A 288,358-nucleotide genomic window follows, 5' to 3' on the forward strand; every position below is an offset into this window, starting at 1 on the left:
TTGGACCATTTACTTTGCTCGCTACACGGTCTCCTTTATCTAGTGGGACGCTACGCTGATTGTGGGGCCCTTGAATCGCCTGAAACTACGGGACTGCGAGGACCGGGGAGCATTGCGCTCCGTTAATCTGGCTCACCTGCTCCTCTTCCCGTTGGTCACCTCACCGACGCCACGCCTCGCGGCCCCCGCTGCGCGGGAGCCGCTCGCAGGCTCCACCACCATCACTTAAGAACTCGGTTGGTGCATCCAAGGTTGGGTTTCCCTTTTGCTCCCTGTGCCCAGGACGCTACGCTGATTGTGGGGCCCTTGAATCGCCTGAAACTACGGGACTGCGAGGACCGGGGAGCATTGCGCTCCGTTAATCTGGCTCACCTGCTCCCCTTGCTGAAGCCCCGCCCACTTCATTACTTAGTTCCGTCCACGTGAATCCGCAGCGCGGATCGCAGCGCGGGCGAAGCCCGGGCCAAGGGCGGGCCCGTTGTAGCCCGTTTGAGACCGAGAGAGACCGGACCGGGCCACCTCTCTTTCACCCACGTACCATTCCGTACGTGCTCATTTTACTGTACTCTTATTGCACTTGGTTATAACTATTTTTATACTGACCTGTGGAGGGTACATTGTTGCTTATAATCTTATCTGCTTATTGTGTTACATTTTAATCGAGCATGGCAGCTAAAGAGGGTAGAAACCATGCGACTAAAGGCAACCTCACCGGTACACTAGATCAATTTATAGTAAGAGCTAATTCGGTGATTGATCAGGGTATTGTCCTCATGGAGCGCAGAGTGTCGCAGGATTTGGCCCAAGCAAGAAGGTCTTCTTTGGGCCTCCTTGCATCTGCACGCACCCCAAATGGCACTGGTGCGAGCAGTAATGTCCTCCCTCTGACCCAATTTGTTGATGACACATCAATTAGTGATCTTTCGAGTGACAACGATCCTACGATCAACTTAAAAATTACACCCCCCCCCGTGACTAGGTTGGGACCGATTCTGCGGAAAAAAAGGGTTACCAAGGAAGGGCCGATTTCAAAAACCAAGCCAAAAGCAATTAGGCAAGTTAAATCAAAATCAGGGGGAGCTAAATCCGCACAACAAGTCGCAGCCTTGGTTACCGATTTGGTGGCCAGAGAGGGACAGGGCAGTCGTACCCTTCCTTCAGCTTCGACTTTTTCCAACTCCCCTGGGGAGCACCCTGCTCAGGTACCAGTCTCTCCCACATTTATGCCGCAGTCACTCGGGGACCCATTGGCTCCGCAGAAATTAGATCTTCTGCTGCGTACATTATTGGTACCCCTGGAATCTAGGTTGGAGGGAATAGTGACCCTTCTTACTAAGCTAGAACACCAAATTAAGGGTCTAACTGAGGGTGCCATCAATAGTAAAGTACTCCCCACATGCCCCTGTAATTGTCATGGTACCACTATAGCTGGGGTTTTACCGGTCCCTATGGCCCAATGTATAGCCTCACGGCCACTATCCGTCCCAACAGCCACAGCATTGGCACCTCCAGCCACTCTTAACACTCCCTCACTAGTACAACATGAAGTTAGGTCCCCCACTGACCATCACATAGATAGTAACATCTCGGGAGAGGCCCCCCTGATTAATAATAGTGACAACGTGAGGACAGCGAGAAAGCGAATCCAGGATGAGGCTTCCAGGCCTATTTCTAGAATAGACTTGCCCCCGGAAGCTAGTCCCTACCTGGTTGTCCTTACAGGGGTCCCCGAAATCAATGATCACAGCATTGAGGAGTTCTCCAACCTGAAAAACAAGGCAATCCATTGGCTTTCTAATTTTAGGCCCTTGCCACCGCAGGTTAGTTGTGAGATCATTATGGTCAGAAGGGTGGGGTGGGTAGGGCACACCCCTAAAAATTTAACCGGCGATTGTGTCATAGTTAACTTTCGGGACGCCAGGACAGCAGATTATATCTGCAATTGGGTAAAACCCCGTCTAGACACCAAAATCGGGGTGCGTTCCCTTTCCTACTTTTACCCAAATGATCACCTGAAGATAGATGAAAGCGGCTGGACCCTTATCCCGCATTTGCTAAGGAGAGGTGGTGGGAAAGTAAGACATATCCCTTCTGGTGCACATTGGGCCTATCCTGTCTCTTCAAACAGGTTCAGCTGTCTCGACCAGGTTGATTGACTGGCTAAGTCCAACTATGTTGCTCAGGGGTCCATGGGGGGTAGTACCTTAGGTTTAGAGCCCATTGAGTTGCCTAAGGAAGGGAATCTGACTCCTGTTACCAAGGGGTACACCTCTAGTACAGTGGGGACTAGTAATAGCAATATTATTGGTACTACCCAAGTGTATTCTATGCAGCCTTCTGCTACCCTCCCAATGCCAGCCACTTTCCAGAGTGCTAGTCCCACCCCTACTGGGGAAATTGATCCCCTTCAGCAGAGTAGTACTCCTTCTTTACCAGATCCCTCATCTCATTGTACGCTTCGTCCCCAATGCATGAACCTTCTATCATGGAATGTGGCAGGCCTAAAGAATAAGCTAGCATGTCCTGCATGGGGTTCCTTTGTGGACACTGCTGATGTGATTTTATTGCAGGAGACCTGGGCTAGGGAGGAGGTTCATAGAGCCGGGTTTGCGTCCTTTAACATCGCAGCACGGTGGGGAGGCAAGGGCCGCCCTTCTGGTGGTCTGACAACATGGATAGGCGTACATCTGGGCTGCAGGGTGGATTTGATTCAGACTAATTCGGATGATATCCTATGTGTTCAACTGTCCTGGCCTAACTTATACAAACTGGCAGTTGTGAATGTTTACTCACGTCCCACTGCTATGGCTAAGGAATCTAACACCGTAGGTGAATTATCAGCCCTTCTTGAATCCTTGGACCATGATATTCACTGTGTAATTGCAGGAGACCTCAATTGCCACTTCGAGCCCCTCCAAGGGTTGGGTGAGGGGGCACTGCAGGATGAAGATGAGTTTTGGGGCATCCCGCAGTGTAGGACCACCTATGCAAAGGCATGGACCCCATTGGCTATGCAGATTATGACTTTAACCCTGCAATTCTCAGTTAGGGCGGTCAATGGTCGGATGCCCTCGGACATTCCCTCCAAATGTACCTATAACAAAAAAGATCAAGAATCCCACCTGGACTACTTCATGGTTCAGACCAGGATGTGGTCCAAAATTGTGGACTTGGAGGTTGTGAATAGATCGGACAGCGATCATAACGCCCTGCTGTTGAAAATGGAATTGCCAAAATCTGCTAACACCCATACGGAACCAACCGTCGACCTAGGATTGGTTCTTACAAACAACAGGAGGAGGATTAAGTGGGAAACCCTGTGCGAAAGGCGGGATGCATTGCCAAGATTATACTCTTCTATCCTTCCCCTGCTCAAAATGGCAAGTGATATCTGGGCCCAAGAGCGGTCTAAGGACAACTCTGCACGTCTTCTCAATGTCCATCGGGATCTAATTGATACCCTTGCAGACTTTTTAAACCCTATCGCCCCCACCAGGCATCCCAGGACCGCCACCTCATCCTGGTACAATGCCACATGTAGGAGTGCCAAATCTGCTTTGATTAATGCCATCAAAACCGGCAGTGACAGGCTAACAATCTGTTCACTCAGGACTGCCCATAAACAAGTTCTAAAACAGGCAAAGATAGATTGGGATTGGGACAGATGGGAAAATTTATCATCTGCTCTTGCTAACAAGGAACCGAGTAGATTTTGGGCCATTGTGAATTCAGGGTGTGCGGAACCCCGCAATGCAATCGAAGTTAATCTTGATCCGGGGGTGTGGGAATCCCACTTCAAAAACCTTTACGCCGCCACCTCTGATTTAGATCTTTTGCCCTTTCAGCCATCCTCTGCGGGGGACGCCGAAGTTTTGGAATTCTCCGTAGATGATGTTAGGAGTGCCATAGGAAAACTGACAACGGGAAAAGCACCTGGTATTATTCGGGGATATGTTTAAAGATCAGCCTAAGATATGGGCACCGTATCTATGTGCACTCTATAACTCAATCTTGCACGGCATAGAGGTTCCGGGCTCTTTGCTGGGAGCGGAAATTATACCTATATATAAAAAGGGTTCTCCTCTGCTCCCCGTTAATTACAGGCCCATTAGTCTCATTGACGTCCCACAAAAAATAATGGCAAGACTTATTTTAGATCGCTTGCTGGACTGGATCAATGAGAATGAAATCCTCTCTCCCTATCAGGCTGGTTTTAGAAGTAAAACATCTACCATGGACCAGATCTTCCGTTTAGTAATGTTGTACTGGAAGACTGTGGTATTGGAGGGTGGCAGCCTCCACATGGTATTTGTCGACTTACGCTCTGCGTTTGATACAGTTCCTAGGGGTAAACTTTGGGCTGTTTTGCGTGATCTGGGCGTACCCAATTCCTTATTAGGTATATTGGTGAGGCTGCATACTGAGAATTTTGCCCAGGTCAGGTGTGCAAGAGGAGGTGTATTGTCCGCTAGGTTCGCTGTCAACAAGGGAGTTAGGCAAGGGTGTGTCTTGGCCCCTACTCTGTTTTGTATATATGTGAATGGACTGATAGCCAGTCTGGATGCAGTCCCCAACAATGATGCACCCAGGTTGGCAGGCAGGAAAGTAGCAGCTATAATGTTTGCTGATGACACCTTGCTCCTTTCCAAGACATCAATGGGTATTCAACGTACATTGGAGGGATTTAACAACTTCTGTAGAGAGCATGGACTACAGATTAATGTTGATAAGACCAAATACATGATTTTTAATCCCCCGTTATACACTAGGCCACCACCTATCCTTGATTCGGTCGCACTTGAGAGAGTTCACACCTTTCAATACCTTGGTGTCACACTAAGCGAAAAACTCTCCTGGGGCCCACACCTTGCTAAATCTCAACTCAAACTGACTCAAATAGCTGGGGGAATTTTAAAAATGACAAACGCCTCCACTTATAAACCCATTAGCCCTAGCCTTGAAATCTATAAAATGAGGGCTAGAGCGGCTGCATTATACGGAGGGGAACTCTGGGGGCACGTCAATAGACCAGGATTGATCAAAGCTGAGAACAATTTCCTGAGACAGCTGCTCTCGCTCCCCCAAAGCACACCTTTATTACCGCTGAGGCTCGACTTGGGTTTACTTCCCATCCAGGAGGAATTAGCCATTAAACCTCTCAGGTTCTGGAGGAGGATCTGGCTGACCCCCGAGCTAGAGCAGTATAAAATCGAGCTCCAAGAAATACTGAGTACAGGCAGGGCAGCACATATCCCTTGGCTTTCGTACATCAAAGCCGAATTTACGAATTTGGGTCTTGCAGATATGTGGGCCAATCCAGTAGTAGCGTGTAGGGAGTTCTCAGGGAACACATTCACTGAGTTGTACAGATCTCGATGCTCCAACGCATGGCTCCATGACTCAAAGAATGGTACCTTGGTAAAAGCATTTATAGAGATTAAATCTGCCTACTCATTCGAAGCATTTCTGGATGTAATTTTCCCTGTTTTGGCTAGGAAGCTATACATACAATGGAGGTTTGGGGCACTCCCCCTAGCGTGTCTAATAAGTAAATGGACCCCGACTAGGTCCTCACATTGTCCTGGCTGTGGTATGATCAAAGAGGACGAAAGTCATATTCTTTTTTTCTGTCCTCTATACAGTAGAGCAAGGCGGAACTGGATCGTACCTATCTGTAGGAACCTTGGATTTAGGAAGTGCTCAGACGCACTAAGGGTCCTTAAGACTGAAACTGCAGGACACATTGTATTTGCTCTAGCTAAGTATCTGCATGCTTTCTGGATTAAAAGGAGTTTTATACTATCAAATACTGCCTAGCAGCCGGGCTTATATTTTGCTTGTGTAATTTCAGCTACTGCTATAATGGTGTATCCTATCAATGACCTCAATTCCTGATCTGTATTTGACAAAGTTATTTTAGATGCTGTTTTAACATCGTAATTTTAATGTGTATAATACTTTATGTACTCTTTTATGGCTGAAATATTGCCGAAATAAAGATTGAAAGAAGAAGAAGATCTACCATCTACAGGCCAAGGTAATGGGGTCTGCTGACAAAGCCCAGAGATCTTCTAAAATGAATTAATACAGCTTCTTAGCAAGGGGAGGGAGGTTAGGCTCTATTGTCTTTCTATGATAACATCTCCCTTTATGATTTATGGACTGGCTTCTATGCTGATTGTATTTGTACTATGCATTTTTCTGCTTGTTGTGGCACGTATACTGCATGTTAGGGCACGTTAGTTAAAATAAATATTTTAAACTGTTTCATGTCATGTCAGATCTTATTGCGGACTAGTGCAAGAGTAAAAGTGAAAAGGTGCGTCTTGGTACCTCGATCCCTGAGAGATCTGGGAGCGTTGTGTCCTGGGGTGTCTAATCATTTGTTTCTCTGTGAGTAGGAGAGCAAGTGAGACACTATAGCTAGTCGGTTCTGGGCTTTTGGGTGCTAAGGTGGTAGGAAGACTCGGTACTGATACACCAAGGTCCCATAACCCTGAGCGTAGTTCTGTATTTGTGCAGAATCCCTGCAACACGGGCATGTGTGAATTATTTGTGTTTATTTTCATGCATATGGTGTTTAACGAAAAAGTGGATGAATATTGAGTGTGAATACAGAGTGGTTCAGTTGTGAGTGATAGTAACAGAGAAAATGAGTGTAGTAACCACAATAGTGGAATTCCACAGTCCAATAGACCCCTGCCATTAACATGGCAATGTGGGCTAGGATGGTCAACACAGTCAATGTTCTGTGCAACACTGGTGACATTATGGATGGCTCAGCTTCCTGGCTTGGTGCGTTGACACTAGCTCCTCCCGTGGTGTTCCTCGGACGTCCCAGGTGGTTTTTGGCGGTGGTGGGGACACTGCTGCAGGCTCGGAGGTGTCTGAGGACACATCGGTTTACAGCACCTCCCTCCCTGTGGCTGCCGCAGAGATGGCTAGAGTTTCAGCAGGCTGGCCACTGGAGGTGGGGGGAGGTGTTGCTTGAGCTGCATGTATGCCCCTCAGAAGTCTCATGAGCTGGCCCATCAGATCAACTAATTGTCCAAAACGGGTGTCCATGGACCTCTGCAGCAGGTGGATCTCACAAAGTTCCTCTACAACCTGGCCCATCTGTCCCTGGTTCTGATAATACGCCCCAAGGACTCTGGCGATGGTGATCAGTGCTTCAGTCTCAGTGTCCTCCTGTGATTGGCCCACAGTTGCCCTGCCACCTGCCCTGCACACCCGGACCTGTGGTCTTGGCTGAACAGGCACCCGCACACTGATCCCAGCTTCCTCAGTAAGGGTGGTGGTATCGATCACCTCTGCAACAGGGACAGTGGTGCCGACAGCGGTGGTGGTGGTGCTGGTTGAGCCACAGGTATATGGTGCAGGGCTCTGTGTTGTTGTTGCAGATGTGGTGCAGTTGTGATGGTGGTGGGGGCAGGGAGGTCCTCAGGCCAGAAGGGTCAGGTTGGTCATCCACGTCCGAGAATTGGGGAGAAGCTGCATCCGAGAGTTCCTGTTCCTGGGGGGAGACTGGCTGTGCTGGTTGTTGGTGGTCTCACTAGCTGTTGATAGCAATCGGCTGTTGGACAAAGGTTACATTGTCAGGATGTTGAGTGCATTACACAACATTTGTGACACAGAAATTGATGTATTAGTGGATTATAGCAATATTTTGGGATCGATGATACTAGTCATTTTTTATAGACTTTCAGCAGTATGACATGAAGTAGGGGTACATCCATTACTTGTTGGCCAGGCGACATGGAGAATGTCACACATTTGACATGTTGTGATTGGCTGTTTCCAAGGATAGGTAATCAGATAGCAACTCTGTGCTCATCCACTTTATTCTAGGCATGTTTATTGCTGATTTTGCAAATCCATGTTATACATATGCAGGCATTTTCACATTTGTGGTGTGCATTTTGAATTGACATCATGTGGGCTGTGTTTTTTGAATGAGTGTCCATGCATGTATTGTGGCCCTATCAGCCCTCATGCTTTACCAGATTAGGACTTACACATAGCATTGTGCACATATTGTGATTGGTCTACACATTTCTTTACATGGGCCTTTGTGATTGGAAGTGTGAGTTATCTGACATATACGTAAGCATAGCTGTGTGCGCAGTGGATGTGCCATATGGAGGATTGTAGACTAAAAAGTGAGAAATGTGGTGAGGGGATTGTTCCATTCTGTTCAGAGGTGAGCCAAGAGGGCCTGGTGGGAGTTGTAGTGCTGGCTGGCCCCATCCCCCCTGCATAGATGGATACCTACCTGTTTGGTAACGCAGAGAAGTGGGATGGCTGCCACATGGCTCTGGGGTAGACGAAGTGTTCCATGCTGTTCGTGGGTGAGGCAAGAGAGCCTGGTGGGAGTTAGGGTGGAGTTGGGGTGGTGTCCCACCCCCCCTGGAAAAAGGTATAGCTACCTGTGAGGTGAAGCAGAGGAAGAAAATGGCAGCCATGTGAGTAATGTGGTGGTAAGAGTGCCTTCTACATAAATGTGTTTTGGTATTGTAAAGTGTATATCAATGGTTGTGCAAGACGGTACGTGAAAGTGTGATGGCATAGATTTTTTGCTACTCACCATTCTCCACTCCCACAGCTATTCCTGTGAGATTCTCTGGATGCAGGATGGCAAGCACCGTCTCCTACCATTCAGTGAATGTCAATAAGGGAACAGGTGGGACACCACCAGTCCACTGAGCCGCCTCATGGTTCCTAGTGGCCTGGTATTTCACCCGGGCCTTGAGGTCATGCCACCTCTTCTTAATGTCACGCTGTGTGCGCAGGGTGTTACCTACTGCATTGACTTTGTTGACTATCCTTTCCCACATTTGATTTTTTCTAGCAAGTGGGGTCTGTTGGACCATGGCTCGAAACAAATGTGGTTCAACTCTAATGATCTCATTTAACATCACTGACAACTCATTGTCAGTAAATGTTGACATTTGTTTGTAACATGGTGAAAAGTGTGCAAAATAGTATACTAGTGAAAATAGAAAGGTGGAAGTGGAGGTATGAAAGGTATGTCAGGTGTGTCAGGTGTGTGGGTGAAAAGGCTTGGTGCGTGCAAATAGGTGGATTTGATGGTGTGCAGTTTGCCAAATCTGCACCCCTAACAAGTTTGCCTTCGATGCTGTGTGTTGTGTGCTGCTTCAATGCTGGCCTTTTGCAAAGGATGCTGGTCAGGAAAGGGGTTTGTTTTATACTCTAGTGTGTGGGTGTGTCCACCTGAGGAATGACCACCAGCTGTATTTTTCCGTTCTATCTTTGCTATGGACCTTTTTTGATGTTAGATTCCCACGACCTCGGTGGCCGTAACTAAAAGGTCATTACAACAGGACCACGATCTCATTGTAATTTCCCCTGTGGTCATACCGCTGGTAAATCAGCATTTGTTTGCCTGGAAACTGCTTTTCCTTCTGCTGCGGTAGGAGTCTGGATTTCCGACCGTGGCGGCCAGAGCTTTAACAAATCCCACCACCGAGGTCGGATTTTTCTGACATTCTATTGTAATCCGACCGTCGGATATTTCACGGAACCTGCGGGCGGATTTTTACCGGAACCAGGGCAGTCGAAAGGCTTTTCTGTCTGCCATCATAATCAGCCCCTATATTCTCTATTGGTCCCAACGAAGTGCCGCCCGACCTCTGGGCTCTCTAGACACAAAACATGTTGACCTCACTTAGTTAACCGCTATTTGGGTGCATTGGGACCTCACAATAGCACCATTGCTTTTACCCAGTCCTGTTACGCTTTTCATCATAAAATTGTTAGAAGGTTAACAGAGACTATTTTAGATATCCCTCACCTTACACTTATCACTTTTTCACAGAACCCTCCTTCATGCATTTACCTTTACAGCATTACCAGATCAAAAGGATCTCTGACAAAGAGCCCCCAGGCCCGTCAGGCATTGCAGTGCCGGCCAGACGAAGCGTGCCCAATATTGATGCATGACACCCTAACAGGTGTGTGTGTGGAAACGTGTAATATTTTACATTAGCATAAGCAACAGTCATTTTGGCTGTGGCTTACATTTAGTTTCCTTCGTAATTCTTTCGTCCTCTGCTGTTCGCCTTTTCACCCTGCTTGTGTCATCAACTTTAGTTGACCTCTTTCGACATGGCTCAGCAATGTACGTGCTGGGGGGTTTGTAGCTGTCGGTGCACCTGGTCTTAGAGGCTATCTATTGAGCGTTTACTGCTGACATAAGCATTCCTGCTCCCCCTCCCTATTTGCTGACCAAGTGGTCATCCATCTGCCCTTGTTTGCCGATAGCTATTTCTGTTTTCTGTGTTTAAACTTGTTTTTTCCATTTCTGTCCATATGCTTACATTGCAACAAAAGTGTACCTCCTCCTACACTACTTGAGAGTGTTGTGTGGACGTCGTCCCGCTCAAGAGTGATTAATAAACTTGTTGTTTTACTTCAGCTCCAGTGCCGATCTCTCATTGTTAGTCTTTGGACCCATGGACGAGAGGGTGGCCCTGCACCAGTGTGCTGACTTTTGGGTACATTTTCACAGTTGGTCCCCAGCACGTAGGGCCCCATCGGAGATGCGGCCGTCCGAAGGAGTGGTCTTGATGGAGGATCGAAATATTACTAAGGATGCGCACTGCATGAGGAGACCCTTGTCTTTGCAGGCCGACGTGACTTTTCCGGTTTTCCCGATTTGACTCTCCGGTTGGTGGCCGGTCTCGACTGGGGCTTTCTTTGGCGTATTCTGCAGTGACCATTAGGTTGACCAGAGATCAGCAGGTGGCTACCTGCCGATCTCTGTTTGGTAAGGTCACTGAAGCGGCACTCTTGATTTGCTTGGTTTGTTCTTTTGGTTTGGTTTTGGTATTCATTCTTTGCAAAGACTGAAGGCAGGTAATGTGGAGATTTTTCTCCTTTTGGAATACTTGTTTAGAGTAGTAATATTTTACATATACTTGTGAAAAAATACCTGTTCTCAGCACACTCCGTAAGTGGTGTTGCTGCTCTTGTGGTACCAAGAATGCTTTAAAACAAAGTAAGCCGGCTCCTCCGAAGGGACGTCAAATAGAGAGATGTATATTAAATATGGTATTTGTCCCATAATGTATGGTTCATTGTGGAACAAATACACAAAGAAAGAGTCCGATTTACAATGGCCAGTGAATGGGTCATTCGCTTTTAAGAAAGTTCAGTATGTAGAACAGTGTTTATTTAAAATAAAGAGTAGACAGGGTATGTTTGATTGTGTACATATGTGGGATAAAGAAGTGCGAGAAAGAGCAAAGAGAGGGGAAGCTATAACAGGGAAAGAGCAGCGAAAGATGATATATCAGAAAGGGGTGGAATTAAAAGACAAAGAAATGAAAGGAAGAATAGAAAAGGAAGATAGAGTATGTCAATTAGCGATAAATGACCAGTATCCTATTAGGCACCCTATCTATCCACTAATTAATATGCCTCCGGATGATTGCATCCTATTAGAACGACCCCCACCCCCATATAAATTTCCCACTCCAAGTGTCCCTGAGGATGAGGCTTCTGATGAGCAGCTCTCTTCCTCAGAGGGTAAAGATAAAGACAAGCAAGTTGGGCGACAGACTCGCTCTACTATTACTAAAGCAGAAAAAGATACATTAAAAAGCACTGCTAAAGAGGAAGCTCGTCGGACTACTACAGCGACGATCCTCATAAATATGGTTCAACCTTGGAAAGATGTAGACCAGTTATATTTCGTAGAAAAATTCTGTTGGGAGGTAATATATGGTAGGCGGCATATTTCTGAAGAAACAGAACCAGCTGATCTGAACGTTGAATATAAGCGGTTAGTAGATGGGACTTACCTTTTTCAGATATACCTGATACGATTAGACGAATAGTTAAATTTCTATAAGAAACATTGCATTTACGTAAGGAGCAAGAATTAGCTAGAAAGAGTAAAGTAGTAGAAGCAGTTCAATCCCAGGCAGAGAAAACAGATGTTCCGGTGAAAGAAGGCAATTCCGTCAGTAATAAAGTTACTATGAAACCAATGCGTGAAGCAGCACCACTGTATGTTCCCCGAAGGGTGCGAGAGCAAATGATGATAAAACTTCGGATGATGCAAAGGGATATTTAATATATAATTGGGTTTATACTCCTTGGAGCAGAGTAGATGTTATGGCTCTTAAGGCTGCTTTGCCTGACCCTCGGAAAAATCCCGCCGCCTTCTATGAGGAGGTGGAAGGCGCCATCATCTCTTGCACTATGACCTTGCCAGATATTGATATGTTCTTCAAGCTTATTTTGCCCCCTGAGTAGAGAAAAATACGTAAAATAAATTACAATGTGGCATTTGGTGATACCTGGGAACATTTAGAAGAAATAGATGCGGACAGGGAGCCTGCGCAGAAACCTCAGAAGGAGATATTAGATCTTCCTAAAGCTATTGTGACTAAGTTGAAGACTCTCATACCCCCTAAGAAAATAGATAGGACTACTTTAGCGTCTTGTAAACAGAAAAAGGATGAGTCCGTTTCTGAATTCTTTTCAAGATTTGAGGAGACATTCCATGATTTTAGCGGCCAGTCATTGGCCGATGATACGGGTAAGCATTTGTTTGTTGACAAATTTGTCACTAATCTGTTACCGGAAATAGCTAGTCGCTTAAAGGCTAGTGAGAGTTCTTGGACCACGTCTTCCCCAGTTTCCCTTTTGACCATGGCCCAATATTATGAGTGACAGGAACAGGAAGCGAAAGGCAGGGAGGATAAGGGGGTGAAAGACTTAAAGACAAAAGTTATGATGGCCCAAGTATATGGTCCACCATTTAGGGGAGGTGGAGGAGGCGGACGCGGACGTGCAATGTATACACACGGAGCGCTCCCTCTTCCATGAGCAAATTTGTCTCCTGATCAGTGGGCCTATTGTAAAGAGACTGGGCATTGGCGTTCTGAGTGTCCTCTTTTGCGAGGTCAGCAGTACCAGTGGGGAAGGGGAAGTATGAGAGGACGCCCAGGGAATTGAGGAAATAGGAGGTGCAGGAGCTCCTCCCAGGTTTGAGGCAGTTGAACAAGGGCCAAATTACTCTAATACTTTTGATAGACGAAATCAATACCAAATGTCTGATTATTCTGCTGATGCACTTGCAGATTCCGATTTCACATAGGGATGCCTAGGATGGGGTAAGGGACCGGTTGAGGAGCCAGTAGATCAAATGGGTCCTTATGTTGACACAAATGTCTTGGGATCTACTGATCGGTTTCTGGTTGACACAGGGGCTACCCGTAGTGCTCTGTCTAAAAGATTGGTTCCTAGGGCTCCTCTGTCCGGCACAATGATAACATCGATAGGATTCGATGGAACACCTACATCTAGCCCGCTATCACAGCCACTTGATATCGGACTTGACAAATTCACTGCGGCATGTCCATTTTTGCTTTCCCCTAACACGCCGGACAACATTGTGGGTATCAATATGCTTAAATATTTTCGTGCTACAATACGTTGTTTTCTGGAAGGTGTGCGTGTTATTTTGAATGACAATTATCCAATGGTTGAGAGGTCCTGTCTTATCAATGAGGATGTCGCTCTGGCGTCCCTACCTTGTACTCTGTGGGCCACATCAGATACTGACGTGGGTCAAATGGTTATTCCACCTGTGCATATTCAAGTAAGGGAAGGTGTCACACTGCCTCGTTTGCCGCAATACATAAATATCCCGAGAAGGTGAAGAAGCATTAGCACACATTGTTCAGGATTTGATCAAAGTGGGGGTAGTGGAAGAAGTCCCCTATAATACTTGAAATAGCCCTATCCTTCCTATTTTGAAAAAAGACACTGACACTAAAATTTACAGATTCATTATTGATTTACCGGAGGTTAATAAAATTGTAGGGCCCCAATATCCGGTAGTTTCTGATATAACAACCCTTCTCACTATGGTCCCTCCCACTGCCACTACATTTTCGGTGATCGACTTGAAAAATGCATTTTTCTCAATACACATTCACCCTGAAAGCCGTTATCTGTTTGGATTCACTTTGAAAAATAGATCCTTCCAGTTCTGCAGAGCTCCACAGGGCTATACAGAGAGTGCTAGCATTTACAGTCAGGCATTAAAAATACAGTTTGATTCCTTTCCTGTACCAAAAGGGGTGGCCCTTATCCAATACATCGATGACATCTTGTTAGCTGCAGATACCCCTGAGCAGTGTGAAAAAGGAACACAAAGCCTCGCGAAAGAAATTGCAATATTGTAGACAGCAGGTTACCTATTTAGGTCACCTCCTGTCTAAAGGGGGACATGCACTCACACCAGATCGCATTCAGACCATTTTAGATACTCCTGTGCCCCGTACTCAGAAGGATGTTCGTGCACTGATTGGCCTTACTTCTTTTTGTAGGCAGTGGATCCCCAGTTTTTCGCACATTATTAAACCTTTGTTGACTCTTTTGACTAAAGACACTCCGATGCCCCTCCTATGGACGACAGAATGTCAGAATGCCTTCCAATGTCAACATTTTCACCAACAGCAAGTACGCATTTGGGGTGGCACACAATTTTGGCCGCTTATAGAAAGAAAGGGGTTTGCTTACCTCACATGGGACACAGACAGTGCATGGAGAATTAGTGCATAATCTTCTTACTGCCCTGACCTTTCCTAAGAAAGTGGCAATTGTTAAGTGTAGTGCACACAAGAAAGTGACTGATAAAATAGGAGCAGGTAATGCCTTTGCAGATCACACAACCAGTTAGACCGCAATGCAGCGAAGCACCACATCTATGTATGTGGTTAAGTCACAAGCTGAACGTTGGCATGATGCCAGGCACGAAGTGCTGGACATGCAACAATCTGCCTCTGCTGACAAATTAGACCAATGGTCTAAGGAGGGACCACTGGATGATGAGGGCTGCTGGAGGAATCCCAGTTAACTGACAGCTTGTCTTCTATTTATCAGCAGGTGCGGGAACAACTTCCTATGTGATCCCTGCTGTGCTGACAGATCATCGCGACATTTTGGTCACCGAGAGAGGACGAGCTGCGTCACCTGAAGGGCCTGAGGAAGTATTCCCGGACCATACAATTCCCGGCGCATCTAGATATCTACTTCGAACCAGGAACAAAGACACTTCATCGCAGAAAGAGTTTGTTTGAGCCACTGTTCTGGGTGGCTAAAGACTGACTACAAAGGGGGGTAGCCTTTTAGTGACTACTCGTCTCAACGTTAGTGAAGAAACCAACACCTGCCCAGGACCTTAGGGCTACATCTATTTTGTTGTTTGTCGACAAGATGAACATACCTGAGGAGAAGAAATCAAGAGCTGCAAAAATCTGTAACAGCTGCACAATGTTTATTACTGGATTGACTTTGACTGCTGTCATCATTGCTACGATAATGTGGGTTGTGGAGGAAGTAACTCGGGCTCGAAACTTACTGCCTGCTACTACTCCTGTCCCCATGGAACATTATTACTTCACTCTTCCCTATTATGAGAAGAAGCATCGAATGTCATATCTCAAAAACACTTTCATACAAATGCTGCATCATACTCATAATGCTACGAATACTACCAACTGCTGGGTATGTGGAATGATGCCAGCCCATCAGAAGAAGGGAGGAACGCCTCTCATTCCCCTGCCATTTTTACATAATGGCTCTTGTAGAGCCTGGTGGGCCTCTGATGTTAGTGATATTGCTCCAGCTGATGTAGGAGGACTTAATACACAGTTAAATAAAGTTTGTTACCCTGATGATGAAGGCCTCCCACAAGCCAAAGGAACTATATGGTAAATGGAGGAGTATCGCAAAGGAAATTCCTCCGTAAGCTACGTTTTTCCCAACACTCGAATGGCCAAGGGTAACGGGCCTCCTGTTATCACTGTTACTAGAGCCCAAGCAAATCTTTGTGTGAGCAGTTTTGGCAGTATCCCAGTGGGAAAAAATGACTGTACTACAGTATTGAATATCACTGGAACGAACAATAGCAGTTTTCTATCCTCACATAAAACTTATTTCATTTGTGGAAGTAAAGGTTACTACCATCTACCAATTGGATGGTCTGGAATATGCTATGTATCCTTTTTGCCAACCCCTGTGTTCTTAGCACCTGCATCTTATCATAAATATCAAGAATTATTTAATGACATTTCCTTGAACCAATTCAAAAGAACTATAAATAATGATGAAGTGGATCAAACTGACACTGCATTACAGCAATATGTTGACTTTAATATGGGACTCTTTTTCTTTGTTGGCGCAGCTTTGAATGGTAGGAAAAGAAGACGCTTGACCCGAGTGGTAGATTCTGTGACTAATCAAACAGCAATGGCTCATGGAAATATTACAGAAGAACTCCAAATTACGAGAATTGTGACTTTGCAAAATAGAATGGTTTTAGATGTAATATTAGCTGATCGTGGTGGAGCATGTCGCATTATTGGAAGTAGCTGTTGCGTGTTTATCCCTGACCAAGCCCCTTCTGTTTATGATGCCCTTTCCAAACTGCATAAAATAGCCACCGAGATACATCAAGACTCAGGAACATGGGCTTAGACTGGCTGGTTCTGGAACTTATTTTCTGTATGGGGTCTGAAAGTATTGTCGGCCTTATTCATAATTATTGCAATTATCTTCTCTTGTTTATGCATACAATGTGGACCAATGCTCTGTTCCCTCTGTATTTCCACTTGTACTACTTGTGTACCATCTAAAACGAATGTCCAAAATGCAAATGCCCGTTTAACAATGGAACGAGAAATTTGTGAAATTATGTTAATTGATATTCACGATGTATATCATACCCCATAGAAGGGACAAGAAAATGTCTTAGCTTATGCTAAAAGGGTCGTCTGTGGAAACGTGTAATATTTTACATTAGCATAAGCAACAGCCATTTTGGATGTGGCTTCCATTTAGTTTCCTTCGTAATTCTTTCGTCCTCTGCTGTTCGCCTTTTCACCCTGCTTGTGTCATCAACTTTAGTTGACCTCATTCGACATGGCTCAGTAATGTACGTGCTGGGGGGTTTGTAGCTGCCGGTGCACCTGGTCTTAGAGGCTATCTATTGATTGTTTACTGCTGCCATAAGCATTCCTGCTCCCCCTCCCTATTTGCTGACTAAGTGGTCATCCATCTGCCCTTGTTTGCCCATAGCTATTTCTGTGTTTAAACTTGTTCTTTCCATTTCTGTCCATATGCTTAAATTTCAACAAAACTGTATATAAGGACGATAGTTTGTGAGTTCAATGTACCCCCTCCTACAATACTTGAGAGTGTTGTGTGGACATGGTCCCGATCATGAGTGATTAATAAACTTGTTGTTTTACTTCAGCTCCAGTGCCGATCTCTCTTTTGTTAGTCTTTGGACCCGTGGACGAGAGGGTGACCCTGCACCAGTGTGCTCACTTTTGGGTACATTTCCACATGTGAGGGCATCATGATCTGAGATTCAGGTCTCCCCGCGACAGCAGTTACAGCCACGGGGCCCTGCCCTTTGTGAACCCCTGGCCTTTGAGGAACTACTGCTATCTTGTTAACTACTGAGCCCTGCTGGATCTTTAAATGCCGTGACAAGGGGTGGCAGCAGCCTTAAAACAAAAACCTTGCCATAATTTGCATGGGACAAAAAGTCCCAATAAATAATGGGACATGCAGATTTTGGTGCAAAAAAAACGAAAACGTGCATGTTATTACTCATTTTTTGCAGTATTCGTAACTGGGTGCTATTCTTCACAGTTGATAAATGTCAATCCTTGTGGTTTCAGAATATTGCAGATCCAGTAAATATTGCAGCTTTTTTCAGACTAACTGTTATCGGAGCCCTTGCTAAGACCCTCATATTTGGAAAATGTTGTGCTGACAATGCTGTTTTTATATTTATTATATACAGGGTATGGTACCTCCTTGAACTGCTACTTATTTGTGTGGACATGGTCCTGCTCATGAGTTATTAATAAACTTGTTGTTTTACTTCAGCTCCAGTGCCGATCTCTCTTTTGTTAGTCTTTGGACCCGTGGACGAGAGGGTGACCCTGCACCAGTGAGCTCACTTTTGGGTACATTTCCACATGTGAGGGCATCATGATCTGAGATTCAGGTCTCCCCGCGACAGCAGTTACAGCCACGGGGCCCTGCCCTTTGTGACCCCCTGGCCTTCGAGGAACTACTCCTATCTTGTTAACTACTGAGCCCTGTTGGATCTCTAAATGCCGTGACAAGGGGTGGCAGCTGCCTTAAAACAAAAACCCTGCCATAATTTGCATGGGACAAAAATTCCCAATAAATAACGGGACATGCAGATTTTGGTGCAAAAAAAACTAAAACGTGCAGACTAACTGTTATCGGAGCCCTTGTTAAGACCCTCATATTTGGAAAATGTTGTGCTGACAATGCTGTTTTTATATTTATTATATACAGGGTATAGTACCTCCTTGAACTGCTATTTATTTGTCTCTTTTGAAGAGTTATCGTAGAGGAGCCAAAGGGTCCCTTTAAGAGTTGCTGGTAATATAATGAGCAAATGTGCTCAGGTAAATATCAATATACTGCGGGTGTGGTACTTACCACATGCACAGTTTGCACATTTTGACAAGTTCTGGACTTTGGACTGTGGTATAACTCCCCATTCGGGTATGTTTTAGCCCATTTTGAGCTGCGCAAACTTGGATTTCACATAGTTTGCCCATATAATTAGATCCAGGTTTAAACTTCTGAGGTCTAAAATGATGGAGGCCAACGCCAGGAAGTGTGCAATTAATACAAAAGGTTTAACCTTGATTCGGGTGCAAACAGCAGTTTGCAATTGAATCGCAATACACATGAGTTCTGGAAAGATCGCCAGAGTGTCTGAAAGATATAATTGAATCCATATATGTCATAGATGATGCTGATCAAAGAACAGAGGGCTGTAGCTTGGGATAATCTTTTTGTTTGACAATATTTGATTTGCTTTGGAGGGAATCAAGAGCTACAGATTGCAAACTATTGAAATCTCCGCCCAAAATAACTGGGCCTATTACAGCGACCAGAGAAACAAATATATCCTCCAAAATTGTGGATTAGAGTCAGTAGGGCCGTGATTAATAACCCATTGTATGGTGGGTGTTAAAAAATCAAAATAGTAACACATGTCCAATACCCATCCTTATCTGAGGATGCTTCCACCAGTACAAACTCTAAACCTTTCCTTATAAAACAGTTACTCCCTTATCGGCAGTCTGAGCTGAGGAAAGATATGTATGACTAATCCAAGAAGGAACACAAAATGTTTTATTGGATTTAAATGTGTTTCTTGGAAAAAGATAATTTCAGGCCTACATTCTGTTAGCCACATCATTAAAACTTTACTTTTCTGTGTTCCTCAGACCATGTACATTACATCATGTAATAGTAGTGAACCATTTTCAACATAAATCAGTCTTCCATATTTTAATTTGTTTTTCCTTGACCTGTTTGCCTTGAGTGAGCTCTGAGTTTGTAAATCTTCGACCAAAATGTCCTTTTTACATCCTTTATTCATTGTATTTCCCCCCTCAAGCCCTGCACTTACTACGCGCTAAGACCTCCTAATCCACCCGCATGCCTGCATCGGAGGGCCTACCTGCTTTGTTCCTCCTACAGACTTCCCCTTTGGATGCCAATAAATGACACCAAGCTCATTCACCCCCTTCCAAGAGATGTATGTACCCTATTTTCATATATTCAGCATTTTGCTACCCTGTGTTTTTGGATTTCTCCAGAAAATTCTGTGCTGAGCCAGGGTCTGCAAAAACTTGAAGCTTGTCTCTGAATGGCACTTCTCAATTTGGTTTAATGGAAGAGAGTTACTTCAGCAACTTCTTTTTGGAGTCGTGGAATCAATGTTTTCAAATGTCTTTGCTTTCTAGTTGCCGCAATAGTCATGTCGGAGAAGACTTGAAAGTCAAATTTGTTATTCTCTTTGAATACTCAAGGTGTGAATGCTTTATTCTGTAATCTACTAAATTCACCAGAATTGTGCGGGTATACTTAGGATATTCAGGAACATAAGAGGATATACGATGTGCCAGGAGGTTATCAGGTTGCTAGCAAATTCTGGCTAAAAAAACTCCTTCATTAGTTCCTCAAAAACTGTTATCGTATTTGAGTCATCTTCCTTATGTTCAGGAATCCTCACAACTTGTAAATTTGTTCACTTCAATAGTTTTCAAAGTCAATTAATTAGTTTAACTGTTGCACTGTTTTCTTTTTGCTTCAATTGGTTGCTTTTTACTCAGGGATTCTTCTTTGCCCTGCTGAGCCAGAATTCCATTCAATCAAGCAATACATTTATCAGACACATAAAACAATAGGTAAGAATGGGCACGTATGGCTGCCTTTTAACGGAGGGTATGGTGACCAAGTGTGATGGGAGTGACTGAAATCTGGCGACTGCTTCATTAGTGGTGGCAGTTCCTTCTAGGGCTATGACCTTGCCCTTTGAACTGTCTTTGCACCTAGTGATTTCCTTTTGAAGTAGGGAAAATGTACTCAGGGCTGGGCAAGTGTGGGTCGGCCCATATCCCTTAAAAAGTCCTTCCAGGGGACATTTTATCAAGAAACGGCATTAAAATTATCACCGCTTTAGCGGCAGAAAACTGCCGCTAAAGCAGCGATAATGGGCTTGATAATATGCCCTTGAGAATTCCCATAGAAGCCCAGGTTCTGGTGTCATCATGGGCTTCTATTGGAATTCTCAAGGGCATATTATCAAGCCCATTATCGCCGCTTTAGCGGCAGTTTTCTGCCGCTAAAGCGGCGATAATTCTAACGCCGTTCTTGATAATATGCCCCATTGTTTGGTCGTCTGGTTCAAGAATGCCAGTCAGGTGTGCCTGTGTCCTGTTTTCCCTGGAATGTGCAACACTCATAGCATAGACTCATTGAATCTATCAAGTAACCGTTTACACCAGTCTCTCCATGGTACCACATGGCACGGCAAACAGTGGAGATAAGTAACATGCACTGTGGCCGGATAGGTCTGTAACCAGCTGAAGCCCAGAAAACGTTCACATTTTTAAAGCTTGATTCTCTTCCATTTGTGCAGAGGGATGTATTTATTTCAGTGCTTTTGGCATTAATGCTTTTCGCACCAGTAAAACAAAATACAGAGAATCGTAAAAGAAAATCATGTGGAATTTGACAAAAAATGAATTCCATATAGGGCCATACACTATAAGTCACGTCATAGGATTGTCTTTGTGTGTACTTGCCGGGCAGTCCTCATCTGGTGTCCATGCTGGTCAGTTCTAATTTCTGGTGGCCAGTGCCTTTTCTCTGAAACTCCAGCTCTTTGTCAAAAATCTGCTCCTTTGTCTGGTCATTGTCTCTGAAATGTTGCTCAGCAGGCAGGAAGAACAATGGGGCATACTATCTAGACAGGCGATAAAATTATCGCCGCTTCAGCGGCTGAAAACTGCTGCTAAAACGGCGATAATGGGCTTGATAATATGCTCTATGGAATTCCAATTGAATCCCATGTTAGATGTGAAGGACATCTAACCTGAGCTTCAATTGGAATTCCATAGAGCATATTATCAAGTCCATTATCGCCGTTTTAGCGGCAGTTTTCTGCCACCAAAGCGGCGATAATTTTATCGCCTGTCTTGATAATATGCCCCAAATGGGCATATTATCAAGAACGGCGTTACATTAATCATCGCTTTAGCGGCAGAAAACTTCTGCTAAAGCGGCAATAATGGGCTTGATAATATGCCCTTGAGACTTCCAATAGAAGCCCATGTTGACACCAGAACATGGGCTTCTATTGGAATTCTCAAGGGCATATTATCAAGCCCATTGTCGCTGCTTTAGCGGCAGTTTTCTGCCGCTAAAGCGGCGATAATTTTAACGCTGTTTCTTGATAATATGCCCCAATGTTTCTTCGGCCATCTGTGACAACTCTTTGCACACAGCATGTAAGATCGCTGTTCCTCTAATAACATCGTACATGAGACGTTTCACAGCCATATTCCTTCAGGCCGCAAAGACAGTTGGCAGAAGGGACCTGTTTTCATTATGAGTGTACCTACCTGGAGAGCATCACTTCTCGTCATGGCCTTGTCTCTCTGGGATTGGTTAGAACCTGTGGCTGTGCATGATGGGAGGCAGCAAAGAGTCCCAGCAGGCGTGCTGGTTGGGCATTCAAGCGTACTACAAGTCTTGTTTTATATTGGTGCTTGGTAGGTTAGGGGCATATTAATGAGGGGAGTTACGTCGCTATTGCACCAGGCAATGTGGTGCAAGCGTGATGCAAGCCCAAAATGTGATTTAAGTGGCTTCATTAATCTGGAGTAATGCAACGCAAACTGCTGCGTTGTGTTATTCTACCCTGGAAAGGCGTGACATGGGCGTTGCATGGGTGTTCCTCACAAAAACAATCCTGCATGCAGCACAGTGGTGCAAGGGTGGCCGCGTTGGCTCTAGGCAGCCAAAACGGCACCAACCCAGCAATGCACCGTATTCTTTTAAATACTTTGGTGCATATTCATGAGGAAGTGGCGGTGAGAGGCGTTAGCCTCCTTGGCTTAACGCTTCTTACCGCCACTTCGGAAACACAAGGCTGCACCCTATTCTCAAGAATGTGGTGCAGCCTGGCATTTCTCCCTGCGACGGCACGAAGTCTCACGACTTAGCGCCAACGCAGGCACCCTTCCACCAGAGTGCAAGGGTGTCTGCAAGCAGGGAGGTTTGTTCATGTACAGGAAGGTGTCCCTTCCTGCACATAAACAAACCTAAGATGCCATTTAGTAACTTACTTGTGTGCTGCTTCATGCACCACACATGTGAGTTACAAAACAGCATTTTTTTAAAGGTTTGTTTATGTACAGAAAGGAACACCTTCCTGTACATAAACAAACCATGGCATGTTGCTTTTTCCATGTGTGCACACAAGGAAATAGCAAAAACGTGGAGAAATTAAGCATTTCTCCTCGTTTCGCCACCTTAAGAACAGGATTTTTCAGGTCTTAAGTTTGGCGCTGTCACCTATTATCGCCGCCCTTGATAATAGGTGGCAGCGTCAAATTCAATGGGTGTTGCGGTTGTACACCCACTGCAACACCTACTGCATGCCCCCTTTCACGCTAAGGTTAGCGTGAAAGGGGCCCTATTCTCAAGGCAGCGTTAAGCCACTTAACCTGGCTTTAGACCACGTTGAGTGGGTTAACGTAGCCTTGAGAATAGGGCACTGTCCCTATCGCCATGGGAACGTCAAAAAAAGTGACGTTCCCGTGGCGATAGGGGCTTGAGAATATGCCCCTTCGGGGCTTATTTAACAGCTCTTTGCACAGCCGTCTCAAGGGGCTTGTATATAAGCCCCTTCGCATCCCTGCCCTTTCCCTGTCATGCAGCACAGGAAGGTTACTTTCTGCATGACTTTCACATAAATATGCCCCTTGGTTTTTGATAATAATATTAACTCTTAATCCATAAATATTGCTGAATTCCAGATTGAGGCCAAACGCTGCTTCTGAACGAGGCTCAGGGTGAATTTTTATTTAATATGCGTGGCTACTTGGAAAGAAGCTCTGAGGCACAAACTGCCAAAATACCTTTTGTGACTGGAAAATGAAGAGAAGGAGAAAAAACAGTGGCTCTTTATGCATCCAGTTTTGTTTTTTTTGTGAAGGGAAGGGCGGTGGAGTGGGAGAGGAGGACAAAAGCAGGCCTCATCCCTCATTATATATTTATGTTTTATAGCAGGAAGTTCGGAATGTGCTTCGAGCCCTCCATAATTCTGTTGCTACTTTCCAGCTGTTCCTCTTTAGCATGACAACTCTGACCCATATTTGGCAGATGTTTATAGATTTCACTGTGTTTGCTTCATTGGACCTTAGAACCTGCAGACTTAAATTCTAATCCAAGTTTTGTCATGTGAGCAAAGACCATGCACTCGACGGCAGCCCACTGCATCTCCCCCTACCTCAAATTGTACATTTTTGCAATTTAAAAAATGTGTACCATATAAAATCTAACTGTAATCTGTGCAACTAACTGTACTCTGTGCTTTCTCATAATGTTGCAATACCCTATTACTAGCCCCCTTCCACTTCTTATTCAGTTTTAGTTTTTTGTAGTGCACTTTCAGCTTACTCACTCGAATGAAAGCACCTCAAATTTGACATGCTCCTGTTGACATAAAATGCAAAGTACCTTGCTTTTCCTTAGAGTTTCTTTCATGATATACTAAATACAGAGTATACAAATTATTTTGGGGACAAACAAGCACACCCTTGTGCAGTAGGAGCATTAACCCAACAAGCGACTTTACAGGCTTAGGAACCTGTAACCTGCCGGCATGTACTGCAATACAGACTCAAACTCCTGTGCTCTCTCACTGGGATAGGAGCCAGTAACTTACATAGGGGAGTATCTACGTCACATGCCCTGTTCACCGATCAGTTTAGTGACAGTTTTTCTCATCCTCCACCTTTGCACCTGCCCTTGACTTGAAGAATTCAGGAAGATGCTCAAGACATGGCTCTTTGACTGACGTTAGGACCTAGTGCCTGGAGACCTCCCAGGGTGACAAGCTGCGCTTTACAAGTATCCTGTGATTGATTGATACAGAGCCTTCAATGACACTTCAGAGAGTAGAAGAACCTCATTAACATTCTTAACTATAGCTTTATAGCCCGCCACATAGCGGGCTATACTGGCTATTAAAGGCCTGCTTCAGCGTTAAAGGCCCGAGCCGAAGGCGAGGGCCATTAACAAGGGAGCAGGACTTTAATAGCCGGTATAGCCCAGCTACGAAGGGCTATAAGGCTATTAGAACATTCTGCCACTAGAGAGCAGAATGTTCTAACAAATAAAACAAAGGCACCTCGAAGCCCGAGGGGATTGAAATGCCCTCGAGCTCCCAGACGCCTTTGTCAAAACATTGGAATGTTGCTCTGCGGGCCTTTACTGGCCCGTAGAAGCACGGAGCACTCCATTGTCTTCTATGGAGTGCGCCACATTCCAATGTTCTATTTTTCAGAATATGGTCCACCCTCCCGCCAGTGCTGCTAACACCCCAACTTTCTACTCTTCCAATACTGGCATCCCGCCCAATGCATATTTTTTATAGTGCTTGTCAGCGGCGACTGGTGTTCATGGGCAAAAGGGGCATTGCCCTGGCACCCACCAGGGAGAGGCAAGAACGGGGGAATAAATACAGAGCAGCTTAAAATAAATCGTTGCTCTGAGACCATGTGCTGAATCTCTTGGGTGAACTCTACTGAACTTTGCAGATGTCCTACTGTGCAAGCACCAGCCAGGCGAGATTTTCTTCAACCTGCAGACAAAAGCTACAGCAGTGACATCACAGGTGAGGGACTAATGAATTAGAAAGCAAGTGCTCAGGTTGCTTTTGGGGCGCATAAACAGAGGCCCTGGGAGGAGGTACAAAACTCCATCCACTTCAATGGCTGGGGGGGGAGCAGGTCAATGAGACAAGGAGGGAGTAGGTGGCTACAATTTGTTGATCACTACAGAGGTGCAGAGTGCAGGGAACTGCTGTCATGACAGTAACTCATGTTTAGTACTGCATTTGGTTTCACTTTGATAAAAAGTTATGGAGCTGAGCAGGACAGAGTGCTCCTTGTCTCGACTGTAGAGGCCCAAGAGAGGGAAGGAACCAGCTGCGGACAACAATTGCACTAGTGGCCCAAGAGGTAAGTGTGCAGTTAAGCTTTTGCCTGCATCAGGGGCATTGTCAAACACCCCCCCTCCCCATCAGCAGCTAGGGTGGGGTGGGGTTCTTGATGGACCTCTTCTGTCTGCAGCTCGGCAGTCAAAGACTCATAATTAACTTGGGAGAGTGAGTGAGTGAACGGAAGGATGGGTGGATGGATGAAATGGTGGATGGAAGAATGAGTGAAAGGTTGGATGGAAGAATGGAAGAGTGAAAGGCAGGGAGGGTGTATGAGTGAAAGAGAGGGTGGGTGGATGGATGGATGGGTTGATGGCTGATGAAAGAAAGGAAGGATGGATGGTAGAATGAGTGAATGGATGGATGAGTGGAAGGGTGAATTGATGGATGGATAAATAGATGGATAGATGGATGAGTAAGTGAAAGGATGGATGGTTGAGTGAAATGGTAAATGGAGGCATGGATGGGAGGATGGATGGGACAAAGGGTGAATGGGTGTAATGATGGGTGGCTGAGTAAAATGGTAGATAGATGGACGAGCCAAAGAGAGGATGATGGATGGATAGATTGAAAGGATGGACAGATTAGCGAAAGGGTGGATGGAAGAGAAAAAGAGTGGATGGAAGAGCAAAAGGATGGATGGATGATTGAATGAATGGATGAAAGGGGGTGGATAAGTGAAAGGATTGAGTGGATAGATTGGTTTGATGGATAGGTGTCCCTAGACCAGAGGCAGCTCTTTTTTATGGGCTCCACAGCTAAACTACACCCTCCTTGTTTCGTGGTACATGTTTATTGTATCAAGAGTGAATAATTATTCACCTTTGATACAATAAAAATAAAATGCAGACATGCGTTGGGTCCAGAAACAAACTGAGACAGCCAGTGACATTGTTTGATTGCTGACACAGGTGCATGAAGGTGCCTCTGCCATTCCAGCACTGTGAGCATGTATGTGTGCGACTATTTGTGTGAGTTAAAGTGAGAGAGAGTCAGTGAAGGAAAGAGTCAGAGTGAGTGAGACTGAGTGACAGTAAGGACCAGTATGTATGAGAATGAATGTGAGCGAGTTAGGGAGAATGACAGTGAGTGTAAATGAGTGTTACTGTGTGTGGGACTGAGTCACAATAAGACTCAGTAATTCAGAATGAGTGAGAATGTGTGGGACTGAGTGAGACAGAGTGGGCCAGGGTGGAATGAGTGAGACTGTTTGAATTAGTGAGACCAAGTGAGACTGAGTGAGTCAGAGTGAGAGAGTAAACTTAGTGAAAGAAAGTGTGAGAGAACCCTTCAAGAAAAAGCTCTGTGAGATTCGAGCCAAGGTTTACGTCCACCACTTTAAAAGGTCACCGGCCGCCAGTGAAGCTTGTCAGGAAATCTCAGATTCAAGGCCTCCGGATCTCACTGACAAAGACACTCTCCGCTATACTGATCCTACAGAAGGGGGATTCAAAGGCCTGTTTTGTTAAGTTGCTAACTTATTTAAACAAGCATTTGCAATGCAATTGGTCTCGCCTTTGGGACCTTATATGTATTTAGCTATGTAGCACATTAGCCTGGGTGCTGAAACATCTACTGTTCTTTAACATGGAGGAAAAGTAAGCACTAAACTGCTTGACACGGCAGGTATGGGAACACATGGAGAGAAATATTGCCTTTCAGCGGGAAATGGTATAGTCCAAAGCTCTGTTTTAAATATAAAATCAGGGCCTTCGGTGGTCATATCACTGAAAATACAAGATTTGAAAAAAATATTATTTTCTGTGGGTGCTCATGGAAGACAATTTCTATGGACTGGAATCTAGAGAATGCTAAAGTGATTCTGATATTTTACTGACCTCTGCTGGTCATTTTCTATCAGGAAAGTTAAATAGACGCAGTTGCCAGAAAAATTTAAAAAAGAATGTCCCTCAGCAGAAAGCAATTCTGGTATTTTACTGACCTCTACTGGTCGTTTTCTATCAAGACAGTTAAATAGAGGCAATTGAACAGAAAAAAAGTCCCAAAGCGGAAGCAGACAAGTCCTAGGGCTGATCTCCAGAGCCCACAAATTACATACACATATAAGTATATACTAAAGTATATACAAGAGGTCTGGAATGCTCGACCTAAAAAGAAAAAATACATATAGCTTTAAAAATGTATTAATGAATAAAAATAAATGTTATTATTAAAATATAAAGTATAATACATTTATTACTATAAATAATATTTAAAAGTATGTAACAAAATTATTATTTGTAATACCTTAAAAAAAGTAAATAGTAAATGACTTAAAAAAAACACAAAAGAAAAACAATTATGAATTTTAAAAAAAAAGTTCAGATACACTATTCCAATTAGAGTCATATAAATACTGGGCAAAATCTAAATAACGAGAGGACTGGTAATTAAATTTACAACTCTAACCCCAGTCTAACAAAGATTGGGGAAAGTGCATACACTGGGGTAGGGTTTTTTTATTCGATTTAAATCGAATCTAACAAACATTTGGGAAGTGTATACTTTGGGGTGGGGTGCTCAGGGCAAATTTAGGATTTGAAACACGGTTGCAAACACTTATAGTATTTCTTGATACATATTTATTAATTATGCTTGTTTCTCTCTTTTTTTGTCTCTCCTTTTCACTTGTATGTAATGTTCAGCTGCATTTATCGTTTGCTTCTATTTATATATTTTTCTTTATGTGACATATATATGTACATGAATGGAATACCTGTAACTCTGTAACTAATAATATTTAAACAGCCTTGAAAAAGCTCAAGGCCTGCGTGCCTTTGAGGGGCAAAACATGTGTTAGCTGGTCTAAGTTCTCTGCTGCCTCACAATTGTTTTCAACTGCATTAAAATAAACGTATGTGACAATTAATACATGATCTCTGACCGCTGTTTTACTTAAGAAAAGCAAACGGCATACTTATTATTATTATTGAGAATTGCTTATTTTACCTTACATAAATATATTTCATAGTTGTGGGAATAGGGGTATTGCCCTAAAAGGGTAAGCAATCAGTACTGCCAATGAGCCAATACTAGTCAGCATAACTCCAGAACCAATGCCCCCCTTCATTGATAACATTAGTTAAGTGCTCTTTACGATTGCAATAGTGAATGGTGGTGTATGCACTCTTGCTTGCGAGAGATATTGTGTACAAGGGGCTTGCAGCCCTCTCATTGCTTAGCATTTGTTGGCTACATTTTCACTCTTATTTGTTGTCTTTTCATTTTCCAGTACGTGCTGGCTTCACTTCCTCTTCTTTCAGTTGGAGCATGGACCACGTACTGATTGCTTCAGCTTGATTGCGCTATGATTCAGGTACTACTTTTATTGTTTCTTCTTCCTTCTCATCCTTGTTAAACCTCTTGCCATTTGTAGCTATGTTTTACAAGGCCACACACACTTCAAAGAAACCCTTTTATCCGTTGAAATGGATGTTTATTGTGACAACAGCTGTTATCTGCTTCCAAATATATTTTCATGAACATGGGCACAATGCTTTCTTTATGTGATAGTATTTTTGCCAAATGACATATGTTTATCTTTTTAACGAATAGGGAGAATAACTGATTTGTTTAGACTCACAGGGGTTTTGTGACAAGACCCAGCAAGCATTGGCAACCCCAATAGGTCTCATCATGGCGGCTATTGGCCATGCCATTACCTTTTGTTCCTGCTGTACAGCACTGGCATTGCTGACTTTAGGAATGATTTGCAGCCTTGCTGTATAACAGCATGGGTGCTGTGGAGCATTGCTAAAAATATTAATAAAAAAAGGACTGTGATGCAGCCAGCGCTATGCCATTTATTTTTTCAAAGCACATTAGCCCTGGCTGCATGTTGGTGTATTTTAACATTACTTTTAGCCAAGTTGCAAATTACCCGCTCTGCGGTACAGCAGGCTACAAAACATCCCCCAAGCCAGTAGCTCTCATAGGCAAGACTTATTAGCCTTGTTTATTCTAGGGGTCGCAGGTAAATTGATGATAAAAAAAGATGGTAAAAACCTCCTAGCATCATCTGCTTCAAATGCATGTGATGTGAGCTTGCCTCATACACGCGTGTGTTCCATCCAATGACAGAGCCACATTAGTTGGCAGCAGTGCTACACTACTGCCTGAAAAGCGGGCATCTCATGGCACCATGAAAGACTTCTGTTTCCCAGTGCCGACATCCAAGTCCTTACACAGGAAACATTAGCAAGAACTAGGGATGTTTTGGAGCTTGGCTAGTGTAGAAAAAGAAAGTCTAGACATGTCCATGTGTTTAGTTCTGTTTAGGCTTCTGGCAATCTGTGGCTGATCTCTGCGGCCATTTCTGATGTTATAACTTTGGGGTTCACTCTGCGATCTGCTCCTGCCTGGTCCCTCCTTAGTAGTTGGGTGTCAATGGCACAAGTCACAGGTAAAGTCGCAAATGTGCACCCGCATGTCTCTGACCGCACATGGGTGTAGATTAGAAACTTTCTAATCCGCAAATTCTTTTCAGGGTACATCTGGAGATCTAAGTCTACCACAGATTTTTGACATTCTCCTGGAAAAACTTTGAGAAGTAAATTTTAATGCGAAAATACACATGCATATTTGTGTATTAGAAAATTGTTTGTGACTGTGCAGATGCTCCTGGTAATTATTTGAGTTCGACGAGGAAAATCTGTTTATCTTGAGAAGAATCTATTGCCTTAAACCCTTCGTAATTTAAGGAGCGCTCCCCTCTCCTTTAAACCCTGTAAAGGGCAGGAGTAAATTACAAACCTTTACCTGAGCGAGAGGGGGTCAGAGACGAGCTTGTGAATACCCACAAACATGTATGTTGCTGCCCCTAATCCCCACTACCACCCACTACCCATCCCTGCTCATACATTTACTCACACAAACATCTACGTGTGAGTAAACCCTTTGTGTAGGCCTGTTCACGGCCGCATCTTGGAGCACTCTGACATTACTCTTTGAAGTAGTCCCAAATCATCTAAAATGGGGATATTCATGGGATATTCCAGAAATATTCACACACAATTATTGCAAATTGAATAGACCGCGCCTTCTTTGCACTTTTAGGAATAGGGAGTTGGATGTTTTGGGGTCAATTCACAGATGCTGTAAGTGGACGTAAGTACTACAGGAGTACGTTTTAGATCCTCCAAAATGCCTTTTGTAAATAGGCCCGTAGTGTTCAAAATCAACTTTTCCGTGTTCGAAAAGTGGTATTGCGCTTGCAAATAAGGCTATGTGCAGGAGTAAGTGTGACTTCCATATGTAGACAGCTTTGTGAATGGAGCTTAACACGTCTGTGCGTTCCCCCGGCCAGGCTTTGGCTTTCCCTGCACACATGCTTCCTTTCAAGGCCAAAGCTCTGGATTTCTACCTCCAGATGGCTCTGGATTAGGAACAACCCCTGTGCAATGCCCTTCCTTTAACACTACGGAAGCAGGTCATAAACTGGTTCTATAGTTCTTAAGATTCCATATCTCTTTACCAATGAATGATGCGCTCGTCTGTAGCCATTCACCATCGCCCCTAAATGTGGGCACCCTGGGAGCCTAGGCGCGGATGGCTGTGTACCATCACCATTTGAACCTTTGACACACAGGATGATTGCATCCTAAATCTCCTCCATTAATCTGCTGCGGTCCCTTCTGCAGGGCTGCCTCGTCCCATTTATCACAATACTGTAAATTACTTTGGGTGGGGGGGCCAGGCTGGATAAATGGCAATTTCAACCTTCTAACGGGGGCAGATGACAACTCATTTTAAGGCAGTGCTGATATAAATTTCCTTCACTTAAGACAACACTGGAAAAAAACTGCATGTAAGGAAGGTATATCGATGAGAAAGTGAGCTCTCTAGGGTTTCTTTCATAATTCAAGGGATTGCTGGTTATTTCAGAAGGCATAAATTCACAGCCAGTGGTTAATTTGAGCCGGTGGTTTCTGGTGCTCAGAACTGGAACTTAATTGACAACACTGGTGTTTGTGACACTCTGCCATAATGTGGAGCTCTCTGGCTAATTTAGAGATGACCACAACAACAGGTAATTATTAATTCAATATACATAAAAAATTATTATTGCCTGCCACCCAAGCCATTCTCATCGCTTTGGAGGCCGGAAATAGTCTGAATTGTCACACTTGCAGTAGTATGATGGGTAGTAGTTCTGTTGTTATTATCATTGGCAGCATGGGGGAATGTGTGGTGCAAGCTGCAGTGGCCTCCTGAGGAGAGCCCTGGCACTTAATAAATTAAGCACTGGTCACAGGGCCATATTTATGAAAAAGTGGCGAGTGCAGAGAAGGAAGTCACCTTGCAGCGGTGCGTCACTGGGAAAAGGAATTAATGTGTCATATTTAAAGCAATACAGCACATTCCTGTCCTTTCCCCTGCGCTGGCGCACAATAGGCTGCCCAACTCCAATGCAGGCCCCCTTGCACCATGGTGCACGGGTGCCTGCATTGCATGCAGGATTGTTTTTGTTTAGGAAGGGGTACCTTCCTACACAAAAATAATCCTGAGAGTCTTTCCCTCTTTCTATGGGTGCTGCATGATGCAGAGGGAGGCATATCTTTTTGGAGCATTCCCAGGTTTACCTGTTCTTGTAAATCTGGGAATACGTCACAATCCATGGATGTTGCGTGGGAACACCCAAGCAACACCCAACGAAATGCCTCCCTAGCTCAGAGTAATGCAGTGCAGTGATTTACGCTGTGTTACATTAATCGAGATTTATGAAGCCACGCAGGGCTACCTTGCATGGCTTCATAAATCTCATTTTTCATTTGCACTTGCATCTCTCTTGCACCTAATTGCAGGCAGATATTTTCAAATATTGCAGCCCCACCTTCCCCCACTCTCCGCATTGGAAGAGGTCACCAGGGCTTATGCTGCCCTGGCAGTCTGGGGGGCACCTACAAGTGCTTAAATGACCCCTTAAACTGAAAATGGCTGCCACAGTCTTCAGTACGTTTTGATTGAGGATGAAAATAAGTTTGGGGATGGGCATGCATGCAAAGAGTTAGCAGTTAGGTCTCGCATGGCGTTAGCAGCGCACATGCGCTGCTCTCACCATGCGAGGGCCTTTTGGAATCAATACCCTTTTGGGGAAAACAATAAGCCCCACCCTTGTTTAAAATTGGCTCACATCACCGTTTATGTTAAACGCTGGCGCGTGATTGAAAACCGGGCTTTGGGGTTACCGCCTTGTCTACTTTTACAACGGCCATCTGGACAGGCCGACACCATCTTTGTTTCGCCTTACGTAGGAGGGTGTGCTGGTAGCTTGCTCCTCCCTTTCCTTCCCCCCATCCCAAATCAAACTTCCCATAGTTGCACTCTTCATTTCCACGCTGGGCATCCAAAGGCGGAGGGCAAAGTTAGCCGCACCGTAAGTTTTATTTAAAACTCATGTTGTTTTACTTGCAAATGCTTCTATTGTACAGTTGTTTTCTGGCAGTCTTCACAGCCCTCAGATGTTCATGTCAATTGCCTTCGTTAAGGGCCACTGCACCCGTCCGTATGAGCGTAGCCTTGAATGGGAACCGAAACCACTAACAGTGGGGTTCACTCGGTGCACACAGGCAGTCAGGGGTACATGCGGGGCAGAGAAGGTGGAAAGCCAGTGCTGGCTGCTTCGTGTTTATTTACAAAGTGGGAAATATATTTACGGAATCTGCTCGTTTAAATCCATTGGCTAAAAGTCCCTTGTTGTAGCAGTTAGAGGCCGGAGGGCATTGATGTGTAGTTCTCAGCGGAGCTGCTTGCATCTGAATCCGGCTACTTCATGGCAGATGGAGATTCAGTTGTTTTGTTCGCACTCCCCCTGTCGTGCTTTTATTTGAGATGGTTTCCCTGCATTTATTCTCATGTTCTCTTCTTACCCCATGGCCTGTTTGCCGGGCACACGCATTGCAGTAATGCTGTTCGTTTTCTGATGTTAATTATTCTGTTTCTCCTAGCTGCCGTGATAGTGACTTTTATCATGCCCCGTCTTTACAGCCATCACCAGCAACTATAAATAAATTTGTAGTTTCACCTTTTCCATGACAGGTTTGGATATACAAGTCCCAGCATGCTTCTTGTTGGCTGAATGACCAGGCGAGGGCTACGAGTTGTCGCCAGGACGACTGGTAGTCATGGTACAGGTACTTACTTGCACTGCCTTCCTTATACGACTGCCCAATCTCCATCCACATTGTACCTGTGAGCTCTTAGCAAAGTATAACAGCAAATTGTAAGGCCGCTGCTCGCCTTTGCATTAGTACATTTAGACACGATGTGTCCTTTCTGCCGGACCAGAAACAACTTTCAAGTTTTCCAAGTCCACATTTACGCCCCTCCATCAATACCTTTTTATTTATTAGCTGAAATTCTGATGTGCACCTGTTTTTTTTTCAAACAGAACTACAAATACCAGAATGCCTATAAAAAACGTCTTTGGACGACATTAGATATTAAAGCACGGACCCGGGAAACCTGGGCGCGCTTTAGACCCAATAATCACGCGGGGAAAGAGAGACCGGGCTGTCAGAAACTTGTATCCGCCGATATACAACTGTAAAAATATCTCATGAATAATTGGGACTTTGGGACCCGGACCTACAGTTCGGTACCGCCTTACTGATGGCAAAGAACCTCCGCATTGTAGATTGATTTTTTAAAGGATGCAAACCCTCACTAGCTGCCATGCTTAATCTACTGCGGACCTGTACTGCCAGACATGGAGTCACACATGGAGTTCGCCTCTTTTTTTAATTTTTTTTTATTATTTAATTAGATTTATTTTTTAAAGGATGCAAACCCTCACTAGCTGCCATGCTTAATCTACTGCTGAGCTGTACTGCCAGACATGGAGTCACACATGGAGTTTGACTCTTTTTTAAAAATTATTATTAAATTTAGAGTGCGGAGGTCGTCTGCAAGGCAGTATCTACCTATAGAGAGTTGCAGAGCCATTCTATGCAAAGGCCATATGGTCAGTTGTCTATGGCACACGCTGCTGGGTGTGTCACTCAACAACCTGTGTTACTTGTCTAGGGTGGCCACCTACCATGGATGCACATTCTGGGCAATGGCTATGAAAAACAAGCATTTGCAATGCAATAGGTCTCACATTTATGCAAATTTAAGCTATTGGCCTTGTAAATGACAATGCGTTTTATTTATGTTTCAAAAACCAAAATATAAATAAAAAACATTTTCATTTACAATGCCAATAGCTGAAACTCGCGTAAATGCGAGATCTGTTGCATTGCAAATTCTTGTTAATTTTCTTGCCAAGGAATGCATGGACAGCATTTTAAATGTTATCCTGGCCTGAACTATAAAATCTCTTCGTTTAAGGATTGTAATGTGGCACATGGTCACGTTTTCTACTGTAGGAGGGACTCTATTCTATGGCCAGCATTCCTTGCCAGAAAATGGCAGAGCACCCAGGCTCAGGGCTTTAAGTGGGATGAAAAAATTGTGGGGTCTCTCAAAGGGGCGTGGCCAATTTAATTAAGGGCGTGGCTTAAAAACACTAAACTGAAAATCTGTGCTTTGCATGGTGTGCCGCCTGTTATTTGGCTGCTTCTGTCCTTGCACCAGATATATAATACAACAAGTAACATTACACCTACAGCAAGCCAGAGCTATCGGCTTTGTCAATGGCTGTTAGGTGCATAAGATAAATAAGCAAACACAAGGAAATGATGGCCGGAGCACTGAAACTTTTCAGACACCCCCAGTCACAGATCTGGGTTTAATCCATCATTGTTCTTCAGCCCACTACGCCACCCCAGTTCAGACCCAGCCATATGCAAATCAGTCTTGACCCTGTGCCTCATGGGAACATTTCAGCCCAAACTGCCAAGCCATGTCTTCCCTGGACAGGAAACAAGCAACCTGGGACAGGTTTCGGGGTACAGATAAATAAGCAACAACTACGGCTTTGTTGTACAGAATATTGAAAATGCTTCAGTTTTGAAGTGATGAAACTGTGAAAGAACTACGAGTCTCTTTGAAGTTACATCAAAGGCAGTGGAGGGCGGCCCTGCTGCAGAGTTAAGATTTATTTTTTTAACCGAGGGTGAGGGCGAAAACGGAGAGCCTGATAGGGTCCCGTCTCAGCACCTGCTTTTTTTTAACTGCCGGTGCTCAGCACCGGCAGGACCCGGCTCACTTAAAGCCATGCCCAGGCTACTCCGGCATTATGTGATTCATTCTCTGCTCATTCCATGTTGGGAAGCAGCACCGGGAAACTGGTTCATGCCACTCATCCAGCCTACACTTGCTGCTGAGGCTTGGTCCCTCACTACTCAACAGTGGGGGTTGGGGGAGACTGGCAGATATCCTCAACAAGGCTAACCAAAGGCCTCTGCACTTAAAAATTTTGTTTTCATAAAAACCTTAAACAAATAAAACCCTGCATCAGCTACCTGGCGAGAGCCCGTAGGTGAGCAAGCCCATAAAGGACTGGTCCAGGCGCAGCTACAGGCCTAGTTCTGCCTTAGGCTCTGTCCCAAGGGACTGTGGGAGGATTCACAGCCGAGCCCAAAATCCAGGATACAGTATGACATCATCCCGCCCCACCATAGTGACGTTTTGAGTTTAGGAAAGGAAACCTGTTCCAAAGAACAGTTGGAAAGTGTTCCACCCCTGGATCAGACAGTAAACCCCCAAAAATGCGGCCTTCCAAGCATGAATAGTAAACCCAGGGACCTGGGTGTCAATCAAATCTGAACAAATGTGCTTTTCCTTGAACTTCTTCCACTAGAATTGAACTTTACTGACTATGGTAAGAGGCGGTGCAATGACGTCATCATCTGAATATGGGGCACGTAGACAGGAAACACCAACCTCAACAAAAGGATTGTAAAATTCGGTGTGTTTGCTTGTTCCTAAACCTTTACACTTGAAGTCGTAGTACATTTCCCCTTCCACCCCCTACCTTGTTGAGGATGACTGCAGGGGTCGTGGGAAAGAAAGTGTCAGGGAAACTGAGGCACAACTAGAGAAAGACAAACAACCACCAAACTGTCAAGCCATGACTCTGGCTGCAAACCCCACATCTCCCAACCGTGGAGTTTAGGCAAGGCCTCCAGGGAGTCTCACATGAAAACCATCAAACAAACAACTGCATCTCAAAGGAATTCTTCGAGATTGCTTTTTACGCGCTTTCTTTCTTTCTTGATTTCTTCCAATACAGCAAAGGCAGCGTCTATTTGGAGAAAAATATACATTTTACCTAATGTGAACCCCGCAGTCTTTCAGGGTATTATCAAACGTTTGCTCAAGTACATCTGTGCTGTTGAAAGGACCGAGATACATCAGAGGATTGAATAATTGTGTTGCCCTCGAAGGTCAACACTTTCTTCCTGGAAGCACAATGCGAGGTGTTCTTCTTTTGTGAGTCAGCACAAGCTGTACCCTTAACTGTATTAGTGTAACCAGGGTTTTGTCACCTTTTGTAGTTCCTGAGCCCAGAGAAAAAGAAATGTCATACCCTCACGGACAATTGTTTTTCCCACCCTTCCCGAGGACAATTTTCTTAGTTTTGTGAGTTCTTTTCAACTCTTAAATGCTGTACCACAGAGTCCCACCCAGATCCTGCAGACATGAGGGTAATTGCTCAAGGTGGTAATCATGAGGCAAACTTTTAGGGGCACATTTGCTAATAATCCACGCAAAACCGTGCACTAAGCGACCTTGCGGCACTGCATTGTATTTTTACAAATATATGGAGCAAAGCTGTTCTCTCCTTGCACTGGCACACTGTGGGGCATATTATCAAGAAACGGCGTTAAAATTATTGCCGCTTTAGTGGCAGAAAACTGCCTCTAAAGCGGTGATAATGGGCTTGATAATATGCCCTTGTGAATTCCCATAGAAGCCCATGTTCTGGTGTCAACATGGGCTTCTATTGGAATTCTCAAGGGCATATTATCAAGCACATTATCGCCGCTTTAGCGGCAGTTTTCTGCCGCTAAAGCGGCGATAATTTTAACGCCGTGCTTGATAATATGCCCCTCAGTGCTGCCGAGCGCCAACACAGACACCCTTGCACCATAGTGCCAGGGAGCCTGCGTTACAGGCAGAATTGTTCTTGTGCAGGAAGGAAAACCTGCCTGCACAAAAACAATTGTTAGAGGCATATTCCTCTTTTTGTGTGTGCAGCACACATGGAAAGAGGAAGTACAGAGGAAAGATAAAGATATTTCTCAGCGTACGTCTGTCATATAGGCACAATATTTTGGCGCAAACCCAAGTTTGTAATTCTTTCTAAATCTGGCTTTGCATCAAAATACAGGATTGGATGCATGAGAGCGTCCATGCTTCACCCATGTAATGCCTACCAGACGCAAAGTAATGCAAGGCAGCGCTACTAAGGATGAGCTACAAAAGTAACCCACGCAGACTGAAAATCATAGTAAAACTGAGCCTTAAAGCTAGTTTGGTGTGCCTCCACTTTGTTGATTTACCAGGTTTGGGGGCATTTAGAGATGCTCTTTCTAGATAAACCTCTTTAAATAGGGGATTTGAAGAAAAAGAAGCAGTCACGTTAAATTGAAACATAAACAATCTTTACTGGACACTCCATGCCACTGCTTAAATGAGAACCACTTTAAACAATGCATGTGGAAAATGTTCAATTGAGGAAACCTTTGGGAAAAGGTTCATGACGCAGGTACATGCAGCTCCTGCCATGAGACCCTCGAGGCACTTCAGAGCCCTATCTGACCATTTATATTTCTACAGAGATGAGGGGAAGCCTGGGTTGGCTCTGTAGTAAATGCAGTCAGAGAAATAAATATACATTTAGGCATTCAAAAACGTGCACAATGTGATTTATTGTGGTCTTGCCTCAACACAGTTGCTTTGGGGTTATTAAAACTCTTGCAAGCCCAGGGGCCTGTGGCCCTTCTGTTCCACCATCATCCTTGGTCACTCAGGGTTAATCCCAAAGCCTTGTGTCCCGGCAGCGCAATGAGCCTGGTGCCAGTTTGGACCTCATCCTCGTGGAGGTTGGGGCGGGTTATCTTGACCAGTCCATCCAAATGTTGACTATCAGCCTCACCACTCTGGCCAGCAGGTGCAGGACACAGGCACATCCGGCAACAGAAGCTCCATACAGGTGGGCGGCTTTGACCATTGGCACGGCCTTGCTCCAGTGGGGATTAACCACTTGTTTAACTTCATTCTTTGCTCTCTTGAGAGACTGTTACATTGGACTCTGTTCGTGTCCATTTCCAGCCACTTCAGCTCTCCTGTTGGAACATTTCTGCCCCCCACTCATCCTCTCCTTGCTAACAGTCCCGGCTGTAATGTCTTCTTGGAAAGAATATGACTGCACACGTGGGTCAGCGGTCAAGCTGACTCTGACAGGAACTGGATGGCAGGAGATTCCTGTGAGGGGACAGGACTCAGAGTACTGGGTCTCTCTAAAGGAAAAAGAGGGAGAGGACGTGTGGCGAGTCGCTTCACTAGAGGAAGCCAGTTGTAATAGATAGGCGATTGGGTAAAGATAAGTGACTAGCCTTCTGCCTGACTCCGCCCTTCGACCAGAGCGCTCCACCGGTCAACGCTCCAAGGATTGAACCGAAAGCATAATACTGGCGATGAGGACCTAAAACGTAACAACGACCCGTGGCACTCGGGTGGTGCTGCCCCGGTAGTCCAGGGAGCGTGCCAGCATGATTTTCCAATCTCCAGATTAGGCATGTGGTAGAAATTTGCATCAGCTGCAGAAGCCACAAACCTCCTTGCCGAGTGTTTGTGGCAGCCACAGCGGCAGCACCCCCTACACCTCTAGTTTCAGCCCACGGAACCTGTGACCGCCCTCAGGCACCACAGGGCAGGGATGACTTTACTCATGCCAGAGGTTCAGGGCCCAGCATCTCGCCCAGACCTCGTAAGCTTCTCCCCCAATCAAAACGTGCTAACTCTAAATCCATCTATGATGGTGGCCTTCTCAGCCAATCAAAAGTCTGAATCCTGGCACTCCGAGTGGACCCTGACTGGCACCTGTGACACTAGGGTGCATTCCCAGAGCCCTGAGTGTCACTGAAAGTTGCCATTTCGAACTGAGTATTGTTTTCGACCATCAAATCGCAATTGTAGGTAGGTTCTCCACTACAACTCAAGCATTAGTGCAGGAGGTTCAGTGATGCTGGAGTTCAAGGTTGTGAGGGCCCCACTGCACCCCTATTATGGCCGTCTTTTACTGCCCAACTGGGGTGAAGGAGGGTCCGAGGTACTTGCTTGCATAAGATCCAATGGCACCCTTGCCGCTTATGGTTTTAACACTTCTTTTTAGGACTCACAGAGATGGATATAAAATAGCTATTGTATATTCAAAAGAGAACAATTTTCAAATTTAAGAAATACACACGTCTGTCTAGCTGTATATCCATTTTAGTGGTATCAGAAAAATGTATTTTAAAGCACTGTGTATTGCGTGTGGCCACCACTATTGAATCGAAACAAAATTCGTCAGATATAAAGTGACCCGCTCCTATCCACCAATCCAGGATCCATCGCGAAATATCAAATGATTGTGTCTTAAATCAAACTTGTCAAGCCCGGGGTACGTTTTTATTCCGCCTTGCTGCACATAAATGGAATTTATTTCTCCTTCAAATCGGTAAAATAGAAAAACATTTACATTTCAAAAATATGCTAAAACCTGTTCTCCACTTAATTTACCTGTCTCTCAAATATACTGTTTTAATCTGACTCCCTGGGTACTACGATGCCATTAGTCAAACAGAAATGAATTAATATACCTCATGAATACATACCTGCCAATTTGAACAAAAATCTCACCGTGTGGGCAGGGGGGCGGGGCCTTGGTGGGGGCAGGTTCTTGCGCTGAGAAGGCTCTGAGAGGCACTTTTGCCCCCACCTAGGCTCCCAAGCTCCCTACTCCAAAAACAAAAACAGAAAAAGCTTGCTACAGCTGGTGCGGCTGGGCTGGGGAGGTTTCACACCCCTTACTGGATGTCGGCAGTTCAAAGCATTGAAGATGACCTCGTCATCCGCTATTGACAGTGGTTTTCAGCTCGTTTTCCCTGTCACCGTGTGATATCTACTTCTCACCAGGTGGCCGTGTGATGGGAGCTGATATAGTGTGTCACACGGAGGCACCGTGTGAGTTGGCAGGTCTGTGAGTATGCCTTGTCTCATTCTACTTGTGTTCTCTAATGCGGCTCCAGGCCTGCATTTGTCCAAGTGTGAGATCATTGCTGTAACTGTGTGAGGACTCCACGGGCGCGTGCATGGTGACTCCCTACCCCTGTGTTAGTCCACCCCTCAGCTTGGAGTTGTACCAGGTACAGCCGCCGTGATGTCTAGGCCTACCACAATATGCCCATGAGGGACACCTTATGCCAGGACCTCTATAATACCCCCAGTAGTTCAAGGAGGGTGCTGATAATGCCTAGAATGCCTACAGGATGTCAGGGAGTGCCACCTAGATTACTTACCTACATCTCCCTCAGTTTACTCTCATCTTAGTCTCCCACAGCCCTCTCATGCCCACCTTTCTCTAACTTGAACACCTCCATTTTTCCAGCTTCTCTCTCATCTGAGTCCTCTCTCTCTCTCTCTGTCCAACCTCTATCTGCTTGTGTCCATCTTGTCACCATCAAACTCCTGTTTTCTTCCCTAAGTGTCCTTGCCTTTCTTTGTATACTTCTCATTGCTCTGCTTTCTCAGTCTTTCTTCCTTCTTCTTTTACTTTATTTCCCTTCTCAATGGCCTCACCCGTCTCTTTCCTCTTTCATTCTGTCTTCCCACTCCTGTTGCCATGGACCCTTTTCACCTCTTTGATTGCCCATATGTCTTTCTTGACTTCGTTTCTGATCTAGTATGTTTTCTGTCTTATTCCCCCTTCTATGTCTTACCTTTGTGCTTTTGCTACCTTTATTCATATTTTTTTTCTAGACTGACGTCTTACCTCTGTATTCCTTTCCTTTCCTTCTCTTTGCTTTCTTTCATCTGACTCTTCCATTCTTTCTTTTTGCCTTTCCCACATATTGCCTCATTTTCTTTCTTCTCACTCACCTTACCTTCTTATTCTTTCTTAGCAGCCTTCATTTCTCTCTAGCCTTTCTTTCTATCATCCTTTCACTCCTTTACCTTAATATCTTTTCTTCCTTCTCAGTCTTTCCTTTTCGTTATTCCTCTTTCCCCTTTCCTACCTATTGTTTTTCTTTCCCTTCCCTTAAATTCCTCTCAGTTTCTTTCTTTCACCTACTTCTTTTAAGGTCTCGCCTGACCCAACGCATGCGCTGGTCTGGCGAGACTTCTTGAGAGGGCTCCAAAAAGTGCTACCAGGCCAGCCTAGAGCTACAGTGCATGTGCGCGGGCGCGTGCATGTTTGATTGTGATCACTTTCGCGGCCGCACGGCCGCTTGGCATAGCCAATAGGTCTCGCTTTTGGGACCTTATAAGTATTTAGTTATGCAACTGTTGCATGGCTAAACACTTATAAGGTCCCAAAGGCGAGACCTATTGGCTATGCCAATGCTTGTTTAAATCTTCTGCCCAACCCCTTTCATATTTTCCATAATTGTATCGTTGCCTTCATTGTTTTTCTTTTTCTCCTGTCTCTTGCTCTATATTTATCACCATTTGATTTTCACAAATTGTTCTTTGATTTTTTTTAATAGTTTCTCGTCACTGTCTTTGCTTCTTTGTGACCTCTGACCCCACATCTTATTTATGTGATGCTGTTGTTTTATAGGTGTTATGTATCACTGACGGCTTCTGGCTGGAGACTTGTGACAGATCAGAGTTGATCAGGCTAATAAACATACAATCTTTAGGGGTAGGATGCCCAGTAGCAACCCCGAAAGCAGTAGCGGGGGGCGGAGGGGGGTGGTGTCTTAATGCTGTAGAAGTGTCTTTGTGCCAATGCCCTTTTTCCTATTCCTAGGATGGCTGTCCAATGCCACAATGACATCCTGTGTGCTTGAATTCCCAAGGGTCTGTTTCAAGGTGCACCCTCTCGTATAACATATGTGCCCTTATGTATCAGTTCCTGAGTGCACATGTTGCCCTCACTCAGTTTTCTGGTCTTCTGCTCCCAGAGTGCATGTGGTTGTCTTCCTATTCCAATGTTGGTGTCAGTCTCCCTCTGTCCAATGTTTTATTTTCCTGCAATATCCAAATAGTGCAATTCTGCATTAATGTGGGGATACCAGCAGACCAGGGTCTGTGAGAGGGTATGCTGTGTCCCATGGTCCATGTCCCGCAGAGTCTGTGTCAGCCATGCAAACATTTGGAAAGAGGAAAGAGGGAGGTTTAAAAAACACAAATCGAGGGAATGTATTTTCTCCATTGCATTCAAGTGGAGGCAATTTTAGGCAGGAGTAAGCTGACATAAAACCTTTTTGGGATTTATAAATTAGGGTTCTCTCCAAGATCAGGTGCATGGGCAGGTATGCTGTGTCCCAGTGCTCCTTAATTGAGTTGATAAAGTCCCTTCATAAATGTTGATAGAATCTCCAGCCAGTAGGGATGTTGTGTGTGTGGGGTGGAGGGGGGAGGCTGGATTTACTGAAATGACCAGTTCTTACATGTAGTTAGTTTCAGATCCCAAATGTATTGAGGCAAAGCAAGAGGATGGATGCGACGTCTCCAGGTGGGCTTCCAACTGATGCTCTGCCTCCTCCACGCTCAGCTTCTATGATGACCTATTGATGAATGCATTCCAGCCACCACACACGTCACTGCCTTTGCAAACAACTGAAGTTTATGCAACAATAATCAACAAACAAATAAAATAAAACAATAAAAAAGATGTTAAATACTAGCAGTTGAATATGAGGATTCACGAAATAGTGTGGATTACCACTAATAAAAAGCTGGTAACGTAGTGATACTATATATTGACATAATGAGAAACCTAGCTTATAAATGACCAAAAATGCAAATACTAGTTCATTAAATACTGTGGTGGATGACACACACAATTACTAAGGCGTGATGCATCACTCATCACAATGCAGACACATAGAGCTGAAGTTGAGGTATTCCGAGAAGAAGATCTTTCTACATCGTGATTTTGAGGTGAAGACACAGTTTGCATCTTGGCAACACATGGGGCATATTCTCAAGGAGCTATCGCCGAGTTAACGGCACTTTATCGCAGCCAAAGTCGCTATAAATGTATCACCCCATTCACAAGCTGGGGCTAACAGCCCATAGCACCAGTTTACCTGCGATAGCAGCCGCAAAAAACATTGCCACAGATGACCCCAGCAACAATCGCTAATGAGATGCAGAGTAGGCGTTCCCGAGCAAAAAGCCGTGACAACACCACTCCACAACATTCTCAACGACTAGCCAGATCGGCGAAAAGACCACGAAACATGCGATAAGGCGCGTTAGCAGCAGAAAATTAACACCTGCTCCGACCTGGTGTAAAGTCGGACGGCAGCCTGCACCACAAAAGGGAGCCTAGCCCAGAGCCACACCTGAAGAACAACAGATGCCATGGAGCCACTGAACATGCGTGCCGGACACCCAAGAGGGCCCCAAACACCCACCACCACCCCCCGAACCACCCCGGACACCCACCGACCCCCCCCGGACCAACACTGAGGAAGCGCAGACAAAGACAGCGACCCTCTGAAAATGCACCAACCTCACAGACCCAACACCAGAGAATGTCATTGCCTACTATATGCTCAAAGGGACAACCCTCCTCCGCAACCTGACCACCATTGCCCACAAGCTGATGGTACCAACACAACAGACAACCAACATCCCACTGAGGACAAAGCTGATAGTCGTGCTGCACGTGTTGGCCTCTGGTACCCTCCAACCAACATCCACCTGAGACGGAGGAGTCACACCAGGCCAATACAAGTCCCCCACAACGGTCATGGATGACACTATCAGTTTGGTACCCCACTATCTATACTTCACACACACTGCGCAGAAACAGCCGGAGACCAAGCAAGGTGTGTATGCCACAGCTGGCTTCCCGCACGTGTCAGGGGGCAATTGACTATACACATGTTCTACTAGTGGCCCCTGGCAACACTACACACAATAAGCACAACAGAAAGTGCACGTATCCCACAAATGTGTAGGCAATAGTGGACCACCATGGAATTTACCGCCAAGACCTCCGCCAACCACCCAGACAGTGTGCATAATACATGCACCTCCCGACAGTCCATCATCAACCTGCGCCACCAGGATGGCACCCACGGAAATGCACTGCCTGTTGGCCAATACCAAATGCACACACGACACAGGAAATGGACAGGTCACAAGCTCACATACAACATGCACACCCACCAGACACGACAGTACAACTCACTGTGGGAAGCTGGGCCAGCCATGCACATGAGCCATCAACGGCATGGCACCTTCGACACACAATAGAAGAATGTCGGCTGAGGTGGGGACCAGGCAATTGCGAAGGAGGCAAGGGACCAATGAATGAGAATGTACACAATGCCAAGTGTGCCGTGGATGTGCTGGCCAGACTGCAGTATGCAGACCACACACATATCCATGTCGACACACACCGCTGGTGTTTGGAGTGTAGTGGACAGTGGACGCAAACATGTCACCCCAGCCAGTGGAGAAGATCGTGGAAATGTAGCTTGTGACGTCCCCCCCGTAAGCGTGACTCGAGTGGGCTGGCCCGGCGTACGCCAGGCCAGCGTAGGGGTGTGAATAAAAGGCACGTAACTCTGGGTGTGGTCCTCTTCCGGAATGGCCAACATACCTGCCAGGGCGGCGCCTCTCACCCCGCCACGAGGCCTACGCCATGAGCGGTGTTGCCTGGGATACTGTGCGCCTGCTGCACCCTGGGCCGCCAGATATCACTGCTCACCTGCCGACACCTGATTGTGTCAAAGAGGGCCCACCACGTGCCAGCGCAAGCTCCAAGCCCGAGGCCCCTGACCTTGGCAGACTCCTCTGACCATCACGGCCTCTGCAACACGGGCCCAATTACTCCTTTCCCTTTGACGCACTCCACCGGCATGGACAGCGGACAAGTAGGGCACACATTTGGAACTGAGTCTTGATTACACCATGGCAGAGTACATGATTTAAGGCTGAGTTCATGCCACTATACTCCCTCCGATGTGGTGCCACCAAGTCTGTGCATAGGACTCCCACCAAACGTGTATGTGGGCCCTTGCTGATGCCAGCCTTCAGCCTGCACTGTGGTCCTGCAGGCCTCACACCAATCCAATGCAGTCCGTTACAGGCAGGACACGGCCTCCTCGCCGGCTGCACACCCGCTCAGCTCTGGTGCCACTACCTGTCAGCCACAAATCTAATACAAAATGCCATTACAACGTTGTGTGTGATAGAACCAGCAGGAGATGGCTGGACAGCGGTTGGCCCGCGCTGACCGCTGCCTCCTGCCAACACTGCGGCCAACTAGGTCGCACTTTTGGAACTGAGTCTTGATTACACCATGGCAGAGCACATAAATCATGGCTGAGTGTATGTCACTATACACCCTTCGATGTGGTGTCAACAGGTCTTAGTGTTACATCACAGCCGCAAGATTCTGTGGGCCCATGCGGACTACTGCTCTCGGCCTACGCTGCTCTCAAGTAGGTCACAGAATTGGAACTGAACATCGATTATTCAAAGGCAGAGTACGAATCATTGCACGCAAGGAGAGGTGTAAGAGGATGGCACGTTGCATTTGAGAGGAAAAAAGGATCATCGTTACGGAGGTGATCGAACACTACCGACACTCACTAACTCTGTGCATCACGAGCCTACGACACGTGGCCGTGGCTCACTGCTGACCACTGCCTCCGGCCTACACCGTGGCCCAGTAGGTCACAGTCTTGATTTGGCAATCAGTGTACCGGCATCATCGCAGACTGCATCCCCTCTCAGCCCCGGTGCCACTAAGTCTGTTCCCCGACATTCATGGGCACTCTCTGGTCGTACATTGGTGGCGTCTGAATCTATGGACTAGGGGTAGTTTTTATCCTCATGAAGCTGTTACTGAATTGGTGGTGGTAACGAGGCAGTCCCTTTCCACTCGTCCATTTGCTGCTTCCGAATAGCTTCTGCCCTCTGCATCATGCCCTGGAGGACACCTTCCACTGTCCCCCGCAACCCTCCGCCACATTCACCTTTGACATCGCTCAGTCTGCGTGGCCCTACCTCAGTGGACCACAAGTCACCGTCCCGTGGCGGGGTGCTTGTGCCGGCTGCTGTGCATCCCGGGCCACTAACTCTGTGCAACTCAAGTCAGGGACCCTCTCTGAATGAATATTGGATGACCTCTGTGACGGTGGTCTTGGGGTCATCGACGACATGTGCATATGGCCCTGTGCTGTCTGCTGCCTCCGGCCTCAACTACGGCCTACCAGGGCTCACACATCAAATCGAGTCCTGACCAGCCTGGACGTTGCATCACCACAGGAGGCACAGGCCACTACCACCAGGACCAACTCGAACCGCCAACTGCCAGTGTCGAAACGGTCGTACTGGCAGACTGACGGAGTTGCTCGCACCTGTCGTGGATGCCATCTTCTGCCTGGTCCCCTGCTCAGCAATCCAGGTGCCACTAACTCAGTGCACCACGAATCATCGTCCATTACTGTTTTTGTTATGTGTTGTGGAGAGTTCACGCAGCAATGTAACCTCAGGCAGTGTGGGAGACCAGGGACGACGATGAGAAAGATGATGCAGATGTGACACCCCCCCCCCCACTGCAGCTGCATCAGGAATGTCCCGGAGGGACACAATCCTAGACTTTTTCTTCACATGAGCGTACTGAGCCCTAGTGCCCCAAACTCAGCGCACTGCAAGTCACTGACACTTCTGTTTGCTCATTGTGTGACCTCTGGACTTGCTCTGGCTACCTCCATGATGCTCTGCAGTTGTCCCTGTAATGCTGGTGTTGTCTGTTTCCGTATTCATTGTGTGCACTGTTGTATTTGTTGCCAGCACCAACAACTCATTGTTGGCTGGCTTGCCCTCACCCCACCCACATCCAGCACAGGCGTTACTGTACATGTGGCCCTGCCAATAAAGGGGCCGGGCGCATGTGCCCGTAGCCAGTTTAACATAATATCTGCGTGTGCCCCTATGGTCTTGTTGTATGCATGAGGGCCCTGGGCCCTACGACATTACATTGTGCTGGGTACAGCAGATGCAGGCATGTCACCGCAGACAGCGGGTTAGAGCTTGGACATGTAGCTTTGTCGTCACCCACTCAATTCGTAAGGGGAGTGGACTGGGCTGTCGTACGCAGAGCCAATGTGGGTGTGTGACTGATATGTGCGTGCCCCTGGGCGTGATTCTGTACTGGGAATGTGCATCTGCATGTGTCTCTATGGCAGTGTGGCTCTCCTTTGTGGGGTGTAGGTGGTCCATGAAGGGTAATGGACACCCATATATGTGATCTAGTTCGCCTTCCATTGTTTCGGACCACACCCGCACCTGTTCGGCCACCTCCTTTTGGCGTTCTGACACCTGGCATTGGGGTGCCATGTGTGGGTCGGTGAGGTGTTGTGGGCCAGCGGTGCTTGTGGGTGCTTCCTGCTGTGTGGTCTGTTGCACGGGCTGGGTTCTCCTCTAAGTAGCTTGTCTGCCCTGGTCCTGGTGGTGGGTTGTGTGTGATGCCTATGGGGTGTTGTAGGGCGTTGGTGTCGAAGGTGTGGTGGTCGTCTCCGGCATCACTGATGGGTTGTCTGGTCTGACCTGCTTGAGGTGTTGTTTGTCCCTCTGCAATGTGAAGGAGAGATACATGTTGACATTGTGTTGACATTTATGTTGGTGCAGTGTTCTTGTAGACATGCAGACTGTGTGACAATGTACATTGTGACTGTTTGGGCGGTGCTGGCAATTTGAGGGGGGACAGTGGTCATTTGGACTACATGACTGATGTGAGGTTGTACCCGTACATGTGCATCTCTCAGTTCCCTGCTCTGTCAAATGTGATTGGGCTGTTTCTGTGCATGGACGAACCCAGTTGTGTCCCCTGTTCTGCTGAGTCAGTGTTGCACTTTGTGCCACATTGTCATGGGATGTGCTGTGATTGCTATGTGTGTGTGCTGCAGTGTGCCATGGCGATGGGGGACATGACCCGGGGTAATTGTGGGTGTGCAGTGTGCTACACATCGTTGTGCATGTGTGCCACTGTGCCCATCTCCCCCGTCCCCCCAGTCCCTGGTCGTTACTCACCCTTTTGTTGTTGTGTCAGGTCCTCCCAAGCTGTGTCTGTACTCCCACCTCCTTGCACCGTCTCCACAATGATGACTGGCCTCCATTTCCTCCAGCTCCTCCTGTGGCACAGGACTCCCACTTCCTGTCGCCGTTGCTGCCTTCCAGTTGGCAGCAAATTTGTGCCTGGTTTAGGTTTTCCCGTCATACCAGCGCCTCTTGGCCTCCTCCATTGGCCTCCTCGACACTCCGGCTGCATTTAAGGTAGTCTGATTCTGGGGGGTCAGTTGCTGGTAGTGTTCTATCACCTCCGTGACGCTGGTCTTGTTTTCCTGCGGGCTGCATCCTGTCTTCCTCTCCCTCTTCTCCTTGGCCTTCCCTGACCTCGTTGGTCCTTGCTGGTGGTTTGTGGGGTTTGTGGGGTTTGCGTTGGCCTCTGCACTCGGTCAGGGTGCATCCATATTGCTACGCACTTTGGATTGTTTCTGGTGTGTTGTTTTTGTTGCTTGTATAGTGCATTTTCCCACCAGACGCGTGGGATTTGCAGGCCTGCCGCTGGTTTTCGCTGCTTTTTGTATCGTGATCGGCCTCATCGCAGCTTTTTTTGCGTTCGTGTTTTGCATTTTTGCGGCGTGGCTTTGATTTTAACGCTGCCATTTGATGCGTTATCTGGGGTATATCACATGGTGCCGCCATGTTGAGAATGCTGCGTTAACACTGCGTAATTTTCCTGTGATAGACTGCGATGTTGGAAGTTGCGTTAGGTTACTTTTGTAATGGTTATCACACGTTCTTGAGAATATCCCCCATGGAGAGTTCTTTTTGACTGTGGCTTATTACAATGCCATCACTGTTCTCCTTCCATTGTTCTACCATTGCCACGGACCTCCAATACTCTTACAGGGTCACAGTACCTGGACAACCCATTTTTTAAAAAAAATATAGGATCTTCGATTTTCATTAGCTCACCTATAGTAAAATAGGATAGCCTTGCTCTTTTGTTCTTACAATCAAACTTACTGCGATTGCCATTGACTTCCTTAGCTTTTTCCCACTCTTAGGGAACGGTAAGCTCCTTTGAAATGTATGCATGTAGCCAGTTGTGATGCAGACCAGATGTTACTATCCTACCACGCATTAATTCAAAAGGTGATCTACCAGTGGAAATGTGTGAAGGGGTTCTGTAGGCCAATGACAATTCACAGATAGCTACCACTGCGTCTGTATTACACCTGATGGCACTCTGGATGCATTCCATCAAAACACGGTTAAACCTTTCAACCATTCCATTGCTCTGGGGCTGGTATGGAGAATCTGAGATGTTTCACACCACTTTTTTTTTTTTAAATTAGACATATATACAGATGTGACTTGCGCCCTGTTATCAGTTAGTATACATTTTGTGATGCCTTCCTTAACAAAAATAGCACATAGGAAAGAAATTCCTCAATCACAGTTACGTTCACGTAAACATTTGACTTCTACCCGTCTTCACAAATGATCAACTAACACAAGTGCATATCATAACTGCAGTGGTAAAACCAGAAAGGACCTCAGGAAACCTAAATCTACCCTATGCCATCTCTGTCAGGTGCAGATATCATAATTTCAGTAGGTGTTACTGTTACCCACTTACCAACTGTTTATCACTTGCAAAACACTGAGAGCAGTCATTCACAAGCTCTCTATTTCACTGTCCATTTTAGGCTAACAGCAATCTTCTCTAACTCGCCTTTTGATTAAAGTTGAGCCATGATGAATATTGTGTGCAATTTCCAAAATCTTTTCTTTAAAAATCCTAGAAGGGACCAATTTTCATCACGGAAAAGGAGACCATTGACAGCTCGTTAATCAATTTCCAGAACGGTTGCACATCTTGCAGGACAGTATTCACTCTGGGACATCCATTCACTATATGGTTCAGAACTTGTTGTAAAAATGGATCACATCTCAATTTTAACTTCCACTGCTCCTCAGTTCTACAAATTTCTTCATTAAACTGACAAGTAGCAATTAAAAATTCCTGTGTCACAGACCAACCCATCATTTTCCCTTTTAATGTGTAACCTAGACAAATAGCCTGCCCGTACATTTTGGGAACCCAGTATATATGCTATTTTGAAATTATATCCAGCAACGTTGTTGCACATTTTGCACATTTAACGAGCCTTGCTGTAGTTATCTTTACTTTCATACCCAATGATATATCAAAAAGTTGCAGATGATCAGATTTTATTACAAAAGGTCTCCCCATATATATGCCTTAAACTTTCTACACTCCACACACATACCAACATTTCATTTCTCTCTAACAGAGTTGCATCGTTCAGTGGGACGTTCCACCTGACTCAGCACAGTATCTATTCCTGTGATACTCAAACTATAGCCCTGGGGCCGCATGCGCCTCTCCTGATCTATATGTGTAGTCCCTCTGTCAACAGCAGCACTGGGCTGCTGTTTATTGGACTCAGCACTAACATTAAAATAGGTTATATAAACAGGGAAGCATTTATTTAAATGTTAATTACAGTTAAAGAAAGGAAGTAACTAGGATGTCCTGCACTGCTTAACTTTAGGAACACATTGATTTGTAAAGGCATCTTGCAGCAAACGTGTAAAAATATGATAAAGTCTGTTGTCATTTGAGATGTCATCAGTGATGTCATGAGTGATGTCACTGACCATGTCATGAGTGATGTAATATGTGACGTCATCAGCAGTGGATTGCGGGTACGCGAGTTATAGTTAGCTTAACTAACTATAACGGGGGAATTTCATTGGTTTTTTACGAGTGAAATGTCCAGCTAACTATAACGTGTGTGAAACCTATGGTTTTTTCACTGAATTTGCAAGGTTTTTTAAATGGTAATTCCTAACTATAACGTGTGTGAAACCTATGGTTTTTTCACTGAATTTGCAAGGTTTTTTAAATGCTAATTCCTAACTATAACGTGTGTGAAACCCATGGTTTTTTCACTGAATTTGCAAGGTTTTTTAAATGCTAATTCCTAACTATAACGTGTGTGAAACCCATGGTTTTTTCAGTGAATTTGTATGGTTTTTTAAATGCTAATTCTTACCTATAACGTGTGTGAAACCCATGGTTTTTTCAGTGATTTTGTATGGTTTTTTATATACAAATTCTTATATTAAACGTGTGATTTTTTTTTTTTTTTTGCAAGGTTTTTTACATCTTTTTATTTTTACTTTATATTCTCTTTAAACACTATGCTTAAATTTTAAAAATTCTGCAATATATTATTTTTTCTCATTTTTTTTTACCAAACAGGTAAGATATATTAGTATAACATAGTGATTATTTTTTCTTTTTTTTTTTTTTTTACGTGCGCGTACGGTAAGCTTACGGTAAGCGTACGTTTTGCGTAATGTACGTAATATTTTTACTCTTTTTGCGTATGGTTACGCAATTTACGTTGATGTGCGTACTGCGAACGCGGCGCGTAAGTGCATACGTTACACGCGTACGTTACGCGGAAGTGTTGGGGCGTGCCTGTTATGCGCATGCGCGCGTGCGCGTGTCTTTTATACACGCATGCGTACTTTTACCGTAAGCGCTCCGTAAGCGCTCCGTAAGCGTAACGTACGCGCACGGTGGGTCATGTGATCAAGAAACAAAACTTTTGATTGGTTTAAAGTACTTTCAGTTCTAGAACTCTCCTACACCACACCCATTCCCCTCATTTCTGCTTGTGATCCCTTAGGAGAAGGAGCTGAGTTGTCTTTGGGATACGATGGCAGACCAGCACTCCTCTTCTGAGAGTGAGGCTAGCAGCACCACCATCAGGCAGAGAAGGAGGAAACAGAAGAGCTCTTTTATATGGGAGTATTTTACGTTTCCTGACGGCCAGAAAAAAGTAAATGCTGCTTTAGTGACTTGCAAGCTTTGCCAGCGTGTACTTTCTAGAGGTAATCCTAACAAGAAGTATTCCTTCGGGAATCACACTATGTTACGACACCTTGAGGATGTACACCCTAGGACACATGCTCGACATACTGGAGCTAACCCTTCAGTAAGTCGACCAAGCACATCCACAGCAGCTCAGCCGCGTCCATCTTCGGCAGCTCAGCTGAGCCCTTCATCTGTGGGGGGAGATTCACCTTTTTCTGGTCCTCTGGAAACTAACCATCGATTTGCGAGGGTTACAATGCGGTGTTCAAATTGCCATGGTCTAATTGTTCGTGGGGAGACCAGTGTTCCCCTAATTAACAACAGAATAGACCAGCACATTTGTCCTACCAGCTAATATTCCCATTCTTCCTTTCCTCTGTCCCTGCATGAACACAACGGCTCTTTTAAGAGCCAACCTTACCTCTCAACTTTTTAAAAAAATTTCTTAAAAACTTTTTTTTTTTTTACCGTATTTTTTTTTTTTTTTTTAAAACACTAAAAAACAATTACCACATTAGAAGGTCCTTGAGGGATTAATAACGAAATACTGAAAATCTGTTTGAGGAGAAGTGGAAAAAAGGGACCATCAAATTTCTGACTTACCTGACCCACCCAAAAATTTAATTAACAATTTAAATTTTATTGAAATTGCTTGAAAAAATGGTTTTATTTTTCGAAAATTTTCTTTCTCAATCTGAAAAAAAAGAAAAAAGTATTAATATTTAATAAAACATTTTATAATACAGTACACGTATTTACATATTTTCCAAAAACAATTTTTTGCCATTTTTTTGCTGTTTTCAGAATATATTGCATTTCACTATATAGTGAAAGCAATTGCATTCATCACTTAACAGCGGGCAAAAAAAAACTAACAATCTCAAAGATTGTTTTAAAACAGCCCAGAATCTCTTCTCACTTAAACATAACATTATAGAAATGCAAAATATTCAAAAACAATATCATCTAATAACAATAACTATTTCAAAAAAATACCGTCTGACAATTTTGTTCCTGAAGCATAATCACAAAAATAATATATCTCAAATAACTCCACAATACATCTGGTTACCTTTCCTTTAGGCCAAATGATAATTTTAAAATTCTTTTTTGATTAAATTTCCAATGGTAATCCAATAAAATCCCAAAATTTAAATTGTACAGATGTTACCGATTCTCTCTTAAATTTTGGTTTCCGAAAGATTAATTAGGAATTAAATAAGTCCACAATACAATTGGTTACGTTTCCTTTAGGCCAAATGGTAATTTTAAAAATCTTTTTTGATTAAATTTCCAATGGTAATCCAATAAAATTCCAAAATTTAAATTGTACCGATGTTACCGATTCTCTCTAAAATGTTGGTTTCCGAAAGATTAATTAGGAATTAAATAAGTCCACAATACAATTGGTTACCTTACCTTTAGGCCAAATGGTAATTTTAAAAATCTTTTTATTAGAATATTCCAATGGTAATCCAATAAAATGGTAAAATTGTTTTGTACAGATGTTGCCAATTCTCTCTAAAATTTAGGTTTCAGGAAGATTAGATAGGAATTTGCTAAATCAAAAGGCAACGTTGCTTAAAAACCAATTGACAATCATTACACATTGTCCAGCCTTTTTTACATTTTAGATAAACTGTGTAATGACCAGAAGTTACAGTTGGTCCATCATGGAAAATTATTGCAACTGTTACAAAAGTTTTTCCTGAAATTGATAATTGCTGTCCTGTAAACTTCTTTATTAAAGTATCCAATTTTGAACCATCAGCTCTACATCGTTGCATCATTAAAATTACATACTGTCCGTATTCCTTTAAAATTAACGTTAAAAACATGTCAGATTTACACTCACCGCATTCCATGCTATGATTAGCATCTTTAACTAATTTAGCAAAAGTGACTGTTTTACTCTCTGGCAATGTTAAATAAAAAAACCTTTCAGAATCAACATTAGAGCCACATGTATTGAAACAGTTTTCACAACTATGTTCCCATTTATAAGAGAGACCAAACATATTTTCAATTTGTACCCCTTCTTCTTCCAGTACCTGAAGAAAATACATCAAGGATTCCTGTGCGTCTTGCTGTACATTTTGAGAAAACTGTGTACATCCTGAACATACATCTAAAAGTTTTCTAATTTCAGTAGCGCTTTCTATTTTAGTTTTATCATTACTCAGCTTTTCAAAAAGGAGAATCAACTCAGAACAGAATCTTTTTCTCTGATTTACTATTATCTGCTCTTGCAAACTTTCAAGATAAAATACAACATTCAGCACTACATTAGCATAGCAGTTGACACCAGAGCTATTTTCAAAATGACAACCAACAACCTCTTCAACATTTTCCTTTTTCTTTTTGCTTGCAATTACATCACTCTTCTTTTTTTTTCTCCTCTCTACATCCTCATTACAGATATTCTCAATTCTCCTTTTTCAAGAAACAACACGTTTTTCCAACACAGGATACTGACCTAAATGAGGAGCATAGGTTCTTCTTAATCTATTATACTCCTTTACACAATTTGCATCAGCACTAACTTTTGAGTCATCAAAGTCTATCATAAATAAACCAGATAATGTTTTCACTCGTGACAAAGCAACATAAGCCATACCTTCTTTGAACACAGTTGAACCAATGTTCACAAAAGCACAATCTACAGTCAATCCTTGAGACTTGTGAATAGTTACAGCATATGCTAGAGAAAACGGAAACTGCTTCCTAAGTACATATAAGTCTTTCACAAGCATGAAACGAACTGTACAACGACAAATGTCTATAACTTCTTCTATCTGATCAAATTTTATTTTTAAACATTCAATTCCATCTTTTTTCTGGTAATTAATAAAACCCACAACTCTTCCATAGCTCCATTCACTAAACCTTTTTCAACATCCAAATTTCTCCTTAAAAATACTCTACAGTTCATGCAAACATATAGATTTTTTTCTAATCCAGCAGTTTTGGAAATGTTCTTCTCTAGTGAATCCAATTTATTTTTCAGTTTGCCTGTTAATGTAATAGTAATTCTTTCATGCTGAATTTTGTCCACTGCTTCCAATTTCTTAATCTCTTCCTTTTCCAATTTCAAAAGTTCCTCATTGAATATTGAGCATTCACGTAGAGTTGGCATTAAGCAGATTACACTTTTCTTTTCTGCAATGTTATTGTATATTTTCTCTGCAACTATTTCTTCCTTTGGGAATAAATTATGTAGCAACCGACTCTGTAATGCTTTTGTGCCAGCTTCAGTGAGTAGTCCAATTCTGATATCTTTCAGAATACTTCCATATTCTTCATCGTTTGCTTGCCTCATATTAGTAGTAAGTTCCTTGTACTCAAAGAAGGACCAAATATTTGCATTACCAATGCTTCCCAATGACTTCTTTGTGTCTTCATGTGTCACAGTATTAAACACTGGTTGTCCTTTAACTGGAGTAAGCTGTAGAAGATCCCCAAAAACTATGACATGTTTTCCACCAAATAACACGTCATAGTCTCTCCTTAGAATTTGCTGCATTCTTAAATGCACAAAGGCAAGCATTAAGTTTGATACCATGCTCACCTCATCAATAATGAGAACTTGCATCTTCTTCAATACTCTTGAAACTTCCAAGCATGCTTCTCCAGTTAGCTTGTGGTATTGTATTTTGTTCTCATGCTCCACTGGTAACATTAGCAAACGATGTAAGGTGATTCCTTTTATGTTATATGCTGCTAACCCAGTTGGAGCAGTAACCACACAAGACAAAGTTGAATCAGTTTTTTGCTGTAGGTAGCTTCTGGTGACTTTTATTAAGAAACTTTTTCCTGTTCCAGCTTGTCCGCTTACATACATCCTGATTGGTTGAAATGATGTGCATGAGCACTCTTTTTTTTCATGTAGTAATCCGTGATCAATTTTGTTTCTGATCTCTTCATAAATTTGTTGCTGCTCTTCATTCAGTTGTCTTTCCAAGTTTGGTAAGTCTATTAATTCTTCTTGAGCTTGATTCATAGCCGTTTCCACTTCAGTCATAGCTATTGCAGCTTCATTTTCTACGATCGGTTGTCCTAGGGGATCTTGACTGAGTGTTCCAGAACTTTGGGTGTCTTGAGAACTGTCTCTAGCTACTTCAGCTGCAATTGTAGTTTCCTGTTCAATTTCTTCATTTAACATTTGGACATAAGTTATGAAAGTACTGCATTCTATGCTGTCTTTGCAAGCATTAAAGGAATCTTCATAGCTTTGAAATTCTCCCAGTAGTTCGTCCTCTGAACGCCATGGTTTAAACAGCTGTAAAAGAGCCAAGTAGTAAAATTCCTTTTTATCAGTAGTGTCGCAACTCAGCTTCCTGTGATTTATCAAACTTCCTTTTGTTTGCTTCACCAAACATCCTTCCTCACCAATGACTTTATATTTTCCATTGTTGATGTCTTCTGTGGCTTTCCGTGAATAAATGTAGTTCTGCAGCACTTCATAGAGACACATGTTCTCAAGATGATGACTTCTCTTTGGGTAATATGTGTCCAACATGTTTGATTTCAAAATATCTGTACTTTCTGGGTCATTCTCGGCCAAATATTCAATTTCTCCAACAGATTTCAGTACCCGATTTCTCATTGCTGCAAGGCCTAAACTTGCCCAAATTATTCTTCTTGATTTCGAGTAGAGACTTGCAGAAGATAACCTATCTGAACATTCATAGGATCCAATTTCTCGATGCGATAACATCTTTAAACTGAAACTGTATAGCTTCTTACTGACAGTCTTCTCGTGAGAAATCTCTTCCCACATTTCTTTCAATTCAGTTTTTTCTGATTTAGTAATGTAAGACGTTACATATCGAGCAACAGCAATGGAATTGTCAGCTACATACTGTATATCCATGTTAGCATTCCACATCGATAAAATGACTGGGTTGTAGTCATTTATATTTTTTGATTCTTCTTTTCTTTTTAGGTTGTAGGTATTCTTAGGTGATTTTCTTGTAATAGTATGTCTCACAGCTGACATAAAACTGTTTACTCTTCCTTGTGAAAGAACAGGTCTAGGAAATCCAAATCGACATTTAGTGTAGAATTTATCTTTGCTCTTGTATTTCCGTCGACAGTATTTTCCACACCGATGACTTTGGAAACGTAAAACTTGATCCTTTAACTTTTTCTCTTCTGTGCTTTTTGATATAGCACATGTTGCATATTCTTCAATGAAAGATAACACTGCTTCATCAGTATCTGTTCCAAACTTTGGGGCATCCTTGATCCACAACAGCATATGAATATGAGGAGCACCTCTTGCTTGGTACTCTTTTCTCCAAAAGAAATCCACAACTTCTCCAAGAGGTGGATTTTTTTTATTGCAGATGAAGCACATCATGGCCTCAAATCTATGATTGAAATATCTGCAAACATTAACCGGATCCAATGAGCACAGTTCTCCTGCTGTCTTGTTTTCGATGTTTTTAATGTTTGAATTTGCCTCTCGTAGAAAATCCAGTAAATCATCCCAAGCGTACTCGGCACAGCTTAGGGTAAGGAACCATGTTGGAGTTCCTAAATTCCGTAACATGCATTTTAATTCACCATGGCGTCGGTACCAATATTCATTTGTCCCACGCTGACAAGCCATCAGATTGATCAGTTGTGTTTCCAAATGATCATCTCGGTGCTGCACTTCCTCCATAAAATCCTTAGCAGACACATTTTGTAAATGTACTCCACTTTTTAAAATGTGATTTACTGCATAAGATAATGCAGACAAGTCGCTTTCAAATAAAAGATGGAACAAATAAGGAATACTTTGTCGAAATCGTGGATCTTCTGCATATAGTCTTGTAGTCCGATACTCAGAAGCTGGAATCTGTTCTGGACGTTCATCGTATCGTCCTACTTTTCCTGTAGGAAACAGCTGGGGAAAACATCGAGCTTCCAAGCTCTCCTCCCATACACTCACGGGAGTTCCTTTTGCTTTCTTCATCTGAAACAGATCAATAGTGTCTCCCATAACTTCTTTTGAATGAAGAGGATGTATGCTAAAATGTTCATAAATTTCTTCTTCCTTTGACTTGTCCACTTTTTCAATTTGTCCAGTTGGTGTTTCTGTATCTTCTTGTAAATCTTCTTCTTCTTCTTCTATATAAATTGATTCATACCATTTGTTATTCCTTTTCAAATACAAATTTGCTCTTTGTACTTTCCGTACATCTACCAGCTCCTGCCAAATCTTCTTATTCTTTGTAGGTACACCATTAACCAGAATAACTAATGGTTCACTTTCCAAAGTATCTGCATCAATAGTTTCCATATTTTTTTCAAATCCAAGGGCAAATACACCACTCTACCTTTTAAACCTCTCAGTAAATCTGAAGGAGGTAATTTACCAGTTTTGGGCTCCATACGTACTATGGTCTGGAACGGATGAACACATTGAATGAGTATAGACTCATATGTATTTAATTCAGAAAGTTCGGCAGGAATAGCATCCAATTCTAAATTATTATGTACAGCTCTGGTCGGCATTCTATTTTCTTCTAACTTATTATAACAGTATTTACAAATACGCTGATCTTCACCCAATTCAAAACAATTTTCAAAAAATATATATGTTGCAAAATCCTTCCACTTATAATTATCTTCATTTTCACTTTTTCTGTAGAGATCAACATTCCTGGTTTGTTTTCTATAATGAGTTCTGCGGCAACAAATACAAGTAATATTTGGTCTTTCATTAGAGATTATTGCAAATTTTGTCATTTGATCATCAAATTTCTTATTTACGGAGGGTTCTACATTCTCTTCCACATCTTCCTCAATAACTGTGTCATTCCCTGCACTTTCTTGTTCTGGACCAAAGTAACTAAACTGAATTTCATCAGTAACCTTCTCTACATCTGATACCGATCCACGGAACAGAGCCCTATTCAATTCATCTAACTTTATTGCTGGACTTTTAGCAAAATACAATCGTCTCACAAACTTTCTCATTTCAGTATGATGAACAGCCAGCATCCTAAAATGATGAAAAACACTTTTACACACTTTTCTAGATAGACAAGCCAGAGAATGTCCCTGCAAACCAGTATTCTCTCTCACTCTGCATGGATCTAGACTTTGAAGCACCTTAATCTTCTGTTTAACACTTTTTTTACTATATTCTCTTAGAAACTCACGAAATTTATCAATAGATTCCTGACGCACAGTGCAAATACTACTACAATTCCAAGTATACACTGGGGCTTTAGGACGTCTCCCCATAACCTCATCCGCCATCACTTGTTCCTCATCTCTTGGAACCATTTTCTCCTTCTCCATTATACAACCATTTTTCACTTCATAAGCACGACCTCTGGTGTCAACTGCATGTAGCAAACTATTACTTTGAAGATAACTCTCTTCATTAAAAAAAGGTTCACTACTTGAACAATGCATCCATTCTCCTAAAAACACTTTACAAAAGTTTGTTCTTTTCACTAGTCTTTTCCTTTTGCTTTGTGATTTCAGTACATTGACCATTTTATCTAATGTACGCCTCCTGTTCAAAATTAAAATGAATAGTTTCCTTTTTAATTCTAAAGCCTTTACTACAATGGCTTCAATTTCTTTTTTTCTCTTATAAAATTTTGTTTTTTCTTATATTTCTTCACATCCTTTATCAAATTGGACATAACTCTTCTCTGAAACATTTTTCTACGAATCTCTTTAAACGCTGTTTTTCTTTTTAAGTTAATCTTTATTGTTTCTGAAGGTATATTTGCATTAACTAAATGCTCAATTTTTTCCTGTTGTTTTCTATTTAAAACATTATTTCCAGTACAGACATTTTGTACATTTTTCCTTTTTTTGAAGATATTTTAAAAAAAATGTTTTGTCTGCTTACCAGAAGACTTTCTCTTTTTCCCAACATGAGCATCTCCAACTAACTTAGGTCCTCCAGTTGTCTTCAAATATAGATTTTTTTTGTGGTTTTTCCTTAGTCTGGATTTTGTAGGCATCTTAAATTTTGTTCACTGCTCTTCAGCAATACCTGAAAAAAACTAAAAAAAAAATCCTTTATTTTATTTAAATATATTACTATATTTTTTATGATCTTTTCAAATCTTAAAATGCTATGTACCCCTTTCCTACAAGTGAAAATCACAATAAAACCATCACAAATTAAATATCTAAAAACAATTCCTGTGTGCACACAGAGTCATGGTTTGATATTAGGCAGAAAACGAAATTTCTTTGCCAATTTGAAAGCACACTTACTACTCATTTTTTGGCAAGTGATAAGTACTTTTACAGTATGACACATTTTCAATCCACTTTTCAGATTCTGAAAAAAGCAGATGTCCAAACAGCTTTTTGACACCAGGAACATGTGTAACCTGGGTGAATGACTACACTCCAGCAAGGGCAACCAGCCTTAGTGATGCTGAATGTATTTGCATTACTCACTGCAACCTCAAACCCCACTCGGTTGTGAATAGTATGCATGATTCTACAGGGTAAGCAGCTGGGTGTGTGCTAAGAGTCTGCTTCTGCAGAAAAATAGCTGCCCCTTTCCTACTAATGCAAATGTAAAATTACCAGAGTAATACGCAATAAATCTCTGTCAACAATTCCTCTTTGCACACAGAGTCATGGTTAGAAATTAGGCAGAAAACGAAATTTCTTTGCCAATTTGAAAGCACACTTACTACTCATTTTTTGGCAAGTGATAAGTACTTTTACAGTATGACACATTTTCAATCCACTTTTCAGATTCTGAAAAAAGCACATGTCCAAACAGCTTTTTGACACCAGGAACATGTGTAACCTGGGTGAATGACTACACTCCAGCAAGGGCAACCAGCCTTAGTGATGCTGAATGTATTTGCATTACTCACTGCAACCTCAAACCCCACTCGGTTGTGAATAGTATGCATGATTCTACAGGGTAAGCAGCTGGGTGTGTGCTAAGAGTCTGCTTCTGCAGAAAAATAGCTGCCCCTTTCCTACTAATGCAAATGTAAAATTACCAGAGTAATACGCAATAAATCTCTGTCAACAATTCCTCTTTGCACACAGAGTCATGGTTTGATATTAGGCAGAAAACGACATTTCTTTGCCAATTTGAAAGCACACTTACTACTCTTTTTTTGGCAAGTGATAAGTACTTTTACAGTCTGACACATTTTCAATCCACTTTTCAGATTCTGAAAAAAGCACATGTCCAAACAGCTTTTTGAGTCCAGGAACATGTGTAACCTGGGTGAATGACTACACTCCAGCAAGGGCAACCAGCCTTAGTGATGCTGAATGTTGCATTACTCACTGCAACCTCAAACCCCACTCGGTTGTGAATAGTATGCATGATTCTACAGGGTAAGCAGCTGGGTGTGTGCTAAGAGTCTGCTTCTGCAGAAAAATAGCTGCCCCTTTCCTACTAATGCAAATGTAAAATTACCAGAGTAATACGCAATAAATCTCTGTCAACAATTCCTCTTTGCACACAGAGTCATGGTTTGATATTAGGCAGAAAACGACATTTCTTTGCCAATTTGAAAGCACACTTACTACTCTTTTTTTGGCAAGTGATAAGTACTTTTACAGTCTGACACATTTTCAATCCACTTTTCAGATTCTGAAAAAAGCACATGTCCAAACAGCTTTTTGAGTCCAGGAACATGTGTAACCTGGGTGAATGACTACACTCCAGCAAGGGCAACCAGCCTTAGTGATGCTGAATGTATTTGCATTACTCACTGCAACCTCAAACCCCACTCGGTTGTGAATACTATGCATGATTCTACAGGATAAGCAGCTGGGTGTGTGCTAAGAGTCTGCTTCTGCAGAAAAATAGCTGCCCCTTTCCTACTAATGCAAATCTAAAATTACCAGAGTAATACGCAATAAATCTCTTTCAACAATTCCTCTTTGCACACAGAGTCATGGTTTGATATTAGGCAGGAAACGAAATTTCTTTGCCAATTTGAAAGCACACTTACTACTCTTTTTTTGGCAAGTGATAAGTACTTTTACAGTCTGACACATTTTCAATCCACTTTTCAGATTCTGAAAAAAGCACATGTCCAAACAGCTTTTTGACACCAGGAACATGTGTAACCTGGGTGAATGACTACACTCCAGCAAGGGCAACCAGCCTTAGTGATGCTGAATGTATTTGCATTACTCACTGCAACCTCAAACCCCACTCGGTTGTGAATACTATGCATGATTCTACAGGATAAGCAGCTGGGTGTGTGCTAGGAGTCTGCTTCTGCAGAAAAATAGCTGCCCCTTTCCTACTAATGCAAATCTAAAATTACCAGAGTAATACACAATAAATCTCTTTCAACAATTCCTCTTTGCACACAGAGTCATGGTTAGATATTAGGCAGAAAACGAAATTTCTTTGCCAATTTGAAAGTACACTTACTACTCTTTTTTTGGCAAGTGATAAGTACTTTTACAGTCTGACACATTTTCAATCCACTTTTCAGATTCTGAAAACAGCACATGTCCAAACAGCTTTTTGAGACCAGGAACATGTGTTACCTGGGTGAATGACTACACTCCAGCAAAGGCAACCAGCCTTAGTGATGCTGAATGTATTTGCATTACTCACTGCAACCTCAAACCCCACTCGGTTGTGAATACTATGCATGATTCTACAGGGTAAGCAGCTTGGTGTGTGCTAAGAGTCTGCTTCTGCAGAAAAATAGCTGCCCCTTTCCTACTAATGCAAATCTAAAATTACCAGAGTAATACGCAATAAATCTCTGTCAACAATTCCTCTTTGCACACAGAGTCATGGTTAGAAATTAGGCAGAAAACGAAATTTCTTTGCCAATTTGAAAGCACACTTACTACTCTTTTTTTGGCAAGTGATAAGTACTTTTACAGTCTGACACATTTTCAATCCACTTTTCAGATTCTGAAAACAGCACATGTCCAAACAGCTTTTTGAGACCAGGAACATGTGTAACCTGGGTGAATGACTACACTCCAGCAAAGGCAACCAGCCTTAGTGATGTTGAATGTATTTGCATTACTCACTGCAACCTCAAACCCCACTCGGTTGTGAATACTATGCATGATTCTACAGGATAAGCAGCTGGGTGTGTGCTAATAGTCTGCTTCTGCAGAAAAATAGCTGCCCCTTTCCTACTAATGCAAATCTAAAATTACCAGAGTAATACGCAATAAATCTCTGACAACAATTCCTCTTTGCACACAGAGTCATCTTCTGATTCTATGCAGAAAACAGTATTCCTCATTTATACCAGTACACCTTAATTTATGGTGAAAACATAGTCCATAATATTTTACATGTTCCTTACATTTAAATTTCCCCCAAAACACAAAATGATAAACACAACTTCAACAAAAGGAATTCCAATTCTATTATTAATTTCTTAATTTACCACATACATCCCCTCTCAAACTCATAACTCACCTTTAAAATTAGTTAGTTGTGAAAGAAATGTGCCACTCAAACAGCAGATTATCAGAGCCAAGATCTCTGTTCTGTACACCTCTCTCCTCTCAGCAGAACTAGATAATGGCAATGTTTCCCTCTCTTTTTCCACACATATACATGTTAATTTCAAATCTCAGTGCTTCCCCCTTTTTTTCAAATGTAATCACACATTTCTATTGGTTGAAAACCAACCCTTTTCCAAAAGTACCCTTCCCCCAACTTGACTTCTGCCTAGTACCCTTCCCCCAACTTGACTTCTGCCTGCTACCATAGCAACAGCTCATGGAACACTGCTGTGTGGAGTCAGGTCAGAAGTTCAGCAGACAATGTTTCATTTTCAAAGTGCAAGAGTGCTTGACTTTTCAAACCTAACAGCAAATCCATAGTAATGTTCTTTGGTAACACATTTTTCTGTACCAATACAAAACATGATTCTATAAATTTACACATACAGCCTAGTTTTTAGTGTAGAATGGTGTGAAACAGCCAATGAGTTCTTTTTATTTAAAAAAAATATGTATGCCTCCATTTCCAAACTGTCTTTCATTTCTTTTTCCCATTCTACTGAAAGACACCTCCTGAGTGCATCCAGATCTCCTTTGAAGATGTTCACAGTGTGGATTGTAGGGCACAGCTATGTCTTCTGGAGTGAAAAGCATGCAGAGAAAACAGGTATGGTGAGAGACCTTGCTTTGCCAAATGTAGACATTAAATGGATTGGTCAGAGAGGGTTAAAGTGGCACCAATTGATGCCATTGGTGAAATCCTTCATGCAAATCCAACACCCTGACCTCATAATAGTGCACTGTGGTGGCAATGACCTAGGCACTTTGACTGGGGTAGGTCTGGAAATGCTTATGAAGGAGACCTTTGCACAACTGTTTTCACTTTTCCCTAAAACTGCATTTGCGTATTCTAACATATGCCAAAGGCAAAAATGGAACTGGTCCAATCATTTTTGTCCACAGATTGACAAAGCAAGAAACCACGTCAACAAATCTGTTTCTGCTTTCCTCCGAGACTATGGTATGGGTTCCATTTACCACAACAACTTGCGTTACAACATGCAAGACATTTATAGAGGAGATGGTGTACACTTCACTGATGAAGGGAACAGAGTCTTCCTCTTGAACCTTAGACTCTGCATCGGTACTTACTTGTAGGTACCACTAAAAAATCACTTCATAAACACAACGGCTCTTTTTAGAGCCCCCTAATATCTAAACACTTAAATCTGAATTTTATTTCTTTTTTTATTTTTTTTTCTACCGTACGCGTACCCCGCGATTTTTTTTTTTAAATTAATAAATGGTTTTTTTGTACTTTTGTGTCCTTCTTTGACCCCCTTTCAAATGTTAGGGGGTCTGTAACTCTCTTCCTTGCCCCCTTTCACGTTATCTCCCTTTTTTTTCTGTGTGAAACACACGAAATGGCGGCCGACACTTCCTGATTTTGTCCGATTCGAATGTTTACAGACATGTGACAACCAATCAGATTTGAGCTCGCGCACGGCACCGTACGCGTACGGTAAGCTTACGGTAAGCGCACGGAGCGCGCTTACAGATATATATATTGATTTAAATGCTATTTTCTCAGGAACTACTGAACAGATTTACACCAGACCTACAAAAGGCACATCCTTGACCTGCGGACTACCTCTCTGCCAAATTACAAGTAATTCTATTCAGCCGTTCGGGCTGTAGCTGTGTCTAAAGGTCCTATGGAAAAATGCATGGGGAAAACGCGTTTTGGGACCCCCCTTTTTTCTCAGCCCCCGCTTGACGAATCACCCCGAGACTTTCAGGGTAGGAGCGGAGCGTAGCGCCCCATTAGTTTTGAAAATTTCACGAGGATTCGTCAACCGGTGCCAAAGTTATTCAAAATAGAATTTTGAGATTTCCTATGGAAACACGGTCCTAACTATAACTACCTACTGGCGACCGCCAGTAGGTAATATATCTACACACACACACACATATATATATATATATATATATATATATATATATATATATATATACATGTGTGTGTGTGTAGATATATATATATTATCTACTGGCGGTCGCCAGTAGATAGTTATAGTTAGGACCGTGTTTCCATAGGAAATCTTAAAATTCTATTTTGAATAACTTTGGCGCCGGTTGACGAATCCTCGCGAAATTTTCAAAACTAATGGGGTGCTCCGTTCAGCTCCTACCCTGAAAGTCTCGGGGTGATTCGTCAAGCGGGGGCCGAGAAAAAAGGGGGGTCCCAAAACGCGTTTTCCCCAGCATTTTTCCATAGGACCTTTAGACACAGCTACAGCCCGAACGGCTGAACAGAATTACTTGAAATTTGGCAGAGAGGTAGCCATAAGGTCAAGGAAGTGCCTTTTGCATGTCTGGTGTAAATCTGTTCAGTATTTCCTGAGAAAATAGCATTTAAAAGCATATCAATATCTATACGCTCGCAGGGTGCGCGCACCATGCGAGCACCCTAATGTGCGCGAGCGTAATTCTGATTGGTGGTTACATGTTAGTCAACGTTCGAATCGGTCGAAATCAGGAAGTGTCGGCCGCCATTTTGTTTGTTTTCAGTGCGAGAGTGAAAAAGGAAGGTGGCGAACGTGAAAAAGGGGCAGGGTAGAGAGTTCCTGACCCCCTAGCCTTTGTCAGGGGGTCCCTGAAGGACCCCGAAGGCAGAAAAAAAAAAATAATTAAATCGCGGGGGTGCGCGCACCATGCGCGCACGGTGAAGAACCAAAAAAATAATAATACATACATAAATTAGCATTTAAAAAAACGTACAAATTCACTGAAAAAACCATAGGTTTCACACACGTTATAGTTAGGAATTAGCATTTAAAAAACCTTGCAAATTCACTTAAAAAACCATAGGTTTCACACATGTTATAGTTAGGTGGATATTTTACTCGTAAAAAACCAATGAAATTCCCCCGTTATAGTTAGTTCAGATAACTATAACTCGCGCGACCGCCACTCTATCACAAGGATGATGTCATCAGTGATGTCATGAGTGATGCCACTGACCATGTCATGAGTGATGTAATATGTGACGTCATGAGCAGTGGATTGCGGGCGCGCGAGTTATAGTTATCTGAACTAACTATAACGGGGGAATTTCATTGGTTTTTTACGAGTGAAATATCCACCTAACTATAACATGTGTGAAACCTATGGTTTTTTAAGTGAATATATATATATATATCTATATATATATATATATATATATAGATATATATATATATATATTACCTACTGGCGGTCGCCAGTAGGTAGTTATAGTTAGGACCACGTTTCCATAGGGAATCCGCAACATTCTATTTTGAATAACTTTTGCGCCGGTCGACGAATCCTCGCAAATTTTTCAAAATAGGTGGGGCGCTACGCTCCGCTCCTACCCTGAAAGTCTCGGGGGGATTCGTCAAGCGGGGGCTGAGATAAAAGGGGGGTCCCAAAACGCGTTTTTCCCATGCATTTTTCCATAGGACCTTTAGACACAGCTACAGCCCGAACGGCTGAACAGAATTACTTGGAATTTGGCAGAGAGGTAGTCCTCAGGTCAAGGAAGTGCCTTTTGTAGGTTTGGTGTAAATCTGTTCAGTAGACTCTGAGAAAATAGCCTTTAAATCAATATATATATCTGAGCCAGCTTACGGTGCGCTTACGGTGCGCTTACCGTACGTGTACGGTGGCGTGCGCGAGCGCGATTCTGATTGGCTCTTAGATCTTAGTAAACATTCGAATCGGCCGAAACCAGGAAGCGGCGGCCGCCATTTTCTCTCTCGCACTGAGAGTGTGGATTAAAATACAAAGCACAAAAACATGCAAAGGGGCTGTTTGGACAGCTCCAAAGCACCTAGCCATGTTGAGGGAGTCCCCAAAGATCCCCCAAGGCCAAAAACTGAATTTAGCGTAATGTGGGCACGCGGTGCGTGTAGCACACCGCGTGCCCACCGTGCGTGCATGGCACTAACTGCGTAAAGTGGGCGCGCGGTGCGCGAAGCGCACCGCGTGCTCACTGTGCGCGCACGGTGCGCGAAGCGCACCGTGCGCGCACGGAACGAACTGCGTTAAGTGGGCGCGCACGCCACGAATGGCGTAAAGTAACTTAGCATTTAAAAAACAGTACAAATTCACTGAAAAAACCATAGGTTTCACACACGTTATAGTTAGGAATTAGCATTTAAAAAACCTTGCAAATTCACTGAAAAAACCATAGGTTTCACACATGTTATAGTTAGCGGAAATTTTACTGATAAAAAACCAATGAAATTCCCCCGTTATAGTTAGTGCAGGCAACTATAACTCACGCGACCGCAATCTTCTGCTGATGACATATGTGTCTTTATGAAAAAAAAATATTTGTAATATATGTATAGCTAAAAATTTATGGAAGAAGACATGGGCAAATAAGTGTCTAAATACAGTATTAGCATCAGCAGAGGATTGCGGTCGCGTGAGTTATAGTTGCCTGCACTAACTATAACGGGGGAATTTCATTGGTTTTTTATCAGTAAAATTTCCGCTAACTATAACATGTGTGAAACCTATGGTTTTTTCAGTGAATATATATATATATATATATATCTATAGCCGCACCAGTCTCGGTTGGATTTTCAGCAAGACTGTCATATATATATGTAGGAAATACTAGCCCAGAAGAAAGCCATTAAATCAATCTTGCTCCCCTCAATATGCCACGGTGGCTACATCTAGAGAAAGTTAAATGTTGTGATTCTATTGACATTCATAATTCTTAAATGAAATTATTGTGATGCTAGCACTGAATCCACCAATAAAATAATTTGTTTTGTTGTCAATCAGTACATTGATATGCGACTCTTCACATATTTTGACTGTATCATAACAGCAATTCTTCCCTATGTCTACAACCAGAACTAATTTTACTCCATGCATTCTGTACAATTTTTTGGTGTTGACATTTCATACACAACACACCTCGGTTTTCAATCCAGCTGTGAACACTTTTCTGAAATGCCCAGATTTACCACAATTACAATGAACCTGTCCTATAGTGGGGCAATTATGATAATTTGCAATATGAGAAGTAGAACCACATTTGTAGCAAGATCCTGTGTTATTGGAGCTCCATTTAGTAGACTCTCTGAATCTTTTTGCCCTGTAGATTTGATTGCAAGTCCTCTGTGATTGACAGTACACACATGATATTGAGTAGGCTGAACTGGATGATTTGTCTGTATTTGACTACACTCGTAGTTTGTGGAAGAGACAACTACATGAGAAGTGTCATCCCAATTGTCATTATATTTTCTGCCACTTTGTGTGTCTGTCTTTGTCCGAGTGGCTTAATAGTCCTGATTTCTTGTTTTCTATGTTTGTATTTCCTGAGCCTACATGCCTGTGTCTCTGCCCCTTGTATCTATGCGTTTTTGCACAAGATGAAATGTGCCTGACACCACTATTTGTGTGACTGTACCTATAAGTGCAGGTGTTGCTGAGGGTGTCAGTTGTGCTCAGGGTTCATCCACTTGCTGGCAAGGCATGGAGGTTTCAGTTATGGCAGTGTAGGTAAATTAACACAATTAAGAGATTCTTTCTGTGCAGAGTAGAAAGACCAGTGCTTAATTTGTATCAGTGTTCGGCACTGGCACTTATTTTTAAACATCAGCAAATATCCGAGAATCCATCACGTAGTGGCACTATTTGATTTTAACAGAGCCCATCAGTGAAGCATTTAACTATTTAATATACTTTCTAAAAAAATATACAACTGGCACTTTCTGGCCATCCCTACCTACAGTTTGTGGTGACCTGAAATAGTCCAAAATGCTGCACTAGATTGAGTCAGATTTTTAGTAAGTAATGCTGGTACTGGCATTCAACAGCAGTGACAAGGTCATTGGCCGAGGCCAGATTCTTAAAAAAAAAAAAAAAAACACTGGTAAAGACTGATGCATTACGACATTCAGCCTCCCCGGTGCCGCTGGTTCCAGGGTCTCCAAATGCTGTGCCGTCTCCTTTGGGGACATATTTACAAGAACTTTATCTCCACTTTTTTGACTTAAAAAGCCAAAAAAAGCTGAGATAAAACTATCACCCTATTTACAAGAGGGTGCTAACATGCCTAATCGCATGTTAGCACCCTTTTTCCCAACGCCTCCCTTTGCATCTCTAATGAGATGCAAAGTGGGCGTCACTGGGCGTACCCGGATGGACTACCTTGCAAATATTGCTGATGTTCACATCGCGATATTTACAAGGCAGCCCACAGGATTTTAGCACATGTTAGTTTTTGGAGAAAATCGCTGTTTTCTCCATAAACTAACGTCTGCTAAAATGCAGACTTACCTATCCCTGACATAGGGGGTGGATTATGCTGCTACGACCACAGGGTCGTATCAGCAAGGTTATTGCCGTTTTGAACGGCGATTTCCTCGCTATCTCTGGAATTCTTATCGCCCTGGAGTAACGCATTGTTAATAACGCGTTACCAGGGCGAGAAATTCCAGAGATAGACGGCGATAAATAACAAAGCACTTATTTATCGCCGTCCTTGTAGATATGCCCCCAAGTTCTTTGTGTTGACTAGTGGTTGGTAAGTTAGAGGTGAACAAGCCAGCAAACTTACCAGGATAACCCATCCAGAGATCTAGCTTGATTCAAACAGCCAAAGCACAAGCAAAGCCATTGAGACATTTGGCATGTAAATGACACAACAAACATCGAGTAAAAATAAGAAAAAGAATTTTTCAAATTATACATTTGTTTTCGTTAAAGGCATGTGTTTCATTTGACTATGTTGATTATATAACTTCGTTGACATCTGTTGAAAGTATTGATTCTGTAATGAGACGTAAGAATTCCCTGTCAACAAAGCCTTAATGATGCTGCCATAGTGAACCAAGAGATGTCATTTGCATATGTTTCATTGAAGACCAGTGACCTGGAAGCAATCTGTGTGCAATGTCTGAATCCTCATTGTTTGCTAACACAAATCAGGCATTTTGCTCTATTTTTTTTAACGTGAAGTGAGTCCTCATCAAAAATTGAAGTGAAGAAACACTTAACGCTAAGTAACCACATAAAAAGACAAGGACAGCGAACTAGAGCCACTCGCGTCCTGTCCATTCATGTTCTTCTGATGCTTCTGAGATAGAATGTTTTACGCAAGCAATCCCCAATTTTGCCTTGTGGCCAGGGGCATAGCTCGGTCAGTATGATTGTGGGGGTGTGAGCTTCTGATTTCCAAACAATCATGCTGTAACATCTTATTAAAACACATTATATGTGGCCTAATGGCCAGAGCTGCTGACTTTGGAGCCAGCGAACCAGGTTTGAGTCTTGGCGTTGGCTCAACAGCCTGTGATTCTGGTCAAATCACTTAATCTGCTCGTGCCTACCAAAAAATTAATGTGTCCTTGTATAATGTAACTGGTGCTCATGTAAAGCGCTCCAATACCTTTAGATCAAGCTCGCCCTAAAAGAAACTGCAAAAAAAACAACTGCTGGATGGGGGGGGGGGGTGCTTAAGGAGCAGTGGAAATAGAGGATTGTTAGGGGTACTTAAAATGCAATATTTGTCAAACTAATCAATATTTTTTAAAGCTTTTGAAACATTGACCGGAAAGAATATATGTGTTTTTGGCAGTGTGGGCATGTAAAAATCCCAGGTCAAATCCAACAGACTCTTCAAATTACCCGATTGAAAGCCCCTGTACCCAACTACTTACTACAGAATATATATTTTTAGGGGTGTGTAACACCACAAACACCCTCCCTTGAGCTATGTCCCTGCATGTGGCAAAACTACCAGAAATTGCACAAATTCAACCATTGTACCAAGTAGGCAAGGAGCACAGTGCAAGTAAGGGAAAAGTTCCCTTTTGCCTACTTTTGGGGTAGCATATACAGCAATTGTCAGGGTTCAATGGGCCCCAGTGTCCCTGAACCTGATGCGTCAAATGTAGCTACGCCCCTGGACTCAGGGCTGGACTGTGCGTTGCGGGCACTGGGCTTTTCCCCGGTGGGCCAGCGGTGTGGGGGGCGGTTTTGTGCCCTTGGGGTCTGGTTTTGCAGCAGTGCTGGAATATCTGCCCCCTGTAACAAAAGCGGGAGCAGTGCTTCTTGCTAGCCCCCCCCCCCTCACTAATGCCCCCCCAAACCCCGCTCCCAAGGCCAGTGGAGCAGCAATCTGCCTGGCCTTGTTGCTGTTCCCAGTCCGGCCCTACCTGGACTGACGCACGGACCGGAAGTTCTTTTTTTTTCTAGTTAGTGCTGGTGTGACGAGGACGCCCTGAGAGTCCTTGCCTCGCGACCAGCCCTGCACAGAAGGCCTTGTTGCCCAGTGGCGTAGCTAGGGGGGGGCGGTGGGGGCGGTCCGCCCCAGGCGGCACTAGTTTTGGGGCGGCGGCCTTGCGACACTGGTGGCCTTGCAACACTGGTGAATGATGAACACAGTACACCCACCACCCCCCACGAGCACCGAGCAAATGCACGTGACGTGCAGTTATGTGTAAAGTGTGCGAAGTACTGCATTTGTGGGTCCCAGGGCCGTCAATCTTGTAGCGTGAAAGCGCTACCAATGACGGCCCTGGGCATAATTTTTGGCCAGCCCCCGCGCCGAAAACGCAGCAGTGACGCATCACGTGCGCCACAGGGCCGCTTCCCCACTCCTTGTTATGGCCCCGGTCTTGAGCGGGCACTTCTGCACCCTGAAGGCGGATTATCCGCTGGCTCCGGACCGTGCGGGTCCAGCTGGCGGACTCCACTCTCACTGGCCACCACCGACTTCAGAGTGGTTTCTCCCTGCGAGGGATTAATTCCTGCTGCTCGTGACCCCCGCACCTGCAGCTCTGGCAGCGGTTACTACTTCACCCTTCTCTCTGATGAACGGTGCAGATCGGCAGGAGCTCCTTGGGAATACACCGAGGGTACCTCAGGAAATACGGTGAGGAAGACTCTGGGCGTTCATCCTGGCACCTTTGGCAATGCACTCTCATTCCTAATGCGCTTTAAAGATACAAACTGCCAAAGGGGGTCAATTGAGGGCATGATGTGTGAACGTGTGGTGTGCTTTAATGCTGTGAGTGGCTCTCTGCACCAGCGCTGCAATCCACATTTAATTGACAATAGGTTATCGGAGAGCAGCCTCTGTGAGTTGCCCGAACCTCCTTCTGTTTTGCTGACTATGTACATGTCGTAATTCACAGTCGGCTCTCTCTTGAAATCGTGCTGGTTGAAAAGTCAGGAATAGGTATGGATGTTAAATTAAAAACAGAAGTCCCCTGACTTTCCTTATGCTTAACTTCATACCTCCTCACAGAAAGACGTTTCATGTGTAGGTATACAGGGGTGTAGCTATCAGTGTGCAGCAGGTGCGCTTACACCAAGATCCAAAAGCCTAATGGGCCCAACCGAAACTGAGTATTGCTGTATTTCATCACCTTGGCAGAATGTTGGGGCCTATTTTCTTTGCAAGCTGCCCTTCCTGCGCCCCTGAATGTATATTGTGTCAGAATCATTTAGCATATAATACACATATTCATTGATTGTGTTCATAAAGTAATTGAACAAAAAATATTTGTCATTTGATGATAAAAGAAAATGGATGACTTGCCCGAACACAAACTTAACCCGAAGGTGTCAGAGTTACACGAGCACCACTTGCGTTACAGACGTATAGATTCATTTTAAGCGATTTGCCAAGAATCGCCGAATTTTGAGCTGTTCCTGCCGCAATGCGAACCTGGTTGCCTAGCTTCCAAGTCAACCGCTCTTGCCGTTTGGCCACAACTTCACGCCATGTACTTTTTCATTATGATTTGATAAGCTCGAAAATTTGGCTGCTTAAGGCAGCAGGTCTGAAAGATCAATCAATCACAGCAGCCAAAAGAATTCTAGGAGAAAAAATATAAGAAAAGCATCAATGCAGTAGCAATGCTTGGACTATCATGTAGAGATTGTTGCTAAATTTGAAGGTATATCCCCAATGTAGCAATTTTGTTTCACAAGCGTAAGTGAGATATTGCCAGTGATTTTTAGCAATTTCTCCATTTGCACATTGAGTAATAATTAGCAGTGATTATAATTAAATGCAATCTTTCGACATGTTTTTGTAGAGGAATTAATCTGCAATGTTTTTCAGTGAACACTGCTGTATGTGATTCTATACTATGCTTTGTTATGCTATTTTACTATATGTTATGTTACAAGCATTTGTATAGTGCAATCTACCATCTGCATAGCACCTTAGCATATTTTGCTCTAGACTCTTATCATATGGCTATAAGTTTTGATAGATCAGTTGTGTATTTTTTATTTTTTTAGGCCGCGGATGATTATGTGCGGTTAGCAGCGATTTTTTTTTTTTTTTTTTGTTTTTGTTTTTATAAATGGTTCATGTGAAAGTAAAATGAATCACACCCACATGAAGAGCTTTCTTAACAACTAAAGAGTCCAAAAGATGGCTGCTTCCTAGACATACTCAGAGCCATATTCGCCCAGCAACCTTATACGGGGCTCCAGTCTAGGGCCGAAAGCTCTATATGGACCTAGAGAGACCACACTCAGGAGCAATGAGAGCGATATTCTCCAGTTTGGGAAATTGGGTTAGTTGCTGAGGAGAGTGGATGCCACACTCAAGAAGCAACCACATGGGAAGCAGGATGGTGGTCGGCTGAGGTGACCGCTCACAGCTCATAACGCCTTGATCTATTGAAACCCCCCCAATGTGCCTGTTCTAAAATAAGGATGCTATTGGAAGTTTTGAACACTGCTGAAATTGCTGAGTGAGGAGGTCAGCAGCTAGCTGTACCCCCACTTGCAGAGTTGCGGCCAGACAGCAAGAACTCCTACAAACCTGTGAGAAGCTCTACAGCACGCTGAGCGGGTTTGATTGCTGTTGCTCGGAGATGCATTTTCCACTCGGGATGAAGCCACAGGGGCAACCAGTAACTCGAGGTTAGACCGGGGCGGCTCTGGCTGCTGGCAGTCCGTCATTAAGTGTGGCCCCGACATCTGCCCGCTCAGCGACTGAGATATGCGCTGGGACAGAGGCAGTGGCTTGACTGCCTGGATGCCAAGGGCAAACTGGGACCCGGAAGGATGACGTTCCAGAGAGGAAGGGGAAGGGTGGGCCAGTGCCCCAACAACACCTGCCGGTTCGACAATTTTGGATCTATTCGGAGGCTCCAGACCGCGACCAGGACTGGGAGCTGGAATCGGGAACTAGGAGCAGGGCAAAGCAGAGGATCTGGATGAAGGGGCCCAGAAGACAGCACTAACGGCCAGCCAGCAAGTAAATGACAATCCAGCAATATTTAATCTGGAAATGCCCAGTTTAGCAGAGGCTGGCTGCCTACAGATACAGGACAACTGTGAAGGGGGCAGAGATACTCAATTTGGACGGGGGAAAGGAACAAAGAAGATCAAAATGGTGATACTTATAGCCACTCCAGCAATAATATCAAGCTCGAAAATGTAATAAAAGTTATTGCAAGTGGGGAGAAGGGAGAAATACAGAAGGACCACATGGAAAATCCCTCTGAGAACCCTCAACAGAGCAGAAATAAGAAACCCCAGGCCAATACTTTGGGGCAAGTACGATGCCAGAAGTCACAGCACAACAGGGAAAGCCGGTGCCGGTCAAGTCGATGACAAACATATTATGCATTCATTCATTCATTCATTTCTTTAGGCTAAAACATCCATAAATCCATTTAACTGATATATTTGAATATACAGGATTAACCAGCTACGTCCTAGAACAGAATAAAACATTTTGTTTTCAATTTTAAAGCTGTTTATTGACCCATAAAAAAGAATCTTCACCTGCTATTTGTTGTCAGAACCCTGGCTTATCTGCACCATCTCGATTTCTAAAATACTAAACAAAAGTGTATAAAAATAATAACTCAACAGCTGAACGGTTGATGACAAACGGTTGCTCATTAATCCCCATGCCCTCCGTATGAAATGTGTTGTGTATTTTTGGATTAACAGGTTGGGTGAAACTCTACACTGTAGGACAATCCTATACACACCTCTTATAACAAATCAATTCCAAGATGGTTCAGCCACTTCCCTCATATTATGGTAGCAGGAGGGAATGAGGTCCTCCTTGTTCACAGCCAGGCAATGCTCCGCAGCAGTTATGAGAGTCTATTACAAGCAACGCACCAGGAAGAACATGCATATCAATAATCAGCTGGAGGTTTTTGGTGCAATAGAGCCAAGCTACACGGTTGACTCCAGAGAAAATACATGAGGCCATGGGAGCTTCATTTGCCACTCGGATAAAAGTGAAGGCTGAGAAACAGCCCAGTCAATGTCCTAAAACAACCGACAATAAAGTAATTCTCAAGGAGTACATTTTGCTATCTTATTATTCGGTTTATGGTTTCAACTTTTGTAAGCCAAAACTCGGTAGAAATTGAAGAATATACTTAGTATGCGGCACACGCGCAGCACAGCCTGTACTGTATTGGACAACAGCTAGGGCAGTGGGACTTCATGATGCACCTCTCACACCTTTCAAGTGCTCGCCGCCTTTTTTACCCAGCACCCCCACCCCGCTACCTGCCATGGGCGGCAATCTGAGGGATAGCCCCGGGCGCCAGAAGCTCTAGCTACGCCCCTGTTGTTGCCCGGAACTGAGCAGGTGTGACGAGTACGTCCTGAGAGTCCTTGCCTCGCGACCAGCCCTGCACAGAAGGCCTTGTTGCCCGGAACTGAGCAGGTGTGACGAGTACGTCCTGAGAGTCCTTGCCTCGCGACCAGCCCTGCACAGAAGGCCTTGTTGCCCGGAACTGAGCAGGTGTGACGAGTACGTCCTGAGAGTCCTTGCCTCGCGACCAGCCCTGCACAGAAGGCCTTGTTGCCCGGAACTGAGCAGAGCAGAAGCCACTTCACCCCATGCATGGCTCACAGAAGCTGCTGTTCGGTTCCTATAGAAAAGGCCAACGTTCCGAGAAAGAAGGGCCTGTTCGATTTGCAATAATATTTTTACAGCTCGCGTGACAGGGAAATAAACCAGTTGTGAAATGCCGCAGCTCTCTGCGGCGGAGCGGCGGCTCTCTGGGAAACTTTCCCGTTTATTTTTACAGCGCGGGGTGATTTTCATCAAGGGAGCTGGCTCTGTTTTTTTTTTCTTCGAGTCCAACTATTCTAATTATTAAATCGAATGCTGCTATAAACCATCTCAGAGGCCGTAAAACTACCGGGTCACTGAATTCATCGCCGCTGATTGCAGTTCTGCGGCAGGCAGCTGGCAAGCAACCACGGCAGATTTACATGAAGAAAATAACTCGTCTCCTGGTGGGGGTAGGGCAGGTGGATAACAGCACTGTGGGTCCCAGGCCGACGCAGCCAAGAACTGTGGATTTATGCGGACCGCGAAGGACCTAATTATGCGCAGGATTGGCTACATTTCGCAGAATAATGTGGTACATTATGTGGCAGTATTATTTTAACACACATTAACACTTTCTGAGCAACGTTTTACTCAATTGGTATCATCTTAGCACCTGAATGCAATAGTTAGCAGCTGTGTACAGGCTGCCTATTTAAGGAGTCTGCCACTGCAGCCATTAACCCCGTTTGAGCCAGAAATACATTTTTTGGTTGAAATCTGCATTTTATGCAGCAGATGGTGCATTGTGTGGTAAGTGTGGCAAATCCATTATTATGCAAGAAAAGCTGACGTCATGAAATCAAGTTCCTTTGACCCTAGGTAAAGCTGTCAAGTGGCACCATAATGTATTGTAGTCTGCAGGACATTCCAGTTGGCCAGTTACAAGTCGTTTCTACTGCATACAACAGCAACATGCATATTTTATTGGGACATTTGCCAGTAGCCAGTTCTGGGATGGAGCTGGCATCAACCGTAATCATTTCCTGAGCAGCTCAGCAGATATTCAAAACCCATGTGCTCAGTGCTTAATTTGTAAAATATTAAGTGCCAGGGCTCTGACCGGGAGGCCACTGCAGTTTGTACCACCCATCGCCCCTGTCATCGCTGCCATAACAACTACTAACCATCTCTCTCGCATGTAAATGCGACAGTTCAGATTATTCCAGGTCCCCAAAGCTAAAGGAATGGCTGGGGAGGCAGGTATCAGCACTATTTTAATGTATATCGTATTTCTAAACAACCATTGGTCTGCTCATCTCTAAATTAGATGAGCAGCGCCACCATGTGGTAGACTGTTCTTAGTATGGTGGTGACAATTAGGTACCAGTGCCCAGCACCGTAAACCAATTAAGTGCCAGTGCTGAGCACCACAAAGGACAGGCTCAAATTAAGCACTGCATTTGCTAAAAATTAGATCCTGTAGAACCCACTTGTAACTGGTCAACTGCAATTTCTAGCAGGGGAATAATATCTTCATACAGTCTTACATTTTTAGCCGTGACGCTTTGCATGCTGAGATGAGTAGGCCCATGTATATAAAAGGAAAAAGGAAACTAATATGAACAGAATGCAATGCTCTGTTACCTTAAAAGTCTGGATTGGCTACTGGTGTCATGAATTACATGTCGTACGCTAGTGCCATGAGACCCCAGAGTCAATAAATATTCTTGACTTGACATGTTCACCACTGGTACACCGGAGGACCAACAACATGGAGTCTGATGTGGAAGGAAGAAGAAAAGATCTGCACACCAGAGCTATCAGGTTCATCGTCACCTGTGAGTAGGTAATCCCGCCTTAGTATGTATTTCACATAGTGATGCATGTAGTTTTCCCTTTTTAGGTCCAGCCTGGGCAGCGCATTCCCTGCTCTGTGAGGCATGCTGTATTCAGATATGGACTTGAAGCTCCGCCCACTCTCCACCCATATTTTTAATTGGCTTGTGTCATTGTTCTTTGGAAACTGTGGCTTTTCATTGGTCAATAGGCTTAGTAGTCCCTTCTTAGTACCGCCTTGTCTCATTTTGTAACCTCCCATGAGGACATCCCCTGTTACATGTGTTGTTACTTGGTAGGCTCTAATTATAGTCTCTGAGCACTATTTGCTTAAATGGTTTTCTCTTGCTTGTTGCAGGCAGGACACGCTCTCCCACAACGCTTTACATTTGTTTTTCATAGCACTACATGCCACACTCATACAGTGGCGGGCTTGCCTTTGGTTTATTTGTGGCGCCGAACGCGGCTGCATGTTTCTTTTAACTATTAACACTTTTTTTTTTAACTGCCCCATGCTGCACTTTCACTTAAATGGCGGCTGTGCCCTTTTCCTTAGACAAGCCGCATCTAAGGAAATGGGCATGGGTGCCAATAAAGTGAAGTGAAGCATGGGGTGCTTTTACAAAAAAATCATTTTTTGTCAACTTGACAAACAAATGCTTTCTTTGTCAAAGTGCCCCATACCACGCTTTCACTTTAATGGCAGCTGCGTCCCTTTCTTCAGACGCGGCTCATCTAAGGAGGGGATTGGCCGACATTAAAGTGAAAGCGCCGCATGGGCACTTTTACAAACAAGCTTTTGCAATACAATAGGTCTCGCATTTACGAGAGTTTTGTAAATGTAAGACCTATTGCATTGCAAATGCTTGTTATATCTAGTTAGTGGAAGCATTAGCTTTATGCCAGGGCTTATTTAAGCATTCAGTCCATCAATTGTTCCTTTTGCTTTAAGGCTCATTTAATGGCATAGAAAGAACTAAAAAGCAATATACATTTTGTTGACAATCATTTTTATGGGCATTTGACAGGTCTACCGTTGAGCTAGCCTACCTATGTAGTTCCATTGCTTATATACATTGTTAATGTAGACAGTAAGAGAGGGCTTTGCATAGCACTTGGTGACAACAGTCTACACAAATGGTCGTGCACATGATGTGGAGTTCAGGGATCTACGAGGAGGTCTGGCGGGTGAGAGTGGCCTGCCAGAAGTCACTGGTAAAGGGTTCTCAAAAGTAAATAAATTGATCACCTGAGTTATTAATACCAAACGTAATCTTTGGAAAGCCTCATTAAGGAAAGCAGACTGCGAAATACTCACAAGTTAAAGATGAGGACTCTGCTTAGGAATGATTGCTTCAGCATCGATTCAAAAGTAAGAAGCCGCCATTCTTACAGTGGCGGCTCCTTATCAGAGGTGTCAGGGTCCAGCCCCACCTCTGGTTAGATCCCACACTCTGCCTCTTGCCTCTCCTGACACTGCACGTTACTTAATTTTAGCAGAGACTTTCCTGTTTTCTTTACCACTGCCAGTGTGAAGGTCCGCCCTCTCGGCCTCATCTCCAGGCTCCTGATGACTGGAGGAGGAGGGGGCTGAAGGGACTGAGCGATGATCCATCTACAGAGAGTTGTTTCAAAGCACAGCACACTCTAGCTGGATGTAGGGATTGCAAATGTGAGGGCATACTTCAGCTGCGATTCCGTCACACAGGCACTACCATTTTATTTAGCGGACACACTGCATATGCCTCAGGCAGCACAGTATATCTGCAAAGACGTGGCTGACAGGGCACAGAACAATGCATCCCTGAGGCCAATGATAAGCCATATAGAGCAGCAGCGTCACCAGCACTGCCCCAGCTTCTTATAGGGCTGCGCTTCCAGCCCAACAAAGACGCTGGGAGAGAGATTGAGGTGGGTCTTCCCCTTTTCAAACCTGGCCTTGCTGCTCTGTCTAGCTCCTCTTTAGGAATCGGAATTTGTTGGGTCCAATGTCTAGCGCCATAGTCCTGCTCTGCGGCTGCCATGTAGCCTCCAAGTTACCAGCAAGGGAAGCCAGGTTCTTTGTGCATGTGCCTATGTGTTTGTGAGTGATTGTAAATTTGTGAGTGAATGAGATTGAGTGAAAGTGTGTGAATTTGTTTGAGAGTGACAATGAGAGTAGAAGTGAGTGAGAATCTGACTTTGCGAGTGCGTAGGAGTGAGTCAAAGTGAGTATGAGGGGGTGAGTGAAGGAGTGTCAATTTGTTAGAAGGACTGAGTGATTGGAGATTGAGAGAGGGAGTGGAAGTGAGTCAGGGCTGTAGCTATCAATGGTGCAACAGGTGCAGTTGCTCTTGGGCCCACAGTCAGTGAATGTGTGTAAGTGTGTTTGTAAGGGAGAGTGAGAACCAGAGAGTATGAGTATATTAGGGTGTGAGTCACAGTGACTGGTAGTGAGTATGTATGAGAATGAATGAGAAAGTGCGAGTTACAGTGAGGAGGAAGACAGTAAATGTGAGAGGGCGTGCGTGTACGTGAAAGTGAGAGAGTGTGTGTAGGAAGGTGGAATCTGACTATATGGTTGCCCCCAACATTTTGCCTGGTATTTGGATGGATTTTGACTAGTCTGGCTGGGATCCTGCTATCCAGGACCCCAGCTTATCTGCTTCCTCCCTAAAACTGATGTGAGTACCCTAGGTACAACCCAATTGGATACTGAGGATACCCTGTCAGCCCTTGTAGATGGTACCCTAGGTACCCAGGGCATGGGTCCCTCAGAGGCCTACCAGGGCTGCAGCACTTATTGTGCCACCCTGGGACAGCCACACCAAATGACACCACCAGACCACTACTGTAGTCTGGGTAAGGTGGTGCTTGCACCCCCTTACAGGAATACAGGTACCCTGTATCCCACCTATGTACAACACATGTATTCTCATTGGTCACTCCTCCAGCAGGCCTTGCTAATCCTACAAGGCAGGGTGCTGGGATCTGTGTGAGGGGGGACCCCTACCTGAGTAGGGCCCCTCTGCAACCCTCGTAAAAATCATTGCTGGGTTGCTTGTAGTGTAGCCATACCATATACTCTTAACCTCATTATAAGTATATCGCGATAGCGTGATAACACAGAACCATATCGTGTTTGGTGTCAAACATGTAGGAATCATACCCCAGTCCAGCCATGGGCATGAGGGCATGATTCCCCCCTGCTAGAGGGGCGATATGGGAAAAGCGGCAGAATTTAGACACCAATTTAAAAGTGCACACGTATCACAAAATGGATGCTACTCGCCACCAACACGACTCTGGCTGCCTGTTGCTGGGCAAAACCCCAGCCTCGGAAGCTGGATAATAGGGATCCTGTTGCAGGGAGGTGCCAGCACCTTCCCAGACAGGCTATGTGGATTGGAACTGGGTGGGTGCACCATAGGATGCCTTTCAGAGTTGCACGTAGGCTGCTACAGCGCCTACATTCTGCATACACCGCCTAGAACCGGTTCAGGGGCATCCTGCCCCTCGTCCAGGTGGGAACCACACAAAGGGGAGAGGGTGTAGCCACCCTTTCCCGCCTCAACTCCCATTGGTGGACACTGATCTGGACACTCCCCTAATCTTGTGGATAAAGGTGAATAACGTGTCCCCAGAGATTCAGATTAATCTTGGACTTCACAGACTTGACCTTCGACGAGCTGCTGCCCAGCTGACTGAAGAAATCTCCCTTGGGGTAAAGGAGTTACCCCCCTGCTTGGCAGGCACCTGAAACACTGCAAGTGACCCGGTTGGAACTTTGCTGCTCCTTCGGACATCGACAACTCTTCTCAACCTTGAGGTGGTTTTCCTAGCATCCCAAAGGCCAGTGAGCGTGCCCAGCAAGTCTGAGCACCGTGGACCGCATGGGTGCAGAGATCCCCAATACCCCAGGACACCGGGCACCTCTTGCGTAGCACACGACCCTGACCAGTGGGGAAGTTGTGCTTTGGCCCAATATTGAGCCAACCTTTCAGCAGTAACTGTGCCAAAGATCAGCACCCTAGCTCACTCCGGTGGCCCGTGGGCACCCTTTTACGCACTCCAATCTGCTGCCTTCTGCGGTCCCTTGTCTCTCAACTTGTGGGCCCTAGCGGATGACAATCCTTACTTTTAAGAGTTCCCCTGGTTGCTCCAGGCCTGCTCTACAGTCTCCTTGAAGGAGACCTCTCTCAAACCTCGTGGGTCTGCACCAGTAGCTGATTTGTTTATCTTGCATGGGTTGCAGTTGCCAAGGCTTAGTGGATCCAAACTGGACACTAACACCGCAGCGACCCTTATCCTTTGTGGGACAGTTGCCCTCCAGAAACTGGCCTTCCTTGAATCCTCCCGGAGCCCGTGGCTGCAGATCCAAGCTACACCTTTTCCACTTGAAGCACCCGACATTGGAGGGCTCTTTTCCTTGAGCTCCCTGGTCACTGTGCCGTGACCCAGACTCTGTCCCCTCTGCTTTCAGGTTGTTCTCTACAAGATCTACAACTTCCTTCTTCACGGCATCATCGACGCTTTTGGCTAGCAGCAGTTTTGTACATTTTCCCATCGAAAATCAGCCCGCGACCCGACATCGAAAACGACCCATGCACCCGGCTTCCCTGGGGCAGGTAACAGTGGTACCTCGGTACTTATATATATACCTGTGTGGACTACTCTTTCATTTGGTCATTCAAGAGGTTATCTATGGTAAAACAATAAGCTTTACAACAAACAAATGATGGACGGAATGCTGACAATGCATACATTCTCCCCCAGTCAATAGATCTGGGTTAAATCCATCGTTCTTTTGCCCACTACACCACCCCAGTTTAGACATGGCCATAAGCAAATCAGTCTTGACCCTGTGCCTCATGGGAACAGTCCAGCCCGAACTACCAAGCCATGTCTTCCCTGGACCGGAATCAAGCATCCTAGGACCGGTTTCTGGCTATCAGCCGTCATCAGCCAGGATAGCTTGACTCCAGTGGCGTAGTGAGCACGGGTCCCACGTCTGGGAATACCCATCCCACTTAGGGCGAAAAGCGTTACAACAAACAAATGATGGACGGAATGCTGACAATGCATACATTCTCCCCCAGTCAAGAGATCTGGATTAAATCCATCGTTCTTTTGCCCACTACACCACCCCAGTTTAGACATGGCCATATGCAAATCAGTCTTGACCCTGTGCCTCATGGGAACAGTCCAGCCCGAACTGCCAAGCCATGTCTTCCCTGGACCGGAATCAAGCATCCTAGGACCGGTTTCTGGCTATCAGCCGTCATCAGCCAGGATAGCTTGACTCCAGTGGCGTAGTGAGCACGGGTCCCACGTCTGGGAATACCCATCCCAGCTTAGCTTAACACTCCTTCAAGACTTAGCCTGAAGGCTGCTCTCCACAGCTACCACTAGGATAGCTTTCTTTAAAGGTTGTCTTTTAAACCTATCACCTTAAGAGTCGAATTGGACTGGTGCAAGGTGGCCACTATAACTAGTGATCAGCATATGCTAGGCCAACTTCTCACAGTGTGAATGAGCAAGAGTGTGTCTGTTTGCATGTTTTATGGTTGTAAATCTGCTGTTTGCCATGGCATCAGTGGCGTCTGGTGGGGAAAGGTGGCAGTGGAGTAGGGGGAGGTGGGTGGTGGGGGGGTAAAAATAAAGAAAAAATAAAATAAAGAAAACTTACCTGATCGTCGCGTCACCAGCTGGCACCCCTCCACTGCCTCTCCTCTTTCGCAGGAGGCTCCCAGGCTGCCTAAGCCAATGACAACACTGCAATGCAGCGTTGTGATTGGTTCCCCTAAGCCAATGTCAATGCTGCAATGCAGCGTTGTGATTGCTCTGAGTGCCGTGGTTCGGTGCTCAGACGTGGACAGGGAGCCTATGCATGTTCCTCACCAGGCTGTGTAATGCAGCCTGGTGGGGAACACACAAAGTGCGCATTGATGACTGGCCAAACAGTCATGCACACTTTCCGTGTGCTCACCACTCCTCCTCCTGGCCCCTGCTCTGGCCAGCCCCGCCCCTCCCTGCACCGAGGAACGGAAAAATAAAATAGTAACGTTCGTTGTCATCATTTTATTTTTCCTCTGCATTGCTCTTAAAGCAGTGGGGCGACACTCCTCCCCCTTAGCGGAGGAGCCGCCGCTGCATGGCATACTTAATATAGTTCTGGGATTATCACGGCACCCAAGATAATATGCTGCTACTGGCAAATTGGAACTAATTCTTGCCATAAGGTAGGGCACTCATGGCATGACACACTAGAAGTAATTCTTGGTGTTGGTGTAGGGGCCCTGTGGAAAAATGCTGGCAGTTTCATACTTAAGGAGTTTTTTGGGAAGGGGACGTGTAGCAAATTGCAGGCACCGGACATAAGGGAAGGCACCAAAGGCAAAATGCAGACCCTGAGATACCCTAAAGTAATACTTGACATTAGGGGACACCAATGTCAAAATGCTGACATACTGGCAGTGGCGGAGCAAGGGGGGCGGGGACGTGGTGGTCTGCCCCGGGCAGCACAAGTTTTGGGGGCAGTCGCCTCCCTCCTCCCTGCTCTTACCTGTGACCGTGCGGGACGGCCGTTGCAGGAACAGGGGCAGCCATTGAGGGAACAGGGGAGGCTCCTTTCAATGGCAGAGGCGTGTCGCCCCTCCGCCTGACTCAGAACCAGCAAATGAAAGTTAAAACAAAGTTCTGTCATCGTTTTATTTTTCATTTGAAGCCAGCTTGTGCAGGGAGGGGCAGGGCACGGGAGGTGGAATGTTATCTGCACCCCCTAAGTGCGCATATGCATTTGGCCGGCCATCTCAGGCCGACCAAAACACACATGCGGGCTTAGGTTTCTCCAGCCTGGCTGCATTGTACAGCCGGGCTGGAGAAACCCCCACAGACTCCCTGGCCTGACTCCGCTCAGGCCAATCCCCGCGCTGCCCTCCTAGCAGGAGAGTAGCAGGGGGATTGGATGGGAGTCTGTGACGTGGTGGTCCCAGTGTCTGCTGGGACGAGGAAGAGAAGGGAGGAAACGCAACGCGGGAGGCGGTTGGCGGTTGGCAAATTATGGTAAGTTCTTTTTTTGAAATATTCTAACACTTCATCTTCTTACCCGTGTGTCCCCCTCCAGCGCTCCCCCTCCCGCTTTCCTTACACTTGCTCCACCGCCCCTTGTTTGTGGATGCCGCCACAGTGCGGGAATCGCCAGCAGCACCCCCCCCCACTCTGACATGTGGCTGCCGAACGGCACAACGCAGTGACCGCCACGGGCGGCACAACGTCTAGCTACGGAGGCAATTCTTTGTTTCTGAGAGGGCAGCCATGGCATATTGGGCCTGAGGGTGCTGTTTGAGGAAGGAAACCATGATAAAATGCTGGCTCTGAAATACAGGCAACAAGTGATAAATGGACAAATTCAAAGGCAAAATTCCGGTGCAGGGATATTGTATGTAATTCGTGTCACACTCCTCACAGACCAACAGTCACACACTGCTGGTAGCATTCACACACCTCTCACGAACCAGCAGTCACAAACTACCATCAGCACTCTCACACCTGTCACAACAAGGCAGCAAACCAGTAGCTATTCAAGATGGTATTCAAGAGTACGCCTTTGATGTGTGTGTGAGAGGGGGGGCTGTTATCAATGGGTGAATGCAAAGATAAGCCAAAGGATGGATGAATAGATGCTTGAGTGCAAGGATGAGTGACTGGGTGAATAGATGATTAGTAATTGGGAGCATGGACCGATGGATAAGTGCATGAATGAAAGTTCCCAGGTGCTTTTAATTATAAGCCACATTTATTAGTTGTGGCAATGCCTGTTTAATTATGTGAATGTTATTCAGAGTCTTTAAAAAACATTTCATTGAGAATGTGTTATTACTCATTGAGAATGTTTGTCTTGAGGTGTGTACTGACAAAAGCGCAAAGCTTGGGTTAGGAAGTAGGAAAAGCAGCGCTTGATGAGGCGTGATACATGAAAAGCATAAACAACATGGCTGCCAATTGGCATAGAAATGAGTGTTGACACAACGTCATGGAAAGAAAGAATGTATTGTGTTAACTAAAGAGCTGAACACAATCATGCGATAGAGGATAGAGAAGCCATAATATGGTGTTGGTTGACTCAGCACTTCCATTTAGGGAGAGATATTTGAAGGACCTACTGGCTATAAACCGCTCTGAACTAGAATTTTGACTACAAGTAGTGAGGGTAAGAACTGACAAGGTTGGCGCAGATTCTGGAAAAATTGCAGAGACTATTTTTAGGAAAGGTGAACGCCATTGTTAAGAATGCGATATTTGAAATGTGTAGCAGGTCTTTTGTTTCCATTACACACACTTAGGTGCCGATCACGATCCTGCAAAAACCGGGTACGAACCGTCGGACGGAGCATAATCTCCGCCCGACGCGTACCCGGTCGTCAATTTTTACAAACAAGGAATTACGATTCGCACGGGTACACCATTACCGTACGATTCGTAAAAAAGCCCGACCGAACAAAAAACACCTACCAATGCGATCCGGGAAAGCGCCGACCTGACGTCGGGACGCACGCAGCCAGCCATTCACGACCCAGGAATCACGATTCGCACCGACGTCACCCCGCACGGTGAATATTTTGCGGCAGCCAAAAACTGCCGGGAAATCAGGACGACGCGAACAAGGACCACCAGTACGCGACGGACAGACGACGCCGCGAACAAGGAGGACCAGTACGCGACGGACAGACATGGACCCGAACCTACGAGTCATCCCTGCCCTCATAGCAGTACACCTCCTCTACAGGTTACGACGCAGACGCCGCAGAAGGTCAGAATAACTAAGGGAGGGGGGAAAGTGGGGTGGGGGTGGCACGACCAGGGCAGGCCACAAAACAACCACATAAGTCACACACCACACATGGGCTGGACATACCTGACTCCCATGCCCTGGTCACCACGAGGGGGTGGGGGCGTGTCCTGATAAGCCAGCGACCGCCACAACGGAAGTCCATCACCACGCGAACCGGCAACACAACCAGACAGGTACGTCCCGTACCCACGGCTGAAGAGCGTGGGTACGAGTCGGACCACGCCCACACACGTCACCCCAACAATGGCGGGACGGATCGCACCCACGTGGCAAAGGCCTGGGTACGGGCCGCACAAACATCACATAGCGTGGGGACGGATATGTACGGACCCTACCCCCACCCCGTATGCAAGGAGCGTACCCCCCACCCCAACAGTGAAAGTACGACCCGTACCCCCACCCGCGTATGCATGGAGCGTACCCCCACCCCAACAGTGTAAGTTCGACCCGTACCCTCACCCGCGTATGCATGCAGCGTACCCCCCATGCCAACAGTGTAAGTACGACTCGAACCCCCACCCACGAATGCAAGGAGCGTACCCCCCAGCCCAACAGTGTAAGTACGACCCGTACCCCCACCCGCATATGCAAGGAGCGTACCCCCCATGCCAACAGTGTCAGTACGACCCGTACCCCCACCCGCGGACGTACGGAGCGTACCCCCACCCCAACAGTGTAAGTCCGACCCGTACCCTCACCCGCGTATGCATGGAGCGTACCCCCCATGCCAACAGTGTAAGTACGACTCGAACCCCCACCCACGAATGCAAGGAGCGTACCCCCCAGCCCAACAGTGTAAGTACGACCCGTACCCCCACCCGCGTATGCAAGGAGCGTACCCCCCATGCCAACAGTGTCAGTACGACCCGTACCCCCACCCGCGGACGTACGGAGCGTACCCCCACCCCAACAGTGTAAGTCCGACCCGTACCCTCACCCGCGTATGCATGGAGCGTACCCCCCATGCCAACAGTGTAAGTACGACTCGAACCCCCACCCACGAATGCAAGGAGCGTACCCCCCAGCCCAACAGTGTAAGTACGACCCGTACCCCCACCCGCAAATGCAAGGAGCGTACCCCCCAGCCCAACAGTGTAAGTACGACCCGTACCCCCACCCGCGAATGCAAGGAGCGTACCCCCCAGCCCAACAGTGTAAGTACGACCCGTACCCCCACCCGCAAATGCAAGGAGCGTACCCCCCAGCCCAACAGTGTAAGTACGACCCGTACCCCCACCCGCAAATGCAAGGAGCGTACCCCCCAGCCCAACAGTGTAAGTACGACCCGTACCCCCACCCGCGAATGCAAGGAGCGTACCCCCCAGCCCAACAGTGTAAGTACGACCCGTACCCCCACCCGCGTATGCAAGGAGCGTACCCCCCATGCCAACAGTGTCAGTACGACCCGTACCCCCACCCGCGGACGTACGGAGCGTACCCCCACCCCAACAGTGTAAGTCCGACCCGTACCCTCACCCGCGTATGCATGGAGCGTACCCCCCATGCCAACAGTGTAAGTACGACTCGAACCCCCACCCACGAATGCAAGGAGCGTACCCCCCAGCCCAACAGTGTAAGTACGACCCATACCCCCACCCGCGTATGCAAGGAGCGTACCCCCCATGCCAACAGTGTCAGTACGACCCGTACCCCCACCCGCGGACGTACGGAGCGTACCCCCACCCCAACAGTGTAAGTCCGACCCGTACCCTCACCCGCGTATGCATGGAGCCTACCCCCCATGCCAACAGTGTAAGTACGACTCGAACCCCCACCCACGAATGCAAGGAGCGTACCCCCCAGCCCAACAGTGTAAGTACGACCCGTACCCCCACCCGCAAATGCAAGGAGCGTACCCCCCAGCCCAACAGTGTAAGTACGACCCGTACCCCCACCCGCGAATGCAAGGAGCGTACCCCCCAGCCCAACAGTGTAAGTACGACCCGTACCCCCACCCGCAAATGCAAGGAGCGTACCCCCCAGCCCAACAGTGTAAGTACGACCCGTACCCCCACCCGCGTATGCAAGGAGCGTACCCCCCATGCCAACAGTGTAAGAACGACCCGTACCCACACCCGCGGACGTACGGAGCGTACCCCCACCACACCAGTGTCAGTAGACTCGTACCCTCACCTCGAATGCATTGTGCGTACCCCCACCGTGTATGTGCCAAGCGCACATATCCAGAAATCGGAGGTGTGTGTGCAGAGTCCTCCCAGCAGTGCCCTGACACAGGAGGGGTGGGTGCGGAGTCCTCCCAGCAGTGCCCTGAGACAGGAGGGGTGGGTGCCTATCACTCCCAGCAGTGCCCTGAGACAGGAGGGGTGGGTGTGGAGTCCTCCCAGCAGTGCCCTGACACAGGAGGGGTGGGTGCAGAGTCCTCCCAGCAGTGCCCTGAGACAGGAGGGGTGGGTGTGGAGTCCTCCCAGCAGTGCCCTGAGACAGGAGGGGTGGGTGCAGAGTCCTCCCAGCAGTGCCCTGAGACAGGAGGGGTGGGTGTGGAGTCCTCCCAGCAGTGCCCTGACACAGGAGGGGTGGGTGTGGAGTCCTCCCAGCAGTGCCCTGAGACAGGAGGGGTGGGTGCAGAGTCCTCCCAGCAGTGCCCTGAGACAGGAGGGGTGGGTGCCTATCACTCCCAGCAGTGCCCTGAGACAGGAGGGGTGGGTGTGGAGTCCTCCCAGCAGTGCCCTGACACAGGAGGGGTGGGTGCAGAGTCCTCCCAGCAGTGCCCTGAGACAGGAGGGGTGGGTGTGGAGTCCTCCCAGCAGTGCCCTGAGACAGGAGGGGTGGGTGCAGAGTCCTCACAGCAGTGCCCTGAGACAGGAGGGGTGGGTGCCTATCACTCCCAGCAGTGCCCTGAGACAGGAGGGGTGGGTGTGGAGTCCTCCCAGCAGTGCCCTGACACAGGAGGGGTGGGTGCAGAGTCCTCCCAGCAGTGCCCTGAGACAGGAGGGGTGTGTGCCTATCACTCCCAGCAGTGCCCTGACACAGGAGGGGTGTGTGCAGAGTCCTCCCAGCAGTGCCCTGAGACAGGAGGGGTGGGTGCCCATCACTCCCAGCAGTGCCCTGAGACTGGAGGGGTGTAACACATGTGTGTGAGGCCAGAATTATCCACACGCATACTGGCTACAAGGGAACATGTCCCCATGAACTCATGTCAACAGACTCCACACACAAGTACAGTGATCACCAAGGATGCCACGATTGTCGCAGGTGGAGACATGGCCCTGCATGCATGGCCAAAGTAGAAGGGCTCCGTCACACACACAGCTCATGTAGACACAGCTCTGCGCTAAACATTGGGAACACCCTGCAGGGAAGAAAGCTGGGTACACAGAGGAAGGAATACACCCTGGGACAAGTGCACCATGCAGTAACTGCTTACATGAACAAAGAAAGTTAGCCAACACCTTGTGATGGCACACAGATCACAGGGTCCCACCAATGAGCAGTACACTACTACATATCCCACACACCCAAACCCTTACACACCACCCAAAACCATGTAGCAGCCCCACCAACACCAATACCAGCATAGCAGTAGTGTGATAATGAAAACAAAATTAAGCTTTATTCAGCATGAGCACAATGTCCGTGGATCGCAGGCAGTTCAATCTTCACAAAGCCCATAGGGCAGTCAATGATTCTCAGCTGGATGGGGGACACAGTGGGATGCGTGTCCCCTACCTTGCCTGCACAGTCAAATGGCATCGTCTTCCACACTGGTGTGGGCATCAGGGGGGGGGGAAGCAACAGGCACCGCAGGGACATCAGGGCAAAGGGGCGGCGTTGTGGGTGCAGGGATGGAGGACTCCACCACAGGGGGTGGGTCAGTGCCAAAGGCGGAGGCCAGGATGGCACTACACACCTTTGCAAGGTCCTCCAGGGAGTCCCCTGCACCCGAAGGGACCTCAGGCCCCAAGGAGGGGGGGGGTCAGAGGGATGGGTCGCAGCGCCACCGGGGGAGGGTGGAGACAGGGGGGGAGACTCAACCACCCTGACCGGGGACCTCCTTGACCGCTTGCGTGGTGGTGTAACTGTGGGGCTCAGGGACAGAGCGGCCATGAAGGAGTCCTTGGGGGAGATGTGGCCAGGAGAGCTGAGGGGAGGGGATTTGGAGGGAGTGGACTGGGTGGAATGCGGACTCCCACTATGGCTGCGTGTCACACGTTTGCCCCCCGACCCAGTGGGTGTGCCTACCTCACCCTGTGTGTGCGTGTCAGGAGGAGTGCGGTGGACCTTCCCTGCTGGTGTGGTGCCCGTGTCCGTTGATGTGGGTGCATGCCGACGTCTGGGTGTACGTGTGACAGGCATGGGAGTGGGAAGTGTGGATGGGGCAGGGGTAGGTGGGGGGAGGTCGCGCTGCAGGAGACCCACTGCTGCAGTCAGTGTGGAGTCGATGGACCTCAGCAAGTTGCGTTGGTCAGCCTGCGATGAATGAATGCCCTCCAAGAAAGCCTCGATGTTGGTGAGGGTTTTGCCGTGGGCATGGAGGACATTAAGGATCGCAGCTTGACCAACCTGCAGTTGCCGCTGGATGTCCACAGACTCTGCATTGGCGGCAGCAGTGGAGACAGGGGCAGGGGGTGCGGTGCCTGGCAGGAAGGAGACATGCTGTGACCGGGCACGCTGGGAAGGGACACGAGCAAGTGGGAGGCGGCTGGTGGAAACTGAGGGGGCGGTGCGAGGTGTTGTTCCGCTGTCAGCTGCTGGTGCAGCCTCCGCCCACTCGGAGACATCGTCCCCGGACCTGTCAGCTTCGTAGTCTGATGTGCCAGTCGACAGGTCCTCGGCCACACTCTCCTCCGCCTCTGTCCCACTCGATGTGCCAGACCCGATGTCACGGCTGGCACTGGTGCTCGGTCCCTCCGCCTGGTCTGTGTCCATGTCTCCCTCTGTGTCCCCCGACGATGCTGTGGGCAGGGTGGAGAGACAGAAATTATTCAGACACCTGTACACATCTGTCACATGAGTCCAATCTACATAGGTAACATTGCATGGCCTGAAAAGGAAGATCCCTAACATCTACTGAACAGGGTACCGATGTAGGGCATGAAACACACAGTTGGTTGAGCCACCATGCCACTGAAATACCATGGAGAGCATGAGACAATAGCTAAACACAGGAAAAGGAGTCTGACATAGCACCCAGGCCCTGGGGACAATCCAGCACTGCATCTGCACCACACAGCGTTGGCGAAAATACCGATGACCAGGGACCATTACCATGAACTTGAGACACATGCTGCATAGGTAATGCTGAAAACATGCACAACATGACTCTGTCACTGCACATTGCGTGTGTGTCCAGGCACATCACACACTGCCCAGACCCAGCAAGTGGTAATCAGGATTTAACACATAGGCATTGCCCGCCCCAACAAGACCCTACACGAGGCAAATTGTTGAGACACAGGTGGCACCAACATCTCATAGTCTGGGTGATACACACAGGGGCAGGCAAAAAGCAAGATTGGACGCCAAACAGCCAAGGTGCGCCTGTACAAATAATGAGGTACCAGTGCCCATCCTCAGATGAGTATAACAAGACACACAGGCACTGGCAACTGTGAGTATGAAGAAGGACAATCAGGTCAGGCTGCACAGTGGACACCTGTACAAATTAGCACGTCTATATACATGGTGACAGGGGACAATGGCACAGAGCACAACTTACGCTGTAGACACTGACAGTGGCCACGTTTATGATGACACATACACCACTGAGGAAAAGGTGCCCCAGGGGACAGTAGTGGGCACGCAACTACATGCTACTGAATGGTAATGACTGCAACACACGTCACCATCCCTGCACTATGTGTATCGCACACTCATGCACATCATGTCACAGGCCACTACATAGGACATGCGCGCTGTAAGGCATGACACATGAGAGACCAACTCCCATGTCTGGAGCCAGCATCAGTGCCAACTGACATGGAACCCACATGCAGTGAACTTGACAGTGCACAGGCAAGGTCCCACAACCTGTTACACACCACCCCCACACATGATGCTACAGACATTGTTCCCGTGGACAAAGCGCCAGCCTACATTACCCTGTGAAGGAGTGACTACACACAGACCAGGGAACACATTGCAAGGAGGGGAAGGGTGGCAGGGGCACAGCGCTATACTGGGGCAAACAGGATCTGCACTGCACCTTTAAACCCTGCCAGTGGATTCATGCTACTGTGCCCTTACAAATGCCGGTGACACACAACAAACACACATGTACCTACCCCCTTCCGGCTGCTGCATCGCCTGTAAGCGCCTCTCCAGGTCTGGAAAGACCACCGGCAGCACACGCCTGTGGAGGTGGCTCAGACGGCGGCGGCCGCGGTTCTTGTGGCTCTCAGGTGAGTCCCCCAGCAGGAGCCGTGCAATCCTCCGCGTCCAGCACCGGATATCCTGCCAGCGTTTCCTCACCTGGGGCAGGCTCCGCCTCCGACCATCCACACCCCTCACGGCACTGACGGCGGTCAGCCAGATCTGCTCCTTGGCAGTGGCGCCTACCTGTGAGGAGGAACAAGTGACACCACATCAATACACCAGCCACATGTCACAGAGAGACATATGGGTACAAATTAGCTGGTTACAACAAGGCATGTCATGCAGCCAACGCATTGCACCTTTGTCATAGGGACATCATCCCCTGGTGAGGGAAAAAGCACTACGTGCCACAGTGGGTACACAGGTGGAATGATGACAATGTCACAATCAATGATCAAGGCTCACACTGTGCATCACACCCACCCCTCCTGTCTCAGGGCACTGCTGGGAGGACTCTGCACCCACCCCTCCTGTGTCAGGGCACTGCTGGGAGGACTCCACACCCACCCCTCCTGTCTCAGGGCACTGCTGGGAGTGATAGGCACCCACCCCTCCTGTCTCAGGGCACTGCTGGGAGACATCAGGCACCCCCCCCCTGGGACCCCCCCGACAGTACATGGCATGTGTGTTACACCTGGACGCAATGGCAGAAGTCACAGTCACCACATAGGGACAGTCTGTGGCAGTGGCCTATGCACTCACCTGATAACCTGGTCGCCCATACAGCATGGAGTACTGTGGGAGGATCACATCCAGCAGAGCCATGTTCTCCTCCAGGGTGAATGGCTGTGTCCTCTCCACAGCCCTTGACATGGTTCCAGGGAATCAGTAGCAGCAGCTGGGTCGACGAATGCAAAGATGTGCAGGCAAGTGCTCCGTCATGGGACCTGGCTGCCTTATATGTGCCCTTCTGCCCAGTCTCATGCACAGGAGTACAGAGAGATTGGTCACTCACATTTGCATCCTATGTTTCCACCAATCCCTTCAAACCTAGCAGTCTGTGGGTTCTCTATCGGTTTCATTCTCCTGCATGATGTCAGCCCCACAAACACATTGCAACAAAGTAGACAAATCCCAACTGACTTCTGCTGTGCACCTTCCAGAACAATTTCGAATTTTGAACTTGGTCTCCATGACAACCAGCATGCATGTAGGCCTTAATACTTGTCCCCTATGTAATTTGGAGCATCACACACAGGTACGGTGCGTGTGGGGGCCCTAGGGCACCCCAAATGCATGGCAACGGCCCGTACATGCATGCCTACGCTCTCCATCACTTTTGGTCTGCACGCGTATGCGTACTCGTAGTGATAGTGAGCGTAGATGCGAGTGTACGGTCCGTACCACTACGGGTACGCATACGCGTGCAGACCCATAGTGATAGAGAGCGTAGATGCAAGTGTACGGCCCTATCACTATGGGTCTGCACGCGTATGCGTACCCGTAGTGGTACGGACCGAACACTCGCATCTACGCTCACCATCACTATGGGTCTGCACGCGTATGCGTACCCGTAGTGGTACGGACCGAACACTCACATCTACGCTCTCTATCACTATGGGTCTGCACGCGTATGCGTACCCGTAGTGGTACGGACCATACACTCACATCTACGCTCACTATCACTATGGGTCTGCACGCGTATGCGTACCCGTAGTGGTACGGACCGTACACTCACATCTACGCTCTCTATCACTACGAGTACGCATACGCGTGCAGACCCATAGTGATGGAGAGCGTAGATGCGAGTGTACGGTCCGTACCACTACGGGTACGCATACGCGTGCAGACCCATAGTGATGGAGAGCGTAGATGCGAGTGTACGGTCCGTACCACTACGAGTACGCATACGCGTGCAGACCCATAGTGATGGAGAGCGTAGATGCGAGTGTACGGTCCGTACCACTACGGGTACGCATACGCGTGCAGACCCATAGTGATGGAGAGCGTAGATGCGAGTGTACGGTCCGTACCACTACGAGTACGCATACGCGTGCAGACCCATAGTGATGGAGAGCGTAGATGCGAGTGTACGGTCCGTACCACTACGGGTACGCATACGCGTGCAGACCCATAGTGATAGGGCCGTACACTCGCATCTACGCTCTCTATCACTATGGGTCTGCACGCGTATGCGTACTCGTAGTGGTACGGACCGTACACTCGCATCTACGCTCGCCATCACGATGGGTACACATACGGCAGCACTCCCACAGTGATTTGGGAACATGCACAGGCCCTCTCAGCAGCAGTACGGCGGATTTTACACATCACTGTGGTGATAGGCGACACACATGTAGGAATAGGGCGGACATACTTGTCCATGGATGGACATACTTGTCCAGGAATGGACATCAAGGCATCGTCTGTGCATTACCACATGTGTGGGGCACAGGTGTCACAGGCTGTGATGTGGAACATGCCTCCTGAGTGGAGAAGGCACCAGATGTATGATGAGATGTGTACATGTGTACTGTGTGAGGGTGCAATGTGTGCCAGGCATGCCCTTGACTCCTTTGACATGTGTGCATGTGGGACTGCGCACTTGGGGTGAGCGTCACTGGCATGGCACGGACACCAACACACGGAAGTGTCCCATGATGCCCGGTACAGGGGTCATGACACATGACTTATCACTACCCACAGTGCACAATGTGACTATGCTATATACGTGTCCGGGATTTACATCAGGTTGATGTTGTAGCACCCTCAAAAGCTGCAGCCGTTGCAGCAACCAACATGTGGCTGTGTGTAGATTGTCATTGCACACTGTTCCCAACACCATGCCACATGTGTTATCGGATGTGAGGTGCACATGTATGCAAGGGACACGGAGTAGCGTTACAAGGCCATGTCAGCAAACTCACAAGGAATGTGTGGGGAGTCATGACATGTGCACCTTCATGGCAAGGTGTGTGGGCTGGACTAGTGTAATGTCATGTGACCTGTGGCTCAAGTGTTCCGCTGCCAGTCTCTGCAATCGGCATCACACTTCTGCTGATGTGTGGGTGTATGTCACTCCTGTCTTGCGTCGGGCAGTGCACTTGCACTGGGACACAGCTATTTCCATGGCGTGGCATGGGGAGGTTCTCAATCACCGTGTGTAGCTGGGTCTTGGAAGGAGTGTCACCTTGCATCCATACGTGTCCTGGGCATGTAGCACATGCCTGACTCCCTATGTGGCATGTGTGTATTGCCAGATTTACATGTGCTCAGTAGACATGAGTTGTTCTCGTAGTGCACTCACTCTTCCTTGTCACTTCCAAATTACTGCAGAGCGCCTCCTGTTGCCCGAAGAATTCCAGACTTGGCCACCATGCAGGAGAATGACAGGATCCGGCTCTACCGCTTCACCCAACCGTTGATTCTGGAGCTGACGGCGAGACTGGCACCACACCTGCAACCGCAGCACAGGTATCCTACGGCACTGACACCCCAGCTGAAGGTAATGGCTGCCCTACATTTCCTTGCCACGGGTACCTTCCAAAATACCATAGCTCATGTTGGTGGCATGTCCCAGAGCATGTTCAGCGGTGTGCTGCATGATTTCTTGGAGGCCATGTTGATTCACCTGGATGACTTCATCAAGTTCCCAACCCCTGAACAGATGACTGAGGTCAAGCGTGGTTTCTATGCCCTGGGAGGGATGCCCCATGTCATTGGGTCCATAGATGGGACACATGTAGGTTTGGTACCACCACACGCACGGGAGGTGGCGTACCGCAATCGGAAGCACTACCACTCCATCAATGCCCTTGTGGTGTGTCTGTCCAACATGGTGATTTCACATGTCTGTGCTCGTTTCCCAGGATCAGCACACGATGCCTACATCATGAGGCGTAGCGGGATGCCTGATATGATGATGCAGCTGCGCAACGAACGGGCATGTGTTGTTGGTGGGTACAGTCTGTCTGTCCTGTATTCTGTTTGGCCGAGCAGCACTACCGCTTCGCCAGTTCTAACGATATCCATGTGCTTTCCATTTAGGGGACGCTGGCTATCCCAACATGCCTTGGCTGCTGACACCTCTCCGCAACCCCATCACGCCGGCCCAGCTCCGCTACAACACCGCCCATGGCCGGACAAGGCGAGTGATAGAGAGGACGTTTGGCATGCTGAAGAGCCGATTCAGGTGCCTCCACAAGACCGGCGGCGCACTCCCATATGCCCCGGCGAAGGTCTGCAAGATCTTCATGGTCTGCTGCATGCTGCACAACATGGCAGTTGAAAGAGCTGTGCCACTCATCCTGAATCAACATGACGAGGACCATCCACCCGTGGAGGACGAAGGGCTTGGCAATGGGGCTAGTGATGTGGAGGATGTGGAGCCGCAAGAGGACATCCGGACTCGGCTCATACGCGACTTCTTTGCTTAGTGGTGAGTACCAGTGTCTGAGTGTGCACGCCTTGGTCCCCGTGTGGCATGTGTTGTGATGCGTGTCTCCACCTGCATGTATGGCACGTGAGTCAGAGGTGTGTGTGGGTGTGTCACTGGAGTGATGGTGGCAGTGATGGTAGTATTTCCCCACTCATAATTGTGACCTGGCATGTTGTCATCCATACATGTGTCGAGTCAATGCACATGCAAGTGGCTGTGCTTTTTGTGGCTGACTTCTTGTGTGTCTCTCTTCCCCAGGTACCTGCGCATGCCGTCTTCTGGTTGCATTGTTGTGGCACTGCTATTCCTCATGGACATGGCATCGTGGGCTGACTCAGCGTTACAGGCACGGACACGTTTGGAAGTCTCCATGGGGTAAGGGATGCATCTGGGGTGTATTGGGTGTGGCAGTTGTTCACGATGTGTGCACACTGCCCAGGTCGGGGTTTGGTTCCTCTGCAGACATGTGGCATCCCCATGGGACACGACATGCAGCTGGGTACACCTGAATAGATGGGCTGCCTGGTTGTCAGTCATCAGTGATGGGATAGTGGATTGTGATGAAGGCATCAATGTGTGTGACACTGCCCTCGGACACATACGGTTAACATTGTCTTGCCATGGCGTGGGACTTCCACATCAGCGGATGTATGGTGTATGGCAGTCTCTCCGTGAGCAGCTGTGGGTATTTAGCTGTTAGCCGACACTTGTGTGCCAGTTCCATGGCTATCACGCATTTGTGCTGCAGAAGGGGGGTGCCAGTGTTGGAGCCACATGTTACTCCACATGATGTGTTCATGTGTACTTCAAGTTGCCTCTGCAATCCCAAAAACATGACTATTAAAGGTGTCCCTATGCCTCCAATGTGCCTCTTCTCAGTCAATGCTGGTGTGTTGGCACGGTGCATCCTGCATGTCTGGCATGGTATTCCCTGATTGTGGCTATGTGTCAATGTGTCGAGTGGCAAGATGCAAGCTGTGTGTGTGTGCTGAGACTGTGTATTGGGCATGATGTCCATGACTGTGTGGGTATTGTGACATGTGCCATCCCCATGCATCCAACGTTGTCCATGACCCCATTCTCTGCATCCACCGGACTCAAGCTTGCAGGACATGGTTCTGCCACCTGTCTACACGTACCTGGGTGCCCCCCAGGACACGGGCCAGGATCCCTGACCTCTGCGCATGACTGTTGCTGTACTCAATGTGTCTGTCAGCACGGTTGTTCGGCCACCCCCTCAGCTGGTTCTGACCATCACGGGTGTGTATGGTGCTCCATGTCTGTCTTGCCTAAAAAACTGTGACCCATGTGTCCTGTGCCAGACTCAGGCCCCAGGGTGTGGATGGTTGAAGTGAACAGATGACTCAGGCATGTTTAGACTGTACAAGACACATGTTAGGTAATAATGCTACCAGCAGCCATCTACTCTTAATAGTGTGATTTATTATTGGGGGGGGGGGGGGGGGGGGAGGCCAAAGTGAGGGGCTTTCCGGGATTAGGGAATCCAAAGTTCAGTAGGGGAGTTGGTGTCCTTGCCATTGGAAATCCTCAGAGTCCATGCCACAGTCTTTGTCAACATTGGTCAGCCAGTGACCAGCAGGGCCATGTGGCAGAGAATGTCTCTTGATGCTGTGATGCTGTTGCTCCAGTGGGCCAGGTGCCAGGCCAGGTGTCCTGGGAGATGGTGATGTAGCAGCCACCCTCACGGTCCTTTCCGTGGACGACCCGGCTTCCTGCGGGGAACCTCAGCAGCAGGCCGTGACGACGTCTGGGATGCTCCGTCGGATGTTTCCTCCTCCTCCTCATGATCCCTCCCTGTGGGTGGTGATGTTCTCCGCCTTCTGGCACAGGGAGGGTCGGCCATGGTGTCGGCCATCCGACGGAGTTCAGCGTGAATCCCCTGGGACGCCGTCACTTGCTCAGCCTGTCTGTCCTCCATCCTCCGTTGGTGTAGCTGTAGACAGGCTATTAGCTCCGCATGTTGCTGGGCCTGCTGGACCTTGATCCCCTCGAGGACGGACACAACCTGGGCCATGCCCGTGGTGTCCTGCCGGTATGAGTCCAGGATGTTACGGACATGGGAAAATACCGGATCCCCAGCCAACTGGTCAGGCTCGCGCCTCCGCCGTCCTCCACTCCCACCACCCCTGCCCACTTGCGTCTGGCCTGCACTTGTGGGCACATCGGGTCTCCGGGACCCCTGAGGGGTGGCATTGGCGTTGTCGCCTGCCTCCTCCTGGGTGCCCGGGACACCGTGTCCCTCCTGGCGAGCCTGGCTGCATTGTGGTGTTGGGGCAGGGATCCTGGGTGTCTCCTGGGATGTGGCAGGAGTGGGGGTGGTGGTTGGCACGGTTGTACCTGACGCAGGTGCTGCAGGTGGTTGGACACCAGAGGGGCCAGGTCGGTCGGGGTCGTCCGCAGAGTGGTGAGAGTGGTCGCTGCCGGTGGGATCGGTCTCCTGCAGATCCGGGTCCTGTGAGTGTTCCCCCCCAGTGTTGGGGGGTGCAGCACGACGTTGACCTGTGTGAGAGAGACAATGTTAATTTGGATCCATGCAACATCCATGTTTCATCCGTTACAAAGTTGGCACATTTCCTCTTGGAATTAGGATCTGTCTTGCATTCCACTCACAGTGCACTTGTGCATGTGTGTGTCCCTTGGGCACCAATTTGGCCCCTTTAACTATGTGTGGCACAGTCTTACTTGCTGCGTCAAGTGTGACTGCAGTCAGCAGTGGAGTGTGCATGTGTGCCGAGCTATGCATTTGCGCCTTCCTTGTAGCACTGTACATGTGCACATGGAGTGGATCCACACACTTATATGATGCAGGTGGCTGTCCTTGTGCTCGTGTACAGGTTGTAACATGGCCCTGCGTTTTGCCATGATGAAGAGGGGGGGTTCTGGCACTGGCCACCCTTGTCTACATGCACGCAGTCCACCTGCTGACGAGCAGACATTCCCACACACCAAAGGACTGATTTGCTCTCCCTGTGTCTCCCTCCTTCTCTGTCCCCCTCTCCCTCCCTCTCTGTCCCCCTCTCCCTCCCTCTGTGTGTCAGCCTCCTCCCTCTGTCCATCTTCCTGGGGGAACAACCTTTACAACGCAACTTTTACAACGCACTACCATTACAACGCATTTTTTACAACGCATAATCCATTACAACGCATGACATTACAACGCATGACACTACAACGCATTTTTTTAAAACTACCTTTACAACGCATTCCATTACAACGCATACTACCATTACAACGCATACCATTACAACGCATAATATTACACTATACTATCAAACACTTACCCTACTGATGCACCCCCTGGAGTTAGAATAGTAATTTTTACCCCTACACTATCCAACACTTACCCTAATGTTGCACCCCCTGGAGTTAGAATAGTAATTTTTACCCCTACACTATCCAACACTTACCCTAATGTTGCACCCCCTGGAGTTAGAATAGTAATTTTTACCCCTATACTATCCAACACTTACCCTACTGATGCACCCCCTGGAGTTAGAATAGTAATTTTTACCCCTATACTATCCAACACTTACCCTACTGATGCACCCCCTGGAGTTAGAATAGTAATTTTTACCCCTATACTATCCAACACTTACCCTACTGATGCACCCCCTGGAGTTAGAATAGTAATTTTTACCCCTATACTATCCAACACTTACCCTACTGATGCACCCCCTGGAGTTAGAATAGTAATTTTAACCCCTATACTATCCAACACTTACCCTACTGATGCACCCCCTGGAGTTAGAATAGTAATTTTTACCCCCTATACTATCCAACACTTACCCTACTGATGCACCCCCTGGAGTTAGAATAGTAATTTTTACCCCTACACTATCCAACACTTACCCTACTGTTGCACCCCCTGGAGTTAGAATAGTAATTTTTACCCCTAAACTATCCAACACTTACCCTACTGTTGCACCCCCTGGAGTTAGAATAGTAATTTTTACCCCTACACTATCCAACACTTACCTTACTGTTGCACCCCCTGGAGTTAGAATAGTAATTTTTACCCCTATACTATCTAATACTTACCTTAAATGTAATTTAATATTATGCGTTGTAATGGTATGCGTTGTAAAGGTAGTATGCGTTGTAATGGTAATGCGTTGTAAAGGTATTTTTTAAAAATGCGTTGTAGTGTCCTGCGTTGTAAAGTCATGCGTTGTAATGGATTATGCGTTGTAAAAAATGCGTTGTAAGTGCATGCGTTGTAAAAGTGTGCGTTGTAACGTCATACATCCATCTTCCTGTGTCTCCCTCCCTCTCTGTCCCCCTCTCCCTCCCTCTCTGTCCCCCTCTCCCTCCCTCTGTGTGTCAGCCTCCTCCCTCTGTCCATCTTCCTGTGTCTCCCTCCCTCTCTGTCCCCCTCTCCCTCCCTCTGTGTCCCCCTCTCCCTCCCTCTGTGTGTCAGCCTCCTCCCTCTGTCCGTCTCCCTCCCTCTCAGTCCCCCTCTCCCTCCCTCTCTGTCCCCCTCTCCCACCCTCTGTGTCCCCCTCTCCCTCCCTCCGTGTGTCAGCCTCCTCCCTCTGTCCGTCTCCCTCCCTCTCAGTCCCACTCTCCCTCCCTCTGTGTCCCCCTCTCCCTCCCTCCATGTGTCAGCCTCCTCCCTCTGTCCGTCTCCCTCCCTCTCAGTCCCCCTCTCCCTCCCTCTGTGTCCCCCTCTCCCTCCCTCCGTGTGTCACCCTCTGTCACCTTGGCCCAGCTTCCTGGGCACACACTGTTAGCAGATCTTTGAGTGGCCCTTGGCCTGTTGATGTGAGTTTGTTTCTGATCTCCAGGCACCCATTTTGTCTGCTGTGTGTCTGTGCGCTGCTGCTGTGGTGGTGTGTGCTGCCACTCTTTCACACTGTTGGCTGTTCATTAGCTGCTGGCATGTGCAAAACAGTGCCTTCACCCCCATGTGTTGATGCAAGGCGTCCGCCATTTGCTGGCAAGTCATTCCTGTGTTGGGACACAGTGTTTGTCTGCCTGTGACCTAGGCCATATGGGCAGAGGGCATTGTTGTCTGCTTTGGAGTCGCACTATGTGATTCTTGGTGCCCAGCCTCCCGCCATCCGGGTTACCGTGTCATGTGTTGTTGTCTTCTGTGGCCTGTGACTTGACATTGTCCAGCTGGGTGCATGGGGCATGGTGGCAGCAGTGGCATGTGCCTGCTCATGGAGTGTGGTTGAGTAATGCGATGGCTTGTGGTGGTTGCGTGCCTGTTATTAATTTTGGTTGTGGTTGCAGTTCCCCCCATGTGAGGTGCGTTGTTTGTGTACTCACCCGGGTCTCGGAGTCCTTCTACTCCTTCAACTGCCTCCACCGGCAGTATGGCCATCACCCTCTCCTCCCAGGGATGGTACTGTACGGCTCTGCGGGAGGGCCCTCCTCCGGTGGCGTTGGCCTGGTCGTGTTCCTCCTGTCTCTTGGCTCTGACCCTCCTCCGCAGATCGTACCACCTGTTCTGGCAATCCTGCTTGGTCCTCCTGGTGTCCGCAACAGCATTCACAGCATCGACGATGGTCTGCCACATGGCTGTTTTGGCTGCCTGGCTGGTGCTTCTGACCAATGTTCCAAAGATCTGTGGCTCGACTCTGAGGATTTGATCAACAAGGACCTCCAACTCTCGGTGACTGAACTTTGGATTCTTGGTAGTGGGCATGGTGAGGGGTATGGGTGGGGATGGTGTGGGTGTGGGGAGGGTGTGGATGTTGGGGGGGGGTGTGGATGGTTGTGTGTGTGTGTGAATGTGATGAGAGGGTGTTTCTGAGGGTGGTCGTGTGAAGGTGTGCAAGTGTAAGATGTGGTGTCGCTTGTAGTCTGGTTCTGTGGTGTCTGGCAGCAGTGGGTCTGTTGCAAAGGCTCATGGTTTGTGTGTGTGGGCCCTTTTCATTGGTCCATGGGTGGGTGTGGCAGTGTTTGAATTTTGGGTGGGTGTGTTATAAGGAGTGTTGGTGTATTGGGCCTCTGTTTGTTTTTGACAGTTGCAGGTCAGTGATTGTGTTATTTTAGTGGTTGTTGGCCATGTTTAGTGGCTGTGTGCCTTTCGAATGGTGTATTGTTGAGTTGTTTTGTTTTGTCCTTGTTGTGTACGTGCGTTTTGAGCGTGTGTACGGTGTGTACATGGGCCATTTGGTTGTACGATTTTGTCCTTGTGTGTGGCTTTGTAAGACTCGTACATGCGGTTGTGATGTTGGGGCATGGGGTGCGCTCCGTACTTAGGAGGTTGTGTTGGGGGTGCGCCAGGAACGTACTGGGGTGGGGGTACGACTGGAACGTACTGGGGTGTGGGTAGACGGGGCTATGACACGTCCTGGGGTGGGGGTGTGGCTCGCACGTACTGGGGTGTAGGTACACGGGGGGTACGACACGTACTGGGGTGGGGGTACGACTGGAACGTACTGGGGTGTGGGTAGACGGGGCTATGACACGACCTGGGGTGGGGGTGTGGCTCGCACGTACTGGGGTGTAGGTACACGGGGGGTACGACACGTACAGGGGTGGGGGGGTGTACATGGACGGTGGTACGACACGTACTGGGGTGGGGGGGTGTACATTGACGGTGGTACGGCACGTACTGGGGTGGGGGGGTGTACATTGACGGTGGTACGGCACGTACTGGGGTGGGGGGGTGTACATTGACGGTGGTACGACACGTACTGGGGTGGGGGGGTGTACATTGACGGTGGTACGGCACGTACTGGGGTGGGGGGGTGTACATTGACGGTGGTACGGCACGTACTGGGGTGGGGGGGTGTACATTGACGGTGGTACGACACGTACTGGGGTGGGGGTACGACTGGAACGTACTGGGGTGTGGGTAGACGGGGCTATGACACGTCCTGGGGTGGGGGTGTGGCTCGCACGTACTGGGGTGTAGGTACACGGGGGGTACGACACGTACTGGGGTGGGGGGGTGTACATTGACGGTGGTACGACACGTACTGGGGTGGGGGGGTGTACATTGACGGTGGTACGGCACGTACTGGGGTGGGGGGGTGTACATTGACGGTGGTACGACACGTACTGGGGTGGGGGGGTGTACATTGACGGTGGTACGGCACGTACTGGGGTGGGGGGGTGTACATTGACGGTGGTACGGCACGTACTGGGGTGGGGGGTGTACATTGACGGTGGTACGGCACGTACTGGGGTGGGGGTACGACTGGAACGTACTGGGGTGTGGGTAGACGGGGCTATGACACGTCCTGGGGTGGGGGTGTGGCTCGCACGTACTGGGGTGTAGGTACACGGGGGGTACGACACGTACTGGGGTGGGGGGGTGTACATTGACGGTGGTACGGCACGTACTGGGGTGGGGGGGTGTACATTGACGGTGGTACGACACGTACTGGGGTGGGGGGGTGTACATTGACGGTGGTACGACACGTACTGGGGTGGGGGTACGACTGGAACGTACTGGGGTGTGGGTAGACGGGGCTATGACACGTCCTGGGGTGGGGGTGTGGCTCGCACATACTGGGGTGTAGGTACACGGGGGGTACGACACGTACTGGGGTGGGGGTACGACTGGAACGTACTGGGGTGTGGGTAGACGGGGCTATGACACGTCCTGGGGTGGGGGTGTGGCTCGCACGTACTGGGGTGTAGGTACACGGGGGGTACGACACGTACTGGGGTGGGGGGGTGTACATTGACGGTGGTACGGCACGTACTGGGGTGGGGGGGTGTACATTGACGGTGGTACGACACGTACTGGGGTGGGGGGGTGTACATTGACGGTGGTACGGCACGTACTGGGGTGGGGGGGTGTACATTGACGGTGGTACGACACGTACTGGGGTGGGGGGGTGTACATTGACGGTGGTACGGCACGTACTGGGGTGGGGGGCTGTACATTGACGGTGGTACGGCACGTACTGGGGTGGGGGGGTGTACATTGACGGTGGTACGGCACGTACTGGGGTGGGGGTACGACTGGAACGTACTGGGGTGTGGGTAGACGGGGCTATGACACGTCCTGGGGTGGGGGTGTGGCTCGCACGTACTGGGGTGTAGGTACACGGGGGGTACGACACGTACTGGGGTGGGGGGGTGTACATTGACGGTGGTACGGCACGTACTGGGGTGGGGGGGTGTACATTGACGGTGGTACGGCACGTACTGGGGTGGGGGGGTGTACATTGACGGTGGTACGACACGTACTGGGGTGGGGGTACGACTGGAACGTACTGGGGTGTGGGTAGACGGGGCTATGACACGTCCTGGGGTGGGGGTGTGGCTCGCACGTACTGGGGTGTAGGTACACGGGGGGTACGACACATACTGGGGTGGGGGGGTGTACATTGACGGTGGTACGGCACGTACTGGGGTGGGGGGGTGTACATTGACGGTGGTACGACACGTACTGGGGTGGGGGGGTGTACATTGACGGTGGTACGGCACGTACTGGGGTGGGGGGGTGTACATTGACGGTGGTACGACACGTACTGGGGTGGGGGGGTGTACATTGACGGTGGTACGGCACGTACTGGGGTGGGGGGGGTGTACATTGACGGTGGTACGACACGTACTGGGGTGGGGGTACGACTGGAACGTACTGGGGTGTGGGTAGACGGGGCTATGACACGTACTGGGGTGGGGGGGTGTACATTGACGGTGGTACGGCACGTACTGGGGTGGGGGGGTGTACATTGACGGTGGTACGACACGTACTGGGGTGGGGGGGTGTACATTGACGGTGGTACGACACGTACTGGGGTGGGGGTACGACTGGAACGTACTGGGGTGTGGGTAGACGGGGCTATGACACGTCCTGGGGTGGGGGGGTGTACATTGACGGTGGTACGGCACGTACTGGGGTGGGGGGGTGTACATTGACGGTGGTACGACACGTACTGGGTGGGGGGGTGTACATTGACGGTGGTACGACACGTACTGGGGTGGGGGTACGACTGGAACGTACTGGGGTGTGGGTAGACGGGGCTATGACACGTCCTGGGGTGGGGGTGTGGCTCGCACGTACTGGGGTGTAGGTACACGGGGGGTACGACACGTACTGGGGTGGGGGTACGACTGGAACGTACTGGGGTGTGGGTAGACGGGGCTATGACACGTCCTGGGGTGGGGGTGTGGCTCGCACGTACTGGGGTGTAGGTACACGGGGGGTACGACACGTACAGGGGTGGGGGGGTGTACATTGACGGTGGTACGGCACGTACTGGGGTGGGGGGGTGTACATTGACGGTGGTACGACACGTACTGGGGTGGGGGGGTGTACATTGACGGTGGTACGGCACGTACTGGGGTGGGGGGGTGTACATTGACGGTGGTACGACACGTACTGGGGTGGGGGGGTGTACATTGACGGTGGTACGGCACGTACTGGGGTGGGGGGTGTACATTGACGGTGGTACGGCACGTACTGGGGTGGGGGGGTGTACATTGACGGTGGTACGGCACGTACTGGGGTGGGGGTACGACTGGAACGTACTGGGGTGTGGGTAGACGGGGCTATGACACGTCCTGGGGTGGGGGTGTGGCTCGCACGTACTGGGGTGTAGGTACACGGGGGGTACGACACGTACTGGGGTGGGGGGGTGTACATTGACGGTGGTACGGCACGTACTGGGGTGGGGGGGTGTACATTGACGGTGGTACGGCACGTACTGGGGTGGGGGGGTGTACATTGACGGTGGTACGACACGTACTGGGGTGGGGGTACGACTGGAACGTACTGGGGTGTGGGTAGACGGGGCTATGACACGTCCTGGGGTGGGGGTGTGGCTCGCACGTACTGGGGTGTAGGTACACGGGGGGTACGACACGTACTGGGGTGGGGGGGTGTACATTGACGGTGGTACGGCACGTACTGGGGTGGGGGGGTGTACATTGACGGTGGTACGACACGTACTGGGGTGGGGGGGTGTACATTGACGGTGGTACGGCACGTACTGGGGTGGGGGGGGTGTACATTGACGGTGGTACGACACGTACTGGGGTGGGGGGGTGTACATTGACGGTGGTACGGCACGTACTGGGGTGGGGGGGTGTACATTGACGGTGGTACGACACGTACTGGGGTGGGGGTACGACTGGAACGTACTGGGGTGTGGGTAGACGGGGCTATGACACGTACTGGGGTGGGGGGGTGTACATTGACGGTGGTACGGCACGTACTGGGGTGGGGGGGTGTACATTGACGGTGGTACGACACGTACTGGGGTGGGGGGGTGTACATTGACGGTGGTACGACACGTACTGGGGTGGGGGTACGACTGGAACGTACTGGGGTGTGGGTAGACGGGGCTATGACACGTCCTGGGGTGGGGGTGTGGCTCGCACGTACTGGGGTGTAGGTACACGGGGGGTACGACACGTACTGGGGTGGGGGTACGACTGGAACGTACTGGGGTGTGGGTAGACGGGGCTATGACACGTCCTGGGGTGGGGGTGTGGCTCGCACGTACTGGGGTGTAGGTACACGGGGGGTACGACACGTACAGGGGTAGGGGGGTGTACATGGACGGTGGTACGACACGTACTGGGGTGGGGGGGTGTACATTGACGGTGGTACGACACGTACTGGGGTGGGGGTACGACTGGAACGTACTGGGGTGTGGGTAGACGGGGCTATGACACGTCCTGGGGTGGGGGTTCGACTGGAACGTACTGGGGTGTACCTAGACGGGTGGGGGTATACATATACGGGGGGTACGTGTCGGACGTACGGGGGCTGGGGGGAGTGTTGGGCGCGTATGCGGGCACATGTCTCCATGGTTGCTGTAGGAGTTCGGTGCGGACGGTGTTTTTTCCATACGGTTGTAACCTCGGACGCACGGGATGGATCGTGATTCCTAGGTCGGACTTTGTTTTTCACGTTTGTAAGGTAAATCGTCCGAGGACGTGTCGGACACATTTTCCGACCCGGGGACGTGTGGGGAATGATTCCCAGTGCGGTTCGTATGGACTTTTTACCATGCGAATCGTGATTGCCAGTTCGTACGGCACTTGTACGATTCGTACGGTAAAAAGACCCGATACGAGTCGCACGGGGGAATTTTTTACCGGATCGTGATCGGCACCTTAGAATGGGCGTTGGGTCTGCCCCTGCTCCTGATTGGATAACGTAGCTGTCTATTTCAGGTCTCTGGGCTTGTCTCAATGATTTTCCTCTTGAGTACTGGGACTGTCCTGCCAAGGAACAATCCAGTCTCAATGTTCTAACTGTATGAGTTGTATCCTTCCACTGCTGCCTTGAGAGGACTCTTTTTCTTTGCCATTCAGCACTCCATGGATGCGAATCTCTTTTCTTGGCATCTCTCCAGCTCGTTCCTGCTTACATTCCAAAGCCCTGCCCCCCAGGTGCTACTATTTAGTCCCCTTCCCCACTCCTTGATGCTCTGTATCCTGCTTACATCCCGCTCCCCATTTTCAAATTATTTTTAATTCATTAATTTTGTAAGAGGGTCCACCAGCTTTTAAAGTTATCATTTTAAAACGACAGCTGCCCTAGTTGGAGTGGTAAATTAAAAAATGCCAAAATGGCCATTGGTGCGTCATGATGTATGCGCACAAAGACATCATTACATATGCACATGCATACGACCATACGATTAGGCAGCCATCTTGGAAAGGTTTTATACATGTGCATGCGACACAACCGTGGCATATGCATCAGCATCTTGAAATCGCAGTTCTTTAGAAATGACATTCTAAGATGGTGGGCCATTTGTCTTCATTCATGCACATGACTCATGATGCATGTGTTGTGGGTCTCAAGGGGTCGTGTAGCTACAGCCAATGCAAAAAAAGCACTGGCAAAGAAAATAGTTCAGCCGGCTGAGACTGATTGGCTTCGCCATTGGTTGTTTTTAAAAGCAGCCCAGTTTCATGAAGGGTAGAGCAGCTCTAAGAATCAAATGTCAGCAGGCTAGGAATGGGTGTATAGGGCCAAAGGCCTCTTCTCAATTGAAGGCCTCAATACTTGCATTCATAGGCCTTGACAGGGGTACATGTTAATGAGACAAGAGGTTTTGTGACCTCCTGTAAATGAGAATTTTGTTTCATTAGTCACATCACAACATGAATGGCAGGTCGGTCTGCAAAATACACCGAGTGGTTTGCGGCCCGCCCTTTGTACATCGGGCCCTTCCCTTAGCAGTTTCACTGGGATTACTACTAAACAAAACGTAGGAGACATGGAGGCCAATGTGGAGATATTGGCCATAAACATCCACCAAGGTAGTAGCGGTGATCCTTGGAGAACAGGAAGAGGTGTGTGGGGGGTGGTCACAAAAGGCATGATGGCACAGGTTTAGTGGGGGGCTCAAGATGTGACCGCCTGCCCATGCAAAGGAGTGCCAGGCCCAACAAGTGGCGAGTGCTTTGGGGAATTTGTGAGTACTAATTTCATGACTACCAACCATAGACAAACAATGCCACTTATGCAACGTAGAACCACTCTCATAAGATTTAAGGGCCAAAATTGATCAATATTTGACACAACGCAGCAAGTCAGCGCAGCGCTGTAAGAAAGGGTGAGGACAGGAATGCACCATATTTACCAATCTATGGCACATTCCTGCTCTGGCACACAATCTGCTGCCTAGCGCCAACACAGGCTCCCTAGTGCTATGGTGCAATGGTGTTGTAGGCAGGATTGTTTTTGTGCAGGAAAGAGCACCTTTCTGCACAATCCTCAGAGGCATATTACACTTTCTACGTGTGCTGCAGAATGCAGCACCATTAGAAAGAGGAAACAACAAGGTTAAATAAAGATATTTCTGTGAGAAAGTGCCATCTTTCTTGCATGGTATGCCCCCACTTTTTGCTAAATTGCTGAATGTACTTCGATTGAGTGTACCCTGGGTTCCTGCCAATCAGGTGCCCAGGGCCTATGTTCCTTCCTTAAACCACACAAACTCCAAATTGGCAAACCCTAGCCACATGTCAGCCCCTAGTAAATGGTACCCTAGGTACCCAGGGCCTTGTGACCAGGGAAGGCCTCTAAGGGCTGCAGCACTCATTGTGCCACCCTCAGAGGCCCTGTACCCTTACACACACACTGCCCTTGCAGGCTGAGTGTCTGGGTGCAGGACAAAACAAAGAGTCGACATGGCACACATCACTGTGTACCATGCCCATCACCTACACTGCCAAGGCATATGTCAGCCACCCCTCTAGCTGGGTGCATTACGCCTATGGTGTGGGCACAGGAGCAGGAGCCCTGTGCCCCTACAGTACCCGGGTCCATTCCTGGGCACTGTAAGTGCAGTGCTGTCATTTAAGAATACATGGTGCTGAGAGCTTGTCAAACACGAGCTCCACAGCACCATATTGGCAACACCGAAGCCTGGGAAGTTTGGTATCAAACTTCTCAGCACATTGAACCCACACTGATGCCAGTGTAGGGTTTAATGTACTAAGCCCCCCAGAGGGCATCTTAGAAGATGCCCCCTTACAGCTAACTTACAATCCACGTCTGCTCTGAGGCTGCCCAGGCTGCCACACAGCAGACACGTTGCTGGACCCCTGGGTGGGAGAGCCCCTGCTCTCCCGGGCCTGCAACAATGCACATCCTGGGTGAGGTGAGAAATCTCCTCCCCCAGGATGAGCAAAGGGAAGCTTCAAAGGCATGCCGCCATTTGGAGTTTCCCCAGGCCACTACAACCCCCCACTCTGGCGGGAAGCTTGGCCGGAAACCCCATACAAGGACAGGGGATGTGCCAGCCTGCCCACCCCACCCCTCAGGTGGGGGAGGCGAAGTGAAGCACATCTCCGGGCTCTCGCCATCTTGAAGATGGGAGGCCCTACCCTATCAGGATTAGGCTACTGCCCCCCTCCCACAGGAGAGAGGCAGGATAGGGGGTGTACCCACCCCAGGACAAGGACCCATTGGTCCCTGGCCTTCACCTACCTGTAACACCCTTAAATCTAGTATTTAGGGGCACCCTGAACCTTCCTTCCTTAGATTCCAGATAGAAAACGACAAGAAGAGCAAGAAGAACAAAGACCTGCCCTGCAGCTGCTAAAAAGAGAAGAAGGCACCAACTGCTTTGGCCCCAGCCCTACCGGCCTGTCGACTCTCGAACCTGCACCAGCGCGGCATCCCTCGTGGCCAGCAACCTCACCAACCCCGGAGGACCTGGCTACCTTTTAGCTCTAAGCCCCTGGGACTCCCACGAGTAGAGGCTCTACTCAAGAAACCTATTTGCTATCCCTGGCACCAGCCCGGGACCGCGGACCCAACACACTCTGCACCAGCCAAGCCTGGCCAGTGCCGGAGTGGACAAAGACCCAGAGGACGACCCCACGGCGACTGTGACCCAGAGTCCGGCACCCGAGGACCCCCCTCGACATCCCGGAAGAAGCCTGCAGCCTCAGAACCAAGTGCCACCCCAGCCGCGATCAACCAGAGGGTAAGATTCCCGACGTCAAAAGGCACCCCTGCACCCGGCGCCCTGCGACCCCCTGTGCCCAATCCCGGGGTACCCACCTAACCTACAACTACCCAACTTACCTCTCGAAGTGGTGGTGGCAGCTGAAACATCCTCGTCCCCGAGCCTGCAGCCTCTTTCCAAACCGGAACATTCCCATTGATTTCCATTGAGCGCCCTAAGGCTCAAAAGCACCCTGCACCCAGCCGCCCGAGTGGCCCTGGCAGTGCCCTCTCTACACTAACCTACTTCCCCACTTGCCCTGAGTAAGTGACCAGGAGCCCAGCTCCCACAGCCGCGTGGCTTGCCAGACAGCAGCCACCAACCAAGGCCCCCCTATCCCTCATAGGATAACATTGGGCCCAACTCGCTCTGCACCCGGCCGTCCTGAAACCGCTGAGGGTGAACCAACTGTACCTACCTGACACTGGGGGACCCCTGAGTCCATGCCCGGAATTTCAACACTACCAGTCGAGTACTTACCCTTAAACCGCTAACTTCATTTTCCTCATAGGGTAACATTGACTGGCTTTTTCTTCAAAAATCTTCTAAGTGTGAACTTTTCAAAACTGCAAAAATTCACCAAAAATCAGCCAAGTGACAAAAACGAATTTACTCACCTGCTCCTAGGTGAGCTCCCAGTGCTGGATCTTGGTGCCCAGCCCTGACTCTGAAAAGTGTTCACAACTATACTTACCTCTAACTCATTTTTCTCCCATAGGAAACCATTGTCTGCTTTTCTGTGAAATTTCTTCTAAGTGTCTACTTTTGCAAATTTGAAATATTCTTTTAAAATCGTACCATTTCTGCAAACGAAATTACTTACCTGCTTTTGATAAGGACCCCAGTCCTGGGTCTAGGCACCCAGTCCTGGATTACTAAAGTAACGATAAAGTACTCTACCTGCAATTTGAATTTCTTGCCATAGAGATCCATTGAATGTTTTCTGTGAAATATTTTCTAAGTGCTAACTTTTGAAAGAGCTAAATATTATTTAAAAATCATTACAGTTATTAAGTCGACTTTCATCACTTGATTCTGAATACTGACCCCAGGCTGGTTCTAGGAGCCAGACCTGGAATTCCAAAAGTAATCTGAAAAGTAATTTATTACAAATAACCTGAATTTACCATTGAGCTCAATGCATTGTTATGTTTAGGAAATAGGATTGTTTATTGCAACCAACTGTGACTGTTTACACAAATTTATTGCTTAAAACAAAAGTATTTATATTCAACCTCTCATTCTGAGAAAGTATATTTTTACCCCCTTTGTGGTTCTAAAAATAAAACAAGCATATATTTTATATATACAAACCATTGGCCTAGAGTTCAGTTATTGAGTGTGTGAAACCATTTGCTGACTGAGTGTGTACAATAAATGCTTTACACTGTCCTCTGGTACTGCCTTACTGCTCGACCAAGCTACCACTTTTGAGAGTAAGGTCATACCTAACTTTGACCTCTATCAGCCTCTGGGGGACTGTGGACTCTGTACACCCTGTACCTATTAGGGAACAGTATATACAGAGCCACTTTCTCACATTGGTGGATCAGCGGTGGGATACAAACTTGCATTTGTTGGACTACTTGGTTACCATCTGATCACACGACAGAACTCTTAAAAATTGCCTTTAGAATTCTGATTGGTTTTTCCAAAATTACTAAAAGTCTTGCTAGGGCCTTGCTTAAGTCCCATTAGAATTTTAGAAAAATAAAAGTCACTATAGTCAGGGTAGAGGGTTAGAACTGTCAGGTTAGAATGTCTCAAACAAACCCAGCTATTAGTGATAATAATAACATGGACCTGGTGGAGGAGCTCGATCTCACACCTTACTTACACTTGTCTTTCAAGGAATTGAGGTCCTTATGTAAACTCAAAAATTTACAAATGGGTCAGCATCCAACCAAACAAGGGCTCCAGGAGCTCCTGGCTGAGTATGCTAAAGACCACCCATCTGAACATGGTGATGGCCAGTCAGATGAGGAAGGGGAAACAGGGGAGGAGGACAGCAACCTCCCCATACTATTCCCTAGGGAGGAGATGGCACCCATACCCTCCAACTCAAGACATAGCATCTGGGCACCTAGAGACCACACAGGTGGCTCTGGTCCCAGAGACAACACTGGGGGACCCCCCAGTGAAGAGGACAGCCTTGTGAGGCTGGCCAAAAGAATAGATCTAGAGTCCAGGCTCCTGGCTCTAGAAAAGGAAAGGAGAGAGATGGGTTTAGCACCCATCAATGGTGGCAGCAATAATAAAAACAAGGATAGGGAGGAAACTTCTGACCTTAAAATCCCCAAAGGGATTGTCCCTAAATTTGAGGAAGGTGATGATATCACCAAATGGTTCACAGCCTTTGAGAGGGCTTGTGATATCAGGAAAGTAAAGAAACCTCTCTGGGGGGCACTCCTGTGGGAACTGTTCTCTGGTAACTGCAGGGACAGGCTTCTGACTCTCTCTGGGCCAGAAGCAGGATCCTATGACCTCATGAAGAAAGCTCTGATTGAGGGATTTGGATTCACCACTGAGGAGTATAGAATTAGATTCAGGGGGGCTCACAAAACCCAGACCCAGTCCTGGATTGATTTTGTAGATTTCTCAGTGAAGACACTGGATGGTTGGTTAGCTGGACATGGTGTGCAGGATTTTACTGGATTGTACAATTTATTCATGAAGGAACATATTTTGAGTAACTGCACAAATGAAAAGTTGCATCAGCATTTGGTAGACCTAGGTCTAATTTCTCCCCAAGAATTGGGAAAGAAGGCAGACCACTGGGTCAAGACTAGGGTGACCAAGACAACCACTGGGGGTGACCAAAAGAAGGTGGTCACAAAACCTCCCCAGGGGAAAGGTGGTGAGAATCCCCAAGATAAAAAGTCTGAGTCTTCCAAAGGGCCCCAAAAACCTGTTCAGGTGGGTGGGACCCAAACTACTCCCTATGTGCCCCAACCATATAGGGGGAAGAACTTTGATCCCTTAAAGGCCTGGTGTAATACCTGTAAGAAGCAGGGACACCTAACTGTATCTTGCCCCCAAAACAAAGCCCCTAAGGCACCCAGTACAGCCACTCCTGGGGCAGCAAGTATACAAATGGGATCAGAGGTGTACCCTGAGCAAATCTGGGAACACACTGAAGCAAGTTTAGTCTCCTTGGGAGAAGTGGAGTTTGCCACTGTGGCTGTGTGGCCCCCCAACTTAAAGAAATACTTACAGTACCCCTGGGTAAATGGAACTAGGGTAGAAGCTCTGAGGGATACAGGTGCCAGTGTCACTATGGTGAAAGACACACTGGTTTCCCCTGAGCAATACTTGATTGGGAAGTCTTACCCAGTCACCAACGCTGACAGTGTCACCACTAGTCATCCCATGGCCATGGTAACATTAGGCTGAGGGGGGTTACTGGCCTGAAACAGGTAGTGGTCTCTCCAAAGTTGCCAGCTGCATGCCTGCTTGGAAATGATCTGGAAACCTCAGCCTGGGCTGAAGTTGAGTTAAAGGCCCATGCAGCCATGCTGGGCATCCCTGAATTGGTGTGTGTGCAAACCAGAGCACAGAGCAAGAGGAAGGGTGAAAAAGTAGGTTTGGAGCCTGGAATAATGGCCCAACCAACCAAGAGGAAGGGCAAGGAGACTGGGGGACCAGCTTCTGTACAGCCAAACACTCAGAACCCCTCTCCCCCTGGAGAGGATGTAGATACCCCTGAGGGAACTGAGTCCATGGAGCTTGACCCTTACCAGGTTGAACTCTTGGGCCCAGGGGGACCCTCTAGGGAAGAGCTGTGCCAGGGCCAGCGAGACTGTCCCACTCTTGAAAGCCTGAGACAACAAGCTGCTTCAGAAGCCAGGGGAGATGTCAGTGGTACCCACAGAGCTTATTGGGAAGAGGGATTACTGTATGCTGAGGCAAGAGACCCCACTCCTGGAGCCACCAGGAGGGTGGTAGTGCCACAGAAGTACAGGGAGTTCCTCCTAACTTTGGCTCATGACATCCCCCTAGCTGGACATCTGGGGCAATCCAAAACTTGGGAAAGGTTAGTGAGTCACTTTTACTGGCCCCAGATGCACCAAAATGTGAAGGAGTTTGTCAGCTCCTGTGTTACCTGTCAGGCCAGTGGCAAGACAGGTGGCCACCCAAAGGCCCCCCTCATTCCACTACCAGTGGTGGGGGTCCCCTTTGAAAGGGTAGGTGTGGACATTGTGGGTCCACTTGAACCTCCCACAGCCTCAGGGAACAAATTCATTCTAGTAGTAGTGGATCATGCTACTATGTACACTGAAGCAATTCCACTTAGGACTACTACAGCTCCTGCAGTAGCCAAGGCCCTCCTGGGTGTCTTCACCAGGGTGGGTTTTCCTAAGGAGGTGGTTTCAGACAGAGGTTCCAACTTCATGTCTGCTTACCTAACACACATGTGGAAAGAGTGTGGAGTGCAGTACAAGTTTACTACACCCTACCACCCACAAACCAATGGCCTTGTTGAGAGGTTCAACAAGACATTGAAAGGTATGATCATGGGACTCCCTGAGAAACTCAAAAGGAGGTGGGATGTCCTGTTACCATGCTTGCTTTTCGCTTACAGGGAAGTGCCACAGAAGGGAGTAGGTTTCTCACCCTTTGAACTTCTGTTTGGTCATCCTGTAAGGGGACCACTGTGTCTTGTAAAAGAGGGCTGGGAGAGGCCTCTTCAGGAACCCAAACAGGACATAGTGGACTATGTGCTTGGCCTAAGGTCCAGAATGGCTGAGTATATGGAAAAGGCATCCAAGAACCTTGAGGCCAGCCAGGAGCTCCAGAAGCACTGGTATGACCAAAAAGCTGCACTGGTTGAATTTCAACCAGGGCAACAGGTGTGGGTTTTGGAGCCAGTGGCACCAAGGGCTCTCCAAGACAAATGGAGTGGCCCTTACCCTATCCTAGAGAGAAAGAGTGAGGTCACCTATCTAGTTGACCTGGGCACTAGCAGGACACCCAAAAGTGTCATCCATGTGAACCGCCTTAAACTCTACAATGATAGGGCTGACATCACCATGCTGATGGTGACTGATAAAGAACAGGAAGCAGAGAGTGAGCCACTCCCTGACCTCCTATCCTACAGCCCAAAAGATGGGTCAGTAGATGGTGTGATTTTCTCAGACACCCTCTCTGCCCAGCAGCAGACTGACTGCAAGCAAGTCTTGCAACAATATGCTAGCCTCTTTTCCCTGACCCCTGGTCTGACAAGCTGGTGTACCCATGATGTGGACACTGGTGACAGTGCACCTGTCAAGAACAAAATCTATCGACAGTCAGATCAAGTCAAGGAAAGCATCAAAGCTGAGGTCAGCAAGATGCTGGAGTTAGGGGTCATTGAGCCTTCAGAGAGCCCCTGGGCTAGCCCAGTGGTTCTGGTCCCCAAACCTCATCAACAGGGTGAAAAGAGAGAGATGAGGTTCTGTGTGGACTATAGAGGGCTCAACTCTGTCACCAAGACAGATGCTCACCCTATCCCAAGAGCAGATGAACTGATAGACAAATTGGGGGCTGCCAAATTTCTCAGTACCTTTGACTTAACTGCAGGGTACTGGCAGATTGGCATGGCCCCAGGAGCAAAAGAAAAGACAGCATTCTCCACCCCTGATGGGCATTATCAGTTTACTGTGATGCCCTTTGGGTTAAAGAATGCCCCTGCCACCTTCCAGAGGTTGGTGAACCATGTCCTGGCTGGGTTGGAGTCCTTTAGTGCAGCTTATCTTGATGATATTGCTGTCTTTAGCTCCACCTGGCAGGATCACCTGATCCACCTTGGGAAGGTTTTAGAGGCTCTGCAGAGTGCAGGTCTCACTATCAAGGCGTCCAAATGCCAGATAGGGCAGGGCACTGTGGTGTACTTGGGCCACCTTGTAGGTGGAGGCCAGGTACAGCCCTTACAACCCAAAATCCAGGCCATCATGGACTGGATAGCTCCAACAACCCAGACCCAAGTCAGGGCATTCCTTGGCTTGACTGGGTACTACAGGAGGTTTGTGAAGGGGTATGGGTCCATTGTGACCCCCCTCACAGAACTCACCTCCAAGAAAATGCCCAAGAAAGTTAACTGGACAGTTAGTTGTCAAAAGGCTTTTGACACCCTAAAAGAAGCAATGTGCTCAGCACCAATTCTAAAAGCTCCAGATTATGCCAAGCAGTTCATAGTGCAGACTGATGCCTCTGAGCTAGGGATAGGAGCGGTCCTATCCCAGACCAATGATGAAGGCCAAGACCAACCTGTTGCTTTTATAAGCAGAAGACTACTCCCTAGAGAGCAGCGTTGGAGTGCCATTGAGAGGGAGGCCTTTGCTGTGGTTTGGTCCCTGAAGAAGCTGAGGCCATACTTGTTTGGCACTCACTTCCTAGTTCAAACTGACCACAGACCTCTCAGATGGCTAATGCAGATGAAAGGGGAAAATCCAAAACTACTGAGGTGGTCCATCTCCCTACAGGGAATGGACTTTGAAGTGGAACACAGACCAGGGACTGCCCATGCCAATGCAGATGGACTTTCCAGGTTCTTCCACTTAGACAATGAAGACTCCATAGGACAAGGTTAGTCTCATCACCTTTCGTTTGGGGGGGGTTGTGTGAGAAAGTGCCATCTTTCTTGCATGGTATGCCCCCACTTTTTGCTAAATTGCTGAATGTACTTCGATTGAGTGTACCCTGGGTTCCTGCCAATCAGGTGCCCAGGGCCTATGTTCCTTCCTTAAACCACACAAACTCCAAATTGGCAAACCCTAGCCACATGTCAGCCCCTAGTAAATGGTACCCTAGGTACCCAGGGCCTTGTGACCAGGGAAGGCCTCTAAGGGCTGCAGCACTCATTGTGCCACCCTCAGAGGCCCTGTACCCTTACACACACACTGCCCTTGCAGGCTGAGTGTCTGGGTGCAGGACAAAACAAAGAGTCGACATGGCACACATCACTGTGTACCATGCCCATCACCTACACTGCCAAGGCATATGTCAGCCACCCCTCTAGCTGGGTGCATTACGCCTATGGTGTGGGCACAGGAGCAGGAGCCCTGTGCCCCTACAGTACCCGGGTCCATTCCTGGGCACTGTAAGTGCAGTGCTGTCATTTAAGAATACATGGTGCTGAGAGCTTGTCAAACACGAGCTCCACAGCACCATATTGGCAACACCGAAGCCTGGGAAGTTTGGTATCAAACTTCTCAGCACATTGAACCCACACTGATGCCAGTGTAGGATTTAATGTACTAAGCCCCCCAGAGGGCATCTTAGAAGATGCCCCCTTACAGCTAACTTACAATCCACGTCTGCTCTGAGGCTGCCCAGGCTGCCACACAGCAGACACGTTGCTGGACCCCTGGGTGGGAGAGCCCCTGCTCTCCCGGGCCTGCAACAATGCACATCCTGGGTGAGGTGAGAAATCTCCTCCCCCAGGATGAGCAAAGGGAAGCTTCAAAGGCATGCCGCCATTTGGAGTTTCCCCAGGCCACTGAAACCCCCCACTCTGGCGGGAAGCTTGGCCGGAAACCCCATACAAGGACAGGGGATGTGCCAGCCTGCCCACCCCACCCCTCAGGTGGGGGAGGCGAGGTGAAGCACATCTCCGGGCTCTCGCCATCTTGAAGATGGGAGGCCCTACCCTATCAGGATTAGGCTACTGCCCCCCTCCCACAGGAGAGAGGCAGGATAGGGGGTGTACCCACCCCAGGACAAGGACCCATTGGTCCCTGGCCTTCACCTACCTGTAACGCCCCTAAATCTAGTATTTAGGGGCACCCTGAACCTTCCTTCCTTAGATTCCAGATAGAAAACGACAAGAAGAGCAAGAAGAACAAAGACCTGCCCTGCAGCTGCTAAAAAGAGAAGAAGGCACCAACTGCTTTGGCCCCAGCCCTACCGGCCTGTCGACTCTCGAACCTGCACCAGCGCGGCATCCCTCGTGGCCAGCAACCTCACCAACCCCGGAGGACCTGGCTACCTTTTAGCTCTAAGCCCCTGGGACTCCCACGAGTAGAGGCTCTACTCAAGAAACCTATTTGCTATCCCTGGCACCAGCCCGGGACCGCGGACCCAACACACTCTGCACCAGCCAAGCCTGGCCAGTGCCGGAGTGGACAAAGACCCAGAGGACGACCCCACGGCGACTGTGACCCAGAGTCCGGCACCCAAGGACCCCCCTCGACATCCCGGAAGAAGCCTGCAGCCTCAGAACCAAGTGCCACCCCAGCCGCGATCAACCAGAGGGTAAGATTCCCGACGTCAAAAGGCACCCCTGCACCCGGCGCCCTGCGACCCCCTGTGCCCAATCCCGGGGTACCCACCTAACCTACAACTACCCAACTTACCTCTCGAAGTGGTGGTGGCACCTGAAACATCCTCGTCCCCGAGCCTGCAGCCTCTTTCCAAACCGGAACATTCCCATTGATTTCCATTGAGCGCCCTAAGGCTCAAAAGCACCCTGCACCCAGCCGCCCGAGTGGCCCTGGCAGTGCCCTCTCTACACTAACCTACTTCCCCACTTGCCCTGAGTAAGTGACCAGGAGCCCAGCTCCCACAGCCGCGTGGCTTGCCAGACAGCAGCCACCAACCAAGGCCCCCCTATCCCTCATAGGATAACATTGGGCCCAACTCGCTCTGCACCCGGCCGTCCTGAAACCGCTGAGGGTGAACCAACTGTACCTACCTGACACTGGGGGACCCCTGAGTCCATGCCCGGAATTTCAACACTACCAGTCGAGTACTTACCCTTAAACCGCTAACTTCATTTTCCTCATAGGGTAACATTGACTGGCTTTTTCTTCAAAAATCTTCTAAGTGTGAACTTTTCAAAACTGCAAAAATTCACCAAAAATCAGCCAAGTGACAAAAACGAATTTACTCACCTGCTCCTAGGTGAGCTCCCAGTGCTGGATCTTGGTGCCCAGCCCTGACTCTGAAAAGTGTTCACAACTATACTTACCTCTAACTCATTTTTCTCCCATAGGAAACCATTGTCTGCTTTTCTGTGAAATTTCTTCTAAGTGTCTACTTTTGCAAATTTGAAATATTCTTTTAAAATCGTACCATTTCTGCAAACGAAATTACTTACCTGCTTTTGATAAGGACCCCAGTCCTGGGTCTAGGCACCCAGTCCTGGATTACTAAAGTAACGATAAAGTACTCTACCTGCAATTTGAATTTCTTGCCATAGAGATCCATTGAATGTTTTCTGTGAAATATTTTCTAAGTGCTAACTTTTGAAAGAGCTAAATATTATTTAAAAATCATTACAGTTATTAAGTCGACTTTCATCACTTGATTCTGAATACTGACCCCAGGCTGGTTCTAGGAGCCAGACCTGAAATTCCAAAAGTAATCTGAAAAGTAATTTATTACAAATAACCTGAATTTACCATTGAGCTCAATGCATTGTTATGTTTAGGAAATAGGATTGTTTATTGCAACCAACTGTGACTGTTTACACAAATTTATTGCTTAAAACAAAAGTATTTATATTCAACCTCTCATTCTGAGAAAGTATATTTTTACCCCCTTTGTGGTTCTAAAAATAAAACAAGCATATATTTTATATATACAAACCATTGGCCTAGAGTTCAGTTATTGAGTGTGTGAAACCATTTGCTGACTGAGTGTGTACAATAAATGCTTTACACTGTCCTCTGGTACTGCCTTACTGCTCGACCAAGCTACCACTTTTGAGAGTAAGGTCATACCTAACTTTGACCTCTATCAGTCTCTGGGGGACTGTGGACTCTGTACACCCTGTACCTATTAGGGAACAGTATATACAGAGCCACTTTCTCACAATTTCTCCTTGTCGCGCCTCCCCAAAGAAGCCATGCATTTTTTGACACATTCAGAGGTTAACCAGTCTTGGTAAACCTGGGAAGGTGCCAAAATCCATGGCCAGATGCTTGGAACACCCACGCTCCACCCATGGAACGCTTTCTTAACACAGAGTGATGCAACGCAGTGACTTACGCTGCCTTGCGTTACTTCAGATTTACCAAGCAAAGCAGAGCCACGCAATATTCTAAGAAGCACAGTTCCATGAGATAGCCCTCTGGAGTGTTATCCACCACAGAGCAGCACTATGCGACATTATTCTACTGGGCTTGCAGTAAGTCTGATGCAGTGTGTGGCACAACAAAGTTTCTTTCTTATTTCAGTAACACACTATTCTTGATAGCCTTTACTTCTTCTGGAACAATATGTATGACTGGCAGTACTTCTGTCGCGGCCTGCGTTTTAGAATGAGACAGTTTCTGGCAAACTGCAAATTTGTTTTTTCTCTCTCTATATATTTTGGGAGCCACGAAGAACCAGTTAATCTCAGGCGCTGTTGGACGCCGTGAAGTAATAAGTCTTTTGCACAATCCCCTTGACAATAGCAAGGGACTTCTCTCTTTTTTCCACATCTTCTTTGTCTTAAAGGGAAACAGTGAGGTGGTTTTGTGATGGGATGCACTAATATACAAACAGGCAAAGCACACCAACCATGACTGCTGCTGAAACAACCTCTCTCATGTCATACATTTCTCCAATCACCTGTGGAGGCGGGCCTTTGGAATCTGTCCACTCAGGAAAGGGAGGCTCTTAAATAGTTCCTGTTTGTGTTGCAGCACTTTGGATCTCCAGGCCTGCCTTTCAAGTAGACCACTGTAAATTCTAAAAATACATTCCCCCAATGGAAGCTGAGTTGCCATTCCAGTGGTTGTCTCTGATACATCAGCTGCACAGAGTCAATTTCTTTGGAAGATGTATTATGTACAAATGACAGTACCCTTTTAGTTTAGCACAATTGCTCTTTACGTAGGATTTGAATTTTTCACAACCCAAAGACTCCAGTGAGCTGATGGTTTTATGATCAGCGCCCCCACTCTCAAAACTGCTCCAACACCATTGGTGGGGCTTGCTTCGGGTGTTAAATGTAAAATAAATGTAAATGTGATACTTGTATAGCACACTACTCACCCGCAAGGGTCTCAAGGCGCTTGTACGAATACCGCTGTGGAACCCATCCTGGCTTTCCCTGTGAGGCGTCCACTCCTGGGCACCCCCAAGGTGGAGGTCAGGCATCCTTAGCGTTGTGGGGGCCGTTGTGGAGATTAAGCAAGCTATTGCCCAGAGTTGCAGAGTGGGACTCCATGATGGGAATAGGCACCGAGGCGAGAATTATCATGTCCGTGGATTTTGAGCCCAAGACCCGCCGAGGCGGGGAATTGAACCCTGGTCCCGGGTTAGACCTCTGCATCAGGGTCTGCCGCTCCAATCATTGAGCCACACTTCTCCACCAATCATTGAGCCACACTTCTAACATTTTACAGAAGGTCTGGTGCACACACATGCTTGCCATGTGTGCTGAGGTGAAAATCAATAACCTACAGAGACCTGCTGTAGGGGCAATTCTGGGCAGGGGTACACTCTACAAAGCCATGCAATGGGACATTTCTATTTCAACAACCATAACAAATTTCATTTTGTCTACATGGCAGAGCACTTTTTCTCTGACAATTGTTAGTGGGTTACTGGCGTTTTAGGCTACAGCCAACTAGGTCCCAATGTTAAACCTGGAGCTGCGCTTTTTCATTAATACTTGAGGGAGGTGTAAATGTACACTGCAGCCAACACATATGACATTTAACTTCAAAGCCACTGGGACACCTCCAGTCCCAACTTACTGTAGCCTCACTGGAAAGTTAAGTAAGTAATTTAAGTGTAGTCACTTTTCCTGCATGTTATAGGGCACAGCACGTGCACACACACTGTGATACTGAGTAGCAGTGTTACAGTGCACAGAGCCACTTACAGTGATGGCATGAGATATGTACCGGTTTAGGGGGGAATCACTAGAAAAGATGGCTTTTTTCAATTATATCTTAAGGTCTTTGTGATAAATTATCTACAATATATATTTCTCATACTGCCATACCAGATCCAGGTTGTATAAAAAGTATGCTTTGTAAGTAAAAAGGCATGATTATTGCTACCACTCAGAGAATTAATTTAAATGTGCACATACTTTACTCAGTCTGATTAAATGTGTCCCTTTGTCACTCAAAACTGTTGACTGAGGTTTTGCTTATGTTTATAAATACAATGTAGATAAAATATGTGGATTTGTGGTTGAAGGGCATCACCCTGGTTGTCGATTTGATCAATAGAGTGAACTCACTATAAAATATAGAAAATACATATAAATATTGTCACTGGTTATCACAGTTAATGTGAAATAATAATAACTTGCAAAAATGGTACATGAGCCGGGATCAGACCATCACTTTCTGCTTATGACCTCACACCTGATGTCACAGGTGAAACTCAAATGGCATTGGAGAAGCATAATTTAGGCTCCACCCGTTTTTTGTCGCAGTTATGTGCTTATATACGATATTATACTCAATATGTGTTTTGATTTCTTACATGTATGAACAAATGCACTAATGTTCAGTTTAACATTGTAATCATGTTTTCTTTTATTCATGTTGTGTTTATTCTTAAATTTACATGTGCATATTAATAATCATGAATTCAAAGTTTATGCTGACCATTGAATTAACTATGCCTGGCTATATCCCTCAACTGAAATGTGCTTAGCCTTCCCAGTATGTTCTTTCCTGCTTTACAGGTGCGTTATCATATGTCTCTTTAGCTAGATAAAGGCTTATTGTTTGTATTAGACTGCTGATAGTGAGGTCTGAAGGGAAGAACTTGACAGTGAACTTGGAAACCTAATGGTCAGAAGAGGTCCTCTGTTCATCGTGTACCAGAATGGTGAGATGTTTAAGGTTGTGGTCTACAGCCCCAGTCTTGATGAGATCGGAAACTTAAGGTAGGGTGTGGCTGCTCCTCTCAACTAATAATGTGGTTAGTTCCTGATGGTGTGAGAAAAGTTAAGGATGTTTCTGAAACTCCTGTTGTCTTAATTGGTGTCCCCACTGTTAGTAGATGCAGATTCTTTCTTGACTTAGAGAGGTACAGACCTCTCCGTTTTTCCTGCGAGTGTGAAGCTGAATGCTAAACACACAGGGGGGTCATTAGCATGGCGGGCGGATCACCACCGCCCGACCGGCAGTGGCGATCTGCCCGCCAAATCACCACGCCGGACGGCCTGTTACCTCCCCCCGCCACATTAGCATGACGGGGGTACTGCGGCGGATGGAAAGACCGTCCGCCACTGTTTCGCCAGTAGGCAATCGTCACGATTGCCTACTTGGCGGAAAAGGCCCATAATATGGTGGCGGTGCCTTGCAGGCACTGGCATCCATATTATGATGTGGCATTTTCAATGCCTTTCCATTGCGAAGACTCCGCCATGGAAAGGCATGCGGCGTTCTTTTTTGGGGGCCCGTTGCGGGCCCCTAGGGAGGTGGAGGGCTGCACTTGGGGGATACCCATGGTACCCCCCCAACATTGGCATGCACAAGGTGGCAGGCACCGCGCGGTGCCTGACACATTGTGCATGCCAATGCACAACATGCATATATTGCATTGTGGCGGATGCTGCTCACAGCACCGCCCGCCACAATGTAATATATGCGGGATGCCACGGTGGCAGTAGAATCCTAATTGCCAGTGCGGGCCGCCGCACCACTTCCGGCCTTTCCCAGCACCGCTAGGGTGGCATTCTAATGGGCCCCTTATTCTTTTTTCCTAGATTTGTACAGAAGTATAGATCATGCCGACACTTTCTGTGCTACCTAAATAGAATACATGGTTAGACAATCCTGTAGTAGATTTATATTTAGAAGAGAGAATGGAAGCTTCTTTAAGGAACAACTATTTACCATACTTTGTTTCTGAATTGCTGTGACTGTTACTATTCTGTATCTCACCTCATTACGACTTAACCTACTGAGATATTTCATCTTACCAGCTTGATGACTTCTCCCTAACAGCGCTTCAAGTCAACCAACAAAGGTCCAAACGACCAATGGGTAAAAATCTATCATGACTTTATTGAAAGAATGAGGTCCAAATACCAGTGCACAGAAAGAATCATTGATGACATCACTCATTATATCACCATTAACATCATCGGTGACATCAGTGTAGCTCAGAGCTTATAATCAGGCAAACAGCTGAGGTCTGTGGCTAAAAGATACTGGGCATATCCAAAGATTAACTCTATTGGCCTCTATGGGGAGAGTTATTGATCGCTGGGCCTTTATGAAGGTGTACCTAGTACCTTCTGAAAGGCATGCCGAGCAGGTTACGGGCAAGGAGTGCTAAGAACATAGCAGCTTATGAGCCTACAGAGCCTTACCAGACCTTTGTATAAAGGCCTTTTGAAGAGAAGTCCTGAGAGCAGAGCTAGTCCAAAAGGCAGTCGCGTTACACAGAGCCAGATGAGCATGGCTACAATCTATGACCAACAGAACCTAGGAGGTGAAATACTAGTACACGGTGGTCTTAAGTGCACTGGATAGCCAAAGATCACCCCCTTAGAGCTCTCTGGGAAGAGCCAAAGATTGAGTCGTACAGGGAAACATCTATTACAACGCAGGCATTACATTATAGTCCGAAAGTTAAGTCTATATCTAAGGTGGTTGGACAGCTTCACTGGCTGCCTATAAGAAGCAGAACAAAATTCAAAGCACTTTGCATTGCCTATAAAGCCATTCACAACTTAGGGCCTGAATGTTTGAAGAATTAATTTCAAATATACACGCCCATCAGATCCCTGCGCTCAGTAGGTGCTAACCTTCTTGTCGTCCCAAGAACCTATAGACCCCACTGGGGCAACAGAAGTTTCGTAATTGCCACGGCTAAGCTGTGGAACTCTCTCCCCTCGCAGATTAAAGCCAGTCCTACTCTAATGTCTTTCAGGAAACCAATAAAAACATGGCTATTCAATTAATATATATATATTTTTTTTCATCCAGGCTTTACCTTCTGTAGCACCGAGACACCTATGGGTAGTTGCACGCTTTATAAATTGTTTTAAACATAACATAGTGCCTTTACAACACAGTCAGTACCACAAATGCGCCGTTACCACGAGTTCCATTACAACGCAAGTCATTACAACGACTTGCTTTAGGGAAGGCAGTGTTGGAATGGTGTTGGATTTTAAGCCCAACACCTTCCCTACTGATACACCGACTGAGTTTGGAAAAGTAATTTAAACTATTCCAAAGTCCAGCGCTTCCCTAAAGCAAGTCGTTGTAATGACTTGCGTTGTAATGGAACTCATGGTAACAACACAGTCGTGGTATTGACTACGTTGTTAAGCCATGCATAGTTTTGGCATCCATTGTAACAGATGCTATACAGCCCTACAAGCGTTTAGAGCAGAAGACCAGACCAAGCACGCTCACACCACTAAGAACAGAAATAGGACCTGAATACGAGTTTAGGTACTATTTATCGCACCTGATACATAACAATACCACAGGGTACGTTACATATTGGGTTCGATAAATAACACCTATTTTGAGTTGGTGGGGAATAACATGCAGATTTTAGTGTTCAACGCATCAAAATCCGCATGATACGGAAAATACCATATGCTTTTCCTCCATTCAATTTTAGCCGAAATTTAATAAAGTTGAGATGTTTAGCGCAGCCGATAATTATCGCATGCGTTAATTATCTACAAACTCATAATTCCAATCCCTGTTTACGTACGGGTCTGAATATAATGACCAACTCATAATCAGGGCCCTAGTGGTGTCTGGCGTCGCACCCTTGTCCCTTCACCACAGGGCCTAGATGAACCGAAGTTTCTGTGAACCCAGAAATCATGTATTCAGGGCACATATTTATTCTTGTAAGCAGTGATTGCAGCACCCATGAGTGACTTCAGTGATGTCATTGAGGCTGTCACCAGTGGTGTCATCCATTATATCATTTGTGAGGTCATCTGTGACATCATCTTACATTGATACTAAAAGCTGTTGCTATTATGCTCCCAAGCAATAGCTATGATTGGTCAAATTAAATGCAGTTGTAAGGCTGTCATTATGCTGTCAACATGGTGAACAGACAAAATATCGAGTTTTTTATTTCGAAGTACAAGAATATTGAGTTGTAAATATCAAGGTACAAGAATATCGACAGCAAGAATATCGTGGACCAGAATATCGACATTAAGGTAAGAAATATAATTTTTTTAAATATCGAAGACAGTAATATCGTTTGTAAAAATATTGTTGTTAATAATATCCCTGTTTATATTAGTGTTATGTATTTAAGTATGTATTTTGAATGTATGTGTTCTATATTTTTGTTTAAGTATTGTGTGTATTTTTAAATATATGCATTACATTTTTAGAAGTTATTATTATTATTATTTTTTTTTAAGTAAATTTTGCGCTTTAGTTCCGTAGCGGGTTGTGGGTTTATGGGGGAATATGGTGGGAAGTAATGTAATTATAATAAATGTAATAATAGTTTTTAGAAGTTCTTAATTATTTTTAATTAAATTGTGCATTTTTTATTCCGTTGCAGGCTGTGGGTTTATTGGGGAATAGGGTGGGAAGTAATTGTATTATTATTAATTGTTAATATTATTTATTAATTAATATTTCTATATTTAATATTTTATATTGTTAATTGTGGTCATTTGTGTTTTTATCAATTAGTTATTAATTGGTTGTTAATTATTATTAATTATTTGTTAAATAAATTAATTATGTTATTTTTTTAGGAGTGGGTTGTGGGTTTATAGAGGAATAGGGTTGGAAGTAATTTAATAATAATACATTCATTAATAATCATTTTTATTCATTAATAATTAAGTATTTTTGTTTTTATATTGCTAAATGTGGTAAATAATTTATTATGAATTGTTAATAATTAATTGGTAAATGTGTAAATTGTGTTATTGTTTTAGGAGTGGGTTGTGGATTTATAGGGGAGTAGGGTGGGAAGTAATTTAATAATAATTAATTTATTTATATTTTTAATCATTTAATATTTATGTATTTTACATTTTATATTGACAATTGTGGTAAATAATATCTTGTGAATTATTTATTGATTATAGAGTGTGTTGTGTGTTGATAGGGGAGTAGGCTGGGAAGTAATTTAATTTCAATATTAGTTTTATTTTTTATTATAAAATGTATTTTAAGTTTTATATTGTTAATTGTGTGAATTAAATTATTATTTATTGTTTTTAAATTTCTTGTTAATTTTAATTAATTGGGTGATTATTAAATAATTATGTTAATAGGGTTATGTTTAAGAACATTGGTGGTGTCATTTATAGGGGAATATGGTGGGAGGCAATTTTTTATTAATTTATTAGTTGTTTGTTTATTCATTTTAATTATTTTGCTTGATTGGGTATAGAAAATGATTGCCCTATGCAATCCAACACTTTCCCTACTGTTGTACTCACTGGAGTGGGAATAGTAGTTTTTACCCCTAAGCTATCCAACACTTTCCCTACGGTTGCACTTGCTGGAGTGGGAATAGCAATTGTTACCCCTCGGCTATCCAACACTTTCTCTACTGTTGCACTCCCTGGAGTAGGATTAGTAAATTATTCCTCTCTGCTATCCAACACTTTCCCTACGGTTGCACTTGCTGGAGTGGGAATAGTAATTGTTACCCCTCCGCTATTTAACCCTTTCCCTACTGTTGCACTCTCTGGAGAGGGAATAGTAAATGATTCCCCTCTGCTATCTAACACTTTCCCTACTGTTGCACTCGCTGGAGTGGGAATAGTAATTGTTACCCCTTAGCTATCCAACAGTTTCTCTACTGTTGCACTCCTTGGAGTGGAAATAGTAAATTATTCCCCTCCGCTATCCAAAACTTTGCCTACTGTTGCCATCGCTACCAAACGCTTTCTCCACTGTTGTACTTGCTGGAGTGGGAATAGTGATTTTTACCCTTACACTATTCAACACTTTCCCTACTGTTGCACTCAGTGGAGTGGGAATAGTAAATTATTCCTCTCCGCTATCCAATACTTTCCCTAAAGTTGCACTTGCTGGAGTGGGGATAGTAATTGTTACCCCTCCGCTATCCAACACTTTCCCTACGGTTGCACTTGCTGGAGTGGGAATACTAATTGTTTCCACTCCACTATCCAACACTTTCTCTACTGTTGCACTCCCTGGAGTAGGATTAGTAAATTATTCTCTTCACTATCCAACACTTTCCCTACTGTTGCACTTGCTGGAGTGGGAATAGTAATTGTTACCCCTCCGCTATTCAACCCTTTCCATACTGTTGCACTCGCTGGAGTGGGAATAGTAAATGATTCCCCTCTGCTATCCAACACTTTCCCTACTGTTGCACTTGCTGGAGTGGGATAGTAATTGTTACCCCTCCGCTATCCAACACTTTCTCTACTGTTGCACTCCTTGGAGTGGGAATAGTAAATTATTCCCCTCCGCTGCCCAAAACTTTCCCTACTTTTGCACTGGCTGCAGTGGGAATTGTAATTGTTACCCCTCGCTACCCAACACTTTCTCTACTGATGTACTCGCTGGAATGGCAATAGTGATTTTTAACCCTACGCTATTCATCACTTTCCCTACTGTTGCACTCAGTGGAGTGGGAATAGTAAATTATTCCCCTACGCTATCCAACACTTTCCCTACTGTTGAACTCACTGGAGTGGAAATAGTACATTATTCCCCTCCGATATCCAACACTTTCCCTACTGTTGTACTTGCTGGAGTGGGAATAGTAAATTGTTCCCCTCTGCTATCCAAAACGTTCCCTACTGTTGCACTCGCTGGAGTGGGAATAGTCATTTTTACCTCTCCGCTTTTCAACACTTTCCCTACTGTTGCACTCCCTGGAGTGGGAACAGTAATTTTATCCCCTCCGCTATCCAATATTTTCCCTACTAATGCTGTTAATGTAGTGTAAAATGTAATTGTAAAAGAATAAAAATATTTTGATATTTTATTATATATATATTTTATTTTTATTATTATTTTACTGGTATATGTGTATATATATCTATATTCACTGAAAAAAACATAGGTTTCACACACGTTATAGTTAGGAATTAGCATTTAAAAAACCTTGCAAATTCACTGAAAAAACCATAGGTTTCAGACATGTTATAGTTAGCTGGACATTTCACTCGTAAAAAACCAATGAAATTCCCCCGTTATAGTTAGTTCAGCTAACTATAACTCGCGCGCCCGCAATCCACTGCTGATGACGTCACATATTACATCACTCATGACATGGTCGGTGACATCACTCATGACATCACTCATGACATCTCAAATGACATCACTGATGAAATCACTGATGACATCATCGATTGAGTATGTGTTTCTGAACAATTTTAATATGTTTAATATATATAGGGAAAGGCCTGTTGAAGAATGAGTGGGTGTACAAGTGTGTGAATGGATGATTTTGTAGGTGTGTAACTGACTCTATAAGTGAGTCATTAAATGTATCTTACTGCAGACTAGTGACTAAACTGTGTAAATGTCTGTATGTGTCTGTATGTTGGTGTATAAGTGGCTGCATGGTTTTGTGAATAGCTATATGAGTGTCTATATGAGTTATTGATTGCTTGTCTCAGTATCTGTATGGGTTCCTGAGTGTTTGTGTGGGTAGGGTGTGTGTTACTCTGTGACTAGATGTGTGAGTGGGTGATTCTATGGTCGCATGGTTTTAAGAGTGCATCTGTGATTGACTGTATGGTTGAGTGAGTGTATGTATGGGTGTGTTAGTGAGTGAATATATATCTCAGTGGTACATTTGTGACTAACTACATATTTGAAAGGCAGTATATATGCGTGTAAGAATATATAAGTGGGTAGATGTGAGAGTGTGTGATTGTGAGAGTGACTGTATGGATGAGTGTGTGCTTGTATCAATGATTCTATAAGAGCGTAAGAATGTGGTACTATTTTTATGAGTAAGTGAACTTGAGTGTGTATAACCGCATAGGTGAGTAAATGGGAGTGTGATTATTTGCATGACTGACTAGGTGTGAGAGTACCTCTATGGATGATTGGTGGTGTGTGAGTGTCTAAATAGGTGTATAAATGCATATGATAGTTGTGAGAAGTTGGCCTGATGTATGATGTCACTAGTTATAGTGTACACCTTATATCAGTCCAAATACCCTTATGGTGATTGGTTGTAAAGTCAACCTTATAGACCAGCTATCCTAGTGGTAGCATGGACAAGAGCAGTCTTAGGCTAAACTCTGAATGGCATGTGAAGCCAGCTGTGATACCATATATAATCCCTTGAATACCAAATGAAAGGACACCACAACAGATATATATATAAAATAAAGTGTATTTATTCTAAGCAAACCCTCAGCACTCTTTATGAGATTAGAGGTAAGTACAACACAGTCTTATTAATGCATACAGTAAGTCACACAGGTAAGTAATACAGTTAGGCCCTAGGGGCCACGCAAACCATATACTAAGTAAGTGGTATAAGAACCACTGTCACGGAAATAGAATAGGCCTAGGCCTAGGGAATCGCTGGGGCTACACTACACTAGCGTTAGTTAGGAAGTGGGAGGCCCACGGGATTCGTGTGCAGAGTGGAAACACTCACGCGTAATGCGTAAAAGTCAATAGCAATATTACAGTTTGGAAATAGATAGATTTAGGACACTTCCGGAGTAGCTAGGAAGTTGAGACTTGAAAACTAGACACTAGGATAGTCACTATCCTGATGAGCACCGGAGTACCCAAGTTACCTAGCCCACAGGCTGCGGGTGCATAGGGGTGAAGATGCGTCGTTTTCGTCGTCGACTCCTATGGATGCCTGAAGAAAGATGCTGACAGGCAGTCAGGGGAGAGTGTCCGGTGGATCCCAAGGCTGGGATCAAGAAGAGAAGAAACCTGCAAGCAGAAGGGACAGAGTCAAGGTCACTAGCCAGTGACCACGTGGAACCAGAAAGGAACCAGGCGATGTCGTGAAGAGTTGCAGGTGAAGGTGAAGCTTGTCGCTGCAGCCAGGAGGACCAGGAAGCGTCGAGGACAACCAGGACCAGGAGGCGAGCTGTCCCACGAAGGCTCTTGCTGTCGGCGGCGTCGAAGTTGGACTAGGACTCACCAAGCCTTGGCAAGCGGAACCCACGAAGAACGAAGGACTTGCTTCTGGTGCAGACCAGGAAGGTCTGGGGTGCTTCTTCTTTGCAGAGAAGCGGGAGCCAGTCTGGAGGAGCCAAACCAGCGCAGAAGATTTCAGGGAGCGTCGTCACAAAGGCCACTAGCCAGCGGGCAAGCAACCGGACAGACGCGGCAAGCAGGAAAATGCTGAAGGGCCCCACGCAGGACTCGTGGAGTGTGGGGGGCTGATCTTCGGTGCAGATGGTGCTTGGGGTTGGGGCTTCTCAATCCCCGGTGCACAACTTCGAGGGTACCTCAGAAGCTGCGCTGTAAGTTACTAGCCACTTTTCCCAGGTAGCCGGTCCCACGTCGCTCGTCGCCTCCACGGATCTCAGCTCTGCTGCAGATGTGGATGAGGGTCGGAGAAGTCTGAAAGTCAAGGCTCTGGTCGGGCTCTGCAGTCGGTTCCTCGTAGAACGGTCGCAAAGCAAAGGGTAGTCTCTTGATGGTGCCTGTTTGCACAGGGTAGCCACTCCTTGGCTACAAGGGAGATTCTTCAGTCTTCTTCTTTCGTCGAATGTCGAAGGTCCAGAGTTTCTGTTCAGTTTTGCAGGTTCAGGATAATCTAATCTCTTGAGGCCCAACTCCCACTCTTATACTAATCTGGGGGGCTGGGATACCTGCTAGGTCACGCCTTATGGGTGGGACCTGGGAGGGGGTGGTTACACCCACTTCCCTTTGTCCAGTTTCGTGCCAGAGCTGGGGCTGGAGTGCCCCAGCGCCGGTTTGAACTGGACTATGCAAGGAACACCTTGTGTGCCCCAGGCATGTCTCATTCCTTTCAGCCCACCCTGCCCCAATACACTAAAGGCTGTCTGGGGAGGTGCTAGCACCTCCCCAAGCAGGAAACCTATTGCCCAGGCCTCCCTGGCTGGGATCACTCCCAGCAGCAGGAGGTCAGACTTGTGTCTGTGGCAGCAGCATCCATTTTGTGATGCTGAGGCTTTGGTTAGAGATAAACAGCAAAGTAGGATTTTAACATGTCTCTCCCTCTAGAAGGGAGGAATAATATCCTCATCACCAGAAATGGTATGGGGGTATTATTCCAAAGTGTTAGACACCTTACACGACATGTTTTGATAAAGCCAAACCATAGTTACCATAACCGTTTAAGATTATAAGGCACTTTAAGAGTATATGGTAGGCTATATCATAGAACAGCTATAAGGACATGGTTCCGAAAGCTGCAGACAGGCTCAGCTCATGCTAGAGCACCATCTCACATGTTACCAAGCACTCTGCCTCCAGGATTGTTAAGGCCTGCCATAGGAGTGACTGATAGGTACACATGTGTCTATATATAAGGGCAGATATAGGCATACTATATCTAAGCAAGGGGTGATTACACGACCTTGCCCCAGCTGAGTGATCAGCCAGTTGTGTCTGATTGGAAGGCCAGACCAGGGGTGGCATAATACATGCTGCAGCCCCTGGGAGGCCTAGGGTACACCTATGCCCTGGGTACCTAGGGTACTCTGTACAGGGTCCAATAAGGTGATCCTTACCAATTGGGAATGTACCTAGGGTACATGGAGTCCATTTTAAAGAGAGAGCAGACAGCCTGAGACCCTGAATGGCAGGATCTCAGGCCAACTAAGTCGAAAAACCAGCTAGACACTAGGCAAAAAAGTTGGGGGTAACCATAGTCAGATATCCACCTTCCTACACAACCCCCCCCCCCAAACGAAAGGAGATAAGGCTGGCCTTGACAAGGTAAGCCTCTATTGCCTGAGTGGCCATATAAGGAAGAACCAGCACTGGCATGGTTACCCCCTGTCTCATGGTCCACTAAGCAATCCCTCATCCTAAAGATATCATAGGGTCTCCACCATAGGGAATCTCTACCTTTGGTGTGTCTTTGCAAAGTAAAAGGCTGGTGTTGTGATGGAGTACTGAAGTGAGTGTCCTCAAAGTGAGGCCTCAGCTTCCTCCAATCATCCTCCACCATGGATGCCTTTCTTTCTCTAACTGAGTTGCACTGTGCTCTCAGGGTCAGCCTTTGGCTACCTAAAGCTGGGGGCTGGGTCCCTTTTGTGGGCTTACTGGAGGGACAGGTCAGGTTTGGGGCCCTAAGGTCCCATGTTTGCCTGTGCCCAGCAGAATCCCTCTGGGGGAGGTCCCTAACTACCTGTAAAGGGGATCCCTCAGGAATGTTTTTACCCATCACCTGGTTAGGGCTACTAGCCAGGCAATCCTCATTCTTTTGATGGGGGGGTTCTTGTGGACAGGGGCCCTCTTGGGGTCCACTGGCCTCCCTGACCTCTGCAGCCCTGGGCTGACTGAGGCAGGGTAGAGAGAGGCAGGCTACCTGCACCAGACTGGGTCCCACCTTGGAAGGGGCCACTGACATCAGAGGCTCTGCCAGGCCAGGCCTGGCTACCTCTGGGGCAGTTCCTTCACAAGGGGTGAGGTCAGATCCCTGAGGAGGCTGACCTTTTCCTAATGTCTGGGGAGAGGGAGACTTTTCTTCCTCCCCACTACTCTCTGTTTGTGTGGAGTGATCCATAGTTTCAGGCTTCACTACACCTATATCAGTCTGAGTGTGGGCTGAGACCATTACAGCCTTGCCAACCTTTTCAGGAAGGCACTCAGTTTGTGTTTGAGCTGTGACTGCCACAGCTCTGCCAATTTCTACAGGGAAGTCTGTCTGTGCCTGGGCTGTGGCTACCACTGCCCTTCCAACCTTTTCAGGGAGGAAAGCTACTTGGACAGGGGTTGTGACTGGCACAACCCCACTACCCTTTTTGGAAAGGCCTACCATTTTAGAATGGGTGTCTTGTTCAACTCCAGCCCAAGCTGAGAGTTCTAAGTCATTCCCCAGCAAGCAGTCCACAGGCAAGGTTGGAGACACTGCCACCCTTTTAGGGCCAGTGACACCTCCCCAGCTGAGACATACCTCTGCCATGAGATGACTGTTCTGGTTGCCATCAATGTTAGTTACCTGGTATGAGAAACCAGGCAAAAGCTGCTCAGAGGGAACTAGCCTATGGGCCACCATAGTGATGCTAGCTCCAGTGTCTCTGTAGGCCTCAGCTTTTCTACCATTGATGTAGGGTTCCTGTCTGTACCTACCCAAAGTGTTGGGACAGGCAGTGAAGTTGGCAAACCCCATGCCACCATCACAGACAAGAGTAGCTGCTGCAGGGGAATTGGCTAAGCCAGGATCCCCCTGTGTTCCCCAAGAAAACCCAACCAAATGTTTGGGGGCACTCCCACCACCTGGGGGATTACTGCTGACAGTAATAGGTGGTGTGACAGGAGTAGTTGGAGGAACAGTTTTGTTTTTAGCCTGTGGACAACTGCTGTCAGTTTTCCAATGCCCAGGAGTTTTACACACATGGCAGTAAGGCTTTTTAACTGTGGTAGAGGAGGGAGCTTGGGACCCACCACCCTGTGTGGAGTTTTGGGGCCCTGAGGAAGATTTCTCTTTTGCTTTATCCCCACCCTTCTCTTGAGGCTTGGTGGTATCTTTCTTTTGGTCACCACCCTGATTTTTAGGCCTAATCCTGGTCCTGACCCATTTATCTGCCCTCTTTCCCAATTCTTGGGGAGAGGTCAAATCTGAGTCTACCAGGTGTTGATGGAGAAGCTGGTTCTGACAATTACTAAGGATCTGCTCCCTCATAATCAAGTTGTACAATCCTGTATAGTCCTGCACCTTGCTGCCATTTAACCAACCTTCCAAAGCCTTAGTGGCACAATCCACAAAATCAGACCAGTCCTGTGTCTGTGTCTTCTGGGTGTCTCTGAACAACAACCTATATTGCTCAGTGGTTAAGCCAAACCCATCTATCAGAGCACTCTTCAGGACTTTGTAATTGTTTGCATCCTCATCACTGACTGTGAGGAGCTTGTCTCTACCTTTGTCAGAAAAGGAGAGCCACAAGATAGCTGCCCACTGACTTTGGGGTACCTGCTGTACGTACTTTGCATGCCCTCTCCAAAGCAGTCATCCATTTGTGGATGTCATCCCCATTCTGATATGGGGGGACTATCTTGCTTAGGTTTCTATGGTCATAAGACCTATCCCTATCTCTAGGAATGTTGCTGCCACCAGTGGGTTCTGACCCACACCATTTTTGCTCTCTAGCCAGAGCAAGCTTCTCTTTGGCAAGGGCAATTTCTTCCCTCTGAATCCTCAGATTAGCTTCCCTCATTCTGGCTTTATGCTCCTTTCTCTCAGGTGAAGTCATTCCCCTGTGAGAGGAAGCATTAGAGATGCTAGAAACATGGGAGTGGATGGATTCCCTTGAAGGGGATCTGTCCCTCCTGCTTCTCTGTGAATGCCTACTTGTGGGTCTGTATGGGGGGACCCCATGCAAACTCCCATGTAAACTTAAGTTAGCCTGGCTAAGTCTCCTTACTTGGCTCTGGCTGTCTACCTCCCCATCTGAAGCCCCATCTGACTCCTCTGTGGTGGGTAGACCCTCCTCTGTGCCTAGGGCACCTTCCTGAGATGCCCTCTGAGCATCATACTCCTCTAGGAGTTGTCTTAACTGAAGGAGGGTAGGGTTTGCACCCTGTTTTATTCCTCTGGAGGTACACAACTGTCTCATCTCCTGGAATGTTAAGGTATCATATCTAGAGGGGATCTTTTGCAGACCTGATCCTCCTGAGAGAGCATCTACTTGATCTACTCTCAGAGACATGATCTAGTGAGGGTGTGGTGTGTGCACCTACCTACACTAGTTGTATCTACTAAACCTTTCTAGTAGTTGTAGTCAGGGTGTGTTACTCCCTTCAACCTACAACTACAAAGTCCAGTAGGACTTAAGTATAATAATCTATGTTATATGTACCTAGACAATATCTGTGTGATCTTTCAATTTAGTATCTCAAGATTACAATGGTATTACAACAGCAAGCTCAGATCCCAACCGCTGCTCACCAATGTGAGAAGTTGGCCTGATGTATGATGTCACTAGTTATAGTGTACACCTTATATCAGTCCAAATACCCTTATGGTGATTGGTTGTAAAGTCAACCTTATAGACCAGCTATCCTAGTGGTAGCATGGACAAGAGCAGTCTTAGGCTAAACTCTGAATGGCATGTGAAGCCAGCTGTGATACCATATATAATCCCTTGAATACCAAATGAAAGGACACCACAACAGATATATATATAAAATAAAGTGTATTTATTCTAAGCAAACCCTCAGCACTCTTTATGAGATTAGAGGTAAATACAACACAGTCTTATTAATGCATACAGTAAGTCACACAGGTAAGTAATACAGTTAGGCCCTAGGGGCCACGCAAACCATATACTAAGTAAGTGGTATAAGAACCACTGTCACGGAAATAGAATAGGCCTAGGCCTAGGGAATCGCTGGGGCTACACTACACTAGCGTTAGTTAGGAAGTGGGAGGCCCACGGGATTCGTGTGCAGAGTGGAAACACTCACGCGTAATGCGTAAAAGTCAATAGCAATATTACAGTTTGGAAATAGATAGATTTAGGACACTTCCGGAGTAGCTAGGAAGTTGAGACTTGAAAACTAGACACTAGGATAGTCACTATCCTGATGAGCACCGGAGTACCCAAGTTACCTAGCCCACAGGCTGCGGGTGCATAGGGGTGAAGATGCGTCGTTTTCGTCGTCGACTCCTATGGATGCCTGAAGAAAGATGCTGACAGGCAGTCAGGGGAGAGTGTCCGGTGGATCCCAAGGCTGGGATCAAGAAGAGAAGAAACCTGCAAGCAGAAGGGACAGAGTCAAGGTCACTAGCCAGTGACCACGTGGAACCAAGAAGGAACCAGGCGATGTCGTGAAGAGTTGCAGGTGAAGGTGAAGCTTGTCGCTGCAGCCAGGAGGACCAGGAAGCGTCGAGGATGACCAGGACCAGGAGGCGAGCTGTCCCACAAAGGCTCTTGCTGTCGGCGGCATCGAAGTTGGACTAGGACTCACCAAGCCTTGGCAAGCGGAACCCACGAAGAACGAAGGACTTGCTTCTGATGCAGACCAGGAAGGTCTGGGGTGCTTCTTCTTTGCAGAGAAGCGGGAGCCAGTCTGGAGGAGCCAAACCAGCGCAGAAGATTTCAGGGAGCATCGTCACAAAGGCCACTAGCCAGCGGGCAAGCAACCGGACAGACGCGGCAAGCAGGAAAATGCTGAAGGGCCCCACGCAGGACTCGTGGAGTGTGGGGGGCTGATCTTCGGTGCAGATGGTGCTTGGGGTTGGGGCTTCTCAATCCCCGGTGCACAACTTCGAGGGTACCTCAGAAGCTGCGCTGTAAGTTACTAGCCACTTTTCCCAGGTAGCCGGTCCCACGTCGCTCGTCGCCTCCACGGATCTCAGCTCTGCTGCAGATGTGGATGAGGGTCGGAGAAGTCTGAAAGTCAAGGCTCTGGTCGGGCTCTGCAGTCGGTTCCTCGTAGAACGGTCGCAAAGCAAAGGGTAGTCTCTTGATGGTGCCTGTTTGCACAGGGTAGCCACTCCTTGGCTACAAGGGAGATTCTTCAGTCTTCTTCTTTCGTCGAATGTCGAAGGTCCAGAGTTTCTGTTCAGTTTTGCAGGTTCAGGATAATCTAATCTCTTGAGGCCCAACTCCCACTCTTATACTAATCTGGGGGGCTGGGATACCTGCTAGGTCACGCCTTATGGGTGGGACCTGGGAGGGGGTGGTTACACCCACTTCCCTTTGTCCAGTTTCGCGCCAGAGCTGGGGCTGGAGTGCCCCAGCGCCGGTTTGAACTGGACTATGCAAGGAACACCTTGTGTGCCCCAGGCATGTCTCATTCCTTTCAGCCCACCCTGCCCCAATACACTAAAGGCTGTCTGGGGAGGTGCTAGCACCTCCCCAAGCAGGAAACCTATTGTCCAGGCCTCCCTGGCTGGGATCACTCCCAGCAGCAGGAGGTCAGACTTGTGTCTGTGGCAGCAGCATCCATTTTGTGATGCTGAGGCTTTGGTTAGAGATAAACAGCAAAGTAGGATTTTAACATGTCTCTCCCTCTAGAAGGGAGGAATAATATCCTCATCACCAGAAATGGTATGGGGGTATTATTCCAAAGTGTTAGACACCTTACACGACATGTTTTGATAAAGCCAAACCATAGTTACCATAACCGTTTAAGATTATAAGGCACTTTAAGAGTATATGGTAGGCTATATCATAGAACAGCTATAAGGACATGGTTCCGAAAGCTGCAGACAGGCTCAGCTCATGCTAGAGCACCATCTCACATGTTACCAAGCACTCTGCCTCCAGGATTGTTAAGGCCTGCCATAGGAGTGACTGATAGGTACACATGTGTCTATATATAAGGGCAGATATAGGCATACTATATCTAAGCAAGGGGTGATTACACGACCTTGCCCCAGCTGAGTGATCAGCCAGTTGTGTCTGATTGGAAGGCCAGACCAGGGGTGGCATAATACATGCTGCAGCCCCTGGGAGGCCTAGGGTACACCTATGCCCTGGGTACCTAGGGTACTCTGTACAGGGTCCAATAAGGTGATCCTTACCAATTGGGAATGTACCTAGGGTACATGGAGTCCATTTTAAAGAGAGAGCAGACAGCCTGAGACCCTGAATGGCAGGATCTCAGGCCAACTAAGTCGAAAAACCAGCTAGACACTAGGCAAAAAAGTTGGGGGTAACCATAGTCAGATATCCACCTTCCTACAATAGTCTTGTATGGAGTGACTGTAAGTATGAGTGACTGTACAGGTGAATGAGTGGAGGTGTATTTAGACCTAAGAGTTAATAAGTGGGTATGTAGATATTGGTATTGCAGTATGTATGGTTTTGAGAATGGAACTCTGAAATTTTGAGTCGGTGTATCAAAGGTTATATTAGGGTGTGAGAAGATGCGGTAATTTATCACATGGATGACGTCATCAGTGATGTCATTTGAGATGTCATGAGTGATGTCACTGACCATGTCATGAGTGATGTAATATGTGACGTCATCAGCAGTGGATTGCGGGCGCGCGAGTTATAGTTAGCTGAACTAACTATAACGGGGGAATTTTATTGGTTTTTTACGAGTGAAATGTCCAGCTAACTATAACATGTGTGAAACCAATGGTTTTTTCAGTGAATTTGCAAGGTGTTTTAAATGCTAATTCCTAACTATAACGTGTGTGAAACCTATGGTTTTTTCAGTGAATTTGCAAGGTTTTTTAAATGCTAATTCCTAACTATAACGTGTGTGAAACCTGTGGTTTTTTAAGTGAATTTGCAAGGTTTTTTAAATGCTAATTTATGAATGTATTATTATATTTTTTAAATATTTATTTTACAATAAGCTACCTATGTATATAGTTATAGATTGACTTTATCCTGTAATATGGAATGGCTCAGCTCTTTTTTTTTTTATTTGGATAAAGTTGAACAGCATAGTTAATATCTTCTACAAACTTATAAACACTTAATTTTTTTTTTTTTTTTTAAGGGTTTTTGACCGTGCGCGAACTGTGCGCGCATGGTGCTCACATGCGTACGTGCTCCGTGTGCGCATGCGTACGTGCTCCACGTGCGCATGCGTACGTGCTCCACGTGCGCATGCGTACGTCGTGCATGCTCCGTACGCGCGTGCTCCGTACGCGCATGCGCGCGTGCTCCATACGCGCGTGCTCCATACGCGCATGCTCCGTACGCACGTGCTCGTACGCTCATGCGTGCATGCTCTGTGCGCGCACCGTGCGCGCAAGTCATGTGATTTAGAAACAACACTTTTCATTGGTTTATAGTAGTTTCAGGTCATGTGATTAAGAAACAACACTTTTCATTGGTTTATAGTAGTTTCAGTTCCAGAAACCACCGCACCCACTCCCCTCATTATTTCTTCTGATTCCCTGGGAGACGGAGCTGAGCAGCTTTTCCAGTACTCTAGTACTTGAGAATGGCAGAGCAGCAGTCATCTTCTGGGAGTGAGCAGGAGACCCTTGTGAGACAGAGGAAACAGAAAGATTCTTTTATCTGGCAATTTTTTAGATTTCCAGATGGGCAGAAGAAGGTAAATGCTCCAAAAGTCACCTGCACTATTTGTGGTGTTGTCTTATCAAGAGGAGATCCTAAAAAGAAATACTCTTTTAGTATCTTCACTATGATCAGGCACGTTAAAGGAGTACATCCTGTGGCTTTTGCTTGAGCTGCTAGAGACAACCCTCCAGCAGCTCAGCCGAGCACATCCGCAGCAGCTCAGCCGAGCACATCATCGGCAGCTCAGCCGAGCACTTCATCTGCGGCGGCAGCTTCACCTGCTTCTGTTCCTCTGGCTTTACACCCTCTTTTCAAGAGGGTGCATATACGGTGCAATGCGTGCAATGCTCTTCTCTCTTATGGGGACACCAGCATTCCCCTAATAGAGAGCAAGATACAGCAGCACACATGCGGCACCCTATAATTTTTTTCATTTTTTTGTTCCTCTGTTCCTCAATTAACACAACAGCTCTTTTTAGAGCCACCTAACATCTAAACACTTAAATTTGATTTTTAATTCTATTTTTTAATGATTTTTTTTCCGCCGTGCGCGCACCTCGCTACGGTGCGCGCACCCCCCGATTTTTTAACAAAAAATAAAATGTTTTTTTCACCCTTCAGGGTCCTTCAGGGACCCCCTGACAAAAGCTAGGGGGTCAGGAACTCTGTACCCTGCCCCCTTTTCACGTTCTCCACCTTTCTTTTTTACTGTCACACACAAAATGGCGGCCGACACTTCCTGATTTCGACCGATTCGAATGTTGACTGACATGAATCCACCAATCAGAATTACGCTCGCGCACGGCACCGTGCGCGCACCGTGCGCGCTTGTAGATATTTATGTGCTTTTAACTGCAACTTTCTCAGGAACTACTGAACAGATTGACACCATATATGCAAAAGGCACATCCCTGACCTGAGGACTACCTCTTTGCCAAATTTCAAGTAATTCTGTTCAGCTGTTCGGGCTGTACCTTCGACTAAAGGTCCTATGGGAAAAAGCATGGGGAAAACGCGTTTTGCGACCCCCCCTTTTTTCTCAGCCCCCGCTTGACGACTCACTCCAAGACTTTCAGGGTAGGAGCTGAGCGGAGCGCCCCATTAGTTTTGAAAATTTTGCGAGAATTCGTCAAACGGCGCCAAAGTTATTCAAAATAGAATTTTGAGATTTCCTATGGAAACTCGGTCCTAACTATAACTATCTACTGGCGACCGCCAGTAGATATATATATATATATATATATATATATATATATATATATATATATATATTCAAACACAGGTAGCCCAGTAAGCCGCACACGAATCAGAGAGAAGGTTTACGAGCCTTTAATAAATGGTATGGAAAGCAGCTTCAGTCAATGCAATTGGCAGCCTCTCCTGCGCCTTACGTGTTTCGAGTTCATCTCTTCATCAGAGGCGCTTCGGGAAAGGTTTGCGCTTGGCTGGCAGTTACTCCTTTTTAAATCACGCTTCCTGTTTGCGTTGCAAGTTTTTATGGGAGTTGTAGTGCCGCAATATTCTCCACCTCAATAACGGTGCGCCGATCACTGCCGCAAATCAAGCCCTCACATGGGCCCTGGCCTAGGCGTCCTTCCTCTATCCGTCCTCTCTGCTCCACATTGAAAGTGGTGAATCCGCTTCCGTGGCCCCCTAGGGAGCATGGGGTGGTGCTGGCTTGGCGGATGGGCGTCCGCCTCATCAATTCAAACACAGGTAGCCCTGTAAGCCGCACACGAATCAGAGAGAAGGTTTACCAGCCTTTAATAAATGGTATGGAAAGCAGCTTCAGTCAATGCAATTGGCAGCCTCTCCTGCGCCTTACGCGTTTCGAGTTCATCTCTTCATCAGAGGCGCTTCGGGAAAGGTTCGGGCTTGGCTGGCAGTTACTCCTTTTTAAATCACGCTTCCTGTTTGCGTTGCAAGTGTTTATTGGAGTTGTAGTGCCGCAATATTCTCCACCTCAATAACGGTGCGCCGATCACTGCCGCAAATCAAGCCCTCACATGGGCCCTGGCCTAGGCGTCCTTCCTCTATCCGTCCTCTCTGCTCCACACGGACGCGTTTCTGGGATTCCATCCCCTTCTTCATGGGCTGCTTAACCACAAAAATGACGGCTCACATTACCTTAATTTCCGGCTTTATTTATTTCAATTGTTGCCCCCAGTGGGCGTTTGCTCAGTGCAGTCTTCTTAGTGCCTTATGGGTCCTGAAGTCCCTCATGTGAGCGTAACGTGTTAATTTTTGTAAATTCATCGAGTGGTTCCATTAAAAGCATGTTTTTTTCCTATAGTAGGTACGGAGCACAAACACAGACTCAATTTGCATATTGAGCGCTGTGCTGGAACGATGTTGCACAGTTCAAACACCCCAGCCTCAAACCTTGATGATGGGGCTCTTCTCCACGGTCGGTGCCGCCGTGTTCATATTTTGTTCTCCAAAGTGCCCGAAAGCAATGAGAGGCACTCGACAGCGCTCTGCCATCGGCGTTGAGATGCAGCCTGTCTTTCTGCTCCCTTTTAAATTCAAAATGCCAACGCGTTTCTGGGATTCCATCCCCTTCTTCATGGGCTGCTTAACCACAAAAATGACGGCTCACATTACCTTAATTTCCGGCTTTATTTATTTCAATTGTTGCCCCCAGTGGGCGTTTGCTCAGTGCAGTCTTCTTAGTGCCTTATGGGTCCTGAAGTCCCTCATGTGAGCGTAACGTTATGCGGGATGGGCCATGTACGGGATGGGCCATGTACGCACGATGCGCTTCGCGCACCGTGCGCACATGGGGGACATATTATGCGCATCTTTGTGAAATGTATTTTTTGTTAATTTCATAGTTGTGAAAGGCCATGCACAAATGGTGCCCTGCGGGCACCATTTGCACACGGGGTAGGAAGAATGTGGATCATTTTTTTTTTTTTAATTTTTTACCGTACGCGTACGGTAAGCGTAATCGGGGAATTTCCGAAAAAAAAAATTTTTTTTTTGGGCTTGGGGGTTGTTTGGGGACCCCTATATCAATCCTGGGTGGTTAGGATCTCAAGAAACTGCCTCTTTACACATTTTTGGGCTTCGTTTTTGCTGCCCAACTCAGAGAGCGAGAGAGAAAATGGCGGCCGCCGCTTCCTGGTTTCGACCGATTCGAATGTTTACTAAGATCTAACAGCCAATCAGAATCGCGCTCGCGCACGCCACCGTACGCGTACGGTAAGCGCACCGTAAGCGCACCGTAAGCTGGCTCAGATATATATATTGGTTTAAAGGCTATTTTCTCAGAATCTACTGAACAGATTTACACCAAACCTACAAAAGGCACTTCCTTGACCTGAGGACTACCTCTCTGCCAAATTTCAAGTAATTCTGTTCAGCCGTTCGGGCTGTAGCTCTGTCTAAAGGTCCTATGGAAAAATGCATGGGAAAAATGCGTTTTGGGACCCCCCTTTTATCTCAGCCCCCGCTTGACGAATCCCCCCGAGACTTTCAGGGTAGGAGCGGAGCGTAGCGCCCCACCTATTTTGAAAACTTTGCGAGGATTCGTCGACCGGCGCCAAAGTTATTCAAAATAGAATGTTGCGGATTTCCTATGGAAACGTGGTCCTAACTATAACTACCTACTGGCGACCGCCAGTAGGTAATATATATATGGATAATTTTTAATATGTTTCTCACATTTTATAATTTATTATGATATTTTTGTTATTAATAGTATTAAGTAAATATATATTATATTTTATATAAATGAATGTTTAATTTTTTTAATATTATATTTATTATTTCTAATTTTAAACATTTTATAATAATGATAACTATCTTTTTTTTATTAAATGTATTATTTACTTTATTTTATATTACTTTTGACACATTTCTCTCTCGATATTTTTGTACTTACCATGATGTAGATAGGATGTCGATATTCTTGACTTCGATATTTAGGTGTCAATATTCTGTCAGTGATCCTGTCAACATATAGATGTCCCTGCAGAGATTACCTAAAACAAAAGTTTATACTTCTATGTCTGCAAATATACTTGAAAAGTACAATAATTTATGGTTTCTAAGATGTCATAAATCATTTCACATGTGGTGTCACAACTGATGTCATGAATGATATTATTTGTCATCTGTGTTGGGTTTTAAAATGCTATACTTTTAATAAGTGCCTTATATTTGCCTTTAACTCTGCCCCTTGTGCATAATGGGCCTGGCTGGCTGCTGTAATTAGAAGGCGATGGAACAACAGTGGACCATATTACTATAAGGCTTATGGTAAAGACACATAACCTGTGTAATGCCCTTTTCTTTAGTGGTAATGGGTATATTACCTGGTAGCCCTTACTCCTGTAATTCTGAAATGACAGATAAAAGGGCTCTATTCGCTAATACCTGGTCAATTGGATCTGTTTCTCAAATCAAATATATGTTTTTCATTCCTAGTCTATTCCTTTAGGTAGTATATTTTAGGATAGTCAAGAACAGGTCAGATTGCTTTGATAATAATTACTTTAGTCGAAGTATTCATGTATCAGTGTTTGACTTTCATTTTATGGTAATCCATTGATTACATATTTCTTGGTTATGCAGAAAAACTGACATGTTTCGCCTCAGATACTAAGACGATGGGGCTTTCTGGAGGCATAGAAATTGTTTAACTTATGTTGAGCATCTGAAACACCATGTATTTTCAATGTGGTAATGAGGCTACAAACTGGTGTGGTTAAGAATAGCACCATAACTGCGGTCACGGTGATGGATGCGGAGGCACTGGGCTCAAGGTGACACCCAGTCATCAAGTAATGCACAAAGATGTGAAACAAGGACTGGCCTGTATCACGGGGACATCCATGCCACCTGGTCACAAGTGAATGAGGAGGTCCTTTGTCAAGGGCACATGCAGTGCCCTTTAGGATCCAAAATCCTTGCACCTCAAGGCATGCCCATTGGCCATGGTCTTATATCACAAAGGAGGGCTGGAGAAGGTTTAAAGACCTTCAAGGGTTGACTCCCCTACTCAATATGCCAAAACACAAAATGAAACCCTTACGTTTATGTACATCGAAAGCCTAGCTGGGAACCTAACCCCCATGGAGTGCCCCTTTACATTTTAATAGGACGGTTTCCCTCATCCACTGTATGTGGCATGCTTCATCATTGGGAACCTCCTCCTATTGTGACTAGGCGTCACGATACAAGGAGATTCCCAATGATGAAGCATGCCACCTATGGTGGGTGAGGGAAACCGTCCTATTAAAGGGACACTCCATGATGGTTATGTTCCCAGCTAGGCTTTCGGTGCACATAGACCCAAAGGTTTCATTTTGTGTTTTGACACTGGCCATGGTCAACATGCACTGAGCATGAGATGTATTTTTGTGCCAGGCTGCGTGCCCAGTTCCACTTCATGCAAGCCCGTAGGACATAGCCTTCTTCCTCTGCTCACAGGGCACACTCAGTTTTACACTGTGGCAAAGCAGCATGAATCGGACGGCTGGTGTACTGAGCCCAGGGTCTGGCAAAGGCCACTCTCTGTACCCAGTGAGTACTGAGTGCAAGGGTGTGGACAAAGGCCACTGACCACTGGTCAAAGCCACAGAAGGTACTGAAGGAAGTAGAAATGGGCACAAGTGGCTCCATCCCCATCCTCTGCTATCAACAGCTACTGGCCACGCCCTGCAAGTACCCGGAGCCGCACAACTGGATAACGACATGATGTCTACCTGAACTGCTCAATTTCAATGGTGTTTGGCTTGCTTCTTTTAATATCAGTATGTAAGTGTTTAAATATAGTTAAGTGTGCGTACCATATTATCTATGCAAACCATAGGGTTTGACCAGAAAAACAGCAAATTGATTAGAAATGGTTCCCATCCTTCATTCCCCAACTCTTTAAAAAATAATACCCCAAAGTACTACAATGTCACATTCCACTTTTATCAAAGAAAGAAACACAAAGCTGCAGTCTTTTCAAAACAGGGCAACCAAGCGGGTATGTGGCTTAAAGAAAACCAAAAACACCAACCCAGACATGAACTGCTGCACCGGGGAGCAGTGAAACAAAGAATTGTTTTTAAATCCCATTTCACCAGTGGGGCATACTTGCAACCCTGTAAGCATAAAAAAAAACTGTACAAGCGCTACACACCAGACATAGGTTTAATCTCCAAGAGACAGGCAATGCTAGGATGACCTAACAACAAACTTTATAAATAAAGCTTATAATCCACCCTCCGTGATGCATCCCGTATACCTTTGGGGTTGACTGTGACCTTTGAATTAACAGAAGCTGCCGCCATTGCCTGGGTCTGTGTACTGTGCATGCGAGCCTGGTGTGTGATTTTCGAAAACATCTGGAGAATGTCTCCACCTACAATTGTAGCGCTGTTGAATTAGGAGCTGCAGTGCAGGTGGCGAAATGTCCCTTGGACTAACTAAGGCAGGCCAAAGTCTGCAAACCCATAGACATTGCTAGGACAGGGGGCCCCTGGCTTCCAATAATGACTCAGTAGGGGTCCCCAGATTCCAGCGGGGGTCTACAGAAGTCAAAAGGTTAGGAACCACGCCTTACAGTGGTAACCTGCCTTGCACTGCCCACTCCATTACCTCACACACAGGAACATGTGGTGGATTGGAAAGAGAACCCACAGGAGTATACTGTTGTGGGTGTACCCAACGACTTGGAACGGACCATGAGGGCAGGGGTGTTTGTGGATGAGACCCTGGCCAAAGGGTCCATGTTGTATATTCGGGACGTGAGAGTAAGGAGCACGAAGTGTAGGGCAGTGATAGAAAAATCATGGCGTGTAATCGAGATGAGGCATCCTTGGCGTTTGACAGCGCGTGCATTCTGCGTGGCCCGGCACCTTTTACACAAATTAAGCACTGGTTGTGGCAACGGTATATGTCTGTGTCCGTCCACACCGAGAGGTGCTTTGAAGCAGCTCCCAGCCACACGTACCGCTATACAAAGGAAACAAAAGAAATGAACACATTTGTGGCTTGGCGCTGCTAAGCCTCCTGCGAGACTGCCTCAAACCGGACCTCGGTGGCTCTCGAGACGTGCGCCTCGCGCAGGGCCCTGGAACTGCGCGTGTTGACACATCAGAAGAAGAAGCCATTGCCAACCCATGAAGGCTCCTAGCACACGAGCCCGCCAGTCTCTTTTCCACTCCAGAGGACGTTTACCCTGAAAACACAGGGCAGTGTTTGTGGGCAGTTAAAATCTATTTACCGATAAACCTGCCTGAGCGAATGGAAAATTGAAGGAGTTGACACCACGTGAAGTAATAGCGACAGGTCTGAAGGCGCGCAGTGGACCGGCTGCTGGCAGTGTGTAGACATACCCACATGGTAAATGTCCCCTGAAGGACGCCATACCGTGGCACCGCGGAGAATCCGTGGCAATAATAGCAAAGACGATGGAGAACCGGCGTCTAGCCCCAGCTCCTCTCGGGGTATCTGTGGGCTTGTGGGCAATGACTGATACTGTGGCCCTCACTCAAACGGGCAGTCATTCATTTGGAGTTTATTGCTTTTACTCAAGAAACTCGCATTCATTTCAGTCTATAGTGCCCGTTTCCTCTTCATGGCATGTTTAGTGGTGATGTGTGTAGCTAGAACAATAATGCAATGAAAACTATGGGAATGACATAAATAAATGTTTTTTTTCCTTTGGGCTTAAAACATTGTATTTGCAGCATATTATACCAAAAGCTAAATGGGGATGCAACTTAATTTTATTTTCTATTAAATCCTGCCTTTGGAATAACTTTAGGTCTGGCTTGAAAGCTCAGCTGTTTGTCAGTGCGGATACAATCACAAAAGAAAGATTTCAAAGCTGTATAGAAGGTCTTTGACTCCACCCCTTTTGGTAATCTTTTTTTCTTACATCCACTTAGTGCACCTAAGAAGCTTTTCTTTACTCATAAAAGATAGAGACATTGTAGACGCCTGTCAAAGACAACAGGAGAGAATGGCTTTTGTGTGGTGTGATCCCTGTGACAAATACAGTAAGAAGGGATTAAATCATTTTGAACTCTGATAAATACTGAAGTAAGGAGTCTCACATTGTTACTACAAGACCTAGAACTTTTGCATTGTGAACTCGGTGGCAAACACCACAGGAAGGTCCTTCACACAGAGAGACCTTTTTACACAGAGATCTACTTCAGGAAGGATTAGGGATGTCCAGTGATGCTGGAACAATTTTCAGAGTGGGGGTGCTGCCATCAATGTACTTATAACACCAAAGTCATAGGGATTGTGAAACATTCTTTTTCGGTGTTTATAAATAACATTTTACAGCTGCCAATTAAAATGTATTAATCAAAAAACACATTTCTCAACATTCTCTTCATGTGATGTCATCAGTATAACACCATGCATAAAGAGCAATTGATGGACAGAATGCAGAACAATGTCATACATTCACCCCAGTACAGAGATCGGGGCCTTAATCCATCGCTTTTTTCCTCACCATGCCATTCCAGTTTGAACCCAGCCATATGCACATCAGTCTTGACCCTGCACCCAATGGGATCAACCAGCCTGAACTGCCAGGCCAGGTCCTCCCTGGACTGGGAGCAAGCATCCTAGGACCGGTAACAGGGTTTCATCCTTAATCAACCAAGATAGCATGACTCCAGTGGCATAGAGAGCACAGAACCCATGTCTGGGCATACCTGTCCCACTTGGGGTGACAAATGCAAAAAGAACAATTGATGGACAGAATGCAGAACAACGTCATTCATTCACCCCAGTACAGAGATCTGGGCCTAAATCCATTGTTTTTTTGCTCACCATGCCATTCCAGTTCGAACCCAGCCATATGCAATACCGTCTTGACCCTGCCCCAAATGGGAACAGGCCAGCCCGAACTGCCAGGCTCAGTCCTCCCGAGACTGGAAACAAGCATCCTAGGACCGGTTTTGGGGTTTCACCCCTCATCAGCCAGGATAGCTTGACTCCAGTGGCATGGAGAGCACGAGACCCACGTCTGGGCATACCGGTCCCATTCAGGGTGACAAATGCAAAAAGAACAATTGATGGACAGAATGCAGAACAATGCCATATATTCACCCGAGTACAGAGATCTGGGCCTAAATCCATTGTTTTTTTGCTCACCATGCCATTCCAGTTTGAACACAGCCGTATGCAAATCAGTCTTGACCCTGCGCCCAATGGGAACAGTCCAGCCAGAACTGCCAGGCCAGTCCTCCCTGGACTGGAAACAAGCATCCTAGGACCGGTGTCTGGGTTTCCCCCTCATCAGCCAGGATAGCTTGACTCCAGTGGCATGGAGAGCACAGCACCCACGTCTGGGCATTCCCGTCCCACTTGGGGTGGTAAATGCAAAAAGAACAATTGATGGACAGAATGCAGAACAATGTCATACATTCACCCCAGTACAGAGATCTGGGCCTAAATCCATCGTTTTTTTTGCTCACCATGCCAATTCAGTTTGAACCCAGCCAAATGCAATTCAGTCTTGACCCTGTGCCCAATGGGAACAGTCCAGCCCAAACTGCCAGGCCAGGTCCTCCCTGGACTGGAAACAAGCATCCTAGGACCGGTTTCTCATCAGCCAGGATAGCTTGACTCTAGTGGCATGGAGAGCACAGGACCCATGTCTGGGCATACCCGTCCCACTCGGGGTCACAAATGCAAAAAGAACAATTGATGGACAGAATGCAGAACAATGTCATACATTCACCCCAATACAGAGACCTGGGCCTAAATCCATCGTTTTTTTGCTCACCATGCTATTCCAGTTTGAACCCAGCCATATGCAAATCAGTATTGACCCTGCGCCCAATGGGAACAGTCCAGCCCGAACTGCCAGGCCAGATCTCCTCTGGACTGGAAACAAGCCTCCTAGAACAGGTTTGGGGGTTTCACCCCTCATCAACCAGGATAGCTTGACTCCAATGGCATGAAGAGCACGGGACCCACGTCTGGGCATACCCGTTCCACTCGGGTGACAAATGCAAAAAGAACAATTGATGGACAGAATGTAGAACAATGTCATACATTCACCCCAGTACAGAGACCTGGGCCTAAATCCATTGTTTTTTTGCTCACCATGCTATTCCAGTTTGAACCCAGCCATATGCAAATCAGTATTGACCCTGCGCCCAATGGGAACAGCCCAGCCCGAACTGCCAGGCCAGGTCCTCCTTGGACTGGATACAAGCATCCTAGGACCGGTTTGAGGCTTTCACCCCTCATCAGCCAGGATAGCTTGACTCCAGTGGCATGGAGAGCACGGGACCCATGTCTGGGACTACCCGCCCCACTCGGGGTGACAAATGCAAAAAGAACAATTTATGATCTTTGTGACTGGGGGTGAATGTTTGCACTGTCCAGCATTCCGTCCATCAACTGTTTCTTTTGCATTTGTCACCCTAAGTGGGAAGGGTATGCCCAGACGTTGGTCCCATGCTCACTGCACCACTGGGATTTAAACTAGCCTGGCTGATGAAGGGTGATGCCCTGAAACCAGTCCCAGGATGATTGTTTCTGGTGCAGGGAGGACCTGGCTTGGCAAATCGGGCTGGACTGTTCCCATAAGGAACAGGGTCAAGACTGATTTGCATATGGCTGGGTCCAAACTGGGGTGGTGTGGTGAGCAAAAGAACCCAGATCCTTGTGATTGGGGTGAATGTTTGCATTGTCCAGCATTCCGTCCATCAATTGTTTCTTTTGCATCAGTATTACACCAGTCAGGCTCTGAGTATGCAGATAAGACCTTGGAGTGCCATTTTCGTTCCTCTTTCTTTGCTGCTCCGTTAGAAAGATAAGTACCTTTTTACATCCATCAGTTATTTTGCATTGTTCTTTTGTACTGTGCTTACCGCGCACACCTTAAAAACCCCTTCGGGGCTTAGCGCCGCTAGCGAGCACCCAACGTGGGTGCACCGGAAGCGGGAAGTGGTCCTCTTTCAAGCTCCCCAATTACGCGCTCTCTGAGTGCGAGTCACGTTGCCTCCACAGAAAAGAGCCTGCCCCTCCGTGCTGCAGAAACATATTGCCGGAGGGCCTGTCTAACGCTTCCCTACACTTGCGTGGGCAGGATACAGGCTTCTAATACAGGTTTTGCCTGAGGGGCATCTTGTCACGTTCTGCGCCTCCTGCAGCCCGCCTGTAGTTGTTCTTGTTGTCATTGACTGGGACATATTCTTCTCAGCCTTTGCCTCCTGAGGACATGACCCCAACACCGTCCATTTCTCATGACCCCAACTCAGATCTCCCCTTGGACACCGATAACTCTACTGCCTCTCCTCTTAAAAGCGCTAAAGTACAACAACACAGCACCCATCCCTCCATCTCCTCTTACTCTACTCCTCCCCCTTCAATTCCCCAGGATTCGACCCGGCTGCTATCATCCACCCCAGTTCCTCTGCCTGGACTCCTCTCCCACCAGTCACTGATTATGCCCTCAGCTTCGACAAGGAGGTACGCAATAGGTTGCGCTCTGAGTTTCCCCACCCAGACATTATGGAAAGTGTCACAGAGACCCCGGAATTGGATCCCAACCTGGTGACATTCCTGAAGAGATCTTCGAAGGATCCTAAGAAGAAGATCAACAGATCATGGAAAATCAGTAAACTTCTCGACCTCACTGGGCCACTTTGTAAGATCTTAGAGTTGTCAGTCTCTGCCAAAGAGTCCAATTCCACCATTGACCCAGACACCCTGCCAGGATGGACCCATAAGGCCCTATGTCTTCTGGCAAATGATAATTTTGCTTTCTCTGCAGAACCCCCTAGGTCAGTTTTAAATTTGGATTGACCCCAAGCTTGTAGAATTGGATAACGCTGAGCCGTGTCCAAAGGCTAATGGTCTCCTCTTTGGTGACAAGTTTGTTTGCGATATAGGGACATTTGTGCAGATCTTCACTGAGCTAGATAAAGGACAGTCATCCCTACAAAAGGTACTCCATAACCAACACCTCTCTGGACAGCCGACCAATGCAGAGGGCGATCGACCGGCCGTCCATACCCTTCAAGCCCTTACCAGACCTAACCAGGGCATAAATCGCTCCTGCAATACAAAGCCTTGATCTTCCTTCTAACCCTCTAGGGGGTCGTGGAGGTCACAACTGCTATAATCGTTGCCCCCCACGAAGACAAGAAAACGACACCACTTCCTCCAACACTACAGGGTTTCGTCTGGTCATCAACCTAAAACATGAAGGACGCTTATCTCTCCATTACCATTTTTCTCCCTCAATGCAAATTCCTCCAGTTCCAATGGGAGAGTCAATGGCTCCACTTCAAAGTCCTTCCTTTTGGTCTGTCCTGCGCTCCATGGTGTTTCACCAAGGTGATGCGGCTTGTCGTGGAACAACTTTGCGCAAGAGGAGTCCTGCTTATAATCTATCTAGACAACATCCTCTTGATGGCGCAGGAAAGTCAGATGCTGTTGACTCATCTCTCTTGGACCATCCAGTTACTCCAAGATCTGGGTTTTCTAGTCAAACAGGAAATCCATACTGTACTCCTCCCAATGGAATTTCAGGGGGTTTCAGATAGACTCGGTATCGTCCCTTTTTCTCTACCGCAGCTGAAATTAAAATTGGTACAGAAAGAAATTTGAGCAGCCTTATCCAAGGACAAAGTCTAACTGAGTGTTCTAACCGTGATTGTAAGCCTCTGGCTTCAATACAAGCCATATTTTCAGCTCCCTTACACTATTGAGCCCTTCAGTGGCTCAAGATTTGACACTGACAACGCTGCCACTCCTACTCAGAGACAATCTCTCTCACCCCGGACACCAGAACAGAACTACATTGGCGGCTCGAACACGTCGGCCTGGAATGGCAGGGCCATTTTTGGCTCCCAACCAGATATGAATATTGAATCCGATGCCAGCCAATCAGGTTGGGGAGCCAGATGTGGAAGTATTTCCACCAGCAGACGGTGGAAACCAGAGGAATCTCTTCTCCACATAAGTTGCCTGGAACTCTTGGCGGTCTCTTTTGCTATCAAGACTCTAGAGCCTCACTATTCCAGTTGTTGTGTACTATTAAGAATGGACAACATCTTGGCTGTTCAGTACATCAACAAGTTGGGTGGGACCCAATCCCAGATTCTAGTGGAGATAGCCAAGGAATTTTGGCACTACTGTCTTCAACACAATATCACTGTCCTTGCAGAGTACCTCCAAGGACGCGAGTGGAAACTCCATCCTTCTATTTTCCTTCTTGTCAAGAACCGGTGGGGTCCTTGTGACATGGACCTCTTTGCCGCTTGCCTATTCAATCAACTTCAAAAGTTCTTTTCTTGGTGCCCGGACCCTATGGCTGCCATCACTGATGCCTTTCTCCAGGACTGGCATGGTCCCCTGCACTATGCCTTCCCTCCTTTCCTCTTGATTCCGAGGGTATCAGCCCACACTCGCCTCCATTAAGTGGAGCTTATCCTCATCACCACATTATGGAGATCCCAGCCTTGGCTTTCGGTTCTCATGGAAATGTCCTGCGACTGCCCGTCCTGGATCATCCAATTCCAGGATCATCTTCTGGACTCGTCAGGCTTGCGACATCCTTTGCTGACACAGGGCCATCTCCCGCTAGTGGTGTGATGAATTTCAGGGACCGCTGGCTCTTGCCTGGCATTTTGGAACAAGCTGAAGTCTTCCTCATCTGCTCGTGGTCAGACGCCACCCATAAACGCTATGCCACTGCTTGGCGACGTTGTATGGATTGGTGCAACAGACAGAGTTTGGATTCCTTGGGGGCCCCCATTGTTTATTTAATCAATTTTTGTGCATGTTTGGCATCTTCCTGTTTAGTGTATTCCTCCATTAATAATTACTGTTCAGCAATCTCCACAGGACATGATTTGGTGGATAGCAGACCTGTCAGATATCACCCCTCAGTGAACAAGGTCATGCAAGGTATTCATTTAAGCAATCCTCCGTGACCTAAGTATACAGTTTTATGGGATGTCAATGTTGTTCTGTCCTTCCTTCAAAGGCGGCCAGCTAATTCTGGTCCCTCCAGAAAGCAACTCTCTGTGAAACTAACTATGTTGCTCTGCTTGGTATCATTCAGAAGAGTTTCTGACATGAAGGCTCTGGATCTAACAGGTAAAGTATTTACTCCCAATGGTGTTTCTTTCACTTTATCCAGAAGGACAAAAAACAGATTCTAAAATGATTTCATATCCACACTTTCTGAATAATCCCAAATTGTGTATAGTTCAATGTTTAAAGGAGTACGAAGACCGCACCAGTCAGTTGGTGGTCAGTTACTCATTTCCCCTTTAGAAATAATTTAATGCAGTCTCCTCACCCACCCTAGCGAGATGGGTAAAACTACTTTCGGGGAAAGCGGGCATTGATACATCCAAATCTGGGGCTCATTCTGTCAGAAGGGCTATGGCCTCAAAGTCTTTTCTCCTGGACTCTAAATTACAGGATATCATGAGAGCTGTTGACCGGTCTTCAGAGTCTACATTTAAAACGTTTTACTGTAAACCAAAGAATTTGCATCAGTTGTATTAGACCAGCTTTAAACAAACATAATCCGAAGCCTCTCTTCTTGACATAGAAGGAAAAATATTCTAGTTAACTCGTGTACAATTTTCAATTCTATTAAGAACTCAGAGGTGAGGATTATCCCATCCTGTTCTCATTGCTGTAGAAGTAGAATTAATGCTCATAATCTTTTACCCACCCTATATTGATCATTAATGTTATTTCAATGGTCTATTTGTTATTTAATGTGACTGTATGTAAATCTCAATTGTTGATATTATCAGTTGTAGATCCGAAATTACGTGTATTATATTTTGCTGGCTCAAACCAGAGGAATGATTGAGCACGCTCCAGCAGGCTGATCCTGTTCCCAGTTCCAATTACAGACGTTCCGGAAATTATCGGTCTTGGTTCATCTTGAAGGGATGGTTGAGTTTTTCTGTTCTGAAGTTACAAAGGGACAAGGATATGAACTGTTTTTCGTTGTTGGCAAAGAAAGGGGAATGAAAATGGCACTCCAAGGTCTTATCGGCATACTCAGTGCCTGATTGGTGTGATACAGGTGACGTTGCATAAAGAGAATGTTGGGAAAAGTAGTTTTTTGTTTCAAACATTTCAATTGGCTGCTGTGAAATTTTATCACTAAACAGCGAAGAAAGAGTAAAGCATAATCCGCGCCTCCGGGTCGTTAATAGAATTGAAAATTCTAGATGCGTTAGCTAGAAAAGTTTGCATTCAAGTGTCACACAAATATCAAGTGTAGCAAATGTGCCACACCATTTCAGCAGGTGGGAAGGGTTTGCCATACAGCCAGTGGTGCATTTTGGAGCACTGGTGTGTTACTGCTCTGTCGTTTACAAACAGCACGGTGGAAATGGTCACTAAATGTGTATAGACGTAGTTTTACTGCTAAAACTATATATCACACAAACGATAATGTGTAGAAATTCAGTTGCAGAGAATATTTATTATTTGTGCATCACAAAGTGGAGTGTCTTGATTGGTTTTGATATTATTAACATCTTTGCTTCCATCACACTTGAGAATTACAAAAAGATGTACTTCATTTGTTCTTTCCCAATTGCTGGTATATTTTAAAATATGTGTATAGCTTGTTTGCCGGTATTTTTGTTGTTCTGTGATAGAAAAAACTGACCACCTACAACCTTTCCTTTCGCTTCCTGTATCCAAGCAAGTTTCTCACCCGTCACCGTACGTATCTCACTGCAATCAGAAAAATAAAAGTAAACGCCTGTTTTCCAAAAAGCAGCAATTTGTCAGAGGAGATAGCTTTATATTTGACCTCTGTGCTTGAATAGACAGCAAATGAAAAGATAAACACAACATTTAAAGACATTTTTATTGCTCATTCACCTTCTGAACTCCAGCATTGTTATTTTTTGGGGGTGCTGCAGCACCCCCGCATGCCCACTTCCAGTACCTATGGGGAGGTCTTGGCTTCATTGTGTATATTTGTAATCTTATATTTATTTTTGTGTCAATCAAACTACTTTTTTAATGTAAAAGTTCTACTGGCCGAATATTGATTTATTGTTATTGTGTGCTTTGTAGAGTCATGAGTTTCTAACTTGCACCATCTCCCCCAGTAAGACTTGGGCTGCTCTGCCTCACTGCTAGTGCTAAAGGGGGACCTTTATGACCCTCAGCTTGAGTCCAATAGGTGGGTTGCCTCAAGGGTTGCCTCAAGGCTCCTTTTATTGATCTATCTCCTTACAGGCATCTGCATGGGCAGAAATTGTGTTCATACACACATGTAACTACTAATTGCTCCAAAACCAACCAGTATGAGTCTGACCTTGAGTAGTGGATGGACTCCAAGGGAACAATTATAATCCCTGACATTTTTGAAAACTGAACACCCAAAAGAGTCCAAGGCTGTGTGACTTGAGTGGACCCCACACCATTTGATTACCAACAATTCTCCAGCAGACCTCAACATTTGACTTAGAGCACGCATTTTCCTTACCTTTTTGTGAGGAAAAGTTCCAACATCTGCGTGGAGCCATAAAATTCTTACCATCCTGCTTTCCTACACTTCTCCCGATACAAAAGGTACCCCATTTGTGTGGCTGAGCCTAGTGCCCTTAACACAAAAGTCCCCAAAATGCAACATGGAAACAGCAAGATGTTTTCATTGAATTTCAATCATATTCGCAATGTGAGTAGCTGCAGATTTTGGCCAGGTTGCAGCCGGCACTCATTAAAACTTATCAACCCTAGACATGTCTGAAAACTATATACGCACAGAAGTCTAGTATGGTTTGGCTGCTTGGATCCCACTACTTTTTCTTAGCCAGAATGCTCTGCTAATCACATAATTTTCTCTCCTTATTGTGAGGAAAAGGTCTGGAATCTGTGAGTATTAACAAAAGTCCTGCCCCCTATGTTCTCATCCTTCTCTCAATAATAACTGCACCCGCAACAGGTCCCAAAATGCAACATGAAAACATAAAGATTTTTCAACTAAATTTCAATCATTCTACTGATGTGGTTAGCTGCAGAATTTGGACTCAGGGTTGACCACAACCCAGGGTAACCTATCAACCCCAGACATTTCTGAAAACTAGACACTCAGGGGAGTCCAGGGCAGGGTTGCTTGTGTTAGTCCTACAACATTTTATTGCACAGAATGTCCAGAAAACATCAGAGTTTGGCTAAATTCATAGAATGGTCTCACTTTTCTGTGATAGAAAGTTCCAGAATCTTTGGGGATTGACAATAGTCTGACCACACTTCCCAAACTTCTACCGAAGAAAACTGTGTCCCACTTGTGTGGGTGGGCCTATCATCCTTGACAGAAACTATCAAAAGCTTGACCATGTGAGGGCAATCTAGAGTCCATGGGGTCTTCGCATGGTTACAGTTTTGGTCTTTCACTATAACATTAACCCCTTGTGTGCCACGCCCTTTCCCCGCCCTGTGCCGGCCGTTACATTAGCGGGCGGGGTTTATGACGAGCTGGACTCGTCATGGGCACAGCGCAACCGCGGCCCATGACGAGTCCAGCTCGTCATGGGCACACAAGGGGTTAATGAGGTACACCCACATATAAGGGGTAGCATTTTTATCAGGAGAAGTGCAGGAACTAAGGGCAGTAAGACTTTGGCCATTGGCTAGAATGATCAGAGATTTCTGTCACATAAATATGGAAACATAGGCACTTTTAACATGGGAAAAGTGACGCAAAAGTGGCACAAGGAGCCTGTAAATCTACCCCATAGTATTTATGGGTCATACCTTAATGTTCGCGGGGCATTCAGGGCAAGGAAATGTGCTGGTATCCATGCAAGCCACATTACTCTGGATTCCCCTCTGTCTCTATATAGCAGAAATGTTCAGGGTTTGTAGGGTTCCCTGGGTGCCTGTTGACCTAGAACCTTAATACTTCAGATATTCTCATGAGAAATGAGAGGAAAATTAATGAACTAAGCAACGCAGGAAGGGGCGAGCTTCTCTTGCAGCCAGAGATGGGGTCTGAAACGAGAATCCCACTAATGTGAGAGGGAATACCTGCCAATGGTGCAAGGGCGTGATGCTCACGTTCTCAGCACTAGATGTGGCATGGACAATGTGAAAGGCATGTCCGCCACGCCTAAGCAGTTACCTTCAATAATGAATGGCTATACCTTAGCAAATCTGTGTAAATGACTTTCTGTATTTTGATATGAAACTGGTATTTCCTGAAAATTAAACCTAAAAAAAGGAGCACCTCATTTATTATATAGGTACACCAGCACACTCCCCTGTTATCAGAATAACTAACTCAAAGTTTGTCACTATATGCTTTTCCGTTGGAAATTAGTAATAGTGTCTGCTTGATCGGTGTAGAACTGCAAGATAACCAGCAAAATTAACATCCCATGATTTCCTATTCTTAGCAATCCGTATGTCTGTACTATCACTCTAATATCTTTTGCATGGCATTCATACATTGTTAGATATAAAAATCTTTCCTGTCCCATCACAGGAACAATTAGTATAATGTAACAATCCCAGCCTTAGAAGAGTTGAGATACATGTTCCAAAAAAATTGTTTGAAGTTTGCTTTCACCAACAACACAACTTTTCAGAATTCTTCCCTGTAATCCCAATGTCCATCAATAAGATACCTGGCAAGCAATAGTTCTTGGCAATGGAAAGCCAAGATTTATGTAGCAAGATTCTAGCTGTAGCAACACTGTATCTCAGTTGCTGAGCAAAGAACGTTATCAACCATAATTAAAGTTATTCCTAGATATCCAACATAGCCGCGTCTTTCCTGAATGTGCATGAGTGTCTGACCAGCTGGGAATCATAGTCTGTCAGTTTATTGCCACATAGCACGCTCTCCACATGATCATCGTCAATCCTTACAGTGCCGGTATTCTGTGGTGACCACCAGCCTCAATCCATACAGTGCCGGCATTCTGCGGTGACCGCCAGCCTCAATCCATACAGTGCCGGCATTCTGCGGTGACCACCAGCCTCAATCCATACAGTGCCGGCATTCTGCGGTGACCGCCAGCGTCAATCCATACAGTGCCGGCATTCTGCGGTGACCACCAGCGTCGATCCATACAGTGCCGGCATTCTGTGGTGACCGCCAGCGTCAATCCATACAGTGCCGGCATTCTGTGGTGACCGCCAGCGTCGATCCATACAGTGCCAGCATTCTGTGGTGACCGCCAGCCATTTCTTCCCTAAAAGGCACTTAGCAGGAGTGTGTTTGGATTGGAATATCGCTCTGCTAAACTCAAGGTAGACTAAGCGGTAATCAGTGTCTCCAGCCTCACTTCCGAACAATGTTTTGGTAAGGAGACCGTCTTGTGCTGTTGTGTGGGTTTTCCCATTAGTGGAGATTTTGATGGGGCCAGATCTTGAGATCCTCTGCTAACCCATGTACACGTGTTCAGTGGGTCTTGTGTTCTAGTTGTGGTGGCCATGTCTCCCTGTTTTACTGCGTGTAAGTCTTTCCAGTGGCGGTGGAGGGTCTTGGTCTTGTAGACTGTGTGTATCATACTTCAGTTTGTCAGTGCTTCACTGTTATCAGAGTGCAGACTTTTTTCTGGTTGCTGTGATCTCATTGATGTGGGTCTGAGGGGAGTTAGGGCCAGGTGGATCTGAGTCTTGAAGCCTTCCTCCATCCTGTGTTAATGCGTTCAATGGCTATGGTGTGCGGATCAGTAACTTACTTTCGCTTGCATGCAGGCTGCTATGTGCAGACTGTGTGATTCCACTTGGTGCTTCCATATTAGGTGGTGTTTGCAACCTTGCAGCACACCATGTAAGTGTGATAAGTGAGTCTTGTATTTTGGTTACAGTGTGGTATTAGTATCTTCCCATCATAAGAATACAGACCGTTGTGTGCTGGTTGCATGTTTCCCCATTGTGGCTCTATATCAAGTTTTATGTGCAACAAACTAACATTGACGGTGAATAGCGAGTCTTGTGTTTTGGTTTTGATGTGATGGTTGTGAGTTTCCCCGTGGTGGCTTAGTATTAGGTTTTGTTTTGTGACCTGTCTACAGATCTTGTCGTTGTGATTCATGAATCTTAAGTTTCTATGGCTTAGTACACCTCAGTGTCTCATTTTAAGATTCCGCCTGAGACAGTGCATGCGCTGTCGGCGAAATCTTTTGTAAACAAAAAAAAAGCTTACAATGGGCATAAAGCCTGCCCATTGCTTACAAGTACTTACTATTGGTTGGCGTTTGGCGTCACTTTTGTTTCCGTGCTTCTTATTCGTCAGTGCATCCTGTTTCCTCCTGGGGCTTGAGTGTTTGTCCATGCCATGGAGCATGGACCAAGTTGAGCTTCCTGTCTTTGGCCAATGTCCTTCCACTGGCTGATACTTTGTTTTTTTCATGCACTCTATAAGAGTGTATGTGTCTCGTTGTGTTGCTGCTCCCTTCCTCGTGTTGCTAGGCCCCTGCCCTCCTCCCACTGGCAATTGTGTTCCTGCTCCCTCCCTTGCTACCCCCATACCTCCCTCATGTTGCTTCTGGCCCATCACCCTCCCGCTGTCCGTTGTGCTTCTGCTTTTTCCCTTCTTCCCAGCCTCCCTCATGTTACTTTCCCCCACCACAGATTCCCTCCCCCTCCAACCTTCCTCTCCACCACAAAGAAACAAATCACAAAACGGCCACTCAACATTGACCAGCTTATTTGGAGAGTAAGCATTCCTATGCAAAGTATCGGAGAATCGACCAGCTGACATGCTCTCATTCACACTGCAGATACGAGTCTGATTCTGCACTAAGGGCCAGATGTACGACCCTATTTTGCATGTGCAAACGGGTTTGCGAACCATTTGCGCATACAAAATCTAACAGGGCCATGTACAATCCCTATTTAGCAGGTCGCAATTTTTTGGTGACTCGCTAAACAAGAATTGTGAGTCGCTATTAGGAAGAGGCGTCCCAAGGGCATCCCTTCCTAACAGTTAGTCAGAGGCCTATGTAAGAATGTTTTGCGACCGCAATTGCATTCACAAAACACTCGCAATTTACCGCCCTCTACAAGAGGGTGGTAAAGCACTCGCAAAAGTGGAAGGGGTCCCCGGGGGATCCCTTCCCCTTTGCGAATGCAGGGAAAAATATTTTTTAGGGGCAGGCAGTGGTTCCAGGGACCATTACTCGCCCGTAAAAATGAAACTAAAACGTTTCATTTTTCTTTTTTGAAATGCATCCCATTTTGCTTTAAAGAAAATGGGCTACATTTAAAAACAAGCATTTGCAATGCAATTGGTCTCGCCTTTGGGACCTTATATGTATTTAGCTATGCAGGACATTAGCCTGGGTGCTGAAACATCTACTGTTCTTTAACATGGAGGGAAAGTAAGCAGCAAACTGTGTGACTCGCCAGGTATGGGAACACATGGAGAGAAATATTGCCTTTCAGCAGGACATGGTATAGTCCAAAGCTCTGTTTTTAATATAAAAGCAGGGCCTTCGGTGGTCATATATATGAAAATACAGGATTTGGAAAAAAAGATTTTTGTCTACGGGTGCTCGTGGAAGACAATTTCTATGGACTGGAATCTAGAGAATGCTAAAGTGATTTTGGTATCTTACTGACCTCCGCTGGTCGTTTTCTATCAAGACAGTTAAATAGAGGCAGTTGAACAGAAAAAAAGTCCCTAAGCGGAAGCAGACAAGTCCTAGGGCTGAACTCCAGAGCCCACAAAGTACATACACATTTCAGTATATACTAAAGTATATACTAAACTCTATATATTAAAGTATATACTAAAGTATATACAAGAGGTCTCGAATGCTCGACCTACAAAACTGCTTTATTTAAAAGCAGTCCCAGACATGGAGGTCTGCTGAGCCCAGCAAGCCACCATACCTGGGAGGGCCAGCCGTTCCTAATGGGGTCGCTAATTGCGAGTGCCTCAATAATATGCATGAGGCATGCAATTTGCGACCCCATTAGAAATCGCTAACAGTGTCTCAGACACTGTTGTCCATGGCATTTAGCGACTCGCAAATTGCAACTCGCAATAGAGCACAATTTGCGAGTCGCTAAATGACATGGTCGCACTTCTGGCCCTAAGACACCTATGTGCAATGCTTGTATATGAGGGGCCTGACTTGGACTGAATCCTGGATCTTGCAAATGCTGCCACTGTAATGTGAACTTTAAAACTACACAGCACTATTTATTACACTATCTTCGTACGCAAAATACATTAAACCATCAGTGTCATAAATGAACAAGCAGTGGCAAAGCAAATAGGTTTTGTGTATGCAAGAGCTATTTGACTTTGTGAATGTTTTTTAGACATATTGCACAGCAGCGTGTGCTGCTCTGTAACACCGCTTAAAGAAAAATCTCTCCATGACGCACTCACCGCTGGCAGCATCATAGCGCTTTTTAGGATGCTGTGCAACATGTCTAAAAAATAAATTGTCAAAGTCAAGCGATCTCGCATAGGCGAAGCCTATGAATATAAAATTATGCAGGTTGTGTGTCTCCTTGCGCCCCTTGTGCAGATTGTCGGCTGATATTGATGAGTAGGTGACACACCAGGCCTCCATCGCCCCATCTGCAGATTGCTGGCTGATATTGATGAGGTGACAAGCCATGCCTCCACCACCCCATCTGCAGATTGTTGGCAGATATTGATGAGTAGGAGACACACCATGCCTCCACCGCCCCATCTGCAGATTGTTGGCTGATATTGATGAGGAGGGGACACACCATGCCTCCACCGCCCCATCTGCAGATTGCTGGCTGATGTTGATGAGGAGGTGACACACCACGCCTCCACCGCCCCATCTGCAGATTACTGGCTGATATTCATGAGGTGACACGCCATGCCTCCACCGCCCCATCTGCAGATTGCTGGCTGATATTGATGAGTAGGTGACACACCATGCCGCCACCGTCCCATCTGCAGATTGTTGGCTGATATTGATGAGGAGGTGACACGCCATGCCTCCACCGCCCCATCTCCAGATTGTTGGCTGATATTGATGAGGAGGTGACATGCCAGGCCTCCAACCGCCCCATCTGCAGATTACTGGCTGATATTGATGAGGAGGTGACACGCCAGGCCTCCACCGCCCCATCTGCAGATTGATGGCTGATATTGATGAGGTGACACGCCATGCCTCCACCACCCCATCGGCAGATTGCTGGCTGATATTGATGAGGAGGTGACATGCCAGGCCTCCACCGCCCCATCTGCAGATTGATGGCTGATATTGATGAGGTGACACGCCATGCCTCCACCGCCCCATCGGCAGATTGTTGGCAGATATTGATGAGTAGGTGACACACCATGCCTCCACCGCCCCATCTGCAGATTGTTGGCTGATATTGATGAGGAGGGGACACACCATGCCTCCACCGCCCCATCTGCAGATTGCTGGCTGATGTTGATGAGGAGGTGACACACCATGCCTCCACCGCCCCATCTGCAGATTACTGGCTGATATTCATGAGGTGACACGCCATGCCTCCACCGCCCCATCTGCAGATTGCTGGCTGATATTGATGAGTAGGTGACACGCCATGCCTCCAAAGCCCCATCTCCAGATTGTTGGCTGATATTGATGAGGAGGTGACACGCCAGGCCTCCACCACCCCATCTGCAGATTACTGGCTGATATTGATGAGGTGACACTCGATTCCTCCACCGCTCTTGAGGGCAGATTAAAAGAAAAGTTTATTGTCCGTTTTTCACAGCTGACCCATTTTTGACTCCTAACCTTTCCGAGAAGGACTAATCTCTGAGGCTTGGCCCTTCCGTAATTACTTCTGTGTGTCCGGCGGCTTTCCCTCGTCCAATCAAGCAGGCAGCTGTGGGTTGACAGGTTGGAGCAGTTAATCGGAGTTTCTAATTTGGAGCTGCACTAGATAGTCTTAACAAGCGTCACGTGACTGAAGCAAGGAGTAGATTGAAACTGAGGGGCTCAACCTTCATGGAAAAGCCGCAAGTGTCTGTCCTCTGGGAAACCTTTTGTTACAGGAGTTTGCCAGGCCAAACCTTAACTTAAGGCAAAATACATTGCCAAATAGTTTTGTTGGTTTCTACAAGGCATCAGCCCTCAGTAACAGGTCTGGTGTTCTTTCGTTTGTGTATTTTTGACCTTGTGGAGGGCGGCCCTGCAGAGGCCAGTCCTTGCTCAGGCCTGCACCTGGAGTATTCATCAAAATGCGGTGTGATCCAGTTTTGTGTCTTTGTTCAGTGCTGAGAAATCAAAAAAAGCTAAATATGTATTTATTCATTTCAGCGTTCTGTGTAGCGCCTACAAGACCCTAGAGGTGTAAGAACCCTGAACCTAGGAGCACTTTCACAAGTCATATAGAAGAGTCTGCAGGTCACTCATTGGGTTCACAGTGGCACCTGCCTACCTATATTGTCTCCCTTTCTCGCATTTCAACAAAAAGAGGAGCTGGAGAGTGAAAAATAAGGAGAAAACAGTTTACCTTCAACTCATAATCTTCCAACAAAGTACCCCCCACCCCTATTTTCCTACACCCATAAACTATACTTCTGTTATGAGGCCCATTCGAAAACCTGCATGGTAAGGGCACTCACCATAAACTTTGGGCCTTCAGTTTGGGGGGTGTACCAGTATAAATCTAAGTGTGGCGTCAATGAAAAAGCCTCACATAAGCAACCACCGGAAGCCTGTGTTGGAACCTTTTACCTAAATTGTAGTATTTAACATCTGAGCAATCATGCTTATGCTAATTTAAGACTTTGTGCAATTCTTCCATTTTAGACGAGGCATCGTAGCATCTCCGATGATCACTGCGGCTGTCGTTATTTTCGCTGTAATAAAGAATCTATAGGCTCCGCAACAGAAGACAAGATGTTCCCAGTTACTCTGCATGTGATGAACCTAATCAAGAACAACCTAACTTTCTCAGACCGAGCAACACACTATGTAACGAGTCCTGTCAGACGAATAGGCTCCGGGAATACCAGAGTCTAATGAAGCAGAACTGAGAGAGAATCTTCAAATGTATTCTGTAGTAAAATGTTTCTTCTTTCTTGTTCCTCATTGGTGCATACCCTGTGAAACATGTATTTTTTTAGTAAATGTATCAAATCCTTTGTCTAAAGTTCTATAAAGGGACCCGAGCTCACCTTTTCCCTTTCTTAGAAGGCGAAACTATGCTCGATTTCCAGTAAAGCTTTACTGAGTTCTTGTGTTTTCTGATGTATATGTTTATGTGCTTGATTGATTGATGGCCCGGCTAATATTCTTTGAGTAAACTTTTAAACTTTCGTCCTTGTTTGTCATTCTTATTGAGAATGTTTACAGCTTTATACTAATGTACAAGATATAGTCAAGGAGAGACTGGTCCTTCGGGGAGCACGAAAGTCTGTCTGGGACTGCACCCCTCCAGGACCAAGCAGTTGGCACACATTAGGGCAAGTAACTGAGACACAGGTTTGTGCACCAACATCTGCTGGATTGTGCTACCAACTGACTGAACCTGCCATCATTGGCACTTTCTTATGCATCCACTGAAGAGCCCTCCCAAACTAGATCTCCTGTGCTAGGTGAATAAGGTGTAGTGTGGCGGACAACGCTTATAATGACTTCTACACTAATCCCTGCAGCTACATGGGTAGAGTCCCCAAGACGAGAGACTTTACACCTCTCTAGGTCTGTTTGACCCTCACAAAAAAAGTTAACAATGCGTTAGAGGGACTGCCAACAACTTTTAATCATGTAGACCCTCGGCACATGGTTGAAAACAAATTACACCCTCAGACCGCAGGTTAATGAACGGCTGACATGTTTCATTGCCAGGAACGTTTTTGGGCAAAATCATCGGGGCTCACACTGTGACCCAACAGTACAGCGCACCTCAAAAACGTAAGAGGAAGACAAAAAAAATGATGGGTGGTCAAATGCGTTACACATAACAGTAGATAAAGAGAATCATGTCTGTGAGACAAAGTTAGCTATTTATATTTATTTACTACCACGTCACCAGAAGAACGGCTACCAGTGGTCAACGGGCTCAGTAGCAGAATTAACGCAACTTGAATGAACCACCTGAAAAGTATGAAATAAAAATTTATGAAAGTAGTAAAAAAACACAGCCAAACTGCTGCGGACACCAACCATGCTGGAAATAAAACATAACACACCTCCAAGAAGTGGGGAGACAAAACTCACCTGCTGTGCTGGAGGTTCAGACTACACTTCAACATGCACACTGAGAAAGCTGGTGACAGCAGGGGAGCTAAACCCCCGGGATACCTCCCACTCATGAAATCACAAAATAATTGCTAGAGCGTAAACGCAGGAGGTGCCATCTTGAAAGTATGCTCAAATCAAAATGGCCTCTGAGGCTTATGGCCTCAAGTATTCAGCCAAAGGGTATTACTACCAACATCTTGAACAAAAACGAAAATCAACCCAATACACAAGCTTGTTTGGGGGAACATTCTGCTTTAATGAGTGACGTCTTGCATCAAGGGCCCCATTCGTGGTAAAAAGGAAAGGGGCAGACCAGAGCAGACTCCCTCAGTCCCAGCCCAAAAAAGCCATCCTACTATGTTATGGAGTGAGGGACAAGGTGGAGGAGAAAAGGACAGAGAGAAAAGGAGACCATGATGCTAAAGGGATGGAAAATCCTCACCCAGCCTAGAATTCAACCAGGCCAGCAAGTACAGCAGCGATATAATCGTGCCGTAGGGGTGTTAAATATGTATCTGATCTTCATGTGTTTTATATTTTTGATACCTACTGACCGCCGTAAGTTTGGTATGCTTTGTGTATGTTGCTTCACTGTGCTCCAAGAATGTTATGTACAGAAAGTTCAATAAAATTAAAAAAATATATATATATATGTATCTTATGCCATTTCACTCAATCAATAAGCCCAACCATATCTGTTTGCTCAGAATAAATCCACCTGGCCCCTTTTCTGATTAGAGCCTTACGTCTCCGGTCTAGTCTTTCAAGCACCAATCACCTAAACTTCAAAAGACCATGGCGTACTTCTCTGACATTCTGAACTAATTTTGTTGTCAGCCTCCCTGTCCTGAGAGTGCTCATTTATTTGCAATTTTATACAGTGCGGAAATAGCCCGAAAGCATCAGAGCGCTTTACAACAGTAGCAGGATACATGGTTTACAGAGAGTTCCAGTCACAGTAAATAAACTCAGACATTTATCTCAGTAGATGTGGGCAGGCGTTTCCACCTGAGACCGTCACAGCAGTTGGTCAAAAGTCAGTTACACAGTTTAAGCATCGATTTAGATGGTGGGCTCAAATAACAAAGATAGTTCAGAACGTGGTGGGTGGAGAGAGTACCTATGCCTGTGGGAGGGTGATTAACCAAGGTGTCTGTCAAATAGGAGGAGCTTGAGGTCCTTTTTGAAGGTGCCGAGGCAGGTGGTTAGGCAGAGGGAGGGAGGCAGAGAGGTTCAGATTCCAGTGACACTACAAGAGAAAGATTGGCTCCTGTATCGTAGTCGACTGAAGGTAGGGGTTCTAGGAGCAGGATTGGGCATTTCTGGAACCCCAATTTGCTCTGGGGTTTTTCAGTTTCTTGTTTAGATAGGAGGAGAGCAGCACCCTGTGGGTAACGCAGGGGGTTTTGAATTGGGCCCTTGATTCAATGGGAAGCCATTGGAGGGGTCGCAGACCTGGGGAAATGTGGTCAACGTTCTATAGACCTTATGTATTCTTGCCACTGTATCTTCGCCTTTCTGCTGGTCAAGCCAATACAGAACAAACCACAAGGACATTTCAATCTGTAGATGATAAAGCAAGAGTTAAAATTGCTCCTTTTATTTTGATAGCAGATTCATCCATTGCTCAATATTATGCTTTGAGGTGGCTTCGAACATTTACAGATGCTGCATCTCCTGCAGGGGTAATGGTCCTTGCTCGTAGGCGGTCTCTCCTTCCAAAGATCTGTACGGACTGCATTTAACCCTCTTCCAGGTTAATACATGGTGTTCCCAAAATTTGAATAGCTCTTATAGACCATGGAATAGAGCGACCCAAAATAAATTAAATAAAGTTTTTTATTCTCCTCTCACTGTTAGCTGTCAAGTTTCCAGTTATTCTAATTATATCAACTGCACTATGTCTACGTAACAACTCGTTCCTTCATTAGAACAACAAGAAAGATCCCCCCCAAAAAACAGTAAGTCTCCGAAGAAACTCAGGTTGTAAATCAGACAGGTACAATGCAAATCCCTTGCCAAAATGTTGCCTAGTAATTTACTAGATGTTGTCTAAATGGGATTCTAACTTAATAGAAGCACCGGATCAGCCCTGGTATCTGTCCTCTGGATGATGCCAACTTACTCTCCAGACTAAAAAGTTGTGGTCTACATGATACTTACTGAGCTGACCTGGGTTTCGTCTTCTCTAGAGAATAGATCTCAAAGAGTCCTTCTAGGCAATTTCTCATCTGACTCAAAAATCTACCCACTGATGTGCCTCAGGCGTCCAGTCTTTCCTCCTATTTAATTAATGTTTACAGGCTCCCAGTGGTATCTTGTGAAATTCCGTGCATGGAACTTAGGTAATAGGAGCGTTCCAAGAAAGGTCCCTCGATTCTAAGAATGTGCGGAGACGATGACAGTCGAAGGTGGTAGGAGGAGCTGGCTGAGGTGTATTCCTTGTACTTGAAATAAATCTTCTCTACTAAAACAAGTCCTGCTTATGATTCCTGCTTCATTACACTCCCTCTTATAAAACTGATAATCCCTTATGGCTGCAGGTTCTATACTTACCCTGAGAGTACTCAGGTCCTTTTTTATCTTAGTGGATCCTCTGTCACATCAAATGGCCTCTCTGCATGTGTAACATCAAGACCTGGAAGAAGCCAAATTGACTCAAAATAAACATTAAAAAATGTAAATCTTGCCGCGGTCACCTTCTATTTTTGCCTGATACTCGTGGCCAGTATTGAAAGATTGGGTACAAAGTCCTGGCATGATTATCTGGGCCGGACTGGCCGTAGCGGGCATCGGGCATTTCCCCGGTAGGCTGGAAGAGTGGATTTGTTACTGGGGAACAGTTTTGCAGTGGTGCTGCAATATCGGCCCCCACTCACAAAAGCAGCAGTGCTTCACAATTGTACACGCCCCCACCCCAGGGGGTGAGGGGTGGGAAGGGCTGGTCCGACAAAATTGCCAGGGCTCCTTTGGGTTCCCAGTCCTGCCATGATGTTTAGAGACAGAAAACTGACTATTGGTAATCAGATGTCTGCATTGGTCTCCTTTTCTGTACTTTCTGGATGTTACATCTTTGGCTCACTATGCTTCACTTTAAGCAGGAAATCTATCATTGCTGCAATATTTTATGCCAGACTTGGCTATTGTAATTTCATACACTGTGGGATCTCTAAAAATCTTTCTCAAAGATTACAGAAATTTCATAATCAAGCTACCAGACTGGTTACTGGTACTCCACGCCTGTTTTTTCGGTCAGCATGCCGCTAGCCGAACTGCATTGAAAGTAGAATTTCTTTTAAAATGATCTATATTTTACACAAATGCCTGAGTGCAGAAGGGCCTGAAATCACAAGAAAATAAATCTGCAAATTCGTTCCTTGAGACCTTCCTCCGCCTCCCTTCTTTCTCAATGCCCCCTCCCCCCTTTAAAGTGGTAACTTTTACCAAGCATTGACAAAGCGATAGGTTGTGTCTATGGGCGACCTACTGGCCTTGGCAATGGGATGAGTGGGGTCAATGGGAGGAAGTAGAGGTGGTGAAAGGAAGGGCGGGTGGTTGGTGGAGAGCAGAACGTTAAGAAAGTGATATGGAACGTCAGCGCTTCCCGCATCATGGCTCTTTTTTTACTTCTATCTGTTGGAAGGGGAAGAAAAGAACCAGGGATGGGTGTTGGTGGAGGGGAGAACAGCCAGGGGCATTAATAGTGCTTACCTTTTAAAAGGAATAAGTGCCACGGTCATCATCAGGAGGCCAGGGTAGCTTGCACTACACATTGCCCCTGCCAGTGCTGCCAACGACAGTACCTACACAACTATTAACCTTCACACTGCTGCAAGTGTGGCAATTCAGACTATCCGAGAGCCTGAAAGCTATAAGAATGGCTTGTTGTGTGGCAGGTATTAGTAATTTTTAATGTATATTAAGTTAGTGAACACATGTTGTTCTGCTCATCTTCAAATTACACAAATAGTGCCACCATGTGGCAGACTGTTCTAAGAGCCGGAGTTGACCATGGAGTGCCAGCGCCAAACACCGGAAACCACCAGCTCAAATTAAACACTGGACGTTAAAAACCACAGACGGGGTAAGTCGGGGAGGGAGCGATAAAAGCAAAATGGAGTGAGGAAGGGATAAAAGCAAAATGGATGATGGGTGGGAGGGAGCGATAAAAGCAAAATGGATGATGGGTGAGAGGGGGCGATAAAAGCAAAATGGACGGATGGTGGGACACATTATAAAAGCAACACAAACGGAGGTTGGGAGATATAAAACAAATGTTACCTGACTCAGAGCTTGAGCAGTGGATGGACACTCATAAAACTAAATTAATCTGTGCTTCGTCCATGTGCTACCGAAAGAAAAGGAATTGACGCCGAACAAGTGCTGTCCAATTAGTAGGCAGCAGAGAAGAGTGACAATGATGCCAACGAATGGTGAGCAATGGGTGGGCTCCAGGACCATTATTCAAAACAAAAGTCTTCAAAGCGAGAGCGCATTCGCATACACATGATCACGCAGACGAGACCTAGAAACATCTCATTCCTCACTCTCTTTAGGAAACAGTTAAAAAAACATTCTCTTTTCATTAATCCTTAGTGCCAAGAGACCATTTCATGAACATTGTCCTTAAAAATACCTATTGACATGACACATATTATACCTAAAGAAGGCATGATGATGGACAGATCACCTTGCTTGTGACCTCAGATATGCTACACCATGTTTGAAAATATGTTAACATAAAAAAAACATGTTTCCTTAAACTATTAGAAAGTTATTGTAACAAAGAGTGACCTCCTGGCCGGAAGGGCCGCGCCAGTCCTCAATTCTGTGTCACTCGCTACATTAACGTTCTTTGCAATATCGTAGTGAGGGCCATCCTCATGCCTAGAAGGCAAATGGGAACCTATTCCTAAATCTTAACATTTGGTGATGGAGTTGTTGCTGGGAAAAATGCGTTGTCAGCAATTGCGTGCTTCACTACTATCCGTTGCTCTTATGTCATCTGAACCACTGAGGTACCTTTCCATCTGTGCTAGAGTAGGCATTCCATGCTCTCGGCCAGGTGGCCAAAGATAGCTTGATGGACTGACAACAAGCACCAGGGCTTGTGCGCTTCACTATTGATAGGGCTAACGCTGTCCTCTCAAGGACACGCCCTGCTGACGCAACCCCTTTCCTTTGTCCCCGATGTAATTCCACATATATATGTAGCGCTTCATACCCTATTGCGAGACACAAAGTGCAGTATCCACTGGGTAGCATGCTTCGCCATGGGGATGTTATATTGGTGGGTTATTCCATCGGAAACTCATACTGGAGGGGTGTCCGAGGGATTACCCTCCTCCCACGCACGGAATGGTTCGTGCTGAGGGGGTAAGGGAAAAGGAGAAATAAAGGAACCCGGTGGAACAAGCTTCGTGGTGCAGAATACCACAGACACTGTGTTGCTATCTCATTAATCCATCACCCGGGCACCAGTAAGTTCTCTTTATCCAACAGAACAGGGGAGAGCTTGGTTTGAAGGGTGTTGGATTTGCAGCAAGGTATACTTCAGAACTATCTTGGTGTCCAGCATGGGTGACCAGCGTGGTGCTCCCATCCTGCAAGGAGTCGCAATGTTTAATAGTCTGGGGGAGAAAAGTTGTGAAATACCGTGCATGCGCATTCACAGGGGCGGCTTCTCCATGTGGGCGGAGGAGCATCGCCCCACTGCTTTCTCGCCGTGCGAGAAGCAGTAACATAAAATGGTATGCATACCATTTTATATTACTGCTTCTCGCACTGCGAGAAAGCAGAAGGGTTTGGTTGGGGACAGGCAGGTGGGCGGTCCTGCAACAGAGCAGGGGAGGAATGGCTAGCCCAATGTTACGGGGCCTGGATGTTTGGTCAGCCCTCTGGGACCGACCAAACCAGACATGTGCACTCTGCCATTTTCTCCATGTTGGTTGCATGCAGCCTACATGGAGAAAATGGCCTCCCCATAGGCGTCTGGCTGGGCGCCGTCCCCACAATCACAACGCTGCCATTGCAGCGTTGTGATTGGCTTGGGGGAGGAGAGGGAGGCTGCCTGCCTCCTGCGAGGAGCAGAGAAGACGTGGGACAGGATCGGGCCAGCTAAGATAAGTTATTTTCCTTTTTATAATTAAAATTAAACCCGCCCCTGCGAGACCCCCTCCCTGCACAAAAACTCACAAGTCATGCTGGCCGCGACTGCACACTCGTAGTTCGCATTAGTTGGCTGAAATGAGTTATCATGCAGATCTCCTATGGTGTATTAGGTGACCACCGAGCCTTCGCCAACCCTAGAATTTTTCTATTATTTATCTGTAGCCGACCTAAAGATAAATCTGTAGGCTGATCAATAAAGGTAACGCTAGCAACTGAACCGCTGGCCACTGACCCTTCGAAACCTCTCCTTCAGGAGCATCCAGATAAGTGCTGGAGAGGTTACCTGTGACTTCCAAAGGTGACTCCATTGTTACGCCTTTTAGGTCTGTGAAGAGCCTAGAACCCCCGTTTGTTTGCCCCATCCACATTCTTCTTCTGCCTCTCCCTGCCCTGTGCCCAAGCTTCTTAAATCCTTTAGGAATCTTTCAACGGGATTCTGAATGAGGCCTACTCCTTCCGGTGCCCGGTAATGTCCACTACTGTGGGTCAGTCTATTCCAATTTCATGGTGGACCCCATAGACCCAACATGATTGTGACGCGCTGAACTCCTTGGATCGTTTGAGTGGCATGGATTGCACCATCTTTGCTCAGGATGGACCCACAGGAACATGTACTGTCCTGTCTGTGGGTTTCCTTCGATCAAGGTTCCTGGATGGACCACTGACCTGTGTTCTTGTGGTGTCTGTAAATTACTTAAGCTACAAACCCACACCTGCTCCCCCAGTAGAATCATGGGGATGCCCTCTCAAGTGGGTCCAGTTACTAGGTGGTTCAATGTGACAAGATGTTGCTAGAAGAGCATGGTAGAGAGAGGCTGGCATGGAGAGGAGGTGGAGGGGTTCTCAGTGGACAGGTCTCTTCAGTTGACCTTCACCTTCTAATGAGAAGGTCTCAAGAAGCAGGAGCCGTGCTGGGTGGGGCTGGCGTGGACTATCCTCAGAGGTATCTGGTAACCAGGTAGTTACGCAGCGATAAGGTGCTGCTTTGAGAGGATTTTAATCTTGGTAGCTTCAGCAGATGCGGCCCCAAGTTATGTAAAGGGGGGGAGTGTTGTTTGCTGTTGCTTGCTGTGGCCTGGTCTGCCTGGTGCTGGTCAGTGTCCTTAGTCTGCCATCTTGAGTGCCACTGTTTAGTTACTAAAATGTGGTAAGTACCTTGTGCTCTGTGCAGAGTTGTTCTAGGAGTGTTGGGGGTATCAGAGGTCTGACCAGAGAAGACACCAATGACCCTAGTGTGGCACCTGCATGTTCCATACGTGTAATCTGATGTAAAGAATAGAGCTGTGAGTGGACCCCATCACTAGGGCCTAACTTAAGAACATTATAGCCAGTATGTACCAATGACAATGAAAAGGACACCATATCCAGCTATGCTGTCATCACGGTCTGTCATCTGAAGATGCTGTGCTACTTATTCTGCAGACCACTCCTATTTGATATTGTCGAATCTGAGAAGCTACAGCACAACACTGTTGGTTTAGCTTTTCAGGGTCTGTTTGCCTGTGTGAGCAACACAGCCAAATGGTGAACCAAGACCCACCCAGGGCTTAATTTGGGCCTGCAGTTGCAGGTGGGCCCCATCGGCACTTATTTCTGGGGACCACAGCTTATTTTTACACCATCAGGTTTTGACCCAAAACAAGTGGGCGAAAGTAGGAAAACAAAGAAACAAGGTGGAGGAGAAAAACAGAAAAACTGTGACAAAGAGAAAGAAAGGGGATAAAGAAAAAACCTGTAAGACTGAGTTAAATGTTTAGGGAGTTTGTGGTGGCGGATAAAAGAGGATTGAGGTGGAATGAAGACAATACAGACTTGGTATTCGGCAACCCTGATACTCAGCAGCGGGCTTCTGAGAAAAGGTTTGGGCACCAGCACTTATCCTTATGCAAATTAAGCACTAGTTGTGACCAGCGGTTCTTAAGTTCTGAGTCCGGGTCTAACATGGTAAGCTGTCGAAGAGGTAGTTAGGGGTCAGACCATTTACTGATGTAAATAGAAGAGTGATTCGTTTCTATTTGATTTCATATTTCTCTGTTTTTCACTTTTGTCTTTCACAGCCTTCTTTACTTTATATCTAGGTTCCCACTTTCTAAAACACAGACATACAAATTTGGTAAAGGAAAGAAAAAATCATCACATGTGCCTTCATATCTTGTCCTGCAAGCGTATTTTTTATATGAACCAAGCACAAAAACTCAACTGTTACTGTGCCACATTGCCGTGCCCCAACGGTACCAAACATCCGGTGCTGAAAAGATTCAAGAAGGAATTTCCTCAGATTTGTCTGTAAACTCCATGCGGCTGACATATGCACAAAAAATGAGATGGTGGAGGAGAGGGTGGAAGTAAGGTGCATACACAAAAAAGTCAACACAAATGGAGAAAGATCCTTTGCATTCAGGTCGGGTCACATGGCCGTGGCTTCTATGTGAATCACTGCAGATCTGTCGGCCATTTCTGCCAGCACCAACGTATGCACACTTATGCCGCATTATGCGCCGCATGCTCAAGATTCCAGCAGCTAGTGACGTGCAAGAGACCTGGTAATGGGTAACTGTGTCAACTTTACTCCAACTTGTCATGTCCTCGGTGCGACTCACAACACTCAGCAATACATTGATCAGGTTCCAAGTTCAAATACACTCCAACCTATGCGTTCTGGGTGACCTTAACATTTGGTTTGACAAACCCAATATGACCCATCCAAAAACAATAATCACTGGCCTAGACGCACTGAACCTGCATCAGATTGTCCACAAACCCACATACATCGCTGGACATATCCTAGATGTCATTTTTGCTAATACTGAACTAGTTACCTTTTAAACTATAACTCTAGTCACATGGTCAGACCACCACTTGCTTGCTTTCCAACATAAAACAACACCAAGCGACTCACCTAAAACTACCTTACATCCATCTACCTATCGGCCGTGGAACAAACTCAATTTGGAACACTTAGAAACACAACTAACATCCAGTACAAATCTAGAAACAATAAATTCTGTTCAAAATCTATATAAGTGGCTACAGGAAGCTTTTGACATCCTGCTACCACTCAAAACCACACAACAGAACAAAAGGAAAAAAGCGCCTTGGAAAAACATAGAAATAAAAGACATAAAACAACAAATTAGAAAGCTGCAACGTACCTGGCGCAAAACAAACGCCAAACAAGACAAACTTCACCTACAGAAAATTAACAAATTATACAAGTCAGATATCAAAAAAGCTAAGAAAAGGTACTATTCAGACAGAATACAAAATGCTAAATGTGCAAATAAAGATTTCTATAAAATACTCAATGAATTTCGCAAACCAAATTGCGTAGAAGGAACTCATCCTGTTACTCAAGATTTCATTGACAAACTGGCAAATCATTACACGGACAAAGCAGACACATTGGACTCGCACTTAAAACAGAAACAAAGCATCAGCTCTAACCCTTGTACAAAACAACAATCCAAGAATACTCTAACCAGCCTCTCCGTTCCTTCCAACACATCTCACACAATGAATTTATGGACCTGGTCAAATCAAGCAGGCCTGCCGGCAGCCCTTCTGACCCCTGTCCACCACAAACTTTCAAGACAATTCTTTTAACAACCTCTGCTGCCACTCCAGTAAGAAGAATCATCAACGATTCCTTAACTACCGGAATATTTCCAGAAGAACTCAAAAAGTCACACATATGCTCTTTACTGAAGAAAAAAAACTTGGACCCGCTGAACCCTGACAACTACAGACCCATTACAAATGGACCTTTCCTGGGCAAACTTATATAAAGAGCAGCGTTCGCCCAGATGTCACAATTCACTGAAGAGAATGACATACTTTCAGACTTCCAAACAGGATTCCGTCCGGGAAGAGGCACTGAAACTGCCCTTCTTGCCATCTGGGATGACCTGAAGAATACAGTAGACCGCAACGGGGTTGCTGCGCTTCTCCTCTTGGACCTCTCTGCTGCCTTTGACACGGTTGACCATGACACTCTGAAACAAAGACTCTATGGAGCCGGCACAGAGGGAACTGCTCTAGACTGGATCGCGTCCTACCTTCGAAACAGAACTAATGTCATTCATACCCCACGTTTCTCATCCAAAACCATACTCCACAAAAAGCAAGGGTCCCTCAAGGCTCTATCATCTCGCCCATGCTTTTCAACATCTATGTGAAGTCATTACCGGAACTGATCGATCAATTTTACCTCACGTGCTATAACAATGCAGATGACACGCAAATACTCCTTCAACTGGAATGCCCCAAAGACATTGGAAAATCCCCAATTTTCAGTTGTCTCAGAGCCGTGGATCAGTGGATGACTTGGAGCCATTTTAAATTGAATGCTTCCAAAACGGAAATACGCAAGTGTGGTGATTGGAAATATTATGACCCGCTTGCTCCCTGGCCTGATGAACTGGAATCACCGCCTAGAGTATCGAAGGAAGAAAGAAACCTCGGAATGACCATGGACTCCAAGCTGTCGATGAATGCACAAGTGGACAAACTAGCAAGATGAAGCTTTGTCACTATAAAAATGCTGCGACAATTTTTCCCTCATTTGGGATTTCCACACAAAGTCCAAGCTACCATCTCCCTTGTTCTGTCCAAACTCGATTACGCCAATAGCCTCTACCACGGATCACCTTTAACGACCATGAAAAGACTACAACGGATTCAGAACTCGGCTGCCAGATTACTCATGCATATCAAACCGTGAGACCACATCTCACCTGCCTTGAAAGCCCTGCATTGGTTACCGGTTGCCAGAAGATCCACGTTCAAGCTACTTTGTATCACCCACAAAGCAATACATGGCATGAGACCACTCTTCATCAGGAATAAAATCACCAAACATATTCAACAAAGGAACCTCCGCTCTAAAGGGGCATCTCGCCTCAAAATCCCAAGATACAAGAAAAAACCATGGGTAGCACAACCCTACTCTGTTCAAGCAGCCAAACTATGGAACACTTTACCCCCAACATAAGATCCGCCGACAACCACCTTTTCTTCAGAAAACTACTCAAGAATTGGCCCTTCCCCATATAAGCACCAAAAGCAAACTGAAATTTACAGCATATCCCTCTGTATATAAGCATTTATTTTCCCTATAGATATGTACCTATCTTTGCATATTGCTTTCTATAAACATGTAAAAACAATTAAGTTGTTAAAACAAAAAAAAAATCATCTCCGGTCTACATGTACATGCTTCCATTGTGCATCTATGTACCTCCATGTACTTGGATCTGTGTGTCGGTTACTTTTCTCCGGAAAAAAAGCATATCCAATGCACTACCCTATTTCTCATTCTGTACCTCCATCAATATCTTTAATCTACATATACTTACCTCCTTTATGCATCTATATACTTTCAATGTACTTATGGATTTATATATTTATCACTTTCTTCTAAATTGGCATTTCCAATGCACTACCCTATTTCTCAACCTATACTTCTCTCAATATATCTTCTAGCCCAACTTTCTGACTCATATGAAACTTATTTCTACTACTCTTTCCAATGCACTATCCTATCTCTCACCCTATACATCTATCAATATATCCTCTACATCCACTCTCTCATTTATCCCAAACCCCATACCACTACTATGATCCCCAAAATAACCCTTTCTAGACTCTCTCCTACTCTACCCCTCCTTGCATCATCTGACACCTCTTTTACTATACCAATCCCCCAAAACAAACCTTTCTAAACTCTTCCCTCTGACTCTTCCCCTCCAAAAAAACCTTTTTACTCATCCAAAAGCCTCCCCCTCCTGCTATGACGTAAAAAAAGAAATTTAAAAAAAAATCCTTCACTCTTCTATCCCTCCACTATCCTTTTCAATCAAAATAACCTACTAACATGTTCGCTTCTCAAATTCCATATTCCACTATACTAATTCACCACTAATCCTTTATGGGTTCCAGAGTAGCGTGCTACTCGCCAATAAAGCATTTCAACACCCCATCAGGGTTACAAGCGCTATATAAATGCAAACCTTTTTCCCTTTTTTTACCCCTCCCCAACCCTTCTCAATCCAAATAACTGACTAACATATCCACCACTCAAATTAATTTTATGTTTCACCATACTAATTCAACACTAATTCTTATGGGTTCCAGAGTAGCGTGCAACTCACCAAAAAAGCGCTTCAAACCCCCATCAGGGGTAGCAAGCACTATATAAATACAAACTGTTGTAACTTATGTTTCCCTGCTGCTCAGCTAGAATGACTGTGGTGTGGAATGTTGGATGGATGGAATGTTGGACGTCTGTGAATGTCAGTTGGGTATGGGCTGAGCAGCAGGACAGCTGCTCCTGGTGGGGTTTCTCCTGACTTCTTAACAACTTAATAAAAGAACTTAACTAATCTACGCTAGAAGTCCAGTACTTCATTTGGATTACAACATTTTGGCGATGAATTAGAAGAAGAATCCACGTGTGCCACCTAATGGAAATTAAAGGAAAGAAAAAGCGAAACTTGACAGGAACAGAAAAGTGAAGTCCGAGCATGTTGGAGAACTGAAATCTGACAGGTACAGAAAAAATAGCCATGGAAACCACAAGGTAAAGGACTTTTTACGAAAATTAAAAGTACGTGTGTAATGCTGTCTGGCACCCAAACCCCACCAGTGACCCTGCCAACGGTCGCCCTTTAACCCAAGCGTGCCAGATTTAGTGTTAATCTTGGACAAGATACGAGTTTAGTACTTCACTTAAAATATGTTGATTGGGGGCAAAGATCGAGTCCCAGTGCTAACTATTAAAGGATTTGGTTTCAATGTGAAGAATCTTTATGTGTGCTGATCGGGGGCAAGGATCGAGCTCCGGTGTGTAATTTGAAATATATTACTCGGGGGCAAAGACCGGGCCCCGGTGGGAAGCTGTTAAGCAGTTTGTTAACTTTAAATACAGGCTCCGTTGCTGTTTGATGCTTTTTGGATTTTTTTTGGGAAGTCTCGAGTGAGGGCAATGTTTATTGGAGGTTTCTGAGTTTGACACATCTTCAAACAAGGCTTATATTATTTGGCAGCAAACGTTTTCAAGTGGAGAGATGTGCTGATGTCGATTGAATTTCAACGGATTAACTGTTACGATTTAAAATGGGAAACAATCCTGCACGAGAGGGACAGCACACGCGCTAACTTACCTCCTCATGGAGACCTTCGGCGTCACCATGACACCATCTCTTTTGTGACGACTCCTCACTCCTATCTGCGTCAGTGCTCCTGTGTGGCGATTATGGGTGCATGTTCTTGCCGAGAACCACCCGGTTCCACGTGGATATGCGTGCCTTCATTTTATGTAAATAACCCTGGTGCACACAGGTTACAGGTCCAGGTATTGACAACAATGTCAATTTGGAGTTTCAGATTAACAGGAACCTTGCTGCGCAGAGATCGGCTGTTAGTCAGAGAAATATGTGATGTATTTTATCAGTTTTAAACTTCTTGCCTTGCTGATGCGGGATTATCGTTTTGTAACAGCTGAAGATGACTGTGTTTATTTCTGTGTAAATTGCTGTGGGAATATTGACGGCGTCTCCTTTAACTCTGAATGTTTAAAAAAAAAACACACAAGTGAGAGGAAAAGATTCTGCCTTTGATGACGTTTGCCAGATTTGAAGATTACCTGCTGAATATCGGCAGTGTGCCCTTATATCCAAAATGACTATAAAGTCTATAATTGGGATAAATCTTCCAGAACCTGGACCATGACAGAGACTGTAATTAAAAGTAAGAGTGTTATAAGGGGCATAGAGCCCAGAGCTGGGGCAGTGATCCTAGGAGATAGAATCCAGAGTGGGTCCATAACCAAGACGGTGATTCCAGCAGCAGCCTCCAGATTGAACCTGGAACCGGGATAGTAATCCCAGAAGTTGGCGATTGAGCCACAATTAGAAGGGGACAGAGTGTCCCAGAATTTGAACCACGACAGAGAGCCAAGTCCCATAATTGGAATTGGGAAGGGACACAGGTCCCAGAATATGAACCACTGTGAATATGGTGTATGAAGTGGCTGTTAAGTGTTAAGCCACTCATTGGTTTGTGTCGTGTATGAGATGGCTGTGTTATATTAAGTCACTCATTATTACAAGTTTGATGTTGATTGATTGTATGTGAATAAGTCATCCATTGACTTAGTGAATGAATTTGAACCACGACGGAGAGCCATGTCCCATAATAGGAATGGGGAAGGGACATTGGTCCCAGAATTTTGAAACACTGTTGATGTTGTGTATGTGGTGGTGGTTAATGGTTGGGCCACTCATCGGTTTGAGTCGTGCATGAGATGGCTGTGTTATGTTAAGTCACTCATTAGTAGGAATGGCTTGTTGTATAATGTGCGTGAATGTGACACCTATAGTATTGGTGTTTGAGTTTTGGATAAGTGTGAGTAGTGGTTTAGTTTTGGATGTGTGTGTAGAAGTGTTATGAGGGTGATCGTTTTCTGACCTGCGGTGTGCACGTTGTGTCCTGATATTTGTATTGTTTAAGGTTGGTTCCCTGTATGTTGCTTGTCGTGCCGGTCTGGCCAACTGGTGTGATCTGCGCCATATGGGTTTTGGTGTATGATGTAGGACAGAGGTTTATTCAGGAAATGACGTGATACTTTGGTCTGAATTTAATGAGGTGTCAAATCTTTAGTATAGTTTCCATGCGAGTTGTGATGTAGTATGGTGTGATAGGGAGATGACATGTAGTATGATGTTTATTTTATGTGAGTTTGGTGAGATATAGTATGCTGTGATTGGATGTTTGTTCATGTGAGTTTGATGAGACGTGGTATGGTGTGACAGGGTATGCTGTGAGATGTTTATATTGTATTGCATTATTTTCTTATTATTGGTGCATTGTATTCAATTTCGTGACTATATGTTATTTGCCATATTATCATTATTTTATTGTTTCATCTTATCTATTTTACAATGCACTTGTTCCCCGTAAAGAAGGGAGATATGTTGTAACTTATGTTTCCCTGCTGCTCAGCTAGAATGACTGTGGTGTGGAATGTTGGATGGATGGAATGTTGGACGTCTGTGAATGTCAGTTGGGTATGGGCTGAGCAGCAGGACAGCTGCTCCTGGTGGGGTTTCTCCTGACTTCTTAACAACTTAATAAAAGAACTTAACTAATCTACGCTAGAAGTCCAGTACTTCATTTGGATTACAACACAAACCTCTTTCCCTCCTCTTTCCCTCTTCTATCCTGCCACCTACCCTTCTCTATCCAAATAACTGAATAACATATCCACCACTCAAATTACTTCATATTTCACTATACTAATTTTCAACACTAATCCTTTATGGGTTCCAGAGTAGCATGGTACTCGCCAGAAAAGGGCTTCAACACCCATCAGGGGTAACAGGTGCTATATGAATGCAAACCCTTCTTCCCCTTCCATCACTCCGCTTTCCTTCTCACTCCAAATAACTGACTAATATCCACCACTCAAATTACTTTCATATTTCACCATACTAATTCACCACTAATCCTTTATGGGTTTCCGGAGTAGTGTGCTTCAACACCCCATGAGGGGCAACAAGCGCTATATAAATACAAACCTTTTTTCCTCTTCTATCCTTCTGCTATCCTTCTGAATCCAAATAACTGACAAACCTATCCACCACTTAAATGTACTTACATGTTTGTATTGTATTGTATTGTGTTGCGAGCTTATATAGCGCAAACTGTCACCCTACGGGTATCCTGGTGCTGTAACTTAGACAGATGGCATGAACAACAACGGGCCAGATTATTAGTGGAAAGCACTGCTCTCAATCCTAGGGAATAGCCAAGTTTTCAAACTCTTTCTAAAGCATAACAAGGAGTTAGCTTGTCTAATACTCTGGGGTAGTTCATTCCATAAGGCGTGAGGCTGCTGTGCCGAATGCCCTGCCTCCCATCCTGGATTTCTTAAATCTGGTAGTTGTTACCAAGTTTGCGCTGGAAGAGCGAAGATGTCTTATGGGCTTGCACCAGGTAAATCTCTCCTGCATAGATAAAGGGCCCATACCGTGCACTGCTCTAAACACAATGCATAGGGATTTGAAACTAACTCTTTCCTTGATGGGCACCCAATGAAGATCTCTCAGGGTCGATGTGGTGGAGGACCTGCGTTGGCTATTTAATACCAACTTTGCTGATATGGACTGGACTCTCTGCAACCCCTGCAAGATATATTGTGGAGCTCCCGAATACAAGGAGTTGCAGTAGTCCAGTCTACACAGAATTAAGCTCCTCACTAGAAGGGGTCTAGCCTCATTAGGCAGTAATGGCAGAATCTGCCGAAGCGCTTTTAGCAAAGCAAAGCAGACGCTAACCGTTTTGTTAGCCTGTGATGCCATTTGGAGATTGTCATCAATTAGGACGCCCAGGTTACGTACAGTTTTGACTGGGGTCATTGGGTCATCCCCAGGGGTGAGTTTAAACTCTAGCGGCAGGTGCTGTATCATTTTAGCAGTAGAGCAACATACCACCTCTGTTTTCCTCCCGTTGAACTGCAAAGAGTTTTCTTTGAGCCAACCGGAGATCTGGCGCATGCATTCCTGGAATGTATCCATGGTCACCGCATGCTTACCTTCCAAAGAGAACACCAATTGGGTGTCGTCAGCATAGTTGACCAGGTCAATCCCAAAAGATTTTATGATGGGGATCAAAGGGCGCAGATATATATTAAAAAGAATGGGGCTTATTGCCGAACCCTGCGGCACTCTGTAGCGTACCGGAGACTTAGAGGAGGCAAACGGTGTCATGGTTATGACCTGTTGTCTCTCTGATAGGTACAATTGCAGCCACTTCAGAGCTCGACCTTTCACACCCATTCTTTCCAGCCTTCCCATCAACACTGCATGGCTCACCGTGTCGAATGCGGCCCACATATTATCTAGCAACACTAACACAGATGAGTTACCATTGTCGGCTCGCATTCGCAGATTATCCAATACGGTTGCCAAAGCTGTTTGCGTCCCATGTCCTGGGCGAAAACCGAACTGATCCCTATCCAACAGATGATTCTCTTCAAGATAGCATGATAAGGACTTGCTGACAGCCTTTTCCAGAATTTTTATAGGATAAGGCAAAAGAGATATGGGCCTAAAGTTTGCTGGGTTTGTTGGGTCCGGAGAGGAATTCTTAAGCAGGGGGGTTACCACTGCCTGCTTCCATACCTCTGGGACCACGCCTTCTTCTAAGGATTGACAGCAAATCTGTCGCATCCAGGGAAATAATTCTTGTCCATACTCCTTCCAGATCTTATGAGGGAGGCGATCTAGGGGGGACCCAGAAGATACACTTTGAGCAAGGCTGTTGAAGAGCTCCTTGGTTAGAGGTTGAAAGTACTCCAAAGATGTTTCTGCCCAGGGTTCCTCAGCTAGTATCTGAGGTAGTGCATCCTGGCGACTAGCATTACCTGGGTCAAACCCTCTGACGAGTTTGGTGATCTTTTCATCAAAGAAAGTGGCGATCTCATCGCATAATTTCTGTGATGCCACCACTTTGTTACCCATGCAGGCAGGGCTAGAGAGATCCCTTAGAAGAGAGCTTTTGTACTGTTAGGCGCACGTAGGATGGATTTAGCATAGAAGAGTGCTTTGGACTCGGCAATAGTCTCCTTATATTGGGCCTGCACTAATTTCAGCTCTTTCCTATCTGACTCTAGGTAGGACCTTCGCCACCTCCTCTCAGCCTGTCTACATATGATTCGCATTCATTTCAGCTCCTCACTGTACCAGGGAGCTGAAGGTTTCCTTCTATTCTTCATTCGTTTTATGGGAACACACAAATCCAAAGTGTTGGTAATATGATTACAGTAAGTTTGATAGTTCTTGTCCACTGAGTCATCAGAAACAAAAAAGGTCTGATTCGGGAATATTGGGTCTCTTCTTTTTTTTTGTCATTTGGCCCAGTCTCTTCCCTTGCGATAGGTCACTGAACGATTGTTGTTATTCGCTGGATTGGGCATTATAATCCTGAAATGGATTAATGAATGGTCAGTCCAGCTTTGAGGCACTACATCGATCACCTCCGTCTCAGTCTGGTTTGCAAACAGCACATGTCCTCCTAAATGGGTTGGCTGTTGTACTAACTGGTGTAGACTAAAGTTCTTGCATGTATGCCTCAGGTCTCTCAGATGATTCCCTAGGGCCCAGTTATCCCATAGGTTAAAATCCCCTAGAAGCATCATTCTGGAGTGTGTTAAAGTCAGGGCAGCAATGGTATCAAACAATGCTTGGTACTGAGTATCTAGACCTGGAGGTCTATTGCAGACCATTCCGGTTAGTAGCCTTCCTTTTATCTCTTGCAGAGAAAAGCCGAATAGCTCAATCCCAGCAACTTCATCAACCTGTAGAGGTGCAAAGTTCCATCTTTCTTTGAATATCACCCCAACCCCCCTGCTCTTCCAGAGGTCCTATGTTTGTGAAATATCGTACAGCCTCCTGGACAGTCAAAGTCTAACTCTGCAGAGGAGTCATTTCTGGTCCAGGTCTCTGTAAGAAATAAAACATCCAAATCCATGTATTCTAGCATATTCGACACCTCCTCGTAGTGTTTAATCAGGGACCTACTATTAATCAGGCCACACGTTAATACAACACTGCCCTGTGGCCAAACTACTTGATGTTCCCCCCCAGCGGCCCTCTCACCGATGCTGAGCAGTAGTTCTTTGGAATCATTTATCCTGCCTTGACCGAAAAAGGGAAGCGTTGCTGGCGCTGGGCGCAGCCGGAGCGCGGACGGGCGCAGACGGGCGCAGACAGGCTTGCCTCTGGCGCGTCACCGGTGCGCCCGCTGCGCGCTTGCATTGCCCCTCCTAAATAGGAAGGCAAATACAGCCGGCCAACAACTAGAGCGCTACCCAAGATGGTGCTGAAGAAGTGTGGGATTCCCTGATTCCCGCTAAGTAGCGAGATGAGGTGAAGATTTTAATAGTGCGATTACGTTTATTCTCACTATACTAATTCAACATTAATCCTCTATGGGTCCCGGAGTAGCGTGCTACTCGCCGAAAAAGCGATTCGACACCTTGTATGGGGTAGTAAGCGCTATACAAATGCAATTACAATACAATACAATACAGTACAAAGGAAGGCACCAACAATCATACCAGGGCATAGGCCACACAAGCAGTCGCCTACACCACCACCACCTGCTGTAGGCACCTGTTGAACAAGGGAGTACCCAGAGGAATGGTGAAAAGAAAAGGATAGTACAAAAAGTAAACGTTGCCCAGGGTACCCAAATTTCCCGTGGTGGCCCTGAGTGAGATGGCCTCTGAACTAGAACCGAATAATATAAAAATTACAACACTTTGCAGTCAGCTACTGAGTGTTATTCAATGAAGTCACTAGAAGCACCCATCAGATTTTAACTGCTTGAATAATATAATAAGGTCACCCCTGTAAGTCCTAGTTCTGACATTCACTGCCCTAGCATCCTTCCAAACAGGGCTGGTGCTGCGCTCAGGCCAGTGTAGACAACTGCCTTATTACGCTACCACAAAATGGCCACTAGAGGGCACACAATTCAATGAAAGGCCAAAAAATTGCTTTCTTGATAGGAAAAAAAGGCGCCCAAATGTCAACAATATAATTTTACCTACGGCCTGAAAATGATTGCACCAGAGCCCCGATTGATGTGAATAATCGAATAATGGAGATTAAAAGTGAAAATTCAAACTCATCTGCTAGCGCCTTGCGACAAGCGATAGAAATCACCGAGTGTGCAGACAGATATGCTCACAATTAATTTCTTAATGGCACCCATTCCCTCGTGGCACGTTAGCGGCAAATGTCACGCAATTTGCGCTGGCAAACCAAGAAAGGAGAGAAAAAAACATAAGAAATCATCTGACGGTACATAAAGCGGGGCTGTGGGACTCGCCCCCGCCGCGCGCTGGGATATTTCATTGGGCGCGAGAGGATGGCCTATTAATACAGTGTTTTATTGCCGGTGAAATCCATCCCACTTTGTGGCACAAGAGCGCGCGGAGACAATGCCATCGCCTCGCGCGCTCTCTCTCGCTCCCCTGCCCCCACTCGCTATACGTGTTGTGCAAATCTAAACATGGGATGATATGGCGTCTGCAGGCAAGCCTGTGCCCTATGAACATCCTACCACGTCTCTGTGCCAGTCAAGTTTGCTGTTGTCCATTTCCGGGCATTGAGCGGACCGTGCCGGGTGCTCTTTTCTCTCCATGTGGTTCTTCCCAGGCTGCCACGGGCATACCTGCCAACTCACACGGTGCCACAGTGTGACACACGATATCGGCTCAAATAGTACCTTTTCTTTGCTCCAAAAATGATTTCTATTCCTGCTCTAAGGAGGCCAGCCTGCTAAAAATACAAATCCAGACTGTTCTATATATTAAAATAATACGCTCTGATTTGAGTAGGCGAGAACAACTCGTCTGGTACAGACTCACCCTACATACTCCAACCGGAAGGACAGTAGTGGAAAAAACACCTTTCGCTCTTCAGATAGTGGCGTGGGTAAGAAACGCTCTGAAGAAGGCTAGCGATCTCGTGACGTCATGATATGCATGTTCTATCCTTCTACATATTGACATTTAGCATTTTCCAACTGCGAAAGCTCTCTTATGTCTGACAATGATATGATCCACGGTATGTAATTCCTCAAATAAAAACTTTGCACTTTGTGGGAAAAGGCCAAAAATCATTATTGAGCTATACTTTAGAATATTTCCCTTATTCACCAGAAATTAAACGATTTGTTTTGCTCTAGAATGAACCTGTTGGTGCTTTTTTATTGACAGAACCGACTGAATGTTTGATGGGGTCCATTTCCAAAAGAGAAATCCCCCCATGCCTTTGTAAATTCCCGGATGAAACATTATTTGTGTCTAACCTTTCACTGAAATTACATTCTAAACGTATTTCCAATGTTCAAAGTAAGATGATATCTTCCAATGATCTCTGGAAGACGGAGGTTTGTATATTTCCAAGCTGTGTGTCCTGTCTCTTCCAAATTTAGGTAAAGAGCTGCGATTGCCTAATGTGTTGCCTAGACTGTTGCTATAGTCAGGATGTCCAACTTAGGTCCAGAAAGGCCGAATCTTCGTGCATTTTTGAAGACAGGCACCGTGAACGTAGAAAAGTAAGTTTAGCTAACATGAACATTCTGAGAATCCCACATGGACCCCCCTCCTGCACCTACATTGGGCATCCCCATTCTATAGCCATCTTTATCCATACTACTGTGCAAGGAACTAAAGACTGTTCTAAATATTTAATATCTTCTTAAACTTTAACGTACCTTATCCATGTGACGTCAGCTACCCTTAACATACAAATCTATATCAGGGATAACCAACATGTGTCCCAGACGGACAGTTCCATGTCACATTTTCAGGATAACCATGAAATTAAATGTACGTCCCATGAATTAGTCCTGAAAATCTGGCAAGCATGCAGTCCTCCTGGACCTATTTTGGACATCCCTGTTGTAGATGCACTCTCCTGTAGTATTCTCAGTACATTTGTGATCTAGTGAATAGAGACATACGCATTGCTTGCTGTGCAGACTATATACCATGTTGTATGCCAATACTGGCGGTGAGAAGCTGCTGCCGTTGCGGAATGACGCAGAGCAGCACCAGGGAGCCAATCCATGCTGGCAAACTTGGTTCCAATTTTGATGAAAAGCTTGCATAAGAATCAAAAATTATATTTCCTTTTGCACTTGGATTACAACAGATGAGGGTAGCTTTGAGGGTGTTCAGTAAATTAGTGCATAATTTAAAAAGTCACATACATAGCACTTAATTGACAAATTTTCATAATGAAAAATAAATCTTTAATCGCAACTGGCTTTCTTGCTATCAACATGGAAATCAAACCAAAGCACAGCTCAGCCCATTTTCCACTCAGTGAAATGTGACCATTTTCTTCTTATTATTCTTACCATCAGGGCTTAATTTGAACCGGTGGTTTCCGCTACTGGGCACCAGCACTTAATTGACAGCACCGGCTCTAAAGACAGTCCACCACATGGGGGTGCTGTCTTTCTAATTTTGAAATGAGAACAACAGTTTTTATCAAGTCAACATATATTAATAATACCTGCTGCTCACGCCATTGTTATAGCTTTGGGTGGCCAGGAAATGTCACACTTTTAGGAGTGCAATGGTCAGTACTGTCGTTGGCAGCGCTGACAGGGGCACTGGGTGGTGCAGCCTCTCCTCTTTCAATATGTAAACATCTCCGGCTAAACAGATATCTCGGAGTGCTGAGTAGGAGAAATGGTGATGGGTGTGAGGCAGGCGAAGCATAGAGAGGTAAAGACGACGGTGTAAAAAGAAAGGTGAAGAAGCAGGAGAAGGGAGTTAGAGATGAGTTTGAGAGATAAAAGAAAAGAGAGAAAGGTAAGGTGCTCTGAAAGAAAAGTACTGAGAGGTGGGAAGAGGGAGTTTTAAAAAGGCAGGCACAATGTAGGGAACTTTTAAAGAGTGGCACAGAGAGCTAGAGAGAATGAAATGTAGGAAGGGAGAAGGGTTAGAGAGGGAGAAGCAAGGGAGGTGAGTCAGAAAGGAGTAGAGCTAGAGAGGAGGTGTGAGGTAGTGAGAGATGTACAGAAAGAGCAATGAGGCAGGGAGAGGGGCAGCGTGAGAGAGCTATAGAAAGACAGGTCATGGTGGAGTCGAAAGACAGAGGGGAAGGTAGTGAGGGGCGAAAGGAGAAAAAGAGGTGAGGTACAGATAGGAAAGGGGTGAATTACAGAGATAAAGATGAGGTAGCGATGAGAATGAGAGGGGGAGCGGACACAGAGGTAGACATAGAGAGGGCTGAGCACCGAGAGACAGGCTAAAATCTGCCTTTAAGAATAGATAAGTCACACCCACTGTCTTTGTTGTAACTCTAATTGAAAACAAATTTTAGCATCTGTCAAGCCTTTTGCCAGTGACCCCTTTGGGCTTATAGCCGTGACCACTGGATTTCCACCATTACCAAATAAGGCCACTGAAAGGCAAACGATCTTTATTTCGCCGCTATCAGCACAGGCGAGAAAAGCACATGTTATACACAATAAAATACAACAGATCATAAAACTGATGAAAAAATTCGAATGTACGGTTCAGGTGCAATTAAAAGTTAACAATACTGTGCCAAAAATTAGAGGGGACATTTTTTTCCTAGCACGAATTGCTTTACAGATAAAAAAAATGCAACATTAAAACAATAAGGCTACTGAATTGAGCATAAGTTTCCAACAAAGCAAAAAGTGCAATACAAGCACTCATTTTATAGCTGAAACACACACCTTCTGTCCAACCAAAAGCTCCTACGGATCCTCATAGGTGGACAGAGTCTAAGTCTCTACTGCTCTTCAGCCTCTTTGTTCTAGTCCTCACACAAGGTCTGCCACAGCCTGCCATCAATGCAGAGAAAGAAAAAGATGTGGCAAGAAAGGAGTAAGGAAGTGAGGTAGAAAGTTCGAGTCAGGAGATATAGTGGTGAGGTGGAGTGAAATGGTGAACAAACGGTAAGGTAAATTACGAGGTTAGGTAGCTGAGAGAGGTGGGTAGACAGATGAGGCAGTGAGAGAGATGTGAGGTAGAGAGAAGGTTGAGAGAGAGGTGAGTTAAAAAAGATGGAGATGAGGAAAAAAGAGAAAGGTGAGGGTGAGTGGAACTGAGTGTAGGAGAGAACAGGGAGGTGAGACAGAAAGTCAGGTGCAGACAGAGGGTTGAGATACAGAAAGAGGGATGCAGTACAGAGGTAAAGAGAGATGAAGCAGACATAGGAGAGGTAGAGAGTTGAGCTAGAGCGGGGATACACAGAGGTGGAGCAATAGATAAAAAGAAAGCAAAAATGTATTGTGGCAGAACAGGTGAGGTGAAGGAGAGAGACATTAGACAGAAAGAGTCTTTTATAATTAAATGCCTCCTACTGCCTAAAGGTGCAAGTGTTAAGGTGGACAGGCTGCTCTGTGAAGTGTGCATGGCAAGTGGTCGTTTAAAAAAAAAAAAGAATGTGTTTTCTTTCTCCACACAACTAATACTATTACAGCAGGGCTTTGGACTCATGCGATTACTTCAGCAGGGGTTCCTCAGAAGGCAGTTTAAGGGGCACCTGCCCACTCTGCCCATGCCTTAACCATCTTTGCAGCAACTGCACAGATCTGCAGCACCAGCATTTCACCCCTTTCATCTTTATGAGTTCCCCCACCCCTCATCAGGGGGTCAGTTTCAATTAAAAAGCATTAAATGACCGGACACCGCTGCTGATTCTGGATGGGGTTGGTCATTTAAGTTAAGCAGGGGACTGACCTGAGGTTAACATGGAACCTGACTGGATTTGATGTGGTGGGAAGACAGATTAACTGAATCCAGTGTGATGCCTCACATGGTAAGGGAAGAAAAGGTTGGAGATGACTGGGGCCCAATTCTAATTATTGATATGTAGCTGACGTGGCATGCTCCATAAGGTTACATTTTAGTCCATGCTTCTTCAACGAGGAGCTCTCCAGCTACCTGAAAGTAGCTCAGCTGTGTGCAGCCAGTGTACTAAAGGAAACACTTTTGCTTGGTTGAATTAATGTTTACATGCCAGATTTTCGAGAAGAAAATGTGTGTATTTTCAGAACTCATAAGTTGATGTTTGGAGAAGAATGGCTGGATTTCCAAAACATATTTACAGCTAACATTTGAGTGATAAATCATGTGGCGTTGAAGAAACTGATTGCTAATGTCATTCTCTTGGTGTCAGTGGCATTGCATCTATGGCCGTCATGTGTTACGTAAGTCTCTTTATTTGGTGGTACACAAATGACAAATATTCACTGAAACCGGTTTCTCACACATTATTGGTTGTGCACTATATAGTTTTGTCAGTAAAATTGCATCTACGTGAAAATTCAGTGGTCATTAAAATGAAAATGATGCTCTCTATAAATGGCAGTGTGCTACAACTCCATCCTTTAATAAAACATTTGTGACAGTGTGCTCCAATATGCACCACCAAATACATACTTCACGTTTACCACTCTTTTGCTAAATGGGCGTGGCTACTTTTCTCTTCTTGTTCTTTCTCTGATACTTGGATTTTTTTTGGAATCCTTATGATTTCCCTGATGTAACATTGATGGCAGCACCCCTAATCTGAAAATGGTTCCAGCACCACTGCTGGCCTCTCCTGATCATCATGCTTCAATGCAGGGTGACAGCACACAGCCTCTCACAATCATCCGGCACAGCACGGTACTCTTTAGCATCGTCAGAGAGTTCTGATGCTCGTCAGCCACTGAAACACGATCTCCCCTTCCCAGGAACTCTGCAACACCCTGGCGGACTACTTCCAGAACAAGATATCCACCATCTACAGTAACTTTTGAACCCCAACCCACCAACCTCTACAACCTCATCACACCTATTGTTGCCACCCACAGCTACCGCTCACCGCATGGGAACAGCTTACCGTTCAGAGCATCACAGCTACCACAATCTCCATCCACTCTGGAGCACCCACTGACCTCTGCCCCCAACTACTTCTTCAACCTTGGAACAAGGAAATCAGCGGATGAACTCACCTCCATTCTCAATGCATCCATCACCACGGCCACCTTCCCCGATGGATGGAAGCACGCAGAGATCCGACCCCTCCTCTATAAACCCTCCACCAACTCCAGCGAACTCCAGAACTACCATCTCATCTCCCTGCTCCCCTTCCCCACCAAAGTCCTAGAGAAGGCCATCAACCACCACCTCACTGAACACTTGGAGAGAAACAACCTGTTGAACACCTCCCAGTCCAGTTTCAGTGCCAACAACAGCACTAAGACCGCCCTGATCGCTGCCACCAACGACATCATAGCCCTCCTGGACCACGGGAAAAAAGCGGCCCTGATCCTACTGAACCTCTCAAGAGCGTTTAACACCATATCCCAGCACACACTCATCAAGAGACTCCACCACATCGGGATCCAGGGATACGCCATCAGGTGGATCACATATTTCCTCACAGGAAAAACCCAGAGAATTCGCCTCCCAGCCTTCACTTTGGAACCCAAGAAGACCATCTGCCGCATCCCTAAAGGTTCATCACTCAGCCCTACCCTCTTCAATACTTACATGATTCCCCTAGCCAACATCGTCAGAACCAATGGCCTCAACATCATATCCTACACAGACGACACAGAGCTCATTCTCTCGCTCTCAGAAAACCCTTCCACCACTTGGACCAACTTCCACAACTGCATGACGAGCATCGCCGACTGGATGAAGACCAACTGCCTGAAGCTCAACAGGTACAAGACGGAAGTGCTGATCTTTGGGAATAACACCTCCCCGTGGAATGACACCTGGTGTCCTTCTTAATTCGGACACACACTGCCAGACCACACCCACAATCTTGGTATCAGCCTGGATGGCAACGTCACCATGAAACATCAGATCAACGCTGTTGCTTCCGCCTGCTTCTACACCCTTCTCATGCTCCAAAAGATCTTCAGATGGCTCCCCATCAAAACACCAGGAAAACCATTACTCAAGCTCTAGTCACCAGCAGGCTCGACTACGGCAATGCGCTCTACACAGGAATCACCACCCAACTCCTGAAGAGACTCCAGACAATACATAACTCAGTTGCCAGACTCATCCTCGACCTCCCCAAATGGGCTTACATCACCCCCCACCTCAGGAACCTCCACTGGATCCCCATCCAGAAAAGATTCCAATCAAATATACTGACACATGTCTACGAGGCGCTCCTGTGGTTCCGTGAATTCTGAACCCGTTCAATAAAGGTTGTCGTATCGTGATGATTTTGGTGTCAGCGAACCGCGAATGACTAGTGCGGTATGCATGAGTGTTTTCGTCATGCTACACCGATGATTTGACTGTGTATTGGACGATCTAGTCTGAACCCTTGGGTTTCATTTTGAGCATAACCGCCATTTTGTGGTTGCCCTCACATAGGCCAATGACTACTGAATGACTGGCCAAGCAAGCCTCTAGGGACGCACACACCTTAGCTTGAGTTCGTGTTGACTTCTGTTTGACCTAAGTCAACTGACCCTGTTGCCCGAGGCTAAACTTGTTGAGCCAGGTCCTTGTTAAGCAGCTGGTCAGATAGAGATCAAAGAGCAGGACATTATTGACTCTATGGCACACGCACACACCCCTTTATCTTGCCTCTCATCTGTTTCCGCTCCTTCCTTTTATGGCCTTATGGCCTAATTATTGATTTGGGTTAAGGTCTTTTTATGACGGGCCCATCCAGCCTGTTCGAGCAAGAATGCTGGATTTTTGCCTTGTCATTGGCGATGGGCTAGATAACTGAAAGTGGGTTTGTCGTTATATGATGCCTCTGTAAATGTCATCCTCTGATTGGTCAAATTTGTAAGTAATTGATGCTAGCCAGGAACGTGGTTTTTGGCATAAAAGACGATGCTCCACTCTTTTTGTTTGAGCAGTCTCCTGAGAACATACACCGTGTTGTACTTCTAGGATCTCTGTTACTGGCTGCAGCTAATAAATATGATCTTTGATGTCACGAGAAGAATCCCGTGTCTCTGTACTCTAAGACAGGTGAACCCGAAGACTTCGGGCGTGTCCCCTGCGCCGCTGGGTTTAAATCCCGGTTCTTCACTCCATGACAAAGGTCCTGCATACATTAACCACCGCCTGAACTTCTACCAATCCTCCAGACACCTGGGCTCCAACTCCCTTGCCCACACTCCCTGCATCCACTGAAGCTACAGTGGATGACGTTCCTTCTCCTACCTCGAAATCCGAAGAGGCTGACGCAAGGCCAAAAATCATGCATTTGCAACAGAAATACCCCACAGGATTGACAAACGACGTGAGGTGTTTGGAATCATCTGTCGAGACTATAGGATGATATGCTGCAGACTTACTGAGGGTAGTGAAAATCACACCCCTCTCAAAGTGCACAGCATCTCATTAATCTTGGGGAAAGGTTCACTATCCACCCAGATATTACATTTTAAATCACTAAATCAACACACAATCTTAAAGTTTGGTCAGGTTTATGGGCAAGAAGGATCGGGGCTAACCATTCTTATCTTTCAAGAGGTCAAATGATATCAAGTTTACACAAATAAGTTAATTATTTTTGCATACCCTCTCTGAAACATAGCGGTACCTTGCGAACATTATCGACTACAGGTACTGCAGTGCTTTTCAACACAATCTTGTGTTCTGATTAAAAGATGGCTGGCAGGTGGTACACCAGTGAGCATGCATATTAATTAACAACAATACGCTTAACCTGATGTCAGACCTCAATCTTTGGCCATCTGCGCATGCTGCTGGACATAGGAACAACACTCCAGCGATTAAGCGGTAAGGGCTGCATGAACCTGTATGGTCGTTGATGACATTGGCAGGAGGCAAGCTAGTGGTCGTGGTTGTGGCAAGGCCTCGTAGACAGCTGGGGGGATGGTGGGCCACTGAAAAAGATGCCATACTCCAGGAAAAGGTGTGATAGCGTGGTCTGGGACCTAAAACAGTTAACTCAATTACAGTACTACCACAAATCTATCATCACATGGAGGGTTAAGCCCTGTTTCCGTACTAAATCATTCTTCCTTCTGGTGATGGATCTTGGAATGTTGTATTAGGATTCAAGGAGCAAATTAGATATCACAAACTCAAATAGCATCAACAATTTTTAAGTTCAGTCAATGATGAGAGTTGGGATAATTTTCTAAAACCTTTATTCTCATTAAGAGATTAGTAAAGTTATTTTCTCTTTTATTTTGTCTTTATTTCAGTCAGTCCATTATTCAAGTAAGTTTACAGAAATCTCATCAAAAGAATGGTTAGAACAAAGCATCAAATATACTTTGCATTAAACTTATTTCATAAAAGAACAAATTCCCTATTCTAATGATCAGGATTAGAGTTTTAGATTTCAAGAACCCATGAAGAGTTTGATTTCAGAGAAAAGAGTGAGATCAGAGTAGAATAAAGCTTCAAAGCCAAATTAGAGTAGCAGAACTTCCATAAAGAGTAGTTCATAAGACTCAGCCGAATCTCAATAAACCAAGTAAATCAACATACAGTTGAAGTAGCAATCTGTTAAAAATCAAATAGCAAAGTGAGGCAAAAGGGAAAACAGTGGTAGCAGAAGCCACAACCGTCAAAGTTCTGGCAAGGGGAAAATGGAAAAAGAGTGTCCTCTACCTAGAAAGATGCGCCAATATAAAAGTCAGGAAAACATGATAACACTTTGTATCAGGCTTCTTCTTGCATGGACAAATAAGGTGTCCGCTTTCTTTGGTAGGCAGGTTCAGGTCCTCCATTCTCAAAAAAATACATGCAGCTGGTAAACTTTATCACAAGGTTAGCTACAGACGTTCTTGTATAGCTAGATTCTGGAAACATAAGACTTGGCTCCCATAAGCCTTTAAACACAGATCGACCTTCTACATCTCGAGACGATAGACGGGTCTTCTGGCGACGTCATCGATATTTCAGTTAAGTATGAGTGGAGCGTCTCCCAGTCCTTAGTTTGTTTTGGTATCCCTCGGGATCGCTTTGATTTGGTACCTGCAGGCCCCAAAGCCGAGGGACTCGTGTATTCACGAGGCTATCGTTTTGATATTCCCTTGAAGTTTGAAGCTAGACTAGTGAGCGAAGATGCCTGGTCTTAGCAGACTTGGAAAGATATTTTGTTATGATTGTAAAAGGGATTCCCGATTGGAGGACTCGTGTCCGGTGCCTCCGATTGGAACTCCGACCTATGAGCTCTATTTAAAACACGGCGTGGGCCCCATCACGTATAATGATGTATGGATTAGGTATACTAGGAAGGATGGTGTCCTAAAGTGGCCCCAATATGGTAGTTATGACATGGAAATTTTAGATAATTTAGAAGTCAGACTCTTCAAAAAGAAAGCCCGGCCGGCAATGTTTGACTCCTTCCGCCTTTGGCGAAAAGAAGCCAAACAAAAGGAAATTAAGTTAGCGAAACAAAATAAGCGTGCACAAGGTATGTCGATGGTGCAAGCTGCTATACAGTTTAGGGACAATGAGGAAGAGCAAGAAAGCAAACAGATGTTTAGGCAACGTCAATTAGCGGTAGACAAATGTTATCCAGTTTTGCCGCCTCAACAGCAAGAAGAAAAGAAAGATCTTGTGAAAGATCCTTTAATGTCGCATCTATTAAGTTCGCCACCCCCTTATGCTCAGAGTGCTACCGCACCTCCGCCACTTGTAGTTGCGCAACCTCCGATTGTTTTACCTCCAGTGGTTCCTCAACAGCCAGCTCTCCCTCTGCTGGCTACTACTGTTTCAGCGCAGCCTTCTCAAGGGCCGCCGTCTTTGCTACCTCCTTCGTCTGCTACTCCTATACCTGTGTTGTCTGTTCCTTCTGTCACTGTTCCGACTTCGGTTCCTTCTCATTCTGCTTTGTCTCCTGTTCTTTTGTCACCTTCTCCCTCTGCTCGGCGGAGGATGACTGATGGGTTCATTGGGTATGTCTCCTGTTGTAGAGCGTAAGCAATTGCGTAGTCAATTGCCTGGTCCTGATGAACGGACAGTGTTGGATCACTTGGCGCGTAAATGGGTTACCTTTCCTTCGCACTATGATCTTGAGGGTGTTATGGATGTTTTCCATCAATGGGAAGCACCGAAACAGAGATACGTATTTGATATGATGTGTTCTTTCCTTCGTGAACAGTTGGAAGATAGTGAGGTAGGGCAGACTCCGCCTGAGTTGTTCCGTGTGCGGTCCGAGTTTGCGAAAGGAACTATAGTGGGTCTTGATGTTGAAAGAGCAGTCGCGACATTGTTGTCGTTTAGGAGTGAGTCTCCTTCTAAGTCATTATTTGAGCCTGATTCTTCAGTTAGGAGAAAGGCACGTCAATATCCGATGCGTGAAGTTCCTCCCGTTTGGAGACCTGGTGATGCGAATGCTAATCCACCTGTTCTGCCACATTTCCAGCACGTTTGGGTACATGTTCCATGGAAGCGTGCCGAAGTCCTAGCTCTAAAGCAGACTCTGCCTGATCCACGTAAAAATCCTGCGGGGTTTTATAAGGAGCTATCTCAAACTGCGGGTTCCTGTATTATGAATTTGGCTGATATAGATATGTTATTTGGGAATGTTGTTCCACAGCCCATATGGAGTAAGATTCGTCATACGGATCATGCGCAGGAATTAGGTGATACATGGAATAATCTTAGAACTGCAGATGAAAAACAAATAGGTGGTGCTAAACCCGAGAATGTGAATGCTGATCTCCCTGGTAGAATCATTGACTATATGAAGACTTTGATGCCTGCTATGCGTGTCAATTGGGACAAATTGTCTGCATGCAAGCAGAAGAGAGACGAAACTGTGTCCGACTTTTTCACTCGATTTGAAGAGACATTTGCAGACCACAGTGGTCAAGACATGAGTACAGAAGGTGGTCAAAGGTTGTTCGTTGACAAGTTTGTGCATAATTTGCTTCCCGAGTTGTGCAATAGGTTGAAGGATTCTGAAAGTGCTTGGGCTGTTTCTTCGTCAGCGCAGATATTGGCTACTGCCCAGTACTATGAGAATAGAAATAAAGATGAGATAGAGAAAGCGGATAAAAAGACTAAAGAATTAAAGACTAAGGTGCTGTTGCAGCAAGCATACCCGCCCCGAAATACCCAACGTGATTATCAGCAACACCAACCATATTAGAGAAACTCGCAAAGGTTCGAGTCTTCTCAACAGCGTTTCCCTGTAGGCCCCAATCAGTGTGCGTATTGCAAAGAAGAAGGTCACTTCAAGAATAGTTGCCCGATATTATTACAGCGCACGAATGGTGTTTCTGGTATGAGAGGTCGAGGTGTTCAACAAGCTCCGCGAGGTCAAGGACATGGTATGTCTCAGATTGCGCGTTCCTTGCCTCCGCAGAATTCGATGAATTGTTTTGATCAACAGAATGGTGCGTCTGGTAGGACGGCTCAGTATTATGCAGACGATTATTACGTTGAAGGTGAGAGTATGGAAGGTAATGATTGCTAGGACAGCCACAGACAAAGAGAGGGAGTTGTTTCAGTTCCAGTAGATCAGAGCGGACCTTATGTTGAAGTGATTGCATCAGGGGTGTCTGAACCTTTTCTGTTGGATACTGGTGCTGCGAAAAGTTCTATCATGCACACCAAACTCCCTGGCGCACCTTTGTCTGGCTTAACGAATGTTTCAGTAGGTTTTTATGGCGCCCCGGTTAGTAATCCAATTTCTAGTCCTTTGTCTCTTTCTGTTGGACCTTGTGACTTCGAAGCACCCCTCATTCTGACGACAGGTTGTGGTGAGAACTTGTTGGACTTGGACTTGTTGAAGAGATTGCATGCAACGCTTTATTGTTCTCCTTCAGGAGTGCAGCTTACATTGGGAAAGAGAGTGATCTCTCCGATGTATTTGTCTAAAGACCGACTTCCAGCTGAATTGTCTTCTCTTCCTGATTCTCTTTGGGCTGCTGGTCCTAATGACGTGGGTCTTTTGGAGATTCCGCCATATGTTGTGACATTGAAGGCAAATGCTAGATTGCCACGCATTCCACAGTATCGTATCTCAAGTGATGGTGAAAGAGCACTCTTGGCGATCATCTCTGATCTGATTGAGAAAGGTGTGATTGAGGAAACGAGAGCTAATGTGTGCAATAGTCCGGTTTTGCCTGTTCTGAAAAGAACCGATTCTTCACAACCTCCTGTATATAGGTTTGTGATCGATCTTCGCGAGTTGAATAAGATCGTCGTTCCACAATTCCCTGTTGTGCCTGATATCACCGCTTTACTGACTTTGATTCCGGCTACAGCCACGTGGTTTCGGTGATTGATTTGAAGAATGCTTTCTTCAACATCCCGATTGCCGCGGAGAGTAGAGATATTTTTGGCTTCTCTTTAGGAGGCCGAAGTTTCCGGTTTAAACGCGCTCCTCAAGGCTATTGTGAGAGTCCATCGATCTATAGTCAAGCTTTGAAGACGCAACTTGATTTGTTGGTTTTACCTGATGGTGCCGCCCTTATTCAGTATGTTGACGATCTTTTAGTCGCCACTGACAACGAAGAGACTTGTAGAGAGGCTACTCTGTCGTTGTTACGTCACTTGTCTGATTTCCATCATAAGGTTTCTCTTTCGAAGTTGCAGTATTGCCGACAAGAAGTTACCTACTTAGGTCACCTCTTATCGAAGGAGGGAAGAAGATTGACCCCAGAAAGAATTCAAGCGATTGCAAAAATGAGTGTGCCTACGACACAGAGAGAAGTGCGTGCATTTCTAGGTATTACATCGTACTGTAGACAGTGGATTGCTAATTTTTCGTTGCTAGCGAAACCTTTGATAGCTCTTACTGTTAAGGATACTCCGAATCCTATCCCTTGGACTGACGAATGTCAGAAGAGTTTTTCAAAATTGCGTGATGCCCTGTGTTCAGCTCCTGTGTTGGGTACCCCCCATTACAGTAAACATTTCACATTGTATGTCCACGAGAGAGAGGGATGTGCATTGTGAGTTTTGACTCAACAGTTTGGCGATAAGCAACGTCCATGTGCTTATTTTTCATCAACTTTGGATCCGGTAGCTAGAGCGTTGCCGAGTTGTTTGAGAGCTACAGCGGCAGCGGCTGTTTCAATCCGACAGTCTGCTGGTTTGGTGATGGACAATGCACTGACTGTGATGGTTCCACACGCAGTGGATACCTTGTTGAACCGTACCAAGACACAGCACTTAACTAGTGCTCGGTTGTCAGGTTACGAATTGACCTTGTTAGCAAGTCATGTACATATAAAAAGATGCAACACGTTGAATCCAGCCACGTTGTTGCCGATCTCAACTGAGACAAATGATATCGAGCAGCATGATTGTTTTCTTAGGACTGAGGAAGAAACGAAAGGGAGGATAGACCTTAGGGACACTCCTCTTGCAGAATGTGATGGTACTCTATGGGTTGATGGTTCGTGCTTCAAGCTTCCGAACGGTGATACGACTGCGGCATATGCTGTTACGACTTTGCATACGATTGTTGAAGCTGCTCGTATCCCACATAATTCAGCACAAGCGGCAGAGTTGATTGCATTGACAAGAGCGTGTGTGTTGTCGAAAGGGAAAAGAGTGACTGTGTACACTGATAGCCAGTATGCGTTCAGTGTTGCTTTTAGCTTTGGACGATTGTGGAGAGAACGTGGGTTTCTGACTTCACATGGGACCAAGATCCAACATGGTCAATTGGTGAATGAACTTCTTGAATCTCTTACTTTGCTGTTGCAAGTTGCGATCGTGAAATGCAGTGCGCATAAGAAAGTCACGGATGATGTTGGTCGTGGTAACGCGTTTGCAGATGAAGTCGCGAAAGAGACTGCGAGAGATGTGATGAGTCGAATGTATGTTGCGGGTCCGGCGAGATGGGTTCCAGATAGAAGTATGTGTGAAGATACGATTGAGAGTGTGAAATCCATCCAAGCTGAAGCTACAGAGAAAGAGTTGAATGAATGGAGAGAAAGCAAGGGTAAATTGGACTCAAATGGTTGTTGGGTTGAGTTGTCAGAGCATCAGCGATGGTTGTTGCCTGATGCGCATGTACTTCCAGTGGTTACGATGGCACATGGGATGGCTCATATCAGTGTGAAAGGGATTTGTAAGTTGTTGGCCCCAGTATGGCAAAATGCTGGAATTCCTAAGTGTGCAGAGAATCTGGTCAAGAACTGTATGGTTTGTTTGATGTACAATCCTGGTAAGGGAACTCCAACTCCAGCTGGTCATTTTGCTCCTCCCACGTATCCGTTTGAGGCGTTGCAGCTAGATTTCACCCACATGGAGAGGTGCAACAACCTGAAGTATGCCTTAGTGGTTGTTTGCTCTTTTTCTAGATGGGTGGAAGCCTACCCTTTGAGGGACAATTCGCGAATGGGTCTGAGTCCTTATGAGGTTGTGTTTGGTCGCCTGGCAAATATTTGGGGAGTGCCGCGGGCGACAAAATTTAGTGAAATACAACACCTTGTATTGCTTGACTACCTGTACGAATTGACGGCTAAGTTGCGTGTTCTGCATCAACAGGTTCATGATACTTTGCCACAGGTTTCTGAAGATCCAGGGCACGCCATTGAACCTGGCGCGTGGGTGCTCGTGAAGAATTTTCAGCGAACCAAGAACGAGCAGCCCCGCTGGACAGGACCTTACCTGGTGTTGTTGTCTACCCGTTCCGTGGTACGAGCGCACGGTAAAAAGAACTGGATTCACGGCGTACATTGTAAGAGGGTCCCTTTGCCTCTGCCGTACGACCGGTGGGTCCAAAAAGGACTTCCTGACTCTGAGACTGAGACCGTGCCTCGCTTTCTGCCTTTCAGCGATGCCCGTGTGATTGGAACAAACATTGAGCCAGAGGGAGACAATCTTCTTCAAGAAGCTGTACCTCCATTGAACCGTTTGAACACTTTTGAACCTGAGTTACTTTTCCGAGAACAGACATTGCCTGGCAAAGAGCGTTATAATTTGCGACCGAGGGTCGCGGGACATATAACACATTAAGTTCCTTCATTGCTATTTTTTTTTGAGGTTAGCTCCCTCCGAGAAACTATTTTAGATTTTTGTTTTTCGAACCACCATCCGGGTTCAGCTGTAGGGTCGCGGTGCCAAGTCCTTGGAGTGCAAGCCGAAGACGTTAGGTCGACGGTTCTGGTTGGTCTAAGGGCATTCCCTGGACCGACAGGCGCACTCCTTAGCACAGAACACCCATCCGCCGCGAGCAGCACGATTAGAGGATGGAGTTTTTCGGGATGGAGAGACCTACTAAAAGAATGAGCTTCAAGAGCGAAATGTGTATAATAATGAGTAGAAAACGTTTTTTAATATTATGTCTGTTTATACTGTTTAGTTTAATGATGTTTTTAATTGAATATGTGACATTCTCTATTCAAGTGACATTCATGCCCACTACACAACCCATGCCTCCTCCTACTGTTTCTTCGCATTCTTTTCACCCTCTGCCTGAACATGAGTCCATTAGGAGAATGGAATTCGCTAATAATTCCTTCGTTCAGCTTCTGCACCAACACCAGCTAGTAGTGAACACAACTAATTGTTGGGTGTGTGGCCTTATGCCCCATACTACCGAGAAAGGTATTCCTTACCTGGTCCTGCCATTTAGCTACAATGGTTCTGTATGGGCATACAGAACAATGTTCATTTATGCCCGTGAAGTTAACCCCCTACGTTCTGTGAAGGATAGTCCGAAGAATAGTGCTCTGGTCAAGGGAATAGTCGACATGATTAGAGGAATAAGTTCTTATGAGGCTATCCCGAGAGATGAGACGCTAGCGTATATTGGATGGAACGTCACTGGATATGGAGTTAGTCTGAGTGGGAACCAGCGAGCGAAGAGATCCTCTCCGATTTGGATGGTACCCCATCAGGATCATTACTGTCTGCAAGGTAATGGCAAGAATCCTAGAGCTCAGCTAGGGAAGAGTGTTTGCACTGAGACATATGTTTTTGCATCTCAGATTTCCCCACCGTTTCTAACAGCTAAGGGTACCTACTTCATTTGCCATGACAGAGCGTATACATGGTTGCCCCCTGATTTCTCGGCACATGTTTTGTCTCGTTCTTGTTACCTCCTACATTTACAGCTGCGGCAGATTACCACAAGATAAGAGTCGGTAGAGGTGTCTTCATTAAGGAAGATACCGCAGGACAAGAGTTGGGAGATTTCTTGAAGGGTTTTCTGCCGTTTTGGGGACCTATGGTTAACAGCAGGAACATACGGCAATTGGCGAGAGTGGTCGAGTCCACCATAATCGAAACTGCCGGCGCCCTTAGTAACTTGACTGCTGAGCTCCAGTCGGATCGCCTCATGACTCTTCAGAACAGAGTTGCGTTAGATGTCATACTTGCAGATAGAGGAGGGGTCTGTAAATTGATCCAATCGAGCTGTTGTGTTTTCATTCCAGACAACGCTCCGACAGTTTTCCAAGCCATCTCCAAGCTACATAAGATCTCCGAGTCCGTGCATGTGGACAAAGGAGACTGGTCGTTAATGGAATGGTTCTGGGGATTGTTATCCACCTGGGGATGGAAGATTCTGATGGTCATTGGGATGGTATTAGCTATCCTTTTCCAGTTCTTTGTATACAGTGTGCTCCTGCTATATGTGGCCTTTTTGCTACCTCGTGTTCGAGGAGACCTGTCCAGAGAGAGTTACTAAGTACCAGGATGATGCCACAGCAACATCTCAATGATCTGATGAACATAGACCTGGATTCAGATTGACGTGAGTTTAGGTTATTGCCTATGTAAGGGCAAAAGGAGGGTCTGTGGTTCCGTGAATTCTGAACCCGTTCAATAAAGGTTGTCGTATCGTGATGATTTTGGTGTCAGCGAACCGCGAATGACAAGTGCGGTATGCATGAGTGTTTTCGTCATGCTACACCGATGATTTGACTGTGTATTGGACGATCTAGTCTGAACCCTTGGGTTTCATTTTGAGCATAACCGCCATTTTGTGGTTGCCCTCACATAGGCCAATGACTATTGAATGACTGGCCAAGCAAGCCTCTAGGGACGCATACACCTTAGCTTGAGTTTGTGTTGACTTCTGTTTGACCTGAGTCAACTGACCCTGTTGCCCGAGGCTAAACTTGTTGAGCCAGGTCCTTGTTAAGCAGCTGGTCAGATAGAGATCAAAGAGCAGGACATTATTGACTCTATGGCACACGCACACACCCCTCTATCTTGCCTCTCATCTGATTCTGCTTCTTCCTTTTATGGCCTTATGGCATAATTATTGATTTGGGTTAAGGACTTTTTATGACGGGCCCGTCCAGCCTGTTCGAGCAAGAATGCTGGATTTTTGCCTTGTCATTGGCGATGGGCTGGATAACTGAAAGTGGGTTTGTCGTTATATGATGCCTCTGTAAATGTCATCCTCTGATTGGTCAAATTTGTAAGTAATTGATGCTAGCCAGGAACGTGGTTTTTGGCATAAAATACGATGCTCCACTCTTTTTGTTTGAGCAGCCTCCTGAGAACATACACCGTGTTGTACTTCTAGGATCTCTGTTACTGGCTGCAGCCAATAAATATGATCTTTGATGTCACGAGAAGAATCCCGTGTCTCTGTACTCTAAGACAGGTGAACCCGAAGACTTCGGGCGTGTCCCCTGCGCCGCTGGGTTTAAATCCCGGTTCTTCACTCCATGACAAAGGTCCTGCATACATTAACCACCGCCTGAACTTCTACCAATCCTCCAGACACCTGAGCTCCAACTCCCTTGCTCACACTCCCTGCATCCACTGAAGCTACAGTGGATGACGTTCCTTCTCCTACCTCGAAATCCGAAGAGGCTGACGCAAGGCCAAAAATCATGCATTTGCAACAGAAATACCCCACAGGATTGAAAAACGACGTGAGGTGTTTGGAATCATCTGTCGAGACTATAGGATGATATGCTGCAGACTTACTGAGGGTAGTGAAAATCAAACCCCTCTCAAAGTGCACAGCATCTCATTAATCTTGGGGAAAGGTTCACTATCCACCCAGATATTACATTTTAAATCACTAAATCAACACACAATCTTAAAGTTTGGTCAGGTTTATGGGCAAGAAGGATCGGGGCTAACCATTCTTATCTTTCAAGAGGTCAAATGATATCAAGTTTACACAAATAAGTTAATTATTTTTGCATACCCTCTCTGAAACATAGCGGTACCTTGCGAACATTATCAACTACAGGTACTGCAGTGCTTTTCAACACAATCTTGTGTTCTGATTAAAAGATGGCTGGCAGGTGGTACACCAGTGAGCATGCATATTAATTAACAACAATACGCTTAACCTGATGTCAGACCTCAATCTTTGGCCATCTGCTCATGCTGCTGGAGATAGGAACAACACTCCAGCGATTAAGCGGTAAGGGCTGCATGAACCTGTATGGTCGTTGATGACATTGGCAGGAGGCAAGCTAGTGGTCGTGGTTGTGGCAAGGCCTCGTAGACAGCTGGGGGGATGGTGGGCCACTGAAAAAGATGCCATACTCCAGGAAAAGGTGTGATAGCGTGGTCTGGGACCTAAAACAGTTAACTCAATTACAGTACTACCACAAATCTATCATCACATGGAGGGTTGAGCCCTGTTTCCGTACTAAATCATTCTTCCTTCTGGTGATGGATCTTGGAATGTTGTATTAGGATTCAAGGAGCAAATTAGATATCACAAACTCAAATAGCATCAACAATTTTTAAGTTCAGTCAATGATGAGAGTTGGGATAATTTTCTAAAACCTTTATTCTCATTAAGAGATTAGTAAAGTTATTTTCTCTTTTATTTTGTCTTTATTTCAGTCAGTCCATTATTCAAGTAAGTTTACAGAAATCTCATCAAAAGAATGGTTAGAACAAAGCATCAAATATACTTTGCATTAAACTTATTTCATAAAAGAACAAATTCCCTATTCTAATGATCAGGATTAGAGTTTTAGATTTCAAGAACCCATGAAGAGTTTGATTTCAGAGAAAAGAGTGAGATCAGAGTAGAATAAAGCTTCAAAGCCAAATTAGAGTAGCAGAACTTCCATAAAGAGTAGTTCATAAGACTCAGCCGAATCTCAATAAACCAAGTAAATCAACATACAGTTGAAGTAGCAATCTGTTAAAAATCAAATAGCAAAGTGAGGCAAAAGGGAAAACAGTGGTAGCAGAAGCCACAACCGTCAAAGTTCTGGCAAGGGGAAAATGGAAAAAGAGTGTCCTCTACCTAGAAAGATGCGCCAATATAAAAGTCAGGAAAACATGATAAAACTTTGGATCAGGCTTCTTCTTGCATGGACAAATAAGGTGTCCGCTTTCTTTGGTAGGCAGGGTCAGGTCCTCCATTCTCAAAAAAATACATGCAGCTGGTAAACTTTATCACAAGGTTAGCTACAGACGTTCTTGTATAGCTAGATTCTGGAAACATAAGACTTGGCTCCCATAAGCCTTTACACACAGATCGACCTTCTACATCTCAATTTGTTTCACCGCGAGAACAATGAACGATTAACAAAGACAAAATCACTGTTAGGTAATGCATTCCTTTTACTACGAATCAAGCATTATTGTTTAAAATGCACAAGGTATTCTATTCAATCATTATATGAAACATGCGAAAATAGGAAGTTCATGAAATTTAATTAATACCATGTTGCTTTTAAGATAATTCATTTGTTAAACCGGAACATTCTGAAGTTATGACAACATTTCTATGCATGTCAATCTAAGGTCAAGCTTCTAACTCACATTGTGCACATTTCAGCAATATTAGGTTTGCTTCTAGTTAAATGAAGACATTTCTTCATAGCTTCTCTATGGCCTACTTTGGTAACTATGACTGCCTATTGTAAATCAGCACATTTCAAATACGTGTCTTTTCTGAATTATGTTTTATATTTTTCATTTCACATTCAACTACTATATTAATTTTCATGTTAATGTATTACCTTTCTCAGGTGAGTAAAGGCCTCTATTCTATAAGTAATCGCCAGGCAACCATCAGCGACTTACCCTCCTTGCTCAACCGTCCCTTTCTGTACCTTCCATGGAATCTAATCTCATGATTCTACGATACATGGCAACCCAAACACACTTGCGTAGAACTCAGTTTCTGTACAAACAAGCATATTTTCTCCACAATGGGCACTCAATCTCCTAATTCCTTCCGCGACATCTCAGCAATAGGAGTATCGGCCTTAGGTCCATGCTTTATAAGTAAGAATACATGCTTACGCTCCACAGGAGGGGGGAGACATCCCAGGGTTCTGCCCCCTGGTCTGTGCCTTCCTCTTCACCAGTGTATTAGTGGTGGCCGGCACAGGCAAGAGCGGTGGGGCAGGGGTGGGGGGAGGAGCAAATCGACAGATGGCAAGATAGGTAATATTAAATATAAAAAATTAATAAACACACTTACTTTGCGGCGAGGCCAATGTAAGTGGTTTTATATATTTTTTTTATTTAATATTACCTATCCCGTCTGCTGGCGGCTTCTACCCCCCAACCCGCCCCCGCCTGCCCCACCGCTCTTACCTGTGCTCGCCCCACTGCAGTGTACAGAGGACCTAGAGTGAAAACGCGAACCCTGGATGTGTTAGAAGGCAAGGGGGCAGCTGGCCTTTCCAAATGTCCATTCAAGTTCCAGGATCTTGCCCAAACATTTAGGGGTTTATTTATGAGCCCCTGCGTCTCTATTGCGCCTCTGTTGCGTCACTTTTTGTGACACAGCGGCGGCGTTATAAAAAATGTTCAATGTTGCACCCTATTTAAAAAGTGACGCATCTAAGCAGATGCGTCACTTTGTAAAGCCCTGCGCTACATCAAACCTGCGCCAGGTATAATGTATGCAGGGTGGGCGTTCCCCCCCAAAAAGCCTCATAGAAATGGGGCAGTGAAATCTATGAGACCCAGGGGTGAAAGTGGTGTTTTCAGACACACCCCAGCAATGCGTCACTTTTGGGCCGACAGATACGTCAGTAATACTAACGTATCTGTCATTCCTTGCGACAGTTTTCATAAATGAGGCCCTTAGTGGGAACGCAACACAGCAAAGAGCTTTTTGCTTTTGGTTAGCTTCAGCTCGATGGCAATATTTTTTAGGTGACATTGCCAACCTCCTTTCTGCATATTCCAGGTAAACAGTTTCATCGAAGAACAAAAGACAGGAGGAGGGGAAGGCGTCTAAGACCCAGGGTAGGCTTTCAGACCACAGTCCTTGTTCAAGTGTTGCTGTCTGGACGGCTCATACCTTGAACTGAGGGGATCGGTTCCGTTTCAGGCACTTGTAACAAAGGTTCTCTCCTCTGAATGAGGCAATGCACTTAGCTTCACAATGAAACTCCTGTCAGAGGGGAAAAGCTAAAGAAGCAGCAATATGCAGGGAAATGGGGGACAGCTTAATTTGGCTAACACTAACCCTACCAAACATCCAAATCATGAAGGGTTACATGCACACAAGGGGGACAACAGCATTTATACCACATCTCACATGTTACCCAGGCACCTGCAATCACACTCCACATAAAATCCGGGGAAATGACAGGCCCTCTCATAACAAACTACATGGATCTACCGGGGGAAGCCATTATGTACTCTCTTTACTGGGGTACAGGTAAAAAGTTCTAGAGATCCCTCTTACCCTCACCCCCGATAATCAACTGGTATAAACTATTAGTAGTGTCATGGGCCTGCCTTGGGAATGGTATGTGCCCACACTAAAAGGTGTACCTCTTTGGGTGACGTTCAAACAGCATCTATCACTCTGTGGGTAAGGAACACACCATATGATATGTAGAGTATTGGCCAAGTGGCTTCTAAGACAGATCATCTGCACCGGAAAACATTTCTGGCCTGTCAGAATGATAAAATGAGGAGCAGGCTGTCTTGGGAACCCTGAGGGAAGTTACTTTTGTGCCTTGCACAATCATATCTCATGCAACACATTTGGCTTCAAGAGTGCAGCAACCCAGAGAGTAGATGCAGTGACCATGGCCTGAGTCTGGTGAGTGGCAGTGTGTGCGGGTGTTTGATTGGTTGAGCACCTGTGTGTACATAGCACCAGCAGTAGGCAACACTCCCCACCCAACCACAATAGCATGCATGCTCTAAGCATAAATAAAACACACCACACGATTTTTGTTTGGGTAAAAGCTGCTGCAGGATTATTACATACACCGTTATGTAATATAATGGGTTATCTTACGGGCGATCCAAGGGCAGGCAACCATCTGGGCCGCCTGCCCGCCTGCCCGCCTGATGAGTCAAGCAGCACTGGGGTGAACCCCATCTGTGCTGCCCCTTCGGTGATCCTCTTCCCGGATCACAGTCCCTTATTACTCACGCCCCTTTCAGGGCGGAGCGTAACAAGGCAAGCCACCGGTTGTTCAGGCCCACAACCGCCCGAAGGACTAACGGGGCGCCAACACGGTTTTATAGGAACCTCCCATGAGGCTCCTGGGCTCTGGCACCCCCTATGGTGCCGCGCAGAGGTACCCTTCGGTACCCATTTGCTTCCAGATCGCCCTGTAACTCCCCCTGCAACGAAAAAGAACAACATTACAACATTCCATGCCTCCCCCTCTGCTTCCACGCCGGGTAACCGGTAGGGTGGGAGATGGCGTGTCAAGGGCGCAAAAGAGGAAGGCCAGTGGGTGGGGGAGGCCTATATACCCCCCGCCCGTTCCTCGCGCCCCTGAATTGATGCGCCCTTCGCACCGCAGCACCCTGGCTGCCAGAGATGGGGGACTCCTCCCCGAGGGGTCCCCACACCTAGAAGAGGGGGGGGTGGGCTGGTGCCTTGCTGGCACTAGAGGCCCGCCCTCCTTAGCACCCGCTGCGGGCGCCTTGGGAAGCCGCATCACACCAGCAGTAGGCAACACTCCCCACCCCACCACAATAGCATGCATGTTCTACGCATAAATAAAACACACCACACAATTTTTGTTTGGGTAAAAGCTGCTGCAGGTTTATTACATACACCGTTATGTAATATGGTGGGTTATCTTACGGGCGATCCAAGGGCAGGCAACCATCTGGGCCGCCTGCCCGCCTGATGAGCCAAGCAGCACTGGGGCGAACCCCATCTGTGCTACCCCTTCGGTGATCCTCTTCCCGGATCACGGTCACTTATTACTCACGCCCCTTTCAGGGCGGAGTGTAGCAAGGCAAGCCCCCGGTTGTTCAGGCCCACAACCGCCCGAAGGACTAACAGGTCGCCGACACGGTTTTCCAGGAACCTCCCATGAGGCTCCTGGGCTCTGGCACCCCCTATGGTACCGTGCAGAGGTACCCTTCGGTACCCATTTGCTTCCAGATCGCCCTGTAACTCCGCCACAGCTCTGGAGGCGCCACCGTCGCCGCCAGAGCCCACCACCAAAACAGCTATTGTCTTGTCCGCTAACACTCCTGTCTAGAGCCTCCTGCAAATCTAGATGAAAGAGAACATCCCTACTGGTTATCGATGCCCCATCTATATCCCAATCGCCCTAGACGTTAGCTTGGATCAGCCATTGTCTGATGAAACAAAAATACCCTTTATGCCTGTGAAGTTCCCTCACGCCGCAAAGTTCCACTGCGTCACATGACTCTGGGCGGGACAGTTTCAGACACCCTGGCACACGATGCCCCACCTATTTGCTGATCACACTGGCAGCCACCCATCTAGCACCGTGTGTGACTGGACACATGTGTCTCCCATCTCTGGGACAGCAGCTCACATGTTAGAAGACCGTTCCTACCCCCGCTTGCCAGCTTAGGCTATACGTGCGAGGGGGATTATGCTTAACCCTGGCACGGTCCCTTTACTTGCTAAATCCATGTACACAGCAATGTCCATAACAGGTTATGAGACAATGAGCACGGCTGCCCTCCAGCACTTGCCCTGCATCCCTTATTCCTTATGGGAATTTCGGATGCTCAGCTCCCTCTGGTGAAGCTCCCTAGGCATACCCGCTCAGAGAATCTGTCTGATTCGATACAGGGCGCACTGTCTGTAATCCAGTGCCTAACACTAAATGTGGGAGATGCCACACACTGCCTAGGTCATGGGAACCTTAAGGAGCACACCATTTTTCCCCGGCCGTACCACTAAATTGTACTGGCTCCGCCCACCTGTAACGCTCCTGCTGGGCTGAGTAAATGCAGCCTAGGAGGACCCTTAAACAATCCGCGTGGTTTGCTGCCACAAACTGTATTGGTAATAAGAACCCTAAGAAGCACACAATTACCACCTGGGCGTACCCCTCAATGAGACCGGCTCCGCACAGCTGTAGGCCAGAGAGACACAATATTCAACCTATTTACTGGATTCTGCCACTTGGTACCCTACTGGTTGCAGCTCTGTGTTTCTGTGAAGCGCGCGTGCCCCTGGGGCATGAGGTCGCTGATAACCGGGTATGTTACCCATTCGCTGATGTATCGTTAACTGCCCTTATTTGGATCGAAGGAAAGCTGGATGATTCCTAAGGACTGTGGACTTAATACTCCAACCCAGTTTGACCCCAAAAATTGGGACAGGCCAAGAGGTAATCATGCCCTTCAAGGTACATTTACCCCAGCAATGGCTATCAACATATTTGGGACACCGGTCGCAGAAGATGTCCCTTCTAGTCTCAGGTTCTAGCCCCTAGAAGGATAAACAGGGAGCGGACAAGTCTGTGGGAACCAGGGGGGGCATACTGTGCAAAAACCTGCCCTTTCCTGAATATTGGGACGCCAAAAGGTCTATGATACCCTGTCGCCCTTTGGCACTAACGCAGTGTTAACCAAACTTTACTGTGCCACAGCACACTTGTTAGCTGACAACTACCACCACCCACCTGCTGCCCTGGTTAAAGCGCAGGTGAATATGTCTTAACTGAAGCGACCTGATACCTGCCCTTGGCTGCAGACGAATGTCCACCCTGTGAACATGGTACCCGATTCTATGAGGTGCCCGCAGGTGTTCCCCATGAAGGCCCTCTTAGCCAATTGCACAATGCAGTCATTATTTTGTAGTGCCTCTCTCTGTGTTGAAATTTCCTGAGTAAGTGTAAAATTATACTTTCCCACCATTGGGAAGGGAACCGGTGGCAAAGGCAGACTGTTAATTTGTGGCTTCTGACATTGCCGTAACTACTACAAAACCACAGTACACCTACAACACGCTAGTACCATTGGCTTTAACAATGCTTGTTAGTTGCACAAGATAACTAAAGTCACAATTCCGGCTTCGCTGCGTAGCATATTGAACATGCCTCCATTCAGAACTGGTGAGACTGTCACCTTAACGTGTTGAACATTGCATGGATTGTCCCCCTACGATGAGTAGTAAGCTTAACCGCAATTGGGACCATTCCACTAATCAACTTCCGCAACCGGCAGACAGGTCACCTGCGCGTAAGCCAGGTACCGAAAGCGGGAGCCCTTTGGTAACGGAATAGCGGTGCACAATCCCCGCGTTGGAGACAAAATTGACCTCGCTGTACTGCGAAAGAGGCACATGCGGAGACAAAATAACTATTCTTAGCAAAACAGAGCCTGTCCGTAACTTTTGCCTCCAAAGGGACAAAAGATGAACCATGATATTATCACTGACCAAGTCTGTGATGTCCTCTTCACTACCTCTGGCATATTTCTCATAATTTGCCATATATGACTGACACCGCACTCTCAGCCTGATCTTTGTGTGATCTTGGCCCACTTTGGTGTGATCAGAGCCCCGTGAAGAAAACTTGGGTTCTAGGCCGATAATGCACAAGTGTTAGGTGAGGAAGATGAAACTATACTTGCCGAGCCCCGGCTAGAACCGACAACCATTTTACCATTTGTCATCAGTAGCACATTCATTAATGAGACATTGAGAAGGGCCACATGCATAATTCCTGGTGGCCAAAGGACCTTGCTGGCCAAGCGGCGAAATCTTCGCTCAATGCAATAATACGAAACAGACTTCTCACGGCGCAAGCCACCCAGGCGCCAAACAGGACACCGAGGTTTACATCGAACATCCCAACTCCAAAGAAAAGGCACCACAAACCTAAACCCCTGCGCGAGTCACTCACAGAGGCACTGCTGAACGATCCACTCATGGACAACGCCCCCTGCATGAAGCTTGAGTGCCCCCTGAGAATAAAATAGGCTGTGGTTCACCAGACACTGCGCTTGACCATGCCCTGTAACAGCTGTGTCCTTCCCAGACACCAATGCTGGCACTGAGCAGGGGTGCACATTCCTACTAATCTTACACAACTGCCACAGCTCCACCGATGCCGCGCAACATGCTCCATCTCAGGAACCACAGAATGGAGCCCCTTAGTAATTCACCGCTGCACTGCGCCCGATATAACCATACACTGGCATGGTGGACCAAGAGACCCGCCCCGGGCCCCTCAGTGCAGAGCCGACGCCGGGACCCAAAACTGGCTTGAAGTTCCCGAGTCGCCTGTATGGCGCCAGTGCCCCCATGATGTCTCCAAACAAATGCAGCTACTGCACTGGCAGTCTCGCCGCGCTAGCGGCATCCCAAACTACCTCTGCCCGGCCACAAGCCCAAAACTGCCTGCACAAAGATGGAGGACTGTAAAGAAATCCCTTGGAGGCCATACCGGCAAGAGGCAGCGAAACAAGGAAACATGCTGGAGCGTGGGCAACCAGCTCCACGCCGGGGATCGGGCAGCGCTACCCGCTGTGACAATGAATCATTGCCGCAACCTGCAGAAACAGTGCATCCTGCAATAGCGATTGCAGCAGCCTTCCTGAATGATTTAAACCTATGATGCATAAGGGTGCTTTGACCACCTTTGGAATTGCCCACATTTAAGAATGGTCCCGTGATTTGGCGCCAACTAAGTACAAGTTTCTTGGTATTCTTCTGAACCTGCGAGAGCAACACTAACACGAACGGTCGCACTACCGACCCACTGCGCTCCGCTTACTGACCCCAGTATGCCACCCAGCAAAACTTCACCATGCGCCGCTTGGGCCATGTGTTCCACACTTACCACTTCACTAACAGCTTTATTGTGATCTAAGCAGAACCCACCATATGCTAAGTGGTAGAGTCACATATTATTTACAGTAGTATTAGTGAGCTGCTGCTGTGTTATCGTGATGAAAACACATCACCATCCCCGAATATTGCATGCAAACACCTTTAGGAATTGGAAGAGTGTGTCCGTGCACTGTCAGTAATTTTTCTTAAAGTGGGCATGAAAGGGCTGGACTAATTCAAAGCTGTTCCAAACAGGGGCCCCCAAATAAGTTTCTACTAAGGGCAGCTGAACTACCACATGTGCCGTAGTGCACTAGTATGCACTCCTGACCTCAAACCTTCAAACTGCTGTGTTAAATGCGCCAGAGCCCCCCACGCATCCTGAAGAAGGCTGTGCATTGGAGAAGGTTATACCTTCGTGACACTGGGCAGCCCAATGCCTTCAGACAGCCCGTAGGACCACAGGACCGTGCATGCCGTGTTAATATGAAATGCCCCCGGCATTAAAACCATGTGTAAGGAACCGGGAGATTTCCAGTCAAGCTAACCCCAATCCTGCGAGGCAAGACCCAGCGCTCAGCTGTGCCTAATTAACAACCCTCCCGCTTCAGACACGACGGAAAGACAAGAACCTTGCACTCCATGCCTGCGCCCGCAGATTAACACCACACATAACGAACCAATGGCCTGAGCGGGGGCGTAGAGATAGTTATTGAACAGCCTCATTGCGGTTTTAACAGCGCTTTACATGACCGCATGCTGCATTACAGACGGTACCGGGAGATTACGAGAAGTCCCAGCCTCCCACCAGACTCGAACCTGGTTCTCCAGCACCCCAGCATTAAGTCTACCGCCCTAGCCGTTAGTCCAAACAAACGAGCAGTAACAGAACAGCAGTCTACATTCCACAAATCAGCTGAATATATGTATCCCAGGATAAAGTGAACTCAATCCAATCCCAAGGAACTAGGCCCTGGGTGAAATTCACGCTTAACTCTCCCAGGCCCTGCTGTGGGGAGAAAAAGAGACTAAGGCACATTCCTGAACACTGCAAGCTCACTCCACCTGACCCCAGGCTCGCCTCCGCGGGAATGACAGGCCTCCTGTGGTGCAAAGCTCGAATCCATGCATTGCATGGTGTTCGGGCCGACTTGAATTGCTGTTTCTGTCATAGCTTATAGATTATGATACATGTAACATCATACCTACAACAAGTCTGCACTATTTGCTACGTCAATGGTCGTTAGTACAAAAGCTAAATAAGCAGTAACTAAGGCTTATATATAATAAATATTAAGTTGCTGCGACCGGACACGCTAGCATCGCCCGCCGGTCACCCTGGGTTACCCACTGGGGTGGGGGGGGCGCACCACCCTCTGCCACCTCTAACACGCCCAGCCGGAACCGTGAACTTGACGTCAGCACCCGCTACGGTAGCGCAGAGAAGCGGGCTATAAGCAGCCAGCCGGGAGGCAGCAACCCTGCCCACGGATCCAGGATCCACGGATGCAAGATGCAGTGACGCTCTCCCATGCAAGACCCACTACCTAGAGACGACGATGCAGGCACCCACAGGTAATCCTGCACCTGGTGGAGACCCGTGACGGCCGGTGGCGGCCCTTCTCACCTAGGGGCAGCGACACGCTCGTTAAGGGGTTGGAGGCGGAGGGGTCGTGCGGAAACGGTAGTGCCTCGAATACCGAATTGGCCCAACACTTGGGCTTCTTCGCGTGAAACCAGTCACTCAATCTGGGGCATTTTCCGAAAAGCACGCAGTAGATTAACAATGCACCCATAAATCACGAGTGGGTGGAAGTCACGGTAAACAGGAAGAAATTAGACTACACTACTGCTAAGTGAACTCCTGCAGGCCAGGACACTACTCTCACGCCTGCTCTGGCACGGGACACCACAATGCGCAATATAATGGCATTAAATGCCGCTTACCGCTAAGCGGCCGCCAGTGTGCACAGAGTTCGCCAGCCCATCCCAGGAGGGATGTAGCCCTTACCCTGAAGTGCATTCCTGCGCATCACACCGAGCCTTGTTGGCCTTGGGTTCTGCCTCTCGCACCTACCTGCCCCCATGTGAGGAACATGCTCATGACCCTCACAGGTGCCACATACCAGCACACCCCCTGATGGCTAGTGCAGCTGCTTCCGAGTTGGAGCACGGCCCCTAGGCAGGGCCCGGGCGGAGCGGCTGGCAGAGTGCAGAGCCACACCAAGCAGCTACTACCGCCCGCCGGACAGTTGGATTAGTCATGGTTGCTGGTGCAAGAGCTAGATAGGGTGCCCCCACAGCTCGTACCCACGTCTCTCTCGCAACCGTCGGGCCCCTCCACCACGCGGCTCACCGAAGGAATTAGGGGTGCCTGGTCAGAAATCCGTTCCCTGCCTGCCTCGGGTCCCAGGGCACACTTGCGTACGGAACGCTCCCCTACCCGCAAGCCCTAGTGTACCACGGCCTCACGGTACCCGAGGCACACACGCGGCCCATGGACCCGCCCCGGCTGCAAGGTGCGCAAGCAAGGCTCGCTGCCCCGCGACCCCACCATCTTTCCCAGCTCGGTGGTCTCAGGCAGCCAACCCGCAGCTGAGGGGAAGACAAGAGAAACCCAGGGCCTGGATCCCCCCTGCTGGCCGCAACAGTCCGTGGGCTCCCGGGCGGCCCGGTGGCGGTAGCAAGCACAGAGAGGCACGACCATACGAATTGCTGGGGCGGAGCACAGCCAACCCCAGGTGGTAGACGGGCAGGCCCGCACAGTCTAGCAAGCCCCTTCGCGGTTGGGTGCCTTTCTGCGCACCCGGTCAACAAAGCTACTGCCTCACGCCCGACAGACAGCCACAGCGGGTGCCCCGTGAGTCCCTGCCTTGCCCGACGTAGGGAGGGGAGCGAAGCCCCGACCCCCGTAATCTTAGGACCCTGCGCGCCTATGCCCGAAACCAGGTCCCCCGGCACGGAGCAGCAGAGGGGGAGGTGGGCGTATCGCGCCATCACTGCCACCCCCTGCACCTCTTAGCCATCTCCCGGGTGCGCCAATTGTGGGCTCAGGAGGAGAGGAGGCAACGCGAGCGTGGTGGTCTACCCCCCCATCGGGCACCCGCTGGTCCACCCATGAAGTTAGGACCAGGCCCGAACCCCACTATTCGTGGCCCTCGAGCTCTGGGCAGCCCCTCCAACTGAATGGTAGGAAAAGAGAGCCCCACTGGGCTCCCCAGCTTCCCCCCCCACGCACAATGCCCCCGCCGTGCCGGGGCATACTCCAGGCTAGCGCGGTATTCTTGGGGGGCCGCTGCCCTCCGCACCCCGGGAGCTGTCCCCGCCCCATAGCAGCCGCGGCAATGGCCAGGTCTAGCCGCCATCTAGGGAGAAGGCGGGTGGGGGAAGCACTCACCAGAGTCGTCAGATCCTGGCGATCCCGGGGGCATGTTAGACGGTGTGTCCAGGGAGAAAAAGAGGAAGGCCAGTGGGTGGGGGAGGCCTATATACCACCCCCTTCCTCGTGCCCGGAAATGACGCGTCCTGCGCGCCGCACCACCCTGGCTGCCAGAGTAGGGGGACTCCTCCCTGAGGGGTCCCCACACCTAGAAGAGGGGGGGTGGGCTGGTGCCTTGCTGGCACTAGAGGCCCGCCCTCCTTAGGGCACCCTGCAAGCGCCTCGGGCAGCCGCATGTATGGCTGCGTGCAAGCTTGCTGAAGTCATTTAAGTGATTTGGGGTTACGTAGGTGCAATGGGGGAGGTTTGAGGGGCCACTTCACCAGGAAAACCAGGGTACAACGCTTCCGCCTTGTTCCCCTTGGAGGGAGGAAGAATTGGAAGGATCCTGTTGGCGGGTCTAAAGACAGAGATGGGCGCTCAAACATGTGGGACTGTGCTCTCAGGAACCAAAGGTTCTAAAGTTGCCACTTTCCTCAGAAAAAATACAGGCCAATTGTTTTTGCCTTGCTAATCTAGAAGGGCAGGGAACTGGCAGGGGAAAAAGGATTTGTGTAAAATTCCTTGGCTTGCTCTAATAATCATTAAAATATCATTTAGACAGCCATCAAATGTTTTTTGTGCTTTTTTTCATGCTTACTTATCTAGTAAAATAAAAAATGCCGAATGCCACGCTTTTTCTATAAGCACCAACTTAAAAATATTTACCCGACATGCATTGCCGGTAAAACACTAGCCAGGTGGCTATCCTCGTCAGCAACAGTGGCGTAACGAAAGTTGAAGGGGCCCCCTTGCAAGGTACACAGAGGGCCCCCACTCCGGATTTAATCCGGGGCTCTCCGGTGTGAGTACAGTGGCTGAGGGGGCTTGTCCTGAGTCACCAGCAAACAGATTCACGGGCCCAGCCTGCCGCTGCAGAGTTTTCTAGCCCTGCAGGTGGATAGGTCAGCCAATAGAACTTTAAATCCACTGGCAGCCCCAGAGAGCTGCGAACATAGAGGAAGGACTATGGAGATTCTAACCTTGGTGAATTCACTCATGGACCACTGTTGTTATCGCCCAATATTTTAGTTATTTATGCAGCTAGGACCTCGCCCCGAGGGCGACGGGGCGTTTACACGTAACAGACAACAATGGTTCTCGATAATGAGCAGGAACAGTTATAATAATTACGCCTAGTTTGGTAGTTCAACATAACTAGGGTCTAATTTGAAAACTGGAGTCGTTTAGGCTTTCAGGTTGGAAGCAGGTTGGATGTCATTTAGGTTCTCTGGGGTGAGTTGGCTGCAACTTCTTGGAGCTTGAAATGTGCGTCCCTCTCACACCCTGAAGTGCATAGCTTATATTTTATATCTCTGAGGCCTAAACGTACTGCGTTGTGAGCGGTACCAGTCATTTTTAAGTTCATTCTGGCTTTTGGGAGAAGATAATGTAGTTCTCTCTCAGAATTGGCATTGTGTGATGTGATCTTTTTCCACTATTGATCAAGAGCGCCGTCACACGGACAAGGGAAACATCGTTTACAATGCGGGGATTACATTGCGATGCCATTACATCGCGGTTTTTTTTGCGCTAGATGGCGCTCTAGGACAAGGAATAGTATAATTTACTATCCAACACCTTCCCTACTGTACGTAGACTGGAGTTGGAATAGTAAATTATAGTACTCCTAAGTCCAGCGCCCTCCAACGCAAGTCGTAACGACTTGCGTTGTAAAAACCACGATGTAATGTACCGCGATGTAAATGTATGCGTTGTAACGTCATACATCCCACGGACAATGGCTTTGAGGGGTGGATTTTGGGAAAACTGGGATTACAATGGTTCCCCACAACTACAGAAAGAGAACTAGAGTTTACCCTGACATCAGTCTCAGGGATGGATGGTTTTAGTTTCTTTAATAGGAATTCACGGAAAGAGGCCGTTTTCGCGCGGTCCTCAATGTGAGGTAACATGGTGAGATTTCGGTCGATGGTGAAACCAAACGATTGGGCAGATGGGACCAGATTGGGACTGATGCCAAAGTTTGATTGTTGAAGGGGCCAATTTCTGACTGTCTTCCTGAAGCAGAGAAGCTGGAATTCAGTGTTTGCTGGATTCCATTTCAGAGAGATTAAGTCCATCAAACTTGACAGTGTTTAGATGAAGGGCGTAATGTCAGACGGCTTCAATACTTCAAGACAGAGGTGTGTATAACCTGTATATTGGTTTGTGCATATCTCTTAATCCTAGGCCATCTCACCAAGCAGTTCCAAATATAGTTTGAATTGTGAGGGTGAAACCATGGAGCCTTAGTATACACTACATCTTGTCAGTAGAGTAGGAGCGCAGAAGGAAAGTTGAACAAACTGTGATCCGCCAGAGTGGAAAGATGCAACCCGTCACAGCAACTGGTCCTCGATTCCCATTCCAGTGGAAAAGATAAAAAATATCTGTTCAATTGTGTTAGAAACCACATACCCCCAATAACAAACCCTCAATCTCAGGACACAATATAAGGTGGGTTCATGTTGTTTGCCCACAGTAGGCCTTTAACTTACCTTTACTGCAAGCAGAGGTAATACGATATTACTTCAGACACTATAGACAGACAGCAGACACAAGATATAATGGCACTGCTCACGTAATGACGCAGTAAGTAATATATCCGGGTAAAATGGATCACAAACGGAGATTTATTATTACACGTCGACACACATTGGGATACATTACAAGTAGAAATGATCAGTCCATAGCTGCCTTCATACGCTACATTCCAGAGTGTGTTAACGTGGCCCTCCAAGTGAAGCGGGTCTCCCTTTTAATAAGAGGAGACTACCTTTTGTGACGTCACTTCCTGTCATGACGTCACTTCCGGTGACACCACCTAACTTGGAGCGCCCCCCCACTTCTTTTTTTAGGACTTGTGCCCTGACGTTGACATAAAACAGACACAGCATGTCAGATTTGATATCATGACAGGTTTCATGTATAAATCCCCTCTGCGCAGACTCAGGCTGCTGACTTATGTTTTTATTTTTGCTTCTCCACTTCTCTCAAAGGAAATCATCGAAATTTTCATGATTATTGATTAATTTATTTACAAGAGGAAACCACCAGGGAACTTCTCAGTGCTCCATCTCCGTTGGCGGCACCCATGATCATATTCAGTCTAACCTGAAAACATCCATGCAGTAGGCCTGGAGAAGGGCTAAAAGGCTGGATGCCGTAGGCCAATCCACCCTCCAGCCAGCTCTATAATCTCACGTAGAGAAACCCAAGATCATGGAACACCAGGGCCATATTACAGAACGTGCCCCGGGGGCGCAACGGGCATGTGCCCCCGCTTTATGCACCCCCAGGGCACTTTGGTATTACAGAAGTGGCCGCATATGCTTGTACAGCCCTTTCTGTATTACTGGTGCACATGTAGCACCAGCGCTTTCTCAAGAGGATATTCCCTTATTTGCCTGGGGGCGTGGCCACATGCAAATGGGGGAATCTCTTTGCTTCTGCGCCTGCGCCGTATTATAGACGGAGGCGCAGAGACAAAGAATCTGTTAGTAGGGGCACGGACAGTGTGCCATAAAAAGGTGGCACACTGTCAGTGCGCATCCTGATGAACCTTTTCTGGAGGGGGACCCAGACATCCCCTTGTTGGTGGGTGCAGTCACTTTCTGCACCCGCCTGCAGGGGGATCTCTCTCCCCTCTTAAAGTGCAGGAAGGTTGCCACCTGCACTGTGAAACATGGAACAGCTACTTCAAAGCTGCTCCATATTTCACTTAAAAGCACTGCCCTGTGGGCAGCACAAGTTCGCGGATGGCTTGGGGGCAGCGCTTTCAATATAATAGGGTGCACTTTCCCTATTTGCGCCCAACGCACCTGTTTTAGGAAGCACAATGGTGCAAACTGGGAAAGCGCACCCTATGTGTAACAAGGTCCCACATGACTTCCGCTCATCAAAGTTACATGTTCTGTTTTATTTCAGACTCCATATCCCTTTGACCACTCGACAAATCCTGGGTGGGTGACACATCTATCATCTTTGAAAAGTGCATCCCCATGTGAGTGAGGACGTGAGGTCTCGAAGGGGGCAGAACCAGCAATGTGACAGTGCTTTTAGGCCATCACATCCATGGAGGGATATTGAAGGAGGTGGGACTTGCTGAAGGGGTGCGGTTCTATGCATGGCCTTGCCTGAGAACACACTCCTATCCTCCACAAACAGTAAACAAAGGGATTTTTTAGCAGTCTGTTGTGTCCCGGGGAAATTGTAAGAATGGTAATGGCCTAATTTATACCTGCAGGGTCTCCAAACACAAGCTGTGAGCATACTGGTGTGCAAGTTTCCATGTCACATTGTGCTCACAGTGTGATATTAACTCTTCACCAGGTTGTGAGGAGAGCTAATATCATGCGACTTCACATCTCCTCAGTTGGGCCTACCTTTAGGATGTCAGGAGCAAGAGAACGGCCCACCTTGCCACCTCCCACATGGTGGTGGGATTCAGGTAGCCTCTTATTCCAGATGTTCACTCTGTTCCTTCTCGCGGTGGGGAAGAGGACAAAGGAAGAGGTAAATGGGGATAAGACTTTGGATTACACTGCGCCCTCTCAGATCGACGAACCGCGCCCCTCTAGGGGTTAGAGGGAGCTCCTTACTTTCCCAAAGTGCAAAAGGTGAGGAGGGTGAGGCACCATGTGACACACAATATTGGCCCCCATTACATCACTCAGTGAGTTCCCAAAAACTTTGCAGCAGTTTTAAAAGCTATTTTTCCCTTAGTGATGGGGTTTCAGGGGAGGAAAGAAGGGCCTGCCCCCTCCTCGCACATGGAAAATATTTTTCAGAAATCGGCAGGTCAGCTGTTAGAGACTCTGGCAAGGACTGGTGGAAGTGAAGACAAAGTAAAGAGAATATTGGGTATAGAGCTGCGCAAGATATCACAGGGAGTCAGAATAGAAAATAAATCTAATGGGGAAGATCTGCACAAGGAAAAAAAAGTCAAAACTCAGAAAAATACAGGTACTGAAGAGGCAATTTGGCATTCAGCGTAACTAACACCCAGGACAAACATGCAAGACATACATATAACAACATTAACAATAAAGGGAATGTGTGGTAAAGCACTCAGGAGCTCCACACGGTAAGACTGAAGGTCAGTAGGTTCCTCACCCACAATTGCTGTTACAGATACTGACTGCAAATACTCAAATATAGGATATTCATGCAAAGGCTGGGTCTGTGGAGCCAATACCTATGGTGATGTTATAAACGTAATATAATGGCAATACTCACCGTTGACAAGAAACGCACCTAGGCTGTCACGTGTGCCCACAGATCCTGGCAATCATACAGGAATGCACAAGGCGGTAACAGCAAGGTTAGAGAACTAAAATAGACAGCCATAATAGACCAGGGGCTATAGACGAATAGTGTTTACATGAAATATGGCAAAACAAAGAGATCACTTAGCAGCAGCAAGCAACAAACCACACCAGGAAACCAGAAGCTAAGACAGCAGTGATAGGAAGGTAGCAGATTAGAAACTGGAACTAAGGTAAAAGGTTGGGAATGGGAAAAGGCAACTACAAAAGGAGAGAGATTTTTCAAGAATGTACTAAAGTAGTTCTAGCACAAGAATTAAGGAAGCACTGCAGGCATTGCTAGTTCAAGGAAGAAGGGTAAACCAAGGCTCAGGAATATTCAGGAAACAAGGAATAGCAAATGCTTGAGCTCTTGGGAACCAATGGGTCGGTCAAACAGGAACACTGCTACAATGACCGACGCTGGGCTGAAGGGAACTGGGGTTTAAAAGAGCCCACTGTGATCACATGCCTCAGGTGCGAGCAGCGTACCACCTGCAAGCCATAGGAGTGCTGAATTCCTCCTTCCACCATTGGCCTGCAGGGCTGGAGGTGAAGAAGTGAGTAGTGAATTCTGGGTATTGGAGTTTTTAGCAAGAAAGGCAGTGATTTACAATGATTTAAAATTTCAAAAGAGTGTACAAGAGGCTGAACCTCAGTGTGTGGATATAGCAGAAGGTTCGGAAGCGGATTTGAACACTGGCAAGCCCCACAGGTAGCCCCCCGGTAATGTGATCGACAAGGAGTGAATCATGACATCTGCAGAGGTGCAAGAAGGCAATTTTGATCCTTAGTGGGGGTCAAAAAGTGATCTGCCGAATTTCAATTTTGTTTGCATTTCATAGAAATCAGCTGGTGTGGGAATGCATGTGTGGGTTTGTGAGTCGAGTGTGTGTTTTAAAGGGGAATGTTTGTCACAGCTGGTATTTGTGTGAGTCCTGTATGTATAGTGCGGGGACCCTAAGACTGCCTGTGTTACACTACTGGGTATCTGGGGTATATTTATGTTACGTTTACGTGACGCAATGTGGTACATCCGTGACGCAAACCTCTAATTTGTGGCCACGCAAAGCCCCTCCCCTTTGCGTGGTTTTGAGTGGCTCCAAAAATCTGGAGTAACGCAACACAGCGCAAATCACTGCAGTGCGTTACTCTGCCCTGGGAAGGCGTTTCATGGGTGTTGCGTGGGTGTTCCCGTGCAATTTCCATGGTTTTTGACTCATTCCCAGATTTAAACCTTGGAATGTGCCAAAAAGATACGCCTCTCCAGGAGAGGCGTAACGAGGAGAAATATCTTTATTTCTGCTCGACCTCTCAGGGTTGTTTTGTGCAAGAAGATGTCCCTTTCTCCACAAAAACAATCCTGCATGCAACATAGACACCCTTGCACCATAGTGCAAGGGGGCCTGCGTTGGCGATAAGCAGCCTATTGTGCGCCAGAGCAGGGGTTAAAGTCAGGAAAGCGCCATATGCTTTAAACACGGCACATTCCATTCCTTTCAGCTGGATCGTGGTGGACAGGAGGGTTGGAACTCCGTTCTGCCTTTATATCTGGACTTTGTTGATGCGACTGGCATTATACTACTAAAGCTGTGTCTCGGCTCGGCCGATGTGGTCCACATTCTTACTGTTCAAGGTCACTCCTTTGGAACTCCAGCAAATAATTCGGAACAGTCTTCTGTAAATAAAAAATATTTATTCTTGGATCAAGGAGAAGTGGCCGAACGTCTAGAGCTGGAACCAGATTTGAATCCTGGCTCCGGCTCAAGATTGTGTGATTCTAAGCAAATTACCTAATCTCCCGTGCTAAAAATGTGTGAAACAATCGGGTTCCCTTGTGAAGCGCTCTAAGGCATTTGGGTAAGTCAGCGCTACATACAACTGCAAAAAAAAGCGCTAATGCTTCATGCAGACAGGGAGAAGGAACTCCCTGAAAGTCTATATCCCATCCCATGCCGCTCGTGGATAGCATCGCCTTTGCCCCCCAGCACCCTCTTGCCCCCGTGACAGGCCCAACGAGCTCTGTCCATTGCCAGACTCCAAAGACACCAAGGAACTGGCTTGTGTTGCGATCACATTTAATCCTCCCCACCCCCCCCCCTACCCCCAAAGGCCCTCAAACCTGGAATCGGTGCATGATTCAGTGTGTCAGCCGCGCTGCACGCAATCTTCTCAGCAACAAACCCCCACTTTAAAGGTTTAAAATGTGCACCACGGGGCAAGCTTTTATTTGGCTTCGTAATCCATGCAGCTTCTGCAGCACTCCAATACGTGCCAAGACTGCCATCTAGTGGATATTTACTGTACAGATTGAAAGCACATGGCCAGAAGTGGATGTTTAGAGTGCACACCACCAAGGAACAAACACCGTCTCAAGGTTAAAACGAGTGTGACCCCAACACAATCTCTTTTCAAAAAGGGCATAATATGGTGAGATTTTAAAAACGCAACCTGCTTTGTAGTATCTTCAAAGTAATAGTATCGTTCTGCCTTTACAGGCGTTTGTGCTGGTTAGTAGGGGAGGTGCATTTTAAAGAACAGTGAGCCCTAAACATTTGAAAATGTTGAGGAAATGAGCATCAAACGGTGTTTTGAAAGCCCTTCCTGACAGTAAAATGAATGTATTCTGAATAAAACAAAAGTTCAATTATACAGAGGGATGTTTGTCCTTCCACAGGGCACCTTAGGGGAAATGTTGGGTACATGCAACATCTCTAGTCACGTGATTCTAACAACTATTGATATTAATCAAAAAGGTTTAAAGACAATTATAAACAAAACGAAAGAACACAGATCTGGCGTGTACAAAGACACGGTGGGCCTGTTAGTCACCACTGAACTGAATGTACCTGGTGCTGCAGGAGAGCCCTCGATGGAACAGTGAGTGGGACAGGAAGGCAAAGAAGCCATAAGGTCTCGAGGGAGTTGTGGCACAGATCAGTGTGCGTTTCAATGGGCCCACATCATCAAGCAAAGAAATTCGAGCTAACCAAGCGGCTGGCATGTTTTGTTCTTCAGCCTTGGACTCTGTGCTTAGTGTGTGCATGTGGTGGCAGATGATGGCCACCACCACCGAGGACCGGCTTTAGCGCTGGCAGCGCTCGGTTCGACAATCACTTTTGGCGCCCCCACGTCACATGACTGCCTCCTTGAATTCTCTCACTACCACTGGGCAAAAGTGACCCTCATCTATCCAATCATAAGCTATTGCTAAATACAGCGGTCAGCGCCCCTCTCCACAGTTCAGCGACCAGTGCGGTCGCACTGCCCTAAAACCTGCCCTGCCACCACTCATTTTTGGGACCCGGGCATAGTTTTCATCTTATTTTAGCCCATAGACTGAAAATGGGAAAAGAGCAGAAAGTGACAGGGAAACCCTGAAAAAGAGGGAAAGCAGGGATGAAAAAGAGCCAGCAAGATGAGGAAAATATACAGAAAGTTCAGGGAAGAGGAAGATAGAGACATGAGGTGGAATCAAAACTAGGCACCTTTGGAATTCAGATGTGCCAGCAGCGGCTTTCTAAGAAACATTTTGGAGCCTGCACTTATGTTTCGTACCAATCAAGCATTGACTGCACCAAGCAGTGGCGGCTACTCCACTAAGGCGGAGGAGCGTTGCCTCACTGCTGCTGTGCAGCAGTAAAAGAAAGGAAAAATACAATAATAGCGTGATGTTATCATTTTATTCTTCCCTGCTGTGGCAGCATGAGGTGGGGCTGCTCTGCTGACAGAGCGGGGGAGGAGTGGTGTGCACAATAAAGTGCTCATGATGCTTTGACCGGCCCTCTCGGGCCGGCCAAACAGTCATGCACACTTTAGCATGGAGAACATGCTCAGGCACCCCATCTGAGCGCTGTACCACAGTGCTCAGACCAATCACAGTGCTGCATTGAAGCGGTGTGATTGGTTTAGGGGAGCCAGTCACAACACTGCCTTGCAGCATTGTGATTGGCTCAGGGGAGCCTGGCTGCTTCCTGTTCAGCAGACGAGAGACGACGTGGGACAGAGAGGCGAGGAGGTAAGTACATTTTTCTTTTTTTAGAATTATACCTCCTTGCCCACCACCCCAGATCCGTGCTGCCCGCCACTGCTGTCAGTGACTGATGGGGATACAATTTGGTCCTAGACCCTCACCTTGCACTGTTCTCCTTCTCGTTCTCTGGCAGCCTGCAGAGTGTTTCTAAATTGAATGTGCAGGCAGCGCAATTTAAATGATGCAGTAGACTCAACCAACAAAGGAAAGAAAAGCCCCGCCTCTCCTCTACATGCAGAAGGCCTAACCAGGTGGCGTAGCGAAACTTGAGGCCCCCTCCCTGCAATCTACATGCAGCCCCCCACGCTCCAGACCCAGTCAGAAGCTCACAGCCGCCATCCGAGCCCAGTGCTGGACGGGGTCCCTTGGAGCTCGCCACCCTGTACAGTCTGGGGCTGGGGCGGCATGATGAGCAAAAGAAGGATGGATTTAACCCAGATCTCTTGGCTGGGGTGAATGTTTTGATTTGTTGTGCAGTCCGTCCATCAACATGCGTCTTTTGCTTCTGCACTGTGACAGCAGAAGACACGTGGCCTTCTCCCAGTGCTGCAAGCTGTAAAGGTGCATTCTAGGAATCCACATTGGCTAACACAGGGGTTGGGATTATTAGGGCAGGGCTGTGGAGTCATTGTGTATGGTAGCTGGTAGGCTGCCTTATTATTTTAAGACTAAAGATTACGAAGTATTGTTGATGTCCAGCTTTTGCCAACATTATTCCCTTCTAGGTGCTGAGGAGTGCTAAAAACATTGTTTTTTAGTTGTGAGCACAGACGTGTTTGTTGTCATGTCCATTGTCTGAGTGTGTATGGTCTCTCGCTCTGTGTCCCTTACCTAGATTTCTGTTCATGCATTAGTGTTTTGCGGAGTAGTCTTTTTCCAGTGCCAGTGGATTTATGTAAGCTCACTGTGCGTGTCCGTGGCCTGTGTCTCGGTATCTGTGTCGCAGTGGCTGCAGAGTCAGTCACAATGTGCACCTGTCAGTGTTCTCATATTAGTGTCCAAATACCAATGTTCTGGTATCAGTGCCCTTTGTCTGTTTATTTATTCATTTATGCATTTTTATATTGTGCGTACTTTACCCGAAAGTGCCAGAGTGCTGTACAATAGAACCAGTTACATTACATGAGGACTGCAGAGTACATGAATTACATATACAATACAAAACAGATACATGCGTCTAAACACAAAAAGAAAACATAACAATGGTGTGTATGACAGATGTGCAAGTTAAACTAACAGAGTACATATAATCTGCCAATATTGGCAGATTGTGAGCACAAAGTATTGGCGGGAAGTGAGCGCAAAGAAGATAGAAACAGCAGAATGATATTATATAGCATAGCCTTATGATATCAACTGGTTGGTAAGTTCGGTATGACCCAGATGGATGCAAAGGCCCCGGCAGCCAGCCTGACCCCGCGATCAGTCCGCAGACCTTCCATACTGTAGTCGCCCAGGCCTCAGCCTCTCTCCCATCCAGGGCCGGCTTTAGGGCGGTGCGACCGGTGCCACCGCACCAGGTGCTGGCTTCCTGGGGGCGCCGTGTTTGAAAGTTTATCGTGCTTTTGAAGCACCTGCTGCAGCGTTTCTTTCCGCCAGCAATTACCAGGCCTCACATAAATGTCAAGATAGCTCGTGTGATTAATTATCTTCCTGGAGAGAGATCAGCATTTTGTATAGTTGAGGTTTTGACTTAGGTGAAGTTAGTGCAGTGTTAATATGCCTGCTGCAAAAAACTTGTATCAAGTAGATTACATATGATGTAAACAGGTCAGCAGGTTACTGCTTTCAAAAGAAACATCCTTTTGTTACTTGCAATTTATAACTTAAAGTCCTAATATACAACAGTGAGCTATTAACTTTCATCCCAGATCTGCATACACACTGCAAAGTATACATTATTAGAGCATTGATTTATGTTGCAAAAAGGCTTAATTTGGCTAGAAATCGATTCTTCTTATTAAAGAAAACTCCCAACTATGCTGTTTCTTTTTCGACTCTGAGTTTGTGCTTCTCCACACCAAGCACTCTTAAACTATACTGCCTACCGGTATGGATGACATGTGACTCCTACACTTTCAGTCCTTTGGCTTATGTAACATTTCCTATACACTGATTTACACACCTATGATTGATTGTCTCTGTGTAATGTGTGTGTGATGCAAAGTGCTCGGACGCCCTACACTGGTACGAGTGGCGCTATATAACTAATTCAATGCATCTGAGAGAGTGTTGTTATGGTGACTTGGTCACTGCTAAAGGGTGCTAGTGAGAGAATCCGTGGTGGAGGTGGTCATTGTCAACAAACATTGTCGCACAGGGCGCCACCAACACTAAAGCCGGCCCTGCTCCCATCCCCTGGTACTCACCCATGATCTCGGCGACATGCTCGGACCTGGCACCGGCAAGCACTCAGTCATGTTGACGCTCTTCTGGCAGCTGCCGGTGATGCTCATTGCTCGGCCAGCAGCGAGTGGCTTAGGTGCGGGAAGGCACCACCGGGAAGAGGTGTGCGGGGGTCCGCTGCTCGCACGGGGGCTCCCGAGTCGGACTCCAGCAGCATCAGCTCCTCGTCTGGCCCCTTTTACAAAAAAAGTGTCCTTATACCAGTTTCAGTGTCTCTCTTATCTTAAGGTTTGTGTCACTCTTTCAATGCCACCTTTCCAATGTCAGTGTCCCCACAGAGGTAGAACTGTCCAGCTGTCAGTGTCTCCGAATACTTGAGAATCTGCCCCGGTGTACCAGCACTGGACTTCCTGATACCCATGCTATTGTTCCTATCTTGCTGTTCCTGCTTCGATGTGCCATGTCTTGTGTCAGTTTCCCAGTGTCAGTATCATTGTATCGTGCCCTCTGTAAGGATTCATGTTGTGGCATTTTACTTTGGATTAAGTTGCTAGGTGTTTTGAATAGAATCCTATCTATGTCATGGATTGTTGTATGTGGGAATGTTCTGTAAATGACCAGTTGCAGGATTGTCTCTCTGGATGTTAGATGGGAACTTCTTTGATGGATTAAACTTATCTATGTTCATCTTCAACCTGTTCCTGGATTTATTATGAAGAATCTTACACTGGCGTAGTCGGCACAGGAAGCATAAGGAGAAGATCTCAACATGATGCCATGGTGAAAATTTTATTTATATTCATCTAAAAGGAATATAAGGATTCAATATTTGCAGCAAGGCTAAATGAATGCTGTTCAAAAGACTGATATATGAGACTATAACCCTGCAAGCACTCGTTATTTAGAGTTTTAAAAATGTTCACATTTATGGAATAGATATGTGCTTGTCAATCACTACAGTAAAAGCATCTCAACGACCCTGTTAATTCTTTTAATGCCAGAAGAGGTGTTTTACATCGAAATTGAAATTATTGAATAAAAGGTTTTGATGTAATCGCAGCATCTGTTTGGAAGTCGAATCGCTGGAAACGTCGGCTTTATAGAACCACTGTCAACTTTCAATATTGAAAGGAGGAGGTGCTTTACATCGCAACTGAAATTGACTGGGTAAAAGGTTTTGATGCCGTCGCAGTATCTATTTAAAAATACCAATGCGTACGCACGCATTAATGGAAACGTTTGTTCTTAAGAATCGCTGCCATCTTTCAAATATTGGAAAATAAACATTTGTGCTCAAGGAGCGTTACCTGGAACTTCGATCTTCCATCACACTGAGATTCTCTGTCCGCGCCATTCGCGTTGCTCGGATCATTGCTGGAGCGTCAATACGCACACGTAGTGACGTACGTGCGTGGCGGACATCTTGTGGTTGCCAGGTTACTACGAAGCGTCTTCACGCACACACTGAGACGTAGGTGTGCGGTGGATATTTAACGCTGCATCACTCGTGTTTCAATTGCTAAGATTGCTAAGTTACTGTGGTGTCGGAAGAGGGTCGATATCTCGCTTTTGAAAAGACGAGCGATGTTGTGAACGAGCGTATCTATTTAAAGACAACTTCTTCTGCAATTGAAACGCGCAATTGAAGCAAAGGAAGGTTATCAGCTATCAGCGTATCTACTAGAAGAACTAACTGGAAAAACTCGTACATTTTGCAAGTATTTAAAGACTACTTCTGCTGCAATTGAAACGTGCTATTAAGGCAAAGCAAGGCTATCGGAGTCAAAGTTTAAACTCTCATTTTAGTTTAAGCTCTTATTTGTTACTCAATGTAAACGGAGTTAAATAGTGTATCTTTGATCATAATTGTATGCATTTGTTCATATTGTGATTTTGTGCTGTTTATAATAAGAATACTGTATATGCAACCCTGAGACCTGTGACAACTAGTAAGCATCCTGTAAGCACTTCTATCCTATGACTGCAGTATTAACAAGTGTACACACTTGATCTGAATAAGTTATACGTGGGTTATGCGATAATCTACAACAATGCAGAATGTCAAAGCGGCTCAATTTTTTTTATCATGCCCCGGATTTCCTCCTATTAAATGGAAAAAATGGAAAGTCGTCTTTGAGAGGTACGCTAGAGTTTGCGGTCCCTCTTTAAGTGCGGAAAGGAAATCAGAGTTATTACTGCACTGTTTAGGGTCGGAGGGTCAGGATGTGTTTGACCATTTGCCTGAGCTTTCAACTGCGGAGGCCAGTAGGTTAAATGACTATGAGGTTTGCATTAAGAAACTAGACAACCATTATCTGCCCAAAATTAGTACTATCCTTGAAAGATACCAGTTCGCAAAAAGGATGCAATCTTCTGATGAGACTATTGAAGACTATATAACTGAATTAAGAAAATTAGCTTCCTCCTGTAGATTTGAAGAGTTAACTGATGAACGCATAAGAGATCAGTTCATGTTTGGTTGTGCTATTGAAAAAATTAGAGAAGAACTATGGCTAAGAGATGAACCCACCCTAGATGAGGTACTAACAGTTGCTAAACGCATTGAACATTCTTTAAAATGTGTTGCGGTAATTAAGAAGGATTCAGAAAAGGGAAACAAGATTGAAGCGGTTAACGTTAGATCTGAAAGTTGTAAGTTAGTGGACAAAAACTCATCAGAGAAAGGATGGACAGATAGGAAATGCTATAGGTGTGGTAAGTCAAACCATCTCGCTAATGATAAAAAATGCCCAGCCCTCAACCAAACGTGTTCTAAATGCAAATTGAAGGGGCATTTCACAGCTTTATGCAAAACAAAACGCAAACCTAAGGTGAAAGAAATTGAAGTATATCAAGGGGAATGTGGAGAAGCCAATTCCGAGGAGAATGTCTGTGGGCAGATAGTGATACAAGTTGAAGATAAGTGTAACAATAAAACCTGTCCATATGATAATATCTTGGTTGAAGGAGAGCATACTAGGGTTCTGTTTGATTCGGGTGCAAAAATAACCATAGTATCCAATGAATTCTATAACTCCAAGTTGAAGGGAAAAATTACGTTAATGAAACCTGACATAATTCCTTTGGCATATGGAGGAGAACCCATAAAACTTCATGGATATTTCATAGGGTTGATAGAGTACAAAGAGAGATTGATATCTGGGAAAATGTACGTTTCTAAGCGTGGGGATAGCATTATTAGCTGGATTCATCAGGGTGATCTAGGAACATTTCTTGATCCCAATGCTAATCCCCCCATACAGTTAAGAGACAGAGTTCAATCAGTGGATAAGGGAGTTGATGACAAGTATGTACATGATCTTAAAATAGAATTTCCAAATGTGTTCAAGGAAAATCTAGGTTGTTTGAAAGGATATCAACATAAGATTCATCTAAAAAGGGATGCGGTTCCTGTATGTTGTAAGGCAAGAAATGTTCCACTTTCTGTTAGAGAAGATATGAAAAAAGAAATTGAGAAGTTAAGCAGTAGTGGGATAATTGAGGAAATTGAAGGATGTGAATGGTTGGCTCCGGTCGTTGCAGCACGCAAGCCCAATGGAAGTTTGCGTCTATGCATCGACTTGAGACAGCTTAACAAGTGTGTGGTCGTAGACAGATATCCCTTGCCAAACATCACTGAATTGCTGACACTTCTAGATGGGGCTAAGGTATTTAGCACGATAGATCTTACCTCTGCCTACCATCAAATAGAACTGGAGGAGTCGTCACGAGACTTTACATCATTTATAACACCCTTTGGCACATATAGGTTCAAGAGAATGCCGTTTGGCTTGGTATCGGCTTCTTCAGTATTTCAACGTGTAATGGAAAGAGTGTTAAAAGATCTTCCAGGGGTATGTGTATACCAAGATGACATTTTGGTGTTTGCTAAAGATGACATAGAACATGATATGAGATTGAAATCTGTCTTAAAGAATTTGTGTAAACACAACTTGACAGTTAAGGGGGAAAAGTGCAAATTTAAATCCAACACTATCAACTATCTTGGTCACAATATTTCTGGGGATGGTGTAAAGCCTAAGCCTGAGTTAGTTGAAACTATAATGAATATGTGTTCTCCGTCAGACAAAACAGAATTAATGACATTTCTTGGGATGATTGAATACTATGCAAAATTTGTGATGGTATTTGCATTAGCAACGGTCAACATGAGACAACTATTGCGCAAAGGTGAGGAGTTTGTATGGTCAGATCTGTGTGAAAAAGAATTTGTGGCCATCAAGAGAAAACTTAGTCAAGCTCCCTCTTTAAGAAGTTTTAATCCAAAAAATAAATCAATTCTTATAACTGATGCCAGCGAGAAAGGGCTTGGAGCGGTATTAAAACAATGTGGTCCTGAGGGTGTACGTACAATTATGTTTTTGTCAAGAAGTCTTAGAGATCCAGAGACGAGATACTCTGTGGTGGAAAGAGAGGCGTTAGCTGTATTTTGGGCAATAAAGAAAATGAAGAAATTCTTGTTGGGTATGGATTTTGAAGTCCATACAGATCATAAACCTCTGATTGAAATATTTAGCAAGAAAGGATTGGATTTAGTGTCTGGAAGAATAACTAAATGGATAATTGGTTTGCAGGAATATAACTTCGGGATAAAATATATTCCTGGGATCGAAAATGGCGTTGCTGATGTTCTTTCACGTTTAGTTCCTGTTTGTAATGAGCAGGAAAAGAGTTTGCATGACGATGAGGATGACGAAATTGTTTGCGTGGTGGATCATGACATCATTTCTGAAGAAAGATGGTTGAAGGAATTAGAGAGTGATGCAACGTTAGTTGAAGTGACATCCTTATTAAGAAAAGGTTGGGATTCTAGTAAAAAGGGGTCAGAAGGTACTAAAGATTTTTGGTCTGTTCGTAGTGAATTGTCTATTGACAATAATTTATTATTTCGAGGGACCAGACTGATTCCTCCCACCACTCTTAGAAAGGAATTGATTGATCTAGTGCATGTGGCTCACTCTGGCTTGACCAAGAGTAAAGGAAGACTTCGCATGTCGTATTGGTGGCCAGGAATGGACAGGATGATTGAGAGAGTCATAAGGGATTGTGTTCCCTGTGCCATCAGTGACAAAAATAAGATTACGCATGTGCAACCTATGGTTTTGAGGAAACGTCCAAGTGGTCCATGGGAAGATATTGCGTTGGATATAGTTGGTCCAATACAATGTAAGGAATCGCAACTATACATACTTGTGGTCATTGACATGTTTTCAATGTGGCCGGAGATTTTTTTCCTGTCTACAATTAACACTGGTAAGGTGATTGAATGTTTAAAGAGTTTATTTTCGAGGGAAGGTCTACCTATGTCGATTTTGTCTGATAATGGTGTTCAACTGGTTTCCAGGGAGATGGAAAAATGTTTAGCGTCTAGAGGGATTCTTCACAAAACAACTTCTCTTTATCACCCAGAGGCCAACGGAATGGTGGAGAGATTCAATAAAGTGATTAAAGAGACAATAGCCTTGGCCAAAGGAGTGGGTATGGATTGGAAAGATCAGGTTATTGGTAAAGTTGAGGAATATAGATTAACACCACATGCAACAACAGGGAAAACTCCTTTCTTGTTGTTTCGGGGTAGGGTCCCCAATACGTGTGTTGAGCCTTACTGGGTTAACAAGTATGAATTATCAAGAGGAAAGGAGGGAGTGTGTGATGGTGAACAAATGTTAGGAGTTGAAGAAGAAAAAGCAAAATTGAGAAAGGCACATTTTGATGTAAAACATGCTGCAAAGAAAACCAAAGTAAACGTTGGTGACTGGGTCAGAATTAAATGTCCTGGTATCTTGGGTAGTTCTTCATGCAAATTTATGAAGCCGATCAAAGTAATTAAAATCTTCAACAATGCTATTCAAACACAGGACCATCGAATTTGGAATTTAAATAGAGTATATGTGTGTAGTGGTGTCTCGGAACATGGCAAAGGGGTGGTGCTTTCAAAGGAGAGTTCTTCTCTTCACCAATCTAAAGAGGGAGAGGGAAAGGTTGTGATTTGCCCTAGGACATAGGAGTAGTGAAAAGACCAAGTTATCTTAATGATTTTGTTAACGTTATTGTTTAATTGCATTGTTAGCACGTTAAAAATAAATAAATAAAAGTAAGTTAAACAAATGTTCATTTCAAGGGAGGGAGATGTGTGGCATTTTACATTGGATTAAGTTGCTAGGTGTTTTGAATAGAATCCTATCTATGTCATGGATTGTTGTATGTGGGAATGTTCTGTAAATGACCAGTTGCAGGATTGTCTCTCTGGATGTTGGATGGGATCTTCTTTGATGGATTAAACTTATCTATGTTCATCTTCAACCTGTTCCTGGATTTATTATGAAGAATCTTACACATGTGCAAGTGGTTGTACTGCAGCGTGTGTCCTTGCGTCATTGCTCGTGCTATGGCGTCAGCAGTCCAGTGTCACTGCCTCCATGCTTAAATGCTAGCTCCTCTTGTAGGGTCAGTGTCCGAGTGCTAGTGTCAGCGTCTCTGCATTAGTGTTTTTGGACTGGTCAGTGTCCACGTGTCGGTGCATAGATGTCAGTGTCCCTCTATCTCATCACTTTTCCTGAGTCCCTGTCCCTATCCTCCCATCTGCCCCTCTGTCCGCGTCAGTGCCCCAGTGTCCCTGTCCCAGAGTCAATGTCCCATGGAAGTTCTTATGCGTCGTTTTCCAGATGCAAATACAAGCATCCGAATGTCAATGTCCCTGTGTTAGTTTCAGTGCCCCTGTGTCAGTGTCACTGGCAGTAACCCTAGGCAGCGTTGAAGTGCATAATGTCCGTGTTAGTGTGCAGGGCCAGTATGCCAATATTTCAAAGTCAGTATCCAGTGTCAGTAGCCCCGGTGTTTTGTCCAAGAATCTGAATCTTAGGGTCAGTGTCCTGGAATCTGTTTATTAAACTCCTGGTGTCTCTGTGCCACACCATTGTCCAAGCATACCTGTCTGTGCCCTCTGTCTCTTTTCCAGTGTCACTGCCCTCACTATGTCAGTGTAGGCACTCCTGTGCCAGTGTCTCAGTATCTGTGTCCCACTGGCAGTGAGACAGTGCAGTGCCCTCGTGTCAGTGTTGGTGCTACAGAGTCCTTGTGTCAATGTTTGTGAATGTTCCAGTGTCACTTACTTAATTCCCACACCCCTATGTGATGTTTGTGTCCCGTCTGTGTTCTAGAGTCTATGTCTAGTGACTGTCAGTATCTGTGTCTCCATCCTTATGTCAGTGGCTCTGTGTCAGCATATCCACGTCACTGCACTAGTGTTGCATCCTCCCATTTGTATTCTGTGTCACTGTCCGTATTTTGTGTTTTGTTCAGGTTTTGTGCTCCAGCGTCACTGTTTTAGCATCATTGTGCCACAGCATCACTTTGTCAGTGTCCCAGTGAAACTGCCCCCTGCCAGTGTCCCAGCATTAGTGCATGTGTCTCATGTAACAATCTAATGTCACTGTGTTCTCATGATTGGTGGGCTGGTGTCAGTGTCCCCGGTGCTAACATTCTTGCGTCAGTGATTGTCTTCCTGTGGCAGTGATAGGCTGGTTTCCCTCTGTCAGTTCGTGTGAGTCCACCTGTGTCAGTGGATTAACCTTGGTGTCCTGCGTGATGTCATTGTTTATGTATAAACTACTTCCACCACCCTAAGTCCGCTTCCAAGCACTAACCCGATGGAAGCCCACTGAGGGCAGAAGATGGACTCGGGATCTGGTGTTCTAAAAAGCTGATGAAAAAGATGTTAAAACAAGCATTAGCAGTGCAATAGGTCTCGCATTTATGTGATTTTGAGCTAATACTATTGTAAATGACAATGCTTTTTATTTATGTTTTGGTTTTTAAAACATAAATAAAAGGCATTGTCATTTACAATGCCAATAGCTTAAACTATTGCATTTCAAATGCTTGTTTGTAAAAGCGTCCCATGCCGTGCTTTCACTTTAACAGCAGTCACACCTTTCTTTATACGAGCCGCATCTTAAAGAAAGGTGCGCGGCCGCCATTAAAGTGAAAGCACGTTATGGGGCACTTTCCCCAAAAAAAGTTTGCTTGTCAAGTTGCCAATCAAATGCGTTCTTTGGGGGGGAAACTCCCCATGCAGCACTTTCACTTTTCCTGTCAGCCACGCCCCTTTCTTTCAGACGCGGCTTAAGTAAAGAAAGGTGCGGCCTTCATTAAAGTAAAAGTGCGGTATGGGGTGCTTTTAAAAATAAAAAGCATTTAATGAGCAGCATAGCATGTGCTAAAGTGCGGCGCTGTGCAGGGAGCATATCTGAAAGATAAAGCTCAGCGTCCATGATCGGGCGACGCGCTGTCATGAAATCAGGGTGGGTTAGGGAGAGCCTGTCATGCCTGCAAAAGCAGCTAGATTAAAGGCATTAAAGAAAATAGTGCTCACGGACTGTAGATAAAACAGAATATGCACCAACACAAGTAAAAAGTCCAGTCCTTATGGGAGGTTACAAATGCAGACAAGGCGTTACTGAGGAGGGACTAACAAGCCTACTAACAAATCGGAAGCAACCATTTAGAAAGGACAGTAACAGGAGCCAATTGAAAAGATGGGCGGAGAGTGGGTGGAGCTTCAAGTCCATACCTGAATACAGCATGCGCTGCCCAGGCTGGACCTAAAAAGGGAGAGTTGTCATTAAGTGAAACATGAATTTCTCTAATACTCACATAGCAGTAGCACAGTGCAGTGTGCATTTTTAAACTTAGGTTGCATGCTGAACATACACCGAGGTGAAGAATGTGTTAACATGAGATACGCTTTTATTTTTAAACCAATCTTTTGACCTGCCAGTAGCATTTAGAGGGAGCAAGCATTATTACCCCTGCCTGCCTTTCCCCAAGTGGCTACTGCCTATGACTAGTGTCACACAGTTCACGGTGATCTATGGTGCGCTCCCCTGAACACACTCTGGAAGTTGCTGCCCACCAGTTTTGTGTCTGCCCTGTCACAAAAGTCTCTGGGAAGCCTTTCAAGGAAGGAAGTGTCCCTGGTCAACATTTCACCATTTTGTTCTGCGGTGACCACTGTTCAATTGATGCCAACTACCTCCCTCACCTACATTCAAGGCGCATCCTACATTTCCCATTGGTGTGGCAATCCCCAACAAGGATAGGATTGACCATGTTGACCAAGTCATTAGGACTGGGACAGACTCTCTCATTGGTGGACGTTGTCAGACGTGAGTCTGCACATGGAGCCCAGGTTGGAATATTAGATTCTGAGTCCGAGCACACATCACAGAGGCAGCGATGCACCAGTCAAGCAGTGCAAGATCTTTCAATAGACCTGCAGAAATTTTTGGTTCGCTCACTTGGGGCCACATTACACAATAAACGCGTTTTCATTGTTTGCGCCGGGCAGAATCTAGGCACCATCAATAAGTTACCAGCAGGCAAGTGGAGAGCTCTCCTAGGAACATATCTCATGAAGGGGTTAGCTATGAAGTTCGGGTCTAGTCCAGGCACTGCCTTGAAAGTTAGACAGCAAATTTTAAACCAGTGAAGGTTCTTTAGATACACTGTCATGTGTGCTCTACCAGAGGCCCTAAAAGCCAGTCTGGCCACAGAATTCTGAATCATTCGAGCCTACTGGGGTCACAGTCGGGAGGCCCAAGAAAATACCATTAGCGTAATCCATTTTAGCACCGATAACCGCTGCCGTAATAGTCTTTACTGCTTCAAAGGAGAGGAATGGTTGGATCTTCGTAGTTGTTCACAGTATAAAGAAACATTTTGAGACCATTGTATTTATAATCCGTCTCATCGCCTTCAAAGCACCACTTTCTAAAGGCCAGTACCGATGGATCCGAGCAAGGGACTTTGATTCAACACCACAATCTCTGTTTTTTTAGCATTCAATTTTAGATGATGATGCCTCATTCAATTGCTGATAAATTGCATCATATTGTAGGAATTATCCTCAACCGAGGTCAAAGTATCAAGTCGAAACACAATCTGGCAGACATCTGTATAGCTGAAAATCTGGCACCCTCTTTTGACCAGCTCCTGTATAAGGAGCTAAATCTAAATCTCAAAGAGATGCAGTGGAAGGGCAGACCCCTGTGGAAAGCCACATTCAATCTTTATTTCCGAGACCCTGAATGGACCAAGGTGGGCGGCCTGTGTCTTATTCTCCAGAAAGGAGGCAAGCCACGCAATTTCTGCTCTCACATCATGGGTCAAAAATATGTACCCACAGAGTTGGAGATGCGGGTTCAAGACTCCAGATGTTTGGGTGCAGTGTGAGACCACAGTCAGATCACCATGAAGCGCAGCTCACAGTCGTCAATGATGTCCATGCACTTTTATGACATGTATATTTGTGATCTCTTATGTTCATGACCCCTTTCAGTCCAGCTTCTGCTCCATGGACAGTATTTTAGAAATACTTCTGCAGCTGATGGGGTACATGTGGAGACTGATGTCATAGAACAGATACATCCCTCAAGCTACTCTATTAGTAGTAGATCCAGCTTGGAAATTTTCCTGACCCAACACAGACCTGCTGCTGCGTCGTCTACTGTGGCTGCATTAGGATGTGCTCTCTTTATCACGTGACTGGGGATTTGCACGTCAATGCAGATGCAGACTGCCCCCAGCTGCTTTGTTTATTTAGTTATCAGAATGAACGTTACCCAGTATATCAGACTTCTACTTTTGGATGATGGAGAAACAGGTGTACTCTCTGGTCTGGCTAAGTCCAGCAAACAGCCATTGAACCGTATGTGGGATCATCTCAACCCAACATTTGTTGATAATCCATGCGGAATGTTAAAGTCATGTCTTCAGCAGTGCTGCAACCTAGCTGCGTCTACGTACCACATAACGTCGCATAGAAGTTTGCCTTTACGTTAGCGTCTTAATGGCAAAACATACTTCTAAAGATTCCCACTAGCGGCAGAGGCTCCAGACCACCACAGGCATGTGCTTGGGTGCTGCTCTTAGCTGGCTTGGACCAGAGCTGGACCTGGAGAAATTGCTATTTGTTGATAACACAGACTGAGGACTTTTTGTCAAGTAGACCAGTCACGTGGAACACCTGCACCACCACCTTGTCCTTTGGCTGACACATTTTTGGCAACAAGTTATATTAACGGGCCATGATCTGTATCCATTCATCATCTTCAACAGTTGCTGGAAGCACTTTCTAGGGAGGCGCGGTTGCCTTCAGTGTGTCTGTTCACATCTGTTCACGCCCAGTACTCCTGCCGGTAAGCACAAAGTGGTTTTGTCTGCCTCAGGTGATGAAAGTCTGCCTCTCTCTGATGTGGTCCTGCACCACAGTACCCTACAAGTCTTGCTTTGGGATTCCTGGGTCTATGGTCAGTAAATGTTTTGAGAGGGTGTCATACCCTTGATGGCATCCATGGGTTCTTCCTTGGTGGTATTCGTTGATGTGGCTCCATCTTCACTTGAGTTTTTTCCATTTTCATAGCATGTACGCTGGATAGCTCCTGGGACCGCTGCAGGACAATGATGCTCATTCTGGGTTCTCTGAGGATTAGTCTTCTGAGCCCCAAAGGTTGATCTCCTTGTGTTATTGGCGCTCTTATGTCTTTTGCTTGGTCATCATCAGTCCATGTGCTTGGCAATTCGCGGAGACGGACCTTGAACTTGTCGACATACCAGCCTTCCATCCGCTGCACTTGCCTTAGAATGAGTCTCTTCGGCTCTGGATTTATCTGCGGGTTGAAGTGTGCCTCAAGGGCTGGTTCGGCCTTGCTATGGTCCCCGTCACCCCAAGTTCTGGAAGATTCTGGAACTTGTATATTTCTTTGCCTGCATAGAGCAGCGTTTCCGACCATTTACTGCACCTTCCATCTCCCTGGTGCCAATAAGGTATTAGTTCTGGCTCCCTAGCCACACTTTCTGTTGGCGGCCTGACAGATCTCTGAATGGTGGGAAAGGGGTCTGCACAAGTACTTGTATGGTTCCTCCCTGGACTGGCCACTCTGACTTTGGAACAGCGGTAGTAAAACAACTCATCCTACTAGTCCTTACTTACTGGCTCGGCAATGTGCCCAGTGGTTGTGATGGCCCTGAGTGTCCTTCACATACAGGCGTCTTCTGCTCCGCTGCTTGAGACATTGCAGATTCTGTTCACCTGGGCGCCCCTGTCTCCGGTGAAGCGCACATTTAATTCTGCTTCACTCTCTTTGCAGTCTCAACATTAGTCAATGCTTGTTGTATATTTTTCCATCTATTCCCCCTTTCCTCAATTGTTTTGCTCTTAATTTCTTTCATTTGTATCTCCTTTGACATGCACCTTGCGATGCATACACCTTGTGTGAGTCTACGGGTAAAGTTCAACACCTTTCAGGTGGCCCCAGTTGCAGGACCTCACATGCTTGCACAAGACTGCCAACCAGCTGGCACAATTGAAGGGGAAAAAGTGGAGGCCACTGCAGGAGGTGGTGTGCAGAAGATCCCGTTTAGAGTGTGGCCGAGCATGGGCAGAGCCACACACTCCACCCAGTTGTTCAATGGGACACACTATATGGAACCACCTCAACACCAGTGAGTAATTGTATTGGGAGGTGGGGAGACACAAACACGCTCAGAAATCCCTTGAACTCGGGTTCATTACCCTCTTTCTCTCCCTCCCTAGAAGTGGGGTGAGGGATGCCTGTGTCTTCTCCCCCCCCCCCCCATGGTGCAAGGCCCAGGTGGTACAGACCAGGGATGTTATTCCTCAGTTCCACTCCTTATAAGACTGGGGAGAGGGAGTATTCGAGAACCTACTTAGATTATAAGTGTATTGTCCTAGAAGTGCAGACCAAAGGAATGAACTCTGCCCCCAGATTCGAGCAGCTGCTGTTGCTTTAACATTCAGGCAGGTGGCACAGACCTGAGGAATCTTCTTGCTCATTAAGACCCACACACTAGGGCTAAAGTAAACAAAGATGCATTTGGACACGTTTAGAAGGAATGTGGCTATCAGGAGTCAAGCACAAGTTGTGCTCACTTCCAGTACCCTTCCTATCCCAGGACACTATAAGTAATAATGCATGCAGAATGTTCAACCTATTGTTTGAGGATGTTAATATCCTTTTTCAGGAGTGTTTTTGCAGCCATATTGTTAATATCCTTTTTCAGGTGTGTCTTGCAGCCATATTTACCACTTAGGTTTAAATGACCCAACACCGGGTGTCCTCAGAAGGTAGCTCCACTCTCAGTGCGAGGCAGGAGCTCTGATTTCCAAGTGCTGTCAGTGGAGTTCTGTTCTACTTTTTGAAGTCTGCCCATTCACAGGTGGGCACCTCGACAGAGCAAAATACCGCGCGGGTCTGCGCTTGGTAACGTTGCGTACTGGTAGACACTGATGCTGAACAGATCACAGGTATAAAAACTAAAGACATTTTGGGGATCCTTCTCTGATGACTAGGACCACCACAAGCTAGATGCCTAAGAACTTGGATGTCAATTCAATTTTCAAACCGAGCTCGGAAGGCGAGTCTAAGAATACAGAAACTATCCCCCAACCAGCGAGCCTTCACAATCACAGCCCCGCACTGCTCTGAAGGAGCTTTACATTTGCAGCTTTCTGGGTTCTAGATGAGCCGCAGATGATAGTCCACCATGTCCCGGCAGCTGCATCTCTTTGGACTGTTTCAATAGCCTCTGCAGTCAAATGGTTTATCAACATCTTGTTTTCTCAGGAGTGACCACCAAGAATGGCTCTTGGCTCTTGATAATGGTGAGACTCGTGTCCATTTCAGGACCTTGAAGCAATGGCAGCTGTATGCCCCTGTCACCAGCTCACTGACCCAGTGAGTCAGGTACCCAGCTATTCATGTTTTGACCAGCTACAAGGCCAGCAAGATAACCTTCCAGCAGGCCTCAGCTCTTTTTTGTTGGGCTTGTACAATCTTGGCTTTATTTTAGGGATGACACGTGTGTGTGTGTCCTGTAGCTGTGGGATCAGCCTGTTCATGTGGTGTTTCTCTCTACTCCAAGCATATCATCCACACTTGTATTGCCAAGACAGCAGAATCAGCACAGTGCCACCGCCTCTTACAGCGGCGAGCAAACCCCTGTCTTTCCATGTGTTCTGTGATAGACGTGCTTCAGCCTGTTGTCGGTCTCATCATCTGTGCTGACAACACCATGCTAATGGCCCAGCAGGATGCACCCTTCTTCCCACTCCAGTCCATGATGCACTGCCATTGTGTCTCAGGGATAACCATCCCACCCAGGCTCAGATTCATGTATTGGCTCCCACTGTTGAAAAAGGGTTGCCTTGGCTGCTTCAAGAAGCTGGTATCTGGCTGACAACCCACAGCAAGTCAGCAGCAAGAGTCTTACCCTCCATATCCAACCCTCTCGTGTTCAATGAGAACTTTTCTGCTGCTTCACACAGGCCATGAAATTCCTTTATCCGACCATCTTTGACAGCTGATCATTCTCTTTTTCAAAAGGAATTTAGTACTTACTTGTTTCAAATATATTATTGATAGCTACGGTTTCGCTTATGCAAAATCACTGCACTTCTTTTCATAATTTCTTTGTATTTTTATATTTCTATGTTATTTTTATATAATTAAGTTGTTCCCAATGGTGCTCAATGAGCCATATTGGTAAATGTTCTGCTTCAATAAATATTTATTTAAAATAAAATACATTTATGCCTTTACATTGCCCTGTGTGGTAATGTAGTGCTATCATATATCGAGTGTTGCCAACAAATGACACCTATTCATGTAATGGGTATATGGTATGTGTAATCCAGTGTTCAATTTGTTAAAATAACTAAATAAATGTAGCAGTGCCAAAATTGTCCTTGGAGGCCACCATCCACCACTGGTGCCGCTCACTTCTCCATTTGGTGCGGTCCACTTGCGCAAGTGGTGGTGCCCACTGCCTGCATGGACATCACCAAAAGACTTTGTTGCACTCACTATCCCTTCAACAAGTTGTTCAGTTGGGGAAAATGCGGTCCAGTGGTTCTTTAGTTTTTAGTTTACAGTCTTCAATGTTGTGCTGTAGTTCACGGAACAAATCAATCAATGTTCTTATAAAGCGTGACTACTCACCCGTGAGGGTGTCAAAGTGCTGAGTGGGGGAGGGGTGTGAATCTGCGGTTCTTTAGAAGAGCCAGGTCCCTATTGAATTGCGGCAGCGATGGTAATTGCCTGAGGTGCAGAGGCAGGGAGTTGCAGGTTTTTGCAGCGAGGTAGGAGAAGGATCTTCCACCAACCGTGGTCTTGCCGATCTGTGGGATGTAGGCCAGAGCCAGTACGGCGGAGCAGAGGTTACCCAATAACATATCTGAAATAAAAATGAACCAAAAGGGCTCGATAAATTAAACTATACAAAATGCAGCATTTCAGACTGGGGACAACTGGTGGTTTTTGCACGTTCTGTGGTGTAACACCTGAATTTGTGTGATCTACTAAAGCCAGCCGTATTCAAGAGGAAGTCGTGGGGTTCTACTCCCGATAACATTTTGGAACAAATGGGTCAAATACTACATTTTAAACCACAATTGTAACTTAAATTTGCTAAAAAGCCATGTGCCCTGAAAAGGCACCAATGAATAGTCCAGAACTTTCATGGTTACCAGGATCTCTCCTGAGATGTCGGTGGGTTCAGACTCCAGCGGCTGAGCAGCATTTGTTATTTTTATGGGTTTGTATTTTGATGCATCATTAATAGAGTGAGAAATACATTTAAACATGCACATTTACATATTACAGACTGATATAATTTGACTGGTTTTAAACAAATTTTCTATGATGTGTGTAACTGCGTTTTCCTGATGTATGTTAACTGTGCCGCATTTCTGTGTAAATTGTCGTACTGTCCAAAATGGAAGTCATCTTTGTCACTCATTCAATGCTCCCCCGCGCACATGCTCTCCCCATAAGCTCCTCAAAGCAAATTCAAGTTATAATTAATATAGTTATTTTTCACTGTTATTGTTGTTCTGCTCACCAAGAACCTTCCTAGGTTCAGCTGTAGCTTGTAACATCTATAGTTTCTTTCAGCTGGTTTACCGAGACCTTTTTAGTCATATTACAAATAAGGGCCTGATTACGAGTGGGTCGGTGAATTCCGAGCCATACGTAAATCCCAGTTTATGCATGGAATGGACTTAAGAGTTTTGCTTCCGATTATTATCAGATGCGCTAAATAACTCAACCTTCGTTAAAGTTCGGCAGGTCAAAGCTGCAGAAATTTTAAATATACAGGGGAAACTCTACGGCATTTACCGGACCATGCGGACTTTGGTGTGAAACACCAAAATGTGCATGTCAGTCCCCAAAATCGCAGAATAGGTGTTATTTATCGCGCACGATAAATAAAGTACCCACTGTGATAGTCGTTTGTCATGTGCGATAAGTAACACCTAAACTCCCAATCAGACCCTTACTGCTTTTGTATCTTGTTCGGTTCTAGCATCTCCGGATGACATTAGCATACAGGATGTTGAATAATTACTCATGTAGTGGGATAGTGCTCAGGTGCAAAGGCAAAATTACATTTATTTTTACTGTGCTCCTTTTTGCTAAAGAAATGATACATTTGCTCACACCACCACCAATCTGTAGAAATGTTGATATAATATGCAAGAATAATGCATATATAAAACCTTGATTTTGGGGATGAGCCAAATTCTTAGGTGCTTTCCTTCAAGTTGCTAGGGATGTTGTCTGTTTTTCGATTGATTTTGCTGCCCTTTTGGCCTTAAAATAATTTCGGATTTTACACACACTGTATAAATCTGCATGGAGAGCCTTCAGTGCATCGACTCTGTACTTGTTTAATTTTGAATTTGCAATAAAACTCTTTAACTTTTCATTGATGTAGACCTCAGTTATTAAGTGGACCTGAATTAATTTAAATTGGAGTTATTTAATGAATTGTATTTCTCCTGATTTTCATGTCTTGGGAGGTGCATTAATGCTGAGGCACAGTGTCTCATGAAATTGAGGATCCAGTAAAATGTGGGAACACTGAGGTACATTTTGGGGTGTCTTGATTTTGGGTGCGAGGTCCTTTGCTCTCACGGAGCCAGTCCAGTGGCAGGGATGTAAGCTGTGACTGGGATGCGGAAGCCGAGTGTGCAGTGTCAGAAGAGGACTGGTGGGGATGGGACAAACGTGATGGGGTAAACCTCATGGTACCCCCGACAGACCCATGCCTAAAGCATGCAACATGGGCCTTGATGGGCTTTGGAGACAAGATAGCTAGGGACATCTCCACACTACTGAGGATAGGCTGCCACCCATGGGACCATTCCTGAAACAGAAGCAGAAATAGAGACCACTGGCAGCCACCAGCACAAATTAAGCATTCATTGTGATAGGTTCATGGGGCAATGACTAAAAGGCAGGATCTTTGCATGGGAAGGTGACCTTTAAAACAACAGTGTAAGTAATGGGGTCAGTCCATAGACAGAGAGGATGGGATGTGATAAGAGAGAAGGAGGGAGTAGGGGTAGAAAGATAGAGAAAAACAGTGAGAGGGTGAAAGAGAGAAACAGATGGAGGGGGAGAAACAGATAGAAAGTAGGACTGGTGGGAGAGAAAGAGGAAAACACTTGTGAGAGAGAGTGTGTGTGTGTGTTAGAGAGGCAGAGAGAGGAGACATACAGAATAAAAGAGTGTAATAAGAAGGGGACAAAGGAAAGACACAGGAATAAAAAGACAAAGAGAGCGAGAGAGTATCTACGATAATAGAGAAGGCAGAGAGAGAGGGTGCTAATGGGCAAAAGAAGGAAGAATGGCAGAAAGAGACTGACAAGGAGCAAGAGAGACAGACTGGCGGAGAGTGAGTCTAGGACCACTCACGCTGGGAGACTCGAGGCGTTTCCATCGCTCACTGTTACCTATAATGGGTCTGTAGGCGCAGGTCTCCGAAGATGCACTCATTACATAATGTGGGTCTGAATTCGTACAGATACGAGCAGGTGTATATGGGACAGAAGACTGCCCCACAGGAGAGCAGCCTGAACCGCCACCCACCGCTCTTTATCTGAGGTAAGTGCGACCAGAGGAACATTAATGAAAGGACCCGGGGAAGACAGCTTGGAGCGCGTAGACGTACAGCAGCCACTTCTGAAACCAAACTTAGGGGCGCCGGCCTATGGGCCCCACTCCTTTTAGGGCCCCCCCCAACAACGGGTCAAAATAATATTGATTTGATCTCGAAAGAAAATTACAATCAAGCTTTCTTAAATCGTTTCCAAAAGATAGAAAACAAGCATTGGCATAGCCAATAGGTCTCGCCTTTGGGACTTTATATGTGTTTACCCATGCAACAGTTGATGTTGCTCCAAGGATATTGTGCTGCATAACTAAATACTTATAAGGTCCCAAAGGCGAGACCTAGAGGCTATGCCAATGCTTGTTTAAACACGCTTCCTATCGGTTGTGCGGTCCTCAGACTGAGTGCCTGTGTGCTCATGTTTGATCCCTCACTATGAAAGTGGCAGAGGAACACCCAACGTTATTTGCTCTTAACAGTTTATTAAAGGCAGGGGCTCACTTTTGCTATTGCAGCACATCAAATGGTGGGTAATACTACGTAGGCCATTTTAGCAGAGGCCCAAACCTGGAGGGGGCTAGAGGGACCGGCGCTGCAAGCAGTGCCAAAGAACCAGGAACTGTTATCCCTGGGAGGGGACACAACAGAGGGCAGGAAATTACACCCCACCCCCTAAGACCAACAGAGAGGAGTGTGGTAGGGGAAGCGCCAAATTGGAAAAGAGTGGCACAAAACCTGCCGGCCAACGGGGGCGGCGTGCGGGGTTCGCAATGTGCACACGGGGCATCAAGGCCCTATTCAAGGTGAAGCGCCCGTACCCAGTCACTGTTCATGCTGGGACGGCACCGCGGGGTCAACAAAACTGTTGCCCGAACTCACCTCCTATAATGCCTGCCTTGGGTGAAGGTATTGCAACACTTCCTTGCTAAACATTCAGAAGGACGATTCCTGGCCCTTGCCCAGGCTCTTTGCTTCAACACTGGGACCGCATGCGGAAGACAGGAGAGTGCCTCATCGACCTGACGTGGGCCCATTGCCGGCAGAAGACCACTACTAGCGCGGCGATGTGACTCTGCGTGACCAACTGCATGCGGGTCCATTGTTGTGCTTAGCACTTGGAAGACCCGGGCTCGTTAGCGGCAGAGGACGGCTGCTTAAGTGTGGCAACGCGACTCTGCGACATCGCGAGGGCCAATAGTTACCGCGTTCAGGTAGCCAGGGGAAGGCTTTGAGGACCACCATAGCGGTGAGCGGCAGTGTCCGGTGTCATTGTTGTCAGTCAGGCAAGAGAAAAGATTAGGCAGAGGCGCGCCCCAACCCCTTAAAGGGACAAGCTACAGCACACGGCTTCAGAGCAAGAGTGGAGCCTGTGCCTTAAAGGTAAAGCATCATATTGCCTGGGGGCCGGCAGAGGACAGCTGCAGATCGCAGCAACCTGACTTGGCTATCAAACATGTGCACTACGCAAGGTGAGGCCAAGAGGGCAAGGCAGTAACTTTGAACCGCGCAAGCTAATTACAGTTAAAGTGAGAGCATCCCCTGGGCATTAGTCATGAAGTGCAATTCTAGGGCTGAGGCTGTGGTGGTCCAAGGTGGGGCTTAGTTTTACGTGGCTCCCAGTTTAGGAGACTCGATCTGGTTGTTTGCAGGCCATGTCGCTGGGGTGGTTATTACCTAGCCGGGGCCTCTTGGCCTGAAGCCAAACTATGTGCCTATTGACTACATTTTAACTGGACTCTGAGAGAGTGGCAAAGGGCAGGAGCGGGCAGACAAAAGAGAACCAAGTCCCAGTAGGAGCTCCTGACCTGAAATAACAAGCATGCATGCCTCGCGCTAAAAGTTTGAAAAAAAAAGTTTGACGAGGAGAGGAGGAGGCAGCAGGGGGAGGGGAGAGAGGAGGGAGCCTGCGCCCGTTTCCCTTGCGGGAGCGAGCAGGAACCATCTGTTAATTACCAACAGATAGTTTCAAAGCTTGCTCCCGCAAGGGAATCGCCAAACGTGCATGCGTTGCCAGTCAAAGCAATGCAATGCAGGGACGTTTTTGGCTGAAAAACTGAATCAATTTCTAAAGGTCTCCTCCTATGTGCGCTGCGTAGGCGAGACCTAAAAATGAACCAATTCAAAGAAACGAAAACTTTACATTAAATATTCTATAGAGAAAATACTGTATTAATGTAATGTAGCGGTTTATTATAATTGTGGGTTAGTAAAATTAAAAATGTATTAGGAGATCATTTGCAAGGGGGGGTGAAATTTCGACTGCCTCGGGACCTCCACAGGGTTAATATCCGGCACTGTCTGCTCTCTGTCTATCGAGACAGAAATAAAGGTGCCAGCCAAGTCAACGGCCTGACCGAGCGACCAGTCTCTCCTCAGACCCACGCAAGGAGAGTTCAAAAAGTGGACACTGCAATTTCTGCAAGCAGGTACGGTACAGTGACTAACGGGACCAATCTCCACGAGGAAAGGTGAGTGGTGGATAAGGTCCAAGGCAGCACCAACAGTACACCACCAGCGGCACGAGGGCGGCCGAGTGCAGGGTGCAAATCAACATAGGGAGCCCAAAGTATTTCAATGGAGATCGGTCACTGCAAAAAGAGGCTGCAGCTCTAGCCAGGAGGACAGTTGGGCTGAACCTGCAAGCGGGCTCAGGCTGTGCAATGCTCGGGGATGTAGGGACACCTTTGGTCCTCTTCTCCATGGCCCAGGGGAGACAGGTGCAGAGGTGTCTTTAGGCGTGCTGGGAGCAGTCATGGTAGAGGGGGCCTGCATGCAAAGTCTGCAGGCGACGTCAGAGGGTCCACGAGGGGTGAAACCACTTTGCACTCGAGCTCTGGATGGCTGGGGGACCTTGTAGATACTGTTGGCCCACTTCAACTCAGGGGTGACGGTGCAGTGGTGGCTTCAGGTGTCAGGCATGGGTGATTCAGTAGGCCTCAGAGTCTCTTAATTAGGAGTTGCAGGAGAACAGGTCTGCTGTTCACTGGAGGTCTTGGGTCTTTATCATAGGCAGGCAGTCCTCCCACGTTTCTGGAGTCAACAGCTACAGGACGAGTCAACTTTGGCGCAGATATCGACGAGGGACAGGCTGGCAGGGCTGGTACAATGCCAGCTGCTTCTTCTCTCCTCACTGCTTTTGTGTCTCATCAGTGCCCTCTCCCTTCTTAGGTCATCAGGATCTGCATCCTTGATGCCAGGGGCTCCCCTACATTTATCGGAGTTAGGGGAGTGCGGGGTAGTAGCCAATGGGCTACTGGCCCTTGGGGTCACCACACTCCCTATATGACCACTTCCTGCTGGAGCTGGGCATAACCCTGTGCCAGGATTCCTAGGTATGCCATCACAAAGATGGCTACCTCTAAAAAATCATATCCACCTCAGGTTAGCCCACCTTCGGGATGGTACTAGCCGTAAGGTGGCATGCCTACCTGACTTGCTCATTTTCCCACCTGTCCCGGTGCCAGGGGGCCCTGGACAAAGGGAGGCAGCTTCCTCTCCCCTGTGAGGGGAGCCAGATTTGCACTCCAAAGGCGGCAGCTCTTTGAAGCTTGCTGGCCCAGAGAGGCTAATCAGCAGGTTATCCTGTGGGAGGGGGTGTGATACCCTCTTCCAGGACAGGCCTTTATTCTGGGTCTCCTGAAAGCAAAGGCTCTCACCCTAGGAGGTCAGATCAGCATCTCGGTGGCAGAGACCAGTCAGCAAGAACACCAGAGGCTGGTAGGTTTTCACGAGGCACCTCTAAGGTGCCCTCTGGTTGCATGTATTAGTAAATCTACCACTGGTACTAGTGTGGATTTACCAATATGAGATGTTTGATACCCAACGTCTCTATCTTCAATGAAGCCATCATGTAGGTGGGGAACTCACTTTCACCAGTGTCCAGCACATGTTCTAAAATGGCTAGGACTGACCAGCAGAGAGGCATATTTGCTCATTCAGGTATGCCCTCCCTTGTAATATTAAGCACCCTGCCTAAGGGCTCTCAGGCCTGCTGTAGGAGTGACTTACAAATATTACTTGCAGTGGTAGGCGACATGGCACATAGGGATGTGCGGCATGTCATGTTTTCACTTTTATCTGTTCCAAGACACACAGCCTGCAGTGTCAGCCTTGCATGTGCTTGATGAGGGGTCCCTTAGGGTGGCACAATTTGTGGAGCAGCCCCTCGGGACCCTCTTTAGTACCTCAGGCCCTAGGTACCAGGGGTACCACTTACTAGGGATTATAGAGGGTGCCAATTAAGGAAAACAATTGCGTAATTGTAGGGAAATAACAGTGGTACTGGAGGAGGGAGAGAGAGGGGAGGGAGCAAGACAAACCACTGACAGCAGGTTGAGGAGGGACAGACTTTAGACACATGCACTCCATAGGAGTTCATGAAGTAAAAAGAAATCAAGTAGCGGGGGCACACGGCCAGTGAAAGGCCACTGGATGAAGGCAGGAAGCTACAACTGGTCCATGCCCCATGGCAGGGACAAACTTTCGAAGACCCAGGAGAAAGCAGGAGGCGCTGACCAATAACAAGCAAGGAATTAAAAACGACATTGAAGCCAAGCAAAGGTAAGTATTGGGCGGGCTCTAAGTCCCCTTTAAGCTTTTTGTCTACATGCGATTTCACAAGCACTGTCTGCAAAAAACTTTGATTAAACTTTAATTTATGCTAGAACTCCTTGATACAGCATAAAAGAGTAATATTTGCAAAAGCTTCACTGACTTGGAGATTGTAAGAGTAAAACAGGTCTAGAGCAATGAGGGATTAGTTTATTAGTTTCAAACTCTGATTTACCACAATCAACATTATCTAAATACAAATGTTGCTGAAAAGTGCTCAATGACTCCTTAAGCAAAGAGAGCAACACTGATGAGTAATCTTCATTTTGGTCAGACGTGGGTCTTTATAAAGTAAAGGAATTGGCAATTGATAGGATGCTAAGACCAAATGTGAGGGTGAACATTAAGTAGCATGAAATAAAGAGTTGTAAGAGCACTTAGAAAATGTATACTTAAAGACACACTTTTGAACCCTATACATTTCTGAGGGCAAGAGATTAACCTCTGACGAAAACTCCAGACAACTTTAAAAATAAGTTTCGATCACAAATATATATAGCAGCTGCTAAATTTGCATTAAAAAAAATACCCTAAATCATATCTTATAAATCAAAACAGATCAAAACATGTTTATTCGTATTTATTTTTAATAGACTACAGCTGGACATGCGTTTTAAACAGTCTGTGGGTAAAATGTTCTGTACATGTGGATATGTTAAATTCATATTAGTCTCAGTTAGAAATGATGGAAATGTATCACAAAATATTTGATAGAGGCAAACCAAGTTGTTAAGAGATAAAGTATATCCAAGTATAGAAGATTAGCTGCAAGGGTTAATGCTATGCAGTAGACTCTAAGGATGAAGCATAGGACACGCTTATACTTGTTCCAGCACATCATGGTACTCTGTGGCACATGAGTGCGCATGTCTTCATTAAATTAAGGAGGTTGGAAGGGTACGAGTGTGTGTGTTTGCTGCCTGAAAAGAAGCCTTGTACCTCAGAAGGACTTAGGGGCATATTATCAAGAACGGCGTTAAAATTTTCGCCGCTTTAGCGGCAGGAAACTGCCGCTAAAGCAGTAATAATGGGCTTGATAATATGCCCTTGAGAATTCTAATAGAAGCCCAGGTTCTGGTGTGAGGACATTACACAGCCTTTCCCATTTAGACTGTTCGGTGTAATGTCTTTTGTTTTCTGTCTGTCACCACCAGGAATAACCTGTTTACCCTCCCCACCCTACAAGAAAACTTCCAGGGAGAGGGGGTCATTAGTGGGGGGTTTTCAGCAACAAAGTCCTGCTTGGAAGTATATCTCTGAAAAACAAAAACTTTGAAACAGTTTGGCAAACGGCCATCATAACCAATGGCTGCTGTCTACCAACATTTTTGTACATTAAACGAACTGGCGTAACAGCAACTAGGCTGGCGGTTATCTCTAAATTTGATGCATGGTACTCAAGCATGCATGGAGGAGGGAATGTCCTCTGCCACAGTGGCAGCTGGAGGACCATCTGTCAAGCCATACATTGATTCTAAACCACAGGAACATCAGCAGAATAAGGCTGATAGTTTGCAAAACATTATGGCTATACTTTAAAAAAAAAAAAAAAAACTGGAATCTCTTTGTAGAGGGTTAGAGTTGAAAAGTTCACTTTCTAGTGTGAAGCGAAGAACTCTATTTGGCAGATCCTATCTTTACTTCTTCATGTGTTTGTGAAAAAGTATGTTTTGATAATCTTGAAACTGTATGAGTTGGAGCCCTACTTGCAGCCTACGTGGATTGCTGTGGGGGGGGGGGGGTCATCAGAAACATTTAACACAATGTAATAGAATAGTTAGAGATGTCAAACTCCTTGGTTCAAGGTGTCCCAAAATAATCTGTTGTCAAGCTGAGGCCCCTTGATCCAAAACAAGATGTTTTTCCAGCTGCAGTGGGGGAAAGAAGATTGCATCCAAATTAGGGTATATTTGTTGTCTTTATTAATGGTAAGATATCCAACCCAAAACTTTAAACAGTGCAATTGTGACACTTTTAGTATAAAATATTTTTAAAAAGATACTACATTTGAGGTTGCCTGTTAATTACAGACCTATTTCAACTCCCCATTTTATAGCAAAATAACAGAACTGATAGTGACAGGAAAACTGTAAAATTGTTTAGAAGAACATTTTATTTTCTATGATTCTCAATCAGTATTTCACCATTATAGAGGGACTAAACAGCTATCCTAAATTATCATTACAAGATAAGGACCACTCAGTGGCCCTCATCTTAACACATCTCCCCGGAGCATGTGGGACAGCAAACCCACATTGGAGTTGGAGCTGGGAATAAGAAGTAATGCTTGGGAATGGATGCAATAATTATAAGTGGAATGGGCCCAGTTTGTTCAATTAGGTCAGTTTACATCATCTTCTGCCACCTTAGTTATGCAAATTCCCTGGGCTACATGCTATTGTCCCTATTGTTCAACCTATGGTTTCAGATATACATGGAAAATATCAGTGCTGTGCGAAATTTGCATAATTACACTAAATTTCAGGAAAAATAAAACAAAAAGCAAATCCAGCATTAGGCACTATATTTTAGCACAAAATGCATTTTTTTTTTACACAAGTACACATTTTATGTTAGAAAATAGCACCAAAGACACAAGTATCGCAAAGAACCGCAGTTCGTGTCCTGGTCATTTGCATTGGTCCTGTACCCCCCTGTTCTAATTTTTCTGCAAACACAACTTTTCTACACAACGTAGCGGGATAACTCAATTTCGGGAAGTTCATGTAATAAGCAAAACGCAAAGTTCCCAAAATTACATGAGTTACGCTGACATAACAAAACTTTTATCTGGACTTAGATAAAGCTCATATCCCAAGAGATCAGTATAACAAGTCTTCTAGTGACTCAGGCATCGTTGCTTGCTAAAAAGAAATCACACACTGGTGCACTGTTGGTCACTTAGGGCCGGATTTATCAAGGTTTTGTGTCACCCTAAGTGAGACCGCGTGGCCCTGCATGGTTTGATAAATCTATAGTAATGCAAGGAAGCGCAAATCACTACCTTGTGTTACTCTGCGGCATCAGGGAGGCCATGGGTGGAGCGTTGCTGTTCCCACACATCCATCCATGGATTTTGGCTCATTCCCAGATATACCATTAGTGGTAGACCTGAGAATGTGTCACAATGCTACGCTTCCCGAGGTGAGGCCTAATGAGGAGAAATATCTTTTTTTCTCCTTGTTACTTCCTTTTTCTAGTGTGCTGCATTTTGAAGCACATAGAGAAAGAAGAAAATGCCTCTCAGGATTGAAGAGACACCTTCCTGCACAAAAACAATCCTCCCTACAACGCAGGCACCCTCGCACCATGGCGCAAGGGTTCCTGCATTGGCGCCGAGCGGCCAAAACGGTGCCATTATTAAGATATGACAGGAATGTGCCATATAATGTCTGATACGGCTCATTCCTGCCCTCTACTTGTTACACAGCGCAGCACGGTGGCTTGCAGCGCTGCGCTGCGTGAAAACATAGTACATATGGGTCTTATTTCTTAATAGCAGCCCAGCTGGGACCGTGCTCTTGGGTCGCACTCTGCTAGCTTTAGGGCTGGATGTGGCGCTTCCCCAAGGCCAGCCGGCAAGGGGAGGAGTTCAGCCGCATTGTTTGTCTTTATCCTTTGACTCTCGGGTTGTTGCTGCTGCTGCGACTCAGGTATCTCGTTACCATCTTTATTACCTTTCTAAAGTTTCACCACTACTAAGGATTTCACAACTCAGCCTACAGAAAGAAGCAGTGTTTACCAAGATCATTAGATTGTCCTGCAATACATTTAATGGCGGCCCAGAGCATCCTGAACAAGCCGCAGGAGGCACAAAACCGTGCAATTCGACCTGTATTTGGCTTCAAGGAAAACGGATTCTTTGCCAGAACAATCACCAGGCGCTGGACCGGCTTCTAATTACGGACTTAATTCAGCTCAGAGATGTTGGCCTTAAATGGAGGTTCACGCGGTGGTCCATTCCTGGTTGGTGGAAATATTGTTTCCAATTAAAAAAAGACACACAGGAGACACAAACTGATCCCTGCAGATGGAAATGTTTCAGACTTGGCCGTAGTGGCTCAGAGTAGCAGAAGTCAAACTGCAAAATGCGCTCTCTGTCCTCAAACCTTTGCCACATTTCACTTTTTCATTCTTTTAAACTTTATAGTTGAAAGAACATCTTGGGTGGTCTTGAGTCACTACAGCTGCAGGACTATTAATTATTACTTTTGTGCCTCGGTTTTATTGTGTCGTTTGAGATGTCTTTTTGGGTGTGCATTGAAGCTTGATTTTGTCTGGCATTTGTGCACATGAGAAATAAAAGAAAAAAAGACAGAAAAATCCGCACATGGCCTGCACATTACCCAGATCAATGCAAGTCATCATTACTGAGAGTGCTAAGCGGCCGAGGTTGTTGCATGGGTTCCACCACCAATAGACTCCACCTCAAAGGTGTCCGCAGCAGATCAAAACTGCTTTGGTCAGTCCTAGGAGGAAGTCGTGGAACTGGATACCCTAAGTATTTTAAAATGGCAGATCCCGCAAAAAAATATTACAATTTTCCACGAGTCGCTGGATCATCCCTGCCACCGAAAAGCCAATGATTTAATATTTTGGAGTTGTGACGCTCAATAAAAATATAATCGTATATCTTCCATACCAAACTCACCCTTGCATGTGACTTGAACGCTCTTTTCCAGTGGGATCCAGGGCATTTGAGATCCCACAGGAACTTCTGGAATTTGGCTTTAGTAGCGTCATAAAACCACTCCAGTATTTCATGGGGATAAGTCTGAATCATGTATAGGAGTTTGGGTCGGGGTATCATGTTACAGAGATCGATATGACTAAGAGCGTTAATGGGAAGGCCGTCGAAGGATCAGGGGCCCCTTTGTAAGTTTGCAATCAGAGGGTCAAGGTGAAGCCGTCAGCTTAATGTTGAATCTAAAGAAACGTGTACCCCTAAATATTTACAGCTGTTGGTTAACAGTCCCAGCCCCAAAGCTCACTCCCGCATAAGACTGCCTACCTTCCCGGAATTATGGCAGACCAAGTTTGCCTGATGTCTCCAAGAATTTTGCTATCAGACCGATTATTGTAAAAAGGAAAAGCAGGATATCGTCTGCATATAATGCACCTTGATCGCCAATTCATCGTCCCATTAGAATCCCTGTATCAGACCATCTTTCCTTGTCAAAATGAATAGCAACTTAATCGCCAGGACAAATAGCAGCGGTGAGTGCGCAAAATCCTGCCTCGTATCTCGCTCCCTTAATTGCGACCAAGGTCCTTCGGTAAATATCAAGCATGTAAGCCATCAAGATGGGTCCGACATACATTTTTGGTAAGGCCTGCCACAAGCACTCCCATCTGAAGGAGTCCACTGCCACATTATGACACATCGTCCATGATCTTATGGGTAAATGAAAGTGCACTTTGAACTCTTCGTAGGCACTGTCAGGTTCCCCTGCTTCACATAAAGTCCTTCTGGGCTCTGTGTACGAGGTATGTGATTACACCTCCCTATCTATTTGCAAGCACTTTCACCAAGATTTTGCTCTCAGTATTAAGAAGATAGCCCAGTATAATGGGCACCCGTCCGGAGACTGCCCCGGTTTCAGAATAAATGATATTGTGGCCTTCCTAAGATCCCTGGTGAATGAATGTGTGGAGACCAGTGGCGGCTAGTGAAGTTTGAGAGTGGTGGGCTGGGCTAGGCCCGGCCCGGGGTAGGGGGTCACTTTAGGGGGCATGCCATTTTTTGGGAAGCTAGTCGCCATTTCCTGTGCAAATGTTATTTAACGAAAATGAGATAAAATGATGCAGCTTGTTGGAGTGTGCTTACACTATATTCTAGCCTCATTTACAATATGGACTAAAAAAATGAGGAACATTGACATGTAATCACATTATACTGTACAGACAATGTACACAAACTGGGAAAACACAACGCGCATGCACAGTATGCCACACATACTATACAAACCCTTTATAATAAACAGGCACGGCATCAAAATAACTGTACATTAATAATATGCACACATACTGTACTCATGCACAGGTCACATGCAAATATGCCGTATGCAGTGTGTGTGTGTGTGTGCGCACAAACTAAATAAACCAATATTATTCTGAGCACAAATAGCATTGTCACAATATATACTCTAAAAAATCCCCTACAAGCTAATACTGATCACAATATGCTGAACTAGTAGGGCATGTAACCACACAGCATTTCCAAAATCTGCAGGATACACATTGATTGCAGTTACGCAAGCATGCCGACTGTTCAGCACTTATAAAAATGCAAAAAGCAGGCCTAAATAAAAACAAGTCCTTTTTATTTTAATATGCGCACACACAACTTGCACCCACAAACTGGTGTGGGCACTGCCCATGCAGAAAGCGCTCACGGCATCCAACAAGGCGGTGGCAGGAGACTGAGGCTGCCAACCTGCTCTTGGACAAGACAAACGTAAAGTATTTTAAAAGTCAATAAAGTACATCAACTCCACAAATGACAAGTCCTAATAGAAGCCTCATGAATATCCAATCATCCCCTAAGAAAAAAAAATGGAAGTTTTCTTTTGAATCTGATATTACTTTAAGGTCGTAGCCAGAGAGATTGAAAATAAAATGGGACAAACTATTGCTCAAACGGAAAAATAAAATCCCAAACTTTGTCTCGCCCAGGTACATGCAACCCAATACACATATTACTTAGACGCTTAAGGGCACAGCTTTAGGGCCCGGGCTATCCAGCTATTCACACATGCTGGCTGCAGGCGACAAGAACATAGATAAGTGACATTAGCATGTGTCCGTTTAGGATAACGGCTGATGATGGTCCGCACCAAAGATATCTAAGGACTGCATTTGCATTTGACAAATAGAACCAAGCAACAGATAAACAAACACAGTTTACTTGTTTCATTGCCCCATCAGAGAAAGACGAAAGTAATCCCCATCAGGCTGCTTGAAATTAAGTGTAGCACAATGACGTGTTTTTTGCCTAATGTGTCTCGATGCTCCGTGGCGGACCAGGGATCACCGATGATGGAGCCTGTTGGTGAATTGCGATTTTGACGGCGTGTTTAATAAAATCAGATCCGCGCCACCTGCCTTGTTTGCAGAGCTCTGCAGTCAATTTATTCAACATCCGCAGCGTCACACCCCAGGTGTTGATGGCGCCCAAATATGGCCGGGGTTTCAAACAGCAGGCCTGGATATTACTGTGGGAGATCAGGGGAAAGTAGTCCATGGCGTGCATTATCTATTCAGCTGAGCAGCAAAGCACAGTCTTTATGCAGAAGAACTGTCGCCAGTTTTGGTTGAAGCCAAAAGTCCATAGCCCAAACAAAGCTTGCAGGTCCCGCATAGCGCGCGGAATGAGCAGGGTCAATCTTTGTGGGTGTCGGAAGGGGCTTGAAATGTAGTCGCGGGCAGTCCGCTTCTTGATTTCCAGTGGAAGCTGGGAATGCCAGTGAGCTCTGGTACTTACTGGTCGCTTAACTATCCACTCGCGGCAGTGGCATTAAAGGTAGCCAGCCGACTGTTCGGGACGGGGACACATCACCAGCCAGTGTTTTGAAATGACGATTCCACAATTTCAGAATATTTTCAAGGAAATGGCAGCTGTTCTTGAAACCGTGTTCTTACAAGCATATTAAATTCCAATTGCACCTTTTGTGATTCATGTTTTTTTTCTATTAAGCATTTTTTTGTTCTGATGGCTCAGCTTATAAGCCTGTGCGTTATTTGTACTGTATGTTCACATAAATATCCATACATTGTGTCTCGATGCAAAGTGGCTAAAGGTACCCGCAGGATAAACTTTGAGCACCATCTCTGTGGAAAATGTTTTCAATAAAGGTGCCGTTCCCCGCCTCCCATTTTAACTCTTTGTCGAGTAGAGTGCAACAGTGCAATAAATTATTATGTTTTTTGGGTAGTCAAATATTTATCCAAGTGATTTAGAAGTGATGTAGTTATGTCATCCGGCTCACTGGCCTGATTTTTATAAAGAGTTCAGAATAGGAACTCGTCAAGCGTCTCTGCAAAAACCACAAAGATAGTTAAATAAAACAAGCATTGGCATAGCCAATAGGTTTCGCTTTTGGGACCTTATAAGTATTTAGTTATGCAGCACAACATCCTTGGTGCAACAACATCACTGTTGCATGGGTAAACACTTATAAGGTCCCAAAAGCGAGACCTATTGGCTATGCCAATGCTTGTTTACATAGTAACTGTTGAGTATCATCTACGTCCTACTCCCAAATAGACAGCTAGCATGTCAACCGACCAGAGTGAGGGAAAGAGAGATTTAGAGAGAGAGAGAGATTTAGAGAGATTTAGAAAGAGAGATAGAGATTTAGAAAGAGAGAGAGAGAGATTTAGAGAGCAATGGATTTAGAGAGAGAGAGAGGTTTAGAGAGAGATTTAAAAAGAGAGATTTAGAGAGAGATTTGGAAAGAGGGATTTAGAGAGATTTAGAGAGAGAGAGAGATATTTAGATAGAGAGATTTAAAGAGTGAGATTTAGAAAGAGAGAGAGAGAGTGCTTACGTGCCGAGGCGGAGCTATATTGGGTGCATCAGGTGCAGTGGCACCGGGTAGCAGGAGTCTTAGGCGACACCTGAACTGTAGTTATGGTTTTATTTTTATAGCTCACTAGCAGAGTGGGTGTCCATTTTGTCTGTTTGTACAAGGGTGCCTGCCACCCTTACTGCCCTACCGACTCCTGCCTGCAATAAAACACAGTTTATTGAATGCCGTGGCTGACTCAGGGAACTGTGCCTTGATGTTCTGTTATCATTTCTATGTGGAAGTGCTTGGGTTATCAGACATGATGAATTATGTCATGACAGTCGTGTGTGAATCATTAAAAATGTGTAAGCCCGACATCCTCCCGGCCACGTCACCATCATTACACCGTTTTCAATTGGACCCCCAGCAGTCCTCACAAAACCCGAGACTGGCACTTCCTGAATCGTACTCGCTGGGACAAACTCCCGCTAACCATTTGGGTGTCCATTTAGGAAGGAAATACGCGGACATTGGGTCTGTCTGATTTACAAAAAGAATACATCAGCGCTCGTAGTAACTTTCCTACGGACGGAGGCATAGCCAATAGGTCTCGCCTTTGGGACCATATACGTTTTTAGCCATGAAGCACATTATTCTGGGTGCTTAACATTTACATGTTTTACTACGTGTAGAACTGGGTGGAATACGGACGTTTATGGGGTCCGTCATTGGATTTTGCAGGGGAGCCCCATCAATTTGAGTTATGCAACTGAGGGCAGTAACTTAAAAGTTGCTCCCCTGTCACTGGAGCAGTTCTGCCCCACTGAGAGCACGCAGCCAGGGGCAGCTATGCTAAGATAGGCCACCCTTATGTGCTCCTTCTGTAGGAGTCTCTATGCTGCACACAGGGGCTGTACAATGATACCCACTGACATCCAAAACCAGTGCTTTGGCTGAGCGTAGACATCGGAAGGGTTAATTCCATTACTCGGTGCAAATTAGTGGCATCAGCTGCTTAGAGATGTATAGCGCGAACCCTCGTCAGCATGACGGATCCCTCCTTCACGCGCGGGACCACAGACATAAAGGAGGGCGCGCGCTGCCTGGCTCCCCTGGGGTTTGAGGCAAGGGATGCGTTGAGGATCACATGCACTGCGTGTACTTGTGGCTCAGCCCCGTGCCCAGCGACGGTAAGGCTTGTAGGGCTGGGGATGGATGAGATGAAGAACGAGCACTGGCAAATTCAAGGGGTCTAGCCGACATATACTGACTGATAGGCACATGTGCAGGGTGGCGACTCTACAGGCACATCAAAACAGATCATACATGCAGGCACCCACAACCAACATGCATACAGGGAAGCGCACATGCACAACGACAACCAGACACACACACAACACTGCGAGCCCAGATTAAGATAAACACACCATTAATTAAAAACAAAACATGCGGCCAGAGCACGGGCAGCGCACTCGCAAATGACAAGTGGGCAGAGGGATGATACCTTTCATACATGAGCATTCAGTGACACACACCAACAAGCGACAAACACAGGTGCAAAATAAACAATCACAGACAGACAACACGCAGCACGGTCACAAGATGCTGTTGGTTTCGTCGTAGGCGTTTTATGAATGTTCTCCACTCACATGTTCACAAGAACACACGCACACAAGCTGAAACACTCACCTTCTGAGCGCGGAGACTTAAAAAGAACAAGTGCGGCATGGCTAAAGCAGGGGGGTGGGTAAAACAACAGAGCAGGGAGAAGGACATGGTGGGTCAAAAGCAGCTGGGGTGTTGTCTGTAAACAACAAGCTCTCGGCATTGCTCAGATTGTAAAACCCCTGTCCCGGCTGCGCACGTCGGGAGGGACCAAGGAATGCAGATTTAAAATGGAGCGGCTGGAATGAGAACCCGTGTGCGTCCCTTGTGATGGTTACCGGATGACTAGCGGCGGTGAAAGTGTAACCTAACGAGCTGACACAATAATTAAAAACAAAAGTGAAACCTAACGCGCTGACAAAATAGGAAAATAAGCCCCCACTGACCCCGTAGTTTGCAAGGGGGAGGCTCAAATTTTGTTATGCCACTGCAGGGAGCAGGATGAGGTGGTGTTTTAAAAGCAGGGGGCTTGTTAAAAACCATGGCGGCAAGCAGGTCAGGGGCTAGTGGGTTAACACAACGAGTGCAATTCTAAGGTAGAGCTGCTGACCCTGGAACTGGGTTCAACTCTCGGCGTTGGCTCGATATGCCGTGATCCTGGGCAAATCACTTAATCCCCCCAGTGTAATTGAAAACAAGCATAATTTATTTAAAAAGAATTACGATTAGAGTCTGTAAATAAAAGAAAAATAGTAACTAAATAAAGGTACTATGGTACCATGTAAAGTGATTGAACAGCGCGTTTTGCTTGCTTGCGTGAGGAAGAGAAGTAAGAGGGGAACTTAGCATCTCACGAAACTCTTCCGTGCAGTAAGGGAGGGGGAGGAGCGGGTGAGAGAGGGGGAGAAAAGCTGGCCATGCGAGGAAAGGAATGCCTGCTAAAGTGCTTCATTCATGCTAAACGTTGCATGGACAAGCGTATTTTATTTAAACAGAATTACGATTAGAGTCTGTAAATAAAAGAAAAATAGTAACTAAATAAAGGTACTATGGTACCATGTAAAGTGATTGAACAGCGCTATTTTGATTGCTTGCGGGAGGAAGAGAAGTAAGAGGGGAACTTAGCATCTCACAAAACTCTTCCGTGCAGTAAGGGAGGGGGAGGAGCGGGTGAGAGAGGGGGAGGAAAGCCAGCCATGCGAGGAAAGGAATGCTAGAAACCAGGATAGCAGCTGTGCGCGTGCACGACATCGCAAACGCAAGCTGGAGGCCTGAAGCCACTAGGTTAGCACTTCCAAAACCCGCTTACTAAAACTCTCTCCAGAGCAGCGCTATAAGCTCTAGCTCAGGCGAGACCTAAACAGCTGCTGTCTTTCAAAACCCTCCAAACAGCATGAAGGAGGGAATAATAATGCAAGCAATGAAATGGGCATTAATTTTAGCAGGCCAGGCCTCCAATAATTACAACAAATCAAACCGGCCAGTTGGCTTTTTTTGTACCTCACCTAGTGACATGGAGGAAAGCTTCCAGACAGACGATTCGGCAATGCGGACTCCTTCAAGTTCACATAAACACACACACCTTCAGTATGTAACACTTTGTCCTTGATTCCACGTACCCATGAGTCTGTTGCTGGCAATAAATCTGAAGACGTGCCAGAGCTCCATGCCGTCTAACTACAGCGCGGGAAGCAAGACACCACGAGTTTGCGCTGATGACAAACTGCGCAGACTCGATTTCTTGGCTTCCGCCCTACAGTCTGTACCACACCCTTAACCACTCTGTGACGAGTTGTAAAAGGGTGTGGTGATAAGGCGCTCCACTCCCTGATTGACGTGGAGACCTAGCGCCACAGGGCTTAAGACTTGAACACCCAGGGATAACTTTACCCCCACGTCATCAGGGGGTGGAGCCTAGTCATGGATGCAGTGTCTTAGCGGAGCTGATGACCTCACAGGCCTCAGGGCAGTGAGATTTTCAGCCCGGCAAATACTCTAGCGTTTGGGCACGCCCAGGAGAGCATATTTAGGGAAAGCCTCACGTCATTGTCACAGCAACGAGTACGGTGAGTGGGAGTGTACAGCAGCTCCCAGCAAGATAATTCAAAATCAATGCATATTGTGTATAAGGTGTCTTTTTTTAAAGAAGCAGTTTAGCATTGCTTCACTTCAAAGCTTTATTTTGACCGTGAAAGTAAAGGGGGCGGAGCCCTGACGCCCTCGAAGAGAAACCGCCACTGATTGCCAAATGCAGAGCTGGCAAGATGGAAGGTTTTGAGGTCAGATCTAGGAAGAGAATGTTGAGGATTGTAACTGAAGAAGCTGGTGAGCGTTAAGCTCAGCTGGAGATGTTGTGTTCAGAATAAGGCTTTTAAGAAGAAATCTGTGTTCCTGAATCTTTACAGAATCCCTTTGGAAGGCTTCAATGAATAACATCAAAAGATATGGGATTAGTTGCGATGCTTCTTTCTAAAAAAAACTCCACCATGATGCCATTGGGGCACACTATTTCCCCCGGTTGCATAGCGCCCAATGCTTCAGCAATGTCTTCTTTCATCAGAGGTGCCTCCAAGAGGTCCTGCTCAGTGCAAATCAAGATGGGGAAGGAGAACTCCAAAGACAGCAGCCTCTTCCACTCTCCCCAGGAGCAGCATCTGACACCACCTATTTGGACTCATCCACCACCCCAGCTATGGTTCTAGTAGCGGCATCTTGACCTCTCATCCAATATGACCTGATTTCTCACCCAGCTCATAGACACAGCTCTGGAAGGCTAATAGATCACACTTGCTGCCTCCATGGGCATGTTTTTAAACTTGTGGGTCACGACCTCTGGTTGTCGAAGTGTACTTGCCTCCTTTGTCGAGCACTATATTTCCATTCAAACTCACTGACTTAGCCTTTGAGGTCTACACTTACAGCCTCCCTGTCTCGTTACCGGTCCCCAAGTTAATCCTTCGCCCTGACCCTCAACGCCAACTTGTCTGCCTCTCCCATATGAATCCCTGCATGTTGGTTCAAAGCAACTTTTTGTGTCATCGCCCAGGAATTTTACAAATTCACTATTCATCAGCCACCAGGCATTAATTCATTATATTCCATTCTTGCTCCTGTTGGTACGCCTCAGATGTAACTACAGTGGCAAGTGAGCCAAGACACTACATGACAATATCTCTATTCCACTAGACAAAAAGCAGAGATAATGCTGGGGGCAAGAAAACAAAATAAATTTGGGCAAAAGAGCAGTGCGCCCCAGAGTAAAAGTCGTACGCCCTATCTAGGGACCCAATTTTCTCCAGACATCACAAAATCCCAAACAGTGGGCTAAAGTCGAAAATCATGGAGTTCCTAATCTGTTCGGAAGGGTCTATTTAACAGGTATCTACTGCGCTACTTATTGCAACATTAATGTCCCTACCAATTATTGTTGTACCAAGCTGTGTTCCACACAACAAACCAGGGAGGTTTCTTATGGCCTCAAGTATGGGGGCAGAGAGGCGGTACGTACACACTGACCCCAGAACATGCATCTCCTTTTAAATACCCTGAGACAGCAATGAATTGAGCCAGTTCATCTGGGTGGACCTTTAAAACCATCAATGGGACTTTCTCATATAGGCCAAAAGGCCAAACTCCTGAAGGTGCCTGCATGATGCTCTGTAAAAGCGACGTCCACCTAGGAAGACACAATTGCTACAAAGAAGATGCATCTCCTGCAGCATGGGAGCACCATGATTATATCGCTTGACGAATTGCCAAACTGCAATATTTATGATAATTAAAAGAGGCAACACCAGGGAGGATGGTCAACAGCTGAATTCAGGGAAGGCGGGTATATGAGGAAGGCTGAGATGGTCTCCATGAACTGTTAGAACATTTAAAGAGTGAAGAAGCTGAGGCTGGGCAGACAGGTACCGAAGGACCACTGGAGGTGAGCCTGGAACAGGAGCACCCTGGGAGGATGCACCAAGAAAGAATAAGGAAGAGACTAACATCTGCCTTGCAGCTGTCTTCCGATCCATTTGCAGCCATAAATGAGACGCATAAGTTCAAAATTCTGAGTTACCAGTCGAGCAAAATCTACCCGCCCTAGCCCGAGAAAATGGTATGTTAAAATATTATCAAAATGAAAGATATACACCCAAAACACTGACGAGTTACCATTGCGATCAACACATCGTAACAAGGAGTCCCCAAAAACATAAAAGCAGCAAAATAAGAAAAACAAAATATTAAAAATCTGTGGATGAGTTCTTAAAACCAATGGGTATTTAATAAAAAAATAACACTTCTTAAAACATTGAAATGACAAAATAGAAACTGAAAACCCATTGCTCAGGAAAGATGAGATGCATGAGGCATACTGAGCATACCAATATAAGTGGTAAACTAAATCAATAGGTCAACTAATATGAATATAAGAACCATAAACATTTCTGATCCATGTCACTGCAGTTTTGAAAAGGAAGCCCATCTGTATGCAGCGGTGCTTTATAAACACGACTAATAAAACAGAGGTTTTTTCAGAATCTAAAGAGACGATTTGAAGAAGGTGAACTTTGAACATGTATGGTCATCTGCAAACAGAGTTCTATAAATGCACGTGCTCACATGTTCCCAGATACCCAGTTCCACAGACTTTTTTTTTCACAAACGGATGGTGCAACTTTCAAAAGTCAAATATACACAGAAAAAATTACCTCTGAGGGCTCTGAACTTCATTTCATGTTAAACCAGGTTATTGCCAGAGCCTTCGTGCTAGTAGAACAAGCTTCTCAATTTCAGTTGTATTTTGGCCGCATTTATCACTTCCCTACCCGTTTACGAAGCCCCAAAGGGCTTTCTGTTTGGTCGAACACATGGCTACTCCCACTTGCTGTGCATATCCGGAATGAGTGTTGGTTGAGGTATGGCCTGTGTTGAGTCTTGATTTTCGGATGACTGTCGACCACACCTGTTCTCTTTGGGAGCATATTCCACAGCTTGCAAATCTGTGGAAAGAATGGGCACTCCCACTAACGCAGACTTTTCGGAAATGGGACTGATCAGCGGTGGAGCCGTTCTGGATCTGAGGTTACTGCTGCGACCCTACAGTTTGAGTTTAGACTATATGACTATTGGTCCTGCTCTATGGGATTTCCGGTGTAAAGTGCACAGGGCTTTCAAAGAGATTCTTCTTGCGAACGATAGCAAAAACATACATAAAATATTTCATGGAAAATTAACTATTTATTGTGGCTCTGCTACCAGAAAACTGATCCAGCGGGTTACCAGCCTAAGGTACTCAAACACCATATGCTCACCTGGGCCCATAAACACACACGTTCACATAGGCTAGTAAATACTACTGGGGGTCAATTTTATAAATGCTTTTTATGAGATTCATTACCTGACATTCTTAACTAATCTTTCACTGATCAAAACATTATTCCCTTTGGTCAATGGACCTATTAGTTGGAACTAGTTGATGGTAAAATGACATTAGAATTATATTCCTTATATATTGAAATAACCACAGACTCTGGAAAAGTTTAAATGTTTTATCTAGTTCAATGCATGTGAGCCAAAATCAAAATACAGAACAAACTCCGTTTCTCCAAGGAAGGAAAAGTCAATTAAATTCAATAATCAGTCACCTACATTAGAACGAAGTTTCACAATGACAGTACTCACGAAGGAGAGGATAGAGAGAGCAGTACAATGACATACAACACAGATGTATATTTACTTACTATGGTGTGGAAACCAACACTTTGGAAGGGTCCCCTGGGATAGATCAGGTGACAAAGTCTTCAGGACAGGTTTCAGGATAGGATTCAGGACAGGATAGATGACCTCTTCTAGATCCGACGCCTGCGTCGCACCCCTCTCTGACACTATCTTCCTACTCGATTCTTCCGTGATCTTCTAATTAGTTTTCTTCTTTCCCTCCTCAATTCTTCCGCAATCTTCTTCTAATTAATTGGCTTAAATTCTAAGTCTGCAATATGATTCTTCTTCAGCATTCACTTGTTACTCCAACAGCATCCCGAGCTCTGCAGCATTACGGTCTCAAGCCTAACTAGCTAACTAAAATTTACCTCAATTATACCTTTCTAATGGCATGTACCACATCTTAATGTTTCAGTTTCATGAAACCCCTAATTCTGATTGGACAGGCAAAGGGGAATGATCATCACACCATGCTAAGTTTTAATACATTTCTTTGGTTCTTTGTTTAATGTTCCCGCCCCTTAATTTTTATTCACAGATTTTTATTTCCCACCCGCATTCATATCTTTATCAACCAAAAAGTATACATGTGACATTCGTTCTATTCAATATTCAGGATGTTCAGCAGGTTCTCAGAACATGTTGCAAAGATGTCCTTGGACGGGATTCAAGAACGACATCATGGCTTCTGGCTTGTTATTACTGTGCATACATGGGGGGGTCATGTGTGGTACATGCTTAAGTCTCGCTCTTAGGCCCAAATACAAACTAGTTGAGGTCAAAAAGAAACATATTAATTTCAAAATAAAATGATTTTACAGTACACCCCCTATTTGTACTCTAATCTTATTTACTTATAAAGGTTCTCCCCGCATTAGCACTTAGTAAATAGCTTGTTTAGTTTCAGCAAAGCAGATGCTTAGCATGTGAGCTTTCAAGCGGCCATTTTAGATGCGTTTGCGCAGGTGCAGAAATTTCCCTGGTATATAAGTGCAACAATGTTGCACCTTCAACATTTTACACACTCCGCCCTCTTTTGCCAATAATATATCAAGAGCAAGTCGATTTTGTAAAACCATTGATCTAATTGCAACCATTTCTGTATTGATCATTAAGAACCCCCCAGCAGTATCAGTCGATAGACGATCAACTACTGTGGATAACTGACAAATCTTTCATGAATTCAGAATGACTCCCACTGAAGGTATCAATCGCCAAATATATCACCTGCTATTTCTGAAAAACTAGCTCTCTTTCTGCGGGTTAGTTCTTTTGTGTTTTCATTGTTTCCAGTGAATCCTTTTACGTGGTACACTTTTGGAAATACTATTCCGAAATAACAACTCCCGTATCAACGTGCAGGCAGCCTAAAATAAGCCTTATTCCCACACACGTAATAAGACTCCAGGAAATACTGGATCTGTTCCCCCTTTTAGTCTCCATCCACCAATAATCAAAACATTATGTTCACATTCACTGGAACCAATAAATACATTTTTATAGTCAGTTTTTAATCTATGGAGCAGATCTGCCCTTTCTTTTCAAAATCTAGGGACATCGCAGCATGAGTCTTGCCAGCTGTATAAATCTCCTCTTTCTCAGCCCATTGAGGAATCTGAGGTTTCTTTTCAGTAGCTTTTGTTTGGAAGTCCTGTCTCCTTTCCTCTACTAAATTCAATAATATCTTTTCTTCTTCGTGTAATGAACATGTTAGATTGTTTTACTGTGCTTCTGCTATACTATTGTTTTCATAGTTAAGAAATATCCACCCATAAACTGTGCATCTTTAGTACTAAGAACTGGATTTATACTCTTGCGAATAGGAATCTCTGAAAATATCACATCTAAATTTGAATAATAATACTGTAATTTTCCTGTTCTATAAAATAAACTAGATATTATACTACATGAAATACCATATGTTAACGGTAAATGATGGTAAGTGACGCCTTCTTCTACTGAAGCTGGTAATTTCATACATACATACATAACAATCTCTAATCTCCATAGTATCTACGTATTGTGTTAACAACTTTGAGAATACATTTAAAGCAGTATCATCATTTGTCACTGTGTTATGTACGTCTAACTCATCTGGTGCTTCTAATTTCACTCTATCTCCCTTGATGTTGGCTACCATTTCATTAGTATCTGTGTTATTTTTCTTTACTGTCATCATCAAATAAGGAATTGCTATGGTTAATACTAACCATAATATGAGTACTAAAAATATACTACATATAAATTTTCTACAGCATTTCTCTATAAAATTTCGTTTTGGTCTTCCAGTAACCCTATCTTCAGCCATTGTAGTTTGAGAAGATCTCTCTTCTTTACTTCACTTTCCTTTAGGAGTTTTTATTTCTTTGATCTTCATGGGGGTCTCACTTCTCCTTCGTTAATCTGTACTGCAATTATTTCTTCATCACTTTCTTCATTCAAATCTAGATTCTCGAATTCTTCAAGTATCACATAGGTCCATTCAGGACCTTTGAACTTATTGTTCAAAGTTCTCAGTCTTTGGCTTCACCTGGGTTTCTCAGTCAATTTCCCAGACTGGCTAGTGACTTCATTTACTTGTTCAGGTTCTTCACTTATTCTTTTTAAGTGATATTTTAATCTTTTGACACCACCTGGCTAATTATCACCTTTTCTGACCTTTTTGGCTTGTACTGCACCCTCACTTTCCTCGTCTCTTTCGAGTATTCTTTTATTTTTCTTATGTTGTGGCACAATTTGGTTATCTTAGTCTTCAGAGTCCCCCTCTCTCTGTCTTTGTTCAGGGCTTATTATTGTGGCTTCATCTGCCTGAACATGTTCTTCTTCCTCTATCTGGTCCTGTTCATGTCTTAATTCGACTTGTTCTTCTTCTTGAACTTGTTCTTCTTTTCCTAACTGGTCCTGTTCAGGTCTTACTGCAATTTGCTTTTCTGCAGCCTGAACGTGTTCTTCTATACCTGTCTGTCCCTCCTCAGATCCGTGAATGTGTTGGTTCACCTCTGCCTGAGTATGTTCTTCTCTCCCTGACTGATTCTGCTCAGGGTCTCCAACAGTCTTATTCACCCTTTCCTGAGCTTGTTCTCCTACACCTGTCTGATCCGCTTTAGTTTCCTGTCTTTCTACTCTGGTTCTACTTCTCGTCTTAATTATCACATTTGGTATGTCAACCACTGGTATCCAGTCTTCCTGACTTGTGCTCGGTTGTTCTTTGTTAGTCACTTCAGAATCTGTCACTCTAGATTCTTCAACTGCACAACCTTCAGCAGTCTCAACTGCTTGAGTCAGTTGTGGCTCCCTTTCTTCAGGAGCTGGAACTCTTTTGGTATGACTGGCATGTATCTAGTAAGGAAAACCTGCACATTTCACTGCTGTTGTTGTAACCAGTATGACCTCTCGCGGCTCATCCCACCTGGGTACTAGGCACGACTCTCGTTGTGATTCTTCACCATCACCTAGTCTCCAGGATTTAGATCATGTGCTTGATCCGGCTGCCTGGCAACGGTGCCTTCTCCAACCTGGTGAGAGACAGAACGCACTAGGTCAGCCAATGCTTTACAATAGTCTAGTACCAGATCATCAGTTAAATTCAACAGTTTGTGTCCTAGTATAAATGCTAGCCTTATCGCTCTTCCCATGAGAATTTCATGGGGACTCAATCCTGTGTTTCTATCAGGAATGCTTCTGAGTCCCATCAGAACAAGAGGTAATGCATCTGGCCAACACAGTGATGTGGATGCACACACCTTTGCCAGGCTTGATTTGATTGTGTCATTCATTTGTTCTACCACTCCTCAAGCCTCTGGGCGATATGCACAGTGCAGTTTTTGTTAAATTTTAAATGCTTCACAGATTAACTGAATTATTTCATTATTAAAGTGAGATCCTCTATCTGATTCCACAGTTACTGTAAAACCAAACCGCGGAATTAGCTCCCTCAACAGCAGTCTGGCAACTGTTATGCTGTCATTTCTCGTGGTAGGGTATGCCTCCACCCACCGTGAAAACAAACAAACTATGACAAGGACGTACTTCAATCCCATGCATGGTGGTAGTTGTATAAAGTCTATTTACAACCTCACAAATGGTCCTTCCGCCTTTCTAATTCTTCCCCAACTGACCACTGTTTTCCTGCCTGGGTTTATTTGTTGACAAATTAAGCATCTCTGATCTCTGGCAAAGACTCTCTGCGACAGCCCTAAATCTCAGATTATACCAATCCTGTCTAAAGAGCCTGATCATGGCGTCCCTGCCTACGTGTGTGTCTCTATGATACATTCTGGCCATTTGGGAAAGTAAACAATCAGGCATTACTGGTCTGCCATCTTGATAAACCCACACGTCATCCTCTGTTCTCCTTTGACACCCTGTTTTTATCCGCTCTTCCTTTTCACTCACTTCCACCTTATCCTGTAATTGTCTCACTTCATCCCATGTTTCTAATGCTGAGAGTAGCATAAGTTGGCAGCTGATTCCTCTTGTTTCAATTTTCCTGTTTAGTGCCATTTTATTTCTGGCACAGTACTGAGCAACCTGGTCAGCGTATTGATTGCCAGCTACCACATAGTCATCTCCTGACTGATGACCAGCACACTTGACCACCACCACTTCTTTTGGCAATTGTATTGCTTCTAACAGTTCTTTCACAAATTTTCCATTTTTAATCCAGAGCTGGCCAAAGTCATGCACAATCCCGTAACCATACTGGCTATCAGTATAAATGGTTACTTTCCAGTTCCCCCCAATTTTACATGTTTTAATTAAAAATATCAATTCAGCTACTTGTGCAGACTTGACTCCTGGTAAATAGGATGCTTCGACTATTACAGCCAATGTGCATACAGCATAAGCTGCACTTAATCCTCCTTCCTCATGTCTCATACACGAGCCATCTACAAATATCTCATGTTCTGATTCTTTCAGGGGTTCCTCCTGTATGCCTGGGCGGGGCTTAGTACATAACTCAGTGACATCCAGACAGTCATGCTCAACTTCATCTCTCACTTCTTCCCCATGTACATCTGGCAAAAAAAGTAGCAGGGTTCAACACAGTACACCTGACCACTGTCACATTCTTCGCTCCCAAAATGACTCTTTCATTCTTAGTCATCCGACTAGGAGTAAGATACTGTGTTCGAGTTCTATTTATAAGAATCTCCAATGAATGCGGGACATACACCTTCACAGGATGTCCCATCACAATTGACTCACTTTGTTCCAGACTCTGACAAGTAGCAGCTACTGCCTTTAAACAACCAGGTAATGCTGAAGCTACAGGGTCCAAGTAGCAGAGAAATATGCCACTGGATGTCGCATCAAACCACGTCTTTGCATTTAACACAGAGTGCACAATTTTCTCTTTCACAACAGAATAGTGCAAATTTATTTGTATAGTCTGGCATACCTAGGGCTGGGGCTTCACACAAACAATTTCGTAATTTCACAAAGGCTTCCACACTTTCATCATCCCAAACTATTGGGTCCTTTGCTCTCTTCCGTGTCATCTGGATCAATGGTTTCGCTAACAAAGAGAAACCTACACTCCACTGTCTACAGCACCCCACTACACTGTGGAAATGTGGATTTTCCTGATCAGTTATGTCCCCTATCTTGGACCCCAACGGTTCTATGTGCATGTCACGAGTACATGTATGTTCCCTCCAGTTCCAGTTTCCAAGACGCAAACATATGTGCGTCCACCGTCAATATGTTCTCTGTCAGATCCGCCATCAATGGGCTGGATATTCGATTCCTAAGTATGAAAGGCCACCGACTTTATATGGCTAAGTTACTCCATTTTTACAGTTCAGGCAAGTAGGCCCGATCCTGTCCTCAAAGCCTCTCCCTGCTCTCTGTCTCTGACAGCTTCAGCTTGAGCTCGCATCTGTATCCATGAACTTTGTCCTACTCCCTGTGCAGCTAACAGTGCCTGCCTCGGCCAGTTTCGCCTGCCTGCCAAGAAGCTGTATTTCACCTTCGAATTATCTACTTTGCTCTTCAGCCGATGCATTCCTGTCTAGTGATTTGGGTAAACATCTCCTTTAGCTCACAAGCAAAGGACTCGGCCTTTCCGTCCTCCTGCACGTAATTCATAGCCCTGTTGCCATGGAAAGTTTTCTGCCCCTCGCATCTCATATAGACACTTAGACGCTTGTACACGCACACACAGTCAGTATAGAATAGATTCTGTCCGAGAGTCCTTCCTTGCGGATAACATAGTTCTCTAAACATAGGATGTTAGATATGATTTGGGATTAGGTTGACTTGACCCCCCAGACTTCTCGTCTCCACATGTAGAGCTAAATGTCAAGTCCCCTTCACCCCCTAGTTGCACGTCAATCACACGTCATACTGCTGCGCGCGCATCTATGTTAAGTATTATCTTATAGATCCACCTATGTATGATAATCAGAGCCAATCATGTTTCTTTTTGCTCCTTATTACGCCTAGTTTCGATTACGTATTTCTATGTCATTTTTCTTATCAATTGTTACGCCTTTTGCATTCGTTTCATTGTAATGTATGACCTATAAAAGTTACTTCTTGTCAATAAAGTATTGTACTTCACTTCCTGAACCCTCGTGGTGACGGAACCTGAAGGCCGCCACTCGAGTCGGCCATTTTGGAATAAAGCCCATTCAGAAAATCTCTTATACCACGGATTCTGCCTCTTGTTATTCTGAGCTATTTTACTTTATTTTAGATTCCGTATGAAATTCAGTCAAGGTAAAAAGAATATTTACCACAAAATGGCGCCCGAACAGGGACACTTTCTCATCTCGCGCGCCGGCGGTGCGTTGCAGGCCCGGTCTCCTGCCACAGCTGGACGGACCATAAACGCGTACCAGCAGGATTTCCTGTAGCTCCCTCCGGTCAAGCGGGGGCGACTGAGGCTGCGATCAACCCAGACGAGGCGGTGAGAAGTGCGAAGTATCCCGACCAGAGCCTAGCTGAGAGAGCAAGATCCGAGGTATACAGAGGCCCACCAGGTTTTCGAAATCCCGATGTCCAGAGGGTCCGCTGTCCGCAGTCATCGAGTCCCGTTCATTCTCTGAGGCCTTCCGTTTCAAGGAGCTACTCGGTGAGTACCATCGCCGGGGAGGCGTGTTGACGCGCACATAGGTTGTGCCGGTCAAGACGGATTTGGGTACACAAATCCGGTCTGCACTGTTTAGCAGTGTATATGTACTGTTTAGCAGTATATCAAGTATTCCGAAGTATTCAGTTATTGTCAAGAATTCAGCTTGGTGATTAGTTATGCAGACTGTCATCATTGTCGGTCATTTTTTAAAATGTTTAATGTTTAATGTTTAAAGTGTTCAAATGTCTTGCATATTGTGGTATGAATGATTGTTCATTGTTCACTGTTCATTATTGTGTTCTTTTTTTCTCGTATTAAGTGAGTTCAAGAGTAAGTATCAGATCAGTTGTCAAGATGCCGCTCTTCTCGAAGTTAAGACAGATTACTACCAGAAAAGGGGTGCTTGAAGAAGCAGTTCCTATTCCTCCTAGGGACACCCCAGGGCATTTTATGTATCACAAGCATGGCTTAGATGCCATATTATTCCTTGATTTATGGGTAGATTATACCAAGGGATTGCCGGAAAGTCAAAGGTGGCCCGCAGCGGGAACCTGGGATGCAGAGTGCATCATGAAAGTGGAGGAAGAGTTATGGAAAAGAAAAGTCAGACAGTCACAGAAAGACGCTGTTGAGTTATGGCGTAAAGAATCTCATAGACGTACAGAAAAAGCACGTAGACAAGAAGAGAGGAGTAAAGAAAGTTCAAAGGAAGTTCAAGAAAATCTATTAATTGAGGAAGGAATCCGAGTGAAATCAGAACAAGTAGATAGACAAAGAAATGCTCTTATGAACGGTATGTATCCTCTTCTAGCCGAAGGATTACCTAAGGCTACTCCAGAGATACCAAAAGACTTGCCACCCCCATTATTTCCAATTAAGGTACATCCAAAAGGGCATCCCCGAACCGCAGAAGATGTTTTTCTTTCCTCATATCTAGATGACGCAGCTCCCGAGTATGCTAACCCCGCACCACATAGATCGTCTGGCGGAGGGGTTCAACGTCAGGACCAGGTATCTGTCCCCGTGCAACAGCAAGTCCCGACACAAGCTCCGGCAAGCAAATCTGTTTCATCTGTCCCCGCAATCGATCCGACAGTGGTATCGACACCTATAGTTGCTGTGTCACGTTCGACGAATCCATTCACACCCGACACCCCAGATGGGGCCACGGGAGGTGCTAGCAATACCTTTACACCACCTAGAATAAATAAACTTGTTTTTCAAGAGTCAGCGCATTCACGTACACCCAAATTCGTAAGTGAACGTACGCTTAAGGAACTCCTTATAGATTGTAGATATGACCCGGTGGTCGGTAAAGAGGACGAAATGGTCCTGGCATCATTACGTATCAGACGAGCCGCAGAGTATTTAGCGAGGTTACCAGGAATGATTACGCATCTAGATAAAATATATCATTTTGTCCAAACAGGGCGAGACCCAGAATGTATTAACAGAGCTATGGAATTCCAGAAAGTAGAGATACAGGGGGAACTGTTACGTTTCCTCATAAACTGTGTGATCAGAAATCAAGACCGTCCGGGGGTAGACCCGAATACAATGCTTATTCTTACAAGATGGAGCCAGAATATATCAGAAGGGAGACACGATAAGAAAAACTGTATAATAGCCATGTGCCGAAAAATCCGTAGAGAAATAGAACGTATTCATGAAGAAAGATTGGAAACAGACGAGTTCGAGCAAGATGAAGTGTCCGAATCAGGGAATTCCGCAAGACAGTCAGAGACCATAGCCTACGTAGGCAGAGGAAGATCCTGTGGTAATACTAGATGCTTTTCCGATCCCATACACTCTGTATGTCCAAATAATAGCAGAACGTATCCGATGCCTGTAATAAATCTGAAGTCTCCTGAACATTTGTTTCAAGCCGCAGATAAAATACTACGAGAACGAAGGGGTTACCACCTCCTCGATTCCATGGATGAGCAAGAATTAGCCAGATCAGCCGTTCACTGGATTGACAGTCCTGAAAAATACGGTGATGAGACCGTAGCACACACGTTTTTTAACCTCAGTGCAGATGAACAACGTTTAGCTGGAATCTATATGATTCAGCAACTCCTTATATTATATAAGAGCCAACATGCTGACCCTGGTCCTTTACCTGATATATTAACGGAACTACTCACGAACAGATGGAGAGGTAATAAGTTAATTAAAGAAATATTAGTGTCACGTAAACAGTATGTCCTTTTTGTAAGTCCGGATTCTTTCCCGCTGCCCCGCAGAGAAAGAACGCCGTATTGTATGGATAGACAAAATCCCTTACGAGAAGTGCACCCAATAAAAGGCGAAGACAATCAGTTTCACCGTGTATTTGTATACACACCCATATCAAAAATTGAATTGTTAGAAATGAAGAAAGTAGTACCAAGTCATGACAAAGACCCAGCGGGTTTCCACCGAGAAATTAAGGACATGTTACTGATGGGAGAGTATACCTATCCTGATATTATGACGATATTAAAGGTACTCTTACCTGCTGGCATTTATGAAAAACTGAAAGAGAAAGAATGGGAAGTGGGAGACCAAAAGATAGATTGGACAGCATTAGAAACGGAAGAAAAGGCCCGAACTGCAGGTTCAGGGCTCGGGGATAAAGTCAAAGCATTACCAGGTTTACTAGTACAAGTACTGCCACGTTTATTAACTACGAAAAAGGAAGATTGGGGTGCAATCACGGCCTGTAAACAAAAGCATGATGAAGACACAAGTGATTATTATGCCCGATTTGAAAAATGTTTTGGAATAAATAGTGGTATAAAAACAAGTAGTGAGTCGTATCCACATTTATTTGTGACAAAATTAGTAGAAAATGCATTACCTCCGGTAAAGAATAGAATATTGAAATTCGAGAGTACCTGGCAAAGTAACACTCCGTCACAAATGCTACAAATGTTACAGTATCATCACAATAGAATTAGAGATGAACAAGAGCACGAACAAAGACGCATGAAAGATACAAAAATGAAAATGCTAGTGTCTCAGACAGTACCAGCTGAAGGACATAAAAAGGGTATGACACATTCCGATTCAGTAGGACCGGTAAAAGGGACCTGCAATTATTGCAAAAAGCAAGGTCATTACGTACACGATTGTCCAGTTTTAAAGCATAATATCGCCATAGGTAAAACACAAGAAAGATCACGGCCACTCAGACAAGATCAGAATGAACAAGGAGCTATGCCGCATTCCCAGGCCATGCCAGCCGCACAACAGCCAATACAGTTTGTGCCAGCTGCACCACCGTTGCCTGCTACTGCCACACAAACCACAACACGACAAATGTATCAGACTGCACAGTATGAATATCCTGAGTATCAGCGTTACGCATGAACCAGCCTAGAGAGGGAAGTTGACTTACCCCTTATCGAGATTCCTGTAGATCAAGAAGGACCTTATGTACATAGTGAATTATTAGGTCAAGATAGAAAATTCTTACTCGATACAGGGGCAAGTCGAACAACTATAAAACGTAGTGAAGTTCCAGGGGCACCCCTCTCAGGCTCTCAAAATGTTTCCCTTGGTTTTTCAGGAAAACCTATTGTTAATGAAGTATCACAGCCTCTTCCACTTACGATAGGACCTTTGACACGAACTACAGATTTATTGCTTACTAAATCATGCCCAGAAAATCTGTTAGGAATTAAAACTCTGAAAGCCCTAGGAGCCATAATATGTTGTTCTCCGGAAGGAGTAAGGTTGTTTTTACGTGATTTTAAAGGTCACTATGTGTCTAGAGACATGGATCCCCGACTACAGACTTTACCAGCGCATCTATGGGCACAAGGCCCTACTGATGTTGGTTACATGAACATTACACCATACCGAGTTACACTCAAGGCAGGAGTGGTATTACCACGAATGCGACAATACAAGTTACCGCAAGATGCTGTAGTGGCTTTGTTGAAAATCATTGATGAGCTAATTGCCCAAGGAGTAGTTGTAGAAACAGACTCCAATGTATGTAATTCACCGATAATTCCGATTCTTAAACGAACTGATCCTACTGCTCCGCCAGTATACCGATTGGTTATTGATTTGCGTGAACTAAACAAGTGCATTGTGCCACAATTTCCTGTGGTTCCCGATATATCATCATTATTGACAGCAATTGATTCCGAAGCAACATTCTTTACTGTAATTGATCTCAAGAATGCCTTTTTCAGTGTCCCAATAGATCCGGAAAGCCAATATTTGTTCGGATTCAGTTTAAATGGGCGCAGCTTTAAATTCTCACGCGCTCCCCAAGGATTCACAGAAAGCCCCAGCATCTACAGCCAAGCACTGAAACGAGAACTTGAAAGTATCCACATGCCAGTCAATACTGCACTGCTTCAATATGTCGATGATCTGCTGATCACCGCGAGAAGCGAACCCGAATGTGAAAAGGCTTCTCTGACAGTTTTACATTTTCTAGCCGACAAGGGGCACAAGGTGTCTCCTTCTAAGCTGCAATTCTGTGTCCAGCGAGTTATTTATCTTGGTCACTCGCTGTCCAAGGAGGGAAGGCAGCTTACACCAGATCGCATCCAGTTAATTGCTAACATGTCAATACCCCAGACACAAAAGGAGGTGCGGGCTTTCATAGGCCTCACTTCATATTGTAGGCAGTGGATCCCTCAGTACGCATTTCTAGCAAAGCCACTCATTCAGTTAACAACACAGGAGGCAGCCACATCGACTATTCTCCCTTGGACTCAGGAACATACACAAGCTTTTGAAAGCTTAAAGAAAGCTTTATGTCAAGCACCTGTTTTAGCAACACCATGTTATAGCAAACATTTTACACTCTTTGTTACAGAACGCGAAGGTACTGCCTTGTCAGTACTCACTCAGGAACAAGCAGGATCACGCAAGCCATGTGCTTATTTTTCCAGTACATTAGATCCCGTAGCTCAGGCTTTGCCCGCGTGCCTGAAATCAGTGGCGGCAACAGCTTTAGCAATCAGACAAAGCGATGCCATAGTGTTAGGACATCCATTGACAGTACAAGTACCACATGCAGTAGAAGTTCTTGTGAACCGAACACAAACACAACACTTGACCATAGCAAGACTTACCGGTTATGAACTGACATTGTTTCAACCACACATAGAGATCCGACGGTGTAATACATTGAATCCTGCTACACTTTTACCTGTAATTGGAACAGACCCACTAGCTCATGATTGTGTTGAAATTATTGAAATAAAGACGAAACCTAGACAAGACTTGACAGACGTTCCATTGTTAGATCCAGACCTGACGTTGTATGTAGACGGATCGTGCATGAGAACAAGTACAGGAGATTTAGTGGCCGCGTATGCAGTCACAACAGACACTGAAGTTATTGAGACAAACTGTATAGATACTTTGTCAGCCCAAGCAGCAGAACTTATTGCTCTAACACAAGCCTGTATTCAAGCTACAAACAAGAAAGTTAATGTATACACTGACTCACGTTATGCATTCGGAGTTGTACACGACTTCGGCGTGCTGTGGCGAGAGAGAGGTTATTTAACCTCCCATGGTGCCCACATTCAGCACGGACCCCTCATTCATGCCTTGTTAGACGCCATACATCTACCCACTGCTATATCGATTATGAAATGTAAAGCACACACGAAGGTTACTGATATCATTTCTCAAGGCAATGATTTAGCTGACAGAACAGCTAAACAGACTGCTCAGAATCGCACATTAGACATGACAAAGCCAATAGTTCAGACACCAACACAGTGTATGACAATTAAGGATCCCGCACTTGATGTAATTGACATACAGACACATGCTACTGCAGAAGAATTAAAGAAATGGACTGAACTAGGAGGGATCCAGACAGATCAGGGATGGATGACGAAGGAGAAATCTGTATGGTTTCTTCCTGACTCTATGGTCCAAGCCATTATAGCTACAATTCACAGCCCGGCGCATTTAGGAGAGAAAGCTATGCTAGATAGCATTCAACACATTTGGTTCAATAAACATTTACGAGCAGCAGCTAAACAAAAAGTCCGTACCTGTATGATATGTTGTCAGTTCAACCCAGGAAAAAGTGTTCCCGTAGAACAGGGTGGATTCCAGACTCCTGATCATCCTTTTGAAGTGCTCCAAATGGATTATATCCAGATGGAACGATGTCGAGGATTCAAATATGTTCTTGTAGTTGTCTGCGCTCTCTCCCGATGGACTGAGGCGTACCCAGTATCAGATTACACGGCCCCGACTACTGCCAAACAGTTAGTCCGAGAATTCTTCCCACGGTACGGTTTACCACGTGTTGTATATTCAGATAACGGCCAGCCTTTCTCATCCGAATTAATGAAACATGTCTCACTTTTGTTGGGATATCAGTGGAAATTCCACTGTGTCCGACACCCCGAGGCAGCAGGTCTCGTGGAACGACATAATCAAATTTTGAAAATCAGATTGTCTAAAATATGTAAGGAGAAAGGTGTTGACTGGATAGTAGCCTTACCAGTTGCACTATTTTACATAAGAATGGTAGCACACTCTCGAACAGGGCTATCCCCGTATGAGGTGATCTTCGGAAGACCACCAAATATGTGGGGGACGCCAATACCACGTAAAATAACTGATGTTAATTGTGATATGCTAACAGATTACTTGGCTTCCTTGATGTCTGCACTACAATCTTGTCGTTCACAGGTAACTGCAGCCTTTCCTGACAACACTGAGGTGAAACCCCATGACGTTGTTCCGGGTGATCTGGTGTTTGTGAGGAATTTCGATCGCAAGACCCAGTTGGAGCCCAGGTGGAAAGCACCGAAGCTAGTCCTGCTGACCACAAGAACAGCCGTGAAAGTTGAGGGCCGCAAGGGCTGGATACATTCCAGCCACATCAAGAAATTTCATGGACTACCTTCGGATATAGACACTGTGCCCTGCACTACCTCACAGACTGATTCAAAACTTCCCTTTGTTGAGCAGAACGACTCTCAGAACTATAAATTAAAGCTTAGGCCCAAACAGTCGAGCAATTTGATTGTTTAAGTCCTCTCCAAGGTGAAGCGGTTGAATTGTCTCTGACATGTATCCCTTGGACCTGAGTAGAGAAAATACCCGAGAAATGTTGAAACGACAGGCGTATTGTAAATCACTGCGTAGCTACTGTATGAGGACATTATTAATTCTGTTTTTATTGAGTCTTTTAATAATTATTACGAGTGTGATTTTGCACATATATCATCCTATTTCTAGACATGTTTATAATGTTGCTGCTGAACATTCTTTTAGTGACCTACCGCCACATGAATTATCTTATAGACTTGCGCTGCGCAATAACACTTTCATTAGTATGTTACATCATTCCCATCAGACTAGTAATGCCACCAATTGTTGGGTGTGTGGCCGACTCCCTCCCTATCAGAATAACAAAGGAGTTCTGCCTTTCTTTCCACATCCGTTCACACATAATGGCTCCTGTGGAGCATGGTTTAGTTTACTAAATTCCATAGACCCAGACACAGCAGTTTATCAACAACATTGGATATGGGGAAATCTGAATCTAGTTTTATTCAAAGTCTGTCACCCTAATAAGGAGGGTCACCCCAGTAGAACAGGAACTGATCTAGAAAATGAAGTGTATAAATTAGGTAATTTTACACCTAATCTTATGATTCTGAAAGTCAAATCCGAAGTTGAACTAATTCTGCCCACTATGTCAGTATTTCCAGTTAAGGGTGAATTATGTGTAAGAAAAGTTGGTTCCATACATATGGGCCATAGCCAATGCGTTACTACAGTAGAATATAGTGATCAAGGTAAATCGTCATTTAGAGCTTCCCGCCATTCTTACTTTATATGTGGTCAGACGGCATATATGCGTCTGCCTCTAGATTGGGATGGTACCTGTTACATAGCATTCCTTTTGCCACCTGTTTTCCAAGCTCCTCCTGATTATTATCGAAATGTTCATTTAGTACACAATAGAGAGCGAAGAGATCTCCCAGTTGTCGATTATACTGAGACGGCATGGGACAAGTATGTAGATTTCAATAAAGGTATCTTTCCCTATATAGGTACAATATCAAATAGTAAGCTGATACGTAGACTAACCAAGACTCTTGAAGCTGTAGTAAACGAGACTATAGCCGCCCTAGGCAATCTGACAGAGGAACAATCAGTGATGAGAATTGTTGTTCTCCAGAATCGTCTTGTCCTTGACGTCATCCTGGCCGATAGGGGCGGAGCTTGCAGGGTCATCGGATCCAGCTGCTGCATATTCATACCAGAAAATTCGCCATCTGTATATAAAGCTATAACACGCCTTCATAAGATTGTGAGCCAGATACACGAGAATCCAGGCACTTGGACGTGGTCCGGGTGGTTTTGGAGTGTGATATCAGCCTGGGGATGGAGAGTTCTATCCTTCCTAGGTATTGGCCTTCTTATGCTCTTCAGTTGTTGTTTATGCCTGCAATGTGGACCAGCGATTTGTGGTCTGTGTGCCACATCATGCATTCCATATCAAGGTTCTCGTTCAAAATGCCGGAAGAAGAAGGAAGAAGAAATGATGCTCCATGAGCAAATCGATGGAATGATGAAGATTGATATCTCTTGAAGGGCAAGTAGGGGACAAGGAGGGAATGTGGAAATGTGGATTTTCCTGATCAGTTATGTCCCCTATCTTGGACCCCAACGGTTCTATGTGCATGTCACGAGTACATGTATGTTCCCTCCAGTTCCAGTTTCCAAGACGCAAACATATGTGCGTCCACCGTCAATATGTTCTCTGTCAGATCCGCCATCAATGGGCTGGATATTCGATTCCTAAGTATGAAAGGCCACCGACTTTATATGGCTAAGTTACTCCATTTTTACAGTTCAGGCAAGTAGGCCCGATCCTGTCCTCAAAGCCTCTCCCTGCTCTCTGTCTCTGACAGCTTCAGCTTGAGCTCGCATCTGTATCCATGAACTTTGTCCTACTCCCTGTGCAGCTAACAGTGCCTGCCTCGGCCAGTTTCGCCTGCCTGCCAAGAAGCTGTATTTCACCTTCGAATTATCTACTTTGCTCTTCAGCCGATGCATTCCTGTCTAGTGATTTGGGTAAACATCTCCTTTAGCTCACAAGCAAAGGACTCGGCCTTTCCGTCCTCCTGCACGTAATTCATAGCCCTGTTGCCATGGAAAGTTTTCTGCCCCTCGCATCTCATATAGACACTTAGACGCTTGTACACGCACACACAGTCAGTATAGAATAGATTCTGTCCGAGAGTCCTTCCTTGCGGATAACATAGTTCTCTAAACATAGGATGTTAGATATGATTTGGGATTAGGTTGACTTGACCCCCCAGACTTCTCGTCTCCACATGTAGAGCTAAATGTCAAGTCCCCTTCACCCCCTAGTTGCACGTCAATCACACGTCATACTGCTGCGCGCGCATCTATGTTAAGTATTATCTTATAGATCCACCTATGTATGATAATCAGAGCCAATCATGTTTCTTTTTGCTCCTTATTACGCCTAGTTTCGATTACGTATTTCTATGTCATTTTTCTTATCAATTGTTACGCCTTTTGCATTCGTTTCATTGTAATGTATGACCTATAAAAGTTACTTCTTGTCAATAAAGTATTGTACTTCACTTCCTGAACCCTCGTGGTGACGGAACCTGAAGGCCGCCACTCGAGTCGGCCATTTTGGAATAAAGCCCATTCAGAAAATCTCTTATACCACGGATTCTGCCTCTTGTTATTCTGAGCTATTTTACTTTATTTTAGATTCCGTATGAAATTCAGTCAAGGTAAAAAGAATATTTACCACAACACCAAGGAACATTCTGATCTCTCTCTGAGTTTGTGGTAACTGCATTTGCTTTATTATCTTTATTCTTTCAGGGGTCACTTTCTCACTCCTCTTTCTATTTGCTGTCCTAAATATTTGACTCCAGTTCGACAAGCTTGTAATTTTTCTGGAGATACTTTATGTCCACCATCAGCCAAATGATTTATTAATGCAATTGAATCAGTAACACAATCATATCGTGACGTTGAGGCTATGAGGAGGTCATCGATGTACAGGACTAGAACTGAATTTTTAGGCATAATTAACGTTTCTAGACACTTTTTCAAAATCTGATTAAAAATGGATGGACTTTCTGTATACCCTTGCGGAACTCGATTCCATACTAAAATACGGTCCTCAAACTTAAATGAAAAGAGATACTGGCTGTCTGGGTGTAATGCAATGGAGAAAAATGCTTGGCATAGATCGATTACAGTAAACCATCCTGCATTCCATGGTATCTGATACAGAATCACTGCTGGATTTGGCACTACAGGACAACAATTTTATTAATCTTTCTTAAATCTTGTACTATCCGATATTTTCCTCTAGTCTTCTTGATACCAATAATAGGTGAATTTAAAGGACTGCTCAATATTTCTTTTAAAATGCCTTGTTTAATCATTCGATCAATTTCTGATGCAACGCTCATTTTGTATTGTCTGGTATTTGGGTAAACTGCACCTTCCTTCACAGTCACTTTTACTGGATCTACATTTGCCATTGACCCCACATCCTTTCCAGTGAAATCCCACACTTCTGGATTCACAGTCATTTTTAATTCGTCTGGTAAATCATCTTTTGTCATTAATGAGTACATCTCATCTATCTCTGTGCCTTGTTTTGCAAACATTATTTTGTAGACACCGTCTTCATCAGGGGTCTGAATCGCAACACCATCCGGTGTGCAATAAATTGTGCAATTCATCTTGCACAATAAGTCTCTTCCTAGCAAGTTTACTGGATTAGAGTCGCACACCACAAATTTGTGTATTTCTCTAAATTTGCCAATGCGCACCTCCATGTGTTCAGAAATTGGGGTCCTAATCTGTTTGTTTGACACGCCTACAACTTGGATGGCTTCTCCCGAGAGGGGTAGGTTTGGGATATCTGCTGTTCTCACAGTAGAATGGGTAGCACCAGTGTCCAACAAAAAAGTAATATCTTTTCCCTCCACTTTCCCATCAATATATGGACCTCACTGATCTACTGGTAATGATGCACCAAGTACGCACTCCTCTTCCTCCCCCCTAAGGCACGGTCATTGATCATCTTCGTGAATGTAACTATTCTGCAAAAGAAATTGTGAAATTACAGAATTTCTCTTACCGCTTCCTCTGGGAAATCCGGTGTCCACACTGTACTGTGCTCTGTTCACAAAATTTGGCATA

General features: G+C 46.0%; 1 long non-coding RNA gene and 1 pseudogene across 1 annotated transcript; both read left to right on the plus strand.

Annotated features, from left to right (window-relative positions):
• The first annotated feature begins 28,847 nt into the window (after positions 1–28,847).
• LOC146835103 (uncharacterized) lies at positions 28,848–167,925 on the plus strand. Its single transcript, XR_014960386.1, has 2 exons — positions 28,848–28,931; positions 167,417–167,925. It is a non-coding gene; the product is annotated as an uncharacterized LOC146835103 (long non-coding RNA).
• A 93,307-nt stretch (positions 167,926–261,232) lies between these two features.
• On the plus strand, positions 261,233–261,906 carry LOC146835104 (COMM domain-containing protein 6 pseudogene; annotated as a pseudogene).
• The last annotated feature ends 26,452 nt before the right edge of the window (positions 261,907–288,358 follow it).

This window comes from Triturus cristatus, chromosome 4_2 (genome assembly GCF_964204655.1).
Source record: "Triturus cristatus chromosome 4_2, aTriCri1.1, whole genome shotgun sequence".
In the NCBI taxonomy this organism is placed as follows: domain Eukaryota; kingdom Metazoa; phylum Chordata; class Amphibia; order Caudata; family Salamandridae; genus Triturus; species Triturus cristatus.